The sequence below is a fragment of the Durio zibethinus genome, chromosome 23, assembly GCF_047325235.1.
Source record: "Durio zibethinus cultivar Kanyao isolate XHJ-2024 chromosome 23, ASM4732523v1, whole genome shotgun sequence".
In the NCBI taxonomy this organism is placed as follows: Eukaryota; Viridiplantae; Streptophyta; class Magnoliopsida; order Malvales; family Malvaceae; genus Durio; species Durio zibethinus.
The window spans coordinates 4,684,238-4,963,494 of record NC_143184.1 but is presented as its reverse complement, the minus strand read 5'-3'; the positions used below and the strand labels follow the sequence as shown (position 1 = coordinate 4,963,494).

The window sequence follows — 279,257 nt, the reverse complement described above, 5'->3', positions numbered from 1 at the left end:
GGTATCAATATTTAGATTTCTCCGGTTAGTCGAGATAATCTAATTTTTTTTATTATAAAAATAATTAATAAATAATAAAAAGTTTTTTTAAATAATCATAATAAAATTAATTAATAAATTCTTTTAATTATAAAAAAATGATTTTATTTAGGATCTTGTCAAAAAGTTGAGATAATCTTAAAACTTACTCAAAATTTTTAGGATTTCACTGAAGAGTCGGGATAATCGTAAAATTTGTTTAATAAATTTTGGAAACTCACCAAAGAGTCGGGATGTTCTTAATTTTTTTTAAATAAATAAATAAAATATCTTATGATGATATTTCGAGAATTTTGTAAATGATCAATTTTTTTGAAATATTTTCTAAATAGTGATTCTCTATAAAATTCGCCAAAGCGTTGAAGAATTTCTAGAATAAAAAAAACTAATTTTACAAAAAAAAAATTTTAATAAATTTCAAGAAATTAATTTTAAATAAAAAAAGATCGTATTATCAAAATTAAAGGATTATACATGTTTAATTGGTACCGTTCTTTTAACGGGTGACGTGAAGGTGCTAATACCTTCTTCACTCGAAATCGTATTTTTGAACCTAACCCTGATTTCGCAGACCTAAACTTCTTTTAGTGATTCTTAATTAATTTTAAGATTTTTACTAAAAGATGATATTTTGGGTGGCTAATCACACCCTAAAAAAGATTGGTGGCGACTCTAAAAAATTTTCATCAAGTCTAGCAATTGAGTCCCCCCGGATGAAAAATCGTTACGATAGCTTGGCGACTCCACTGGGGACTTAAGAGTCAAGCCAAAAATTAAACATGCGTTATCCAAATTTTGATTTCATGATCTTTTTTATATTTAATTTTAATTTCTTATCTCAACTTTAGATATTAATTTTTTTTAATTTCATTGTGATATGTTATTATTTTTTTATTATTGCTAATTATTTGTTAATTTTATTTGTTATATTCCTTCACACATGTGCACATTTGCATTCATACACGAGCTCTATACCCGGGCTCTCAAATATATCCCTTTTGAGGAGGAAGTAGAGTACTACGCTTTCGTGAGGTTATAACGCCTCCGCATGAGTTAGCAAAATACTTTCACTCAAGTTGAACCCTTTTCGTCGGTAGCCCATTATGGGTGAAGATCGGAGGCTTTACTAGTCCAGAGTGGACGATAGTGAGGATCAATTTGGGAACCTTTTTAACCTATGTTAATTACCAAACCATGCATATAGTAAACCTTAAGAAACCAACCTTAGATAAGGCCATACCATTTTTGATTTTACCGTAAATTAAGACACATGAGGGAATATTTATTTTAATGTGATTACTAACCCTATTTTGTTTTGCTCTCTTTTGTTTCATGATCACGCATTATTATAAACACTTGCATATGGGATGTGCTTATCAATATGCCAATATCAGTAAGAAAATTTTCAATCTTGCTTCAAAAACACCATCATGATGTTCTCAGCTTCGAAGCTCACTATGTGTGAAGAGACCAATATGGTGATAGCTTTATCATTAAAAGCCCAAAGTAGAATGAGAAATTGTTTGAAAGAATCTGAATAAGAAATTTTGCCTGAAGAAATCAAGTTGGGACTTCAGCAAAATGACATCTCTGAGTTGGTCGAGATTTTACGCTATGTAACAACTTCTAAGAAGATGGCTTTCGAGGAAAAATATGGTCATATTGCTTCACTGCTTGATTTGCCTACAAAAAATCAGTTGATAAAAGTTTTAGTTCAGTTTTAAGATCCTGCATACAGATGTTTCATGTTCAATGAAATATATATGACCCCGACGATCTAAGAATATACTATATTATTATGGTTGCATATTTTCAATCTAGACAAAATCTATTAATGAGGTCAAAATCTTGGATCTCGAAAGAAACTCACTTGTATGATGGAGGTCTCTACTCATAATGTGAACTCGTATATCCAAACAAAAGGTAAAAGTGATTGCATCTTGTGAGAAATCTTACGTGATTACATCATTAAACACTTAAAGGATGAACGATGTATGAGAATGATAGCTTTGGTAATTTATGGCTTGATCATCTTTTCGAAGGTCTTAGGGCACATTAAAGTATCAATAATTGACTTTATCGAGCAAGTAAATAATAAAATCAATCATGTTCATTCTATACTGGTAGAGACCTTTAAATCATTGAATCATTATCGAAGAAGAGGAAAATGCTTTATAGGGTGTGTATAGTTACTCTACATTTGGGTAAAAAGTTATCTTCAACATCTTAATGGTAAATTTCATCCTACTTATAATAATAAAAGTAGGCCAATTGAAGAATGCTGGATTGTTGAGTGGCTAAAATCAAATACCTATGAAGAATGGGTATTGATTTTGCAAGATCTCACTAGTGCTCAGGTTATATGGAGAGCTCCATGGATGCCACGAAAAGTCATGTTATACAGGTGTGGTGACAAGCCATGGGTTCCACTTTTAGGACTGTAGGGAGGTATAAGCTATGCTCTAGCACTGGCTCGTCGACAATTAGGGTCAGAGCAATTTGTCCCAATGACCTATGGGCTTAAAGAATTGGAATTCTCTTTTAAGGAATCAAGATTTTTGGAAATGATAAAAGAGATTATCAGAGAGTGGAAGTAGACTCCAAGAGTAGATCGTGGGGGATATATAGACAAAGTCACACCTTAATATCTAATATAGAGAAGTCAATGGGTCACAAGCAAAGTTAGTCGTAAAAAAACAGACCATGCCACAAAAAAGACACCCATTATGAAAAAATTCTTGAGGATATAAAGATTATGAAGCATAAATTTGAAGAAAAAAAGAAATATAAGAGCTTGAAAAGAAAAAGCTTCAGCATGAGATTAATGAGTGAAAAGACAAGACTGATAAGAATGAAGCAAAATCTCAAAGGCTTGAAAGAGAATAAAAAAAGATATCTGAAAGCTGGCATAGGTCCATCGCCACAATGACTACAAAGCTGGAAAAATTCATAAAAAATACATAACAGCTTCAGTCCAATTCATTATCTAAGAAAGAAGAGCTTAGTCAATTTGTGGAAGAAAAAAAGGTATTACAAGTTCTCGTATATGATTTAAAATAGCAAATGCATTATCGATGTAAAGCCATTCAAGTTTTGAGAGAGGAATGAGATCAATTTGAACATAACTATAGTATTGAAAGGAAGAATGTCAGTTGAAAGAACTTCAAGCCACTCGTCTAGTAGAATAGATAAGAGAAGTTAGCTTCAAAATAAGAGATATGGCCTAAGAAGCTAAACAAGTGAAAGAAGAAGTTTACCTAAGATAGCATAGCTAAAGCTTGACCAATTTTCTAGAAAATGCTTATGAGCAGTACAAGTATGTAAGGCGTTTCTTTTGAAAATTTTAATATTGTAATGAAAAAATATTTAGTAAGGATAATGTGAAGTTATGATATGGTGGTTTAAGTTCAGACTTAAAATTTTTTACAAATATTCGATATATAATAAGCACATCCTTTGTATTTATGCATCCATGCATCATATGTGTGTTTCATTTTTTTTAAAAAATATATCGTGACTAAAAGAAAGAGACCTCAAAATAACAAATCTTAAAGAGTTTTTTTTAACTCAATCAGATGCAAGGATAGTTAGGCCATTAAAAAAATATAGATCAGATCACTCGTCATCGTTACAACACTTGCTTACAAGTTAAAATCATGAAAAGTGAGCAAACATCTAGAATAGAAAGGATAGAAAAAGCTCAATTTGATATACAGGAGCAAATGATTAGGTCTTAATAAAAGTTGATAGAATAAATGACTAGGACTTAAAAAGAGACTTGAAAAGAGATGGCTGTAATGATGGACATGATGAGAAAAATGATCAAAGGAAAATGGGTTACTGAAGAAGTACCTACTGAGAAAGAGCCTCAAGCCTAAGAAAATATCAGTGATAGGAAAGATCCGTTGTATCCACCAGGGTTTACTCCACCCTATGCTCAAATCTCTCATCAAATGCATCCACAAATGACACAGCCTGAAAGGTAGTCACATGCTTAGTTTAATTTACCTCTCTTCACGATTCAACCACAGTTAAGGACATGTTAATTTAAATATTAGGGTAAGTCATGTTGAGCCCATTGTGATATCAGATTTAGATGACCCAAGAGAACAAGAGAACCTAAAAAAGGCACGTCAGAGCAATATGAGAATACAAAGGTATAGTAAAAGTTAGATCTCTTGAAAGAAAGGTTGTAAGCTATTGGAGGTGTATATATTTTTGGCATAATTGATGCTAGTGAATTCAGTTTGGTTCCAAATTTGGTAATCTCACCAAAGTTCAAAGTACTAGAATTTAAAAAATATGATGGAACCAAATGCTCTCAGGCACATATCACTATGTTTTGTAGGAAAATGACTGGGCATACAAACAATGACAAGTTACTTATCCATTATTTTTAGGATAGTCTTATCGGATTAGCTGTCAGATGGTATATTCAACTAGACATGAGTCATATTCAGTCATGAAAAGATCTGACCAAAGAATTCATTACTCAATATAAGCATGTCACAGACATGGCTCCAGATAAACTATCATTACAAAACATGAAAAAAAAAATTAATAAAAATTTTAAAAAATATGTCTAGAGATGACGAGATGTTACCGCTCAGGTTAACTTCCTCTCATCGAGAAAAAAATAACTATTCTGTTCATCAATACTCTTCGAGCATCATACTATGATAGGCTCATTAGTCATGTCACAAAAAACTTTACTGAAATGGTGATTACGGGAGAGATAATAGAAAATACCATTAAAAATAGAAAGATTGATGGAGATAATGTTTCTGGATCAAAAAAAGAAAAACCATCCAAGAAAAAAGAAGTAGAAGTGCAAGCTGTCACCACTGAAAAACCAAAACCAAGACCTTTTATCCCATACCATTTATATCTTGTATACCAACCTTCTTACCCAACCATTTTTAACATTTCTCAAAACCTATATCATTACCAACCAATGTAAACCCAGACACCTACTTTTCAAGCCAATGTTCATCCTCGAGTACCTTCACCACGATCTTTCTCTTAGTCAAATACCACAGACTTTAATCAAAAGGAACCTCAAAATAATTAAGAGCAACAATGATTTGATCCAATTCCTATGACATACACGAAATTGTTCCCTCAATTATTTCAGAAACCCTTGGTGGCTTGACAACCCATAGAGCCTTTGAAACCTCCGTATCCAAAGTGACATGATCTTGAAGCTTCCTGTGACCATCATTATGGAATTCAAGGCCATTCTCTGAAAAATTGTATAGCTTTCAAACGTAGGGTCCAAAGCCTGATTGATAACAGAATTTTAAATTTTACAACCAAGGTCAGACCAAGCGTGAAGACCAATCCGTTACCTAATCATGGCAGAGGATTAATAAATACTTTAAATAGTAAGATAACTCATAATATTAAAATAAAAGTAAGTGAGATCAGAACCCCTATGAATGAAATATTTGCTGCCTTTGTGAAAGCAAATATGATTCATCCAATACCTAAAAATTCAGATAGTGGAAATTTTACATATAATTCATATCACACTTATGAATTTCATATGAGGATAGTTGGTCATTCGCTTCAAGATTATAAAGCATTTTGACAGAAGTTACAGAGAATGATGGATTCTTTCTTGGTTGAATTTTATAAAAAACATGAAGAAAGTTTAGTGAATATTATGACAGAAGACTCGTAAAAAAATAAGCCTTACCAAATGAATTTTGAGCCTGTTACCATCTTCTATGAAGAGAAATCAAGTGTTAAGGTTAATAAGTCAATTCACATGAATTTTGAACCTGTCACAATCTTTTATGATGAAAAATTGAGTGCTAAACTAGTTTGTACAACTAAGCCAAAAGTGATAATTAAGGTACCTAACCTATTCCCGTACAAATCGAATAAGACAATCCCTTGAAAATATGATTTTAATATCATATCACAAGGTTTGGATAGTGGATCTCTTCAATATGGCTTATATAATGTAAGCACAGAAAACATAACTGACGTTGAAGGCATAACTCGAAGTGAACGATGCTATACTCCAAAAACATTTCAGAGAACACAAAAAAAAAAAGTAAAAAAAGGAGAGACGAGCTTAGAAAAAGAAGTTAAATTACCAAACAATCAAGAGACTCACCCAACCCCAATCTTAGATCAAGAATGTAAAAATTTGATTATAAAAAAAGAAGCTTATGAGTTTTTGAAGCTTATTAAGCACAGTGAATATAGTGTGGTAGAGTAATTAAATTGCTTATCAGTTCAGATTTTTATGCTCTCGTTATTATTAAATTATGAGCCTCATAAAAATACTTTGCTCAAAGTACTCAATGAGACTTATGTAGCTCATAATATATCTGTGAAAAAACTTGATCATATAGTGAAAAATATCACAGTGAGAAATTATATATAATTTAGTGATGATAAAATTCTACCTTGTGGTAGAAGTGATACTAAAGCCTTACATATCTCTACAAGATACAAGAATCATACATTGGCAAAAATGCTTATTGATAATGGATATTTTTTTAATATCATACTTATGACTATACTATCTAGATTGTCAGTTGACATGTCTTACATGAAGATGAGTCATATGATAGTGAGGGTTTTTGATGGGGCTCGTCATGAAATGATCGACGATATCGAGCTACCAATTCAAATTGGACCATGTACTTTTGATATAGTCTTTCAAGTCATAGATATCGTTCTATCCTATAGCTGTCTTTTAGAACGACCATGGATTCACATGGCAGAAGCTGTTCCTTCCACTTTGCATCAGAAAGTAAAATTCATAAATGATGAAAATGTGGTCATTATTGCTGGTGAAGAAGATTTGTTAGTGACTAAACCCTCTACCATATTATATGTTAAAGTAGCTGAAAAAGCTTTAGAATATTCTTTCAGATCTTTTGAATTCATTAATGCAACCTATGTGAGTGAAGGATCAAAAGTGCCTATTTCATGTCTATCCAAAGCTTTCAAAATGGTACTTAAAGAAGTGATAAGAAAAAAGACAAGAGATGTGGACTGACTTATAGGGAATATAATGACCATGGATGATGCCTAAGAAAGATGATTGATTTAGGCTCGGGTACAAGCCAACTCAAAAAGAAAGAATAAAGTTCATAAATAAAAAAAAAAGGTTGGCTCATTTTTTGGGGTAAAAAGTAGAGACTGAAGGCCTATATTTTCTTTTCTTTTATGAGGCTTTCATCTCAGCTGGCTATATCTATCTAGATGTAACATGCAACATAGAAAAAAAGTTCACACCATCGTTAGAAGATATTTTCACTGAATTTTTTATACAAATGGTGGGTGAAGAAAAGAAAAATGAAGATCTGAGCTATTCATGGGTTTATCTTACTCCTCCTAGTATAGAATTGAAAAATTGACATGTTGAGAAGCTACCTATTGTTTTTAAATTCTCTAAAGTAATGTGTTGAACCTAATTTAAATGCTTTTGTTAAAAGCATTAAATGTCTTATGTGTGTTTGTTTCTTGATTTTTAATTGAATAAATGACAAGTGTAGCATATTTGTCCATTTCTTTTGCCTCTTTCATTTCAATTCCTTGCATTACTATACATCATTCTACATTTCATCCATTTCACTTATTTTCAGGTATATAAATAATGAATATGAAGATCATTATGACAATATTCCAGGATTTAATTTTAAAAATTCTGTTTATATTGGTGAACTCGATGATGAAAAAAATGTGAAAAATCATGCCATATCCTCAGAATTATTGAAATTAATAGAATAAGAAGAGAAGCAAATCATGCATCATCAAGAAGCCATTAAAGTTGTTAATTTAAAGGATGAAAAAACTAAAAAAGAGGTTAAAATTGGTATTTCAATGTCATCACCAATAAAGCAAGAGTTAATAAAGTTACTACATGAATATGTAGATGTATTTGCTTGGTCGTATCAAGATATGACGGGTTGGATACTAAAATTATAGTGCATAAGCTATCGCTGAAGTCTGAGTGCAAACCAATTAAACAGAAGCTGAGAAAGAGGAAACCTGAAATGTTGTTGAAAATAAAAGAAGAAGTAAAAAAATACTTTGATGCAAGATTCTTAGAAGTGACCAAATATCCTTAATAGGTGGTAAATATAGTTTCAGTACCCAAGAAAGATGACAAAGTGAAAATGTATGTTGATTATCAGGATCTGAATAAAGTAAATCCAAAAGATAATTTTTCATTGCCTCACATTGACACTTTAGTGGATAATACCGCTAGGCATTCTCTGTTTTCATTCATGGATAGATTTTTAGGTTACAATTAAATTAAAATGGCACAAGAAGATATGAAAAAGACTACTTTTGTGACATTATGGGAAATATTTTACTATAAAGTCATGCCCTTTAGTTTGAAAAATATCAGAGTAACTTATCAAAAAGCCATAGCAACTCTATTCCATGATATGATGCACAAAGAAATAGAGGTGTATGTGGATGACATAATTGCCAAATCTCATGAAGAAAAAAATCATGTGACTAATCTCAGAAAGTTATTTAAGAGATTAAGAAAGTTTCAGCTTAAGCTCAATCTAGCTAAATGCACTTTTGGTGCAACTTCAAGAAAATTATTGAGATTTATTATCAGTAAAAGAGGAATAGAGGTGGATCCAGATAAAATATGTGTCATCCAAGAGCTACCACTTCCATGTACGTAAAAAGAAGTAAAGAGATTTTTAGGGAGATTGAATTATATTGCTCGTTATATTTTTCAACTTACAGCCAAATATGATTCCATATTTAAGATTATCCGAAAACATGGGTCAGGAGAATGGGATGAAGATTGTCAAATGGCATTTGAAAAAGTTAAAAAATATTTATCAAACCCATCAGTATTAATGTCGCCTGTCTTTGGAAGATCTCTTATCCTGTATTTGACAATGCATGAAAAGTCAATGAGATGTGTTTTGGGGTAACATGATAAAACAAGAAGGAAAAAACATGCTATTTATTACCTGAGTAAAAAATTTACTGATTACGAGTCAAAGTATTCACAATTAAAAAAGATGTGTTGTGCATTAGTTTAAACGGCTCGTCGACTCAAATAATACATGTTATATCATACCACTTGGCTCATTATAAAATTAGACCCAATCAAGTACATCTTTAAAAAGCTTTCATTATCGAGAAGAATACCAAGATGGCAAGTGTTACTTTTTGAATATGATATTGTATATGCATTTTAAAAGGTAATAAAAAAAGTGCTATTGTTAAATTTTTTACAAAACGTGCCTATGCAGATTATGTGCCTGTGACATTTGATTTTTCAGATGAAGACTTAATGTCTGTACTGCACATAGATAAAGAATAGCATATTGAAGATATATGAAAGATATATTTTGATGGTGTATCAAATGCTTTGGGGCACGATATTGGAGTAGTTTTGATATCTTCAGAAGGGAATTACTACCCAATCACTGTGAAATTAAATTTTGATTGCACCAATAATGTGATAGAATATGAAGCATATGTTCTGAGTTTTCAAGCTGCTCTTGAAAGAAAGGCCCATGCTTTAAAAGTTTATGGAGACTCTACCTTAGTCATATACCAATTACGAAAAGAATGAGAAACCAGAGACTCAAAATTAATTTTATACCAAAAGTACATATCAAAATTGATCAAAAAATTTAAGAATATTTAGTTTCATCACTTACCTCGAGAAGAGAATCAGATGGTTGATGCATTGGCTACATTAGCAGCAATGTTCAAATTAAATGAAAATACTAAAATCCAACCTATCAAATTGAGCTTGCTAGAGAAATCAGCTCACTGTTCAAATGTTAAAAAATGAGTTGATGAAAAATCATGATATTTTGACATATTACAATATGTTAAATATCAACAGTACCCAGATCATATATCAAAGAATGATAAGAGAATGTTGAGAATGTTGGCAACGGGTTTTTTTCTAGATAAAAAAATTTTATATAAGAGAAGTCGAGATCAAACACTATTGAGATATGTGAATGCTGCTGAAGCTAAAAAGTTACTAGAAGAAATTCATTGAGGTATTTATGGAACTCATACAAACGATTACGTGATGACTAAACAAATAATGAGAGCATGATACTATTGGTTGACAATAAAAAAAAATTACATTGACTATGCTAGAAAATGTCATAAATGTCAAATTTATGCAGACAAAATTCAAGTTCCTCCAACATCTTTGCATGTTATGTCAATACCTTGGTTTTTTTCTATGTGAGGAATGGATGTGATAGGGCCTATAACACCCAAAGCCTCAAATAGACATCGATTTATTTTAGTGGTAATTGATTACTTCACAAAATAGGTAGAGGCAACTTTATATGCCAATGTGACAATAATGATGGTTTGTAAGTTCATCAAGAAAGAGATCATATACCGATATGACCTTTCAAAAATGATTATTTTGGATAATGCTTTTAATTTGAATAATAAAATGATGACTGAGGTCTATGCTCAATTTAAAATCAAGCATCATAAATCAGCACCTTGTCGTCTAAAGATGAATGAGGCAGTTGAAGCGTCCAATAAAAACATAAAAAGAATTGTTGAAAATGTGACAGATGTGTATAAAGATTGGTATAAAAAGCTATCATTTGCATTACATGCTTATTGAACTTCGATTCTTACATTTATAAGAGCTACACCATTTTATATGGAATGGAGGTAGTGTTGCCCATTGAAGTTGAAATTCTCCCTTTGCTTGTTCTTATGAAAGTTGAGTTAGAAGAAGTTGAATGAGTTCGCGCTCGATATGAGTAATTGAATCTCATTGAAAAAAAGAGATTAGCTGCACTTTGCCATGACCAACTATATCAAAGAAGAATGTTGCAAGCTCATGACAAGAAAATTCACCCACGATAATTTTGAGAGGGAAAATTAGTATTGAAGAAGATTATTCCTAACCAATAGGATCCTCGAGAAAAATAAACTCCTAATTGAGAAAACCTATATGTAGTGAAAAATGCTTTTTCTAGTGGGGCACTGATTTTGGCAAGAATGGATGGAGATGATTTGTCAAATTCAGTCAATGCTGATGTAGTAAAAAAGTATTATGCTTAAAAAAAATAAAATGAGTTAAAAAGATATTTGAGTTGAAAACTTGAAAAGACAGCTTAGATAAAAATAAAAAAAAAGATAATGAATGGAGTGGGTCAATCCTCAATATGTGCCAGAAGATCTCATTAGTTTTGGGCTTGCTTGGTTTATTACATTTTTAAAAAAGTCAAAGACACCAATCATGAGTCTTCAGAAAAGAATCCATGATGAATTAGTTCATGATGATCTAAATATTTGTTATATGATTACTTGTTGTCCTTGTTTTATCCTTTTTTATAGTGCATGAAATACTTCTCCTATTTACCGAAATAAATTACCTTTTTGTTTATCATTCATTTTGTCCCTTTCATTAAAAAAAAAAAAAGAGAAATGTGAAATGTGTTATAATTGTTTGAAATTCAAAAGATGATGAAGGAATAACAATGACCATAAAAAAACACATACATTATTTTGAAAAATATTTAAAATGATAAGTAAAATAGTAAGGAACAAAGATCAATAAGAAGAGTGACCTATGAGTCATAAAGTGGTCGACATGAAATATGGGATATGAAGAGAAATCTTTTTTATCTGAGCTTAATCAACTGCTAGAATGCTTGGGATTCAAGGAAGAAGAAAATAAATAAACTTTGAAAAATTTTGAAGATTAAAAGAAAATGACAAAAAAAAGAAAAAAAATGGTCTCTTCATTTGTATAATGAGTGCATTCGTCTCATGATCATCATTTAATGCATGGCATTGTAAAAACATGAAAATGTTATTCACGCATGTATGTGACACAATAGATATATAGGCCTAAGACAATTTAAGACCAACAAAAGAAAAAGTCAAAAGCAGGAAAGATATGAACCTTCTGTTCAAGAAAATCTTTCAAATACCATTGCCTCTTAAATTTTTGAATTTAAAGTTTGTTGCCTCTGGTTAGAGGAGCTTTTTTAACATTTAAAGTTTGTTACCTCTGTTCAGAGGAGTTTTTTGAATTTAAAGTTCGTTGCGTCTGATTAGATGAGCATTTTAATTTCAAGAGCCTTTGGTCAGAGGACTCTATCAAAATTAGGCATGATTTATAAGATCAAATGGCATAATCTATAAGTCCTTTTAGATTTTTAATTTAAAGTTTGTTGCCTTTGGTTAAAGGAGCCATTTAAAGTTCGTTGCCTCTGGTTAAAAGAGCTTTTCAACATTTAAAGTTTATTGCCTTTGGTTAAATGAGCTTTTTAAATTTAAAGTTCGTTGCCTTTGGTCAGAGGAGCTTTTAATATTTAAAGTTTGTTGCCTTTGGTTAAAGGAGCTTTTAGAATTTAAAGTTTGTTGCCTTTGGTGAGAAGGGCCTTTTATCATTTAAAGTTGTTGCCTTTGGTTAAAGGACCACTTTTGAATTTAAAGTTTGTTACCTTTGGTGAGATAAGCCTTTTAAATTTAAATTTTGCATAACCTCTATTTAAAAGAGCCTTTCAAAATTTTTTTTCAAAAAAAAAAAAACTTTACGTTTAATGTTTCATTTTTTGTATGTGTTTACCTGAACAAAATTGATGTCTTTTTATTTTTGCTTTATTTTTTATTCTAAAAAATAAGCAAAGAGGGGCAGCTGTAGGCCCCAATTTTGTTGTTGTTCTTCTTTTATTATTATTATTATTTCGACCACCAGAATCTGAGTTATCATGGCGACCGGTGAAGGGTTCTGGGATTTTAGAGAGATGGGCTCTAGGGTAGAGAGAGAGGGGAAAGAAAAAAAATTGAAACAGGCATTTTTATAGGCCATCCAAAACGATATCGTTTTGGGCGTCCAGACTAAACCCCATTCACGCGGGATCTGCGCGCCGACACTGACGCCGACCAGACCCGTTTCACGGGTTTTTCCTTTTCATTTTCTTTTTATTTTTCGTTTTGATTTTGATTTTGATTTTGATTTTGATTTTTTTTATGTTGATTTTTATGTTTTTTTTAATGATATTGTTATTATTATTATTGTTATTTTATATTATTACTAATAATAATTTTTTTTAAAAACAAATAAATAAATAGAATAAAAATAAAAGTGAAATAAAATAAAGACCTAAAAAAATATAAATAAAATTTTTTTATAAGAACAACTACTTAAATGAAATAAAATTTTATTACAAGCAAAAATATTATTTAAATTTCTCCAAAGTGTTGGGATAATTTAAAAAATAATTTTTACTAAAAAAATAATAAATTATAAAAATGATAAATAAAATAAAAATAAATTGTTTAACTGAATCATTTAAATGTAATTTTTAAAGAAAGCTAAAAGAGTTTAGTTTCTTTAATTATTACGAGTAAAAATAATTTTTTCAGATTTCACCATAGAGTTGGGATAATCCAAAATTATTTTTACTAAAATAAAAATTGATTTAGACAATGTAAAAAAAATAAAAATGAAAATAAAAAATAATAATTAATATTTTGAATTTTTTTTTAAATAAAAAATTAAAAGAGTTCGATTTTCTTTAATACGAGCAAGATATAAATATTTATATTTCTCCAGTGAGTCGGGATAATATAAATTTTTTTATAATAAAAATTAATTAATAAATAATAAAAAGTTTTTTTAAACAATCATAACAAAATTAATTAATAAATTCCTTTAATTATAAAAAAATGATTTTATTTATGATCTTGTTAAAAAGTTGAAATAATCCTAAAACTTGCTCAAAATTTTTAGGATTTCATCGAATAGTCAAAATAATTGTAAAGTTTGTTTAATAAATTTTGAGAACTCACCAAAGAGTCGGAATGTTCTTAATTTTTTTAAAAACAAATAAATAAAATATCTTGTGACGAGATTTCGAGAATTTTGTGAATGGTCAATTTTCTCAAAATATTTTCTAAATAGTGATTCTCTATAAATTTCGTCAAAGCGTTGGAGAATTTATAGAATAAAAAAAAATAATACTAATTTTACAAAAAATATATTTTTAAATAAATTTCAATAAATTAATTTTAAATAAAAAAAGATCGTATTATGAAAATTAAAGGATTACACATTTTTAATTGATATCGTTCTTCAAACGAGTAACTTGATAATGCTAATACTTTCCTCACTCGTAATTATATTTTCAGACCTAATTTTGATTTTATAAACTTAAATTTCTTTTAATAATTTTTAATTAATTTTAAAATTTTTACTAAAAAATAATATTTTTGATAATCAATTACAACCTATAAAAATTTAATAACGACTCCAAAATTTTTTTATCAAATCTAACAATCCAATCCTTGGAACGAAAAATCGTTACGACATTTTCTATTCTAACTTATTTGGAGACTCTTGATGGTAACATAAAGCAGCAATTAAGAAGCACTAGTTGGGAACAATAATGCCCATTCCGCCATGTATCCTCCACATCTCTCATGCGCACGTGTGCGCCCTCTCTCTCTCTCTTTCTTATTGCTCCATAAGATGTGTGCATGCTTATGTACTTTTTATAGATTATAGAGTGATTATGATAAGATCTTGTCTCCTTGGGTTAACTTTCTCATTGCTACTCTCCCCTTGTCTTCTTCTTCGTACACAATAACGACGAAATAATTAATTAAAACTGTCTTTATAATACAATACTACATGCATTTTTCTTTTCCCCCCTTTTACTTCACGATTTCAGTAGGAATAATCACCAAACATATGTAACGTGCAACGTTTATGCTAGCTTTCTCTTGACCGTCGGATTCATACGTACCGTACCCAAGAAACGCATTAATTCATAATTGATCAATCAAGCAAAGCATATTTTTTGGATCTGTTCCTAACCCACTTTAGCTTATCAAGAATCGGTAGAATTTTTTTTTTTGAAGTTTAGTACTGATTAAAGTAAAGAAAAACAATATCTTAAAATTGGAGAAAGTGACTTGCCACCGAATGAAAACTGTAGGCATACACGGGCAACATTGCATTCAGAAGTTGGAAATCTATTTTGTTGTGGGAATCCATTGTTGGGGTTTTTGTTAGTTTCTGTGTCGACGGAAAGGGTGGAAAGTGGAAAACCCAAGTTATGTAAAAGCTAGCTAGGTAGATGGGGATTTTGCAGTATTAATTCGTTGGGAGTATCACGAGATTCCACAAAAACTTGAGATGAAAAACAATAAGTAAAACAAGAACCGCTGGAAACCACATTTTTTGCTTTTTCTATTGTACATATATAATTTCCGATTGAGGTTTCACCGTTCTACTCCCTTTTCGTGCTTCTTCCAATCAGTTTAATTTCCTATTGTAAGTTGCAAAAATACATGTGCTAACCATGCATGGAAAGAAGCAGGGGAAAATATATACTAGCCAATATGGCCATGTCATAGTGGATTGTTAAAAAAACCTATAATAAAAATGATTGCTGATTTCTATGTATGCAGAAATTTCTTTAATTTTTTTATTGTGTGCATCCAATTATTGTATTCCTGTTCAAAGAAAGTAAACAGGGATATGGCACGTATGGGTATAATGAGGAAAACAAAATGGTAAAAACTGGCATCGTTATAATTCTGTGGTTTCAACTTTCGAGATGTCAACTCATGAACAAAATAGGTCATAAATATAATGCCGTTTGGAAATCCGATTAAACAAGTTATTCCGTTCATAGAATCCTGAGATTGCTGAAATTAAGGAATTGGCAGTAGTACTGCGAGAACCTTACAGAAGAAACTGATCAGATATGCCCTCTGAATAACATGTATTGGATCCTTAGTTTATGTCCCCAAGTTCACCACACGGCAGCACTTGGCACCCATGTGGGGGCGGCGGATCGTGGTTCGAGCAATCCCATATGCACAGTCGATCGAAACTAGATTTTGTTTTGGTTTCATCAATTGCACGATTCGGACACCAACTCCCGAATTTACTTCATTTCCACACCATAATATTCAATGGATTAATTAACCCTTTTTTAAGAGTTACATTAGACGTAGAAAAAACATGTGAACAGGTTGTGGTTTGACTGGAAAGATCTTTTGGGTCTCAACCCAGCTGGCATTTAAGTCAAACTATAAGGAGTATCTAGATTCAAAATAATCTGGTGATAAAACAAATTAATGCAGCATAGACCACAACTAACCCGATATAATATATAAAAATCCCCCAAAATTAAGCTGATCTGATTGTATCTTAGCGAGCAGCGGCACAAACAATTCAAATAATAGTTGTTTTGCGAGTTTTTTTTTAGGCACTTGCTAGAACGAGAGTGTGGCTCCAGTACTGGTGACAGGTGACTCGGGACAGTACCAGTCACGTGCAAGTCAATGAGCTAACTAATATATAAAATTTATATATACATATAAAATAACTATAGTTTTTTTACAATTTAAAATAACACCCGTTAAAATGAGTATATATATTTAATAAAAATATTTTTAGTAATATAATTTTTATAATAATAAAAAAATATATAATTATGAATATTTTATATAATATAAATATATAAATTATCAAAATCCTTTTAAATTTTTTCAAGACAAGCATCTGCCGAATGGTTCGATATGATTGACTTTTTTGTCATTTTCATGCGGGAAGAAAGAGAATTGGGGACTGCAGTACTACTCGGGGGGGGGGGGGGGTGATGAGACTGAGAAGGAGATATATCTCATAAAAGGAGGAGAGAAAGGACAAGACAGTTTAGCAATTAAAAATGGCAGCAAATGCGCTGTTATGAGAATCTGAAAGCGGGCCATGTCCTTAGAAGAGACTCCACGGAAAGGTTCTTAAGCCAATTTTCTAGTATTAATTGTTTACCCCGCCGACAACTACTTTTTCAGGTTTTTTGTGCATCGTGAAGGGGGCTCTTTGTGGTACTCCTACCGTATGCCTATGTTGTTACTATTATAATAATGATTATTTTTGCCTTTGGCAATTGCAAGATTCTCATGCATGATTCATTTGTCTTATAAGAAATTACCATTAAAAAAGTATTATTGGGAAAGGTTGGGAATGAATTGAATACATATTGGGCCTGCCCTGTTTAGTTTCAGTTAAAGTTGGGTTTTCCTCCTGATTTAGTCTTAAGGCCCAATTCTTTGATGGCGATACCACCCCACACATTCTATTTCTCCATAGATTAAGAACAAGGAAAAGAATCTCCACGATCTTTGGAGAGCTTGTGCGGGGATGCTAAAGTTTCAAATGATACTTCTTTACATATTTTCACACAGTTGAAAGTTGAAATTGTCCACTGGATAGCATCTTTGATCTTTGACCTCATGACAGGGAGGCTTGTTTCAATTAAATGCCTAGTTAAGGCACAAAAGTGAGATCAACTGTACGGTAGCAAAAAGATGCTGCAGCTGGCTCTTAATCTGATTAATGAAAATCTTTCATTCTTTGATTTAGTGTTGAGACCCAAAGAAGACCTTTAATAGTTTACCTGATTTGACATGGTAGAAATTTTTATATTACGTTTGACCATAATTTGGCATTGAGATAAGATAAAACGATTATTGATTAACAGAGCAAAGCAGTGAATGTGAAAAGATCAGTCTTTATCTCTGCGCTTTTCTGTATTAGTCTCTCAAAATTTCACCAAAACTCCTCTTTCTTTTTAGAAGATTTGTACAGGTTAGTTCAATTACCCATTTAATTCCATTTCATTTTTTAAATTATGTACACAAATTAGTTTATTTTTAGTTGTATAAAATGCTTATCTTTTGGGTTTTATGCACATCAATTTCGTTCCTCATTTTGGTATCGACCGTGGGATAAGTTTTTAGCCATAAAAAAACCCTAATCCCCCGTGATTTCCCCCGGCCCAAATTATTCTCTCGAGAAACAAACATATATTGCTAGAAATACAAGAGATAAAGAGAGAGGAGAAAAAAAATACAGAAATAGTAGAAAATGTAACCGGATAATTTTTTCTCTTTTTTTTTTCCCCAAAATATCTTTATTTCTTGGCAAAAATTAATAAAAAGGGAAAAAAAAGTAAGGCACAGTGTAATTTACATTTAAAAAAAAAAAGATATTTTTACAGGTTCTTAATCCATTTCACTCGTTATCTTCTTTCCTCGGTTCTTCCTCTGCCTACCACCAACCAATTTAAACATTTCTCCTTATCGACTATTCCGCCGAGAACAAGCAAATTAAGGGCGGACGAAATTACAGTTTTGGAAGAAATCTTTTTTAACCATTGTGTTGGGCAAATCTTCACTTTGACAGTCAACAATTCGTCCGATAAGCTAAGAAAATAGTTAGTTTTCCAAACTTATCTAGACGGAACTCAAACTAAAGAGCAGCTCTCTAGACAAACGCAGATGACCGTACAGCTATCAGGACTGTGGTTACCCTGTCCGAAAATCCCCACTCACTGCATTCAACGCCGAACCTCTTCTGACCCAAACCCCAAACTTTCTCCTATAAAAACAGGTATCTCAGCCGCCGCTTCTCTCTCCTCGCCTCCACCCACCATCCAGGCAAGCTTATTTATTCCCAAAACTAATCCATGATTTCATGTTTTCCTTTTCTTTATAAGATTAAATTATTCCAAAACATTGCAGATTGTCGGTGGAAAAACTCCGAGGTGGCGTGAAAATGAGAGTGTCCATGACGCGGTTGAAGATAAAATTGACTGGGCTGAAATGGATGCTGATATTTACTACTGGACCAGGGCACTGCGTCCAGTCCAGGTACAAGTTGGTGCCTTGGTGGTTGTTTTATTTTGATTAAATTTCTGATGAGCCTTAAAATGATTTTTCCATTTTGGGCATTGGGTGTTTTGGCAAATGGTACAGTGGTATCCTGGTCATATTGCAAAAACAGAAAAAGAACTAAAAGAACAACTCAAGTTGATGGATGTTGTTATAGAAGTGCGAGATGCTAGAATTCCTTTGTCTACTACTCATCCACAGGTTAGCTTTTTTCTGTCATTTGGTTATTTTATTTCGTATTTGGCAGAATTACCGATTTACTTTTGGCTGCTTGTGTTAACTTGTTGTTTTTCTGAGTTTGCAATGAGCACAGATGGATTTATGGCTCGGTAATCGAAAGAGGGTTTTAGTTTTAAACAGAGAAGACATGATATCCACTGGAGATAGGAATGCTTGGGCAATGTATTTCTCAAGGCAGGGAATAAAGGTTGTCTTCTCGAATGGGCAACTTGGAATGGTATTCGAATAAGATATTCTATGTCGAGCTTTTTCTTTTGTAGTTTGAGCATTGGAAAGTAACTTATCTAAATTTGGCAAACACAGGGGACTATGAAGCTAGGTCGGTTGGCAAAGTCTTTAGCAGCAGGTGTAAATGTTAAACGCAGAGCCAAAGGACTCCTTCCTCGTCCGGTGAGTTTCACTGCATTGATAGCTTGCCTGTTTCTTCCTTCTTGAGTCGTGTCTTTGTTTCTTTGGTTCACTGCAGTTCGCAAGTGTTCTCTGTTGTTTATTTATATTTCTAAACTTTAATGTAAGTATGGATCAGGATTTTTTACAACTTTTATATGTCTAAGTACCAGTTTTGATGAGTTTTGAACAGGTAGTTAGCACTTATCGGAGTTGTATGAATTAGGTCTCTAGAAATGGTAGAATTGTTTAGATAATCTTTTTACGGGCCTATATCATTGGTCAGATTAGTTTTACTGTGGAAAGATATCAGCGCTGAACCCATATTAGAGCTTCATATTAAATGTTAATATACTTGATGCTTTTTATATTATCGTCCAGGTTCGAGCTGGAATAGTTGGGTATCCGAATGTTGGGAAATCATCTTTGATCAACCGTTTGCTGAAACGAAGATTGTGTCCAGCTGCTCCTAGACCTGGTGTTACAAGAGAACTGAAGTATGTTTTCTGGTGGTTTTTGTTTCTTTCCTGTTCTATAGATGTGAAACGGTTATGAAGGAGGGGAAGGGGTGAGGGTTTGAAAAAGCAGAGCATTATAAAAAAGTTTGAAAAGCTCTAATCTTGCACTGTGAAATCCTAAGAAATTCAGACTTTTGTCATTGTTGATAATATTGGTTTTCTTTTACAATTTTTCAATGGTTAGAGATTTTGTTTGAATTTTAATTCTATACTATAATGATTACTTTTCTTGGATAAATATCTATAAGAGTTTCAGAATTAAAGAGTTCTGGTACTTCATTCCATCTGAATAGAACAGCTTTTTCTTTTGTGGTGACAAAGCAAAATTTCCAAATTTCGTTTAAGCTTGGCATGATAAAGCAGCTTAGGAATTACTCATCTGTTTATCTCTTTTACTTCTTTGAAAGGTGGGTTCACTTTGGGAAAGATCTTGAGTTGCTGGACTCTCCTGGAATACTTCCAATGCGAATTAGTGATCAAGCAGCTGCAATAAAGCTTGCCATTTGTGATGACATTGGAGAGAGGTCCTATGATGTTGCTGATGTTGCAGCCATTCTTGTGCAGATATTAGCAAAGCTTCCAACAGTAGGTATGTAATTATGTATTATGCATAATGTTTTAGTCATTTAATGGCTTTTCTTTTCCCCATCTGTCAAGAAAGCACTCTAGTTTCAAAGCTAGGACTTCCTTGTCAAACTGAATTTTACTACACAATTTCAGTTTGCATCACATATTGCAAAGTAATAAACTGAAAGGCTGGTTAGCATTGGCATCTTTTATGTTAGTGAAAGAGAGTTGATAATAACTTGTGTGGTATAATTATATTGTTTAAAATTATGGATGGTGAGAACAAAGAACTACTAATTTTTGAGAAAAGTGGTTTACCTTTTTTTTTCTTGATGAAGATGGTGTAATGAACATTAAATACATGGGACTTTAAACGGCTGTGGGAAGCTGAACTGATGACGTTAGAGGATAAAAGAGGTCCAAAATCGGGACAGGGTATCTCAATAGGGTGCCATTTCACAGCATGACGACATACTTCTTTTTCCTTGTTCCTTTTTTCAGGAGGGATAAAGCGGATGCATTTTGCATATTTTTCCTCCCTCAAAGAATTTTGTGAATAAGCTGATGGTAGCCTTTCCTATGCCATATATAATGTGGATTTTAAGAAAAAGAAGGGAAAAAGATTGATTTTCAGTAAGTAAAAATCTTGTAGTTATTTTCTTCATAGACATCAACCCTGTACAAGGAGCTAGAGTAAGGGTTGGTAGTATTAAATTGTTTATTGAAACAGATAGATTGGGGGTGTATGTTTGTCCAAAACTGTTGCTTATTCTAGGCAGTGGAAACAGTGCACTATAAACAGTGTGGTATAAACAAGGGAATTTCTTGGTTGGTTAGTTGATAGCAATTCTTAATTGCAAAATTTTTAGTTCTTTACATTTTTCCTTGAGGCTCTTTCACAGTTTACAACAATTGATGACTGGATCTCAAGCTTCCAAATTTTAGCTGAAATCAGCTGCTGCTAACTAATTTTAGTTTTGTGCTTGCCAGGGATGGAAGCTCTTGAAAACCGCTACAAGGTCGATGTGGATGTTCAGTGTGGTAAAATGTACGACTTAATCTGGCTCATTGTAACTTGATAAAATGATCTGATGATCTGGAAAAGCTTCCTAAAGCCCAATCAGGAAGAATAAGCCAACCAAATGAATAAGCAACCCATGCCATAATAAGCAAACGAAAAGCTGTCATATGCACACTGAAAAAGGACATGATTTGGGTTTTATTAGGAAGCTTTCCATGGAGTTAAAAGCCACCCATACATTTCCTTTTTCATGAATTCCTGATTGATTTGGTTGTTCATTTTCTGAATTTCAGATTTATTGAGAAGGTAGCCCTTCGCTTGTTCAATGGGGATGTCCACCAAGCAGCATTCCGTGTCCTGTCTGATTTTCGGAAAGGGAAGTTTGGTTGGGTTGCACTGGAGAGACCTCCCAGATAATGATGTTCAATGTATGTCTTGACACCAGCTATTAGAAACAGACATCAGAAACTTACGGCATTTTGATGTGGGAAAAATGAGGTGCCATAGAGAGGATACAGCTTTATATTAGTGGAAATGATATTCTAACAGCATTGATTAAATAGAGGAGATGCTGCCGGTGACTTTGTGAATGGCCTAAAACTGCAAATTGAAAATATAGATTCATGTAGTGTAAGATTGGGTTTTCAATTTTGCAGCCTTTGCTATAATTTGTACTCTTTATCTCAATATGTATAGGAATTACAGTTTACATGTAAATTATTCCTCTCTAATCACAAGAACTCTCTATAGCACACTTTTTTTACAATTTACATGTAAAGATAAATTATTTATTTTCAAACAAAAATCCAAAAATAGGCCCAAACCTTAAGATAAGGCTGAAGCCCAAAAGAAAGCCCAGAACTGTTTAGGGCAAAATAAACCAGGGGCTAATTAATAATTTACATTGAAATCGAAAGCGTAAATGCTACGCACCTTTTGGCTCCCCAGTACCAAATAACAATTTTTGTTTTTAAGTAAAAAAAAAAAAACACTATAATTTCCCTCCAATTCCCGCATGCGCACTTCTGATTTTTCTGCTCACCAGTCTCATAATTTCTCTGCAGCACTCTTCACTATTAAAACAACCCCTCTCCCTATCTCACCCACTCTTTTTTCAATACCAAAACTTCCGAAACGAAAAAAAAAAAAAAGAAAAAAACAGAAGGTATTTAGTTCTCTCACTTAATCGAACTCATCTCTCTTTTTCCACTCTAGGGTTTCTTATTCTTCGTTTGTTTCTCGAGAAATTTGAAGTCTAGGGTTTTCATTTCTTCTATAGTTCTTTATTTTATATAAGGTTTTTTTCTCGTTCGTTTTATAGAATATCGAATTGCAAACAACTTAAAAACTGAGTGGATAAATATTGGATTTTTTTCTTTGGTTTCAGATTCTTGGTGAACCGGCTGCTGCAGGATCCAATTTCAAATTTTATTTGCTAAAAGCAGGTGTTATTACAGGTAAGGTAAGAAATTGAACGATTATTTAAATTTATGTATAAGCAATCTATTCTGAAACAAGTAATTTTGTGGATATTCATTTTAGGGTTTTCGAGCACTATTCTTTTTTTTTTTTTTTTGTGTTTCCCTTATAAACTATATCTTTTTTCCCATTATTTTCTCAGTTTTATTTGTTTAGTTGACGTTTAACTTCATTTCCATTTGATCTCATAACAAACTATGGCGTATTTCAGATATCTTTAGTTTATGCTTTTGATTGAAAATAATTGATAAGCAGTTTTTAGGTGTATTATTCCTACTGCTCAGAAGATGTTGGAGCTTGGGGAGAATTTTATTTATAATTATTATATTATATGGGGGCATTGTAAGACAAATACTGCATTTATTTGAAATAGACTTGCAATGACTTTTGGTATAAGTGATTTGCTCTATAATTAAAGAATTTGGGAAGAAGGATTGTATTATTATTACACCCCAGGCATGCCAAAGAACCTAAAGTCTCATTTTTTTGATTGGGTGATCGATCTGTTACCAGAAGCAAAGGTTTTAACATCTTTGCAAGATGTTTCAATTAAAAATTTTTATGGAACAAATATATAGTCAATCTAGAGTGATAACCAAGTTTGTATATTGGTTAGTTTCAAGCAAAAATGGTCAAGGGAACATAACATTATCAACTTTCCTCCAGAATTAGCATTGTCTTTAGTGTTGCCTTGTTTGGTCATTCCATCAAAATCCTGGCTTGTGGCATCTAGGATTTGCTACTCTGCTATCATTTGACAATGCTTATCCATTTGTCCAATCTTTTGATGGCCCCATTCTATCATCTACTAGTAACATTATTTTGGTAATTGCTTCTATTGAAGCAATCTTCGATGGAATTGATGCCTTGCTGCTTTAGTTACAATTAAATAAGATTGCTTCTGGTTATTTCTCGCAAAAGTTGCAAAAGTTGTTAGTAGTAATTGGCTAATAGATTATCATGTTAGATTTTCATAGCACAAACATGGTTGATGCTCATGAGAGATTGATTTGTAAATTAGAGTCTTTATAAGTGGAACAAAATTGTTGAGATCTTGATTTTTAAAATATATCCTTTCTATGCCCTTTTTAGGTATTGCAGTTAAACTTATGGTTTCATGATGTTGTACATTTACTTCTTGTAAGAATAGTTGCTTAATTAGCAGTCCTCCTTGATTGCTCATTTAATTTTTTGTTGCACCTATGGGTCCTTTATTTTTTCATTTCATCTTTATTAATTGTTTTGTTTCATTTAATATTACATGCACCTAAATTATATGTAGATGCTGTTCACATAAGAATTGTGTTTGCTAAGTGGGCTGTTAGCTTTAGGTTGTGGCATGAAAAATATTGAGCAATCAGCAGTTCAACTGGGATGATTATAATGCTACATTTCTGAAATTATGGTATATAATTTTGAGCAATGGTTACAAATCTCTTTGGCTATCAAATTCAAATGGTTAGCTAACTCGTACTTCATCCTGTTTATGCACTAACATTTATCATGGTTTTGTTATAATGTGTTTGCAATATGTAATGGTCCTAGGTTAATTAAACATGGAATCTGCAACACAAACTTTCCAACACCGTTCCCTGTCAGTGAAATTGTGGCCACCTAGTCATAGTACCAGGCTAATGCTTGTGGAGCGGATGACCAAGAATCTTACAACTCCATCCATTTTCTCTAGAAAGTATGGCCTACTAAGTAATGAAGAGGCTGAGGAGGATGCCAAGAAAATAGAAAAGATAGCTTTTGCTGCTGCAGATCAACACTACAAGAAGGAACCTGATGGTGATGGAAGTTCTGCAGTCCAAATATATGCCAAAGAATCCAGTAGGCTGATGCTGGAAGTTATTAAAAGAGGCCCTTCAGTAAAGGATGGAGGGATAGCAGATAAAACTACTGCTCTTCATGAAACTGTCTTTGATATATCTGGAGGTTGCCGGGCATTTATAGATGCAGGGGAGGCTGAGGACCTTTTAAAACCACTTAGGGAGCCAGGAAATTCCTACACTAGGATATGTTTTAGCAACAGAAGTTTTGGCTTGGATGCAGCAAATGTTGCTGCGCCCATCTTGTCATCCATTAAAGATCAATTAACAGAGGTAGACCTTTCAGATCTTATTGCTGGAAGGTCAGAGTCGGAAGCCCTTGAAGTCATGAATATTTTTTCTTCAGTCCTAGAAGGCTGTCACTTGAGGTACCTGAACTTGTCAAACAATGCCTTAGGTGAAAAGGGTGTCCGGGCATTTGGGGCACTTCTGAAATCACAAAATAATTTGGAGGAACTTTATTTGATGAATGATGGTATCTCAGAAGAAGCTGCACGAGCAGTTTCTGAGCTAATTCCTTCTACTGAGAAGCTGAAAGTTCTTCAGTTTCACAATAACATGACAGGGGACGAAGGTGCAATTGCTGTCTCTGAGATTGTGAGACGCTCCCATGCATTGGAGGATTTCCGGTGTTCTTCTACAAGAGTTGGCACTGATGGTGGTGTTGCTCTTGCTGAAGCACTAAAGACATGTATCCATTTAAAGAAGCTTGATCTGCGTGACAACATGTTTGGTGTGGAAGCTGGGGTTGCTTTGAGCAAGGCGCTCTCTCTGTTTTCTGATCTTACTGAGGTTTACCTCAGTTATTTGAACCTGGAGGATGAGGGGGCAGAGGCACTTGCCAATGCTATGAATGAGTCTGCACCTTCACTTGAAGTTTTGGAAATGGCTGGAAATGATATTACAGCCAAAGGTGCAGCTTCTTTAGCAGCCTGCATTGCATCAAAACAATTCCTCACAAAATTAAACCTGTCTGAGAATGAACTTAAGGATGAAGGTGCTATTTTGATTGGTAAGGCATTAGGAGAGGGTCATGGTCAGTTGAATGAAGTTGATATGAGCACAAATGCCATTAGGAGAGCTGGGGCACAGCTTTTGGCCCAGGTGGTTGTGAAAAAACCTGGATTTAAGTTGCTGAATATCAATGGAAATTTCATATCTGATGAAGGGATAGATGAGGTGAAGGAACTATTTAAAAGTTCTCCTGATATGCTTGGTCCTTTGGACGAGAATGATCCAGAAGGAGAAGATTTTGAGGAAGAGGAAGAGGAGAATTCAGAAAATGAGAATGAATTGGAATCCAAGCTCAAGGATCTCAAGATCGAGCAAGGAGAATAGTCATGCTATGTATGTATGCTGTTCTTGTGGCATTTGGCTGAAAATCATCTAAGGAGTCTTCTATTTTCATTTTGCTTATTACAAAATCTAGTCTAGCTGCAACAATAGTGTGGTAAGTCTACCCATTGTAGGTTAGGTTTGTGAAGACTAATTCCTCAAAGTCAGATATGGGAACATCCTGAGTTTAATAGTTGTAGCTCTTTTTATCTCGGAGCTGGATTTAGTTAAAACTTTTACTCAGAAGCGTACTTTTTGGACAGCATGTTATAATTCCTTTAGTTGTAGCTGTAATGTACTTGGAATACAGCAGTCATCTGCTTCAATGGTTTATTATGCAATTTTTTCTCAAATGCTTTCTGAGATTCTATATGAAATAGCAAGTAATGGTTAATTTAAGGCAGGTGTTACTTTCTCCCTAGCTTTATTTATTATGAAAAGAAATGAATATATAACGTAGAGCTGACATGCGAGGGGAAGAAACACAACCTACGCATCTCATTCAGCCTTGTACAATGGACTGGTACGAGTTTAAAATGCCACTTGCTTGTGGTTGATCAAACGGCCACTGGAACTTTAAGGGACTCCAGTATCTTATCATCTATCTCGAATTGCATAGGTTTCTTGTCTCGCCCGATCTTTACATACTCATCGAATCGCTCCTTCAAGTCTTCTGGAAGGTTTGTGGTGCCATTCCACCCTAATATGTCCTTTGCAGCTCTTGGTTCGGCATAAAAGTGCTGCACGGTAAAGGATGTGGTGATTATACTACAGTTTGCATCAGCCCTAGATCAGAAGTTAGACGACTGTATGGACTTCACATTAATCGGTGGACTCGAGATGAAGATAACCTAAGGTTTATATCAAACGGTTTCCCTTGTTGCAGTGAAATCAATTTTTTGCTTGAAAAACAGTATGCTCAGCTTAAGAAATTAATATCATTACCATATTACGAAAAGGAAAGGCTTTCTTTGAATCAATTCCAACAGCTTTTGGACCATAATGAACAATTTCAACTGGTAAGCCAGCAGCTTGAGCACATAATCTGGCAATTCCATCCAGAGTCACAGCACGGTCGCTCACACAATTGAATATATTACAAGATGCAGCTTCTGGTTTCTCAACAGCTAAAGTAAGCATATAGGACAAGTCCCTAACATGGGCGATGTTTGTAAGTTGCATTCCTGAACCAGGGATGGGCACTGGCCTCTTTCGAACAATTCCTGTTAAGAAACGTCATACACTTTTTAGGACATAAGAAACAAGGATAGCAAGTAAAACTGAGACAGAATGAAGCCTTAAAAGAATTTATGGCAATAGGAGTTCCGATCCATGTCAAAATATCTGATGGTGAAATTATTCTATGGATCATAAGAAGTTCAGAAGATTGCTTCACTTACGATCAAAGAACCACTCCTCACAGTCTTTGTTGTTTCCGGATCCAATCATGTATTGTGGCCGGAATATTGCCCAACTACTGAAAATTTCTGCAATGTATTTCTCAACTCCAACATGGCCAGCATCAGCTTTAACAACATCCTGCAATAATGAAGATTTTGCTTGAGTAGATCCCGTAATGTTAATCGTGCTTGTGGCATTAAAAACGCATTTGTATTATACCCCTTCAACATGAGGAGGCTCGTCAGTGGGCTTATAAATACCAGCACTGCTGATGTACAAGAATTGCTTCACTCCAGTGCTCTTTGCCCAATCTGCCACTGGCCTACGTGAGAAAATTGAAATTAGAATGAACTGCCTTTTTCTTTTTGCCATAAAACGAAATGATTTAAACTTTTTGCAGGTATACAATTTCTTACTTTCCTTCTCTTGAGTCTAATGATTGTTAATTTTTCTTTCCTATAAGATCTTGGTTCAATAGGTTTGCATGCCCGCCCGTGTGCACACACACTAATCTCTATATATGAAATTTGAGTCTCAATTTTGAAGGAAATCTAGTGCAAGAAACTGATTCAAAATTTGGATGCAAATTGTAAGAACAAATAAATATTTGGATCCAAGTATGACTCACAGAACGCTTAGAACTTGCCATATCTGCCAAGTCTATATAGCATATAATACATAATTGAAATGATCATAGGACTCCTAAATTAGGATGAGTTTCCGGAATTAACGCAACAAACCTCACGGTGTCCAAGTCCTTGCCATTGTTATCTAACACCACATCAAATGTTGCCCCTGCAACAACTTTCCCAACATTTGCCGGGTCTTCCCAGACCGTCTTCCCTCCAGCACTCACAATTTCCTATAAACATTCTCAAATCCCGTTCAAATTAATGAAAAGAAAAAGAAAAACTCCAAATTAGAAATCAATGATTACAAAAACCATAAAACAAGGGGTATTTTGATCTTACAGAGAATCTGTTGAACGGAGGCTTCTTCATTTTATCTGAGTCCTCTTCTCCAACGGTCAAGATGGTGACCTCATGGCCCGAACCCAGAAGCTCTTTTGCAAAGTAGAAACCAATAACCGCATGGCCGCCACTGTTTGTATTAACTATAAGGACCTTCTTCTTGCCAGCTCTGGCCCTGACAGTGAAGGAAGAGCATCTTCTAGAGCTTGTGGGATAGGCAAAGAAAGAAGGTGAAACGGAAAGAGAGGAAGAAGAAGAAGAGAGAAATGAGGAAGTGAAAAGAGACAAGCGTGGAAGAGGATGGAGAGAAGGTGAAGGAAGCTTGGAAGGTGGAGAAGAGAAGAGGAGAGAGGAGGATGAGGAAGCAAGAGCAGCCATTGACCGTTACTTTTTGTGCTTGTTTCAGAACCAGCAATCTTTTTCCTTTTTTTTTTTTTTTTTTGTTCTAGATAAAAGGTGACTGTGGGTCCCTACATTTGTTACAGTTATTTTCTCGGGTGATTTTAGAATTGTGGTTAAATGATATGCTAAACATGGAAATGGAAAATTAACTAATGTGATTTTTTAATGAGAATTAATTCAGGTACAGATTTATGTAACCAATGAGAATTAATTAAATCCCCACACCAACGTCAAATCGTCCTGCTGGACCTCCAAATCCATCAAGAAACCAGAGCCGTTCGATTCTCTACACGTTCATACTCGGCGCGTTGACAAACGAACTCTGATCTAATAAAAAAAGAGTAGACCAACTTTTTCAGGGAGATGACGGCAAAAAAATAAATTTGATATATCAGTCCCCGTCGGTGGCCTTTTTTAAATTCCCAGAATCAAGGACTCCCTCATAAAGGAGCCGTTACCCTTACCTACTCTGCTTCTTTCTCTCTTTTTGCTCTTCTCCGATATCTTCTTCAGTTGATACTTTATCTCCACCTCATCCCGCCAAGGTTCTTTCTCCTTTTCTACCCTTTTTCCCCCGTCTTCTCAGCTTTAATGGAGTGTTCTTTTTTTTTTTCACCCCTTCTTCTAATACATCTTTTTCTTTGGTTTGGATACATTAATAGGAGCCCAAAAGCTTGATGGCTTCTTCATCTCCTCTCTTCAGTCCAGCTTCAGACAAGCGTTTTTGGAGCACCCTGCCTACCCGGGTCGATGCACTCATCGATGATCGGAATGCCAAGATCTCCCTCTTACACAATGCTGATCCACCTTTGCCTCCACAGATTGTAAGTTTTCTTTATTCTTCAGCTTTTTGAAGCTAATTGCTATGCTATGAAAGTTGGCTTCCGGGATTGATGTTGAATTAACAAGGCTTTTGTTGTAATATTTTGGTCAGAGTTCAGGAGAATCGAACAGAGCTAAGCGATTGAAGGAGGATTCGTTGCTTATGCTAAGAGGGTTTGATTCCATCTCACGAAATCTTTCTTGGCTATCTAACAATCTAGATAACGCTCTTCAGTCATTTAAATCAATTCTACTTCAAATTTAAATCAAATCGCGCTTTAAATTATAATAATGAGATTAACTTTAGTTTTGTAGCTCTATAAGAAATTTGCAAACTTGCTGAAGTTACTGTTTTCTGTTTGCTCTGTTTTTAAGGAGCCCGAGAGTTAGCTAAACCTCCCACATTGAAAGATATATTTCATAGTAACCTGAAGAACTCAGAGGGTAAAGAGGAAGACCCAAAACAAAAATGAATAAAATTAGCTAAACCTCTCACATTGAAAGATATATTTCATGGTAACCAGAAGAACTCAGATGATAAAGAGGAAGAACCAAAACAAAAACGAATCGTAAAAAACATTAAGATAGGTCTGAAGAGGAAATTTGATTCCATTGAGTGCTCAGATGAGAATAAAGGAGATGATTCACAAAAGGAGAATGAGCAAAGCCACAAAAACAAGATCATGAAGAAAGTAAAAAATACCCTCTTTCTTTCTATTTTGCAGTTTGCAATTTCCATGGCAAACAAAGATGCTTCACTTGCCAGAGAGTTGAAGCCCATAAAATCTGATTTATGTTTTATGCAAGAGCGATGCGGTTTGCTTGGGGAAGAGAACAGAAGGATTCGAGATGGATTCACCGTGAGTATCTGACCTAAGGAAGATGATCTGATATTTTTTTTTTTTTTGAAGGAAATGATCTGGTAAGTTTTTTATTCAATTAAGTTGAAATTTTTTTTTCTTATTTAGCACATTGTCAAGTTCTGATCCAAATTTAAATTAATAACAGGTGAGGCTTCAATTGGAAGCACTTCTAGCAGAGAAATCCAGACTAACTAATGAAAATGCAAATCTGGCAGGGAAAACCAGTGCCTTCACCAACTAGTAGAGTACCATCAAGTGACCTCCCAAGATCTATCTGCATCGTATGAAGAACTGATAAAAAGGAATGTGCTTGGACTTTTCATCTCCGATTGTAGAAGAAGAAGAAGAAGAAGAAGAAGAAATCAATGGAGATTGTAATGATGCTGGCAGTAGAGGCACACAAACACCTGAAATGGATATCTTTAGCTTGCCCACGTCTCTTGATGAGTACTTTGATGAAAAAGCATTAGGTCACACGTAAACCATAAAAGTGAAGCAATAATTTTGTTAATTACTGTGTGCATTGTTCAGTTATGAGTTATAGGTTTCAATTGTAGTGTATATTTTGATTCCGCTTCTATCTGGAGTTTGAACTTCTCCTTAGGACGGGATATAGTTTGCTGTCACAAGAAAAATTTATGATGAATTTATTAAGATCTCAAATAATATAACTCCTGTCGTACATGCAGAGTTTTTACAGACTATTAGAAAAATTAACACGTACACGTAGAATATACACACAAAATAACACACAAAATAACAAGCTCAAATCAAGAATAAAAATACACAAATATATTTGTTTTGGTCCAACTCAAAATGGCATACTCCAAACTTAATTTATTATCAAATAAATCTTTATAATTGTGATACTTTTAGAATGATAAAAGTTTCCAAAAACTCCTTACTTAAAACTTAACTCAAAATCCAATTACACCATTTTAATAATCTACTTACCTAGCTACTCTCTTGTTGTTTAACTATTTGGGACTACCAAACCAAAACCAAAATATCTTATTTATAAGAGTGAAACCCCTTATACATTTACTAAACTCCTGATGTGGGATACAAGACAAACTCAAAAAACTTACTAACTTTCGATGTGGGAATATGAGATTCAATGCAAATCTTCCATTAACTTGAATCTCCAAATACTTCAATAGTATCTACGAAGCTAACACGCTTACTTTTTTTCTGTTCTTTCATCACAGGAATCCCAGCAACTGAGTCTTCATCAAGTATGTACAAATGATTTTTGACTTTATTCCCTTGTAGAATCACATTTCCATTCTTGTACATCTTCAACCAATCATTACTACTATAATATGTGTACCATCGAGAAGCTAACTCACCAAAAACAATCAAATTGTAATGATAACTTGGTACATACTGACAAAGCGTCCTAACAACACCATTGTGAGATCTAAGGCAAACACTCCCAATGTCTTGAATCTACACCTTTTCGTTATTGGCAACCATAATATCTCCATACTTTTCATTCTCATCCAACTCCATAAAACAACTCCTATAATTGCAAACATAAACTGTAGCAGCTGAATCTAAAATCCAACCTTTATCACCTTTTAAAGTTTGAGTCTCATCCACATAAGTCGTCAAAACAACATCATCATCATCATCAAACACGATGGCAGTAGTATCACTTTTTTCTTCATCTGATTTCTTCTCATCACTCGCCCTTTTGAAAACAACAATATCTCTTCTCAGCTTCCTGCAGCGCACTTGAATATATTCCTTTTCACCATAATAATAACATTTGATATCATTGTAATCCCTATCTATTGACTTAGATCTCTCTCTTGATCCATAAATTCTCTTTTGAGTCATCCTTCGATCAAAACCCTCTACAGCTAGTGTATTCTCCTCAGGTGATGAGTTTTGAGCTCCCATAAATCTTTTCGTTCTCATGTAACAAGACAGTCACATCATCTAACTTCAAAGTAGACATACCCACCAATAAAGTCTGAACTAAAGGCATATAAGATTTGGGTAAATATGACAACAAAATTAAAGCCTTATCTTCATCTTTTAACTTAACAATAAAAATTACCAACAATTAAAAAACTAATCTATTAAACTCATTCAGGTGATTATGAAGACTCGTATCTTCTTCTATCTTTAAAGAATACAGATCCATCTTTAAACATAATCTGTTAGTCAACGACTTCTATGCATAAATACCTCAAGCTTATCCCACAAAGTCTTCGGAGTACTCTCAATCAACACACTATACTTTACCTTTGGAGCTAGCGTCAATCTAATAGTACTAACAACTTTCTTCTGAATCCTATTTCAATACATTTTCATAGGCTTATTACTCTCTAATGTTTGATCAAACTCTTGTTGTACTAATAGATCTTGAATTGTACTTTATCATAACATAAAATTACTTTTTTCATTAAATAACAGAATCTCAAACTTAGACATATGTATACTAAACATACCTTCTTCAGACATCTTGAAACACTGCTTCACGATCTCTTGGGCCCACGAATTTTAAACCTTGAACCTCATTCTGATACCACTTGTTAGGGATTACCACAGCTCTGATACCACTTGTTAGGTCAAAAAACCTCAATCTAATCAAACCAACGAAATCATAATCAAGCAATTAATTAATCACATAAGAGATAATAATTTAATGTGATTCGATCCAACAGACTTATGTTCACGGATGAAAAAAAATATTCATTAGTTGTAGAGAATTACAAACATACAAATCAAATCATCAACTGCACTTAACAATCAATACTTATAAGATACTCTCAATCTTCTCCAATCCTATGAAATATTTTTAACCTAAACAAACACAAATCCTTATGCACTATTTCAACATAAACAAACACATACACATATATACCCATTCATCATACATATGTGGACACTCTCAATCTCTTCTAATCTACTCTCAAACATTGAAACATACACACCCATAAGACGTAAATCCATAGTACTCCTATAGGATGTCTATCCTACAAAATTCTGTAACTCTTTTACATCTTTTTCTCATGGCTAACACTATAAAGACTTCACTTATTTATAATCATACAAACTTACCTATTAAGAATTTATTTCCTCTTAGAATTCTTCTTTTGCAAGTCTTCTTGTCCATCAAGCAATATCTGATCAATCCCAAATAAATTTTTTATGAGATTTGAGTCATTATTCCTAACAATCTCCACATTGACTCAAATTCTATCAAATTAGCTGTCTTCATGCTAGACATGCTTGGCTCCACCTATAATGAAAGTCTCATAATATCTTATTTTATGTGTTTTTACGTTTCACGTAAACTGATCCTCAAAAATGAACTCGAACTTCTTCCTTTAATCGAGCTCTTCTAAGTTTACCTCTTCTCATGTCTCGAACCTCTATCTTTTTCCACGTCTTGAACCATGCTCTAATACCACTTGTTAGAAAAATCAACACGCACACACAGAACTCATACATAAAATAATAAGCTCAAATCAACAATAAAAATATACAAATATATTTATTCTGTTCAACTCAAAATAACCTACTCCAAACCTAATCCACTATCAAAATACTCTAATACCACTTGTTAGAAAAATCAACACGTACACGTAAAACTCACACACAAAATACCAAGCTCAAATCAATAATAAAAATACATAAATATATTTGTTTCGGTTCAACTCAAAATAGCTTACTTTAAATTTAATCTACTATCAAATAAATTTTTATAATTGTGTGAGACTTTTAGAATGAGAAAAATCTTCAAAAATTACTTACTTAAAATTTAACCAAAAACTTAATTACATCATTTTAATAGCCTACTCACCTAATTATTTTCTTTGTGTCTAATTATCTGGGATTATCAAATCAAAATTAAAATATCTTATTTATAAAGGTGAAACTCTTTATACTTTTATTAAACTCTTGACGTTAGATACAAGACAAACTCAAAAAATTTATTAATTTTCAACGTGAAATTATGAGATTCAAGATAAATTATAATAGATAACTCATTTTCTTTTTTCCTCCTAAAGCCACCATTGCATTAGAGGAGATAACATTGCTTTCCATCTGTTACTAATTATTTTAGCTACATTACAACTAAATCATGGTAGCTTCCCTGAACTATAACTGTTATTTCAAGAGTAGCAAATTGGAAGTGAGTTTTCGTTTACCGTGGCCCTAGGAGCCTTTCCTTGAAGCTTTTGAGCAAGGGGCCTAATACCCATTTTTCCTTTCACAAAGGGGTTGACGTCAGGGCTGGCAGTGAACTATTGGTGAGAACTAAATAGGGAAGTCACATCAACGCGGTTCTCTGGACGAGATAAAGGTAAGTAACTGCGGTTTAAGATTTATTTTAGACTCAGTCATAATCTGCCTTCACCGCTTCTTGGCATCTCGTCCGTTGATAGCTTATCTTTGACTCTTTGACATTCTGCGTGATATAGACCCCCCAGGACATGTTGACATTTGTAACGAGCTAATTCGTAAATGACATTGTAAGGGCCTAAAGGAGAGGCGGATTCACTTAGGGAGACGGGGTTCATCGGCATCTCCCATCACTCCTTTCCTTTTCCTCTCAAGGGACAGAGGATAAGAAGATAACGTATCTCTCGACAATCACCGATTCAATTCCTTCTCCTTTTCCTCCATAAGCAAAAACATACTAACGAGTCAGGAACCCACAAAAATTTCTTCTTTTTCTTTTGCAATTTCCATGATCCCTTTACTTTCCCTCCAGTCCCCTGCCTCTACCCCTACGCCTCTTTTCCTCTTCACCCAATCCCCTCCTTTGTCCTCTAGCTTCTCCAAATCCCCTCTCCGCCGCTTTCTTCCTCCAACAAAATCACCCCATTCCAACAACCCTTTCAACTCGACATCCCAACAACTTGGTCCCCAAGGCCCTCAAAACCAGCTGCCTCCCAGAACTCTATTCCCTGGCGGCTACAAGCGCCCCGAGATCAAGGTCCCAAATCTTGTTCTCCAGTTGGACCCCGAGGAAGTATTGGCTGACGACAATGCGCTTGATTTCATTGACAAGGCCGTGTCCAAATGGGTTGGTCTTGTAGTGCTCAATGGCGGCGAAGGAAGCGGCGGTTGGGTTTACGAAGCTGCCCGTTCTTTAAAGGCGGTCGTTAAAGACCTCGCTTATTTCTTGATCGCAGAGCGCGTTGATATTGCCGCCGCTGTCGATGCTAGTGGCGTGGTCCTCTCTGGTCAAGGTGGTTTTTGCCTTTTCTTTTTCTTCGAAAGTTTGCTTATTCAAGGTCATTTTCTTTTTATTGTTAGACTATTTAAGTAAGAATGGCCAAGGATAATGGAAATTTGATTCTTTTGAAAAACTTATCAAAGTAGTGAACTGTCATGCGCTGTTTTCAAAATTTAATCGACCCAACATTTAATGCTGTTAAAGTTGTCACTCATGTCAAATGCATTGATATCTATATCCAACATCGTTGTAATTGTTAACCGTAAATCCTTCCTTTGCAGGCCTTCCTGCCATCGTTGCAAGAAACACAATGATGGATTCGAAATCAGATTCAGTCTTTCTCCCTTTGGTTGCTAGGACTGTGCAAACTGCAAACGCTGCTTTAAATGCTTCGAGTTCTGAAGGTGTTGATTTTCTTATATATGATCTGGGTGAAGAAGAGCATATCGAAATGGCATTGAAGTCTGTTTATGAGAATGTGAAGATACCAGTCTTTATTGTAAATAATAGTTCACTAGCAGTTACATCTGAGGCATCGAAAATTCTCAAATCAGGTGCTAGTGGTTTAGTTTTGTCATTGGAAGATTTGAAGTTGTTTACTGATGATGTTCTGAGCCAGTTGGTTAACATTATATCTACAACAAATAACAAACCTCAGGATGAGAGCATTGATGAACTAAATATGGCGAATATCAAACATGATTCCCGCCAGAAAATGGGTATGGCTGGCTTTATTAAAGTGGAGGATAGAGAACAACAACTTATCGAGAAGGAGCGATCAGTGTTAATAGAAGCGACTGGTGATCTTTTTATTAAGTTTTGGTAGTTGAAGTTGTATTCCATATGGTTATGAGATTAGCAGTTGTTTTGTTATTTACTTTTTTTGGTCGAATCTTTATGGGTTTTAAATGACAGATGGAGGAGATTTCACTTCTTATTGATGCTGTTGCTCAAATTGATGAGCCCTTTCTACTGGCTATAGTGGTAATTGTGTGCTGAACTTCAACAAATTCTGGTAGCAGGGATATACATTGGTATTAGCTCTAAATTTCAAACGAATGCCTATCTCTTTATTTGAAAACATATAATGATACAATGACTATTTATCTTCTTTTCACATTTGATTTAAGGAATATTAAATTAGGGAATGCTTATGTTTTTGTCTTCAATCTCGGTCGATATGCTACCTCACATATCTCATCTGTTATCGCAGTGGCTTCAGGAAATGGATTCATATCTCATAGGCATTTAGATTCAATGGAATCTCACATGATCACTAGGATTCAACTCTGTTAACTTTGTTTTCCCTTTCTTCTAAGCTCCTGTCTTTTTATTTTTTTATTTTTTTTCAGAAAGCCATCACATCAGCCTCACTATCCAATGGTTTATAATTGTGGGTTTTTTAAGGTGTTACCGTTGTCTTTGTTGAGTATTTGAGTTTAATTCTTATTTAGTTTTATCTTCTTGCTGTTTTAGTGATAAAACAGTAATACTAGTTTTCTGTCACATTTCACGGAATATCCCTACTCAATTATCTTAGAATCTTCTATTAGCTTTGTTTCATTTCAGATGATATCGATTTGAATTAATTGATTAATTGTGTATTTTCATAGTATTTGTGCTTAGATTTTATCTTTCTTACTGTTTCGTTATGAATGTTCCCTAATCATAATTTTAAGATTGTGCAGTATATTTTCCATCTCTAAGACATTGACCTTATATTAAATCAATAAAATAAATATGTTCTGCCGAGAGGAATTAAACATTGTATGGAAATTGTTCATTCATTTATGCCATAGAGTTTTGCTTAATCCTGTTAAAGGTTTTGGCTTTGCCATGACTTATTCATCTTTGTTTTGGATTCTCAGGGTGAGTTTAATTCTGGTAAATCCACTGTCATTAATGCTCTTCTTGGGGAAAGATACCTCAAAGAGGGGGTTGTTCCTACGACTAATGAAATCACTTTCTTGCGCTATACTGAATTGGATGGCAAGGACCTGCAGCGTTGTGAAAGGCACCCAGATGGTCAATTAATACGTTATCTTCCTGCTCCGATTCTCAAGGAAGTGAGTCCTTTTGGCTTTTTCTGTTTTTGTACTCCTGAATTTAAGTTCAGAGATCCTCTGGCTATGTCAGTGGTTGGTTTCTCTGTACCTATTAATAATAATTCCTGTACATCTGCATTCATATGCATACAAGCATACTAAATGTTTGTTAGTTTAGAAGCATACATTTCATGCAGATAGTTGTTAGTTGATTCTTCAAAATTTTGATCCTTTCCTCCGTGTGTGTGTTCTTCATGTTCCTTTATGTTGCTGCTGAAATAAACTCTTCTCTATATGTTATAATTGTTAACCTTCTAAAGTTCCAGAATCTGTTTTTATGAGTTCTGCATGATTCTTGAATGTGACATGCAATTTTAATTGTGAATAACTTCATGAAGATTCTATATTTAGTTATTATATGGGGAATGAATCACTCGCATTTTTACTTACTTAATAAAAGAAAATCAGGCACAATTTTTCTAAGGCTAGGTTCTTAAAAGTGAGCTTGCAATCCAACTTACAAATGAAAACTTGAGATGTGTACTGAAAATAGGTTGAGCATGTTACATGAGCATCAATGAGAAAAAGGCATTATATTTAATGTTGCCTGATAGCTGATTAGCTTCTTTCTGTTGCCTGTTTTCTTTATTTTATTTGCTTTCCTGGAAATAGATCTGTATGCCGTTATATTTTATCACATGAACTAATTTTTAATAATTCCTTTTGAGAACAGATGAATATTGTTGATACACCAGGGACAAATGTTATTCTTCAAAGGCAACAATGCCTGACAGAGGAATTTGTGCCTCCTGCCAATTTGCTGTTTTTTGTTATTTCTGCTGATCGCCCATTAACTGAGAGTGAGGTATGATTAGTCGTGCATGTAATTTGTCATAGTATGTCTTTTTATTTATCTCCATTGCTTTTGTGAGACAATAAATCAAAACTATGTTGGCATTGAGTTCTGTACTCAATGCTGCTTGTCATGTAGGAACACGGTATTTAATACTATATGGAACTAGATAAGTTTTTCCATGATATGATAATGCCATACAAAAAGGTGTTCTATCATTTTGAAGTTCTATCAAGGGTATTTTCATTTGACCTCTAGGGAATATTTTTTGGACACTTTAACTCTCTCTTTCTTTGAAATTATTAGGAAATGAATCCAAAGGTTCATCAAGCAAAGGCATAACGCTAGTTGAGATATCAAAGAATAGCCTATGAATTACTAAGATTGTTTGGGAAATGTCATGTTGCCCATAGATGCTTTTGATTCGGCTTTACGAATATCAATCTTTTTTTTTTCTTGTTCACATTAATCTTTTTTAATTTCAGAAAGTTAATAAACATTAGCCAACTAAAATGGTTCAATTCATGATTTTGTGAGTTGATCCAATGTAGGTTGAATTCCTTTTGCACATGCTGTTCTTTGTCAGGTTGCTTTTCTTCGTTATGCTCAGCAGTGGAAGAAGAAAGTTGTGTTTGTGTTGAACAAAGCTGATCTTTATCAGAATGCCCAAGAGGTTTAATTTTCACCTCCCACTGATTATTGATGCCGCTATCAAGTCAGTTCATATATGTTGACCTACTAAGACACTTTTTGAGTATTTTATTAGTTATATTTGTTTATTGCAGCTAGAGGAGGCAATATTATTCATCAAAGAGAATACTCAAAAGTTGCTAAACACGGAAGATGTGACATTATATCCGGTGTCTGCACGATCTGTTCTTGAAGAAAAGCTTTCAGCTACTTCTGGTGTGGGAAAAGAATATAGAGAACTATCAGGATTTGGTTCAAATTGGAAAACCAGTAGCTTTTACAAGCTTGAAAACTTCTTGTATAGTTTTTTAGATGGATCAACTAGTACAGGAATGGAGAGAATGAAGCTCAAACTTGGAACACCAATTGCAATTGCAGAGCGAATACCTTCTTCCTGTGAAACTCTTAATAGAAAAGACTGCCAGTCTGCAGAGCAGGACTTGACTTCTGCAAATGAAATTGTTGATAGCGTGAAAGAGTATGTAACAAAGATGGGAAATGAAAGCATCTCTTGGAGAAGACGAACTTTGTCAATGGTATAATTTTAGAATTACTAACTTTTTGAGTCAGAGGCAAGTAGGTGACTTTGTTTCTTACATAATCTTGTCTTTATCTATATGGTTTATTCTTGGGTGTGGTATGGCAGATTGATGCTACAAAATTATGTATTCTGGAGCTCATAGAATCTACCCTACAGTTATCAAATCTTGATATTGTTGCCTCATATATTCTCAAGGGGGGATCGTCAGCCACAATGCCAGCCACTTCAAGGGTTCAAAATGACATACTTGGTCCTGCACTCATTGATGCACAAGTGAGTTAATGGCTCAGACCTCTTCATGATCTAGGTTGTATGGAAATCAGATGTCTATTTATAGTGTCAAGTTATAGGAGCCATAATTTAGCAGCTGCCAATTAACTTTCTTATGACTCCTGATTTATGGTATGTCATTGTATACAGAACTTGCTTGGAGATTATGTGACATGGTTACAATCAAATAATGCTTGTGAAGGAAGGCTTTATAAGGAATCTTTTGAGAAAAGATGGCCATCCCTTGCCTACTCAGACAAACAGTATCCTCTAGAGACCTATGAACTGTTGAGAAAGTTGGATCAACTCAGCTTGAGAGTGATAGAGAAATTCAGTGCCAGTGCTGCTTCCAAACTATATGAACGCAAAGTTCGCGAAGCGGTGAGAAGAATTCCTCAAAATAAATAAAACTTGTCCAAACTAATAAAGCAAGATATTGGTAGCAGGGCAGTAATCTCTATGATGTCTGCGATTTATTTGACAGAAAAACTCTAACAATATTAATATTGGAAGGGTGGCATGCAGGCATATTATAAAGAACTGTATTTCTCCTCTTTCTGCCTTTTGCTTGGTTTTGATGATAGTCATCATTGTCAGTGTATCATTATTTATCATACTAGGATGTTTAGGAAAGAAAAAAAAAAAAAGTTTGAAGCAACTTTTACTAAGAATGATTGTTTACTGTCCCTAGAAAAACTCCAGGCGGCCTAGTTTTCTTGTTTGGGCTACTGTGTGGTCCTGTTTTATCCTGAAAAGTTCATTTTTGCATTTTATGACAAAAATGAACTGGTCTTTATTTATGTAATTTTTGGGTTACCAGTAAGATTATAGTGACAGTTGTTCATAATTGAAAGTTGTTCGTAACTCTTTAAAGTGTCTGCTCTTTAATTGTTGCTATAGTTGTTTAATTTCCTTATTTTAAATTTTTATTTTTAAATATTCTTTTTGATATGATTCAATTGACCTGTATTGAAATGTTATTCTTTAACCTTAGTTCATGGGGACTTTTGGCGGACTTGGAGCGGCTGGTTTGTCTGCTTCACTTCTAATGTTTATATTACCTACCACTTTAGAAGATTTTCTTGCACTAGGCCTATGTTCTGCTGGGGGGTATGTATCTTCTTGAACTTGTACTTATTTCTTCTTGATTTAATAGTATTCTTCAGGCTGCATGTCTAAGTTTTCCTTAAAAAATTGGTAATCTGTGTGACTTGAGAGGTCTCTACTGTATTAGACCTGTTTGCCTTTATTTCCTACGTGACCTATTAACTGGGTCGCTAGATTTCGTTCTTGAAAGTATTGGCTGTTACTTTCTTTCCGGTTCTTTCCTATGTCAACTATAATAACTTGGTTGCAAGATTTCGTTCTGTATGTTGTTGGATTTTACATTCTTTTGACATTAATAAATAATTCGTTCAATCAGTTAATTGATTAAAAACTTTCATGATAGGTTTATAGCCATTTCAACTTTCCCAGGCCGTAGACAAGAAATGATAGAAAAGGTGAAAAAGACAGCTGATGCATTAGGACGAGAGCTTGAAGATGCAATGCAAAAGGATCTTCAAGAAACTACTGAGAATTTGGAAAAGTTTGTGACAATAATTGGGGAGCCTTATCGAGATGCGGCACGAAATAGATTGGACAAACTTCTAGAGATAAAAGATGAACTATCAAATGTGAGGGAAACGCTTCAAACGCTACAAGTCGAAATTCAGAACCTCCATGTGTTATGACATCCGATTTCATGGGTAGATTTGTTCCGGGCATTCTTCTTTCCTTTTGTAAAGGAGGCGAGGGGTCCCCTTAGTTCTTGGGGTCAAGTGTATTAATGAACAAGAAATTTTCAATAAATTTCCAACATCATGAACTGGCCAGCCAGCAGGTGTTAATTGTATGCGGCTGCAGACGTAGCTTGAAAGTAGAGAAGGCAATTTAACTTGAATCTGACAGATTTTTATTTGATCTTTTAGAGTCAAATTTTTTTTTTTAAATCGTATATCGGGTTGGATTGAATAATATAAAAAAAAATTTGAGATCGGATCGAGATTAAGTTTTAGACGTATTTAATTTTATTTGATCAAATATATTGTAAAAATTTATTTTTTAATTATTTATTTAATTTTATATTTATATTAAAAAAATTTGAGATCGGATCGGGATTAAGTTTTAAGCGTATTCGATTTTATTTGATCAGATATATATAAAAAATTATTTTTTAATTATATATTTAATTATATATTTATTTACATATATTTATATATTTAATTTTATATTTATATTAAAAAATAATATTTTATTAATTTTAGATAAAATCGGATCAGATATGATTTTATATAATATTAAATCAAATTTTGATATAAAAAAATAAAAAAAATTATCAAATCAAATTTAGATTATATATATATATATATAAAATCAGATCAAATTTAAGATAAATAAAAATTTATTTTGATTTGATCAGTTGCTATCACTACTTGTAAGCAGTGTTGCAGGTAAAGCATCTTATGCTGCTGTTGCTGCTACATTTTTTATTGGATGAGAGGTTTTAAGTAAAAGAATGGTGCATCTTCCAGGTAAATTTTCTATCTTTCAACCAGAATTTGATTAAAGATTATTCCTTTTGTCTCTTTTTTTTTCTTTTTTCTTTTTTGACCTGTGAAAGTCTTTCCTCTGACTTTGTGAGTTAATATTAAAATATTGACATCCATCCGTGAAATCTGAAATTAGTATTACCATAAGTGGCAACTGGCAACCGGCAACTCTCAACATCAACCTGTTGAGATACTAATTATTATTAGAGTAAAAATTATATATAAAATAAAAAACATGATTAAGACAAATAATGTAATATATTAGTATTAGTATAATTAATAATAGTGAGTGCCGGTTGGGATTCCAGCTCATTGGGTCAACTATGATTTCTACGTGCCATCCATAAAGTTGTCTTTAATTTTTGGTAAGTTGACGAGACAATGCTTTAGCCATTAATTAATCTAAGGGCATGTTTACCTGGTTTTAACTTTAATTTAATTGGCTGGCTTACTTTAAAAATTTATTTAAAAGATTAGTTCAGCTGTTAAGAAAACAGTTTTTTTTTATATCAATCAGTGTTTGATCTTTATAAAAAATAAATTTTAAAAGTAAAGTCTGAAGGTTTAATCTTTACAAAATATAATTAATCTGAGTGCTTGTTTACCTGGTTTTAACTTTAATTTAATCGGTTTACAAACTTTAAAAAATTATTTAAAAGATTAATTCAGTTAGTAAGAAAAAAAAATTTTTTTATGTCAACCAGTGTTTGCTCTTTATAAAAAATAATTTTAAAAGTAAAATCTTGAATGCACTAAACAAATGTAAAAGAGTATGCATTTAAGGATTAAAATCACCTTCGGAAAGAAAATTAAACAAATAAAATTTGAAAATATGTATGAATTTAAAAACGTCAAATATGGAAGAAAAAAGGGTGCTGAAATAGTTGCGTAAGCCATCAAATGAATTTGATTCCATTATCTTTCTTGGTATTCATGTTTGAAGTGTGAAGGGGACAAATAAACAAACGTACATGGACTTCAAAGAGGGAAAGAAACAGACGTAACTTTGTGGTATTTTCAATTGTGACCAATGGCCAATGGGGGCACGACCATGCAAAGAGGACCTTTTCCTTCAGTATTTAAGACTCTCTCTTTTTCGTTGGTTGGCTAACGTAAAAAGAAAAGAAACAGAAGTTAAAAAAAAATGGGAGATTTTGAAAGCAAATTCGATGGTTAGGGCAAAGAGTAAGTGTAATTGGCACATATTCTTGCCAGCCATCCCTAAAACCAAATTAAAACTATCCTAGAGCTGTAGCCTAGAACCACCAAGAATGCCTAAGCAACTCTACAGTCCTTCCCTTCCACTTCTCTTGATAAAAGAGAAAAAGAGGAATTCAGATTGAGACCTTGGACAAAATCTTTGGAGATCCAAATATGCTTCCGAATAATTATATATTCTAAAGACAATGATAATTAGTTCTTTTAATTACCGAATCAAATGTTCAGATTTTTTCCAAAATAAAGATATTATGTCTCTCATTTGGAAGTCATAACTGTCACAAAACGATAATTCTAATCACCATCATATCAATGCTTTCCTAAATGCATACATGAGGCTTTTAAAAGGATTGAGTTGGTTAATCGGGGAATCAATGTATTGCATACACTTTTTATAAAGTTTTTTATTGCTTGTCTTGGAACTTTGGTCAGGTATCAGCTGCCCTTCCATGTTTGCCTCCCTCGAACAAACTTTTACACAACATGAATGAACAAATGCCTGAGGAGAACGCGGAGAAAACGGGAAAATTTTGATGGTCACGATCTCATTCGTACATTTCCTGCTTGCCTGTCTGGTTAATTTAGTATCATCTTTTGATTGCTTCAAATTGGTACCCTGACATGCAGCTAATTTTGACTTCCTTTTGGTTCAATTTCATTCTTATAATGATTAATTTGGAGGAAAAAAAAAAAAAGAAGCAAAAGGATTACACTTAAATAAGTTGGTTTAAATTAAATTCACAATATTTTTACACATTAAGAATGATTAAATAAAATTTAAAATCGACATGAGTGATAAAATTAGAATTAAAAGTTTTTTTCTTTTCAAAAGTTAATACTTACATATATACAACAATAAATTGAAAAGGCAATAGGTTACAGGGAAGAAAAGGATAAATGGTACCACAATCCATGATGTAGCAGATACTATCAGCACAAATTGCTTGGCTAGATGAGGATGATATTTTGAATTAACTACCTTTTTTTTTCGGAATTGGGTGGTTAATTAGAACAAAAGAAACGAGATACAAATTGTAATTCATCATGTCTACTGATATTTGAGCATAGCAAATCTATTGTTTTCTTATCAGTGAACAGCTAGCATGAATGAACTATATTGCACAATCGATGATTATTGGTGCAACAAAGATCGAGGGTTTTACCAATTCATGGATAAATACGAGGGCCAAACACAACAAATTAGAGGAGAGTTGCAACCACCATTATTAGAAAAGCGTCTCTTCTCTTCTTCCAATTAGGTACTTGCATGTCTTTCAATGGTGGATGGACTATTTTTAAACTGCTACAATGGGCATACGCCTTAATTTCTCCATTAAATTCATATTCTACAGCATCGATCATAGAGCCAGGCATATGTTTTAGTTTAGGTGACCTGTAATAGTTTACAATACCCATATAAATATCCTTCCACAAATCTTGCATGCTTTCCATTGCTAATTACTAAGAAATTATCGACCCCCCTGCCTTTGGAGACAACAATAGCCTTAGAGTTGTTACTAGAACTTTGAGATTCCAATTGAACGTCTAATCGCATGCTTTTTGACTTTGAAGTACTTCTAAACATTTAATTGGTAACTGAGTCGATCTCAATTATAAAAGTTCGGATTAAATTTAATTTGATTTTTTAAATATTACATAATATTATAAATTTTTAAAATTTGATTTAAATTTAAATCGATCATTGATACGATTTGATTCAAATCAAATTAAATTTTACTAATTCGGTAATAATTTATCGATTTTTTAAATTTAAAATTTTTTATATATTAATTTAATATAAAATTTATATATATAAATAAATTTTGATTTAAAATTATTACTTTTATTTTATAAAAATTTAAAATATATAAATTAATAAAAATATATAATTCAATTTGTTTTTATTTTTTAATTCAAAATTTGATTCAAATTTAATATATATATTTAATATATAAACTTAATCCAAACAAAATTAAAAAAAAAATCAAATCAAACCAAAATTTACGATTTAAAATCAATTTTCAATTTTTCAAAATTTTTCTCATCCCCGCTCAATCATCGTTTTGATGTTAGTATTTTTGTAATTTTATAATAACATGTGGATGCCAATAATTAATATCCTATTTTGGTTTTGGGTGTGCTCCAATAATTGTGGTTAAAAACTTTCCATCTTAATGAGGAAAAAAAAAAAGCGATTATAATATTTGTTTCCGGATCTCCATCCTTCCATTTTTAATTAAGCATGAAAAGAGACTAAGAATCTTTTCTTGATGTCTAAATTAACAAGCATTCCTTGCCTGTTTCAAGTTCTTGGCAGATAACTCTATTGAGAAACAGCCAGTTTCAAGCTCCTTCTACCATTATTTTCCCCTTTATGCACTTATTTGTCAAACATTTCCCATGATTCTTAATAACAATGTGGGTTTAAGCTTATAAATGGAGCATATTTAAAGAAAATACTCCTCAACAGCCAAAGCAACATGGTGGTTAGTGAGAAAGGGTTCTTTCTTGTTTTTTTTTTTTTTTTTTTACTTATGTCAAGGATTTTGAAATAATTTGTAGGAAGAGAAAATTTTACTAATATCTTAAAGCAAACAAACCAGTCCTTACTGTTTTTGGCATTTACTTGACAAATAAAATATAATATTTGTTCATTATAAAGGTCAGATAAGAAAAAACAAGGTGATGTTACTTTAATATATTATTAATTTGAAGTGTGGTTTGAAAGGTGATGTTTCTCATTTGGACAGTTGTTTTACACATCATTTCTGTTAATCACACTTAAGAAGATCTTCATTGGTCTTTTTCTAGCATCCAATCCAATAAAAATAGAATTTTGCAAACATCACTCAACATTTTCTAATCCTTCAAATAAACAAAAATATCTGCAAATTTGTTGAGTGGGAACTGGGAAAAGGAGGGCATTCTCATTATTAATTTTGTTTTTTCTTGGTGTCCTTTTCACCGCATGAAATGCAAATAACTTCAATTAATCTAACTTAAACCTTCCAAATTAAAATCATTTTGTTTCCAATCTAAAAAGATTGATAGGCGAAAAAAGAGTTCAAAAAAAAAAAAAAAGAGTGAGAGTGTGAGTGTGAGTGCATATACCCACAATTATCATGAAGTGCATGCAAACTAACATATCACTTTCATTTGTGAATCAAGGGTTAGTCATAGAAGAGCAGAGAATTGAAGGTTTGCTGTCCTTTCACTTGAATGCAAAGGATGTTTGGTTTGTTTCACCAGAATTGAGAGTGCATGACATAAATGAAAAATGATGAATTTATATTTGATGCATTATCCGTATGTATATTTTATATATTATCAATTAATTAAATAATTTATTTAATAATAAATAAATATTATTTAAAATAAATATATAAAAAATAATTTTTAAAAAAAAATTATTTATTAATGTGTTAGTATCGTTCGATTTACTTACAGAATAAAATCTATAAACTGATATTTCATTAAATATAAACTCAAAAAATATATAGACAAAGCCTAATACAAACTCAGGCAATGGGGACAACTGTAAAAGAAGAACCAGTCCTTTTCTCCCTGTCTGCTACGTTTGGTTTCCTTTAAATAGAAAAAGAAAACCCACATCTCATAATAACTTTTTTCGGTTGAAATAAAATTTTAAAGATAAAATCATTAGCATATAAATCAGTAGGAATTTGGGTTTGGGTAGTTTTGCAACTATTTACTTTGTTGTGTTTTGAATCCTAAAGCAAGAGGTTAAGCTTTATGATCATTTCTAATAGCAAAGATGTCTTTGCCATGTTTCCATAAAAGTTTACTCCAATTTTATCTACTTTTTCTCTTATGTATTCGGTTTTTTGCTGTGGAATGTGTGGTAGAGTAAAAAGTCGGTAGAAGTTTTAGTGCGCGTAAAAGGCCATCACCTCTCCTCTGTGTCTGAGACTCTGAGTTCTCCTACTATAAATCATCCCCTAACCCTTTCATTTTCATTTCATCTTCACTGCTTTGTTTCTTACCTCTTTCTCTCCCTCCCCAAAGCCACCCATCTTCATTTACAACCAAAAACCAAATACAAGGTTTTTTTTTTTTTTTAGGTAGCTTTCTCTTTCATTTCAATCCCCACCTCCCGTTTGATCTCAGAAAACTCCAAAAAGAGGTGAGGAAAACTATTTTTTTCCTTTCATTTGAGCTACCCTGTTACTCCCCTGTTTCCTCTGTTTTTCCCAACATTTTATGGTGGATAAGAAAATGTCCTCAAGTGTATGTCATGGGTTCCAATCATGCCTCGAGCCAAGGCTCGTCGAACCACGTTTTTTGTGGCTGAAACTGGCTCCACCAAAAACGAATTTTCCTGGCTCCACTGTTTCTACGCCCTGTTTCAATAACCCTTCCCCTACCGAGCCCAAGCCTATGCCCCATAATCAAGAAAAAAATACCACCATCAGCAACAATAAGAACAACGGGAATGATTGCAAACTGATAGGCAATCAAAATATTGACATGGGTGGCTGGAGTTTCCTCCAGGCGCTCGCCAATTCCAAAGATTCTACCGAGCATGACAAAGTTTATTTGGACCCTCTTGTTAAGAGTTCAGCTTCTACGCTAAGTGAAAAAAGTCTTCAAATGTGCACCGAAAGCTTAGGTAGTGAAACTGGAAGTGAAGTTAGCGAGAGCAGCGATGACATTTCCTTGCTTTCATTAGAAGCTGTGGTTTGCAATCCATCAAAACCAAGGGAAAGTTTGGTGACAAGAAAAATGAGTCGTAGCAGCAGCTTTCCTCCTCCGTTGACATCCATTAGTGGTTCCAATGGCATTCAAGTCAAATCTCACCGAGAAGGCGGCCGCCTAGTTCTTCAAGCCGTTGCTATCCCTCCTTGTCATAGTTGCTTCCATGCAGAAAGAAGCGAGGGGAGGCTTAGGCTTTCCCTTTCGAAGGATACTACCCTAATATTCGACAACGAAGACGGTGAAGAGGAAGACGACCATGAAGAGGTAGCAGAGGAAGATGAACATGGTGAAGTAGTTTATTATGAAGAAAATGGAGTAGAAGGAGAAGTTGAAGAAGAGTGTTATCGAGCAGCTGAGAATATGGAAGGAAATAGTGGGAATGTCGGGGGTGAAATTGGGACAGGGAAGTTGCCTAGGCCAAGCAGCTGCAAAGAAAATAGGCGTGAGCACAAAGGCTTGCTTAATTGGGAGCCATTCTTGGTGTTTACTTAAAAGCTATAAGTTGGAAGATTTTTCTCAACCCCAGAGAGAATTACTATTACTATTTTGGATTCCCTAATTTCCCATTTTTCTCCCTTTAATTTTTATTTCTAATTTTAAGTAATTAAAAGTTTGAGATTACCGTACTATCAATATCTCTCCCTTCCTTTGTCTGTCTTGTTTTTCTTTCCAATTTCCAATCCAATACTTTAGTTATGGCATTGCATTCTCAATTAAGCAAAATTTACACAAACAAACGACATCTTTCTGAATTAAAACATAGGGACATCAATCGAGGATTGGCCTAATTCTCCAACCACCAAGCATAGTGAATTGGCTGGTCCCAAGCAGTATCTGTTGACGTGTTTCATCTAATTTATGTTCTCATCGCTTTCATAGGGCTCATTTTCGTGGGCCATCATTGAAGAAAAGGAAATACGAGATGGGAAAAAAAATTTTCTATCAACGTCCAAATATATGGTACAAATGTGTACTTGCTTTGCGAAATAGTTACCATAAAATTGTTTTCCCATTTGTTTTAAGGGATGTTTTAGCTTTTAAACTCTAAGATAGGTCAAATCTAGAAGACATTAACTTAAAATTAATAAAGAAGACGATGCTTTTTTTATGCGAATACGTATGGCCCGGTGACAAACATGGAGATGGCATTGAACATAGCTTTATTGCAACGAACGTGAATGGTTTCAGTAGCACGTAGGGCAAGATATAGCATCATCCTTTTTGGATAGTTAGAGATATATATTGGAATAAAAGTGCCCACAGGAAACTCAAAACTTACTTTGCTCTGTCACTGTAGAACACAGCTGCATTTGCCTTTTGATTTTAATAGAAATCAATGAAACTCACGTACACACGCACGGATAATAAGGTTTTATGTTTGTATTATAAATATGGTCTCATACATACTTCTTCTTCGATATAATATAACCAAACATTAATAATATTTCAAAGAGTTCATAGTCCTTCTACTCATATATATTATTCCATCAATTGTCAAATGGCTGGTTATAGATGGTTGGAACTTGGAAGAGTTAAAGCGGGGATGCCGAATGCTAGATTACTGTGTAATGCTGATCGCTGAAAAAAAAAAGACTATTATTCCGGTAATTGTAGTTGAATGGTGAATGAATAAGGCTGGCAAGGGGGGGTATGGTAGTTAATTTACAGTGTGGAAGAGGAGCAAGTTGGGAGGGGGGGGGTACGATTGGAGTACGAATGCCATGTAACTGTCAAGTTTCGGACCCACGAAGGCAACATGCAACTGACCTCATTTCACATGATCATCCATGTGCTCGGGTAGCTGCTGCTTCCCCAAATTTACTCAGATTCCAATCAGTTAAAACTTCTTTCCAAGCCATTCCTGAATGCCTGATGAAGATCATGATTTATGAGGTTTCTTCTTCATGTCATGCGACAGACAATTTCACTTAAAAAATGACCTCACAGTTCTTACCCTTTCTACTTTGAGAAAATTGTCACACTGTAAACTTCCTTGTGTCCATTTTTTTTTTTCTTCCCTCACATTTTATTCATTCTTTTCATTTTATTTTTTCATTTTTACCAAACTTAGTGTAAAAGAGAGGGACAATATCCCATAGTGGAGTTTGGGTATCCATACATTGAGGTCCTTTTTTTTTTTCTTTCTTTTATTCTTAAGACGGGGATGCAGAAATCTTCAAACATTGCATATGCATCATTGTGCCTTAACATCATGTGCTTTGAGAACCTTAGGGACCTTCCTTTACGCACATATTCTCTCACCATATCTCTCCACAAGTAAGCAAAATCTTTAGGCAATCAGCATGTCTCCCAATTTTCTTTTTACTGTCACATGAAAAAAAAATCATTTATGTTCGCTAAAAAAGATGCTTAATTGATATAAAGACGTCTCCTTTAGTTTGCTAGGCAGGGATTCGGAAATTTTTGTACTGCAAATCTTTGACGATCATAATTCACTTTTATGATTTTCAACACAGCACGACTGGTGCAGCTTCCGGAGATTACTCTACACCCAAAAAGGAACAAAAACAAACCCAATACCTATAATATATATTTCAATTGGTTTAATCATCAAAGGGTTTCGAGATGGCTGAGCAGAGTTGAATATCTGTTTCTATTTTCATTGTTAAATTCAATGCCATATCCTTTTGAGATTCCACAAACTAAGTAAAATAAATGTCAATAACTAATCCAATTGCGTGTGGCAAGGAGTTATTACCAAAGTAAAAGAGGAAAAGAAGAAGTCAAAACCCTTTAGCTGCTTGAATAGAAACTGTTCCTAAATTTATGGAGGATGTCAGCATAAAAAATTTGGTGGCCCTTCCTTCTTCTAGTGATCACTGTGGTTGGTTTATTCAACCCAACCCATCAGAAGTAGATATTTTAAAGAATCTGAATGTGCTATAATTACTCTTTCTTTCTAATTTTTCCTTCAAACTCCACCTACTCCCATTTGGAAATATAGAACATTTTAATTAACGTTTTCTAACCAAAAAAAAAAAAATCATAATCTGATATAAATCATAATCATACACATGTTCAGTTTTAAACCTCTATCTTTACTCTAAAATTTTATGTACCTAATGAAACAAAAAATAAAAATAAAAAAAATTTTGTGAATAAAAAATCTGAAAAATTAATTTAACAGATATATAATTTTCAACATCGTCTTGAATATATGGAGTGAACTTGTTCTTTGTTTTAATTTGTTCTATTATTTTTTATTCCACTCAAAAAGGAGAAACGATCCACTTAATGCTATTTTTGTCCTCTTACAAGGGATATGATATGTGACCTCAAACAGGAAAAAAGGAAATTGCCCCATCCATCCGATTAACGATCTTGGTCTTTCATACGTGGTTACTGTGAAATTAATCTGTTGATTTTGATTTGTCTCCACTTGATATTTGGGAGAAAGAGAGACGAGGGGGCCTTCACCCACTCTCATCTCATCCTCCCAAAACTTTTGGAAGATGATGAAGCTCCAACACTAGGCAAGAAGGCGACATTTATAGCTAATACGATCATGATGATAACGATGATAATGCAATTGCACGTATGAAAATAAACAAATTAGGAGAACAAAAAAAAAAAGGAAAATATTTGATTGTTTGATTAATTATAAATATAAAAAATATATATTCATAAAATTATTATTGGTTGTGTTTAAATAGCATTTGCTGGTGATGAAATGAAACAATCGAAAATCAAACAAAAATAATAGTATTACTCATATGGACAATAACTTAGGTTTTGTTGGGTGAATTGATATATATCATCTCTCATCATCATCGACGAGGAAAGGATTTAGCTTTAACCCTTTTTATAATAAAACACAACCAAGACGTCTAACCCAACCACTCCGTCGACCAAGGTCCACCCATGAACCAACCATCCATCGGCAAAAAAAAAAAGCCATAGCCCCAAAAAATTGATGAAGAATAAGAAACTCTCATCACCTTTTCTTATCCGGTTGAGCTCTCTCTTTGGTAACTTGTTCATTGTGCTTCTCTCTCTCTCTCTCTCTCTCTCTCTCTCTCTCTCTCTCTCTCTCTCTCAAATATTGCTAAGATTGAGTTATCTTTGTCGCTGTGCTAATGACAAGGCAAGTATACCGGAAAAACGCACCACATAAACACTCGACAATGTCACATATTAAGGCGGACCGCACTACACCAATTTAAAACCTTAAATTCTATAAAGAAAAAAAAAAGTCAATGAGGACATATTTCCATTGGTCGGCCTCATCGTGCCAACGCGAAGAATTGTATAATATATCCCCCACCAATTTTTTGTGGTCTACCACTCATGTCACCCACTTTTCCTACGTGTTCAACTTCATTGTTCTCCACATGTATTTGATTGCAACATTTATATATAGTCGTTGACATCCATGTCACCAACCTAATCCAGTTTCTTTCCCTTCAATCCGTTCAAATTAGGACTCCTCAAGTCTTTGAATTTCAGCCCTTGAGCAGCTGGTTTCCTTTAATTATTGTCTAATTGAAAGTTTTTGTTCTATAAGTACGAAGTTCTTGTTAAATACTCTTTAGGAGAAACAATTTCACATCTAATAATTAAAGACTGGGCTATGATTTTATGAACAAAGACTATCTTTCTTCTATTGAGATTTTTTTTTCAAAAGATAAAATCATAAAAAAAATAAGTCAATCCTCGCATAAAAAATAATATGCTACTTAATTTTAAGTTCTTGCATTTGTGGCCACAAGAGTACTAATTGTTCTCATGCGGGGTTAAAACAATGTTTCCATTTTAAAACGAGCAATTGAAAGAAAATGAGAACCATAAGCCCTCAAAGGGCCCATATGTACATATATAAACAGTGGCTTACAACCAAAGGCCACCCATAAGTTTTTTGGTGCTTATCTTTTCGTTGTGTGATTGCTATGGTGGTTTTGGTGATGGTGGTAGTTGTTTGTTTTGATTTATGTGAAGCTTAAAAGTTTCTTCGAATCTTTTATTGGTTAAAATAAGAAACAGAAAATACCACTACTTAATTGAGTGGATATACATTTTTTTTTTTACGTGAAAGAGAAAGAGTTGATAATGCAAAACAAAAGAATAATTAAATGAAACGAAAACCCTAGGCAAAACATGGCACGATGGTGAGATCAGCTCCATCTAAACAAATTTGCCAGCTCGTGTTTTGTAGATGTGTCACAATTAATTTACGCAATCGAGTGAGAAAAATAAATACCATATCGTAGCAGTGATAAGTAAGAGTAGAATTGCGGGCGATGGTGAAGGGTGGCATGGCTGGCTGACCTGGTGGCTCTTTTCTCACTGGTTTGACAAGTGTCGAAATGGGATTTTCGGAGGTTATACCTACAAGGGTATCCAAAAAGTACCGACGTACGCCATATAATTCTATCACCATTACATTCTGCATGTATATCTTCTTTTCTCTGTTGGATATACATTCTTTTGGACTGATCATGTTTCTTGTCTTCTTTCCTGATAGGCAAATATTCTTATGTTAACCCTTTGTTCTTTTTTTTTTTCACTTTAATCTTGTATAATTAAATTAAAAAAAAAAAAAAAACACAGCATACTGTTTACTGCTACAGCCTTCTAGTAATATGTCTTCACTTTGGTTATCAGACAGGGCCCACTCATAGATTGATCATAGATTGTTAACGTCAATCAGAAATAATTGCTGCACTGAATCATAAATGTTTCCCAACTACTAAACAAATTATATTTAATTTCAAAAATATGTGATTAACCCTTGAAAATGATTACTAGGAAATTTGATTAACGAGTTTTTGCTCACACTAGTTAAGATTAGTTAAAGAATGTTGTTAACGAATTTTTTTTAAAATATTTGTAGTAATATTTGTAATAATATTTTTATATTAGATGCGTAATGTTAAAAAATTCGATGCATTCCAAAAATAAATGATTTAATATAATAACTAAATCATTTTTATTAAATTCAAAAAAATAATACAAAATTATATATATTGATTAATGGGTGTTTTATAAACACATACTTTTAACATTATTGTAACTGTATTTTTTTACCTAGAAATTAAAGAAGGATGTAAAAAGAAACAAGAAAAGTTGCAAATTGCAATGGTGTTAAACACGTGAGCCTATAGACCATAGGAGATTTTGATTCATTGAATATTTGAGGCAAATTAGAAGCAAAGCAGAAGACAAAAAGATGATTTAGCCATGAGTGACGACTATGGCCATGATGCATGGAGAAAGAAAAAGAAACACTATCCACAAAGCACGCGGCGGAAAGTTTCTAACCTTTTTTCACCTTTGCATTCATAGATATAAAAATTATGGTAGAGGAAAAGCATGCCTCGGGTTTTGAACTTTAAAACTTGAGAATCCCCTCTGATAATTATTATTATTTGAATTAATGTTCCTAATAATTTTTAAATTATAATAAAAAAGTTAGTATAATATTTAATTTTTAAAAATATTTAATATAATATTTAAATTATAAATTTATTAACTAATGTGATATCAATATTTAAAAATTTATTTATCCATAATATTTTATCATTTAAAATTAATTACATTAAAAATAAATATTATATTAATTAACAAATTTATAATTTATATATTATCTTAAAAATTATTTAAATTTAATATCACATTGAATATTTTAAAAACTATTTGTAACATTAACCTTTATGGTTTTTTTTTTACCGATTGGAGAATCAAAGGTAAAAACGAAAACAAGAGTAAACAAAATGAAATTTGCCATAAATTTTGGGAAGGGATTTATATGTACTACACCCAAGAACCTAGTGAAATCAAAGTCCCATGGTTCTCTTATTTGCTTTTTCAACTTTTAAATTGGTTTGTTAGACTTCTTTTTAGGACTCCTTGTTTGGAGCTCAAAGAAAAAGAAAAATAAAATTTACACTTGTATGATAGAAATAAGCATTTATTTCAGACTTGACCATTTAGTAACAAAAACAAAACCCTATAACCAAACAACCCAAACTAAATTCATACATCATGATTGATGAATTAAAACTAGTTTTGATTCATACTTTTACTGTATATATTTGGATTTTCATTTTTTAAGAATATATAAAAATAAATCAACCAAACAAATTTTTTATTTCTATTTTTTCAGAATGCTAATCTCCAATACAAAGGCCTTAATTCCTACACCACATTTGGTATTCCAAAACTGACTTAGTAATCTTGGTCACTAAATTTATATTCAGTCCCATAGCTGAAGTGAAAAATGGACGGGCAGTAACTTTCTGACCCGCGGACTTTGCCAACACCCCATGTATTTAGCAGGATTGAGGAGAATAGACTGAAAAAAATAGTATCCTACCATTTATATTCGAATCCTACCTTTTTCACTTCATTCTTCCAAAGTGCTATTTTTGGTGTAACCATAACTAGGTACGCAGCAGATCATGCATGTAAGGAACAAGTATCTAAAGGCTAGAGGCAAACATTGTTGATTTGATTGCTCCTTCCAAACAAGAGGACCTACAAACCTGCCTGCTACTCATCCTCATTCAAGAATGCAAGCCAACTAAATAGTTTCAGCATTTTTTTTTTTTTTGGGGGGGGGGGGGGGGGGGTTTAGATTTGAACTAGTATTCTTACGTTTGGGAAGGTGCTGCTGCCACTAGGCTATGCCTCAACCACAAGCCAATATAAACAATAGCACTTTATTTCAACGTTCGCTGATTCTATACTTTTGCGACAGATAATCGGCATGATATGTCACCATGGAAAATGATACAAAACTGCATTTAGTTTACAAAAATTTTCGTAGACAAGGGAAAAATCAAAAGAAACTTAAACTAATAAAGGTAAATTAAGTGGTTCCAGATAAGCGAAAGTAGAAAAGATTACCTCCTGCCTTGCTGAAATAATGGCAAAAAATATATACAGGTTTCAGGTTGAAAATCCAATAAAGCGTGCATGTAGTAGCGATTTATTTGAGTTGTAAATGCAGCTAAAAACCAATGGCTGTTGCTGAACAAACAGACCATCTTTCAAGTATTCTTCCTTGCAGCATAGGCACGATAAGCCGCCAGTCCAACAACAGCAACAGCAGCCCCTACTGTAATTTGAGCAGGAACCCAGTCATTAACAAGCAAAATGTAAAAGCAACTATTATAAAATGTTCATTTCCATTGAAAGGAAAGAGGTGAATGGAGAAGTGAGATAATACTAACCTGAAACAAATATAAGTGAGCTATTAACGACCCGGCGATATTGCTTCCTTTTCTTCCCTTGCTCAGTTTCGGGAATGCTCAAATGAGGGTGTTCTGCTGCACTTACGATTCTAGAAAACACATTTTTAGAATCTCTTAATTTTACACCTACAGCAATTGGAGCTTCCATTCCCAACTGCTGAGTAACCTGAAAAATAAAATTGAAATTAACACCATATCTCATCCATTATCATAGTCGTGTATGATATGGATAAAACAAAGCAGGCAATGATAAGATATATACTCTTGCTGAGTTTTGCAGTGCCATTGGATATGGATCCAAGTCATCCTTTGCTGCAATGAGGAGGCAAGGTACTCCATAACCACTTTCCTCTCCTAGCCTAGCAACATCCAGAAGCAATTCTCTTGATCTTTTCCATGAATATTCATCTGAACTGGCAATAGGAATACAATATCATGTGAGATAAAAGGCCATCTAATGACAAATCAACATATTTCCACACCCCTTTGAGGTGCTGCTTATTCTTTAATTTCTGGATATTCACAGGTTTGTAGATAGAGCACAAAACAGAAGCAGGCAAAAGGGGGAAAGCATGATGAGTAATAAAGGACATTAAAAACCATTAAAATGCTATTTGAAAGAAGTTCACAAACACTAGTCTATAAGTAAGCCATAGCATATTCACATTGATATACTCGTCTTGCAACTTCAGACAAATAGAATATTCTTTAACTTTACCTGTCATACAAAAACACAGCTACATCACAGGCTGCCAAACATTCCTTATTGGAAAGGAATTTCTTAACTCCATCCTCTGGTATCTCTTGCAAAATAAGGGTCTTCTGAGTACCCTGAAAAGTCAATAGGGTCACAAAGATTGCCACATCAAATCTGAAACTTCTCATCAGAAATGAACAGCCATGTTTCCAATACACAGGAATCATAAAAACAAAAAGAAAAAGGCTAGATGGCCAAAAATGCCCTTGAATTATAATTCAATAATCATTTAAATCCATAATAATTTATTGCAATCAATCAAGCCCCTAATCTTCTACTTCGACTCAATTGAATCCTTAATGAACGAAAACTAGTTACATGACAAAATTTAATCAATTAATACCCAAACAACAGTCAATTGAATCCTTACAGGGATCTTAGAGAGAAAGGAACAAAGAATTATAGAGAAGAAAGAATAAAGAAGAAAAAAGGAAAAAAAATTGTTTAATTTTATTTAATTTTCACATATATTAATTGCATCATGTGACAATCCTTCATCTATTTTATTGATGTCACATGGGATTTTATCTTAGTTGACAAAAAAATTAACGGTGTTAACTTTTAATCCAAATAAGGGCTTAATTGGATGTAAATAAATATTGGAGAAGTTGATTGATTACAATAAAAAATAAGGGTTTGGATGATTTTTTTAATTATAGTTCACGGGCTTTTTATACCCTTTAGCAAAGAAAAATAAAACTTTTAGGTAGCGTTTAATATTATTTTCAAAATCACCATGGTGATTTAATTGCCATAGTGATAAGATTACCAAGGTGATTTGATCACCAATGATCTTAAATTATCATGTTTGATATAATATTATAAATCATTAATACTTTTAACTTATTGTATTTGGTAATTCTATGAAACAATAAATTATATAATACAAAATATCCAAAATAACCTTGAAAAAAATATTTAATACTTATTGAATCAACAATTTATAAAATAGTTAAAACACTATTTATAAAAAACTATAAAGTATTAATCAATTTATATAAAAATAATTTTTTAAAAAAATATTAAATAAATTTATTATCTTTTTTTAATCAATAAAAATTTATAACATAAGATCTTTTTTTTTATATAAGTGATTAAAAAAATCCACTTTTTATAATTTTTAATGACCAAATTCTTGAGATAATGTTAAATACATTTTTTGTTAGGGTAAATTAGTCAGAAAATACTATTGAAAATTATTTTCCCATAATGATAAAACTTTCCCATCCTTTAGGTTGGGAATCCAAGGCAGTGATCTTATCACCATAGTGATTTGAGATTACTACCACATATGATTTCTAAATTATTACCAAACAAGGTGATTTAATTACTAAATGCAGATCACCAAGATTTTTAAACGAATCACCTTATAGTAAACACTCTCTTAGTTTATTTTCACAAGGACACTACTGTCACCTTGTCATTTTGAACAAATATTTTATTCACTATATTCAAGGTCAATGATCTCACAAGGAAAAAAATGTGGTGGTAGAAAAGAATGAGGATACAAAGAAAATTCCATGAAAACACCAGGACATATGGCATATCTACAGCTATTACTCACCCCAATCTGTTCAACAACATTCGTCACATAACATACACCATTTGTTGGAGTATAGTTGCTTGAGAAAGGCCTGCAGTTCAAATAAATGAAGTCATAGTATCTAGACTCTGAAGACAAAAACAATAGTATAATTTTACTAGATGGATCAAAGAAGCTGTAGATGAAACTAGAAAGATCAACATCAACAGATTACATAGGTCCGCAAACAATACCTTCCTAAAAATGAATTCAACAAAGCAGACTTCCCAGATCTTTTAGGACCAAAAACAAAGCAGTGAAAAACATTTCTTTCTGTCCGTTGCTTCCTACGATCTGCAGATCTTCTCCTAGTAACACGAAGGGCTGAAGTTGGATCTCCACCATATCCAATGCAAATCAAATTAGCCAAACTATATGATGGATCCAGACTTGTCATTAAGGCCCACTGCAAACCATAGACACAATGAGTTACAGTTACGAACTAGATTAGCAAGATTAAAAATGTTCAAATACCAATTAATATCAACAGGACAAAGAAAACCTTGTCTCCTATATTTTCTAAGAAATACAAGAATAAATCTGGTCAGTGTTGGAACTCTGAATTAAGTCCCAAGCTAAAAGAAAAAAGAGAAGAGAGATAGAGATATACCAAAAATATTCACAGAGGAGACAACTGTATTGTTCCACATATAGATCAAAAAAGTAATATGGGCATCAAAGTTTAATGGACAATAGAAATAAGAATTTTCAGGGATAATTCAGTGAAAGAATACAAGAATCTAAACCTAATAATATTAGCCATTTAGTCAGATTATGTACTATAAATAAGTGATAGTTCTGCTCAACAGCATTCCACCGGTCAATTCTTACTGAAATATGGTTTACAAATGCAAATTAGCCAATGCACATAAAACTTGGGATATTCTTAAACAATACTCATGGTATGGTTAGGATCCTTAAGAACCTGTGCTGTCATGACAATAATGCAATTTTAGGATATAAATGAAACTCATGACACAGATAAATGGACAATATAGCCACTAAACATATTATCATGTGTTATAACACAAGTAAGAATCAAGGAAGTAGCAATAAGCACAACAAACCTCAGATAAAAACCCATTAAGAGTTAAATTTCCTCGAGATGTTCTCTCTGCAGCATCTACATAAGGACCCGCAGTCCATGGACTGAATTACAGAGAACATATATGTTAATAGAAATATATTCCTGGAAATCAAATTGAATCAGGGAGAAAATGGATAAACAACAGCAGAGGCTAAGTCTAAAAGTTAACTTGCCATATGACAAAAAAAGGATCCTTATTAACACCATTAGAAGCCAAAGGCTTTTGCAGGAAAAATATTAAAAGCAATTAATATGATTATTTATATATGCAATCATGTATGTATATGTATGTGTGTGTGTGTCACGGTCCATGCGCACCGTGACATATGCACACAAACACACATGCTTATACTAGAAATAAGACATTAACAAGTTTAAACCAAGTTTAATCAATTTGGTTTAGGTTGAATTCTTTTGCAACCTCAATATTAGCTGTTCCATCTCCACCATTTGCAAAAAGATACTTGGAATCAATTCAACACAAGTCTTCAAGTGTTGGGACTGTTTGATAATTGGAGCCATAGAAATGTGCTGAGAGAACACTGTTAACTCTATACAAGTCTATAAATAAAGAAGATAAATCCCGTAACTACATTCACCTTTCTGGGGCAGTTACGAAGATATCATCAAGCTCAGAAGTTTGTAAGGATCCATCCTGGTAAGCTCAAAATTGAAACAGAAATTCAGTTATTGTCCATAAGTTAGCATTAGCATTATAGAAACTCTAAGTATGATAAAGAACTTGTGATAAACAATTTTTGTCTTCTTATTTCTGTAAAAGTGATAAGGATTTAGGAGATTAACACATACATTATCACTGTCATACAATCGGAAGAGCCCACGCAAATAGTCTACAGCTTCATCTGTAAGCTCCACACTCTATAAGATATCTAGAAGTAAGTATATTGCAATCCCCATAAAGGAAGTTATCATGAAAGGTAAAATAATAGGAAGTACAGGACATAAAGAAAAGGGAAGGCAGGGTGGGGTAGGGTTCATTAGCATGATGGCATAAACCAGGTAAAACTTCAGAATTAGGGATATATGCAACATAAAGCTCTATGTTTCCTTCATATTGTGATCCATAGTGACCAAGATAGTTATGTCTTGAACGCCATTTTGGAATAACTAATAGTTATGTCTAAGGTCAAAATTATGAGCTACCTGATCAGGGGCATGCTTGTTTGGAACTGGAAGAATATCATCCCTAAGCTTTAAATCATCATCATATCCAAAATTTCTCAAGACAGCCCAAGTTGTCTCAAGACGCCCTTTTTCTATAAAAAGAGCATGAAGAAAGAGAAACCCTTCAAGCGTAAGACCAAGGTCACTGACTCCTCCGCTTATCCTCTCTTGCACCACCCTCTTTACACCCACTATCTCAGCAGGTTGTAATGGAGCATTAAAACATTTAACCTGTTTATCATTGCTCAACATGTCAAACTTTTCCAATTTTTTAGGAGTAGCCATGGTTAAGAAAAGGACAAACAAAGAGAAAAAGAAACCTGAAACTCATTCAACTCTGCATCACTAAGGACTCCGTCCATGTCATGATCACAAAGCATAAATATCCGTTTCAATGCCCTGATACATCGTGGTTTCAGACTTTGTTTCTCTTGATCAAACAATGGAGCTGTCGGGTGCAAAACTGCTTTTTGAGCATAATAGAACACGTCAGGGACCTGGAGAATGTAAAACAAAAAACCCTTACATTTCAGCCTCCAAATATCTGTAGCTACCAAAACACGCAAATGATAAATGGATTTAACAAACATAAGGACAACATAAATTAATAGAACATTTATCAATTGGTGAAAAAATAATTAAATAGAAAATAGTTTCCAACAGAAAAAACTGGAAGCTTGTCTCTCTATACCCACTAGAGTTTAGAGCCACCAGTTAAAAGGTTAACTGCTAATTGCTAAACACTAATGCCATAACTTCATAAAGATAGAATGGTTGGCAACTACAAAATGATAACACTCATAAGCATTTGATGTTAACCTAAAAAAATAATAATAACAAATAAAAACCTGAATTAGTGTAGCAGATGAACATTCTATGCAGGTCTCAATCTCCCTGAACTGTTGCATGATTGGTGCCATGACTTGTTCCAAGTTCATGGTCTGCCGCTCATCTCGTAAATCTAGTTTGCACCCAACAACAATCACTGGAGCCTTAACCTATTCAGATATAACATATAAACATAATAAAAGCAATGCCATTTTATCAGTAAACATGAAATATATATATATATATATCTTATGTCAAAGAATTATGCCGACTGCAAACCTCTAATTTACGAAGCTCAGGAAGCCAAAAAGTAGTGAGACGACTGAGTGTCATAGGTTGATCACAAGCATATGTCAAAACCACAGCATCAGCTCGCTTCAACTCATCAATAAGCTTTACTCTGCTCTCCACGCTAAAGGCCAATAGCAATGCGAAAGTATCAGCATACGTTCACAACTCATCAAACTTCTAAAACACTTATTAAGGTTGCTTTTGCTACTTGTTTTTTCACTATTTACTCGTTACTTAAATAAAATAACAATTCCGACATTATGATTTCATTTTTAAAAATAAAACAATGAATTTTGTTGTTCAGATATATATTTTTTAATTCTTTTTTTTTTAAATGAGGTTATTTCTCAAACAACAAGATAACACGTTTAAAAAAGGTGAATCAGAATCCCAAAACTGACCATCTATTTAATAAAAGCTACTACAATTTTTTTGTACGGCCGGATCAAAAAACCCATTAATAACATTCACGTGCGTAGAAAATTGAGAAAAGTTCAAAACTAATACCTAGAGGAGGTGTCAACAATGGTGACGGGGATGCCATCGGGATAGTAGTCAGAGGGGAGGCAAGTTGGGGTAAGAACCGCCGGAACATACTCAGGGAAAGAATCGTAAGCCGCAGCGGCGATGAGGCTCGATTTACCGGTGCCGCGGTCGCCAGCGACGACGACTCTCACGCTGGTTCGTATACCGGCGGTTGATCTGCTTGGCATTGGGTCGCTGATATTGCAACTGAGAAGAAAAGAGAGAAAAAAAAAAAAGGGGATTTCTGATCTCTTTTTTTTTTTTTTTTTTATGGAGGGGTGCGTTGAAGGCTTTAAAAATCGGACAAGTGAGAGAATAGTTCGACAGCAGTAGTTGTGGGCGATTATTAGCGAAGAACAGTTCAAATCATGGCGTGAGGAGGAATTTGAGGCTGCCTTTGCGTGTACTCGCCTTCGTTAACGGACTATTGGCTCTCGTTGTTTGGGTCTGTTCGAGTCGGCGTGGGCCTTTCAAAGCCCATAAAAGCCACTTAAGCCCCTGACCTAACTGGGTTTAAAACCTTACAGGATTGGGTGTGCCAAACGCGGTGCCGTTTTAATCTGTCTGCCCTAATTCTTCTCCCCCTAACTCTGATCGATAATTTACCGGTTCAATAAAACTCAGACAATGGTGATGCGCTACGTTCGCGCGTCCCTCTTCGCCGCGCGCTTGTTCTCCACTGAAGCAGTGGCAACTTCGGCGACGAAGAAAGCAGTAACCACTACCGAAGGCGCTGCGAAAAGCGGTGGAGGTGGCCGAGACACGCTGGGATATAGGCTTATAGGCCTCGTGTATCCGAAACGCAGCGCTGTGGTTGCAATACGGAAATGGAAAGAGGAAGGCCATACGGCCCGTAAATACGAGCTCAATAGAGTCGTCCGAGAGCTTCGCAAGCTCAAGCGCTATAAGCACGCCCTTGAGGTATCATTTTTATTACCCCTTTATTTATCTACTTTGTTCATTTATTGACTCTTATAAACCTGGAATTTTTCACTAGATTTTTAATTTCAGTTGAGAACTAGGCTTGATTCTGAAATGCATTCTTATTCTGGTTAATCAGAACAGGTTGTTTGTTAAAAGTATAGGTTATACCTCAGCCTTGCTCCCAGTGTGAAATGAGGACCCATTTATGGGATAATTATGCCTATTGAAACTGGGTAGGTAGAATTGCTTGGAATTTGTATTCGATAACTGGCGTTATGTAACCATGGCTATTGTATTGTAGATATGTGAATGGATGAGATTGCAGCAAGATATCAAGCTTTTACCTGGTGACTATGCCATTCACTTGGACTTGATTGCAAAAGTTCGTGGCTTAGCTAGTGCAGAAAAATTCTTCGAAGACCTTCCTGACAAGATGAGAAATCGAGCCACATGCACAGCTCTTCTCCACACATATGTCCAGAACAAGTTGTCTGCTAAAGCAGAGGCTTTGATGGAGAAAATGTCAGAATGTGGTTTTGTGAAGTACGCTCTTCCTTATAACCACATGCTCTCGCTATATATCTCAGAAGGTCAACTAGAAAAGGTTCCTGAAATAGTGAAGGAATTAAAGAAAAATGCTTCACCTGATATCGTTACTTATAATTTATTGTTATCTGTTTGTGCCTCCCAAAATAACATTGAAACTGCAGGAAAAATCTTTCTTGAGCTAAAGAAGGCGAAAATAGAGCCTGACTGGGTAACATATAGTTCGCTGACCAATCTGTACATAAAAGGAAAACAATTTGAGAATGCAAAATCTACTTTGAAGGAAATGGAGAAGAAGGCTTCTCAAAAAAATCGAGTTGCTTATTCCTCCCTTCTCAGTTTGCATACAAACATGGGGGATAAAGATGGGGTTCAGCGGATCTGGAAGAAGCTGAAATCATGCTTCTGCAAAATGAATGATGCCGAGTATACATGTATGATATCGTCACTTGTGAAACTTGGGGATTTTGAAGAAGCTGAGAAACTCTACAATGAATGGGAGTCTGTTTCTGGAAGTGGTGATGCGAGAGTTCCAAACATACTCCTTGCAGCTTACATCAATGCAGACCGGATGGAAATTGCTGAAAACTTTTATCAGAGAATCGTGCAGAAGGGTATTTCCCCTTGTTACACTACTTGGGAACTTCTTACTTGGGGCTATTTAAAGAAGCAGCAAATGGAAAAAGTATTAGATTATTTTAAGCAAGCTGTTGGTAGTGTGAAAAAATGGAATCCAAATGACAGGTTGGTTGGAGAAGTATTTAAGAAACTCGGGGATCTAGGTGATACTGAAGGGGTGGAGAGGTTTTTAGTTATTCTTCGGAAAGCTGGCCATGTCAGTACTAAGGTATATAATTCGCTTCTTCGAGCATATGCGAAAGCTGGTAAAATGCCACTTATAGTTGCTGAGCGGATGCAGAAGGACAATGTACCACAGGACGAGGAAACACATAAGCTCATAAAATTAACTAGCAAAATGCGTGTCAGTGAAGTTTCAAGCAATTTGTGAGGAGAATAGGGCAGAGTAAGAATTACTTTGAGATAAATGGTGATTTATTTTTCCGGCTACAATTTGAGTACTAGTAGTGATCCTCAGTATGCATAATTTGATTTTTTCTATAGTGAATAGATATTAGATGCAGCATTATCATGCTAGATATTGATTGCAGAAAGTGTTGAAAAATGATAGAACATTCCATCCGAAATTCATTTGGAAAAGAAAATCAGGCTAAATTTCCTTCTCCAAATCAGTCTATTAACTGTGATTGCTGAATAGGAAGTTCTCTATTAATTGCTAGCAGCTACCATGTGCATTTCAGGAAGTAAAGAAAACAGCAATTTTTTTTCTTGACTGAATGGAAGAACAGCCCTTGGCAATTCAACGATTTCTGTCTTAATGGTTTTAGAACCGTTTTAGGACCGTTAGACGTAAAGAATTTTAAAATAAAAAAAAATAAAAGAATCGTCATCAATCTTTTTTAGGGTGTGATTGTTTACTCAAATGTTTATCTTTTTAATAGAATTATAAAAGTATGTTTAAAGTTTATCAAAAAGATAAATTTTGGTCTACGAAAAATCAGGTTGAACTTGAGAATCGGTTACATGTGATGAAGAATTAGCACTTCCATAATGATTATAAATTGGTATTATTTAATCATGTATTATTTTCGGTGTTAAATGAAATTGTTTTGATTTGAAATTTAATAATAATTTTTTTTATTTTAAAAGAAAAAATTAATTTTATCAAATTTTTTATTTAAGAATATCGAGAAAATTTTTAACTTAAAAAATTATTTTAAAATTTTTCAATCTTTAGGTAGAATTTTGAAGATAATGTTTTTAACTGATATTTATCATGACATCTTTTAAAAAAGGAAAGCAACATTCTTTTAAAAAGATAATTGTTGATAACTCTTTAACATATAAGTAGAATATCAAGAATTATTTCTTTCGGGATGTTGTTTTTGTTTTATTTCATAATTTTTAAATTAAACATATTTTTATGCGAAAATATCAACGATGATATTATCAGATAACAGATAAAAATTAAAGACAGAAAAATGCAAAACGAATGTCAACATTAACATAATGATGTATGTATATCAATGGTTGTTATACGAGGTTATGAAATACAATTTAAAAATAGATTCTTAAATATAATAAGACTATCTTAACTCTTCAACATCTAGGTAAAACGTATGTCGATTATTTATATTTAAGGTCCCATTATATCTATTTCTTTGTTTGTTTAATCTATTTGTTAATACGAATTAAGGACTCATATGAAAATTTAATGAAATAAAGTTTCTTAAATACCACATAATCTAAGCGACATTTGAAAACTAATCATTTCAAGTGTGATTCTTACACGTATCCTTAGAATTTTGAAATAGTTTTGAATAGGAGTTTATGGGTCGAGATTTTAAAGATTGAATAATTTTTTTGTGATAATTCGAGATTGCATGTCAAATTTAGGCTTTAGGTTTTGAGGTTTGAGATTTTGCATTTTAAGATTTTTGAATTTTAAGGTTTTGGGGATCTATGGTTTTAAGGGTTTGGGATTTTGATGTTTAATGTTTGGAGGAGTTTATGGCTTAGAGTTTTAAAAAAACCCGAATATCCTTAAAAATTCTCAATATCCATGTGGATTTTCGAATCAAATTTGATTTTTATGATTTTCAAAAATTAATTAAAATATTTTTCATATATTTCCCTTGTTTATTATTATTATTATTATTATTATTATTATTATTATTATTATTATTATTGTTGTTGTTGTTGTTGTTGTTGTTATTGTTGTTGTTTTATTAATTGTTATCCTTTTTTATATATTTTTTAAATTTTTATTTTTTTACAATTCTCCAACATCTAGATGAAATTATTTTTAGAAGAATATTTTTATTCCTTTCAACATCTAGGCAGTGTCGTAACGGTTTTGGAACCGTCAAACGTAAAAATGAGTTTTAAAATCGAGAAAAATAAAAAAAAAGTCACCACCAATCTTTGTTAGGGTGTGATTGCCCACCCAAAAGCTTATCCTTTTAATAAAACTATAAAAACGGGTTTAAAGTTTATCAAAAAGATAAATTTCAGTCTACGAAAAATTAAGTTGGGTCCGGGAGTCGGTTATGCGTAAGAAAGGATTAACACCTCCACAACGCCCATAAATTGGTACCATTTAATTATACGCTATTTTCGGTGTTGGATAAAAATAGTTTTAATTTGAAATTTAACACTAATTCCCTTCATTTGAAAAAATAAAATTTTGCTAAAATATTTATTTAAAACTATTGAGAAAATCTTTAAGTTAAATAATTATCTTAAAATTCTTCATCGTCTAGGCAGAATTTAAAATAACTCTTTTCACCTAAGATTTAACACAATAATCCTTAAAATGAAATAACAATCTTTATAGAAAATAATTGTTAGTGACTCTCTAACATCTAAGTAGAGTACAAAGAATTATTTCTTTCGGAATGTTATTTTTAATTTATTTTATAATATCACAAAAAGATTTTTTTTTAGTATTATTCTTTTTTATTATAAAATATTTTATCATCGAACAGTAAATTAAAGAAAGAATAATGCAATCAATTATCGATAATAACATGCTAATGTATGTATGCTAATAAATGTCATTTTCAATGAAATGCAATTTAAGAGTTAGATTCTTAAGTATAATGAGATCACCTCGACTTTTCAACATCTAGGTAGAGTTTATGTGCGACTGTTTATATTTAAAATCTCAATTTTGTTATACTTTTTATTTATTAATCTTATTATTAATGTGAATTAAGAACTTGTGTGAAAAACTTGATGAAATAGAGTTTCCTAAATACCCTATCATTTAGGTAGCATTCGGGAATAAACCATTTCATGTGAGATTTTCACACGTATCCTTAAAGTTTTGAAATAGATTTAGGGTAAAATTTAGGGTTTAAGTAAAACGTGAACATCTCTAAAAGTCTCCATCATCTAGGTGGACTTTCGGAGCAAGTTCAATTTTAATAATTATTGAAAACTAATTAAAATTTTCTTATATGTTTTTTATGAAAATTTATTAATAATAATTCCCTAACATCTAGGCGGAATTATTTTTAGGAAAATGTTTTTATTCCCTCCAATATCTAGGCAAAAAAATAAATAAATAAATAAAAATTATTATTTTGAACATTTTAATATATATTTTTTAGTTATTATTTTATATTATTTTTATTTTATTATTATTAATAACAATTAGATATTTATCCTAATAAATTTTAACATTTATCATGTATAAATATAAAATAACAAAAATAATAATATATAAAAAAAATTAGAAAAAAAATTTTTTTTTACTTGAACCGGACCGGTCAACGGCCCAGTTAACGTTGGTCTGGGTGGTCTGACCAGTTCGACAGTTTGGACGACCGACGGTTCAGACCGATTCACTGGTGGTTCGTCTGAACCGGTTCAAGGCTGGCTAAAACAGGTCGTAGAATCAGGTTAAGCGGATCTTAAGTCGGGTTCGATCCACGCGCGGATCCTCTACGCTTGAAAAGGCGTCATTTTGGTCCTATGCTCAAAACGACGTCATTTTGGTCTTATGTATTCTATACAAGTCAGATTTTTTTCTTTCCTCAGTTTGTTTCGTTTCACATTAAAAAAAAGGCTTTGGGGGGTTTTTTGGTCTCACCGAAATCTGACGTCGTGCCTGCGCCGACTGCCGTGTGAGTCACTGCCGACGGTGGTCGCTAGTGATCGAAAAATGGTTAAAAAATCACCAAAATTTTCTCTGTACGCCTTTTTTCTAGATCCGACCTTTATTTGGCCTGAAAGTGGCTTGAGCATCGTGAATCTATCTTCAAAGTTTCGGATCTCTAATATTTTTTTTTTTGTGAACAAAAACTGATATATCTTTTTTCTTACAGGTAGCTTGGCCCTGGGTTCCTCCCTACGGGGAGGACTGTGTTTGTTTTTTTGTATTTTGTGTAGCGTTTTCGATTTTGGGTGTTTTGGGGGGGGGTTGCATGAAGTTTGGTTTCTTATGCGTGGGAATGAGGGTCTGTATGAGGCTGTTAAAGGCGTTTTGAAAGGAAAGAGTTCGTCTGAGCTCGAGAGTTTTCGTGGGTAGATTGAATGGGTTTCTTTTTTTTTTTCAGTTAAAGAGCCGAGAGAGAAGAAGAGATAAGGGGCTGTTGATTTTAAAAGGCTTCAATTAAGGGGATTTGGGTGGCTGTAGGTGGACTGAATAGGGAGCTGGTTAGGAGACTAGTTAGGAGGCTGACAGGGGGCTGGTCGGGAGGCTGACAGGGGCGATAGCGATGTCGTACCAGCCCCTGGTTCCTGTCTCATTTCCTTTTTTTTTTAATTTTAATTAATTTTTAATTTTTTAATTATTATATTTTTTAAATATTTATTATTATTATTATTATTATTATTATTATTATTAATATACTTAAAATGGAAACAGTAGACCCGGACAAAATCAGTGTCTACAGGCAGAAAAAAATTATTACTCTATTTTATAAGCATTATTATTATTATTATTATATTATTATTATTATTATTCTTATGTATGGTTTATACAAAAATTAACCATATATTTCATTATTTATTTTTATTATTATTTTTTGTATATTGTTTTCATTTTTATTATTATTAAAAATAATCAAATAATTATTCTAACAAATTAAAAAAATTATTATGCATAAATATTAAAAATAAAACTCAAAATAATAAAAATAATAATATAAAAAAATTAAAAAAAAAATGAATTGGACCGATCAACGGTCCAATTAACATCGGTCTGGGCCGCTTAGTGATTCAATGGTTCGGTTCGGTTGAACCGAATGAGAGATGGTTCGGTGAGGGTTTTGATTGAACAAATTTCAGGTTGGCTGAAGGAAGGGTTGTCGGATCAGGTTGAATGGATCTGGCGTCGGGTTCTGGTCCACATGCAGATATTTCTTAGCTTAAACAGCGTCGTTTTGAGGTTTTAGTTTTTTATATAAAGCCTTTTTTTTTACTTCATTTCAAACCTTTCAACCAAAAAAAATTTTCAGAGCTCCAATAACTCTACTGACATCCGAACTCTGTCGTCATGTCGATCACCTTGTCGGGCGTCGTCGATGGTTGCCATCGGTTGTCGAAAAATATTAAAAAACTCTTAAATATTCTCTTCAACATGATCTTTTCAGATCTGATTTTCTTTTCACCGAAAACAGCCCTGATCATCATAGATCGGGGCTTAAAGTTTTAGTCTCTCTTTTAGAAAAAAAAAAAAACTAAAACTGATGCATTTTTTATTTTTGTATGTAGCTCTTTAATGCTGGATTTCTTACCTAATCGGCATGGATTGTTTGTTTTTATTTGTGGATTTATTATTATTATTATTTTTTTTTTTTGTTGTGGCTTGGTGTTTTGGGTTCCTAGCTTTCTGATAGGTGAGGGGTTCTTGGCTTGGTTAGTGTCTCGGTTAGAGGGTAAAAGCTTATAGGGCTTAAATATGGCTAGGCAAAGTGATGGGTGAGGGTGGAGCCTCTTATTCGTGGGCGTGTGCTAGGGATTTTGGGCATGGGACACTTGAGGGTTTGGGATTTTTGGGTGTGTGAGAGTAGGGTGTCTGAGGGTCTAGCCTTCTGGGTTCTCTAATATGGTCGAGGGGTTTTCTAAACTTGGGAGCCTCAAATTTGGTAGAAGTTTGGTGCCTTAAAAGGCTAGCCTTCTAGGTGTGTGGGGCTATAGCTCTGGTAAACAGGGGGTGAACAGGATTTGCAAGGTATGGGTATTAACAAGGTATGGCTGGGATTACAAAGGAGCATAGTAGTTGCAGGGGTAGGTGGCTAGTGGTACCGTGCAAGGCATCATTACCACCTTTATATTTTTTTTTTAATTTTTTATTATTAATATATTTAATTAATAAATTAATATAAAAAATAAATAAAGGATAATTAGGCCTTGGGCTTAAAAAAGGAAATGAAATTTTAAACCTGATTGAATTGAATTGGGCCTGAAATTCAATTGAATCAAAATCAAATCTGAAGTACAATTGAATCGAAATCGAACTTAAATCTTAAAATTTAATATATTCGATGAATTTTAAATTGAAACTCAATTAAAATCAAGATAAATTTGATGTCTATAAACTCATCCTTGTTTTTATACGTGAGATATATGCCAATGATTATGATTTACTCAGACTTGTCTCACTACTAATTACTCCCTGCAGAAGTTTTGTCAATTACTCAGGTGATTTACTCTCTGCTAAAATCATTAGCATACTTGCAGTTGTTACCTATAACTGAGAGTACAAAGTCTCACACGACATTGCCACCCCAATAAAAGAACTTGACAACACTTTGACAAGTGATCAAGCTTTGGATAATTGGATGAACTTGAATAAACTATATCCTACTAGTGACAGGTTTAGTAAATTTTGGGATATCTTTGGTTGCTGAATGAAACTAAATAACTGGTTTACACGTCCACAAAAAAAAAAAAAAAAAAAAAACCAGCAAAATTAGCAGTCGGTAGTTCACCAACATCATCCCATTTACCCTTTGGGATGAATGCCATGAATAGTTTTATCAGCTGGACGGGACCTAGGTTCCCAAACCAAACATTTTCAAGATGTGAAGTGAAATGTCAGAGTTGGTGCGGTTGTTAAGAACAGGCATGAGCTGCTTGCGTATATTTGCATGGCTTCACAGAGTTGCCTGAAGTCATCAAATTGTACTCTTAATTGCAAAATCTATTCAAACTATTCGAACTTGCAAATTTGAAGCATAACTATTCAAACTTGCAAAAAAAAAAAAAAAAAACTATTCAAGGAAAGGACAATTAGTAAGATTTTGCGGTGAAAAAATTGTGAACAATTGGCAACTAACAAAAATATTTCAACATTTCACTGATTTTACCTCTCTTTTTTTTTTTTTGGACCAATTTATTAATTAAAATTATTTCAATTGAGAAGGTGTAGTCAGAGGAAGAAAGCTAAAAGGGTAAATTGAGAGCTAAGAAGACAACAAAAAATAGAAGCTTCTAAATACACCATCGTTTTTCTCTTCACACTTTTTTTTTAATTTTTACAAATAAAATTACTTAATTATCTTTTTTATAAATTTTCTAATTTTTTTTCAAAAATTATATAATTTTACAGGATATTTTTTCAAGAAAATTATTAAAATTTTCAAAAATTAATTTTAAAAAAGTAAATGTGTAAACTTTCTAAGAAATTTACGAAAAGTAAATTTTATTAAAAATTTTTATTAATTGATGTAATAAAAAAATTATTGTTAGAGATCATAAATTTTAAATTAATGAAAAATATGTTAATTTTATTATTTTGATCTTAAAAAAATAAAATCTTATGAGATCTTAATTAAATATTTTATTTTTTGATGTTACTAGAAATGATGAATGAACTATCAGATTTTATTAATAATGGAGGGGTGAAACTATTAAAAACTATATAAATAATACCATTAAATATTATATAATTTTATTAAAATCTAATTTATTAATTTGATAAACTCATCGTAATAAGTACATAAAAAAGTTTTTCCAAATGGCCGCTAACGTCGAAGATATTGAGGTTGCCTTCGAAGAAGCAATGTCGTTGCTGCCATCTAATCATGCTCTCGATGAGGCGATATTGGAAACCAAGAAAAAAAGGGTCTTCATCAATCTCATCCAACCTTTTTTTCCTTGCTCTATTCGTCAATGTCTTCACAGCTAAATCTTTTTTCCTTGTCTTTTTTTTTTTTTTTCTTCAGTGTCGTTTTATGCTAAAAGAGCTGCTGATTCAGTACAAAAGTTTATTATGTGTGTGTGTATATATATATATATATTATTGTTTTGCTGTTCATTACAGGATGAAGTGAAGTACCAGTATCATCGCCATCGCTCAAAGTTGCCTGCTGAGCCCTTTCCACCTGTACACAATTTTTTCTTTTCTTTTCTTTTATCTTTGCATTTCCTTTTTAAACGAAAAACATGAAGAAACTTGATAAACTTGATCGTCGTTGTTGGAAAACTGTAAAAAATTTTCTTATCTCTTCTTTTTTTCTTCTTTCGGCTGATATTCCTGAGAATAATAAGTTGGTATTCCCTGAGATTTAAATGTTGTTGTGATGCTGCAAATTCCGAATCAAGTGGAGGAAAATGTTGGGACTTCGGAGAAAAATCAAAGAAAATTTCAAGAAACAGGGAATTATGGGATGAAAAACAAGTATCAGTTGACTAGTTAGAAAGATATTTTACAGGAAATTATGTGACCAATGATCATTGAGTTCTGGACTTAATTTCCTAATGGTCAAATGGGATTGTGAAATTTTTAGCAATTTATATATTTTCTTTTTTACTTTCCTTTTTTTTTTTCTGAGTGAATATACTGTTGAATTCGGTCTAGAGAGCTTTCCTTGTTTAATTTCCAGTCCAACCAGCAATGGCTCCTAAGTAGGAAATGCTAGTACTATTTGTTGTATAATTAACTTGTATTTTTCCTTTTTATAACCATAATGGATGACCAAATTGCATCTATAAGCTGTAATTTCTTTTTTATAATTTTATTTTTATAATGATTTTAAATTTTAAATGTTTTATTTTTTGAATTTATTTAATCTTCATTTTTTGAATTTCATTTGATTTAATAATTTAATTTTTTAATAGATAAAGTTTATCACCTGGACTTAAGTGAACATACACTTTAATGACCGTATTGATAGTTAAATAGATAGACATATAAATTTGAAACAAATTTAAAAAGTTTCAAATGAAAAAAAAAATTGAATGACAGATTAATTGAGAAATTTACTCTACAAGCAGTTAAATGAATTAGAGAAATGTTTTGGGGTCATTAATGTTGTTGGCATTGTGTATTTTTTTTTTCCTGGTAATATGTTGTTTATTTCGAGGAAGCTGTTCTTTTGGATGGAGGAAATCGGCGTGTCAAGCTCTACTTTTTAGATAATCACAAAGCAATGCAGTAATGACAGCTTTATGATCTATAAACTATTCTATTGTTTGTCCCTTTTTTTTTTTTTTTTTGGTTTGAGAATCTCATCAGGCTGCAAATCTTCATCAGTATTTCTGATCACTTTCATTTTCATTGATTTGCTTAAAAACTAATGATCTCTTGATTCTGCGGGATTCTGATTCTTTTCCTTTTGACGTAAGCACTCAAAGACTAGCTCAAGACGGCATCATAAACCAATATACTCGGGTAACTGGGCATCAGGAGGACCTGGAATGCAGGCACTTTTACTAGATTCCGGCAAAAAATCATGCGGGACTGCCGTTTTCCTTCCTCAAATGGCTGGCACCAATTTCCAGTCAAGCAGAAGACCAGGCAATAACATTTAATCAGATGACATAATATTAATTCAATAAATGTGGTGATGACTGATGTTAAAATTTGACATTGTTGGTGCAGCTTGCTCTCCAGTTCCCCTCCCTTCCCGGGTTGTTCAAACTCTAAACCTTAAGGTTCATGAATTAGGCCTGCAAATTTCTTCCCGGTCAGGTTTACCAATAACTTGTGTTTTTTTTTTTTTTTTTTGAACAATCTTGACCTTTTATCGGTACAAATGGTATTTCTTCATTTCCATGCAGATTCCAAAAATAACACTACAAGAGGTGGCGAGTTGAATTCAATTAATGATAACAAGAAAAATGGGAAGGATGTTTCTTCGCCAGAGATATTTCTTCCTAAGGAATGGACTTACTAGCTTATTTATTTATATTTTTATGGTACATGTTTTCTTAAGCTTTTATATAATAAAATAATAATTAAAATGTAATATTCTTTTATCTTATAAATTAATTTCACTTTTATTGGTATTACGATTTTGAACTCGATTATTCCAAATTAGAGTTTTACAGAGATCTTTGCTTATAGCTTTGTGATCAAATGAATGGTTCTCTTATGCCATAAGCATAAATATGAGCGCAACTAAGTAATTTATTGATTTTTTATGGGATCATATTCAAAATTAAGCTTTACTTAGGATAAAAATTTAAAGGCTAAAATATTAGAAAAAGTTTTTGAATTATTTTATTTTTTAAATAAATTTTTATATATTTTATTATATTAAAATAACTCATTATTCTTTGATTTGTATCAAAATAAATTTTTATTTCAAACAAAATATTGTTTTATATTGAGAATATTTTTAAATATAAATTAAAAATTAAAAATTTATTTTAGTGTAAATTAAAGGTTAATGACTTATCTAAATATAATAAAAATATATAGATTTATATAAATAAATTGATAAAATTCATAATTTTTATTATTATTTTGGTCATGTTTAAATGTATCATTCATATTTAACCGATAAATGTTTAAATGTATTTGAAAAGCAGATTGATAGTATTACAACCATCTTGCAATTCATATAGGATGTTGTTCGCTGCAAGCTTCACGGAATTCAACTTCTAGTTGATAATTCTGTTAATCGGTCTTCATAGTAATTGAAATCTTGATGAGTTGATTTTTTAATACACGAGATTAGGGGAAGGGAAGGGGATAGCAGAAATCAAACCCATAACTTACATACTTAAGACCTCTTAACTATATATTTTCTTAAGGCCTCTTAAAGAGTTGATGTTTAATTGACTTATATTTATTTTTTGTTTGAAAATCAGGATTTGTATTGCTTTTAAAAGAATAAAATCACATTCATATATATATATATAAAAGAATTTTATATGGTTCCACGCCCGAAGCCTAACGGATATCTTAGTTTTTCTAACATTTTTGGATACTCGAAATATGGTTTCCTCTTTCGTTGGACAGTGGAAGCGACTCTGCTTGGCTCTCGTACCTTCCACACTGTTTTCTTCGCGACAAAACCTCTTAAAATTTCTTGTCTTCCGCTGTTTGTTTCCTTAGAAAAACCTAAAAGAAAAAAAAGGAGAGAGAGAGAGTTTCTGTTAGCGGTCTCTTTCATTTTATCTTTTCATGTGCGCATGATTTTGCTGATTTTATATCCAGTTTGTTGAATTTTGACCTTAGTTTACATACTTATATCATGGGTTTTTATTTATTTTGATTGAGAAATTCGGTTTTGGCAAATTGGTGCTACTGTTTGTGCCTGGTGTTCTAGATATGAAATTAATTTGTTAATATGGGTTTGAGTGTAAGTGCTTTTTAGTTGTAGGTTTAGAGAAAATCAAGGCTTCTAAAGAATGTGTTGTCTCTCTTTGTTTTAACTATGCTTCGTTTGGAACTTCATTTTGCTAGATAAAGGAAAATCGTAAAATCCAGTTCAAAATGGGGGAAAAGAGGTGATGCAGAAGTTGAATACAAACCACAGTGTAATTTGGGTGGAAGGGATAGAAATTTGTTAGGCATATATCTGACATTTTATCTAAGGTAATAGGAAGGATAATTTGTTAACTTTTATGCGGTAATGGAGCAATTCTATGCACTGGGTTTTTTTATTCTGATTTGGCATGCAGATGGACGTTTGGCTCCTGACCTACGATTTTATCATCCACTCTATGCCAAACCCCACCATACTCTCGAGATGAAATTGGTAAACCTCAGTAGGAGATGCAGCTAAATGGATTTCCGTCATGAATAATGATTCAAATCTCATAGAAGATTTATTTGAAATTTATCATATATTATTTTATGGACAAGAAGACTTGTAAAATAAAAATTTTAAAAGAAAGAAAATTCTTAATAGGTAAGTTTGATTTGTAGGAAAAGAATTCTAAGAGGAAAGGAATTCTTAATAGGTAAGTTTGATTTACATAAGAAAAATTCTAAGAAGAAAGATATTCTTATTAGGTAAGATTGTATGGTTATAAATAGTCAAAATCTTTACAAAATTAAGTATAAGAAAAATATGTAAGAGAATTACAGGATTTTATGGGATAGACACCCCATAGGAGTATTAGAGCTTTATGTCTTATAAGTGTGTATGTTTATTTGTGAGTAAACTAGAGAAAACTGAGAGGGTCCATATAGATGTGATGTAGGGGTGCATATGGGTATGTGTTTGATTGTGTTGAAAGGGTGCACATGGATATATGTTTGTTTGGGTTGAGAATACTCCATAAGACTAAAAGAAATTGAGATGATTTATGGGTATTAATTATTGACCATCTTCTGAAGTTTTAAATAATCTACTGATCAAAGGCTGTAGGGGCGGACTGCTCTACATTCAGCCACGCTACAGTGACCCCCGAAGCGATCTTCTTCTATTTACGAGACGAAATCCGACAGCCAATTGCTGGCTCTGAATAACCAGCCCAGCAATAAGTTCAATTCTTCCATAACATAACGGGGCGGGGTTGTTGGGTGAGATTATTTTGATGTATGTTTATAATTCTCTACAACTAGTGGATATTGTTTCTTATCCGTGGATGTAGGTCAGTTGGACCGAACCACGTTAAATTATTATCTTTTGTGTGTTTGATTCATTGATTATTTGATTATGCTTCTGTTAGTATGATTGGATTAGGGCATTTTGGCCTAACAAGTGATATCAGAGCTGTGATTATTTGATTATGCTTCCACTGGTATGATTGGATTAAGGCCTTTTAGCCTAATAAATGATATCAGAGCTGTGGTGATCCTTAACAAGTTGTATCAGAGTTATGTGAGAAGGGCCGAAGGTTCAAGAGATGGGAAAAGCATGGTTCAAGACATGAGAAGATGCAAGCTTAGAGGAGCGTGATTCAATAGAAGAGTTTGAGTTCATGTTTTGAGGATTGAGGATCGATTTGCTTAAAACGTGAAGACACATAAGAGAAGAGAAGATAATTGTGAGACTTCCATTGCAAGTGGAGCCAAGCATGTGTAGCATAAAAATAAATGATTGATGGAATTTGAGTCAAGGTCGATATTATTAGGAATAATGACTCAAATCCCATAGGAGATTTGTTTGGGATTTGTTAGACATTTGTTTGGGATTTGCCTAACATTGTTTGATGGACAAAAAAACTTACAAAAGAAGAATTTTAAGAGAAAGATGATTCTTAATAGGTAAGTTTAATTTGCAGGAAAAGAATTTTAAGAGAAAAATGATTCTTAATAGGTAAGTTTAATTTACAGAAAAAAAATTCTAAGAGAAAATGGATTCTTAATAGGCAAGTTTGTATGGTTATAAATAGGTGAAGTATTTATATAGTTAGGCATGAAAAAAAGATATAAGAGAGTTGTAAGGTTTTGTAGGATAGACAAGTATTGGAGTTTTACGTCTTATAGGTGTGTGTGTGTGTTTGTTTATGAGTGAATTAAAAGAAACTGAGAGGGTTCACATAGATGTGATGTATGGGTATATATGGGTATGTGTTTGGTTGTGTTAAAATGGTGCATATAGATATATGTTTGTTTGGGTTGAGAATACTCCATAGGACTAGAGGAGATTGAGATGGTCTATGAGTATTAATTGTTGATTGAGATTGTTTTGATGTATATTTGTAATTCTCTACAATTAATGGATCTTGTTTCTTATCCGTAAATGTAGGTCAGTTGGATTGAACCATGTTAAATTATTGTCTTTGATTATTTGATTATACTTGTGCTAATATGATTGGATTAGGATTTTTTTACTTAACAAGTGGTAATCAGAACTGTGGTGATTCCTAACAATTTCCGGTCAATAACAAATATAAAATGGTCGAGGAATTCTTCAGACCAGCTTTGAAGTGACTATATAAATGTCGAATCGTCATCCTCAGATTCTTCAAATCTTGAAGTTATTCCTTCAAATTCAGATGAGGGGGCAGATATTTCAAATTATAATGTTGTTAATAACATTGAGACTTCTCATGTTCGACCTAAATATTTTAGAAATAGGTTTCTAAACTTTGGACGCCTGAATTCTGTCATAAATAATGCTGCGGAATCATTCTTTAAGAGTGAGATTCGACGGAGGTTATTTGTGACAGCTGTACTGCTTGTAATTAGTCTTGTTGGATATTTCATTCCTCTACCTGGATTTCATAGAAGGTTGGTGATTAGTGTCTATGATCTCCATAGACAAGATTGGAATAACTACAACCTTGTGATAGGATAACTGTACAGGAATAGGAATCTCTTCATATTTTGCTGTGTTGTTTGCTCTTGTATAATATATTTATGAATGGGTAAAATTTTCTTGTTCAGTTAGTCTTTGGTGATTAGTGTCTATAATCTCTATAGACATATTTGTTAACTTAGCTTCAAAACGAAAAGTAAAAGTCGGCATGATTTTCCCTGGCAAGAGAAAGGTACCCCATAGAGTTTTGCTTTTGGCCTAAGTTTTGTTTTTAGGAATTCTTTTATGTTTGGTGCATCCATATTTCTTTTCTCTCTCTTTTCCATCTCATGGTGTTGATGATTTCTTCATATTGTGGATTCTCATGAACTGGTTGAAAACAGGTGCTCTGTCATGTTGTTCCATCCTTGGTGAAGTTGAGGAAGGAAGGATTGGATGACTAAGAGAAGATTAAGAGTTATATGTGTGTCTAGTTTTTCATCTCAAGCAGTGAGACGAGTCTGTGCTAATTTTTAATTGTATTATTCTTGATAAAACTTCTTGGAAGTTTATAAAGCATGTTTGGCAGATGGTGGATTTCACTTGGTTTTGCAATATTAGAAGCCATTATAGTTGGTTGTTATTCTCTTGCATATTCAATTTATGCAGCCAGTTACAGGTATTCTATCAATATGAACATGAAATTAACAATGTTCTGATTTTATATTCTTGCAAGAAGTTGGCAGGATTTGAGGCATATTTCCTGGAATAATTTACATGTGAAATAAATGTTAAAACCATTTTCGCACCGGAGCTCTGTGCATTTTTTTTCATCTATATGTGATATCGGAACCTTTATTTGTTAATTAAAGTCTATGGTTTTCACGGGGTCAAGCGTGTGATGGTGAATGCTTTTCTATTGGTTTGTGGTGCAATGACTATGACATGGATCTGTGATATGATATCAGAATCTGGATTTGGTATCATTCTAAAAATGTTTACTCCTTATTCCTTGTTCTTACCAATTTTAATGGACAAGTTTTTTCTTTTTATGATAATAAGAACAACTAGCCAAATAAATGTACAGCTAGTGATTCTTTTCTCCTGAATTTATATTAAAAGAGAGTTTTGAAAAGAGAGCTTGAATCTAAAAGAGCTATTGGATGTGAGAAGAGCTTACCTTTGATTGGAGGAAATAATTGTATTATATTCACCTTGAGAAAGAGGAAATATGCTTCCATCCAAGATTTTCATAATGGTTATGATGCATGCTGCAATTACATATTCTCACTTTGGTACTCCATCTTTTGCGAATATAAATAATTTCCACCAAATATGTTAGACATTTATAATTGGTGCCACAAGATAATTGGATTGCCTCTAAAAATTTTTGCACCTTAGTACTAGAAATATTTGTTTTATGTCATTATCTGCACCAAAGATATATTAGTTCATCTTGTAACATCTGTGTGTTGAAACTCCAAGGAAATGTCTTTGTTAAGATTATAACACTAATTTAGTCCAAGTATTTGTCAAATTTTTAAGAGGCTTTTATAGAATTTTTGATTCATTGGCAGAATATCTTACTTTCTGACTCCTGTTAACTGTTAAATCAACATCCTATCATCGCTAGAAAATGAGTTTTGTTTTTGCAAGTTGTAGATTATATCATAAATAGAAGAAATTTTTTATAAGATTCAGCTTCTGATGGTGCTGGTTTAGGCCTTTTGGCTTGTCCATAGTCAAGGAAAATTACAGAATGGGTGGAAGTGCTTATTATAGATGCCCGTTTTCTTAGATGTTGAAGGTGATGAAGTTACATATTAGTTCAATGTATGAGAACTGGTAGCCTTCTTAATTGATCTATTGCGCACGTTTCAGGTCAAGGTTCATCTCTAATTATAAGTGTTGGAATATTAACCAGATACACTGATACACTATACAAGATGTTGACTCAGCTCTCGGGTATGTCATATTTGCTGAGTGAGGTCTTACTGCAGTTTAAGTTGGCTGGAGTTTTTGTCAAAATTATAATTCTCTAGTTTGCCATGAAAGTAAAAAATGATTAATAGTATTTTCCCTGCAAAATTCTTAATAGCACTGAATGAAAATACCTTGAGCAATTATTAATTAACAAATTAAGCTTGGACTTGGTAGGTTCCCTTTTGCTTCTACACCAGCTTTCGATTTTAGAGTAAGAGTGGATCCTTTGTTGATCCATTCTTACATTCTGTAAATATTTTCAAGAAGGTAACCTATATGTGGGTTAGATCTGTAACAGCATTTGATTTCCGAGTAAGAGTGGGTCATTTTCTGATCAATTCTGACATTCTGTAAATATTTTGAAGAAAGTGATACGGTATGTGGGTTAGAGGAAGGTGAGGACGGTGGTGTGACATTGTACCTGTGGATCATTCTTTAATGATTATTGCTCTACTAGAATGTAGCAACTGCCAATTGTTGGTTTTCCATAGATGTGAGCTTCAACAGAGCATGTACACTGAAAATTTTTTGAAAATACTCTTCATTTTGTGTAATATTATTTTAATTTTCAGTGTATTAAAGCTGTTGATTTTGAGCTGCTGCAGGAAGTGTTGTGAGTTGGTTGCTATATATGCTTGCTGTACTGGGTGTTTTTGCTGTAGTCACAATGCGGGCAGTAGTTGTAACTGAGGGTTGCAGGAAAATAAAGCTGCGGTATTATGGATTCAAACTAGCGTCTGCTGCAACGTAAAACCAGTGTTACTGCCTGGACATTAGATGCATTCTGTGGAGAGAAAGGCTTTTGATTCAATTCTTCTCGGTTGAATAGTATATATACTAAGAACAAAGAGAATTTCTGTGGTTACCTATGAAGGCAGGCACTCTCTTAGGAGCTAGGTACGTGGTATATATTTATACACAATGCTAATCTGAACAATGACTAATTTTGTGTGAACTAAGGCTATAGTTGAATTTATTTCAGGAGATTGTAACTTTTTCTTTTCGATCATTAACTAATAATAAGTGTTCATCAATCTTTTTCATTTTCACTTTTTATTTTAATTTTGTGTTTTGGACAGGGAAGTTTCCCTAATTGCTGAAGTAGAACCCCATATCCCTTTCAATATTAATCCATCAGGAACGCCGCCCGTTCTCACAACCACATATCTCTTAGCATTTCCAAGTATTCTTGCTAGGTAATTGCGCCCAAAAGTGATTTAAAAGCTTACTTTGAATCCTTTGTACTATTTGCATCTTCAGGGTCATATTCCTTTGATGCATTAGTTTAGGTTGGGTTTGTTCATTTGCCAATGCACTCACCTTCAGGTTATCTACTGTCGAATGCCCTGCAATTATCTAACACGGGGCATTCTTGGTAGTATCCTTGGTTCGCCTTTTTGGGAGCATGTTAAGGAGATATTGAACCTTGAAACATCAGTTGGTGCATAGCCATGGGTATACTATTCAACATGTGCGTTTTTTGTTTTTATATTCAATATATTTGATATTTTGAGTACTTTGAGCCTGGTGATTCCAAGTTTCGGATTATAATGTGCCTATTGTCACTGCTGCTGAAATCTAAATTGCTTCTCGTGCCATGATATCTTCTTTTCTGGCTTTGCTTTCTTTTCCCCAATAAATGTCCCAAGAAAATAAGGCACTATTCTCTTTTACATTTTTATATTTCATGTTGCTTTGTTATTTCTTTAAATATACAGTATTAGCTGGACTGATGGACTTTCAGTGAGAAATATTTTGGAAAGATCTACAGTTAAAGTTGGAACATAAAACTTAACACCACCTTATAGCAATACAAAAATACAGAATAAAGTGATGCACGAAAATGCATTAGAAAGCTTGTCAAAATAATCTCCGTACTTTTCCTATCATTATGGACAGTGGATGTGTAGGAATAACCTGAAGCTTGAGTATTTACCTCATAGTACAGAAGTGGCTAATGCTAGCGTGGGTTTAACTTTAAGCTTTGGTCCACTGTCTTATTAAATTTTTTCTATTTGTATACAATTGCATTAAAGTTTGAAATAATTAATTAATTCATGAATGTGTTTAAATTGTCTGAAGAATTATATAACTTTGGCTCCTATTAACTTATTATATTACTCGTTGCTTCTTCCTAATTGTTGTTTGTTTGGAAACCCTCATGTAGGCCAATTTGCCAAAGGAAATTGCAGATTACCTGAATAAGATGGGTGCCAGGATACAAATGTAAAGCCTAGGAAGGCTACTACTGAATATCTCTCAAAGATTCAGGCATCAACACGTTTTTGGGGTATTCTTTTGTTTGAGAAATAATTACAGTATGTAGTTGAAAGCTTATGCCATTGTCAGGGCTATATGTTGAAAGCACTTCCCATTGCTTTTGGGCTTTTTGGCTGTTCTTTGGCATCACATCCGCACGAGGGCTACTGTTAAGTATTTTGGCAACTACAACAACCATACTTGATCATTACTTGCGACGTATAAACAAGGGATTGGCAATTGGGTTTACGTCGATTTTAACAATTGCATGTGCAATGCCAAGTTCTTGTTTGTAGATGCACTGATATTCAGTCTAATAACATCATTAGGAAGTCAAACCATTACAGTGGTTGCAGTAAATTTCTATGAAATACTGTCCCTTGAGTGATGAGAGTGTACTGTTCTGCGTTTTGTTTAATGCATACACCATTGTTTTGATTAGGTGGGTTCCATAATTGAGCTAAGAAGATCGTACCAAGCATATAATTTTCATGCCAAGTTTAAGCAAAGCTCTAAGGCGATAGCGTGTAACATTTCAAGAGGTTCTTCTCGGCCTTTGAGGCACTACTTTATTCCATCTTGGAGTGTAATTCCTGCTCACCCTGGCTAATGGTAAGGAAAATTTTATTCCCATGGTGCAGATATTCTCCTCAAGGTGTTGGTATTGCTTTGTCATGTCCTACTGGGTTCCACATAAGAACACAATTTTGTTCATACAGTTCAGTTGAATTGCTGCTGCTGCTTTTGGTTGTAAAAGATGTAAAGCCGGAGCCGGAGCTGATTCCTCCGAATTCTCATTTCTGGAGTTGGACATGGCTTCTCTAGTCAGTGAGAAGTCAATTTTACTTTGAAGTTATTGTAATAGGCTAAGTGGATTAGACTTATCAATCTAAAACATAACACGGATATAATATAAAAATAAAACATAAAAGTGATATTGTTTAAAGTTTTAATAATAATTATATATAAATTTAATAAAATTAAAAATTATATATTTTATATATTCATTTTCAAATAAATTATTATATATAATTTTTGTATAAAATATAATATAAATATATAAATTTTAAATTTTATAAGATACGAAATATTTGTATTGTCATATCTAAAATGGATATACAACAGGTAAAGCATGGTGCCAACGAAGAACTGGGAAAGGAATGGGGTATCCTGATGTCTGTAGAAATAAGGTGTAGACTGATGTAAGCAAAGGCAATTTGAGGTAAAATGGTTGGTGCCAACGAAGAATTGGGGAAGGAAGGGCTTACCAGTTGAATATTCATACATGGTTATGGATGAGACTTGAGAGCAGAAGGGGCTGTAATTTTGTTGGATTCATCGTGCACATGTCCGTAGAATATTCATACATGGTTTTATATTAATTGTAAGGTTTTATTAAATTGATTCGATTAATTTTGAATTAAATTAATAAAAATTAAATTAATAAAATTATTTTATTTTTTTAAATATAAATTTATAAAATTAATCGATTAAATTTAATTTAATCAAACAATTAATTTTTTTGATTAATCGAATAATGAATATATAAAAATTAAATTATATTTTAAATTTTTAATTTTTTATATTTTATATTTTAAATAAATTAAATAAAATTATCTAATAAAGTATTTAAATATCAAAATATTATGTTAAAAATTTTAACTTATGAAATTAAATAATCTATTTTTTATTTTATATTTGAATTATATTATATTTTGATTAATTTGATTCAAAAATTGAATTAATCAAAAACTAAATTTTTTTTAAATTTTATTTTTGTTAATCGATTGAAATTAATTCGATAATCGATTGATTAATTAAATTAAATTGATTTAATTGATTATTTTGATTAAAATTAAATTATAAACACTCTTAATAAAATTGTGACTTTAGATAATTTATAGATAAATTTGTGGTTTATATTATAATTTAGATGGCTATTCAAATCTTGCATCTCACGCCCACGACTTATGCTTTTACTTGTTTAAATTAATTTTTTAATTTCATAAATATAATTATTATTTTTATTATTATTATATAAAAGATTAAGAATGAATTTGATGACTTACTTAAATTCAATAAATATGTATGGTATAAGTATAACATAAGTGAAACGTAATAGTCATATGGTTATATTTTCTATTTTTTTAATTTATTAGGTTAAATTTGAATACTAAAAATTTTTTTAAAAATTTACTCTTACATACGGCGCGCTCTCAGTTTTCATTTGTTCTTGGTATTTTTCCGGTCCAAATTGTCCTCGGACCTACCTCATGTAATAGTAGCTCTCTGGATAAAAGCACGTGACATGAGGTGCATCACATGATTGTCACAATATCACCTGTTGTTACTCTTAAATTATTTGTATTCCGTACTGGTTTGTTCTTTTCCCGCCCAAACTTCCATTCAAATAATAAACCTCATCCAATCCGAATGCGGAAAGAAAATGGAATTGACGGAAGGAGAAGGAAGCTCAGAGATGGAGTTCACGAAGATCGAGACGACCACTGAGTTCTTGGATGGATCCGTCATCTTCCACGTCGTCAAGGACGCCATTGGTATAGTTCTCTACATGCACCAGCAAATTCCTTCGTTTGCTCTCTCTTAGTCCTTCCTCTGCACGAAAATCAAACCGCAAAAGAAAAAAAACTCATAAATTTCTCCTTTTTATTAGCCAAAAAAAATAAATTTCTCCATTTTTTCTGTATCGAAAATTTTCTTTTTATCGATTTGGTAACATTGAAGGTTTCTGTTCTTCTTTTTCTTAACAATATATTTATTTTAATAAATTATGTGATAACATCAATTACATTATATCCAGCATTTTCCAGGACATCAGTCTTGAATGGGATTCGATGCATACTGAATATAAAGAATTGGTATGTTAGCTTTGTTGAGTCAATAATTTTGCTTTTGTTTTAGTATTTGGTCTTGTCTTTTGCGTTTTAGGAGATGGATCTCACAAAAACTAAGGCAAAGTCATCTTTTTGACGAAAGCACTTTGGCAGAGTGAGAGAGGTTAAACAAGGGATTAGAAGCATGAAAAAGTTTATGAGTAGAGTTTCAAGTTTTCAAACTGTATTGCAATTGATAAGCGAGATCCCTAACATCCAGGAAGTTATTTTGGTCGTTGGGGTAAGTGAATCTTTGGAAGTAAAGTTGATGGTTTTCATATAGATAGGTTACTCGGTTCTTCAGATTAGAGCAAGATGAGTTATATTTGACAGTCTAAGACAGGTGACTATAAGTTATGTGCATTTGAGATGATCTCAATAAATGATCATGGCAGGACTTGAATCCAAGACCTATTCATTGAAGAGAACAACCTTAATCGATTGAATCGACCACTCGTTGGTGGTTCTATTAAGTTGTTTTTAATGGTTAAAGCTCCCACCTTCTTTTAATCTGCCTTTGCATTTTCTTCCAAAACTTGACTTCAGATACAGCAAAAAGGTACAGAGGAATTTACACAAATGCTCACCCATGATTGGACTTTTTAATTTACATACTGAGATCTTTTAAAAATCTTAATAAACTTCAATATTTTAACAACTTGTTTATACTGGTGGGTGCATACGTTTATTTTCATTTATATTTTGTAAGCAGTAGTTTCAATGCAATTTTCCTTTCCCATATTGTACCTTTCAGACTACTGTTCAGAAGCAGAACCCAAGGTTTGAAAATGGATTCTTCTGACAATAATCCGCAGTCTGGCAGATCAGCTGGTTTGACAGATTCTTCTTCAAATGATCTCATTTGGTATGGGGATTGATATCTTGTTTGTATCTAACTTATTTACTTAATATTATAGTTGCTGTCAAGTGCTGTAGTTCAGAGGAATGCTTTTATTAGATTCCATTCTAGGTAATAAACCTTGTTGTAAAACATTATAAACAGGGTAAAGGTTAATATATGTTAAGGTGGCAAACTCCAGACGGTCCAGCCATGAAATAAAGTTTTGACCTATTGTTCTGAACCAAGGAGACTATGTGGTAATTATAATCCTGTGGTCCAAGGCCATTAATGTTATCCTAAGAATAGTTTCTGGCTGACTTCCAAGTTTCCCACCTTCACATTGAGAACATAGTCTTTCTCCACTCTCCAGCTGTATGTTTATATCATACTTTTCTAATTCAAGCATGCAGAGGAGATTTCCACATATGATTATTGACAAACAAATGTGTCTCGCCACTTTGGAAGATGTTATGTGGTATCAATGTTCTTTTTGACAAATTATCCTAGAGCATTTCGCTTTTCATGCAATTGAGGTTGTCCCAAGCTTGCTTATACCTATTTCATTCTTTACAGGTTTCAATATTGGCATGCAATAAAGGGCTTAGCATTCAAGACAACCGGAGAAGAACAAGAAAGTTCATCTCCCATGATCAAAGGCTTGTCTTCTTGCCCCATTCTCAGGTTCTGTTTTTTTAAGAGGCTTGTTAAGTACAACTTTTCATATGCATAGATGTAAGAGTTCGTACATATTGATTATTGATAAACAATACTGCAAATTTGATGTCTGTGGTTATAAGTCGGTACTATTACAGCACTCAACTTCATCTGCTAACCTGCACTCTGAACTACAACTTCAACTTGTGTATTACTGTGTAATTGAATCGACTTTATATTGTAGCTCCCAAGAACCGGCAGAGCCTCCACGGTAGAGTTGGCACTAATTGAGTTGAAGTGCAAAGGTACAAAGGTCAAAGTTTAGAAAGACAAGCTTTGAAACGTATGAGACAGAGGATATTGCCATATAGGAGACAATGACAACTAAATCTAATCCACATTAACCCTCAAATTTAGAAGATTTCGATTTGTGTTAGGAAAATTATAAGAGTTTGAAGATATAGTGATTCAAATAATCTAAATAAAATTTTTTTATACGTATTGTTTAATTTTCCTTTCTCATTTTTTTTGGTGTTGAAATTCAGTATTATTTCATTCTTCTATTGGGTGAGAAAAAGAACAATTATTTGCTGATGTTTAAATAGGTAGTATTGAATGTTAAGATAAATGCTGAAGTCGTAATCCATGGCACCGACAAAGTTTTCTGTTTTCGCCCGGAAAACATATGCTGAGCTTATATGATCTGATCTCCCTTTTCCTTTTCCTTTTCCTTGACAATCATAGATAGAATTTGAACGTAGTATTATGTGCAAATTAAAATGACTTGGAATTTTTGTACAAGAGAAAGAGGTTTGATCATCCGTTATGTTAGATTACAATAGGAATGGCTGCTTAACCTCACCAATATCCTAAAAAACCTTAATTTATTAGAGTCAAGTAGTATTAGCTAGGCTGCAGCATGCGGATCTAATAATCTCCTTAATTTATTATCTCTTCCCAAAATATTACATTGATTAGAATTGAGGTATTACTTGATATATCGCCTTCTTCACCTCTGTTATGCTTACTTTCTTCCCCTTCACATTATCCTTCACCTGCCATCCATAAATAAAACTCCATGATCATTAACAATTAACATCAAAACATTTTTACTATTCATTAATTCATTAGTTTAACAAGTAATTCACGAGTTTTACCTTGGCTCTCAACTCAGCTACAAACACCCCATTATTCACAGACGACTGAACCGCTGTTATCTCAATCCGAAGCTGCTCCCTTAACATCTGCATTATATCAAGCAACAACCCTTCCCTGTACCCGCATTGCAACTCCAGCAACGCGTCACTTTCTATTATCGACACTTCAACTGACGTCTCTGCCGTTTGCTGCTGCGGTGACTCCACTGCCTTTGGCTTAGCTACGCCTCCACTCCCTTCGATGATTCTCATCTTCCTTTTATCCGGCCCTGGAGGTCCCGAACCCAATGATCGTGCCCGCTCTGACACCGTTACCCCACTTCTCTGTTCCTTCAAACTACTCGTTCTCTGCATTGAATCCGCTGATCTCGAACGTTCATTATCAGCTTCCATTTGCCTGTTAAGTGTTTCCAGTTCTTGAATCTTTTTACGTAACTGTTTCACGTACTCAATGGTGTCCCCCAGTATGGAAGCTTTATCCATTTTGGTAACGAATGGAACCAACGATCTTAATATGACGAACCGCTCGTTGAGCTTCTCGCGTCGTCGCCTCTCTGCAAGGACGTGGTTGGCGCTGAGTTCGTCCTGAGGGATTCCCCTGCGGAACCGAGCAGCGGCGTCGGTGTCACGTGACTTGGGGGAGTTCTCGTCGCGGTATTTGCTGTGGAGGAATGGTACACTCAATAGAATGTACTTGAGGAGCCACTGTGACGTGCCCTCGACGGAAACGTGGAGATGGTAGTCGGAACGGGTTGTCCACTTGGCAAATGCTGATTGGGTGGAGTAGCCGGTTGAGGATGACTCAGCCCAGCGGGTTGATTGACCTTGGAGGATGGTGGAGACAGTCTGAGAATAGTGGGTATCTTCTTGTGACAGTTCATCCAATGGCTGAGGCCCTACAAAATGCTCAAAAATCAAATCCAAATTGGAATGATTAGACTAAACTTAAAAGAAAAACACTGAATAATTCAACTATGAGATTATCAATAGAGTTGAAATTATATTAGAATAATTTTAAAAAAAATAATTTTTTAAAACATTCATTAAAAACAAGTCACTTCACATTTTGTTAAAATTCTAGTACTATTTAATGCCATACATCTATTACCACCAAAATAGCTCTAATCGCTTTATTACTCTAAAATTAAAAAATCACTAATTAAATATTAAGTTAAAGAGAAAAACAACAAATACAAATGGTATTTCTTTTACAAATACCCGTTATGATCACTTTTTTAAAAAATGTAAGTCAAAAGATTTTATTATCACAAAAAAGAAATTACAAAAATTAAAGTGTACGAAATTTTTTTAAAAAAAATTAAGAAATAAACCATGATAGAAAAAATTTATATTGCCACAATAATATGCACTTAAATATTATTATGGTGCAGGTTAAAAAACTCTAATTTTGAGAAAAAGCACAAAGAGAAGGAAAAAATTCCTGATGGAATTTCATCCACTAATTGAAATTGTTATTATCCACCCCATATAGATTTAAACCAAATTTTGTAAACACATGAGCTAAACCAATAATGGGAGGAATAACATGGCAAGAAGAATAGGACAAATAAACCACGGGATCAAGAAATATTAATGAGAGTTAATTTGTTGTTATTAAATTTATGATATTATTCAAGATTTTTAAAAAATTTATGAAGAGATATGTCCTTTATGAACCTACAAGAAATATTTTTTAGAATTATTCTAATATAACTTAAGGGTTTGATTAACGAGCGTCTAAAAATATTATTTTAAAAATTTTATATATAATGTATTTTTTATTAAATTAAAAAATAAAAAGGATCATTAAATATATCTATTAACATTTCATATAATATAATATAAACTCTTATCAATAATAAAATTAAGTGATATTTGATAACATCGATATAAATATGATGCACTTGGGAAGAACCCAAGAAGCAAGTTTTTTGGGGGTCAAATAAGGCGCTTTTGTCAACGATAACCATTTAATCTTCGCATAGGCATAGGTTAGTTGAAATTTCGCTTTGTCAGAAGAGATTTGGCAGGTTTCGACAAATAAGCCAATAAGGCAGACCCCATGCCATTGCCAGGCTTTTGTCATACACTAAGGTTTACTACTGGCAGACATATATTGTTTGAGGTCAAAGCCTCAAGCAAACAACTCGATCCTTAGGGTCAGAAAGTTCCAAGACTCATACAAAAGCTATCCTGAACGTGTCCGCAGTCGGACACCCCAAGTGCCCCACCGGGGACCACACTTGGAAATAATAATCCAGGAGGGTAAATAATTTTGTGGGAGGGAGTAAAAATTAATTTCAGTGACGGCCATGTGCATGGCACTGAGTGGACGACAGGGGCGCATAGTTTTCATGTCACCGTCAAAGGGGGGTGATCGATTTGGTCCCCAACGTGGAAACCAATTTGGGAAACCAATTTATTATCGGCCCTGATCCATTTATCCTACAACTAAGATTTTTTGTTAGATTTCTGCTGATTGGCTGACAATGGGTTAGAAAATTTATATAGAGTCCAACTACCATTATCTTTTTACCTGATGAAGGTGGTTGAAGGCTACTGCTAATCGGTTCCTGTAGCGTTTGCCACCTCCTACTCGACTCGGCTTTAAATGAGTCGGCTCGGCGTTGCTGTTCGGCTGGGTTCCCGCTTTGACTCACGGCTAGCATATGAAAATCTGAGTCCAAGTTATTTGATGCGTCGTCCGGTGAACCAAGCTTGATATCTTCTGACATTTCCATCTGCATTAGCTCGCTTGGCTCAGCTGCGGCTGCTACTGCTTGAGTGTTTTGTGTGGGGACTTCGCGGATATTTCGACCTGTTTCAGCAGAGTCTGATTCGGGTTCTTCTCCGTCATCTTCTTCTTCTTCTTCATCTTCATCATCATCGTCTTCTTGGTTAGCGTTTACTGGGGGGTCAGCAGCTGCGTACGTGGGAGGAATGGAAGGGGAGTGGAAGCGAGTGTGGTCCGATGAGGTGGCGGGGTTTGAGGTGGAGTGCTCGGAGAGAGCAGGTTTTGGTGGGGGAGGGATTGGGTTATGACTATCATTGAAGAAGGTTTTGACATGCTGGACTAACCCTAGATCCTCTTGGACCTGAAATGCAATTAAGTTGGTATCTTCTGTCAGCATATTGAATGAAGAAGTCGCTTCATATTCATATCATCTTTGTTTTGTTTTGTTGTGTTTTTCTTTTTTTAACTTTAATTACCTTTTCTGTAGTGCCAAGTTCAAGGACACCATCAAGAAGAGGAATGCAAAGCACAGTCTACAACAATAAAACAGAAACCATCTCAAATTAAATTTACAAGAGATAAGTGTTTAGTGAAGATTTGATTTAAATCTACATTGATGGGTTAAAAAGGAGATATAATACCTGTATACAAGCACTCTATTGCGACCGCACGGCATTATTCATGTAGACAAACAGGAAGATACGGGTACAGTTAGTGTACTGAATTAATGCAGTAAAACATGCAAATGAAGAACAAGAGACAGTAATCATTAACTAAGCTGCAGTTCTGAAAATTATAACTCCGTTGCTTTGGATTTCAAGCCCTGCAGTATATTGGCAAGAAACAAGGTTCCTTTTGGGGTGGTGACCAACCGTGGAGTTCAGTTTATTTTTATTGGCCACAGCCATGGAGTTTAACGTACGTATTTCACTATCTCAAAAAATGAATGGCATGCTTCTCATTATTGGTGATCAAAAAGTCAGACAAAAAATTGATTAAATCCATCCCAGGACCCTCCAAATTCAGATAATTAAATAATCAGTAGGAACAGCATGTCTTTATTCAATTATGATATAGTAATTGGGAAAAGGCAATGTCATGATGATACCTTGGCAAGAACAGCTCTTGAAAAGGTTTTGCTGTCAACCTCATTTGCACCTGTAAGCCATACATGTTGCCGCCTTGCATATGCCTTTCCCGGTAACCTACACAATATATGAATATATGTTTCACTGTTAAATTAAGAAGTATCCATATTAATTAATATGGCAGAGATTAATTAAAGAAAGGAAAGAAATGTTAATTATTTAATTTAATAAAAATCAGCCTAAAGATGAGTTCTGATGTCCATAGCTGAGTTCTTTTCACTCGAATTTCCAAAACACCAATTAAGTTCACAGTTTTGAAAGGTGATAGAGGAGCATCCTTGTCATTACTCAATATATCCTGCTATAGTGCTACCCAAAATGTCTTGTTCTAAGTAAAGAGAAGACCCTACTTGTCTGCCTGCCTTCCTCTCCATGGTTATTGATGGCCTTGAAGAATAAGGTAAGGATGGTTTGGACGTAAAATCGTGGCTGTAAAAAGAATTGCAGGTCTAAAAGCTAGTAGAGTTCATAGTAAATATTATAAAGATTCGGAGCAATGATTACTATGGTGGCTTAGGTGGGTTTCAAACTTTGAAGGCTTAATTATGAAATTTGGTTCTTTTTGCCTAAGTAGCATTCCCATAGTAGAAAAAATTCGGTGACAGTGAACCATCATTTAACGTCTACTTATTACTGCTACTTTACCCATTTCAAGTATTGTGACAGCAGTTTCCGGAATATATTCCTAAAGAGTCCTTTGAGTAGTTTTCACCCTTAAATTTGTCAAAAGACAAATTCAAGCAAGTTAACTTTCAGTACTGAATTGCAAAAAACACGAGAATCTCATAAGTCCCCCACAAAAATGAAGAAGACGACGATATAAAAGGCTCTCACCTAACCTCATGCAAAAGGAAACATCAACCTGAGTCAATGCCTTAAAACCGGGACTGGTGGATCAACTTAATTTCTTCAGATAACAAATTAAAACTGGGAATTGTCTTCGCTACTCACTAGTACTCTATATTAATCAATGTGGTTAACTATTTCTTCAATCTACTACTTCAAAATTGCTGCTGCCATAAAGAATGCTAACTGTCTCATTTACTCTTCTTAATTGTTTGTATGTAATTGCATTATCACTTACCATTCCAGTGACTACAGTCCCGCCGCAACGGACGTATTTTTTACACTGAGTAGTGAGTGAGGAAGAATGGCTACTCCATTTTTTTTTTTTTTGCTTTTCAAAAAGGAAAAAATAATTCATTTGTGTGCTCGATATGATAGATGTCCTACTATCTTGGAATGGAAACTTTGAATTGTTTATAAAAGAGTTTTAAGAAAAATAGAATAGAATAGGCAGCATAGAAATTTTTTTTGCCTACTGACAAAGAGCGTAAAACAAAAGAGATCATCCCAGTACCCATAAGTTTTTTCTACTTTTACTTGCATAATCGAGCAGTGAGGTTCACTAGAATAAGTAATTCACATTAAAGTTAAAGGAAACAAGTGAATGAATGGTAGAAAAGGAGAGAGCAAAAGTCAATTGGCTAACAGCTAAGTAGTTTTGTGAAGAAAAGCTACTATATGGGAGAACTTACCCTACTCCAGGAGGAAAAGAGAAGGAGACGCACATCAAATAGAACCACTCGGACTCAGTTAAGTCCTCTGGTGACAACGCTGCACATGGTCGACGGGCTGGCTGGTTCGTCTCTCCTGCAGACAATGACTCGTAGAGCTCTCTAAGCTGTTGGCTTCTTTGCAAAGACGCCTCCTCCGCACTAACCTCCATAGGTTGCACTGTCTTTCTTGTCTTAATTGCTCCATTGTAGTATCCGTCTGACCATATTAAGATCCTAATTAAAACACAATCAAATTGATCATTAAAACACATTTTTCACGAAAACAAACCAAGGCACTAAATTAATTATATCGGAATTAGTAAAGAAGAATCAGGTGTAGCTATTGGTTGTTGTGAAGGAAGAAAGTTTACCTTTGTTGTGGACAAATTTGCCAGAAAAGACTGTACGTCCATTGAACTGATTGCACCGCCGCCTGCAACATATTCTGAAGCCTACTACTAGGCGGCACAGCCATTCTTCCAACTTTACTCTCTCTCAAATATTATTCACTCGACTTTCAAATTCGAATCTGAATATTAATGTCAGAAAGAGTAAAAAAAAAGAAAATAAACAATTTCCCTTTGGAGATACTAAGATTAGCAAAGAAACGAAGCAGAAGAATCATCAGTCATCCTAATCATGATCTCCAGCTGAAAATCAAAAGCCTTCTAGTCCCCAACTGCAAAAACCCAAAAAAAGAAAAGGTGGGAAAGAAAAAAGAAGGGTAGACAGAGAAGTCCGAGGAAGGAAGAGAAGGTATATAGAAGAAGAAGAGACCAGCAGGTGGGGGAGAAAAAGAGACAGACGAATTTAAAAAAGGTAGATGACTTTGAGGAGAGATTTGTTTTAGTTGCCCAAGAATTTATGACCCACTTTGTAAGATGAAATCGAAAAGCGAAAGAAAAACTTGAAGGGTCGTTAGCTTAGAGATTGATGTGTGTATAAACTAAAAACAAGATTTGTACTAGCAAAAGTAGTAGTTAGGGTTCATAAGTGCGAGAGTTTTTATTGTTGTATGAAAAATGAGATTTGACTGGTCGGTCTACCAGACAGTTTGATGCGAAACCTGACAAGGTTCCGCTGCGTGCGTAGATTTTGTTAGTTGCGTGGTCTCGCCTACGGGCGTGTGTTGTCGCTGCTTACATCAGAGAAAGAGTGTGCTGTTTGATTAGGTGGCGAAGACTGGACGTTGGGAGGAACTGTCCAGTGTTCATACATCATAATAAAAAAGAAAAGAAAGAAAGAAAACAAAGTCGTGATTTTTTTTTTTTTTTTGCACAACCCATTTCTTCACGTGCTTTTGGATTTCGCTTCTGTTTTTATTATAGCTAATTTTCTCTTTTTAATTTTTTTTCATAAAAATTAAATTTATGATTTAGCTTGCATAAAAAATTATTATATTTGAATTGGTCTTAATTATAAATTTTTTTAGTCAAATATATTATTCTTATTGTTAATTACTTACTTTGTCATATAACTTTAAAAAAAAAAAACATAAAATAAATGGTTATGGTATGTATAAAGTGACCAAAAAAAAAATGTATTTAGCCTGATGATAGAAGTATAGGTTAAGGAAATTAATTTTAAAAGAAATGAAAAGATAAAAACACAGAAAATGATCAAATCTTTTGTTTTTCATTATTTAAAAAAAATGTATATATTTTTTATTTTATAATTAGGCTTAGCATTGTCCGTACAATTGAAAAGTGGCAAAAAGATTTTGATTGACAAATCATGATTAAAAAGTACTACAATTTGCAATATAAATGATTTACATAATATGCATTTGAGTTATGAAAAGAGAAACTAATTAAACTAAGAATAATTTCTCCCAAAACCCACTCCTTTTGTAGGTAGCATCAAAGTATCTCTTTCCCTTCTTTTACTTTTACTAGTTTGAAAACCAACTTTCATGATAAAATGCCATTTTTATACTTGTGTTGTGTAATATGTTGATCAAGTGTTGATTTTTAATTTCGATGATTAAGATTTAATTCTTGATAATTTTAAAAGTCAAAAAAAAAAAAAAACTCTTAGTTGATTTTTCTTCTTTATTTGATATTTTCCACATTTTTTTCTTATTTAAGATTCACTACAATATCCCAAGTATATTATATTTTTTTGAGTGCCCCAAGTATTAAATTTTATATTTGATAGTTGAGGACGCTTTTAACATGGATGGAGTAGTGGTACTTTTACATAAATTCCACATTTCAAAGGAAATTTAGAAGAGGAATCTATATATATATATATATATATATAGATCTCCATTTGAACATCTTTTTCAAGTTTTCATTTTGTTTAAGGAAATGATTATATGAAAATAATAAGAGTTATGGGATGGTTATGCTAGAGTTATCTCTAATCAACTAAAAGACCATAGGTTTCCACTAGCAAAAAAAAAAAAAAGGAAAGAGTGGTAATTAAGAAGATGAAATGAAGCTGTTTTTCTTCAACAAAGCAAAAAAAAAATTGATTAAAAATAAAATAATTTTGCAGGCAAATTCCCACCGAAATATTTTGAGGTGACCCATGGCTGACCTATTTTTAATTTGGAATTAAATTTTGTATGATCCAGGGGAGCTCACCTTAGAGACGTTTTTATGTTTTAAGGTACATATTTTTATTATAATAATAATATATAAGATGCAGTATCTTAGTTTCCTAAAGAACAATTATATTTGAAAAGTAAGTCACGTTTCTCATTGTAATCAAATATGCTTATTAATTAGTTTATGGTCATACTGAACCAAATAAAATATATATATATATACCCCTATTTATAATATATTTTCTTATTATCTAAAATGACATAATATATTTAATGTCAGTCCAAGCCTGCGTTCAATAAATATTCCACATTTCAATAAATAAATATATATTTCTATCTCCATTTCATTGGCATTTTGTTCACAATTTGAGTGGTTATTAACGAGCAAAATTTTGGATATGATATTGTCTTTTTCGATAAATATATATTGAATGATTGGAATATTATTCCAATTAAAAAAATGTTTTCAATTAACTTAAAATTTGACATGCTTTTCATCTGCATGAATAGAATATAAATTTTAATAATTAAATCGATAAATTAATTATTTATATATATAATTTTTTGCATGAAGTTATATTTTTCCATCTTGAGAAAGGATTGGGTGGCTGGTGACGCTCTTGAGACGTGTTTTAGTTTGACTAATTGTTGCCTTGATGAGTTTTTATTTTTTGAATTTCTTAATGTAGTCTTGATCTTTTAATTTTTATATTTATTTAATTGAAGATTAGGATGTTACGAACATAAAATTTTATGAATTTCTGATTCTTAAACGTCAATTTCAATAATATTCCAATTGGTTCCAACCTCTTACCTTTTATATCAACTTGGAACTTAAGAAAATAACCCCACAGCTTAATTTGGTCGCAGAATAAAAAATAGTCATTGATGAATCACCAAGCCAAGAAAAGAAAAGAAACAAAATATGACAAGGTTCTATAAACCAAATTGAAAGAAAAAAAAAATAATCATATTCTCGAAGTTCATCCCAAATTAGTCCATAGAACTGATAACATTGAAAACTCTCGAAGATAAAGTTCATGGTCCTCTGAAATGTTTAAGCTTTTTATATACTACCATGCATGGTCAGCCTTCAATTTGATCCTAGCTAGTAAAATCTCTGGATCCTGCACCGAAATTTATAATGCAACCTCATATAAGTATATACTATTTCTATTATTTGTCATCGGGTTAATCACTTTTTAATTATTAATAATTAAACACTCAAATATTTAATTCAACAATAAATATGGATTCAAATCTTTCTCTTTTTCGAATCTAAAACAATATACAGCCTTTACATATCTCTTTACTTAATTGGCTTCCCAATCTCCTTTCTACTAGGATGCCAATCTTGAGATATCCAGCGTTTTTGCTATTTCTTCTTATAGTATTTGTGCACAAGTGTTAAGTCATCTCTATATTCTGGTTTGATAATTGAATAGTGAACAAACCTGGTGAGATTTTTATTGTTGCATCAACTTTAATAGATAAGAGTAGTGGTAATTAATAAAGAACTCTTTCAAATCATTATGCATTATTGGAAGTGGTTTGTCGGTTGGCTGTGAGGCACAATCCCAATCAACGTTTTAGACAAGTAGTCGAGCTCTTAATTAAATGCAGTCTGGACATGACCCTTCTTTTTGCAACAAAATTTTGAGCACTCGATTTTCTTGTTTCTTTGTTTATATACAGGTGGAAAGATAGCTGCAGATGCTAAGGGCTATGGCCATATAGAAAGATATATAGTCACTAAGTGCAAATTGCTTATTTTTCTTCCGATAGTTTGGGAAATTAAGATCCCAAATATCTAAGAACTTTGAACCAAAGATTGCAGATGCACTAGAGTAGTTCTTATTTCTCATCTTCCTTTTCATTGTTACCTATCTAAAACTCATGACTCAGGAAGCCGTTGCTTGTTGATGTGGCCTCAGCCTTAAATGAAACTCAAAAGACCTGAAATCAGTGATAGCCTATTTGCACTTGATGTTAATTCAACTCTCTTTGCTGCCATAAACAGGTTTCTGGAAAGTCGATTGCGTGGCTTAGATGTGACCGTGCATGTCATATCACCAAAAAAGAGCTTTAGTCTGGCATATTAAACGAAGAATGTTAGATGGTAAAGCTGAGGCAGCGAGGCTCAGCTAGAATTGTGCTAGTGCAGCTACTGACCTTGCCTCTCTTCTCTTCGCCTAACCTTCTCACCTGCCGTTCTAATAAATTGGGGTGGTTGTCCAGCACCGCACCCAGGCCTAGATTTTTTTTTCCCCTTTTGATGGTTTAGGCCTTTCTGGATGGGCCAGTCGGTCTTAGGCCATGTATAGAAAGACAAGCCACAGGGAAAATTTTCATCGTTGTGACGTTGGGCAAGGGTTAGTGAGCCTGCATCCCAATCGTCCTCTGGCCCAAACAGTGGGCAGGCCCATTACATTTTAATCATGATAATCAAGTAGAGTTGCAAATAAACGCTCCATGAAAGGGCTCGTTGTAAGAAGAGCTTGTGTTGTGCCAGTGATAGGGAGAACTACCCTACTGGTACCAGGTCCAGGGGAGAGCAACGGGGCATTCTACAGATTGTTCCTTAAATCAGTTGGAGTGAATATAACAAACCACTAGTCAAGGACAACACAAGCTACTAACAAAGAAGATTTTCTTAAACACCACCAAGAGAATCTGATCAGAAAGATGGTAACCTTTTTATTACTTGAAGCAAAATTGAATCTTTACATCAAATGAAAAAAGGTTGAGAGTTTGTTAGAACATCTTTAGTAAGGTGTTAAATTAAAGCATCACCTACATTTACAAGACGTAATACCAAAAAGTGACAAAAGCAGCAATGCCGCTTAAGATACAAAGTCTGTCTAACCTGCTTTCATTCCTCATCTTCTCCTCTTTTAGCTCACTCTGCACTTTTGAGTACAAATTACAGGACTCAATAACTTCACTGTAGTTTTTGCTTCGGTTGCAGCTTAGAGCTTCCTTAAGGATAAGCAAACTGTTTCTTCCATTAACATGTGCACCTTCCATATCTTCCAATTGCATGCTTAGCTCTGTCAATTTGAGAGTTGTCTCTACACCCTCGCCCTCAGTGTGAATGACTCTAAACTTCATGATAAGAATGCATTCTACCACTTGACATGGAAGGATGTCTTTGGCAGGAAGAATAGACCCAAATCTTATCACAAAATCCTTGTCTGTGGGCCAATGCCTCTGTCCCCCAAGAGGGCTCCAGCTAGCAAGATTAGCAGCCTGCTTCATTTTTCTGTTTACGACAATCCAACTAAGCCAGAGGCCATCTCGGAGCTCCTTCCACAGCTTTCCATCTTTTCTCTCCCTTTCCATAGAGATTATTGGTGGCAGGCCATCAGAAACTGAAAGGATAACCTCACCTTCACTATCATCATCTCTAGCAGCATAAGTAAGAAGATCAATCCGAAATGGGCAGTTGTAAAACCAACTATTGGATCCATTTGCATTAGGAATACCCCAGAGAACTTTTGAACATATTGTTTTATCTTTATACCTGATATCCACAATGGAAACAAAATCTAAAGGTGAAATACTTTCTAGTCCATTGGTATCACCATAATATTCAGCTTCAGTCCATTCTTCAGGGTACTCAAGATAACCATTCCACTGATACTCTGTTACTTCCTTATTAACAATAAGCGGGAAACAATCTGCATAGAATTTTCTGAATCCACCAATTGAAGAAATTAAACTTTTGACATCTTCTCGGTTGGTTGAAGGCCACATAGAAGAACAAACATTTTCCCACAGTCTCTCCTCTCTAGAGATTGAACAAAATGTCACACATGCACATGCTGCAGTGGCCAAAGTTGGTCCATCAAGACGCCTCAATATGTCATAGAAGAGATCGGTACTCAATGTTGCCATGCTCTCAATAACAGCTATCGACATAGCTCCAGACCTCTAATCTACAGAGAACCACATTAAATGGAATTACAGATAATTACTCAACAAGAAAAATTTAAGAACTCCAGTCAATGGTGAGAATCATCTTTTCCAGCCAAGCGTAAAATTGAAATACTGTACTTGTATTATTTGCAAATTGTTTCAATGCAAGTACCTGCCACTGGTCCACAACACATCAAGATGCCACTTCTTAGGAAGGAAAAAGTGGGGGAGAGATTTGAGGCAAACGACAAATGCACTCATTTGACTATGGATATGACAAGGCTATGATTCCAAATGGCTTAACAAATCTCTACAATCAAAGATAATCAGATTCCACCTTCCACTATAAAAGCCATACACTCTAAAGTGCTCCTCGACCGGAATACATTTTGTAAACACTAGTGATAAGATAAATGAAGAAAGCAATCACTGTTAGTTCTTGGATCCTTTGATGGAAGCAACAAATGAGTATAAACGCTTTTACGTCCAAGATAGCAGAGTTATTCTATTCAGATAATCCTAATATACTCCGGAAGGGATACAAACCAAACTATGACATGGTCAGGGACTAAAATTTTTTAGTTGAGTAGCAGAACTGAGTGAAACTGAACTCATCCAAGGGCATCTATTCAGGTTAATGCAACAAAACCCTAACACCCACCAAAATTAGAGAAAATCTCAATAACAAGTCAAATAAGAAGGCTTCATAACAATAAAAATTACCCCAAAATCAACTCCACGTGATAACTACATGCAGTAACAATAATATTCAAAAATAATAAAAAGAATGACTTTTATTTTGTACAAGTGGAGTAATACCCAGATTCCACAACTCAATTTCCAATGATCATGATAGATCAATTGACAAATTACTTACATAAATACCAAAATCCAACCATAAACACAAAAATTTAAACTTTTGTGGGCAGCTGGGGCACCCCATTGTTCTTTATCTAAACCAAATATGCAACCAACAATTAAAAAAAAGAACACCACCAAGAAGAAGATTACCTTAAATTGGGCATGCAAATGTAGGAAATATGATGGCGAAGCAAAACTAGAAAGGGAAGGGACAGGAAAAACAGGAAGCCAAAGAGGTTATTGTTGCTTTTTGAAGAAGTAATGCGAGGTGGGAATTAAAGTCAAATGAAAGGGAAGAGAAGATATAAAACGAAATATGGCAGATTCGATATAGGTCTGATGTGGACTCGGATTACAATGCTAGAGATCAAACCAGTTTTGAGCTCACTTGCCGCTCTGCCATATCGGAATCTTTCTTTGGTAATGTGTTTTGTCTGTACCTTCGGAGTTCGTCATATTTAGGATTTTTTTTTTTTACTTTGCCCGTTCCTCTGTTTTCTCCGGTTCTCATGGTCCAGTTATATGAGTCTCCACGCATTTCTTACCACGTCATCATGTGGTGTTTTCTTGTCCAATAATACCCAAGAAAAAGAAACAAAAAATTCAATGTCGGCCATTTTATTTGATAATGCAAAGAAAAAATTTTTAATACTAACTACATATTTTTCTTGATGTAAATAAAAATATTATAAATTTTTGTTTGGATTTAATTTATTTTCTTGATGAGAATGTATTCTTTTATATAAATTTAATTTTTTTTAAATTTTGTTTGAATTTAATTTATTTTTATAATGACTTTAAGAACATATTATCTTTTTTTTAAAATGCATTATCTTATATAAATCTAATTTATTTAAATTTAATTTCAAAAATAATTTTTGCAAAACACTAATTTTGTGTTCTTATGTTATATTCCACTTGACTGCTTTATTAGGGATAACAACGGGTCAAATCAAAATAAATTTTTATTCGTTTCGAATTTGATTTGATTTTAAACATGTAAAATTTAAATTTAATTCGATTCGATAATTTTTTATTATTTTTATACTTGAATCCGACCTGATCTGACATTAGATAAAATCATATCCGACTCGATCAGACCAAAAATTAATAAAATATTATTTTTAATATAAATATAAAATTAAATATATATAAATATATAAAAATAATTATAAAATTAAATAAATAATTTAAAAAATTATTTATATATCGGATCGAGTAAAGTCGGATTTGTCTAAAATCGACCCCAATTTTTTCTCATGTCACTCGACTCGACCTGACCCGATACTCAATTTTTTTTAAAAAAAAAAAAATTTTAAAGATCGAATCAAATTGAAATCCGTTGATTTCAAATTTTTTTACCTTTTCTAACTTTTATTAAAAGAATTTAATCAAATGTTAGGTGATTAGAAGGGAAAAACATAAAAACTTTTCTCCCATTTTAGTTCCAGAGTTTTATTTTTAGACGTTTGATATTGGTTGTTCATATCTTCTTTTCTGATATGAACATCATATCTTTCTCACCTGACCACCTAATACAATTTCTGTGCCATAAATATCTAACCTGAACTCAAATCCATTAATTTATTGTCAATGTGACACAGACAAAAGGCCCAATTACCATTTTCGGAGGTTGTTATGAGGAGCTTTCTAGAAGATAAAATGGAAGTTGATTGTGAAACTAAAAGTACCACAGTATCAGTTATTCCATATTTTCGCGTGGCACCACCTTGAAGCAATCTGCATCGTCAATTACTCATGAAGAAATGATGGGTATCGAGTAAACCATCTGCTGAAAGTTTCTTGTAAGAGGGAGTACCGTTTTAAAATTATAAAGCTGGATCTAACTAACACTGTAAAAGAATCATCTGAGCAGTGAGCACAAAGATTTCAATTTATGCAAATGAAAATGACCTTTAGATTTCAGCTTTTAATTTTCATTAGTGGGATAGTACAAAAATCGAAGAATTATTGGAGTTTGAGAAATGAAGCACATACCGCCACGTGCTTGATTTTGCACCGATGGATGAAGTGATTCAATTTAAGGAGCTATTTCAAGAAAATGACTCCCGAACCATAAAAAAAAAAACAAGGTGAGCTCTTAAGGCAACGCATTTTTGCTTATTACAATAGAAAAAGGAAAGCAGTAGGCGACCTAAATAGGGATAAGGAGCAGTAAAATAATGTATTGATAATAGATATAAAAAATAAAAAATAAACATGGCTAATAATTTACTCGACGGTACCCTGGTGGCTTGCTACCTCTTGTGCCTGCTGCTGTGCCGTTGGCCGCGTGGCCAGCGCACCTGGTGGTGGAAAATCACATTTCAATTCCAGGGCAAAAAATCTCAAATGAGCGAAGCAGGTGTACCTGATCAGTTTAGGTGTGGTGTCCATTAATTTTGGCTACAAATTACAAACATCATAGCAATCATTTAGGATGATAATCAATGATGGAGAGAGTTTTCAATTCAACTGATTACACCAATTTTACCACTTTTTTCCCCATTACTTTAAAAAAAATAAATAAAAAATTTGTAATTCTAAAATTAATCTCGTTATTATTCAATTTAGATTGGATATTTACAAAGTGAAAATCATGGGATTGATTGTGTTGGATCAATGGTTGAATTATTCAAGTTCATACATACATATACACAAACAGACACTTGCATCGTATGAAAAACATGAATGATTCATTTAAACGTATAGGTTTTTCATGGAACCTGAAGTCGGTCTAATATTCTTTTTTCTACATCATCGCTGAAACTTTAAAATTCTATAAACAAGATTAAAATATCGATACATGTTTTTTTATTTATTATATTAATGTACTAATTATTTTAATAAGTACCAATAATAAAGATTAAAACTCCAGCAATGCTGTATGATTTAATTTCTGTTTCTTTTTTTTTTCTTTTTCAGTAAGTAGTCTTCAATTCAATGGACGGAAATAGGCCGCAACTTTTATGACCTGCCTAGCGAAGTCCGAAATCAAAACCTAGAAGGAAGGAGCAAACAGGACCATTAACCAAAAAGGCCACTTCACATTTGAGTGAGCTTACACATACAATTAGTTCCCAGGTTTGTCAAGAAAGGAAAAAAAAATTGCCCAAACTTAATTTTCAGGGATTGATAATTTGTAGTTTTCAAATCTTGATTTGGATTTTTAAAGGATTTGAAGTACCAAACCTAAATCTAATGGATTAAACTTAAGTTGAGAATTGTTGTTCAAATTTCAAATACCCAAAAACTAATGCTAAAGTTGATGGAATTTGAGATGAATTTATTTATAAATATCGAAATATCTTGAGCTAAACTAGTAGCAACAGCAGCCGCAGCAACCAATTCAAAATACTAACAGCGACAGCGATAATTTCAGTAATCCTAAAATTTAAAAGACATTAAAGAAAGAAGCACGCTACTGTCATTACTTAGACGGACCATACACCAAACCAAGGGGTCTTGTTCCTAAGTTAAACCTTACTAATTTACGCGACCGCTGAGTTCTTCGCCACGGCATCAGCATAAGAGATAGGCCTCCGACTAGGAGAATCATCGCCGCCTTCCACGGCGTCGTTGGTATTGCGATCAAAGTCGTCGTTGCGCACGGCGATATCGTCCGGATCGCGATCAGGGTCGGACTTATCCATGGCGGCGCGAGCCTTGTCCAGAAAGGGCTTCAAAGCCATCTCTATCGCCATCCACCCAAACGCTAGTGCCCCGAAAACCACCGCCGCTTGTTTTATAGTCGTTGATTTCCCCATTTCCCTTTCTCTTGATTTCCACTGCAAGTCTGATATTTGATTAAATTTGACTTTGCTATACTGCACCAGTTGCCCGATATATATAAATTTACTTCACTCACAAGAATGAGAGAGGGGATTAAGGAACCATATGGGACCCACAAAACAGCGTTGTTGCTTATGGACGGTCCAGATTCAAAATTAGAGGATAGTCGGAAAAGTTGGGCTCAAAACGTGCCTATCCGCCCTGACGACACCAACGTAAGCTGACGGTCTGCCCAGGTTTCACTTGGAAATGATAGAACAAAAACGTAACAAAAACAGTTCTAACCGTTTCTCAAAAACATATACAAACGTAACTAATGTGCTCATATCATCGTAATCGTATATTTGATACCTCCACCATCTTACAAGCAGGCTCAACGTCAACACTACTATAGTTGTTAGGATTATAATAATCCAAGACTGCTCCCTATTTTTCACTTTTTTATCTTTTTAAACAGTGACAATGAGAAAAAAGGAGTAGATTATCGGTTCAGCTATTAGCTTTATAGATCAAATCATCCAATGTCAGGAATCTCAGGATTCATCATTAAACTACCAAACCCAGGCCAATTATCACACAGAATAGTTCCAATACAATTCCTTTAATATTCGTAACATCACCCACAAATTCTCCCTACTACAAAGATGTCGACACATCCAGCTGTCACAAAAATTTGGAAGCAGGGCAACATATTTAACGGCCTCGACCGCGTCCACGTCCACGCCCACGACCCCGACCACGTCCCAAAGGCCTCCCTGTATTTGGAAGTCATCGGAAAGATCAATACTACAAGAAAACAAGCTTATACAAGTAGGACATTCAAACAGAGAAAAAAGGCCAGATAGAAATAGCAATACCAGCTGTTGGTTTCTTGGGTTTCACCCTGGGTGTTTCTTCAACCAGCAATGTCTCGAGATTTATGCTGTCAGGCAGGATATAATAGCGAATATTGTTACCCCTCACACTAAGGTGATCCATAGTCACTGGATTTTTCCCCTTTAATGTAAGTTTCACTGTTTTCAGATGGGTGTTCATACTAATATCCACACCTAAAACAAACACCACAAATCAATCAGCCAGAAAAGTAGCATGCCAAAATGTGTATGTTCGATCAGGAAATCACTAAAGTCTATTTAGCCATCTTTAAACTCTAATACTCATGGTCAAAACAGATGCTGTCCAAGTTAGAAACATAAAGAGAAAACTTTAGTTTATAGAAATACGAAATAAGAAGGAATGAGACATAGCAGCACATTAGTGACCAAGAAATCCAGCAATGTAGACGACTAAATCTATTACTGCTACCTGCGTAACAATAGGGGATCTTGACTTCTAGATAACAGAGGCACACATGTTTATGTGTGTTTGTATCAAAGTGTATGCTCTTAGAAATTATTGTCTGGAAAATGAGTTTAAAGTTCATAATATCATTAACATTAAGAACAGTAACTACAGCGTTCTTACAACAGAAAACCCAAAGTAGATTCTTTATATGACGTTATGAGCTGGTAAGAAGCTAATCACTTGTTCATGAAACCAGCAAATCAATAATTCAATGAGGTACAAATAGACGGGTTAGATTGCTAAGAAGAATTCCCCGTTGTCACACAACCCTTCCACTATTCAGCAAGCTAGAGAGTAGAAAATTACCATGCTCTTTTAAGTAATCCAATAACAGCAAAAAGGTGAAATGAAATGGTGCACACAGCTATTGGATAATAACATAAAAAAAAGTCCGCAATTCCAATTTCATCAACTATGGGTAACTAACATATAAGACATCATATGTGCAAATCCATCTCCAAACTGAATAACTTATCAAAACGTAAACTGCCTTTCAGAAATGTTTCACAGTCAACAGCATACTAAGTCCAATAACAGTTCATCTTAAAAGGTAATAACAAGTGATATCGAGTGTGAACACCTAAATCCATCCCAATTTTAAAGTTACTAATTTAACCGAAAGGCCAGCTACAAAATACACAATTAAGATGGGAATTATGATTACAGTAGGCATTACCCATTTTAGAAAAAAAAAACTGAGAAAACAATTAACCCTCAATTCCCATGGCACATTGACAAGAAATTTTAACAAATAATCTTAAGCTTTGACAAATTCGCTAAACGCAGAGTTAGGGTTTAGTTAAACCCTAATGTTGGGAAAAAGGAGACGAGAGGGGAAAGAGAAGGAACCCGTGATGGTGCCGTGAACAACGGTTCCGTTCTTGAGCTCAATCGACACCGTTTCATTGTTCAACTTCATCAAAAACCTGCACATGATTTTTGAAATCAGATATTAAGAATCTAAAAAGATATTTTCCGCATCACTTGGTAAGCACAAAGAAAAAAAAAGATATTTTCTCAGTAAAAGAAAAGATGAAAATCGATAAACTGACCTGACGAGCTTCATGTTGAGGAGAGAGAGGAGAAGTAAGGGTTGAAGCAAAAGGCGAGAGAACCAGTCAAGCTATCGAAGGAACCGCGAGAGAGGGAGGGACCAGTTTGCTGCCAGGTTTGCTCTGGAGGGTTGGGATTTAGGGCTCGGGCTGCCTTTTCGAGTTTACAAAAGGACGACGTCGTAATTATAATAGTGTTTGATCCTTGGGCCAAACCTTTATTATTGGGTAACAACAGCCCAACACTCTTCCACCGACCGATTTATAGTCCAAGATTTTGACTTCTAATCTATCACATAACATAATCTAACAGCTATACATGTAGATTAAAAGATTCTTTAATGGGATTAATGGCTGAACCCTATTTAATATTACAAAATAATATTTTTATCTTTTAATTAAAATTAAAAAAAAAATTGATTTAAGGACAACCCACAGATAAAAGGGATAAAAGTGAAGAAAAATTTTATTGTTAAAGAAGACAAGCCGAAGCGTTTGTCAAACAAGAAAGTCTTGTCAAAATTCAAATCCATGCGAAAGTGATCTCCCTCTTCGCTTAATCAAAATTCAAATTCATACCAAACTTTTTTAAAATCTTTGTCAGCCAACTTAACAAATAGAAATGGTCCATAATCTTTTCGAAAATAAAAATATTCTATACACTTTGTAGGCCCAGGAGACTCGAGAGGCCCATACAAGTGGGCCATTATTGGAACCTTTGGGCCATTATTTTCTGTTATACAATGTAATTTTAACCCACTAACCAACAATCTATTATAATACATTATTAAAGTATAGCATTTACATATTGTTAATAGATCACATAATAAAATTTTTATAAAATATTAATTTTGGATATATTTTAAAAAAATTTAATAAATAAATATATTGTTATAATTTGCCGACGATAACTAACATTTATACACTAACATTTTATAAAATATAAATTCACTAACCAATCCCTTTGATTTTGCTCGTTAAAAAAGTCAAGAATTTTTATTCACCAGCCCATCGTGATATGCGTGCAAGAATTAGCCAAACAGGAAGGCAAAAAAAATCTGGTTGCGATTACATTCTGAAAACCGATAACTTGTAACAATTCAATTATCCAAAATTTCGTTTTTTCTCCATTGAGAAGCACATAAAAAAGAAAAAAAACAAGCGATTGGATTTCTAGATAGCAATGTATAAAAAAACAAAACAAAACAAAAAATAAATGAAAAATATGGTGTTTTTTTTTTTGTTGGCCTTTCTATAAGAAAAATCAAAGGTGAGCTGTGGCATCGCCCCACAAACAGCATCAAACCACATCTTTAAAATCACAGTAATAAATAACTAATTTACATATAATAACTTCCCCACGTGTCATTGTCTCCTGTCTTCTTCACTTCTGTCTTGGTCCCCTGTGTTTCTCTTTTGTTCAAACTCAGTACTTCTCTCTAGTTCAGCTCAGCTAATCACTACTATTCACAAAACCCAGAAAAGCCATGCGCTTCCATTCCTTTTTCCTCTTCTTCTTCTTTTTGCTCTCTCTCTTCTCCATTCCTTCTCCAGCTCGTGCCATTTCGTTTGTAGCACCTATTGACAAAGACAATTCTACCCTCCTCTACTCCCTTACTATCTACCTTAAAACCCCACTCCAACCCACGCGCCTTCACCTTGACCTCGGCGCATCTTTCACTTGGGTGGACTGCGACACCGACTACAATTCCTCCACCTACCAACACATTCCCTGCGCTTCCCCTCTCTGCAGTTCCCTCGGTCATAACCTCTCTTGCTCCAACTGTTTCAAACCTCCCAGCCCCTCCTGCGCCAACGACTCCTGCTCCCTCTTCCCCGAAAACTCCGTTACCCGAAAAACCGCCATCTCAACCGCCTTAACTGATTCCCTCGCATTGCCCACCTCGGATGGGTCAACTCAAGGTCCACCAATTCTTCTTCCAACTTACATTTTCTCTTGTTCTCCGCCGTCACTCCTTGAGGGTCTAGCTAACAACGTGACTGGGTTGGCAGCGTTCGGTAGGTCGAATTATTCGCTTCCAGTGCAAGTTAGCAACAGCTTCTCTGTTTCTCGTTATTTTGCGCTGTGTCTCCCTGGGTCCACGTCGGATCCTGGCGTGGCTCTCATTGGATCCGTTGGGCCTTACTATTTTTCCTCTCAAAAGATCGACCTCTCCAAATCACTCGTTTACACTCCCCTCATTTTGAATCCCGTTGGGAGCACCGTTATAACTTACGCAGGCGAACCTTCCGCTGAGTATTACATCAATGTGACTTCAATCAGCGTCAATGGGAAACCCATTCAGATCAATTCCTCATCATTAACCGTCGATGAGAACGGATTCGGCGGGACAAAACTAAGCACGGCTACACCCTATACTGTTTTGGAGACTTCTATTTACAATGCTCTAACCGACGCGTTCGTGAACGAATCATCTGCGTTGAACCTCACGGTAACCAATGCGGTGAAACCATTCAGCGTGTGTTATTCCACGGCTGATATAATCGTAACGCGTGTGGGACCGGGCGTGCCGACAGTTGATATAGTAATGCAAAACGATGATGTGTTTTGGAGGGTGTTTGGGTCGAATTCAATGGTGAGGATTGCGGGAGAAGGTGGGGATGTTTGGTGCTTAGGATTCGTGGATGGTGGGGTCAACCCGAGAACAGCGGTGGTGATTGGCGGACATCAGATGGAGGATAATTTACTACAGTTTGATCTCGACTCCAACAGATTAGGCTTCACTTCCTCCGTTTTGTTAAAGGGTACCACGTGTTCCAATTTCAACTTTCCTTGAAAAGCATAATTCGCATGCGTTTTTTTTTTCTTTTTATCTTTTGCCAAGCATGTGATTTTTTTTTCTTGCGTAAAAAACTTATATTTACTAGTATTTCGCTTATTTTTTTTTAATGTTTGAAAATTTCAAATGTGAAGGCAGGTTTAAGAACCATAGATATGGAATTATTGTCTACTTTTTACTTTGAAAACCTTTTATTTATTAAAAGAAAAGAAAATTTCTTAAATATTTTATTCCTCTCATGTGAAAGTAAATATGTTAATTTTAAACCTGAAATGATAATATAATATAAAAATAATATGATTTAAAATTTTAATAAAATTATATATAAATTTAAAAAAAATGTTTGGTATGTAACATGGTGAGTCCAGAGAAGCACTCTCTGATCTGATCTGATTCCGTTTACAATATTCTACAACTTAATAAGCCTTCACGTTTGGAAAGTAAAAATGGGATGGATTACTTGTGGAAATTCGAGCATGGGTTAGAAATTAGAAATAAATGGTGGTTTAATGTATTAACGGACAAGGCAATCAGACATAATCCACAACTTTAAAGTTTGTCATAAAATCGGAAACAACATTAATCCAACAAAGCAGGGGTCAGATACGAACCAGTTATTACACACCAGCTGCGTAAGCATTGGAAAGCGAAGGGAATTATTCGACACAATCACCACCAACGTCTACTTCAGTTTAATGATACATATATAAAGAAATCAAGTTGGAAATCTAAACCAAAAGAGTGCCTTCCATCACAGTGACAGCTTTTCCCCGCATAAGCACTCTCTGATTCTTCTCATCTAAATGAAGGCCCAATATTCCACCTCTAGCTGATGCCTATACAATGGAATTACAACTTAATCAATGCGAAATAATGTGAAGATAAACAACGCATGGTTTCATACTTCCATTTCAATCATAGACAGAAAGGCAGGGTTACTGTAGTACCTGATAAGCGATGAAATCACATTTTCCCAGCTTTTGGCTCCAATAGGGTGCCAGGGTACAATGTGCACCCCCAGTAACAGGATCCTGATAGGTTTGAGAATGAGATTTGAACAAGTGAATATATATATATATATATATATTTATATATACATAAAAGTGAGCACACCGGTCTTATCTTATCTTTACAGATGCTGTAAATAATGATCTGCCAATGAAGGGTGAGATAAACAAATATCTTCAAAGATGCCTTGAATATAAATGCCTGTATCTCTTCTTTCTAAGGTCACGACTTTTTAGGTTGTTACTGATTCAAGTTGCTTCAGTTGTGAGAAAAGGGCATGAAACACAATATAAATTCATTACCGTTGTAGGTGCTTATAAGAAATAATAAACGGTTTGTAAGGACAATAATATTATATTACCTCATTTATGCCACATTTTGGGAAGAAGCATCGACTAGCAAAATCAAATCCAGACTCCGTAGAAGCAGCCCCTGAAGCAATTAATCCTTCTCCACCACATTTACGTATGTCATCTATCTGTGGCTGCAATTCTATGACGGATTTTGCAGATGGGAGCACAACCTACAATATTCAAGGAACTTTAATCTTTCATGCTTACAGTAAACAACAAATAAGTTGCCCAAGGCATAAGCTTATAATAGCCAAGAAGTCCTAAGTTATTTTTTTTATATATTAAGATTAAATTTATCATATAGTACAAATAAACCAAATATATATACAATATCCCTTTCTAGTGAGAGATCAAAATTATTAAAAGACAACAAGAAGATGATTTTACTTTAAAAAAAAACACAGAAGAAGATGATTTTACTTGATACTACTATCTTGGTGAGTTGTCATTGTCAATGATCAAATAATGCATATATGGAAGCCGAAAAAAAAAAAGAAAAACAAGAGAAAGAAAGCCAAGAGAAATTGAGAAATTACAAGGAGGAGACCATCTGGAGTCCTCTTAATGTCAATAACAGCAGCACCGTTCAATGCTTTGGAGATTGCTGAAACCTCAGTAGAATCGAATTCGGTGTAGGGAACTATAGGAAAATCCAACTCAACCGAAAAGCAATTTTGATGCTCTTCGCCACCCTGAATCTGAGAGACATCAGAAATTGGAGCCTTGAAATCTGGACCCTTTTTGGCAGTAAGAATTCCGGATAGTGTATCGAATTCAATCATGTCTGAATTTACCAACCCAGTTGTGAAGAGAATATATGCAGATGCTAATGTTGCATGGCCACAAAGCTCGACCTGCAGCCAAAATCTTGAGTGTGAATGGTAAAGAAATGAAGGGTAATAAACAAATACAAACTCCAACTAGAAAACGAAGAAAAACTGACCTCAGTCACAGGAGTGAACCATCTAAGACTAAACCTGGGAGTATGAGAGGAGAAGCCCTTGCTCCGAGTCAAGTAACAAGTCTCAGAAAGATTAAACTCAGCTGCTACAGCTTGCAACCACTGGTCATCTCTGTCTTCCTCCAACAAACAAACTGCTGCTGGGTTTCCCTTGAAAGCCGAATCAGTAAACGCGTCAACCTGTTCAAGATTCAAAACTTTCAAACTCACTCAAAGGCAGCGTACTTTCAATCATGCCTTGCAACACAAATACTACTTAACTACGAAGAGACAGAGACTGAGATAATTACCACATAGTATTTGACGGGTTTTTTGGCCATTTTATTGAGACAGAAAGATCTGATGTACTACTAAAGAAGAGTTCTGTTTTTTGAGAAGATGAATCAGGCTTGAAGAAAACAGCAATTAGATTGAAACATTAATTTAAAAGGAAGACAGAAGTTGGTGACTGGCTGACTTTAGAACTGGAAAGTATGGAAGAAAGAATTTTGGAAGGTTCTCTGTTGTTTCTTGTTATTATTATAGTTTTCTAAGTTGATTATCCTCTTGATTTTTCAAAATTTTTCCCATCCAGTAGTGTTTCTTCAACGGCAAGAAGCACGTGCTCGTACTCGTGGTTGGCCTGTCTCCATCGGTCGCCATTAGTCAGGAAAAAATGAGGGAAAAGGAGAACAAAACAGCGACAGAGAGGGGAAAGGAGGGAGGGAGAGAGAGAGAGAGAGAGAGAGAGAGAAAGGACCAACGAACGAAACATGGAGTGCAACTGTGTACCTTGTCACTTCCAATCAGTGTCTAAGATGCTAGCCACAAATCTGTTGAGAATGTGGGGTCCAGCCCCATTGTTTCCACACCAACCAAAGACCCAAACCCTTTTGACTTTTAACCCCAGAGCCCTATTTTTAACAGAAGTAGGGCTGTCTTTTATTGAGCGGGTGTGAGAAACGGGTAGCCGCCAGAGAAAGAAAACAAAAGCTGCCCTATTTCTAATAAAAGTGAGGAGTGTCTTTTGTCAAGTGGGTGTGAAGTCGCCAGACAAGGAAACAAAGCTGCCGAAACATGAGAGAAAATAAGGAGAGGAGGAGAGTTGTTAGTTCGATGAAAAAGTTGAACAGAGAGGTTGATTTATGATTTAATTAAATTAAAATTTTATTAATATGTTTATGATTTAATGTTTTATATTTTAATTAGTGAAGAACAAATTTAAAATTTTTTTAAAAATAAACTTACGGTATATTTGTTAAATAAGTTATTTGATGAGATTTATTTTGAGTTGTTGATTAACTTTAATTTTTATTAGATGAAAACTTTATATATTAATTATTTGATAGTAAATTTTTTTTATGATTTAATATTTTTACTTTACATTGAAGAATTTTTCATATAAATTTTAATGTGTTTTATTGTTTTATGTTGTTAATTATTAATTGTTATCTATTGTTATGAGTTTTGTTACGATATATATTTTTGTATTATTATGTTTGTTGTTTTAGGCTCAATAAATGATATCAAAATTATAATTATTTTTGAAATATTGAGATATGACAAAAGTAAATTCTATTTTAAATTATAAAAAATGATACAGGTTTTATAATAAAATTAATAATATCAAATTATTCAATTTAAAAGCTAGAAGAATAAATGTTCGAGTATGAGACGGAAACATTGAAAAATTTGTTTGCGAGACAAAAGATGAAATTGATGGGCACATCATTTCCCTAACAATAAAGGCTTTGCTAGAATGAGTGTGGAAGAATATCACAATCCGCACATTGATCCAGGTCCAGGGTTCGATTTAAGTTGAGTGACAATGCCAATTCTAGCAAGAAATACCAGGCCTTGAGACACATTGAAGATCTAAAATGCGAGAAAGTAGCCCAGAACAATAATGCGGGCGGTGATCAAGACTCCAATGGTTTAGGCAAGGTGTTTAGGTTTGACAGAATTAAGCTAGCCACAAGTGCAGACGTTGATGAACAAGGTGTGGGCTTAGGACTCAAAGTGGAAGTGCCTAAACATTTCATTGATGGTCTAAAAGTCGTGGGTAAAGATTGAGTTGGGAAACTGTAGTTATAAAAAAAGTATATATGTTGAACAAGGGCTTAATAGATTCAGCATTTAACATGTTAAATTAATTAATAATCCATTTAACAATAATTTTAATCTGAGTAAGAAATTTTATTCGGTGACTAAAAAAAGCAACAAACTATGTCTAATATTCTTTATTATTCTACAATCAAATTTTTTATGTATTTTATGATTTGGACATGACCTGACATTACTCATACAGTTGGTGTAGTGAGTAGATTTCTTTATAATACAAGAAAAGTTCATTAGAAAGCAATGAAATAAATTTTTAGATATTTGAAAAGAACCTTAAAAATGTGTTTAAGTTATGCAACAACGTAACCAATTTTAAAAGGGTTTATTGACGCTCATATGATAAGTGATCTTAATGGTAAAAAATTTATTTAGGGTATTTGTTCATTTTTACAGGAGAAGTTGTGTTTTGACAGTATAAGTTGTAAAAGTATGTTGCCTTGTCAACTACATAGCCTGAATACATAACAACAACTGAATCAAGTAAACAAATGTTTTCGAAAAAACATTTTTTTCTATAATTTGAGCTGAATAAAAAAGAGTATGTAGTGTTTTATGACAATCAAAGTACTTTAGATTTAAGTAAAAATATCATGCATCATACTATAACAAAACACATTAATTTAGATATCACTAGTTACGTTCAGTGATTGAGAACAACAAATGTAATTGAAAAAAATTCATATTAATGAAAATACGATAAATGTAGTTGAAAAAAGTTCACACTAATAAAAATACAATAGATATATTGACAAAGATATTTTTAAAAAAAATTTGAGTTTTGTAGTAACTTGATTGAAATTAATTTCTTAATTAAGATAAATTTCAAATAAAATTATTTTACTAATGAATCTCTTCCTAATGAGCCGGAGGCAGAGATTATTGAGAATTTATGGTCCAGTCCTATTGTTTCCATCAATTAAACGCCCGAAGTCTTTTGACTTTTAACACCAATAGCCCTATTTTTAATAGAAGTAAGGGCTGTATTTTATTAAGTGGGTGTGAGAAATGTAAAGTCGCCAGAGAAAAAAACATAGTTGCCCAAGCGTGACAGAAAATAAGGAGAAGGGGAGAGTTGTCAATTTAATCAAGAGGTTGAATAGAGGTTGATTTTTTATTTGATTTAGCTAAAATTTTATTAGTATTTTTATAATTTAGTATTTTATATTTTGAACGATAGAGATTAAATTTAAAGTTCTCTATAAATAAATTTATGATATATTTATTATCTATTTAATAAAATTTCTCTAATTATTAATAAATTTTAATTTTAACTAAAAAAATATTATATAGTTATTATTTAATAATAAAGATTTTTGTAGTGATCCCTAATTTTTTTTTCTCTACATTGAATTTTAATGTAAATCGTGATGGTTTTATTTTTTTACATTATTAATTATTAATCGTTGTCAATTATGTAAATTTATTATAATATATTACTTCTACGTTATTAAGATCGTCACTTCAGCACAACAAAATCTTCACGGTTTGTAAAACCTGAGCAAGGTTGACTGGGAAAAATAGAATTCACAGAGGTATACAGGAAATGGACCTCAGAGAGTCCTCTTGTACTGACTTTCATGCATGAATTGATAAGGGTTATCATAAAAATTTTCAAATTCAATGAATCTTATTACATTTGGTGCCAAAGTTAACAGAGATGAAAGAGAGACATCATGTTATCAGCTGATAGCACATTTCCCACAGCTAGGTAATCAAGCTTGAGCATGAGCAGAACTTAAAGTCTATAATTAAAAATTACAGGGAATTGCACCCAACAACTGTCATCAGAACCCGGAATTCACCATACATCTAGGGCAGAATAAACTCCAAATTTACACCAAAAGAGAGCCTTCCATCACAGTAACAGCTTTTCCTCGCAGAAACACTCTCTGATTCTGCTCATCTAAATGGATATTCAGTTTTCCACCTCTAGGAGAAGCCTGCGCAAAGTAAACACCACAATCAATATGATAATAAGTGATAACAACAATGGTTTCATTGAATGATTCAAACGAAAAGAAACGCATAGATACCGCATGTGCAATGAAATCACATTTTCCCAGCTTTTGGCTCCAATACGGTGCCAGGGCACAGTGTGCACTTCCACAAACTGGATCCTGATAGATATGAGAAAGAGACATGAACAAGTGGCTTAATATAAGCACGTCTGTACTTACCATGGCAGCACCTATACAACCCGTCTTGTAGACAAATAATGATCCAGCAATTAACGTCAAAGAGAAATATCTACCAGGCAAGCTATAGATGCCTTGAGCATATATGCACATATCTCATCAGAATAAAATTTGGTCAGCACTTGACCAGCTATCGAGTACTTTTCAGATTTACAAACTTAGAATGGTCTTGCTAAAATAAAAACTTGAGATGAATTGACTTATTTTGTTTATTTTTGCAAGTCCAGGCTTTGATCCTCATCAGCTACAGCAGACAAATTTGATAATTAAGGTCAAAAAGTTCTTTCAGGGGACATAATATATTAGAGTCACGCATCTCATGAGACGTTTCATCCTCACAAATTGGAATATGCTCCAGTTGCAAAAAAAGGGCAAGCAGCATAAGTAAATTAAAGAAACTAGAAGCTTAGAACAAAAAACAACTGTTTGAGACTAAGTGTGATATATCACCTCGTTAATACCATATTTAGGACAGAAGAAGCGACTAATAAAATCAAATTCAGAATCTGGAGGAGCAACCCCTGAAACGATTAAGCCTCGTCCAGGACATTTCAGTATGTCACCAAACTGTGGCTCCATCTCAATAACAGATTTTCCGGATGGAAGCACAACCTGCAAATAATAGTCCTTTCAGAGAAAGAGGTCTAAGTACAAATCCGCCATCACCTCTCTATAATAAGAAACATAATAGTATAAAATAAGCCACCAAACATATACTATGGCTCTTTCAGTCACTTATGTTATGCAAACACAGAACTTGGAGAACCAGTAACAGCATATCTGCATACAGTTTCCAAATCATAAATAGACAGCAATAAGAATGCTCTTTGCTTATGAAAATAAATAAATAAACAAAAACAAGATGATGGTTTATGCCGCTTCTTTTAATCATACTTCTATTTAAAAAATTGCTTTAATCCGTTCCAATGAAAATGGAAGAAAGTCGATCTAATTTAGAAAAGACAAGCATAAGAAGAGAAAATCAAGAAACCAAAGAATAAAGGAATTACAAAGATATCATCTGCGGTAGTTGTCCTCTTAATATCAATCAGAGGGGCACCATTTAAGGCTTTGGCAATGGCTGAAACCTCATCAGAATTAAATTCAGTAATGGGAACAGTAGGAAAATTCAGTTCAATTAGAAAGCACTCATGCGCTCCACCCTTTTGAATCTTGGAGATAGCGGTTGGATGAACATCTGGAACCTTTTTAGCAGTTAGAATTCCAGATAGTGTGTCAAACTCGATTATGTCTGAATTTACCAAACCAGTTGTAAAGAGAGTGTGCGCAGATGCTAAGGTTGCATGACCACATAGCTTAACCTGCCAAGAAAGGCAGAATATAAATATGCAACACGAAATTGTAAAAAGAAAGGAAAGAAAGAAAAATCAATATACATTCCAAGTAGGTTCCTAAATTAGCATTTAGAATTGAGTCAAAGTTTAAAGGTTCGATCAAGAATATAATTGAGCTATTGAGCTAGCTGTCGGCCCATGAAGCACTTAATAAATAGTTAATGGATCATACGAAAATCATTGTGAAAATATTGATGAAGGGTGTGGGGAAACAGGAAAACTGACCTCAGCAACCGGGGTGAACCATCTAAGACGAAACCTGGCGTTTGGAGAGGCGGAGTCAGTGATCCGAGTCAAGTAACAAGTCTCAGAGATATTAAACTCAGCAGCAACTGCTTGCAGCCATTTCTCATCTCTCTCTTCCTCCAACAAACAAACCGCTGCTGGGTTTCCCTTAAAGGCTGAGTCAGTGAAAGCGTCAACCTGCTCAAGAATCAAGACTTTAAAACCCACCTATGACTCAACCCCGACTCATTCTTTCAAGCTAACATTGAGCACATAACCAAACAAGCAAGGATAAAGATAAAGAGACAGATAGATTACCACATAGTACTTGATGGGTGTTTTTGCCATGTTTTTCAGACGAAGATTTGAGTTTGTGAAAAGAAAAAGTCTTCCTTTCGTCGGAGTTGAAAACAGGAGATCCAATCGGTTTTTAAATATAGGGTTAAATATAAAAATTACTCCTAAATTATATTTTTTGTTGTTAATTTGTTTTTCAAATTATAAAATTTTTAGTATGATATTTTAATTTTTATGTTTTTATTACGTTGATAATTTGAATTAACGTTGATAGTATAAAGTATAAAATATTGACTTAATATAAATATTTAATAAGATATTAATATATATTAAAAAAATTTAATTAGTATTATACTATCAATATTAGGAAAGTATAAAAAATTTTGAAAATTAAAAAAATTTTAAAAAATGTAAAATTTTTTTAAAATTTTAAAATTTTAAAATTCAAGTGTTATGAAGAAGTCAAAAGCCAGCCGCACATGTTCTAAATTACAAACGACTTTTTTTTAATGTGCATCTAAATTACTCGGCACTACTTTTTTATTACCTCCATTTTCTATCCACATAATGTATATCGATTAAATACCAAATAAAAAAGTATAAAATATATTATTGATAATTTAATTATAATTATATTTTTTAAATAAGTATTTAATTATTAAATATTTTAATTTATTAAATTTTGATCAAATAAATTTTTTATCATTTAAATATTTATCTGTATGCTGATATCAATAATAACATTACTACGTCAACAAAAAAAATTTTAAAAAAATTTAAATGCAACTTAACTCTAAAAGGTTGATCTGATTGGGTTTTTATTTCATCATCAACCAAACAAAAAAGACTAAATGGATAAAAGTTTCTACCTTTACGAATCCCAATCAAGGGAGATGATAGGAGAAGGTCGGCTTCACTTTGCAGAATCTCAGGAAATTCCTGTGATTGATTTCTTCAATGATTGAGTAACTTAGGTGATGATCAGATTTGTGGCTGATGGGTATTTTCCTGATTTTTTAGAGGAAAGATTGAAACCAAACGCGTCCTTATTCTTATTATCAAATGCCAAGTTCGTTGCTTTCGAATGATTCTCTTTGATTCTTTCTACAATGTTCTTTCACCTTTAATTTCTAGTAATTTTCTTGCCCGATAACTAGGATAAGTTCTTTTGGATGAGGGAAAATGCCCTAAAACGCAAAAAAAAAAAAAAAAACCTTTGGCTGCTATGCTTTCTTGCTATATATAGAAAAGTCCAAGTGATGTTGAGAAATTTTATTCTTACTTTGTTTTCAATTGTGATTTTTGTTATCTTTCGGAGATCTTTAAGTTCATTCCTTATTGGCCAAGCCTTTTTCGACTCCAAAAAACGAAACAACTCTGACTATAAGCTTTAGAGCAGTTTGATTAAGGATGTAAATGAATAAAATATGAAAATAATATAATTTTTTTTTATATTTATATTTAATAAATATTTTAAATTTAAATTTATTTTTATGGATATTTAATGAATATTGATAATTTTTATATTCGTAATTTTTTTTAAAAATAAAATACATATTTTTAACTTTTTATTTTTATCTTATATATTTAAATAACTTTTTATAAATATTTATAAATATTTTTTATAAAAATATATTAATTTTAATTAATTTAAAAGAATAATTTATATTATTTAATAAAAAATTTATTTATTAAATATATATAATCATATATGTAAGTTACAATTACGAGATGCTATATTATTCGTTTTTATTTTGTATCTAATAAAAAATTAAAATTAAAATTATTTTTATTCTTATATCTATAATATAATATTTATTTTTATTCTCATTCGAAAAAAAATTTTTTTTTCATTAAATATAAGTAAAATTAATATCCCTATCCTAACAAAATTATCATTTATTATTCGCTAAACCACAGCTCATTAATTTGTTTACAACCCAATGCATCCAAGTGTAATTATCCCAAATATATTATTTTAATAAAATATTTTATTATTTTAATAATAAATAAATTTATGAAGGATATGGGCCGAGCTCTCCAAAGTTTTGGGCCTAATATGGCCTGCCTGGCTTCCTCGGGGCTGTCAGGGCTCGGCCATGGTTCTTTCCCTCTTAAGCCCAATTAAACACAAGCAAAAAAACCATGTTTATTGAGACATGAGCTTAGAGCAGGAGTCGAATAGGAATTTCACCAAGACCTGCTCCGCTGCAATGATCTGTTAACAAAAATATACGTACATCAATCCCCCAAAAGGTGACAGAACCTGCGCTGCCCGCTCCCCATTTTCTCTCCTTTTTTTTTTTTTTCCTTAAACCCTAAATTTCTAAAACCCCAACTTTTATCACCAATGTAAGTTACTCTCCACCTTTGTTATGTAAAAATTACATGAATATACGTTTCACATGTTGCATTGGCCTATGGCTGACTTGTCGTCATTTTTCACGACCAAAGCATTCTTCAACTCAGAATCTTATTTATTTATTAATGTTATCTATTCTTCTGTGATTTTTTTAACATGGGTATTTTCTTTTTCAATCTTTAATAGCAGGAAAGTTGCTCCCCCCCCCCCCTCCTTTTTTTGAGTTTGTGTTCTTGCACTGTGAATTTCTTGTTTGGATATGGTTGCATATGAGCTGTTTGTCACGGTTTGTTGGGGTTTCTTTGCTTTGGCCAGTTGAATATTTAGAAATCTTTTTTGTGCTTGAATTTTGTTTTACTTTGGTGGGTTTTGAACAAAATTTGGAAAAGATGATAGCAAACTCATGGTTTTTAGTCATTTTCTACATCCATGTTTTGGTTTTTCCCCTCCGTATACTTGTTCTGTTGTCTGTTGTCTGTTGACTGTTGACAGTTCTTTAATGTTACTTCAAATTTTTACAACTATTTCTTGATATTAACTTGTCTCTCGTGAGATAAGTTATTATAGGATTCATGTTATGGCCCTGTTTTTCCTTCTCGAAGTTCGTTCATTTGATTTCAACTAAGTTAAACTGGAGAACATGTTCCTGCCTTCTTAGCATAATCAATAATTGACGGTGTTAAATCTTTGATTGAATAGTAGTACTACAGATTGACTGTGCCTGTTTCATTTCATTATAGACTCTTCTATCTATTTCATCCACTTTGTTTCCACCGCCCACATTCTCATTTTTTTTATTAGCATTTTTTTATTATCCTTATAGTTTCTTTATCCAAATGCTGATTAAGTTATAATCATGCATGGTCCAAGTGCCTGCTGAAGATTTGGCCATGCAATATGTGTTTACTTCTACTTCAGTTCCAAGAGATGGAACTATATCATTTTTGGTTATTGGTTGTTGCTATGATATGCATGTTATATTTTACTAAGCAAGCCTGGCTATAGGCTAAAATAATCTCTATGCTCCAGTTTTTCTCTTTTCAAAGGGATTAAGCGTCATTTTCATGCTTCTTTATGCAATATTTGATGGGCCAAGTATACTTTTTTTTTTTTTTTTTAATTTTAGTAGTAATTGATTTATTCTTTATTTTTTTATTAGTTAAGGATCAAGTGATTTTACTTCTGCGGATATGGATGGACAACCTGGTCATGAGAACTCTTTCACGTCACTGAACTCTGGTAGGAGTGCCAATGATTTCTACCATATGGATGATCCAAACCCACTTTTTCCTGTGACAGCTGGAAGGAGTGCGAATCAGTCTATTCCCCTGTCATTATCTCAGTGGATTGATTGTCCCAAAACACCTCACAGCTATGTTGAATTTCTAACAGAAAATCTTGAAAAGGTCCCGACTGCGGATGTCTTAGAGAGCATTGGTTCTCCAATTGGTGGCATACACGCTGTTGACGGGATCTCTGAAATTCAAAGAGAATTGCTGCATGGCAATGAAGCAAAGGCTTTCAGCTCTGAGCCTGATGACTATTCCCTTGAGTCAGAGCATGCGAAGTTAAAGCTATCTGCCTACACTACCAACATCAGCAATTATGAAGCTTCAGCAAGCGTATAAGAAAAATGCCTCATAAAAATGATTGTTCTCATTCTTCTTTCTTGTAGGGATCATTCTTGATAAACTTATTTGATATTAATTCCAGAAGACTGATTATGTTTGTGTCTCACAGGAAAGATTTTCGAGGCCACATGATAGACTTTGTGTGAGCAAATTTTCAAGCTCAGAATATGAGTCCCATGCAGAGGTCAATTTCTTCTTCTCTATCTTCTAGTTATGTTGTATCCATCTGAGACTGTTGCTTCAAGAACCTATTCAAACTTGGAATTAACAGAATGTAGTGATAATGCAACATCATGTCTTTCAGCAAAATCATGCTTTCTGGATGCAAGAACCAAACGAATACAATTGTAATGTTTTTCAACTTCAACCAAAAGAAACCATTTCTGTACCCAGTTTCCTGTCCCAACCACATTCCAGTGTACCCAAATCAAGAACTTCTGGAAGTGATCGTGTAAGCAAATCATCTTTTCTAGCCTTTAAACATACAAGTATTACTGTGAATCTGAACATGGAAATGGTTTGGATTTTCAAACATTTTACGTGTATATATTTTTATTTTATTTTTAATTTCTTTTCTATATACACAGCAACGAAGGCTACGAATTGCTGAAAGTATCAAAGCATTACAAGAACTGCTTCCAAATTCTGCAGAGGTAATTTATTTCTATAAGAACAAGCAAAGAACCTAGGTGCACATATACTTTTTTCATTAGGAAACAAAATCAGTATATAACCTATTTTCCCCTGTATACTAAAAAAACTTTCTCATTCATCTTCCATTGCATTCTACTCATATTTCTCTCATAAATTAGCTGCTTTTGTGTTTTAAGTTGCATAAAAATGCACAAACCTCTATAAAAGGAACCAAAGAAGAGGTAAAGTGGCAACATGGCATCACCTAATGTTCTTTCGTTATACCGTGGAACTTTGGCCCTTTCTTTTTTTTTTAGGAAATTGCCTGAATCCATTAATTTGTTTCATTTTTGTTTTCTAGCGTTGTCAAGCAACTGCACTGGATGATATTATTGACCATGTCAAGTTTCTGCAGTTGCAAATAAAGGTAGTTTTTTTGTCTGATTTTGTTAATATATCTAGCTGCATGTGTGTACATATGCATATCCTTTTCTTCTTTTTTTTTGAAAATTGCATACATGTATATCTGTTTATACTTTATCCATTATATTACAATTATACGCAATAAAGAAAGGTTGGATGCAGTTTGCTCCAACAGTCAAGCTTCACTCTTGGTCACAGTTTTTGCTTACTATAATTTTTGATACCATAGGCTTTTACCCATCATTGTTTGATGACATATTATAGAATATCTCTTTAGGTTTATTGAAAGCTTTAACTGATTAGCTTCGTGGATTAAGAAAACCTGGGGACATGCAGCTGAAACTAGGGGCTACCACTGTCAATCAATCCTCCTAGGTTGTGATTGGTAACATTTTTCCTTATTCATGTTCGCCAACATGCTAGTCCTAAGCATTGTTATCATTTTGACAAGATTAAGTTGTTCCTTCTGCATCTGATGATGGGCTAACATGCCAACCATGGTGCTAACTATCATAATAAACAAATAACATGCACGTTTCAAATGGGGATAGAGCAGTAGTCTATAAGCCTATAATAGTGTGATCCTTGAATTACATTTATTTTATCCCTGATCTGGCCTGTGGTTCAAAAGGGAAAATTGGACAGAATTCAATATCTAGCTTCATCAAAGTAACATACTCCTAAATTTTTTTATCAAAATTCCTCTATGGTTTTATTGCAATGATATCAAGCATGAAACAACTTGTTGGTCTTGGATTTATTCTTCTGTCCATTGTATAATATATACTAGAAGCACTGTAAATTCTAATTTGCAGGAATTAAGTCGAAGCAGATTGGGAGGTGAACCAACTTATAATCCTTTCGTTTTTCTAGAGGTATTGATCTCATGCCCCTACCATATGAGATAGTTATAAAATGAATCTTGGAAATGTTTCTTGAATAGAGTAAAATTGTGTGTGAAAATTTGCAGGGATATGGTCACTATGTTCTCCACGAACACATGATAAATGAACCTCTCGAAGAGATGATGGGGAAGTTACTAGAGATAAATCCGTCAGCAGCAACTCAGCTGCTAGAAAGCAAAGGCCTTTACATGATGCCCAGGGCACTGGTTGACGGTTTGCCCAGAGTAACATAGATAGTCCATAGTCCATATCTGCTGCCCTATCTGCTTAACTTGGTAGTTTGTCATTACTTTCATGGTTACCGGGTAAATGCTCCAACTAAATACCATATCCAAGAACCTAGGTGATGGTAGTTTCAAAAACAGTTTGCAGAACAATAGGCAGCTAGTGTTTTTTACGTTTGCATGTTTGCTTATGATAAAAGGCACATCTAATTGAAAAGCGGAAGTAAACAGTGCTCGGAGCACGAAAAGCATTTATGGCTAATTGGCTATGCCATTAAGTGGGGACGTAATGCATCTATTAATATTTGTGCACATCTCATAAAATTGAGATTGGCACATGATGGACTTTTCAATCTACATTGTTTCCGTAAAACTAGCCATTTTTGACAAAAGCAAATGTAATCGAACCGGGAAACAGTATAAAATAAAAGCACTAGATTTGTTGCAAGGCATGTATTCTATACAACAAAGGGGGAAAAAGAGGAGTTTCATCCTCCTGAAAGGCCTTTGTCTCTATTGATTTTGTCTTCTCTTTTTTAAAAAGTTTCGATTTATGAAGTAACAGAAGAGAGAAAAACATCTACATCAAACAAGATTCTGTCTCCCATTTCCCTTCCTCGACGGTTCTACCCTAATTATGAGAGGTTTCTGAATATCCAAGAAAGGATCTGCCACAATAGGGAGCATTGATGGGGGAAAGATTCTCTCCATTATAGCATTCTCAGCCAGTGCTTTGTCCAAAGAAGCCTTGACAACTTTAGTGATAAAAACTAACAGAATCACCGTAAAAGAAAAAAGGAAAAAGAAAGCAAAATTATTTAAAAAGCACTTATAATATCTACCCCACTGATGCTTCATGTTAAACTTCTTACCTAGGCTAAAATGCAGTCAGGTTGTTAGAAATTTTGATGGTAATAAATTTTATGAACTGCTTTTCAGCATTGTTGCTTTTGTGAGTTCATTATAAATCTTATCCTTGTTCAAATGTATACTTTTTTGCCCTGAGAAGCTTTAAATAAGAACTAGTTCCCAGAATCTCACTGAATATCATGCTATCTGGTCCCCTGCTGATGTCTTAACCTTAAGATCTAGCGACTAAGGACTAGTAGATTGGACCCAAGATCACGACTTGGTCTAGACGTACTCCATTTAAAGCACGGAGCGCTTTTGAAGTTAGCTTCAGATAAGCTTTTAGTGCTCAGGTCAGAGTGTCTCCAACCTGGCATTCTCTTAAAAGTATCAAGCAAGATGAATCCTTGCGTTGGCATCATAGCAAGTACTTGAATAAGTTAAGACCTGGTACCATGAAACTAATGTTAAATTCATTTAATCAATTCAACCTAACAGTAAGTCTTGGTTAACCTAACAAATCAGAGTTGATGGGAGCTTTACCAGATACAACTAAGCTAAGTGCCATAAAAGCCCGTGTCTGCAGGTAAAGGTCAACGCACAAGATAAGGAAACTAAGCAATATTCTAGGAAGAATCAGAAACCGACTTACGCTTTGATCCATTATATATCATTTATGGAAAAGGATGACTTCAAATCATTCAGCAACAATACAATTGATAGAAATATATAAAATTGTGAAAGGTAACTTGCAACTAAATGCAAGTTAAGGATCAATTATCCTCTAAAAGTTAACAAAAAAGAGGCATAACACTTACATGATAAAAAACTGTAGAAACCTCATTCCATCCATGTGTGACATCTGAAAGGTCCTTTAGAGTTGTTCCAACATATACCAGTCCAAATGTGGAAGGCTGTAATAAGAAACAAACAAGAAGCTTAACAACTTGGAAAAAGCTCAACCAAAAAAGAACAAAAAGAAGAAATCTCAAAGCAAGGATAAGAACAAATGTAACATGTTTGCCAAAGAAATAGCTTAATGCAAGGAATAATCATTAAAATTATCAAAGAACAGTATAATCCCTGACCATCTCCAATAAATAAAACAGAAGATAGTTACAGGAGTAAATACCATCATTCCCAACCAAGATGCCAGAACATACTCCCCCAAATGAACAGAAGTCACAGAAAGGAGGTAATTCAACATGTTGAATGGCAATAAAGGAACAAGTTGAAGCAGAAAAACTATCTGTTGGTTATGCGACCGAAAAAACGAAAAACAGTTAACGATTTTACAGCAGAGACTTTCATAATACATTAGAAAATGTAGACCACTCTACAAAGTTTCAAAAGAGTACTGCAGCAACTCAAGAATCCAATGTCTGACACATTTTGGAAGCTTCAAAATAGCATTAAAAAGCAAACTTAGTTTCTGGAATTAATTATATGGTGTGGATCATACAGCACATGCGAGTCCAAACTTCTACAAGAACTATTTAGTCTCAAAATTCATATTTTATTGAGTGGTCAAAGGTCCTCCCAACTCTTTTCTCAAAATTTCTAACAATAAAAGCTACAACTTTCAAGAAAAAGTTGTTTATTTTCTAATAAAAAAAAGGATGCCTTCCTATTTTTTTCTTTCCAGGATTCTCTACCAATTATGGTGAGCAATCATCAACTAAACTCTCCATTTCACGTGCAATGGCATTCATGCATGATACAGGCATAAGCAAACACATTCACATTTTACATTGGAGGATCCTTAAGCAAAGGCCACATTGCTCTTGTTTTCTGTCTCATGACATTTGGGGTTCACGTAGGGCTCCTAAATGCTTAGATCCAATGACATTGAATTCAAAATTCAATAGTAAACACTTTAGATTTTATAAAATAAATATGAAAACATCTTAGAAATATTGAGGAAAATCGAAAATTATGAAAAATGATGCACTTTTACTGACATATGCAATTAAGTGAAATCCAGAGCTCCATAACATTAATACCGTCTGCTGATCTGCATAGTATAATTCATTCCATTGGGAAAACCTTTAAGCATTAATTTAAGGCCATAGCCTATCGGTCATTGTTATTTAAGTAGTTCATATGATGGCATTATTGCCTATATGTTAAGAAAATACAAAAATAAATAAAACAGACAACAAGAAGCGGATGCAACATATTCACCAAAATAATATTAAATGCAGGCACAATAAGCTAAGAAAAACCCAAAATTCATGCCTTGAAACCAGAGCTCTCAATTGCAGTAGCAACAGCCTAAAACTTCGGGTAATTCCTTAGCTTGGAGATCACATATGATCTTCCAATCTGCCAGAAAAGCAAATAAAAGGCATTAAAACTATTCTTGCCTGAAAAACTAAGAAATAAAACTCAGAAATATTCAATTCGTGGCTAGCACTACTTGATCAAATCGGACGTTAGTCTTATCAAGAACATATTGCACATGCTTATATATATTCAGATACTCATACACATTATACCACAGCTGCAAGACTCAATGTTCTGCCAAGAATAAAAGCAACTGTAGCCCCTATTGTAGCACCAATTGAATCAGCAATAAATCCCACAGGCAACCCAAACAGATAACCTCCCCCAAGCTGCAAAATGATAAAAGTAGAATACATTTGTCTCCTTGGAAAACCATATGTGTGCTAATACGTAGTACTTCTGCTATTGAAACTACTGAATGTAGCGTCAAAATCAATGACATAATGCAGCAAATGAAGAGAACCCACGCTAAGAACTGAAGCTGGAACAGCAAGGATTGTGAGAGGAATGTATGCAAAGGCCCTGCAATACCAAGAAAGATTAAGTTTGATGCACAGATGAAGTTGACTAAACTTCAAAAATGACCAGGTGACTGCATTGCAGTAAGTAACCTAAGTAGTCTATTATGCAATTCTTGTAGAAATAGGATTATCTTTTTATTCAAGTTGAAATTTAAATGGAAATTTTCAACTTCTACTACAATCCAAATTGCATGCTAATTGCCACTTTGAGAAGCTTTTACTTTTTCTCCCCCCCCCCCCCTTTTTTTTTCTTTTGGCTGCATATAGAGGAAATGGCAAAACTCTGCAATGTCCTCCAACACAAAAGCTTTAAGTTAAATGCTCACTAAATTGTTCATGCTACAATATTGAACAGGGTCAGAATGAAGAATAGATGAGAAGAAAATCAATAATTTAAGCCTTAATTAAGTAAAATTGAATGCCATCATGAATAACATAGTAGTACCAACTTACAGCACAAGTGGACCCCATGGCCCAAGATCCTCCTTTCCCCAGAACAAAAAACCCTTCAACATCTATATCATCAATTCTTTCAGTTGACAGAGTTAAAGAGATGCAAATATGAAATAAATAAATAAATACTACTTACTTTTACAAGATAATCTTATCTTATTGACAATTTCTAGTGTAACTAAATTTTTATTTCATGTAAAAACATCATAGCTTAAAAGACAACCAATTAATTGTGGGTTTAGATTCCACCAAAACATAATAATTCAATACCACCAGCACCATTGATCGTCAAACTAAAGGCAAAACAAGCGTATCGGTTTAACATGTATAATATAACCCAAAAATTCGGATTATAGAAAAAAGGAAATGCCTTTTCGATGGGAAGGGAAACGAGGGCGGTGGCAATAGCGGCCAAGAGAAGGAGAGAAAGTCCGATTCTAAAAGCGGAGATCCAGGTAGTGGAAACAACCGCCATGTAGAAAAACGAGAACAGACTTTTCCTCCCAGGCCTCCAGGGGTTGTCGTTTCGGGGGTGGTGGTCGTCGTGGCCGCCCCAGCCAATGCCACCTTGCTTCAACCACGGCCGTGCCCTCAATCCCACGACCTTGGACGTATTTAACTAACCCAAATTTCTTTTTTTTTTTTTTTCTAAAAAGGAACCCGTATTTATCTTAAATTTAGAAAATTTGTTGTTGATTTAAGTAAAGGACTGGCATATATTATATATATTTAGTGTGTGTTTCTTCTGTTCTGGGTATTGCGTTCAAGCTTCGAAGTCTTCATATTCATTTTCGGTTGTTAGTTAATCCTTTTTGGGGACGCACGTCATATGAATTTAGAACTAAGCAGAAAACAGATTGCTTCGAAGTTCGAAGGAGTTTAACTGCAACAGCACTGAAATTAGAGAAAGGTTGGAGGGGAGGCTCCGAGACATCTGATTCTGACATGGGCTTTTAGGGATTTTATGGGTTCTGTCTTCTTTTCTTTTGATTTGGGTAAGGATCAGGTGTCAATGGAACATGAGCCTCTTTACCCAAAAACAAAATCTCAAAGATTGTGGCCTCCATTAAGATTGAGCTATATGGACCAGGCACTAGCAATTTTTGCCTTGCCTTGTTGGCTTGTTCATCTGACAAAAGCAAAATTGATTCTCCTAAACACGTACCTGAGTCTGTAAGACTTGTTTTTTTATCATGTTCCCAGGAGTAATAATCACCTATCAAGGTATTAAACTAGAATCCTTTGTCAATATCTATGTTTTACTAAATTGTGATTGTTCGAGATATTTACAAATGACTTAAATCCTAATTGTCGAGGTCTTTCGTTGGGACTGTATTAGTATCAGTTTCATTAAGCAAGTTTTAGTAATGAATTATGGATAGTTAATTAATGATTAGTAGATTTTCATATTCACATCTCCACTACCTTTTAAGTATTGGAGAGAAATTTTTTCCCTCAAATGCTTCAAATCAAAAGTAATTATAGAGTAAGTGATCTCAATTGCAAATTTAGAAAACTTTGGAATCATTGTTTTTCAAGAATTAAGGATTAATAACTGTGGAAAAAACCAAGGTCCTGGAAATTAGAGGATTGGTGGCACCTAAAGCCTCGATGTCAATTTACCACTACTGGTAGAAAATATGGTTCAAATGATTCCCACTTCCCACAGGTCAGATGAATGCTTGCATGCATGTGGTGATCCGAGCAAGCTTCACACTCGAAGATCATCATCATCTAGAACGCAAGATGAAGCCCATAATGCCTCAAATGGTCAGCCTTGATTGCGTCCTACCTCCTAAGCAACATGCCGTGTCTCTAATAATTGTATGTGTCCTAACATACCATAGTTCATACGATAGTTGCCATCCTTAATGCCGTTCACTGTTTCATGCATTAACTTTGTCATTTCCACAACATAGTTTTCATCAAGAAGATTTCATATGAAATATTGCCTATTTTGTTAGTGGTATCGGTATCTGTATCATTCTCCCAACTCAAGCGATTGTTTTAACTTATCCATATGACCCGTACAACCGAAGCATTACTCGATCATTAGTATTTCGACAAAAGTCGTAGCAGCCAGCCATCCACAATCCATAAGACTACAATTGCTTGCACCATTTTCGCTCCAGGATCTCGATTGACATATGTAAGATTGATATAAATATCAATAATCAAGCAGCCTAGCTAGCTAGCCTGCATTCATGAATTTGATGGGATGGGATTGTTTTGTTATGGAAAATTTCTCCCCCTTCAATGATTGAACCGCTACCTTTTTGCTGCTTCTAGAGTCTCAATTAATTATAATGCCGTCGGCATGATCTTATCGCATTGGATAGAACCAGAGCAGAAGACGTGGATAAAGTCGCCTAAAATTTCCACTCACGTTGATTGATGAAAGATACCGCAAAGCAACAGCAACAGCAACAGCAGCAGTTTGATAAGTTGACAAGATACATAGCACTTGCATGAATGCTGACTAAAACGAAAATTAAACCTCAAATATCCTTGTTAATATTATTTAGAGATAATTAGCTTCCTTTTTTAATTCATTATTTTTTCCTTCTCATATATAACCTTATTTGGTTGTCAAGAAATAACTCCCCTACATATCTTCGTTTAGCAAAAATGTAACCCCATTACATTAAATTCAAATGGAATTTTAAATAAAATTTTAAAAATATTAATTTTAGTTGAACTTTGAGTAAACTTTTAAAAGCATCTACTGAATCTAATCCAATCCATGAAACATCCTTATTTTTCATATGAGTTTGTAATGTCTATCATTTCTCACAATTACATGCTATATTATTATCTTTGATTTAGTCAACAAAAACCCTTACTAAAATGTATAGTTCTTATCCCAAGTTAAGAGGTATAGGATGAGATCATATAGTAACAGTAATTTTGAGCTTAAATCAGACAGGACATCTACCTGAAACAAAGACCATGAGACAACATGGATTAGTTAGTAGAACGGAGAATGGAGACATTCAACAGTGTGACTTGACACGTGTCAATGTCAGAGGGATTGAATTGGATTCTGCACGGCGCAAAACCCTTTTCGGTATACAGATTAAACTGATGAATCAAATCTTAAAATTAGGTTATAGCGATCCATCAGTTGATTTTGCCTAGCAAGTACGGAGGGAAGACTTTTTTGCACAAACTGAATTATTGATTTCCAAAAAGCAAAGAAAAAACCAAAAATGAAACTGGCAACCAAGATGATCTTCCGAATCAAGAAAAAGACTTTCATCGATCCTTTCACATCTATGGCCAATTCTAAAATGGGTTTTCTTTACTTTATTAGAACCAATTATGTTCCAAGTGATTACTGATGACGATACCATATATTACTTTGAACATTTTAGGAAGAAAAAAGCTTCTAACTGTTACATGTCAACATTTCAGCACTGCTTTTTCCTGCTAATTCCAATCTAGATAAAAGAAAAAAAAAATGAAGAGTTTAGTTAATAGTTAATCATCACTTTTATTTAGGTCAAACCCATGTTTCAAATCATCAAAGACAAACAGTTAAATGTCAGTTTTTAGTATATCGACAAATAACAGTTTAATGTTCTTACTTGTTTTATTAATTTTCGCGTTCAGCTGGGGCAAGAAATTGTAAAAAGTTTTACACCTCATGGACTTAAGGCAACATTAATGTTCTTGGCAAGTCCGATCCTAGAGATTCTTTATGATAACCTTACACTTTCCATTTTCGAATCCAAACCCTCCATTGTCCGTTTTGAGGGATGATATTGTTGATAGCTACATATTTTCAAGAAAATAATAATTATCAGATAGTACTTGTATAATTTGTTAAATTGGCGTTTCTCGCATTCATCCAGTGGCTAACTCGTTAAAAATTGTTTACGAACGTAATGGCTTCTTCTTAATGATATAACGGTTCGATTTTGACATTTGGAAAGAAATTGAGGTGACTTTTTGCACGGCTGATGCGAAATCCGGGGCCAACATTAAAGCGGCCTAACCACTTGGAGGAGGAATCATGTGTCAACCAAGGGAAAGCGCCATTTGCAGTAGAGTAGAGCTACAGCTAGCAGATTAACATTCCGTTGTCACTGTAGGAATCTATTAAAGTTTTTGCAGCAGATCGTAGTCAACTTCAAGGTTGAAGTACACATCGCCATTTGAATATGTATATTTGCAGTATTGGTAATGGTTTTGTTACTAATTGGTAGCTATTATGGGGCCTGGGCCGGTGAGAAAAAAATTCAAAAAGTCGTACATTTTCTTGGGTTTTCTTCCTGTTTGTACTTACTTTCCAGGAAAATCTCAAGATTATACATCGTGTTAACAAATTGTAAAATAAGAGCTAAATTTTTTTTGTTTACATGTTCATAAAGTGCAAAGAATGAAGAGGAACGTAATCTGCACATGCTTTAATTTTTGGTAATAGTTTTTAATTTATCCTATCTTCTGCAGTAGCAGGCGTGGAAAGAAACCTAATATTGGCAACATACATTGCAAATGCAGGACAAAAAAAAATCTAATTAAAATCATATTTTTTTGCAATATTTTTTTTGGTATTTAAAATTACTGAAAATCGAACTTTGATCACTAAAACTAATAGTCTAGTAGTTCGGATCATTCCATTGTTGGTATATTCTTTTACAATTTGCTAGTATAGAACCAGCTGTAGAAATAACAAATTATCAAATTAAAGAGACCATTTTGTCATTGTTTTCTAATAAACGGTACTGTGCCTCTTCATGTTATTGGAGGGTCCAACTATTAATATAAATACAAACAGACCTTACAAATTATATTGAGATAGACTAAACAAAGCAATTGAAATTTAGAATGAATATGATCAGTAAAACTACTTTTTCCTTGACTAGAGAAAAGGAGACTGCAAGTTGTCCCGTTTGGCATTGCCTATAAATTACTTGGCTCTAGCTTGTTGTGACTTGTGCAGTTGTTTGAACTTGGAAGAGAAATTATTATTGTCTTAGCTACTTTCTTCACACTGGTGCATAGAATTCTCTCATCCCAAGTAGTAATCTTCATTGGGTATTTTCTAAGGCCTCGTACGATCATTCCTTGGACTGTCTTACACTCGAACCTTAATTTCCTCAAGTTGCTGCATAGACTAAAAGGTAAGGGTTCCCAAATAACAATTATTTGCTCGTTCATTTATTGTTGTTCAAATTTTATACTGTAAAAATCAAGGTAAATTGAAATGAGAGGAAAGATTTAGTTTTTAACTTTTTACTTGAAATGTTGCTGTTTCCTGACAGGTTAACCATGATGAGAGTTTCCCTGTCTATGTGCAAACAAACAGTGTCTTTACTGAACATTCCTTCTGGGGTGCTGAAATCGGACTTCTTTAGTCCTAGGCGGCAAAAAGAAAAAGTTGTGATCCTAATGGGAGCAACGGGAACCGGCAAGTCAAGACTCTCCATTGACCTTGCGACCCGATTTCCAGCAGAAATAATAAATTCAGATAAAATACAAGTACATGCGGGACTGGACATAACCACCAACAAAATTACCGAGGAAGAGCGGTGTGGAATTCCACACCATTTGTTAGGTGTAATAAATCCCAATGCAGATTTTACTGCAACAAATTTCATTGACATGGCTTCACATGCCATGGCTTCAATTTTGTCCCGCAGCCAGCTTCCAATTATAGCTGGAGGCTCAAATTCGTATATTGAGGCCTTAGTTGATGACAAAGACTTTAGATTTCGATCAAAATATGAATGTTGTTTTCTTTGGGTGGATGTAGCAATGCCAGTACTCCATCAGTATGTATCAGAACGAGTAGATAAGATGGTTGAAAATGGAATGGTTGATGAGGTAAGGAGTTTTTTTTATTCCAATGCAAATTATGGACGGGGGATTAGGAAAGCCATTGGAGTTCCTGAATTTGATCGGTACTTCAAAGCTGAACCATTTTTGGACGAACAAGACCGTGCAAAACTGCTACAAGAAGCAATACAAGAAATCAAAAGAAATACGTGCAAATTAGCTTGTCGCCAATTGGAGAAGATTCACCGGTTGAGGAATAAAAAGAATTGGAAGATACACAGGCTCGATGCCAGTGAAGTTTTTCGCAGGCGTGGCAAAGAAGCTGATAAAGCATGGGAAGAGCTTGTAGCTGGTCCAGGCACAGAGATAGTGGCAGAATTTCTGTACAATATCAGCTCTGAGGCCCTGGTCACTAATCCTGCCATTAGAGTGCCCTGTGTGGCGTAGTGCTGTAAAATCATATCTCACCCAGGAATAACTAGTGAAGTGATACATTTCAATGTTAAAATAATGGAGATATGCTACTTAATGGAAGTCAGTTTTGGAAAAAGATACTTAGATTTCGTGGCCCTTGCCATTTAATGATAAGAAAGCATTTTTTTTTCCTTTTTGGTGTTTCATCACTCATCAGTCTTGAGATACCCTTTTTTCTGATATATCAGAAAGTAATGTAGGACACCTTTTTCTTGCCACTTGAACAGCAAAAACCAAATCAAGTGATATAACTGTTTAAACTGCTTACTGGAATTGTAAATTGTAATACAGATTTTTGGAGAAGGGACCCATGTAAATGTAAGTTCATTTGTTTTTATTTTCATTTGGCAAGAAATGTTAATGCAAGTTCATCGTTGACAGAGTTAGAACATTTTTATCAGAAAACAAATCACTCAAACAGCTTTTTAGAACACTCCTAACAGTACAACAGCAGCAAAAGAACTGAAATACGTGTACTTGATTAGTGGCTGTACAGTTGGAAAGCAACTCAGAAACCATTGCTTGCTCGCTGATTTGTAATTTTTAGTGGGGGCGTTGGGCTGTTGGAAGCACACGCCTGCTGCTTATGCCCAATGGCTAGCTGGTGGTACCTGGTAGCTGCTCAAGATTCTCAGAGCCACTTGTGAAAAGAAAAAGACTAAAAAATTGTTATTAAGAAAGATGCATGGGAACAGAGAAAAGGAAAGATTACCAATTATTATAGTAATTGTTTGATACAGATATTCGCCTCTAACTATGGATGCTAGATTGACTTTATACATAAATATACCTCAAAGAAAAAGCTCATATATATATATATATATATTACATATATGGTCAGGCCAGTCTTAAAGATTGTAAATAATTCTTAAAAAATTCATTAACTTTAACCTTTGATTATTTTAGTCAAAAGCATTTTTATTAAGGAATTCTACAAACGGTCCATGTCTTTTTTTTTTTTTTAATTTTCCATGAAACAAAAGAATAGTTTGAATGTGATTAATTTAAGGCTTGACCAGCTTTTCAATTCTTGCTATACAGTCGTTTTTATACTAATTTGTTATAAATGGTAAGGGAGAGAACGAAGTCTGTACAAACAAGTTGTTGGTCCATCACATATGCACTTGATTCAGCAATATAGTCTTGAAATTAAAAAAAAAAAAAAAGTGCTCTTGGACCCACAAGTGACAAGAGAGCAAAAATAAAGAAAGAAATGAACACTTCCTTTTAGCTTAAAAGTTTAAAGAGGTTCTGAAAAATAAAGCACACTTTTGTTGGGTATCAACTCGTTTTTTCTTTCTTCGATTTACTTACTTGTTGATGATTAAGGTTCGTCTTTTATAAGAATCAATCGTTCCTTCCTTTGTTTTTTTTGTGATGGAAAAAAAAAAAGAATTTGAAAATATAAAAAGATCATTTCTAAATTGGAAACCCAGATAAATTTCTCGAGGGATGTGATACAATCTTAACTTCTTAGGAATGTTGATAAACTCATTATTACAAAATTGTTTGAACTTCAAATCTCATGCCATAAAATCTTGCAATTGTTGACCCTGCGAGAAGAAACTTGACAAGTAGAGGTTATTGAGCTTTGACATTAAATTTTTTATATATATGTGTGTATGTGTGTATATGTATGCATTCATCTGCGCTGGTAGATTCTTTAGCACCAAGGAAAAGAGAAATGGAGATTTTCTCCAACATACAAAGTTGCCGTGTGGTCCAATATATGGTTTCGCCGTCGATTATTTTAAAGCAGACAAAAGCTTCAGCGATATGGAATGAATATGGAGCAGCATGAAACCGACTAGCTGGCATAACCAAACTGTAATCCACTTACTCTGTTTTCTGGAAATTGGAATCAAAGGCAAGCCAGGAATAAACTTTTATCCAATCGATCAGCACTCTCTATAAATTTCATTCGGGGGCCTGTTCTTGTCATTTCGACGAGATGTAGAACATATTCCTCTGGCGGATAAGATAGTAACTTTGGGTATCGAATCCCACGAACTATAACCTCTGATGAGAGCTTTTATAGCATGTTGCCCTTTGGAATGATTTTTGAATCAATTTTTATGATATAGAATTGAATTGCGACACCTGGTTGCCTCTGGCTCAAGTGGGGCTCTTGACTCTTTTTGAGTGTAAGCTTCTGATTCTCAAGTGTAGAGAAGTTTACTAAAGAATCATACAGTAGCATTATTTGCCTGGAGGTTTATAATTATACAAGTGTTTAAGATTTCTCCAGAAATTGTTTCATTGAGTTGGAGTTGGAACATCCAAAAACAAGAATATTTCTAGATATATTTATGTTCCATATCAATATGAAGAAGACAATTGAAAACCAAGTAAATGCTAATAAGGCTCGGGCAATAATCTGAAAGACTGAAAAAAGGAACAATTGTATGCCTTCTCATTTTACTTGTCACGAGGAGAAATTAAGAACCAGAGTAACTTTTAGCTTTAATTTACCTTGTCAGTGCAGTTGCAGGGTTCAAAACCACAATATCTCGATATCAGCAATATATGTTTGCATAAACTCGATACCAGAAGCAGATAGCCATAATTCAATTACATATAATAAGCACAATAAGATGAAAATGAGTAACTGCATCACGGTCTTAGTCGTCCTCCACATGAGTAGGTGAAGCTGCAGGTTTCATCAAGAACAACTGTGTACTGATGATTATTGATTAGGCCTCGAAAGGGAGGCAGGCAAGTGAACCAGAACGTCACAGACACACTCAGTGTCCACCAGCTTCAGCCATCGACAACAGTAGTAAAGTTGATCAGGAATCTCATGATGCGGCCCATGCCTAGGCCTGTGACTGTGCCTGTGTCCATGTCTGTGCCCATTTCTATGTCCTAACTCTGGAGGGAGGAGTTGCTGGTGGCAATGGGACTAATGGCACCGTTACACATACATAGTTCACCAGGGCTAATTGGGAAGCGCATAGTGGAAGGGGTGATGATATTTGCCCGGGCATTAGGGCCTGTTCTTGTCATTTCTACCAGTTGTAGAACATATTCATCCAAGAAATATATCTCAGCCTGCAATTTGGTCGGTGGCGTGGTGGTGGCCTTCCAAAACAGTGTGAAAATGCTTTTGTTTTTCATACCACAAAGCATGTCTAAGGGCGAATGGGAATTAGGCCTCTGTTTTACAAACTACTATACACTTCATTCTATAACTAAGCATAGCTATTTGGGGCCGGACAACATTTTTTAATCCAGAAAATCATAGTGAAAAAGTGAAACCAGAATCCAAATGCCTTAAGATTCAAGCCCTTTATTGCAATTGCATCAGGTGGTAGAGCTGTTTAACATTAACAATTACCAGCAAAAACTGATCAACTTACAAATGGATTGGACAGGACATGCTCCAGCCATTTTCAAAAGAATAAATTGGTGATCTAATCAGCTAACTAAAACATGAAGGTAATTTAGGCTAAATCCATAACTTTTTCTACATCAAGTTTCTACAGGCACAGCTAAGTTTAAGTAAATAGATGACTTCAGTTTGTATTCTAAAAGAATGAAAATGTTCCTCCTCCATTGTAACCATCTCCTACCCGAGTAGGCCAAAGAAATTATTCTAAAGTAATTGCGAAAGATCTAAGTTGACTGACGATTTAAGCTTGGCATTTGTTTCGCAGCAGCATTTGGGCCGAGCCATTACAGAACTCTACAACTAGTGTGACCAGAATCCATTTGACATGGGCCTTTTCAAGCTAAGGCCACGATCCAAACTAAGAAACATGCAAGGTAAGGCCCAAGAATATAATTAAGGTTTAAATTCTACCTAACTTTATAAAAAATAATTAAATTTTTATTCTGAGATTACATTTTATAGATAAAAATATATTAGCATACTCCCAAAAAAAAGTATTAGATGCAGTAAAATTTAAAATGTGGACAAATACAAATTCCGTAGTAAAAAATATTGACTGTAGTAATTACAAAAGAAGTTGACTAGACTAGGGTCCAGGGTCCGTCAGGGAAGGAAGGTTCCTAGTCATGTACAGTCCTCCAGTCGCAACGACACAAACGATGAGCTTATCTATTTCCACCATGCAAGGTCGGTCATTGTGTATTAACTATTAGACGAAAACACCCTCAACCAAAATCCTAATCACGGTGATATCCAGTTCCTTAGCCGCGAAGTTTTCACTTTGCGAGGGGTTCTCTGATCTCTCATTCCGGTTCCCCCGTAATCATATATATATATATATATATATATATATATATATATTATTACAACATATATAATTATCTAATAAAATTTATTGACATAAACGTTTACTTTAATAATTTTATTTTTTATACTTAAAAAAATTCTTAAATTTTTTTTTAAATAACACATAAGATATTAATTAATTTTAAATTATTTATCAAAAATATATATTTCAAAAATTATTGAATTATCTAAAATTTTAAATTATAAATAAAAAATCGATTTATATTTTAATGAAATTATTATCTCTATATCATCTTATCTCAATTTAAAACTAATTTTTAAGTAATTTAAAACCAAATCCAAATGAAAAGTAATTTAAGTAATTTTTCAATGAAAGCATCATTTTTCTTCATCTTTTAAACCCATAAGCCTTTTTAACTATTCTTTAATTCAAGCCTTCAATGACGTGTTGTGTTCCTTTAAGCTTCTCAATTCTTCTTTGTTTTTTTTAAAATTGATTTAAGGTAATTCATTCTCGAAACCACAAAATTTTTTATTTCCTTAAAATTATTTCTCTCGAAGAATTATTGTAAAAAATAAAAATCTTATTTTCTTTGTTAAATGTTTGCAACGCTTGTAACTGATCATCATGCCCTATAGCAAGAAGAGGTAGATTGGGAATAGAATATGTCCCATATGACATATAACTATAAGTTTGTTGATACATGTAAGAGTCGTTATCACTATAAAAATTTTGTCAATAGATATTAAACTTATCAAATACATACTCAATCTAACATACAATCAGTGTAAATTACAAAATAGACCAACACAAAAATTTCAAATCCAAAATCTTTCAAAATAAAAATGTTAACAAGATCATTCGGTTAACCCATAGTTACCAAACAAAACATCAACAACACCTTGACCTTCAATCCCTATAAGTCAAACAACTATAAATGCAGCAATTGATGAAAGATAAGATTGCATAACAACTAATTGATAAGAGATGATCACGTCAACACATTTTAATTTAAGTTTGCGTTGATCAAATGACTGATGATCTTACTGTTCTTTAATGAAAAGATTTTAATTCAAGTTTATCAAAATTTTTGTGAGAGCTTTATGTCTGCATTCTCATCTTTCATTGGTTCTACAATCACAACAAGAGATTTTACCTTCAAATAACGTGATTAAGTAAGCCAATGTCTTAGACCCTCTTTTGGTGTAGTGATATTAATGACTTTTATATTGTGGTTTTTTAGGAAATCTCAATAGGTCTGAGACTAGATGGCGAGTCCCGTTATCCCTCTCGTTACAAGCCTGCCAAAAGTGGCATAGTTACCGGAGTTAGGGAGTTCCAATGTTACGACCTCAACATGCTTAATCTTCTTAAGTAAGGTGCTGAAGCAAATGGAAATATATTATGGGGATTAGATGGTTCACATGATGCGTCAATTTTATGATTAGTCACTTAACTCAAATAATTTCTTCAAGGATCACGATGGATCATAAAAAATTTTTCGTGAAGATCGTCTTATTTCTTTTGAAAATTTATAAAAATTTAAACTTATTTTATACAAACAATATTATTTATAATATATTATATATAAATTATCATTTAATTATAACTTAACATTTTTAAATATATGATTATATATTAAATCAATAATTAAAAAAAATTTAAATTATGAAAAATTTAATTAAAAATTCCGCACATTGTACGGGTTAAAAAATTAGTATATAAATAAAATAATACCCTCTAAATCTCTGTCCGTCTTCTTTGGTCTCTCTCTCGCTTGGTAAAGGTTTAGTTCTTTTTCTGTTCTTATAATTTCATGTTCTCCTTTTCAATGGTTAAATTGTCGTTTTTTTCTTGATCAAACAGAGTTATTGTTTCCTAATTCGTTTTCCTTCGTTTAATGTTTGGATTCCTTTCCGATTTTCATTCTGCTTTTCTTGTTATTCTCTTTAAAAAAAAAAAAAAGAAAATGAAATAAGCAAATTCTTCTTCTTTTTTTTAATAAAAAATTGGCTTTTCTTGTTCTTTTAAGAGTTCTATTTTCCGATTAATTGTATTTTGATCCATAGGTTTCTTCGTCATAAAGTAAAAGAAAATTCGTCAATTTATGTTATTTTTGAATGTAAATAATTTTCTTTTGTCTTTTTTTTCTTCAACTCCGTTGCAAAAATTAAGCTTGTATGGTTTACGTGTATTTAACATGATCACGATAATGTTTCTAATTTAGAATATTTTCGTCATTTTTTATGACGTTGGTATAAATGTTGTGTAAATTCTTGTTACTCTGTTTGCAGGTTAATAGCTTTCCAGAATGGGTTTTGATAAGGTTTATCAATGCTTGCTTGATGTATTCCCGCTGGTATTTATTTTTACACATTTTTAATCCAATTCTTTTTTTTTTTTTTGGTTATATAAAACACAAAACGTAGTGTGATCCCTTTTAAGTAGTTTGTAAAATATCTGGTTAAAGTTCAATGGTTCACTTCAGCTTTTAATTTTCCTTACTATTTCCCAAATTGTAACTCTATACTCCGTAAATGCAACAAACATCAAGTAAAAAATATATTTTTCTTACACCTTCTGCACAGGTTGATTCACGTGTTCTAAAAGCTGTTGCTATCGAGAACTCTAAGGATGTCGATGCAGCTGCGGAGATTGTTCTGTCTGAGATTATGCCTTACTTGTCTAAACTTACTGTGGCTGCTAGTTCTTCCTCACAGAACCAGAGTCCTCGATTGCAACCAAATGAAGGTAGCTTTTTTCATGATTTAGTAGTAGACTTGGTTTATTCTGTATTGTGCTCAGACTATTTATTTTCATGGATTTGCGCCTAAATCATGCCAGTTTGTGGAAGATTTAGTTATTTACCTTTGTATACTCTATATTGTGGATTAGAGGGTAATTGCCATCTCATCTATGCATTTCTATTAGTTACATATTGGGTTTTATTCATTGATCTATTGACCTGTTAAATGTCGCAAATGACTTGTTTAACTTGCAGCTGTAGATGAGGAAGAAAGCAATCAGTTGAGGTGGCGAAAGGTATTGTTTGGGAAAAGAGCATACTCTTCTGCAGAACCATTGTTGGAAACAAATGAAGCTGTCACAGAAACTTGTCTTACAGGGGCTGCTAGCAACATGGATTCTCTTGAGACACCAAATGCAGCGGCTACTTCAAAATTCCTTGAGAACAACAATAATGAGGCTGCTGAAATTGAAACTGAGGAATTGATTTTGGTGGGGAACGCTGAAATTCAGAAAGACAAGTCTAGTTTCAGTTTGAATGCATTAGGGATCGATAATTCTCTGCTATATGCAAATCTTCAAATCAAGGAGTCAGGTTCATCAAGTAAAGACCGAGCCATAGACATCAAAGATGGGTTTGTGAGGTCTCCCTGGGTTTCACCAGTCACCAGGGCTAATGATTCTACCTCTCTTCTGGGGAATACTGGTAGTAGTGGCAGCTCAAATGATGAGTTAAATTTTGATGGGCCTGTGGATTTGAATGTAGATTTATGCAGAAACAGTTCATTAAATAGAACCATGCTAGGTGAAGAAAATGTTGTAGGTCTGCTGGTTCCATCATCTTCTCAAGAACAAATGCCAGAAGGCCTGAGAGCTGGTCTTCGTTCTGAAAGTGGTTCGGTGATTCACTCTACTGATTCTGAGAACCAAGAAAGAGGTTCTGTAGAACTTAAATCCCTGCTGGACTCCATTAGTGAAATGGGTGATATTGAAGATGATACCTTTAATCCTGCTGTTAGTAGATCTAGTAAAACATGCAGAATTGATCTACTTGAAGAGATCATTGAAAATGCTAAAAATAACAAGGTACTCTTTGTTTTAAACTTTTTACTTTCTTTTGTACATTTTGGAGGCTTTTTGAGTATGAGAATGAACCCTATGCAATGCTAACATTACTACTACTTAATCTGTTGTGTTATTCAATTGTGGCATGTTGAATAAACTTATCATGAGGTTCTGATGTTTTTGCTTATGTAAGAAGCATTTTAATATGAAAAGTTAGTTCATTACTTCTTTTCTTTCTATTTTGGGAGGACGGACCCTTAACTTATCGGATTCTGGTGCAGAAAACCTTGTTTCAGGCCATGCAGTCAATGATGAATTTGATGAGAGAAGTTGAACTTAAAGAGGAAGCTGCAGAACAAGCAAAAGAGGAAGCTGCCAGGGGAGGTTTGGATATTCTTCTCAGGGTGGAGGAACTTAAACGGACGCTGCCATATGCAAAGGAAGCAAATGACATGGTTTTGCACTTGTTGATAGTCACATTTTATAATTACTGATAATAGAATGTAGTTCCATGATTCTTTAAAGAGTATCAAAGCTCAACCATTAGCATTTCTTTTGCAGCATGCGGGAGAAGTATATGGGGAGAAGGCAATTCTAGCCACTGAAGTAAGGGAGCTTCAAAGTCGCTTGCTCAGCTTGTCGGAGGAAAGAGATAAATCTCTTGCCATTCTTGATGAGGTAATCCTGGAACAAATAAAATTTGTGATCTAGTAGATATTTACTGTAAAATCTTGCCTTCATATTATATGCTATGGTATGGTTCATTTGTCTATCTAGTTATCTATATGTCATAAATTGCCTTGATCTTGATTGATCAATATGTTTATTCATGTGGTAGGGCATATGGAGAAGTTGAAAATTTTTGCAAAAACACGTTTATATCATCTTTGTGGAATAAACCAATGTTTGGTTGAGTTTCTTAATCCTGATATAAATAAGCTATTGCTTGAAACAGATTCACGACTGAATAAGTCTTTTAGAGATTTGTACTAAATTATCCTTGGAATTTTATGGTGTATTTAACAAGAACATGATATTGATATGAAAGGCTTTGAGCTCATCATACCCTCAGCTTATACCTGTATATGTTTATCCACAGATGCGTCAAACCCTTGAAGCTCGACAATCTGCGGCAAAGGAGTTGATGAAAACAGCAGAGCAAGAAAAGCTGGAAAAAGAAGAATCTGCCCATAAAGCTCTTGATGAACAAGAAGCCATTATGGTGAAGGTGGTCGAAGAGTCCAAGATTCTAAGGCAGGAGGCAGAAGAAAATTCCAAGGTATTTTTCATTTGTGCACTCTGTACTAGTACTTGTGAGACTCGACAAAATTTTAAAATAGATTTCTTATTTTGGACTTAACTACATTCTATGTTTTTGCTTCACTGCAGTTACGTGAGTTTCTTATGGACCGGGGTCAGATTGTTGACTCATTACAGTAAGTTTTATTGCCTGTTTATTTTGATTGATTTGCATCCAACATTTTATCTTATTTTAAGTCTGATTTATGAGTTTGCTGGAAAATTGTTCACTGATAGAAGTGGTATTGGTTGTTCCAGTTAAGTTGATATGTTCTTGGTTGGTAGTAATAAGAATATAAACTAGTGGCAGGGGAAATACATGAATCACCATATATACGATGGTTATGCCTCTGGTATTCAGTATCAATCAGCACCAATGTGATAGAATGGATCAATATATGCATAATATTATTATTTGTGGATATATTTCAAACTATGTTCCGACAAACTTAAGTGCATTAAATTTGTTAGCTCTGATTTGTTGTTTGCAAGAGGAACTGAATAGCAATGGAGGAATGATAACATTTTCCTTTTCATCCTTTTTCAGGGGCGAAATATCTGTTATTTTTGAGGATGTTAGAGTGCTTAAAGAGAAGTTTGATGAGCGTATTCCATTAAGCAAATCTATATTCTCAAGCCACACCAGCTGCATCCTGGCCTCATCAGGCTCATCTCTGAAAGGCATGGCATCTGATCTTGCTCCCGAGCAGGGGGAGACTGCTAAAGCCCTAGAGAAAAGAAGCCCAACACCATCTATTGATTGGCAATCACCAAAAAGCAGATCATCGGAGGAAAGATACAAAGCTGATGGCAAAAAACTGTTGGATGATGGGTGGGAAATTTTTGACAGAGATGCTGAATTCTGAATTGTACAGTGAAGTTATATGAATCGTTAATGCACCATAAACTGGCCCCCTCCGATTATAATTGGCTTATACAAGTCTGCATTTTATTTTAATAGCATGTGCTAAGTACTACGATCCTCGATTCAAGCACTATTTGATTGACTGGTTTTTCTTTAGCATAAAGGCATTTTCTGTGAATATTTTATTTCTCTGTTAGTGGCAAATACTATTGAACAAGTTTTGTACAGCATTAAGTATTGAATAAGTGAGTGCATTTATTTAGGTTCTCTATTTTCTGTCTATATCTTTATTATCCTTTCCATTGAATGCTGAAGCCCTTGATTCTTTAATCTTGTCGTTAATTTGGCTGGCAGCAAACTTGGGTCGCTTCTGGCTTTATATTGTACTACATTAAACAAACAGCTGCATCATTTTACCGATGTAAAAAATGTGAAAGGAAAAAAAAAAAGGGTATTTGGATTCCTTGTTGATGTTTATTCAAAGCTTTTGCCACATCAAATGATCAAAAGATGGAATGGAAGCATTTAAATATATGGTGAACTGCAAAAGAGGTGAAGGAAATGAGGTTGAGTATTGACAGATCAAAGCAATTTTGCTAAAGCGGAGAAAGCTAAAAATTTTGTGATGAAAATTCGAGGGCTTTTTTTGGTGAAAGCAACAATCACATGTGGTAACATAAACATGTGGTGGAACTCTGGTTTTCTATGCTTTGGAGAGGCACAGAAGGAGAAGCTTCTAGGATGAAGAGAAAAAGTACACTATTTACAAAATTGAAATAACATGTTAATTTATCAGCTTTTTCTTCTATAATTCACGTTAAATTCATGCATCGTTCGTCAACCAGACAATCCTGTCTTCATCTAATTTCTCTACCTCCCAAAGAAATGAAAATTAGAAAAAAAAAAAAAATATATATATATATATATATATATATATATCCACTTCATAATTGAAACTATACACCGTTAACAACTCTCAAGCCTCTAAATGCAGTGCATTGAGAACTGGATTGAAGATTGAATTGGATTGGATCCAACCCCCAAACCCCAAGTCTAGTCATGCCAACACAAGAGTAACATAGTACATCTCCATATAATATAAAGCCTAGCCCGCTGCTCTCTGATTTGCTTTGAACACCTTTGCCATGATCGACCCTTCATACTCCTCATTGAAAACGAGCTTTCAGCCATATCAAAAGAAGCACAACTTAATGAAAAAGAGTGGAAGAAGCACCTGAATCTTTTTCTTCGGTAATATGTGCCAGTAGAAGTAGTTTGAGTTTTGTGTTGGAGTTTGAAAGACTATGGAAGTCCTTTTATAGGAAGAAAAGCAGTTAAAGATATGCTGAAGCAAATATGTGGTGGCAAATATTGGGTCATTGGCGTTAAGAGTTAGGACCCACTGGTTTAAAAAGACAAAACAGTGCTATTTAGCTTGTCTGCTTGCCGAAGTACGTTGAAAAGGACTCGTCATCAACTTCTCCATCCGGAGGCTTATCTCTGTCTCCCATTAATGCACTTGTTACCAATCATAACACTGTGCATCAAGTACAAAGATATAAATTTGACGATTCAGCAAACTAACTTTAATAGATTGGAAACTGATTATTTGAGTTTATAATAGAAAAATGATACTCATTATTTGTTATAGATTATGCATCACTTATAATCCTTTTGATCATATTCCTGTTATAGTCAGAGGTGAAGGAAAAGAAAAATATGTTACTTCCTACCCACTGGATTAAACAAAAATCATAGGTTAAATTTGAAGTTTAAAATTGTAGTGTAGTACCTAAAAATTGATTACTCCTGCCACTCTCTGCTATCACGTGTGCCGTATCGCTGCAATGCCAACCGATAAACAGTCCAAGTCAATCCGACATGCCGGCAGTGACAAACCAGTTTAAAGTCAGTTTCACATTTGCCTCATGTTTAATAAATTTGCTGTCTTCCTCATCCTTGACTCCTCAATAACTCTCAGTCCCAGCAGCAATATCACAACCCCTTTGATGTTAGTCATTTGGGTGAACATATGGGTCAGACTAGGACATAGTTTTCATGCTAGTGGGCTGAGACATGCCACGTTTGTTCTTAGAATCGTCGTCTTCGAAAGGGAGATGATTGATGATTCCAAATGCGGGTCAGTCCCACGTGAGAAACTGTCCCACTGTGATTTGCAAGGTTCTGCTTTAAGCTTATCTGCTTTTAAGGAAAAGCAAAACAGAAAAATCAGAAACAATTTTCCTTTTTGGTGATAATCAAGCTGTGTCCAAGGTGGTGATGATGATGAGGAAATGCACACGTGAAAATGAGAGAAAAAAACAAGTGGGGTATTAGTTTCTTGTCAAGATAAATGGTTGAGGTATGAAATGTTGCTGCAAACTTGAATAAAATTCTATGGAAAAAAAAATCCAAGTTGTCGGGGAGATTTTATTGCATTGTCGTTATGATGGAGATTCATAGGAACAGTAAATCAGTCAAATAATCATTGCAAATTGCAAATACCTTACTTCAGTACACGCGTGGAGAAGAGAGAGGATCCCCCAACATCATGTGCATCCAAAATGTTTTCATTGAGCTAACTACGAGCTGCTTGATGTATCCTTGGTAAACTCTGCAAATTGTTCTGGACTTCATTATAAGCATAAATATTAGCAGCTAAGGAATCAGGCAATAGCCAGAGTGTTGCTTCTGATACTTTAAATCTTACTTTGAAGTGGTTCAGTGTGTGGAGTTAGGCGTTGATGATGAAGAAAAAAGAGGTCCGTTCTATACTCCGCAAAATTATAGTCCCTTTCAAAGCAACATGACCCATCAGAATCGGCAAATGTTATCCTCTTGTGCAAAATGTCTGAAATAGCTCTAAATTGGAGCTATTAGATGACATTGAAATTCCAAAGAGGAAATTAATAGCTCAAATGCAGCAAAGAAATTGTTTGAATGGTAGACAAAACTAATTTTTAACTCAAGGCAGTGTATGTCCATTACATGAGATATTTTCAACATACATAAAAACCAGTTGTCAATCAACTACAACAATAGCATACATTATCGTGGACATGACTTAACACTTTCATCTATATATTTTTTCTAATTTTCTTTTCCCCTCGAACTCATTCTTTATCTTTCACATGCCCACTCCCAACGCTTTCTTGATGTCAGCCTGTGCCAAGAAGCAAAGCAACATAGCAAGAATGAGTAAACATAGGGATTAATGTCTTACGCATAATTAAATTGCACATGCACCGGGAAGGGAGGAAGGGGTACCTCTATGGCCAGTGGTGTAGTGGTTGGGCTATAGCGACTATGGACATGGCCATCCTTATCAACTAAAAACTTTGTGAAGTTCCACTTTATCCTAGATCCCAAGAATCCAGATTTGCTTGATTTTAAAAACTTGTAGACAGGTTCTGTATTTGGCCCATTGACACGAATCTAAGTATAAAAGAAAATTTAGCAGCAAAGAATAACCAGTTAGAACGCAAAGTCCGGAAGATTGTGTCTGTATTAAAGACGCAATAATTGGAATGCAGTAAGCATGCTGAATAGTCAAGCTACAACTAAAATTGCATAAATAAGAGCTTCAATACCACTTATAAATAATCATGCAACATGACAGGAATTGGAACCACTGAAGGTGCTAAAAGAAATATAGAACCACCAATTTATTGGCTAGTGCATCCCCAAAAAGTCAAAGAGTAAGAGATAAGGGCTCTAGGAAACCTTCATGCAGTCTTCAAAAATGGTATATGAGTTAGTCATATGTATTCAGGTACATAATGAGTATAAAATCTTCTCCACCATTCTTCAGAAGTGAGTTTTGTGATTATATATCTTTATGCTCAATATGAGCACAATGAGAAGCCTCTGACAGTCTCAAACTCACTCCCTCAAGGAGTGATGCTCTAATAAAAAACATAATGTAAACATTATTAGACCTTGCAAAGTTTATTTAGGAGGGCCATTAATCAGAATTCATTAGACAAGAAACCCTTTTTAGCACTTTGCTTGCAGAGGGATCAGATTGGATACCAGCCTTCAAATACCTCATTTTTGGCTTTACAAATAAAAAAAAAAAAGGTAAAATTCCAAAAATTAGCACATTAGCCATTCCCCAAGAATATTAACATTTGAAAATTTGAATGGTAGCCGTTCTATTCTATATATTATTAGTTTTCATATGTACCAATACCCACCCAAAGGGGAAACACAGGGTCAGCCACTGCCAGACTCATGGTTTATCTCAGCTGAGGGCATTGTGACTTTGAGTCTGTATGTCACTAACAAGCAATTTAAGAAACCACATCCAACCCCGGAAAAGAACATTTCCTATCAAATGCACAACCACAAATGAAACATAAATCAATGTTAATGATCAACTCCTATTTCTTACAGCCAGAAGATAATTGGGTTTTAGAACAGTTTTTCTTGAAAGAAAAACAAAAGTTTGCTTTAATAAGCAATTAAAGAAATTAAATCTGACAGCAACAAAGAACATAAACTATCAAACACATGAACACAAACCAAACATAAATTAATGTTAAAGCACAATTCAAGCAAATATAGAATCACTGTTTCTTAGAAGCAGGAAATAATTGGGCTTTAATAACAGTTTTTCTTGGAAGAAAAACAATAGTTTGCATTTAATAGTCCAGCACCTACCATATTTTGCAATCAAATGGAAAAGGCAACCAGATGTAGGTCTATAACAACAACAACAACAAATTAAGCCTTATATCCCATAACTCTGTAGTCAGTTATATGAAAGGCCAAAAAAGGGAATCTTGTTAGGTTGTAGTTTTGAATCTTCTTGCGCCATTCATTTTTATCAATAACAATCTTTTCATTTACTTCCTTAAACATCATATCATTTTTTATTACTTGCATCCACACCTTTCGTGGTCTATCTCTAGAAGTTTTGGTCTCTCCTAAATCTAGAAACTCATTTCTCCTAACTAGTGCACAGATAGGTCTACGTTTCACATGTGCAAACCGTCTCAAACAGCCCTGTTTCACTTTTTCCTCAATTCGAACTAACCCTTATTTTTCTTGAATCTTTGCATTTCTGATTTTGTCTCTTCTAGTCGTACCACACATTCATCAAAGCATCCTCATCTCAATTACGCTAATTTTCTTCTCATGTTGTTTTTTAACAACCCAATACTTAATTTCATGCAGCAATCTAGGCCTTACAGTTGTTTTATACAACTTCACCTTTAACTTTACAGGTAAGTTGCACTCACACAACACAACTGACGCACTTCACCACCTCACCTATCCTATTTGAATCCTATGATTTACATCCATTTCTATCTCAGCATTGCTTTGAATAATTGATCCCAAATATAAAAAATGATTACTTTTTAGTACTATCTCATCATCCAACTTAATCACACTAGCACTCACTTCCCTATGATTACTAAACTTACATTCCATATATTCAGTTTTAGATTTACTCAATTTAAAATCTCGAGACTCTAATGTATGCCCCCATAATTCTAATTTCACATTAAGATCATCACTAGTTTCAACAACCAAGATTATATCATTGGCAAATAGCATACACCATCGCACCTTATCCTGGATATATTCAATGAGCTCGTCCATAACTAATGCAAAAAGAAATGGACTTAGTGTTGAGCCTTGATGTAATTCTGAGGTAATGGGAAATCTATTAGGCATGCCCCCAACCATTCAAACATTCATATATATCTTTAATTATGTTAATATACTTTAAAGGAGCTCTTTTCTTCATTAAGGCCCACCAAAGGCACCTTTCGAGGAAGTTTAATGTATGCTTTCTCTAGGTCAATAAATTCCATATGTAGATCTTTCTTTTTCATCAGAAAAACCTCAAATAAAAGCCTCAATAGGTGAATTACCTCTGTCGTGGAATGTCCTGACATAAACCTAAATTGGTTTTTGGAAATAGTGATCTCATGCCGCAACCTACATTCAATTACTCTTTCCCAAAATTTCATAGTATGACTCATAAGCTTTATTCATTGATAGTTCAAACAATTGCGTATATCACCTTTATTCTTGTATAAAACACTAGATTACTTTTCCTCCATTCTTCTAGCATATTTTGAGTATGCCAAATTTTGTTGAAAAGATCCGTTGACCATCCTATCCCTATTTCACCCAAGCATTTCCAAACTACAATCGAGATTCCATTTGGTCCTACAATTTTCTTTATTTTCATCTTCTCAAAGCATCTTTAACCTCATACCTTTTAATATTCCATTTAAACACATGATTTGTATGCTTAAAAGGTATGTTAAGCCCACCTATATCATGTTCAAAATTGCCATTAGAAAGATTATCAAAATAATCTCTCCATCATCTCTCATCCTTCACTAAAACTCTTCCATCACTGCCTTTGATGCATCTTACGCCATTAAAATCTCTACTCTTCTTATCCCTCATCTTAGCAGTTTTGAACAATTCTTTTTCTCCATCTCCTGTCTCTAGTTTTTTACATAATTCGTCATAGATCTTGGTCTTTGAATCCTAAATAGCCTTTTTGGCTTCCTTTTTTCCTATCTTATTCTTCAGATAACTCGCCTCATTCTATTGTTCCTTAAATTTTTATAACACTCTTGCTTAGCACTAATTATCATTTTCACATTCTCATTCCACCACCAAGACCCCTAGATTCACCAAGTGTCTCTTTAGCAACCATTTGAATTCTGATAGTAATATTTTCCCACATTACTTCTACATCCTCATCAAGCTTCCAATCAATTTCTTTTATCCCACATTACTTCTACATCCTCATCAGGCTTCCAATCAACTTCTTTTAGTCGTCTATCCCTAAAAACTGTCATTTTGTCCCCCTTCAAGTTCCACCACTTAATATGTGGTTCATGACTCTGATGTTTCTTCTTTAACCCCTTGAAATGAAAGATATCAAGTACTAACAGTTTATGTTGTATTGTCACACTCTCACTCGGTATAACCTTAAAATCCTTACAGCTACTTCTATCATCTTTCCTCGTAAAACAAAATCAATTTGACTAGCATTTGACCCACTTGTAAAAGTCACCAAATGTGATTCTATTCTAGAGTAAACACTCAAATTTGGTAAGACTTGCTTCCTTAGCTAAAAAAGTGTACTGTAAGAAAGTGAATAAAGTCTAGAAAGAACCATAAAAAAAATGGAGCTAGTATTGTGAACATAGAAAACAAACAGTCAATAAATTTCTTTTAGAAATACAGTTATGAGTGAGCCTTGACAGGTCAATAAATTCCAGTCAACAACAATCACAAACATGTAAAGCACATTCATAAGGAACATCAAGATCTACTTAAAAATTTCAAATATGTGCACAGTTTTCAGGAAAAAAGTCATTAGATTGTCAAAACTGATAATATTTTGGCAATGTTTCAACTACCATTCAATTTTAAGTAAAGATGTTAGAAACTGTGAACATATATAAGACCTCTAGCCTTCCATCTACTAAAATTGTCAGGATTTAAAAAGAAAACAGAATTTGTTTAAAAGGTACATCTACACAGTGGAAAATGGCTGATGCAGGGTAAGAGAGAACCATCAGAGTTCTATCAACAGTTCACCTATTTCTATATTCTTAAGGTAGCATTCCCAACATAGGTTGTTAATTTAACTTGATAAAGGCAAAAACCGATCAAAAAATGCAACCACAATCAACCCAATCAATGATCATATTCAACTACTGAAAGCAACATCTCATATTGCCATCAGTAGAACAGATACTACTTCTAGCAAAATAGATCCATTATCCAATGCTAAATATATTTCATTACCTTTTGGAAAATAGGATATTCAGCCTTGTATCTTGTACAAGCAAATTCTTTTGCCTCTTGGCTGGTACCAGGTTCTTGCTTCAAAAACTGATTGCATGGGAATGCCAAGATCTCTAGTCCTTCAGTCAGAAAATAAAAGCATCTTCAAGTCTTAACATATCCAGGAGAGAAAATTGTAAATAAAACTACAAACCATCCACGTGTTTCATATGACCAAATTGTCTAAACTGATAATTACAAAACCAAAATCACATCATCATGGAAAAGGTTGCGAACGGTGCTATGAAAAAGAATAAAAAGAAAAAGAATGCGAGTTTAAAATACATAAACGAATTTAAGAGGGGTCTACCGCAGATACCAAATTAAGAACAGAGTTCTGCTGCATCATTCGTCTATTAATTTTTTTTTTTTTTAATAAAGAGAGAGTAAAGAAAAGAGAATTAACCTTGGTCCTTGTGTTTGTTGTAAAGATCAGTCAACTGGGTGTAATTTGAATCTGTAAACCCACTGTTCAAAATCACAAAGGTAGAGAATTCATAAATAAAATCAGGAAAAGGAGAAAAAAAAAAAAAGAAGACAAATTAAAGAAGAAAGATTAGAAAGAGAGAAAATAACCATTTAGAGGCAACATTGACCACAAGGAGAACTTTTCCTTTGTACATGCTAAGATCCACGTCCTGACCTTTGCTATCCTACAACACAAACAACAGAGTAAAACCCAAAAAGAAAAAAACTTAATCACCGAAATCATTCACTTAATGGTAGAAGAAGAAAAAGGAAGAACCTTGACAGTAAATTCATGGATTGATTTCTGAGGGACTGATTCAGAAGCCCCCATTTTGGTTTCCTTTTTCTTGGATTGGTTGTGGGTGGGTTCCTAAATTAAAAAATTTTCCAACTTTGGGTATTCTGTGAACTGCTGCTCTCTGTTTGTTATCTGTAGCTGTTGACTATCAAAACAAAGCAAGAGGAAGAGAGGTTGGGTTATCTAATCAGCTGGGCTGGGTATGTAATTGTAAAATAAAGAAGCTTGTGCAATAATAACGACAGCTATATTATTATTATTACTTTTTTTTTTATTGAGCTTTTAAAAAGGAAATTTTGAAGCACTAGAAATAGTTTATTTTTTACTTCTCTCAACCAAATCCAATCTAAAAACTAAAACGCTCTTTGAAATTTTGTGTTTTTCTTTCTCATCTTATCTAATCACGCGGATTTATTTTCTTTTTCAGTTCCAAAGTCTTCCTAAACTTATATTTCCTGAAAGCATGAAACCTTCAAACTTTTAAATTTGGGAAAAGGCGGCGAAAAAAAACAAAAATAAAGTTATTGTAAAATAGTTAAAGACGGTAAAATCGATTCGCGAGTGTTTCGTAAATAAGTATGGATTTAAAAGAATTTAAACGTATAATTTTGTCTTTAATGAATTAAATAGATAAAAATTAATAATTTTAATAAAAATTAAAAAACAAAAACAATCAATCAAATTAAAGGGAACAAATTGTTTAAAGATATTTTACCTATTTAAATTCAACCATACCTTTAAATCAATATGATTAAATTTATTATACTATTAATTAAATTTAAATATTAATTTCAATAAAATACATTAAATATAAATTTTTTAATCACAATTTTATTATTATTTCCATTCTCTTTATCATCAATTTTATCATCCGTTCAAATAAATCTTCAAATAAAACCTTTGATCGCCCACGCTCAATGCTGACTGTGTCAACTGTCCGTCAATCGTATTTAAGATTTTAATAAATAGTTATTGCCTATCAACCCACCAAGTTGGATTATTTATTCTCCATAAAATAAGACGGTCCACCGTAAAAATTTGTTGATTTGAATGTTGATACAACCATTTTGGATTTTAGGCTAAAAAAAAAAAATTGAAACCATTTAACTGGAAAGAAAAGCTAAATAAACAGACAGACCTTTGTGGGAGCCCAAAAGATATGAACCATTTTAAGGCAGATGCTTTACAAGCTTTTGCTCCTGATGAGAACATACATGCATACATGTATACTTCCATAATCAATAAAAACAAACTTTTCACGTTGTCTTTTCCACGGTGTTAATAATAGATTGCGATAGGTATACAATTATACCATATTTGGTTCGTTCTGATCCACTGCTATTCTGCCACCGTATTAACACCACACCCCCCCCCCCCCCCCCAAAAAAAAAAAAAAAGTTAGACTACTTACAGCCAAAATGGGGTTGTGATTTGTCAAGAGAAAAACTAGCAAAAGAGGGGGTGCTAAGCACAAATGTTTCTAAAGAATGGCCCAATAAAAAAATTTGCTAAAGTTCCTATAGGGATGTTGATGAAATAAATTATGCAAAAAGAAACAAAAAATAAAATAAAATTTTAATACATGACACCAGTTACGGTTGAGGTGATAGATTACATATTTACAAAACCAGCTTCAGCTTGTCATGCCCATATGCTGATCTTCGGCTCCCAACTCATCTGAACATCTGCTCCTTCCGTCGCAAACAAATATAGGGCCAGAGACAAATACGCAACTCTTTTCAACATGCCGCATATAACCCATGTCAAAAAAAAAAGGGTTTATACCTAACCATAAGTAACCAACAGGGAATTTAATGAGAAAGTAAGCGTTTGAAAGATAATGAGTTATCAATAATAATAATAACGACAATTACATACCAATTAACTCAGCTCAGTAATATTTGGTCATCTTGGCCACCAAATGCTCGGAGCTGATATACATTAAAATGTACTAAGAACCCATCCCGACTGAAACCTACCTAAATGCAGGGTATCTAGCAAGTGTGCATATGCAAATGATATCTAAAAGGAGCTTTGTTTTTAACTTTTAAAGTACAATTTCACAGGAGAATTGCAAACCTCTTGATCCAATGGGAACCACGCCTTCCGGAGGTGGTCTGACAGGAAAGAAGTTTCTGTTATTCATTGCAGGGGGATGGAAGCCCCATCCTTGGTTTGGAAACCTTGTTGGCTCACGTTAGGGCCCAGCATATGAACCATGGCCATATGATGCTTTGGCTTTATCAGCATACCACAGACCTAATGAGAGAAAATCAGGAGTCATCAGTTATAAAAATATTTGATAACAGCAAACTGGTCCCTAGTATCTTGGGTACAAAATATATTTAAAGAAGCTTACCGGAGAAATTCGGTGGAGGAAACCTACAGCTCTCTCTAATTTTATTTGGGGCCAGTTTCATTCTCTCATGGCTATTATAATGATTACCCCCATCCATGTTTGGTTAATAGCATCTGTTGGACTAGGAAGGAGGTAGGAAATCCCTCATCAAGTTCATATGCTGGCTTGAATTAACATACGAGAACTGATTTAATGGCGCAGGATGAGGAGGTCTCAGAGGGTAGGCATTTTGATGGAAGTTCAGACCATTGGTTTGTTGAATATTATTCCCTGGGTGTACAGGGTAAATGTTGAAAGAGGCATTACAATCCAAAACCTGCATAGGAATTGGAAGATCTCTAGATTCAGGCCCATGATGAGGGACTGTATTGGTGCACATTAATGAACTAATCCCAGGCACAACTGACGGTGGAACTTTAGATCACAAATCATCTTGCCTATTCTGCAAATATAATCAAAACAGAAAAGAATTTAAATACCAACATGTATACAATGAAATCAGAGAAGGCAATACAAACGAGTAGGACCTACATGTATACTAGTATGAATTGTTGAATCAACAACGTTGGCATAGGGATCAGAAATTGGGCGAGGAGGGATGGAAGGTGGCGGGGGTGGGGGTGGGGGTGGGTGTGGCGGCGGATGTGGTGGCAGTGATGAAGCCAGTGGTGGTGATGATTGCAAGGTAAAGGATGGGCAAATGGCAATGGAAAATGCTGATCAACCTGCTCTCGTGAAGTTTGTGCAGTATTGCTCCAGCAGCACCACTGGTTGAACTCATTTCAATCTCAGAGGGAGCAACATCCTCCATTTCAAGTTCACCATCAACATCTTCCAAAATAAGTCAGCGCTTTTCAGTTGCAGGATTTAACTCTTGTTCTTCAGGGGTTCCAGAATTGTGTTCTGGAGTGACAGCCTCAAAACTCCCCCCATCAGAATCACTTCCCTCATCCTCATCCTTCAGTATTCGGGGGCATACAAAATCCAGGAAGCTGAAAAATTGAATTGCTGAGGCAACAAAAATATATATTAGAAACGCAATTCTAGAATTTTTAAAAATAATCATAACTTAGAGAGATCCCAATATGAAGACCTGCCATACTCATCCATAAGCATACCTCCATGTCTCTGACAGGGTCATCCAAAGCACTCTCTGTTCTAGCCGAACAGCGAGAAAAGGCACCATCAGAAGATGAAACACTAAGTGAATCAAGTTCTTGTATATGGTGGCGAACAACAGATTCTGGAAGGATTCTTCTTTCCAGCCAAAGTCTCAAAACCTATATCAAAGAAAGACAGTGAGAAACCAAAAATCCAACAAAAAAAAAAAAGCAGCCAAAGTCACTCACCCTTAAGCACCGCCAACGATTTTCCTGTGCACTAGGTCCAGGCGGAGCAGCATCATAGGGTAGTCAAGGCCATGCTGCTTGAATGGCTGAAGGGTAGATGCCAACAATATCACCTGGATACCAAACTCAATAAAAACATAGTCACATTCATAATTCATAGACCAAACACCTATCAGACAGCTAATCATATCTTCACCAAGTTATTAGTGAATATGCACAAATAATACCTTTCAAACCCAGGGAGCACCGAGTAATGGAATCCACAAGAAAGAACAAGTCCACCCTTCTGTGTAAGCTTGGCTCATGTTCCAAATTTCAAGCAACAATTTCCACAACCTAGGTTAAATGAAGAAATCAATGCATTTCAACTAAAATAAGATCTTTTAGGATATATAGATATATACTCTCAGAACACAAACACTGTGATCTTTTAGGATATATAGATATATACTCTCAGAACACAAACACTCTTATTCAGTCTTCACTATAATACACTACAAGTCTTAATAGAATTAATACACTACCAGTCTTAATAGACTTCCTAAAAACGGGAATAACCAACTTTTCAACTTTTAATGCCACAGTTTACATATGTCTAAGTTGAATTTAAAGTTCTAATACAAAGCAGAAATGCCTTTGATAAGCACTTTAACAATCTATCTAAAAAGAGAACTTTAACAACTTTACCCCAAAAAATATTTAACTAAATGAACAGAAAATAAATATACAAACATCCAGAGAAGCTATTATAAAATTTATTTGCCCTTATTCATCCTTAAATAATCACATGGATTTGAAACAGATGATTAGGGATAAAAAGCTTTCAAATACCACAAGCAGTGACATGTTGTACCGATCAAGACCCAAACAGAGTATGATAAGATCATAAGAACACAAATTTAGATATAGCTATCCTTGTAATTTTATTTGGATTGCCTTTTACATAATTTTTTCTTTGTTTGGATGACCCTTTTTCCTAACCCAACAATTTTGAAAAGATCCTAATCCAATAACAATTTAGGAGCCTCCATCTTTTCAGACTTCAATAAGTTGCCAATGCTAGGAAATTGACTAATAAAAAGTTCATTTATAATTTATGAATAATGAACTTATTGGCTTTTTTCTATCATTTTTCATTCCTAACTACATATCCATCACTATAATGTCCTTGAATATCCCTCCGAAACCCAAATTCTTCTCTACTACAGTCCACATAAACCCTCTTCTGATATCTTACAAATCAAGCAACATTCTTAATGCCATTAGAAACCAAATACATGAAACCCTGAAGTTATAGAGGAAAAAATTTCGAGCAATAAAAAACCTTCAATGTAGCCATGGTGTTAACATATCAACCCATACAACCCTAACTGATTCCCAAATTCCTAGTTTTGCTCACTGCTGCAGTTGCAAGCATAGCACTCTGGTTTTCTTGAGCGTAAACTCACCTGAAGTAGACATTAACAAACCTTTGGAAGTTTGAAAGTTAAGAGGAAGATTGAAGATTGCATTTCATTCTTTGTTTAAGATTATGATAATAATAATAATAATAATAATAATAATATAGTGTCTAAGAATATTCCAGTCGATCTCAATGTCACAAAGAATAACCACACTTTTACACATTTTCAGCACTTGAGGAAAGTAGCTTTTCAAGTGACTTTTATGGACCTGCTTAACAACTATAATTCATGCAAATGAAAAATAAAAACAAAAAAGAAAGCAAAGAAATATCCTACCTTAGCAGAGACACCACGTTTTACACAATCAATTGCTATGCATGTTGCACGAGCAATGCTCTCCTTTGTCCCCGTTAAGATTTCAAGCGTTTTTTCAAAGGATGACAAAGCAGCATGTGCTTTGGTGTAAATACTGCACTTACTGACAGGTTTTGGTCTTTCAGAGGGCCCAGAGTCAACTTTACCTTCATCGTCAGCAATTGAAACACATACAGATTTGTTGGGACAAGAGTGAACATTTGGACTACAATACCCATTGCTTTGAATAATATTAGCACTCTCTGAAGTAGAAGCATGGGAAATTGAGGCATTGGAAGGAGAGACCCTAGCAGGACAATGAACTCCAGCAGAAGATGGACTTAACCAGACTTCTACAACATCCTTGTCTGAGTTGTCATCACAAATCAAACTAGAAGTTATCTTCTGCCTTTGTTCAGTTTGAAACTCTTCTGCAACCTCACAACTAAGTCAAAAGAAGAAAGGAAATTCTACAAATTAATAACAGATATCCACCAAAGACAAAAACTGCAAAAACATATTTAAGACAGGTTCCTTGGGGAACTCAATTCTTTTACGAGGTTTATGTTAATATTAGCATCAGGTCTATTTAATTTGCTTACAATCATTGTTCTCATATTCCAAAAGGGTAGATTAGAGAAACCATTTTCATGATTACAGATGCAAATTACACTGTTAACTGTTGAAATTTCATGGGATACCTTTAAGAACAAATAATTCTCAATATTATTTCATCAAATTCTCGATATCTATTCACCGAATAGAAAGGCAAATATGCTTACATGCTGTTGACCAAGCCCCTGTCATCAGTTTGAGACTTCAATGACTCACTTTTCTCATGACTGGTAAGCTCAGCAGTGCACTGAAATGCATTTGAACCATCCTGAGGCGAAATTTTACCAGTTTTCTCAGTTCCTGTGATATGATCCAGACTCATGTCAGCATGTTCGGAAGTATTAAACTGTTCATTAGGATTTTCAGTCCTAAAATTGCTCAAGCCTACAGGTTCAGCATCAGAATCATTCTTTGAAGGCAACAGCCGATCTGAAGAACCACAATCAGAAGCCTGGCCTTTGTCTTGTTGTAAACTTTGGCCTTTATGAATATCATGACTAACACAGTTCATGGGCTCCACAAAGACATCCTTATCGAATTCATGATTTTGACTGTTAGGACTCTTGGTAGGTTGACTGCAAGTATATGGTTCCAAAAAAGGTTTGGCAAATTTCCCTGAAGGTATAGAGTTTGATATCGAAAAGATGTCAGAATTAATATTCAAAATCAAATCAATACCATTTTGCTGCAACCCATTAGCTTCTTTGTCCTCAACAGTTATATAAGAGTAACTCCTTAATGGAGATCGATGACATTGATCATCTGATGTTTTGAAAGTTCACCACATGGCTGATCTTCTTTGGAAGCATTAGCTGACATAGCTTCCAAAGCACAATGGAGGCATTTAGATGGAGGCAAGGCAGGTTCACCACCTGCCAAACAGCCTAATTGATTTCTTACAACTTTCAAAGGTCCTGGCCTGCTTGCTTGAACTTGAGTGTCACTCTTTGAAGGTGATACATTAACCAAAGCTCCCTTGAACTCTAAAGAGTCTCTATCAGTAGGAGAATCATTGTGACAGCTTGATGATGAACTCATCTGCTCCAATGAATTGACTGCACCTTCATTAATATGCTTTTCTTCAGTTGGTGAAGAACTATTGAACTCATCAGCAACTAACAGGTTGCCCATGTGAACCCTTGCTCTTTTCATCAATGGTAGGTGCTCATCTTCATCATCTTTGGAATATCTCATTTAAATTTTCACATGTATTCTGCAAATTTTGCCTAGTATTATTGATTCCTAAATCCAAATCTGCTTCTGCATCCATTCTAGCAGGAGGCTCAGCGGAGTGATTATTCACCAGCTTTCTAATTGGTTTCCTTTTCTTCTTAATGACAACAGCCTTTCTTTGGAAATCAAGCACTTTGCTCAACTCAACATCTCCCTCCAAACACTCAATAACAGTCTCAGAGTGTTCAGCTTTACAACTAGAATCCATAGTACAGACTTCACTCAAACTAACATCAGAATCAACAGTGGCAATTTCAGACCCATTATCATCAATGCTACCATTTGACATTAACACAAATGAGTCCACATCATCACTCTCAGAAGCATCTTTAGACTTCCTGACTCGTTCATTCCTCCTTAGGGATTCATTCTGGATCACATTTGTTGGTACATCACAGGCAGTCCTAACATCATTAGATGACATCATAAGGTTCTGGAATCTAGACAATTCCACCCTTGATGAGCTTCTAGCCCTTCGAACTGGTGGTGCCTTCTGCTGTGCAACAGAATTTTGAGATCGTAAACCTCCAGATCTTTTTCTTGATGAGTACGTAGTCAATAAAGGTGTTTCTTTAACCAACATCATATCCGGAGGTTGCTCTGAGACAGATTCCTTTTCACACAGACCATCTATTTTTGCCTCAGCTTAAGCAACCTCATCTGCAAGGTTTGGATCATTTTGATTTGTAACAGCATTTGAAGTTTCTAATGGAAACTCTACTGTTGCCTCACAAGTGCTATTCAGATCCTTTGATGCAGATGAGTTCACTGAGTTCCCACAATTTGCCTGAGTAACTCTATCAGCAGAAGTATAATTATCAACCTGATCCTGCTTCTTTGACTTCTCATAACTGTCAATAATTTCCTGGACTGCAAGAACAAAATCTGCACCCTTCCCCTGACATTTGACCAAAAGAGATTGTTTCTTCTCTTCTGCAAATGCTTCAACATCAGCCGGATTACAGAAGGCACTGCATGACAAGGGATCCATAAGAACTAACAAAATTGAAAATAAAGGAAATTAAAGACAAGGAGCAAAAGGATAGAGATAAGTTAAAACAACAAGCAAATACAAATATCCAAATGACAAAAACCAACAGAAAAAAAAAAGTTTACAAAAAATTTATAGTAACTATAATAGTTCCTATAAAAAATACAGTTGCTTTTAGTGAATGGAAAGCCTATACACAAATTATTTAAAGAATGAAATTAGCAGAGAGAAGTTCATTAGATAACTAAATTCTTGTCAAACATACAGGTGCTACACATTAAAAGGATGTATTTCTTTTCATTCCCCGTGCCCTTTTCAAATTTTTAAAAGGATTCACATTTCTTTCACATAAAAAATTAAACAAATGCAATATCATTAGGTCAAATAAAGTACAGTTACAACACAGCTGATAAATATACCAATGAACATCTGAACCCAAGTTATCAAATGAGTCCAATAATTTTACTGGTCTTCTAAATTTAAAGACTACATCTTACTAAACATCAGTATCATCAAAAAACTACATGACTTTTCCTAAATCTGAAAAACATACCAGTTATGTTTCCAGGTACTTGATATTCTAGATTATTTTTCCAGCATGCAAAACTTCTTTTCTCACACAACTCTAAATGTTACAGCAAGAAATGTGAGACAACCACAAACAGAAAAGATAAATGAGAATGGTAGTATTCCAACTAAGGGTACATCATCTCTTCACTTGGAAGTCTCCAAAAAGTCCATTTCAGATTACAATAGCTCTACCCTTTGAAAAACCATGCATAGTTCTCTAAGGGAGCATTTGGTTCAGGGGAATCTGAGATTTTCCCCGGAATCTTGCTATTGGGAATGTAATTCCCACATTTGGTTCACAGGTAGCTGATTCAGGTAGCTGATTCCAGGGGGTAATCTTAGATTCCCAACAATACCCAAAAGTCCTGAAATAAAAAACCCATCTCTTCCTGTGGTGTTTTAAGATTCCAAGAGGAAAGTTACTCTTATCCCATATTTGACCTGAATAAAAAATATTTTCTTTTTATTTTAACCCCATGAAATCAACATATGAAAATCATGTAATTGTGGATCACTTTTGCTATGGAATTTTTTTTAATTGAATACTCTTTTTTTATATTTTTCCACTTGAATACTGCATTTGTAGGCTTTGAAATGCAGTAATTGTGATTATGTATTGCGTTTCTTTGAACAAAAGCGCAGTATTTGACGACTCATTTTTTTTTTCATCTGTTTGACTTTATAGCTTTTGATTTAATGGGCATTTATTATGATTATAGCAATTACTGTGTTTCTTTGGACAGAAGCGCAATATTTGACATTTAATTTTTTTTTATCCGTTTGACTTGATGACTTTTGATTTAACGAGTATTTATTATGAAATTACTGCATTACTTTGATTAGAAACGCAGTATTTGGCTTTTTTTTTTTTTTTTGTTTCATCTTTTTGACTTCATAACTTTTGATTTAATGAGCATGGCTTTTGATTTGGCAATAATTGTTCATTGTCATTTTTTTTAAAATGAGTAATCTAATACTCAGTTTCGAGGCTTTGAAACACAGTAATTGTCGTATTTACTACGTTTCTTTGAATAGAAATACAGTAATTGATTCTGAATTTTTTTTTTATATCCCACTCAGATACTGCATTTCTAGGCTTTGTAATGCAGTAATTGTGGATTATTTCCTGCATTTCTCCAATGCAGTAATTGATTACTTAATTTTTTTTATAATTAGCCATTTGAATACTGTGTTTCTAGGATTTGAAACGCATTAATTGTCGATTATTTTTTTGACAAATTGTTGTGTTTGTTATGTAGTGAAGGGTATTAAAATAAAAATATATGATTAAGTAATTTGACTTTCCCCCCAACCAATAACAGGAATCTAATAATCCCATGCCATGAAGAATCACCCCTTACCAAGAATCCATACTTTCTCGAGGATCACTTTCCCTCCCAGAATCTTAGATTCCGCTACCAAATGCCCCCTAAATGAAAACTTAAAATTTTAGTATCAGGCTAAATATTATAATATATAGAGGAAGAACCGAAGACAACCCAAATAGAGCATAAATCTGACCATTAGATAATAACAAGGAAAAGAAGATCCAATCTACCATAGGTAAAGATCGCTCATGTAACCAGTAGGGATATTGAGGTCTTAATAAGATTCAGTTTTAGCATCAACTAATGTCGGGCAAAAAAGCTTTAACAACACAATCTGTATATGACAATAATTTGCAGTAATGAACTAAGTTCATAAGGAGTTTCAAATTTTAAAAAATAATAAATTATGCAAACTTCACGTGCAGATGCAGCAATGCCCCAGTGAGGAGTATTAGCAAAAGACAAAGGCAAATGAAAGATTCACTAACCAAAGACCAGCATGACCCAATAAAATAGAAAACAGAAAATGGAAACTTATAACTATTCTCTTCTTGCATTCCTTCTGTACATAAAAGAAAGCCCCATGGAATGAGGGGATTGATTAATGCAAGAGAAAGCAAAGGAAGCAGTTGAAGCAGCAATGAAGTGAGAGGAAGATATATTCCCATTCTTGGCTAGACTTAGAGAGGTTTATAATCTGATAGCTGTTTGGGATCACTTCTTGACCACGGGGTTTTGGAAAGCAACATCACTAATTTAGATCAATGCAAACCACATGTTCTTTCCTACCTTATTTTTCATGTATAGAAACCACAAGGTTTAAGTTATATGGATTGAGGTTTTACTAGTTTTATTTGCAATTTCTTTCAGAAAGATGTCCTTTTTTCTTTACCTCATCAAATTCAATATTTTATAAATTCAAATTCCCAGTTTTGCGAAGTTTCTGTACAAAACTTGTCTCATAATTGCAAGTATACACAAAAAAAAAAACACCACTTACTGCCATATCCTACCTCACCTTCATATTGTGTTAAATTTATACTAAATCAGTATTAATGCTTCCAAGAGCTCAGGAGCTATCCAGGATGAATTCAAAATTTTGTTATACAGCAATTAGCTGCCACATCCTCACCATACCTTCATCCTACTTTTAAACTTGTAATGCAAGTGTACTGTCATAAATTATCAGTGTTAACGTTTAAAATTTTTCTGCAAGCAAAAAAGGTATTTTGAAAAACTCAGGTCCACTACAAGAACCTAAAAGTCATCACCTACTACACACTGTAATACTTGCATGGATCACCTAAACATCTAACATATTATTCTATATTGAAGTTAAATATGCAGAAACCTTGCAATATTCTAAATAAATCGACAATTACCTTGGAGTTGAACAGCGAGTAAAGAATACTTCAAATTCTTTTAACATTATACAAAGATAGGTTGAAAAAAAGTTAAATATGCGTTCACCCAGCCATAACCCCAGGTAAATTCATCTCTACCAAGTTTATAGACTTAATGATTTAACTAATCCGAATAAACAAATTTATAGTGGAAAAGAAGAGGACAATAATGTAGACACTCCATATGATAAAAAGAAAACAAAAGCACGAGAAAACAATAATTTAGATGCTTCCATAATTGCAAAACCTTTAAGAATACATCATCAACATTAAATCTAGACATCTTCCTATCCTATTAAAATAAATTAATGCACAAAAAGAGTCTCATTTAAAAATGTTTCCATTGAGCATTCAAGCAGCCATATCTGGCTGCGTAAATAAGCACACATTACTAGATCATAAACATTCAATTTAAAGACAGATGACTATGTATAATTTGAAATATACCTCATAGATTTACATATGGACAGTGAAGAAAGGAAATTAATTCATCCATCTCTAGATGATTATGCCTTTCCCTTGGTGACAACAACACATCGCCACCATTGATATGGGCTAGGTGGTTAGTTTGCTGTGGAAAAAATATTACTAAACAATGGATCCCTCATCATATATAAAGTAATGAAGATTATAATATGTTGTCAAAATGGTTGAAACAATCTTAACAAGAATAGCCAAATGCTTGGTGACATCAAGGACATGGTCACTGAAATTATTTTACCAATGATTATGATTATGACAATCAGTTGTCAATATAGTTCAATATATCTCAAACATTGAATGCCAAATGCTTTTACACATCAAGGACATGGTAAACCCAAATTACCCTATTGATGATGATGATAATAACATATAAATCAATAAATCATCTAAACAAGACTGCCAATAGATTAAATGCAACAAAGATAAAGGCCCCTTAAATCATTTTCGCTTGAGAATAAAGTTAACTCAATTAACGTAAGTCACCAAAAAATTTTTACAATATTACATTAATATCAACGAGAAACACCAAAACTAGCACCATAGTTGGCGAGACTAATTAATAACTTAACAGAAAGACAAAAGGGGGCAAAAAAGAGAAAAGAACAACAAACAAAAGGATGAATTGAACAGAACAATAATATTGAAATGTACACTTACATTTGCTGTGTTCCAAAAAAGTAAACCAAAACTTTCTTCCAATCAGATGAATAGCCCCAACTATCCGGCTCACTTACCTGCTGCAAGCAATCAGAAACGTAAACATAAGAGGTAATGATTATACTGCTTAAGGAAAAAAAAAAAAAGAAAAATGGGATAGAGAAGAAAATAGAAGAAGATAAAAAGCATAAAGGCAACAGAATAGGTTAGTTGGGAGTACCAAGAAATCAAAAGTAAAGAAGTTAAATATAATAACAACAACTTAAAGAAGAAATAAATCCGCAGAATAAAGAAACCAAGAATTCGATTTTGCCCAAAAAAAAGTTCTGCCAATAAACTAGCCAACAGGAGTTCTAATTTAATTTTCTAACTAATGCATTCAAGATTCTCCATTAATAAAATCCATGCACATCATCCTGTTTTGATTTGCGAAAAGCAATTTCAAAAAATATCTAAATATTAAATACGTAAAAAAAAAAACCCAAAGAGTTCCTCCTGTTTAATGCACTACCGAAACAGAAGCAAACCCTAAATAGAAGAACTAATTATGCCACCTAAACCAACAACAAAATTATAGTCAAAACCCCACATGCAACCACAAACCGTAACGGCAATAACATATTTTCTAACATAACAAAGATTTTCAATGCATAAACGATAGAAAGAAAGAGATATTGATATAAGTATTGGCATACCGTGGCAGGCCAAGCAGGGAAATCTTTGACTTTAGCGAGGACAAGATCGCCGACTTTCCATTGGCGGCAAGCAGCGATCGCAGCCGCCTTACTGGCGCCTTTCCTTCAGCTGGACGCCATCGGAGAATATATTAAACAATTATCCAAACCTCAAAGGCACGCCAAAATCGCCCAAAAGGCGTAACACTTTGGTACTCTCTCGGGTTCCGGCGCAACACTTTGGCACGAAATTTTTAAGGCATTTGAAACGCCGCCGATTCAAAGTGAGTAAGCAACTCGGTCTGTTAAAAAAAAACCCTAATTTTTTTTCAAAAAAAATTTTTTTGTGGGTTTTTTTGAAACAAAAATAGGGAATATGCAAAGATATCGAAATGGTGCAATGACGAGATTGCTAAAGTACACGGATGGGGTGTAGGTTAAGTAACAGTAGGAAGGGAAAAGGGCTAAAATGCGCCGGTAGGGTGAGAGGCAGTGTAGGTTAAGAGTGATTGACGGAATCTAGCGGGGAGGCTTAAGGCGTATGCAAATCCACGTGACTTACACAACTGGACTGACGACGGGATGCAACAAACGCATTAATCGTTCAAATCTTAAGGATCATACTTTGGAGTGGGCTATCTCAACTCAGCCGGTTGGTGTTCTCACTTGTGAGTCACTAAACCATGAAAATAAATAATATTCTTTATTTATTATAGAGGTATGGGTTGGTCACTGGGCGTATTGGTTATTGGTCCATGTAAATTTGGGGCCCATCTAAACTTTTTATTATTTTCAAAGGCCGGTTTGGGTCACGTTTGGTCTTCAATGATGGTGTGAAAAACTTTTCTTTTATCCCTGCTATAAAACGCAAATGAACAAACCATTTTTTATTTCTTTTTATTTTTTGTGGTTAGAACATAAAGGGAAGGTTTTTAATAGAATTTTGTTTGAAGTTAAGGTGTAACTATTATTAGTGGAGGAATTCCGAAATTCCTCAATGTAACGTTAAATAAAAAATTTTCAATTTTGTGATGAAATTGAAAAAAAAAATCTAATCTACTTTCAATATTGGGCATCCTATTGCTATACACTATTTAATTAAATTGTCAAAAGGCTGTTAAAACTAATGGGATTAATATGAAATTAAAAATCATTCTCTTCCCTTTTTTATGGTTATATTTTATTATTAGATTAAAATTAAATTTATGACTAATTTAAATCAAAATAATAATTTTAATTTTAATCATTTTAATCTAAAGATAAAAAATATAAAACTTACATTAACAAAAATGAATCATTCCCCTTATTCTATTACTAGTACAAAACGCACATATGAACTAAGAGAATTATGCGAGCCAATTTTCGGTTTCTTTTATTACTTTGTTATGGGACATTGATGGGATTGGGCTGTACCCGTGGCCTGGCTACACAGTTCAAAATTAGTTCGAACGGCGGCCAAAATCCTTGTCTAAAAAAGTCAGCAGTTATCTCGCCAGTCGCCACCACCATTGCAAACTAGTTGATTGCCTATTGAATCTATCAAATTCAACCTTCTCGTCTATAGCATTAATATCTCTAAAACTTTAGCAAAATCCTTCCAACTACCAGGCATTAAGCAGGAAAGTCTGCAATAGCCAAACAAAACTAACAATGGTGATCTTGCCGAATTCATGCTCTATCAAATTGCAGCCGAATAACAACCCATTTCCCGTGCCAGGTTTGGTGCCCATTGGCAGAGGGAAACATCTATATACTCCACTCAAGCGTGAAGCAACAACTGTTTTTTGTTCAATCCACCGGAACCTAACATGTCTAATATCTGAGTTAGTGGATATATACAATATTTTAGAAAACAGTCCTTTAATTCGTCCCCAAAACAAAACAGGTTTTCATGTTTTCATGATTTTATTAAGCACATAAGTACCACGAGTTGAAGTTTTGAGCTAATTTTATTTCTTTTGCTGACAAATCATTCCCTCAAGGAAGAAAAAACTTTGGTCTTTCAAGCTGCATTCTGCATTTTTATTTATCCATAAGACAACCATAATAAATCATTCCCTATTACATCATATGCTTGACCTTTCAAATTTTAAGATGAAAAAAATTGCCTCGTACGCCGTACTATCAAAAGAAATAAATCTTGAAATGATGTAAACAGATACAGCACTATTCAAAATTGTAAGGACAATACCAAAAACATGTTGCTCTCTCACTGAAAAAACTAGCTAACTAAAAAGAGCAGGACCATGTGGCCAAAAAAAAATAGAGCAGGAGCAGAGTGTGTACCAGGTGTATCCATAAGCTCATCTATTCAGAATGTGCAGTTCTTAGTTCACCAACAAAAAAATATGAAAGAGATCATTGCCTGAAAGGAAGATCCAGAAAAGGATGCTGCATCTTCAAAGGTGGCTTGAGATTGTTGCTAACTTTTTCTTTCCTCTCACAGTTCATGTCAGGGTCTTTTATCTTCCAATACTCACACACATCTTTTCCAGCCAGGTTTAGCAATAACTTTGAACTGGAATTACAATTCAGCTGCAATAGCTGTTTTTTGGTCACTTTGTTTCTTTTTCTTTTCACTTTGCTTCTGTGACTTATTCAAAGTTTGGTCAGCCTTGGAGACAATTTTAGAGATTGTGAATCCAGCCTCTTCAAAAACCTGTGCTCTATGAGGAATCAAAGCATTGCGAAGAATAACATCAACTCCATCATAAGTCCAAACCCCTAATACTGCCTCTCCTTTAAGTCCAATAGCAAACCAACCAATACCAGCAGCAGCAATGTCGACTGAACTCGAATCCCAACTACTACCAGAAACATGGAATTCCTTTCTCACCCAACTGCCAAGCTTTTCCACTCGTTCCTCCCCAATTGGTGGCTAAAGGAAGCAGCAGCACAGAAAGTGTCAAGGGTAACATTTAAACAACCAAAATGCTGTAGAAAAAAAGTTATATGAAAAATGCAGAGCTTCCAAAGGCTTCAATTCAAGATATTCAAATACAAATTTTCCAGGAAAAATATGAGTAATGCAAAGTGAAAATTTAAGATGAAGCGGAATGGAATAAAAGCATTTCAGAAGTGCAGCACTGTTATCAAGGGGAAGATATTACTCCATTGTAGCTCACCATACCTGTAACTGACGACCAAAATGATCCTCTAGTATTCTTTGAGCATTTTCAGTTCTCCCCATGTGTAATGGTAGATAAGGAGACGCCCAAACTGTAACATATAGAGATTCAACAGATGACTCTTCAATATCCAACCTTATTAGTCCAGCTATATGAACTGTGTTACCTGCCTGTCACATTCAAATATATAAATATTAGCTTTAGCCATAAAGCATAAATCTATTAAAGGAAACAAAAACTAAAAACCAGAATTTTTGAGAAGCATGCCCCTATTTTCCCATTACCAAAGAACATCTGAAACATCAAGCAGCACAAACAAATCAAGAATCCAACACGACCAAAATTAGAAACAAAATCATTGGGAGACCATAGCAAGAGCAAATTCTGGCTAAACAAATTAGGTAACTAGCACATTTGATAGGAGAAATTATATGACACATTGACTAATGCTACTTATTTTGAGACTAACCTTGATTCTATACGTCCTCGGTTTCAATTCCTTACTAACATAAACAAGCTTCTGCTCTTCCCCAGTCAACCTAGTTGTCATCTGATGCGGCTGCAAAAGACCCGGAGTATCAAATAATTTTGCCTGCTCCGGCAGCACCCCTTCCACTCTTACTATCCCCAAAGTTGTCCCAGGCACTGGCGCCTCCGTTAAGAAACCAATCTTCCCACCAAAACACTTCCCAATGGCATTGATCAATGTACTCTTCCCAGCATTCTGGGCACCCACTGCCCACACAGTCCCTCTAGACCCTGCCATCTCCACAACATCCTCCACCAAGCTCTTCACTCCCCAATCCCTCACAGGACTCACAAAATGTAATTTTGCAATCTTACTAGCTCCACCCTCCCTTGCTCTCTGCCTCACCCAATGTTCAAATCGCGTAGGTGACAAAGAGCTCGGTAAAAGATCAATCTTAGTGACCACAAGCACAATCCTAGGCACGTTTCCAGATTTCCCTTGTTTCCAAGCTGTATAATTCTCTTCAGTTACATCAGATACAAGTTTTGCTACTTTTCTAGGAAATGACCCATCAAAATCTGATGCATCAACCACCATTAACACCACTGATCGAGCTCCAGACACCGATCCCAATCTCCTCCCAACTGTATGATCGAAATCAAATTCTGGCAATAAATTCTCCACCGTTGGATCCTTCACCTTGCCATAGTGGCGCAATGAGTGGCACCTAGTGCAAACCACAGGTTTTTCAGGCATTTCTTTGTCTAGGTTTTCTTCTTCAAGGTCAGGGCTTTCACCTTTTTCCTCCAAAATCAGGCCTTTCTTGAGAAAGACTGTGAATTCATGTTCCATTGACACAGGTTCCAAGTGGCGAGAATGTGTTTTGAGCATCAGGTCCTTTGTCTTCGTTGGGGGCTTGATGAAGAAACCAGGGTGTTTAGGGTCGGAGTCCTGCATGTGAACCCCACATCCTGGACAAACAACATTGGGGAGAGTAGCAGCATCATAGTTTCCATCTCGGTTCAAGGTCAAGGATTTAGAAGATGAGGGTTCCTGCTTCTGCAGATGTTTTTGAAGCTTTTTTGGCAGTGATGGTGTGGCTGTAGATTGAAAAGAGAAATGGTTGGTGAAGAAGAGGAGGTGTGGAGACTTGTTGGAGATTTGGGACTTAGTTGTGGCTATTAGTGGAAGTAAAGTTTTTGCTGATGTAGTAGAAGTGAAGTGCTCTGAAAAGAAGAGGGAGAGAGAAGAGACAGGTTTGAGTTTTGATGGAGAAAGATTTCTAGCTCTAACGATCATTTCTCTTTGCTTGCAATTGCTATGAGTTTCTTCCTTTCTCGGTGCTACTAATTAAGGACCAATGTGCATTGCACGTGAGACCTTCAAACAAAGGTGAAAAAAATGTTTACGGCTTGAAGAACGCAGGATACAAAGAATAATAATTTAACTCAAAAAAAAGTTCAGTAATTCATATTCCTTTCAAACATACAGTTCCTCTGCATGACATATGGCAATCCTTAAAGAACAATACAGCATAACACAGACAACACTCAATTGCATGGAACACCCACAAAAACAAGAAAAACTATATCACAATTACTCTTAATATGTTTCCATCAACAATTAAACAATGCAAAGAACATAACTAAAAATATAGCGTATGATACCTAAATCAACTTAGTAATGGCGTTGGGGTACTTGGCACATAATTTGGTCACTCCCTGAAGCAAATGAGTGATGAGAAGCTCATTTTGCCCTCCAGCAGATCTTAGGCTTTGTCTTTGCATAAATTTGCTGTCAGAAATGAAAAATAAACAAAATCAAAAGAGAATAACATAACAAAAAAAATCAACCCGAGATAAACATGAATGAGATAAAAAAAATTTTGGCAAAACACTTACCTTCAAACGCTGGCAGAGTATGGATAGCCCAAGCCTGCAGCTGCTGGGATGGGATGGGGAGAGAGAATGACAGTCTGAGAAACAGAGAGAGGAAGGGGGCGCCGAAGGGTCTAGAAACTATGGATCGCCGAAAGGGGTGGGTCCAGAGACGAAGGGTGAAAGAGAGCAGGGAGGGAGGGCAGCGGAGTAGGGATGTAATTGAGAGTCTGAGAGACAGAGAGAGGGAGGAGGCGTAATTGGTCTGGCTCTGGCCGTTTGGAAGACTGGGTCCTGCCTTCTGGGAATGAGTTCGGGACTGGATTTCGGAGTCGGAGAGTGAGAGCGCGAATTCATAAGTGAGGCGGCTTAAATTTAGGGGTGTAATTTATGTTCTAGAGTCTTTTGGGTTTTTTAGCCTTTTAGTTTTGTTTCAGGGTAAAATTATAGTTGTTAATTGTTAATAATTCTTGGCGAAAAATTAAAAATAAATTAAAATATATCAAAATATAAAAACTAAAATAAATTAGCTAAGCCACTGAAATTAAATATTTAAATATTTAAATTTGATTAACTTGACAACTCAAATTTTAAACTCATATTAAGAATGATCAAATTAAATTAAAATATTTCTCGAGATAAATCTAAATTAAAAATAATGTTTGAGAGACGAATACAATGTCGAACGAGGCCTTATTTGGGTACGAATGATCTGCATTATGCAGTACGCTCCACGACCGGGACCAGTCTACAATGGACTTGGTATCCCTGATGCCCCTCCATTGAAATGCAGCGTCGACCAGCCCAGGTTCGATATTCAACATCCAAACAATGCTAAATGTAGACTTGACATTGGCTGACCCTACCTGACCGTGCTACCCTAAACCGCAAAGAAACCGACAATGGGCCATCTCTTCTGTTCATTTGTTTGTCTCTCTGACACGCATCAAGAGATAAGAAGTAGAGGGTTTGACGTTTGAATTTGAGCCCGACTGAGAGATGAGAGCCGTGGGCGGCACCGCACCATCAAATCATTTGATTGACAATCCGCTTCTTGTTTTGGTAAAGAAAAATTAAAAATAGATAAATTATTCAATATTTTGAATTAAAATAAAATATATCATATGTAATAATATAAAATAAATAATTATAAATTATGTATTTAAAATAATTTTAATAAATAATTATTGATAATATTTAAATTTAAAATTTTTTTATTAAAAAAAATAAATCTTAATCAATTAAATTTAAATATATTTTTAATCAAATATAAGTTTTAATTTTATGTACTTTTATATTTAATTTTAAATTTAATAAGAGCGCATTTTTTCACCGTCAAATAAAATAATAAATTTTTTATTATTTTTTAAGTAGTAGAAATGATGCTTTGTCATTATCTCTATCTTAAGAACGAGAGATTTCTTCTATTTCTGAGACTTTTCTCCCTTCTTCCACTAAATGCATTTAAATTAAGCTGACACAGATTTGTAATTATCTATGGAAAAACTAATAATATATAGATTTGAGTATCTAATTGTGTCAATTTTGATGTAAAAGCAAAAGATTTTAATGTTTTAATTATATCAGTTACATTATCATGTGACCCGTGGCCCTCAATTATTTCAACCTGTTAGCTAGCTGGCCAACAAGCAATTGCTTAAGAATGTTTGTCACCCCAATCCCAAACTTTATAGTCTTCTTTTTGCCCAATCCCAAACTATAAAGATAAGACACTTTGAAAAAGGACATTGTTAAATCACCGATGCATCACCAATCATATTTTTATGACAACATTTTTAATTGAATGTTTAGGTTTTTTAACATGTCTAATTAACTAAAATTATTTATGTAAATACTGATTTAGAATAATTAAAATGCTATGAAATAATACCAAAATAATCCTTAAGTTTTTACTAAAACTGAAAATAAATCGTTCATATTTTATTTATATAAATTTAAGAATATGAAGTTTTATTAAATTATAATTACAACTCATTAAATTTTGAAAATCAATAAAAAAATTTCAATTGTCAAACTTTTTTTAAATAACATTTACTCGTATTTTTTTATCAAATTCATGCAAATATATTTAAATAAACATTTTTTTATAAATTACAGCATCTAATTAAAAATTTTTAACAAAAACTAAATAATTTATATCAAAAAAAATTTAATTGCAATAAAAATAATCATAACATGTTTTTAATAAAGTTTGCAAGTTTATTTGATATTATCTCAAATGCTATTTGAAAAAGTTTTATATTCAATATATTTCATTAAATTTGAAAAAATCCTTTATTTTCAAAATTTTAGATATTATCCTAATCAATGTCTAACAAATTAATACTAGTATATATTTATATTTATATCCAAAATAAACAATTTTAATCTTTTGTCAAAAAATCTTTAAAAAAAATGCAGAAAGAAGAAAGAGAATCAATCTGCTAACGGACTATAAATGAAGAGGGCTCCAATATCCTGAAAAGAAGCAAACTGATAGACTGATCATTGACTCAAAGCTCATAATTTATTAATTTGTGCTGTTCCTCACAAAATACTTCCTCAATGGTCGGCATCTCCATAACCTGGACCCACGTGCTGCTCCCACGTCAAAGAACCTTTCCAAATCCTTCAACAAATGGAAGCAAAACACTTGTTCTCTTGGTATCTTTCCACGTGTCTTGCCATAACTACTACAGTGCTACCAGCTGAGTTCAATTTCTTATTCGTAAAAGTGCAATATGGCGCACCCGTGTCCCGTACTCAACTTCCATCCTACACGTCGAACTCTCCAGATATTTTTGAGCCGCGAAAAAAGATATTTCGGATTTTGGGGATCTTTTCCACACGTGGAGGGCGATGCCCACTCTCAATCTAGCAGCTGACGTTATTCATCGATTCTCCATCACGGCATCCGGCAATGCTTTATCGACACGCGTCACCCTTCCTTCAATTGAATCCAACCACGTGTTTTAGGATCCAGAGCAGTAAACCATCCATTTTCCTGCGACACGTGTCCTTCAGTTGAGTTTCGGACAAGACAACGGTATTTGGGCGCTTTTAATTACCATCGCTATCCCGATCCTCCATCATTCGTGTTCTCCCCCAAAATGAGTGCCACGGCCACCCAGAGACGTAGACTTAATCCACTGAGTCATGACGCCGAGCCGGATGACTCGGGGATACTCAACGAGCCCATACTACTCCTCGTCTTTGAGTCCATAAAATGGGATTTACGGGTCCTTTGCTTAACTGCCTCAGTCAACCGCAAGCTCCGAGCTATAGCGAAGCGCTTACTGTGGCGAAAGCTCTGCGTGTATCGCGCACCGCGCATGGTAGCAGCATTGGCTAACGGCGCCCTCAATGGAAGAATAGGTGGTGGATGGGATGCTCTCGCGAAGCTCATGTTCTTCTGCTGTGGTTGTGAGCCAACTCGCCATTTCAAGCTGAGTCGGCCTACTCCGGGTCATTTCGTGAGAGCTTCTCGGTTTTCGAAGACTTCGGGTCGGAGCTTCTTGACCAAAAAGTGTCGGGGTGATTTGTTGTTTATAAGTGACCCGTGCGAGCATCCAATGGGGGATAAGGAAGACGATTTGGGGATTTATCGAGGGGTATTTCGGGAATTTATGAGGTCCAATACGAGAGCCTGCCTGATCAGACGACAGGTGGCGTTCGACGAGAGATTGAGGTGTCCTTATTGTGGAACCCGAGTGTGGAGCATGACGACTGCTCGACTCGTGCCCAAGAGCGCTGCTAGGCGACTTGGGTCACGTGACGGAAAGTTGGAGTATTTTGTTTGTGTGAACGGGCACTTGCATGGGACTTGCTGGCTCGTGCCTCTGTCGTCCGATGAAGAGGAAGAGGACGATGATGATGAGAGTGAAGATCTTGACGGTGATGGTGAATTCAACGGGGATGCCTATAACCATCGGCGGTTACAAATGGAAGCACGAGCTCGTTAGGGGAAGATGTTTTAGGAGATGGGCCTATTAATTAATTGCTACTGGTAAGTGTCATTTGATTGGTGCCTTTTGTTATAAAAAAAAACTGGAAACCATAATAAATTAAAAAAAAAAAGGGCAAAAGCATCGATCTATTACTTTTTCTCTGTGAAATACGACGTGTTTTAAGACAGATCAGATTCGATTAGAGAGACTGAAAGATCAGGTTCGGTCTCTGTTTTTTATTGTGAAATATGACGTGTCGAAGAGGAATTGGGTTCCAGAGATATGGGCTGGCCTCCATCTCATTTTCTTGAGAATGAGAAATGATGACGTGGATTTTCATGTGGGGGGAGAATTTGTACGAGCTGCTGCATACTGTACAGAAGGGTTTTTTCTTAAATCAAAGTCTTTTAAAATCTTTATTCTTAAAATAAAAAAATTTAAATTTTTTCCCCAAATTAAGGTATTTAAGCCCTATCGACATGTCATATCATCTTTATTGTTATTAATTTATACAAAAATTAATAAAAATATTTTTTTATAACTTAAGGATTTTATTAATAAATAAAAAGAAAAATTAAAACGGGAGGCAATAACACAGAGAAATACAGAGCTTGGGTATAACCAAGCAAGATTAGAAACATACCAGCAAACAGGAACTGTTAACCATGAAGCCATGAACATCTCAACTCAATATATCGACTCTTGCTTTTGCTAAATCTTTTGAAATAAATTTTATGAAATTCTATTAAGCAATTTAGCAGATAAACCTTCAAAACTCCCCAAGTTCTTCTTAAAAAAAAAATTGAAGTTGAAAAGGTTGGGCACTTTTGGACCCTCACCATTTCAAATACTAACTTTGAGTTCTTCCATAGAAAAGAGAATCTCCATGCCACCATCTTCACGCACAGACAACAACGTGAATTTCAAGTTAGTTACTGCATGCTTATGCCACCAATCAGCTGTAAAATGTTCCTTGGAGAAATTGAAAACCAATGCTTTACCAGTTTTATGCTCTAAGATCCCCATACCATTATCAACAAGTCCTAAGATGGAACTTCTTCTTGCTTTTAACTCTGATATTACTATTAAAGAATTAGTGAAATTACAACCTGGAATTGAAATTAAAATTTATTTTAAATCAATTATGATTTTTTTTTAACAAAATACCGTAAACATACATATTTTTTAGGTTTCCTATATATTATTTAACAAATTATTACAATGTTTTTCTTAAACAAATATCATAATTAAATTTAGAAGCAACTTAAAATGTGTCTATTACGACATATTAACAAATAAACGCCTTAATTGAATAACTCAATTATGATGTTTCTTTCATAAAACATCATAATCAATGAGTAACAATCTCATAGGTAAACTATCATTTAAAATATTAATTTAAATGCCAACAAAATCAAATGACACTTTATAATAAGTTAATAGCACACGTAATCCTTAAATTTTATGTCATATTTTATATTAATCTTTAAATTTTAATAAGTTATAATCAAATCTTTAATTGCACAAATGTATGTCAACATGGTCTCTTTATCTACTAGACCGTTTAAATTAATGATAAATCTCACGCAACATGACAAACAATCTTCCGAACTTGTATTATATGGAATTTTTTTATTATTCGAACAAATTACGTAGAATTTTTTTATAGTTTTTAAATAAATCATAAAACAAAAAAGGTAAAGAGAAAAAAAAAAAAAAACTTTGACCACTCATCATCCATCTACCATTAAAGTTTTCATTAAGCTTAAAATATAGTCCAGTTCAATTCTCTCATAAGACCCATATCTCTCTATTATTTTTTAATACCTTGCTAACATCAAAACCCTCGAAAAGACTCGTGGTTATAGCCTCGAGAGTTTCTTGATTCGTCAAGTCTCGACTCACTTCATCTTTTGCATTACTAATTTGATTGAGTACGATATTGAAGCCTAGATTGATCGTGAAAGCATTTGAGAGCTTGATAAAGGGTTTGAAAAAGCCATGGAAGATCGAGGATGAGTAGGTTCGATTACTAGCTCAATTCAAAGGTCGAGTCTTGCAAGGGTTTAATCATGAGTTATAGAATTTAGTTTTAAAATCGATGGCCTTTTTGGTTTAACAGTCAAACATTTGCAACATGAATTGTACCAAACAGATCCGAGAAAACACATCGTTTTGTATAGTCATCCATTGTCTAAAAGTTTCGTGTGAGCCTATTAAGTTTACTAAATCTCCCTTTATAAATGAAATTATCAATAATTAGGAAATTTCCAAAATTTTAACTTTGTTGAAATCTAAAGATTTGGACATGAAAGGTTTGGCTTTTGATTGCATTCTTGAAGTTTGTTACTTTGAACACAAATAAACTATAGAAGCACTGCTTAGAGAATGAGGAGAGTAAGAAGAAGAAATTTGTGGCTTTTGACAATAATTTGGATATGAAAGTTTTGGCCTTTGATAAAGAAACTCGTAAAGTTGCAAAGGTCAAAGCTCGGTAGAGATTTGATTGAGATGAAAAAGTTTGGTGATGAAAGTGAGAAAATCAGGAAGAAGAAATGAGAGATGAGAGAAAACAAGTTTTGATCTTTCTCGATATAATCTATTAAAACTTTTAAAAATTATGTGTCATGTCACATAAGATTTATAAAAGAGTTAGATGGTTTAACAATCAAAATAACTATATTTACACATGTTTGAGTAATTGAGGATTCAGTTAAATTTTTTTAAAATTTAAGAACCAATATAAAATTTAACTTAAAGTTAAGAAATCACGCATGCTATTAACTCATTCGTAATTGGTGATTTCAGAATTATATATAAAGCCCCTCCCTCCATGCATAAACGTTTCCACAATAACGTCAATGGCGGATAGAAATGGGACAAGCATTGGTGAGAATTTTGAAGCTTTCTTCAATGGTTGGTTTACTTCAAAGAAGAAAAAAGAAAACAATGTTGCTTATAAACAAATAGCATTATAGTTTTTTGTTTTGTATAGGGATGTAAATGATATATTAGTATTCATAAATTATTTGGATTCGATTCGAATAAAATTTGAATTTGACTTAATTATTCTCTAGTCGAGTTCAAGTTCGAGTAACTCAACTCATCGATCGAATCGAGTTTGAGTATTATTATATTCGGTTCGAATAGTTTACAAGCTTAATTGAGCTTTTATATTTAAATATTTTTTTATCATTTTAATTAATAAAATATCTCGAATTCAAATTCGAGCTTGAACACAAATAATTTAATTTTTATCAAAAATAATAATCGAACTTATTTTTATATGTTAATCGAGCAAGTTTGAATAGTTCGACTTTTATCTCGAACTAAAAAACTAAAACTTAATTGAATTCGAATCGAGTTTCGAACTTCAAATTTTGAATTGAGTTCGAACTCGAACTTAATATTATTTCAATTCGAATTCAAAGGTGTATGTATAGGTGGCCTGTCAATCTCAAAGTGCGTGGAAGCAGAAACTCAGCAAATGTAGGATAGTGTGGGGATGGGAAATAGCCATCCATGTTATCAATGACCACTTCGCATAAAACAGGTATCAGAGATCTACCCCTGAAAAGATTCTGGGCTTGGCGGTCCCAACAGAGGCAGAGTGCTCCCAAAAACAGTTATCAATTATGGTATTTAAACGTTAGAAATGCCGTAATTGAGTTTAGTAAAAATTTAAAATAATTAATTATGAAGTTTTTTATAATTAAATATCATAATTTAATATTTTAAAATTATAAACATATCAATTATGATTTTTTAAATTAAAAACCGTAATTTAATATAACAATCTTTTAAAATTTTATATAAATGCTATAATTAATACTATTCCAATTTTATAAAATTATATAAAATTTTTCGTTCATTTGATGATAAAGGCATCACTATCATGTTTATTTATTTTTTAAACAAAATGAAAGGTTTTTCTTTTTAAGGTTATCAAGAATGTTATAATAAAAATATATAATTTAATAAATGTAAAATTTTCAGATCAAACATAAAAATTAAAAAACGAGACACATTTAAAATCAAACATTCTTTTAAATATCATATATTTTTTCGAAATTTAAGATTTCGTAAATCAAATATTCTCAAAAAAATTTTTAATTATTTTTTTTCATGAGATTAAAATTATTTTATTAAAAAATAAAGAAATTAAAATATCCTAATGTCAGGAAAAAACTCCTGTACAAAATACTTTCCTATTATTTCATAATTGTCCTCTTCTTTTACTATTCATGTGATATCCAATTATTTCTTTAGCAATTCTCTCATTTATATCCAATTAAAGTTATGGTTTTTGTTTAAAAAAAAAAAAAAAAAACAACAACGCAAGTACCGGCAGTCTACAACTTAAGCTAGCTCGAAAAATGAATTGAGAGATTTGGACGCTACAAATAAATAAAAATAATAGTAATGATGATAAGGATTTTATCGAATGGCTCAATCTCGCGAGATTATTCCATGCTTTTGTCTCGTTAAAGTTGCACTTGTTTGAGGCTCGAAGAAAAAGGTTTTGTCCAGATTTGATGCATAGAAGAAATGTAACTGTTGATTATAATTAAATGTAATTATTCAGGATTTTTCTATTAATGCCAAATATCCCCCAACTCCAATATTGTTGGCAAGTGCTAATTAAACCCAATAAACCTAGACATCCAAATATAATTAATAATATATTTTAATCGATTATATCACATGCTTCAACTAAATTGATCTATATCTTTTATACTATATATATATATATATCCATTAATGCACCCTTATCTTATTTTTCTATACTTGCTCTTACCCCACTAATTATATAGCAAGAAAATTAGTGTACAAAGAATAATTAAAAAATTTAAAGAAAATATTAACCGATACCTATTGACATTATTTTCTTTTATTTCTTTCATGTTAATATTATATTTTGGATTAAATTTCAAGATACTCAAGAGTTTAGCATGACAAACATTTGGGATTTTTTTTTTTTATATTTAATATTCGGGGTTATTATATCTAACCTAGCTAAGAGCTGTGAGGGGAAATACATGTGTTTTTTTTTCCATAAACCCAAATATCTAAAGGGAAAAAAAATCGTTTAAAAATGGCAGTAGTTTAAATTAAAAATCAGTTATGATTTTAAAACGAAATGATTAAACATGAAAATTTATCAAAATAACAAAAGAGGGCCTAAAGAAATCAAAGATGTCAAAGTGTAAAAGGGGCAATTCCGTCAACAATGGAAAATTTTCAAATATTTGGGCTCTGTCAGTTTAGTTGCAAGTTGTAACGACACCAAAACCGGTTCCTTGCTTTTGGCCGCCATATCACTTGCACTCTCCCATGTCTCTCTCTCCAAACTCTCTGATGTGAAGAAAAAGCGATCAAAGGAAAGAAAATAAAAGCGAATTAAACCCCGTAATTTTCACCTCCGTTTCCCAAGACAATCAAATCCTATTTTGTTCGTCGCTCTGTTTCCTCGATTCAGTTTTCGTCGAAAGTCCAGTTCAGAAAAAAGAGACGCCATTGCCAGTTTGGTTCGTTTCTCCCTTTGTTTTCTCACTATATCCAAATTTCAAGGTGGTATACCAAATATTCTTTTGACTTTTCTTTAGCTAAATCGTTGGGTACTCAGCGAGGAAGGAAATGGCGACTCTTCAAGACATATATGTCTCAGCAGCCATTACTCTTCTCTCTGCATTTGCATTCCTAGTCGCTTTTGCAATATTGAGACTTCAACCGATTAATGATAGGGTTTTTTTCCCGAAATGGTACCGAAAGGGGATGAGAAGCAGTCCTAGACGATCTGAGACATTTGTATCAAAATTTGTCAACTTAGATTGGAGGACATACATGAAAATTTTGAATTGGATGCCTGCAGCTTTGAGAATGCCTGAACCCGAGCTCATTGATCATGCTGGACTTGATTCTGTTGTGTATATTCGAATTTACCTTCTCGGGTCAGTTTTTAGATATCCAGTTTGGTCGATATTTTTACTATTTGCCTTTCGCTTTCTTTAAAAAAATACAGACAAAAAAAAAAAAAACTTTTTAGACATAGAAACAAATAATTAAAAGTGAAATATGGAATTCTATTTTTTGGAGTGCCAAATGCATGATTTTATTTTATGCTATGAAATAATTATGCTAGAATTAGTGTATGATTTACAGTTCCATATTGTTGTTTGCTATGGATAGAGCAGTCTAATATTATTATGATGGCATTTATGTGCAGCTTGAAAATAATTGTCCCCCTAGCTTTGCTGGGTTTCTTGGTTTTGGTCCCTGTCAATTGGACAGGGGAGACATTAGAGCGTAGAAAGGATTTAACATTCAGTGACATTGACAAGCTCTCAATATCAAATGTTCCAGACGGATCAAAAAGGTCAGGAATAATTTTTTAGCTATACTCTGGTTGTTATCTGGAATTCATCAGTTATAAAAATAGAAAAGATTGGAGTCTCAGTTTAATTTATGCTAATACTAGACCTTCACTATAACACTAGTGATGTATTTTTTGTTCAAAGCAGAATTTGAGACAGGTTTATGTTATTTCAATATATGTGCTATATGCAGCACTGAGGAAGTTAACTATACCAAATATTGAGTTACTGTACACAAATTTTCTAGAGTTGTGAAACCCGATTCTTACACTGTTTTGGTTTGTTGCCATAATTCTAATATTAATACAAGGCAAAAGTAAAGCTTGTGCTTAGCGCTTTCATTTCAAAGGGGGTGAGGGTCGTGTTAGAGATAATAATCCAGTTTGTCTCTTCCTTTTTTCAGCTTTTACGTGAACCTGAGCATTGTATGTGTTAAAAACTTCAATTTGCCCAAAATACCTGTTTCATTTCAGTATGGAGAAAGTCTCAACTTATCCTTTTCAGGTTCTGGGCACATATTGGTATGTCATATGTATTCACACTTTGGACGTTTTATGTGCTATATGCCGAATACAAAGTGGTAGCCGCTATGAGGTTGCAATATTTAGCGTCAGAAAATCGTCGTCCTGATCAATTCACAGTGAGTTTACAACTGTTGACTATCTTGGACAGGTTGATTTCTTGAATGCACTAGAATTGATGAGTAAAAAACGTCAAAACACATGCATATCCAAATACCGGCACCATAACTAACTTAAACATTTGAATTACTTGGAGTGGATGATTTGCCATAGCTTCAGAGGTCTATTGTTAAATCTTCCAATCATGATTAAACGGTATTTGGTTCTCATTAGAATTGCAGGTTAAGATGTTTTTCATTTTGATGAAGAATTTCAGAGATACTTGGTCTCTGACTAGACCGATCATGGATTCATATGTTATATCTAAATCAGATCTCATACGTAAAGTTATGCTCCCTAACATATTATACAATTATGAGGGAGAAAATTTACTTAATATTAATCACGTATTTTAGCACATAGAAAAAGACATGCATCTTATATAATGTGAAGTATCATATACCTTCCTATTGATCAGGTTGATTTGTTGAATGCACTAGAAATTCTGATTAAGAAACACCAAAACACATGCATATTCAGATACTGGCGCTCTATCTAACTTAAACATTTGAAGTATTTGGAATTGGTGACTTGCCATAGCTTCAAAAGGCTGTTCTTAAATTTTCAAATCACAATTAAATGGTATTTGGTTCTCATTAAATTGCAGGTCAAGATGCTTTTCATTTTGACGAAGAATTTCAGAGATAATCTCTCACCACATCGATCATGCATTAATGTGTAATATCTAGATATCAGATGTAAATTAATGCTCCCTAGGTTTACTTAATATTAATCAAATGTTTTAGCACAAGGACAAAGACATGCATCTTGTATAATGTGTCATAGATCTTCCTACTGATCAGTCTATGGTTTATGAAGTACCTTTGTGATGGTGTTGCATTACCATTGCTAATAAATTTGGCACTCATATTTGAGGTTGTTTCCCCTCTTTTCTCGCCCCTCAGTTTTGGTGTTGCAGGATCATTTTTCTATTTAACTACCGAGGTACTTTCCTTGTACCATTGCTCCCTTGTTCAATAGAAAATGTTTTTTGGGTACACTGAGCCTTGGGGGTACATGACGGGAGGTAGCCCTCTCCCATTCCATAAACCACATCCTCCTATCTTAAGATTCAACCTTAAGAGCCCCAAATTGTACACAAGTCCTAAATTAAGAATGGTGGCATCTCCCTGAAGACTTGTTCAGTCATTCTACTCAAAGTTGATTGAACCAAAGGGACGCATGCTGTTGGTATCAGATAGAAGGCAGTTGTGGCAATTATATGGAGCTGCCTGTCGTGTTTGAAACAATCAACATAGATGTGCATGTCTGCTAGACCATTTTTATCTCATCCCAGCTTAGCACTTATATTTAATTTTGCTTTCTTTTGTTTACCTTTAATCAGGTTCTTGTGAGAAATGTTCCTCCTGATCCTGATGAATCAGTTAGTGAGCATGTCGAACATTTTTTTTTTGTAAATCACCCTGATTATTACCTTACTTATCAGGTATGTTTCTTTGACCAGTTGCATCACCTATGATAATTTGACTTGTAAATAAGTTCTAAGTAGCACTTGTGCAGGAAAGAAGGAAAATAGGTCGTCTAACAGGGAAATTTATAATAATATATTGCAATTTTTGAAACTGATGGTGTCTAGAAGTATTATCTTTCTATTTGCCATTGATATAAATTTCTATGACATAAACTGCTTTACTCTGTAAATTTGATAGGTTGTATATAATGCAAATAAGCTAGCAACATTGGTTGCAAAGAAGAAGAGTTTACAAAATTGGTATACTTACTACCTTAATAAGTATGAGAGAACTTCAAAGAGGCCGGCCACAAGGGTAATATCTTTGCATGACAGACTTACTATTGACATTTATTTGGCTCCATTTCCTTTGTGGAACATTTTGTTTAATGTGTGGCAAATGTCATTTACTATTCCATGTCAATTTTCAGTTGTCTAGTTTATTATCCAAATTTTTTGTTTTTATAGACAGGTTTCTGTGGTCTTTTTGGCACTTCAGTTGATGCAATCGATTATTACTCTTCTGAGATTCGGAAGCTGAGTGAAGCAGTAAGTTTACACGCACTGTAGAGACTTTACTAGGGATTTTTTCTAATTTCATATCCTGTTTCTTGCAGTACTTTGTACCTGCCATTCTTTCTTCGACAATTATCATTACCTCTGTTTCTGCCATCATTATTCTTGGCATAATGGGAAACAATTTAAACACTTTGTTAGCACGTGTCTTTTGATGCTGAAACTGTCACGTACTGATGTAGTGTTTATATGGTTAAAGTTTCCAATGCAGATTCTATATCAATTGGCAGTTGTTGTATCGTCTCTCTTGGTTAATAAGCACTCTCTCCCCTACATCCTTCCAGGCACACATACATTGGCACATGAGAAAACCTTTTACTTTCATTCTTAGCCAATTAAGATAAGAATTGATAGGAACAAGGCAACATTAAGATGATATATAGTTTACCTTCCAGGAAACATCATATTCTCTCCCTCCTTTTTCTTCCTTTCTCTTCAACAAGGAATAGAAGAAAACATGAAGCTGCACGAGGCAATACTTGAATTTGCACTTTTTTTTTCGTTCTTTTAAAGTGTAAATTTTTTTTTTTGATAAATAATGCGTAATTTAGTTACTTATAAGAAAATTTTAATTTCTTCATTCTTATGTAGGAAGCAGCAGAAAGAGACAGAGTCATGAGCGATCCAAAGGCCATAGTTCCAGCAGCATTTGTTTCATTCAAATCCCGATGGGGGGCAGCTGTATGTGCTCAAACACAGCTATCCCGTAATCCAACAATTTGGTTGACAGAATGGGCCCCAGAGCCACGAGATGTTTATTGGAATAATCTTGCAATACCATATTTTGAGCTCTCTATTCGAAGGTTGCTCATGGCTGTTGCCTTATTTTTTCTTATTTTCTTCTTCATGATCCCTATAGCTTTCGTTCAATCTCTAGCCAACATTGAGGGGATTGAGAAGGTTTTTCCTTTCTCGAAGCCATTAATCGAAATGTAAGTTCCTTTTCAGTGTTGTCCTATTAACTTGGCATTTCCTTATGTGTCCTCAATATTTTCCTTGCTATAACAATAGTCATTCATGTGTTTGACCTACTAAAATTTATCCTGATTTTATACTTCCATCTTGTCTAACCATTTTGTCAAGCAGGACATTGTTAGGGATGGGGATATTGCACTACCAAAATTAAATCAATATGGAAAGAAGTTTTTTAACCATTTCCTTCTTGAACCATATGAAACACTATAGAACCAATTACTTGTGCTCCTTTTCAGGCAATTCGCTGCTGGTAATGTAGCCATATTTCTGACTTGCCATGATGAAAAGCTACACTTTTCTCTTTAGTGTAATTTTTATAATGAACCTGTGGAAAATTTTCACTTGCTTACTGCTCGAACTGGCTCCCAGTTGGAGAGGAGGAAAAAGTTCTTTAAAAAATGGGTATATTATAGCAATTGCAGTCAAGTCTATTGCCTGATCTTAATCACAGGCTGATATCTAGACATAACCATAGGTTTCCCCTATTCCTTGCAACTAGTAATGATGTTTTGAGACTTTTAGTAGCTAAGTTTTCATCTGTTGGAAAACACTTGTTCAGGGAGTCTTTCAAGTCCATCATCCAAGGCTTTCTCCCTGGGATTGTACTGAAGATATTTCTTATTCTACTTCCAACTATTCTTATGACAATGTCCAAAATAGAAGGATTTTCATCACTCTCAACTTTGGATAGAAGATCAGCTGGGAAATATCACCTATTCATTCTCGTCAATGTATTTCTTGGAAGTATTATCACAGGCACAGCATTTCAGCAGCTTAAAACCTTCCTTCACCAGCCTCCAGCAGAGTACGTACCTGCCTCTTCCCAGAAAAATGGATGGGTTAACACATTTAACACTATGATAAACACATGCAGTTTGAATACTGAAACAAATTGATAGTCAAAAACCAAGGTTGGTGCATCAAGAAAATAAGTTAGAGCAGAAATCATTTGATATATGTTCTGACAGAAATATGTAGCTACTTGAACTGAACTCAAATGTGCCAATTCACTAGGTCTTCTTATAAATCTGTTCTTCTAAGTTTTGGTGATCAGAGCTATGATATACAACTTTAATAGATCATAATTGATATTGGACAGCTGATTTTCTTCATTTTTTTACCCTTTAAGTTCCTTCTATTCTCTCTTCAGTTGCAGTGCATGCTTTTCTGTGTAATGATCCTCTATTCACGTGTTTATGATTTGATGTTCTGCTGATGAGTATACCATTATGTCTGAAGGCCAGAGACCTAGCTTTCTTTCTCATGGTATTTATATCATGCTGTTTTTTCTTAACATATCTGATAATTTGGATGTGTGATTGACTGGAGATATTTTGTTACTTATGTAGGATTCCAAAAACCGTTGGTGTATCTATCCCAATGAAAGCCACTTTTTTCATTACTTATATAATGGTTGATGGATGGGCGGGGATTGCTGCAGAAATCCTCAGATTAGTACCATTAGTCATATTCCACCTGAAAAATACGTTTTTAGTTAAAACAGAACAAGATAGGGAGCAAGCAATGGATCCTGGTAGCATTGACTTTGCAACATCCGAACCAAGGATACAATTATATATCTTGCTTGGACTTGTTTATTCGGCTATCACACCTGTACTTCTTCCTTTCATCATCATCTTCTTTGCTTTTGCCTATTTGGTATTTCGCCACCAGGTACACTAGCAAACCAAATATTGTATTGTCTTTGCATGTTTAAGCAACGTGAAGCTTAGTAGATTTCCTTTCCTTTCATTATATATTAAATAAATGCTGGAAACATACCTAGATCATTTTTTTCTTCCTTTGATTCATCCTTTCTATTTCGTATTAGTGTTTTAGAGTTGTACCACGCTGGACAGTTAGACCAAGTTTATGATGGAGATATAGTATCCTAGTGATTCAATTGTTAAGCACAGTATATCCAAGGGCTAATTTCCTCGTGCAAATCATTGGCTAACATCTATTAATATGGTGGGGTAAGATATAGTACTTCCCTTGAGGAAGGACTGTTTTTGGCCCCATAGCCGTAGAACCGTGCAATTTATTTTTCATTGTTTTGAAGATGGTACTATCACTCAATCATTTTGTAACAATTAAGGTCATATGACAGCCTCTCTTTTGGCTACATGAGGCATATTGTGCCAATATTCAATATTTCTTGCTCTCGTGGCTATTGCGGCGAAATGATCTCATCTTATGGTATGAAAAACTCACCTTTTCTTTATTCACAATCTTGTTTCTTGCTGCAAGGTTATCAACGTGTATGATCAAAGATACGAGAGTGGAGGCTCATTTTGGCCAGATGTGCATCGGCGTCTGAACATCGGATTAATAATATCTCAACTTCTTCTAATGGGATTGTTGAGCACAAAGAATATTGAGAAATCAACAAGCGCACTCCTTCCCCTTCCTATTTTGAGCATCTGGTTTCACAGATACTGCAAGGGCCGTTTTGAATCTGCATTCGCAAAATTCCCATTACAGGTGAGGAATACTTTGAATTATGATCTTCATGAAGTTTTAAAGAAATAGTTTGCAGAAGTTACATGATGAAACATTAATAAAAAATAATACATTTACAAGATAATGCATAAAAGTTAGATGCATTTTGGAATTACAAAAAGGATATGATGTTCTATGTTTGGTTGTGGCATGACATCATATACCCGGTCTCATGTTGAGAGGAGATAGCATTGGTTCTTTGGGTTATCTTTTTACCAACTGATTATCAACTGAAAGGAAAATATTACGTTTCTTCCTTGACCCTTGTTTCTGCGAGTATATGACATTTTTTTTTATTACAACACAGGACGCAATGATCAAAGATACCCTGGAAAGGGCAACGGAGCCAAACCTAAACTTGAAAGCCTACCTTAAGGATGCTTATATACATCCAGTTTTCAAGGGCAGCGAGCCTGAGAGGCCGCAGTCGATTTTTGAGGAAGAGAACAACCCGCTTGTTCCAACAAAGAGGACCAGTAAACAGGGCTCCGAAGCGGGTTCTTCTCACGGTAGTTAGAGATATCAGGAAGAAACCGTCATCGTTGTTCAGTATCAGCATTCGGTCATTGTAGATACAACAAGGATTTCATATTGCATGGTTGAAATGTAGCGAGAAAAATCATTGAAACCAGTTGCTTCTGAATGAATGTATGATGGTTGTATAAACTTTGTTGCTTTTCAGCTTAAATAGGTTTGCTTTGGTAAATTTGATACCATTCTAATCAGAGATTAGTGCTTTCTTAACATTTTCAATTATTTTATGGCAAATTTAAAATTTTCATTCTTTGGTATGTGAAATGACAACAATTTCTATTTCACCTCTATGTTTTTATTTTTTCAAAAATTAGGCTTAAATTGTATTCATCAATAGCAATTTTTTTTATTTAATATTCAAATAGACCTTTGAATTTCATTTTAAAAAAATATACTTTTGGATTTTAGTAAACAATTAAACAAACTCTCAATTTTTTTTGAAAAATTAAGGTTATAAATTTTTATTTTATTTTAATTGTATTCATTCAATCTTAAAAATGAATGAACAGGTTAAAATGACAAGATTATAAAAATAACGTTCTCTCATTATGATTATGCCCTTCCAAATAAATTTAAATTAACCTTTTTACAAATTGTATCATTTAATTAAAAAATTTTAAGCAAAAAATAAATATTTTATACCATCAAAATTCTAATTATAACAAAATAAAATTTATAATATTAATTTAATGCAATAAAAAATCATAAACTTATTTTTACTTTTAGCAAAATTTAGAAGTTATCGGGGAATTAGCAATACTATCAAAACAAAAAAGGCGATCTATCTTACTCAAAGAAAAAAAGCGTTCTATCATGTGAAACGCACCTTTTCAGTCACAACGGTGCTTTTTGAAAAAAAACAAAAATGGTTAGATCATAGATGAATGCGTTGTGCGGTCCTTGGGAAAGCTATAAATTCCAAGCACGACAAATCTGCACTTATTCTCTTCTACGACTTGTGGCAACTTTGGTTTTTATTATTATTTTTTATCATTCTGGGCTCACTCTCAGTCCTTAACTCGTCATCTTATTCGCTTTTCAGTAATCAATTTCCGCTGATAGAATCAGGTGCTGTAAGTTCTACTTTGATTCTCTGCATTAATCTGGGTTCATGACTGCCACAGCTTCTTTTATCAACTGCGTATTGGTTTGATTGTTATTATATTCTTATATTTCTAATTTCCCATCATTTCTTTACGCTGCAATTTATCTGGGCTTTTCTTGCCTTTGTTTTCGTGTGTATATATATATATATATATATATATATCTTTCATTTTTCTGCATTCTCTATGTTAATTAATTATTTATTTATTTATCTGATTGCTCTTTCATGTTGAGTGCTCGATGTTCTACAATTATATATGTTAACATGAATTTTTTATTGCTTTCTGGGTGTTAATGATTTTGTGGCCTTGGTGTCTAAAACCATTGAAAAGAGTTATTTTGTTTTAGTTTACTGATTCAGTTGGGCTAACTCTTTCCTAATTTCAAACAGAAAGCCATCTCTAATTCAGTAGGGAAATTATCCTCCTTGTCTGGGAGGGTTTAATTCTGCTCTCTGGTTGAATCTTTTTCTTCTGCAAGAATATATGGCAACTCTTTCTCCAACCCTTACAACAGTGCCCCATTGCCTGAACTTTGGAGCCACTGAATTGTCTAAATTATCAGTTTTCACCCGATATCTTTGGAAAAGCAAAGTGGGACAGAGTCTTAAGAGAATAGATATAGGAGGAAAGCTTTTCGCTGGAGAAGTTGTACAAAATGCCATACAATCTCCTCATTGGAGTCCCGATTTGAGATGCTTTGCAGCAGTTGAGCAAACTGAACAATCATTTACTACAAGTACCCAAGTTGATGAACTTGAAAAGCTATCGGCTTATCTGTTTAGGACAGAAATTGGTGGTCAGGTTAAACTTTTTGTTAGAAAGAAAAGTGCCAAATATGTAGTAGATATTGAAGTTTCATCCATGCAATTGTCCAGTGATGACAGTAAGCTGGTGCTAAGTGGGGGTGTATACCGATCTGATCATGATATCAAGAACAGGATCATTGAAACCCCATTTGTAGCAAGGTCTTCCAGTGAGTTGGCACTTGAGTTGGAATTTGAAGCTAAAGAAGCCCCATTCTACTTCTCATTCTTGTTGAAAGCCTCATCAGGTGCAAATTCAACTAGCTTGGAAATCAGGGGTCATAGGAAGACTAGCTTTTGTGTACCAATTGGTTTTGATCAAGGGCATCCAGCTCCTTTGGGTCTTTCCTTTTCAACTGATGGTTCCATGAACTTTGCAGTTTATTCAAGAAATGCAGAAAGTTTGGTCCTGTGCTTGTATGATGATACCGCATCAGAAAAACCTGCATTTGAGCTTGATCTTGATCCTTATGTTAATCGAACTGGTGACATTTGGCATGCTTCAATAGAAGGTGCATGGACTTTTGTGAGCTATGGTTATCGGTGCAAGGGTGACAACAAAGCATTTCAGGCAGATCGTGTTCTTTTGGATCCTTATGCTAAAATAATTGGGAGTTCCATTCCTAATCATCATGAGTCTGGTTTGCTTCCGAAACATCTTGGGCGACTATGCAAGGAGCCTGCTTTTGACTGGAGTGGTGATGTTCTTCCAAACTTACCTATGGAAAAATTAGTGGTATATCGGTTGAATGTTATGCGTTTTACAAAAGACAAGTCTAGTAAGCTACCTCCCAATGTGGCAGGGACTTTCTCTGGTGTAACTGAGAAGGTACAGCATTTAAAAGATCTTGGCGTCAATGCTGTCTTATTAGAGCCAATATTTACATTTGATGAGCAAAAGGGACCATATTTCCCATATCATTTCTTTTCGCCAACAAACCTGTATGGGCCTTCTAATGGTTCTATATCTGCTATTAACTCAATTAAGGAGATGGTCAAGAACTTGCATGCCGATGGGATAGAGGTCTTCCTGGAAGTGGTTTTTACCCATACTGCTGAGGGTGGAGCCCTGCAAGGACTTGATGATTTATCCTATTATTACAGGAATAGGGTTAGAGATTTAGAAGCTAGAAATGCTTTGAATTGTAACTATCCCGTTGTTCAACAGATGATTTTAGATAGTCTTCAGCATTGGGTGACAGAATTCCACATTGATGGTTTCTGTTTCATCGATGCTTCATGTATGTTGAGAGGTTTTTATGGTGAACACTTGTGTCGCCCTCCCTTGGTTGAAGCAATAGCTTTTGATCCACTGCTCTCCATGACTAAAATCATTGCAGATTGCTGGGATCCACATGACATGATGCCAAAGGAAATTCGTTTTCCTCATTGGAAAAAATGGGCAGAAATGAATACAAAGTTTTGTACTGATATAAGGTACTTTTTAAGGGGTGAGGGTGCTCTGAGTAGTCTTGCTACACGTCTTTGTGGGAGTGGGGACATATTCTCAGTTGGCCGAGGCCCAGCTTTTTCTTTCAATTTTATTGCTAAGAATTTCGGACTTCCTCTTGTGGACTTGGTCAGCTTTAGTAATGCTGAGTTAGCTTCAGAGATAAGTTGGAATTGTGGGGAGGAAGGACCTACAAGTAAAACTGCTGTTCTTGAAAGAAGACTCAAACAAATTCGTAATTTTCTCTTTATTTTGTTTGTGTCACAGGGTGTTCCCGTTCTTAACATGGGAGATGAATGTGGCCAATCGTCTGGTGGTTCTCTGTCATATGGTAGCAGAAAGCTTTTAGATTGGGATGCTATGAAAACAGGTTATGGTATTCAAACGACACAATTTATCTCATTTTTTAGTTCGCTTAGAATGAGGCGAAGCGACCTTCTTCAAAAAAGGCACTTTCTCAAAGAAGAAAATATCGAATGGCATGGAAGCAATCAGTGTCCACCAGGATGGGAAGACCCTTCCTGCAAATTCCTGGCTATGACATTGAAGGCTGACAAAGCAGAGAGCCAGTTGAGCTCTGAGGCTTCTCAACTAAAGGGTGACCTGTTTATTGCCATTAATGCGGCTGATAAAGCAGAGAGCCTTATTCTACCCCCACCTCCTGAAGGGATGGCATGGTATCGATTAGTAGACACGGCTTTACCATACCCAGGCTTTTTCTCTGTGGATGGTAAGGCTGATCGTGAGCAAAAGATGGGCTTCGTCGCTTATGAAATGAAGCCTCGCAGCTGCACTTTGTTTGAAGCATGCGCTGATGGTAGTTGATATATTTCCCTTTCCCCCCTCGATTTTCGTCTTGAAAACTTTGTAGACTGGTAAATCATAGAGGTACAACCTTTTTTTTTTTTTTTTTGTATCTGTAGAATAATTATCTGACAACAGATTGAAGTATGCCAACCAGGATGGTTTTCAAGATAAGTAATGCTGTATATCCACCAGTTTCTTTTCAATAAATAATTATACAAACTAATTGTTTGTTTATTAACGTTCTTATGGTGCATGCATACATACATACATATATTATATATAAACTTCAGCTGCATAAATGGGCCAACTGCATTCTGAGTTTCAGTTTGATAAATAGGGTGATTTTTGTTTACTTGAGATTGTTGTGTTTGCTTTTAGAAAGGTCCAAGCTCCAACACAAGCCCTTGATGAGAAAACAAGAGCAAATCATTTCATTTATTTTTAGAGTCACCTGCATTTCTTCATATTTGCGTTGACGCCCAACTGGAGTGGTACTTAAATTTTTGCTTTTTCAAACTTATTATGAAGTTTATGTTTTTAGTTTTTTTATTTGAGATTTTAGACATTGTTAAAATTGGGAAAGGCCTTATTAATTATGAAATAGTAATAATAAAAGTAATACCCATAAAAAAATTACTTAATTAATTACAAATAAAACATAAGGACTTAATTGATTAAAATTTAAACTCCACTTTCAATAATCAATTCGGCAGCTGCTGCAGTAGCTCCAACACCACCAAGTCCGAGCAAAGCCATAGCGAGTTCATCCTCATTCCACTGCCTCAATCCATCGCTCAGCCTTTTCAAAACATCGACATTGACGTCCAAAACCCACTTCTGTGTACAACGTACCATCAAGCTCACAAACCCTGTTACATATGCACGCCAAGTTGCAAAATCACATCCAAGAGATATTTTCCCATCTAATGAACTCGCAAGAAATTCCAAGTGTGCCCCAAGAACCTTTGGCCGTCGTTTTGATGCTGATGAGGCTGAGTCCACACCCCATGCAAACGTACCACAAAGCACTGCGAAGTATGCAAGTGCATAACCCCCCAGCATGGCAACTACACCTCCAGGTTCCCCCCCATCCTGCTCAGGTGCATGGGAAGATATAAACCAAGAAGGTAATGTTTCTTTGATCAACGATTGGACCAAGCTTAATCCACCAGATAGCCAAACCAATGAAGCCCCAAGGGATGCAGCAAGTTTAACACGTGTCATTGCTGCATCAAGAGAAACTTGCCCATATCTCAGACCAAACTTTGTCTTTTTCAATTTCTCCCTGGACAACCTACCGCTGGCAATCTCTCTTACAGAGGACATTAAAAGAGAGACAATTTCTTCTGTCATAAACATGATATCTCTGAACGATCGATGTACTCGTAAGTACATAATCCCTGGGGCAACTGGAGATATTCCACCAGAGAAATGAGAGCCAAAGCCATAGCCAAGAAGTGCACCCACTCCACCGTTGCTATAAATGGTAGAGGGGTTTAATCCAAGAGTAGATGCGAAGCAACTCCTGAGAAGCTGAACTACAGCTTCGCTGCTGTGGTGGAAGACGGTGCGAGAAGCAGAGAACACAATGAAATCATTCCAACGCTTAACCTTCTGAGCCCATAGTGAGGCTATGATGGGCATGCATGGCCAGGGACAACCTTCAGCTAGGGAATTCAATGCTGGGCCAATTAATACGAGGAAACGTTCAGAGGCTTTATCAAGTTTATAGGTTATTGTGAGACTAACAAAAGCAGCCAAGGGCAGAGGAAGCATAGCCGGAGTGTTCCCCCCTGCAAGCAAAAATAAAAGATTGAGCAAAAAAATTAGCTGACAGATTTGTCAAGTCATAAAATTCCCCACATTAGCTTGGAGTAAAATTCATTTTTCCAACATTTTAAAAATTGCAAAATCTTGCTAAATCACTGGCGGCAGATCTGTATCTAAAGTACATGTAAATTGCTCCCAGTTTTAGATTCACCTTCCATTCATGTTTCCATTCAGCAAGGAAAAATACAAACACACACGGACCATCCAATCTTTTCTTTCCTTTGTTCTTCTTAATTACATTAAAAGATACAGAAAAGGTGTTTAGGCCAGTATAACTGGTGCAACTTTTGTTTAAAAGTCACTTTTGGAGATGCAGGTCAATAGAAAATTATCAATTGTCCACAAAGTTATTCGGAAAGGGGGAACAAACATAATGGAACAAAATAATACCTATGGCAAGGCTTGGGACATCAACACCAGTGGCAGCTATAATTTTTTTGATTTGCTGCTCAATCATGAATAAATTTGCTGAGGGACTTGGCCAATCTGTTCCATTCATAAAAACAGGCTTCCATATACCTCGCGTTACTTCAGCAGAAAAGTAGCTGATAATGGTTACCAGGGTTGCAGGAAGGAAATCAGCAAGATCTTTGAGCCCTGAGATATTGCAGGCAAAGAAATTACGTTGCAAAGGAACAAAGATATCTGGAAGAAAAGGATATTGCCATTTCCTTTGTAAATTAATTAGTGCGGAAATGCAGCAGACACACCGTGTTTATGAAAGATATAGAACACCTCAGCTTAAAAAGACTGTTTACATAAATCTTATGTACGATTGTTTAGATTATGCCACATACACTGCAACTACTCCTATGCACTAGATTATATTCCCACTATTTAGTTTTCAGATATTAATGTAGATTGTCAAACTCTATGCAATATCATGTTTTTGAATAGGAAACAAACTCACAACAGCATACATTGCAATCAAACTTCTGCATAATACCAGCAATTAACCAAAGGGGTCAATTTACAAAATTACACCAATCCCAACAGATCAGGAAGAACATAAAATTCAAATTTAAAAACTATGCCTGAAATGTTACCCCCAGCTTAAAATTATGAGATAGAACCCACTTTAACTTGACAATAAGATCTATTAGTCTCCTCAATAAGCTCTTGATATACTACCAATATATTTTCCGTGTATATGCCTACTTTTAAGCAAGAAATTGGAAAAGGACAAACCTGTCGCCAGTTCACGGGGTGAGACTCGTCCATGGGCACAGGCTGTCAGAGCTGCATCAAGCGCATAGGGAGTTCCTTCTAGGATATCCCATGCGGGCACTTTTAGTTTCATAGACACATCCTCAGCCCCAGATGCAGAAGAACTACTACTTCCGGAAGGTGTAGAAGTTAAAGACTGACCACCCCTGCTTATCTTCCTGAACATCAAATTGAGGAGTGCATCAACAATCTGATGAACAGAGGTCCCTTGTACAAGTTCTGACAGGGTGGAAGCAATACATTCTTGATGCTGCCGGTACCAGCGCTTTAACTTGGGAAAGGAATCCAAATATATTAGTTCCAAAGAGAAATTTAAATTTTTTGACAGTCTTTTAATCATCAAACGATCCTTTGAAGATTTTCCAAAAGCTGATAATTTAGAGTTTCGAACCAACAACAGATATTCAGGAGTTAGTTGGGATCCCACTGGCGTTGCATCTCCTGTCACATGTTCAAGAGGTGGATGATGAAACCTCCATAATCTCAGTAGAAGAGTAAATGCATTGGTGAATACTGCATGACTAGTCAGCTCTTCCCCTGTTGGAAGAGCCCACGAAACATTGGGAGCAGTTGACCCAAAAACCTCACAAAGGGGCATCAATGAAGCAGCAAGGAGTGGAACCTGACAAGAATATCAAATAACATCAGCGGGTGGAGCACAATGGATTTCTCCTTCCAACATGCAACCCTTCCTATCCTTTCTTTTCTCATGTGGATGTTAGGATGTGTGCCACAAGGCATTCCTCATTATTCATGCAACATATTGTCTCCATAAATGCGGAAAGGAACAGCTGACTAATTTTTTAATGGTCCAAAATTACAAAGATGTTATGAAGGAGTTCCCCTCAGTTCTACAGAGATTGGGGAAAATCCATATATCATTTATTTGCAATATATGAGAGGAGGATCTTTTCAGTAAACTTGTTCAAAAACCGACCCCATTCACCTTTCTTCGATTCATACAACACACAAAGAATATTCACATATAAGCCAGCAAAAAAATGGGTCATGAAATAAAAAAAAAAAAGAACCTACCAAGCCATGTAAAGAGAAGATTTGCACACAGTCTACAGGTGATATTCCAAGAAGAAGAACATTTAAAAATGGAGCACAACTGATCAAATGGCTCTCACTCCCAGAATAATTGGCAGGAACTGGTGGTGACAACAAACTTGTAATGAACAGAATGGCGTGTTCCTACAAAGTCAGATCCAAATAAATCCAAAATTAGTACATATAGAAGAAAATTTATAGAAAAAAAAAAAAGATAAACAAACTTCAGAAGCACTTAATAAAGATAATGACAGACTATGTGACTGTAATGCACCTTGTTGGAAGTGACTTTCTGTCAAAGTACCTGTATATTCCAACCACGAACTAGAGATGCCCCACAAAGAATGCTAGCAGCAGATATCTTCTCGTCATCTGAACCTTTGGTTGCAATCTCATGTATTTTCTCGATCTCTGCTAAGCTTCCATCAAATCCATGAGCTTAAATTCAGTTGCCTTAGCACTGGGTAAATTTACAAAAAAGAGCATCTCATATACCTGGCTTCAGGAAAAAGAGGGCTGTAACTGAAGACCAGGTCATAGCCAGGAGATTACTTGGATACTACAGTTAATTAGTCAAGACGCTTTCAATCCCCACCCCAACAGACAGACAGACCCAGACAACAATGAGATAAACATCAAGTATCTGTGGTATGGACACACATTTCTAATTTCTGTATGCATGTATTTATTTATATATATTGTATATAGGAACTTAAAGTATGATAAAGAAAATATCATAGGGAAATAGAAAAAGAAAAAAAGATGATACTATGAAGTAGAAACACACTATTCCAAAGCCACCTTACAACTAATTAACTTCATCGTAGCATCATTAATCAAACACCCAAGAGCAAAATGACAAATTACTAATGTGGGCAATAACTGAAAAAAATATTAAATCTCCCGATATTAAATCCAAATTCCATACAACCAACTTCTGAGCTGAATATAATAACCATAAGATATGATCATATAGTTGACATCTTTCTTCCATCCCATTCATAAGCTCCCAAATCTAGATCTTTAACTATAGTAATAACATAAAATAGCAGGATCACAGTTCATTCAAACTCTTACAAGCAAGCAAAAAGAATAACCATTTGTGGAAACCAAAAAGACAAGCAAATAAACAATAACAAATCCAGTGAAGCAAAAAGAAATAGCGGTTAAACCAAAGTAATGGCACAAGTAACTTATACAACTTAATCGACAAGGAATAGAAAATACAAAAACTCTAATAAAAAACTGTGCATTCTCCTGTCAGATATCAGAACATAATAAAATTCCAATACATGGATCTATTCCATGAATTTTACGGTCACTGCAACTGAGAAAGAAGTGGATGACAACTCTTACACGGATAGTATTACGGTTCAGAGTTTGATGTTTGGGTCAACAGCCCCATCTTAGTGCTTTGGGACAACGAAAGAAAAAGTTACCAACACTCCCCTTTAGTAAAGCAACGGCAAAAATAAAAATATCTAAAGGAAATATCTGTTGCACCATACCTAGAAGCTGGAGTTGCAATCAAAGCATTTATCAGTGTTGGAGTTAGAGGGGATCCTTTCATCAGTGATGACCAACCAGGCACTTGACTAGTAACACTACGGGGTATATTTGCGCGTGCATTTACATAGCCAGGCCAGACATATGCGGATGTGTCCAATAGATTTCTGGCAATACAAGCCTCAACAATCAGATGCCGCATGTTTCCAGCTGCAGGGAATACATAATATATGAAAATTTTGAAGAAAGTATTAGCTAAAAAAACAAAATTTAAGGAAAGAAACAGCTAAAAACAGACAGAAAAGAATTAGAAAATGGGACAAATAAAATCCGTCTGAAATGAATGAAGAGAAAAGATCAACAAATTTTTCAGAAAAGAAATCTGATATCTAGAGAGAGAAAGAGAGATTCATAATAATCATGCATGATCGGTAGCTAAGTCAACAAAATCAACTAGATAAAATAATCAAATACCACTATTTTAATTGCATGACTGAATATTATATGAAGGCATACTTGAGGAGAAATTTCACAAAATTTTTGAAATAATAAAAAATCAGCTAGCACTGTTCCTCTTGAACTGCTCATTAGGAGGAGTCTGCGTTAAAATCAACTTATGCAAGTAACACATTTCAAAACAGCCTTAATAAATCAGGTAACCTTCACACATAAAAAATGAAGGACAGTAGTCCTTACCGCAATTCATGGGCATGTCATTAATGCTCATGCACTCATAGTTTCCATTACCAACTGTGAGACCAGAAACAAACATAATTGCCTTGGCAGCAGCCTGATTGGCTACTGAACAAACCAATTGAGGTGGGGTCAACAAGGCCGCATAATCGCTCAGCATCTGTAAGCTGGATATTAAATCTCTACGACATCTTCCTGAGGCTTGTTTCTCTTTTGTTTGATTGCTTGAGCTGAAATCACTATCATCAATCAATTCACTTTCCTCTTCCTCAACAATATTGGCCACCACAAGTGGGGTAATTGACAATAACATGCACAAGCAGGTGTCCAGGCGAGGTACAGGACCCTCACTAATGTTCCTTTCCTATGAAACAGATAAAATAGAAAGGAAAGGCAGATCATTTTAAATGCATGAAATAATGGAAAAAGAATATTGGAGTAAATGTGTTCTAGATCATTATGTATGTGCTCCTTTGAAACGGAACTCAGCCTTTGACAAACCAACTGCACCAAAGATGATTTCTCAATATCATTTTCTCCTAGTAGACAGCATCATTTTAATATTCCTGAGAATACATATTGCCTACTTGGCAGTCACAAGCAATCACGTTATATTCCCTCACAAATTGACACAAGAACAAAACATAGAACCAAATTTAAAGTGGCTTTAAAAGCAGAAAAATCGGAAGCAACAAACACAGAAGCTTGTCTGCCCGCAGAATACACACACAACCATCCACCTAGATACATGAATACATAAATGCTATATCATACATATACATGCACACATACATATAAGTATGTGCTTATGTATGTATATTCAACAAATTTCTTCTCAGTGAAAAAGAGAAGCAAAAGAGAAGAAAAATGGTTGTAGGTAAACAAGAGCTCCATCAAGTTTGCACAAATTCTTACCCTTTGAACAAGCCTCAAAGCTGCAATCCATAGACCTAGAAATGTATCATGCCATGTTGTCCCATTGACTGCCTGTAAAGCCTTAACTAAACCTGCAAGATTGACTCCGTCTAAGTAACATGATCAAAGAACTAGAGTCTTTTCTGCTTCAAATAAAGCAATGAATTGAGCATCTGAAGACAAATATTAAAAGTACCAGTAAGCCTTTCAACAGCACCAGTTGCAGCCACTTGTGATCCATCCATAGCATTCTCTAGAAACAGATCAATAGGAAGCCAATTTGCAGAAGGATTAGTCCCGTGACAATGACCAGATGAAGATGTTAGAGACCCAGAGCCTATGACAGCAAGAAACTCTTGTTGTGATATTGTTTTACATTCCCTAGACAGAACTTTACGTGTATCAGATGTCAGCTGCAGAAGGGCCTCTGGAGTTACATGTTTTGAATTCCTCAAGGCTACTGAATTTGCTGCAATAACTCTTAATTGCTGAACAAAAGCTCCCCAATGTGACGGCCTAAGAAGAGTAACAGAATATGAGTGTTAGTCACATTTTACTCAATTAACTCAAAGTATTACAAGGATCCCACCCAAAGTTCAATAAATAAAATTCTTGCACCAAATGATGGCATTACATAAAGTGAAAAGCCACCACATGAACTACTTCTTTTCTTTCATTTCTCTCTTATTCATAGAATAAGCTAGCATCATAATGCCTCAACAGAAAGAAAAATTAATAACAGATATAAGTCCTTACATGTTTCTCCGTGCCAAGAAAAGAATCCTTGAAGTTACTTTATTTTGCAGAAACTCCCCAATAATCTCAATAGCCATTGTAGTATTACCTTTATACAGCACATCATGGTGCTCATTCCTCTTCTCATTAAAGTTCTCAGCATTATCTATTTCCATGTCTTGAGTTACAGTAGACCATATTGATCTCTTTTCTGGTGTAAGTTCCAGTAACCCTTCATCATCTAATGATGCATCAAGCAGTTGCCATACAATAGAAAAAACAAATTCAACTAGAAGCAGACCAGGTTCAGACACTTGAATGCCAAATATCTGGGAAAGATGAAGAACATCATCTATTGATTTCATAATCCTGTAATTTAACCAGAAAACTAGCATTAATACTTATTGCAGTAGCTTAGCCAAGTGTCCCTAAAATGATATGAAGCAATACTTTGGCAAAGGTAGAGAAGTTTACAGAATCAGATCAAACCATTTTCATAAAACAGCAGCTGACATAAATGTAGGTTTCATTATTTTGTTACATGCTATATAGTTTTCCTTAATATAATTTAACTAATAATATGTCTTCAAAGAGAAAATAAAACATAAAATAGATGTAATGAATCTTGGATTCTATTAATACCGATACAAGAGGTCAACTTGAATGGCAATCCATAAACAAACCATTCTACCACGAGGAAAAAAAAAATAGAGGGAGAGCAATTGAAGTTTACTTTCGATAATTTGGTCCGTTGATTTGACATTCAAGTGAGAAGGCATGTCTCCTAAGGAGTTCCATGTAAAGCCGATATGCTGCGGGATGAAACTTACGACTTGGAATGACCCTGTCATAGACACCAAATGTAGTCAGTTTCACCTAAAAGAAATATCATGCAAGTAGGCACCTTCCAAAAAATCATGACTTCACAGGCCACCCATTGTTTGACAACATGTGCTGGTGGAGGGCGTAAAGATAAACGTTTGCCCAAAAACCCCCCAAAATATAGCTATTTAATGATTGCAATCTAACATAAAATTGCCAATCAAGCAGAAATTTCTTTCCAAACCAGCAGTGACATAAAAAACAACAACAAGCCACAGAAATAAACCACCAAAAAAAAAAAAAAAAGATTGTCAGACATCCTCAAATTTTTGGTCACCAGCAAATGGGCATTAAAAAAAAAATTGTTGGAAAACTAATAGGTATTAAAAGAAAGAAAAACAGAAACAAATACTATATTCCAGGATTAAACCTTTGATGATGAAGCATGATAAGGAGTTTATTTTCTTAAGAATATTGGTCTTTATCATATTTTATTCATTGATTAAATAAGGCCATGTAACAAAGAAAGACAGTATGAATACGAATTAAAAACAGTTTTTACAAATAGGTCCTTTAAATGATGACACATATCCATCATAAGAACTGAACTTGGCCACACCTCAGCAACCCCCTCACTTCCCCCGACGCAGGAACACCTAATATGCATACATGATACATAAACAAGTGCGTATGTACATACAAACGTAGATACAAATGTGAGTTTGTGTATATATATCGCGTTAATTATCCTGTACACTTGCAGTGAAGTTTAAAACAAAATGATAATAGGCAACCAGGGGTGGGTGTGAGAACCCAAATGTATGGCTAATTCTTAGTTTCTTACACCATAAAAGGTCAACAAAATCTACACATCCTGTATTCGCACGAACTGCAGAATATTATTGAGTTTAAAAAACTTAAACTAAGGCCTATCAAATGGGTTATACTATCAACTTCAAACCCCAATCAGCTCAAAAACCCAAAACCATGCAATACAGGTACCAAAAATAAACATCAAATAACAAAAATACACATAAAAAATTCAAACAATATAGTCACAAATATCATCAATTCTATTATGTAAAAATATAAAAAATAAAAAAAAGGGGAAATGAACCTGGTTGAGAGAAGGGCGAGAACGAGCATAGCAGGGACGAACTTGACAGTCAGGGCCTTCTCTAGAAACTTCCACGCGATGGGCACGTGATTATCCCAGCAGATGTGGGAGACAAGGAGGTGAGCCAGGTCGATTGAAGGCAAAGAAACCCCAGCCGAGTTAAGGCTAGAACTGAGCTGAACCGCCCAGAGAAGTGGGTCACTGTTCTTGTCCTGAGCAGACTTAGTCTGCTCCAGCACCGTCTCCCATACCGGACTCGCTGCCTGTACGGGAACAGCCATGCCAGCTGTCTCTGTAACTGCCAACGCAAGGTGGTGCTCCAATGGAGCTTGATTATGCAGTTATGCTAGTATTTACAGTGGACTCAGTCGAGTAGAGAGTTGAGTTGAGGACGCTTTGTCAATGTTTTCTCTACCCTCGGGTTGGGACCAAGATTATGTGGACACCCTGCAGAGAAAGAAAATACAAATGGGTGAAAATTAAGGAGAATGAATTTTATAAAAAAAAAAAAATTAACGTAAGTTAAATGGGAATAATGAATAAAAAATTATCCTAACCACAAGATTAAACGAGATACAAAACGCAATATAATATAATAACTAATTGATAATATTTTTGTATTTTTTAATTATTTGAAATCAAAATTTATTTAATAAAATTCTAACTATATTTTCTTATTACTAAAAAAACTATTATGTTATGCTTTTTATTATTATTTCATATTAATATTTCATTTATCTAAAAACTAAAAGATTTTTTAATTTTGATGATGTAATTTTGTAAAAAAAAAATTATTCTATATCTTTATAATTATTTAAAATAATTTTATTTTATGAGAAAAATATTGGATCTCGGAGTAAAGTCGAAGATTATTTATTTTTCAATTTAGTAAAATAAAAAAAATGTAAATTATAAAGTTTTTAAAATTGTGGAATTTTATAAAAATTTTATTATTCAATTTATCAATTTATTTACTTGTTATTCTTATTTTTTAAAATAATTTGATAAATTTAATGCATAAAATAAAAATTAAATAAACAAAAAAATGGGCCAAGGTGTCAATATATATTTAAAAGATGTTATTCAATTCGGAGCACACTAGGCGGGCCCAAGGTTTCAAAATTGGCCGAGCTGGAAGGGGCCTACTTTCCTTTTGCGATTTTTTTAATTATAAAACGGCGCCGTTTCATCTACCTATAAAGCAGTTGAAGAAGCCCATCGTAACATGTTGGACTGGTTTCGCCGAGCACGAAAATTGAAGCAAAGATTCAACCCAAAAATAATTAAATGAATAGAAATGTTAAGACAAAAGGTGGGCAAAAGACTTTAAAAAAAAAATGCACTGGGAAATCATCATTTACCCCTGTAAACTATCCATTGGACTTGCGCTAATGACAAAATAAAAACTGATTAATGCAGTAGACATGATTGGGGATCTCAACATATATTGTTCATAATGCATCTCAAACATTGTAGAGGCTCTGTTTGATCCTGTTGTTCAAGGACATGTCTCTTGTAATTGCAGCCATTTACATTATGAATTCAAAATTTATTACTGGTTTTCCATTGGGAAAAGTCAAATGCCTCCAATAGCATCTCTCTCTCTCTCTCTCTCTCTCTCTCTATATATATATATATATATATATATATTGGCTGCTGATTTACATTTTTAATCATATTCTAAAATCAAATGCATATCATCGGAGATGAAGACGAAAATTAATAAAAAAAGAGTTAAATAATAATTTCAAAAGAGAAGAGAGAACAAAAGTAATAATTGGATGGAACCGATCATTGTATAATAAGAAAGGTAAAAAATTTTAAAAGGCCATAGCCAGCTCTAGCTTCGTCTCTTTATATTATCAAATGCATTGACATTTATGTAATTAATAATTATGTATACTCAGATGAATATGTACCTTCATACACATGCACACACACACACACATATATATATATATATATATATGTTAACTATAGGTATGAAGAAAAGGTGAAACCTTAAAAAAATTGGAGGTATAGAAATCATCTTTAAAATATTTAATATTCAATTGTTCAAATTTAGTTGAATGTTGACAGTTTCACCTAAATGCCTGAAAAAAAAAAAGAAAAAAAACTACTTTATACATGAAATGTTCTTTGTGGAGGATAACCTAGGTAGAAAAACATTCCCATAATTATCAATGAAGTAATTCAAGTTTACAGCATCTTACATTATGCTGCAAGCATTAACGTTATCATTACGAAATGAGTGAAAAACAGAGTTGCCTATCGGAGGTTCCTTCTTCTCATAGAAGTTATATGGATATGGCCACGGCGGCTTTGTTATCCGTTAAGCTGGTGAGTAGGGATAAACTAGTGGATACTGTCCATACCTATATGATGGAGGTGGAAAAGGTGGTGGTGGAGGTGGCAGCCTTGCACATCCTGGCCGTGGTCCTCCAAAATTGCCAAAAAATTCTTGGTTCAACAGTACTCTTCTTGCCAAACCACCCAGCAAAGCCGTGTTTCTTCTTTTTCATGCCAGATTGTGGGTGGTGCCAAGAAAGTTTGCCTTAGGCCCCTTCTAGTATAGGACCCTTAACTTCATTATGGACAGCTTGGTCATGATTGTCCTTACCCTTGTCATGATCATTAGATTCATCAGTAAAAGAACAACTATTGCCTTGATCTAGCATTTCGTTTTGAATCTCGGGGTTCTTCTCATAGGCGTAAAGCTCTGCTTTTTTGCCAACTTTTTCTGATATCGTCTGGATGAATATAGAGGTTTCGACAATGCCCCGAACGCTCACCAGCCCATTTTTGGTAACTATGTCGATAGCATACACGCCTAGGTGACAAAATCAAACGAGAAAAAAAAAATCAGAAAGTATTTTAAAAAGTAGTGGTATTTTTAGGACTCAAAATATACTATTAACATTCTTTCATGGAGGGAACATACCATTGATTTTCTGCAACTTTTTCTTCACTGTCATGGGACATGCTGTACAACAATGGAAATTCACTTTCAGAATACAAGTCTGCAAAGAAATTAAAAATAGGTCATGAAAAGGAAATTGTAGGTATTAAACATGTAAAAAAGAAGGCAAATGCATACTGGGACATTCAAACCATCTCCCATTGGAACGCAGAGAACCTTAGCAAAACGGTAGAAAAATGACTGATGGGATTAGAGGAAATGAACGTTCTAAGAAGGGAGTTACAAGAGGAGTAATGTAGTTATGTGTGCTTTTGAAGTGTGTTGCTGGCTTTTTAAAAGAAATTTTTCAATTTTTTTCTTTCTTTTTGGCAAGAAAATCTTGATGATTCACTCTGCTTGAAGTGGAAATAATTAAGCCTAAACGTTATTTTACAATACAAAAGATTTTGATTTCCGTAAATAATGAAAGAGATTAAGAGATTTTACGTTTTCAAAACAATGGAGGAGCTGTTTTAGAAAATAAGGCAACTAACATCCCATTTCGAGAAACAAAAAATGAACATTTAAATCAGGTTTGATTGCCTTTGAATATGATCATTTCTAGTGTACAAATGCAAAAGAGTTTCCAAATCGAAATTGGTGATCATAGAAAATTAAGAATGGTAATAACTACTAGTAATAAACAAGGATATCTTCTGAAAAAAAAATTGTAGGACCTTTCTCACTCTGCAACATTTACAAATTCCACATAAAACTTGCTGTGCCTTTATTTATTTATTTTTTGGTTAAAACAGCACAAAATAACTTTTAAGAACTTCATATCATTGTAGGTCACCAACATCCTTGCTGTACAAACATTGCACAGCCTATATTTCATATTTCATCCTCAGGATTCGTACTCAACAATCCACATTTCACAGCATCATAACTGGCTACCAGAATTATACACAAGTATTTGACAAGGAAATTTGCCTTTAGAAAATAAAATTTGTTGATACACAAACCAACATCAATTTGTCTTACATTAATGCAAAGAGGGGTCGGTCTTCATTAACTTGTCACTATCTTTGCTGAATTCAGAAACTATTTGAAGCAAAAGTATCTAAATCAGATGTTCATAAAAGTACATTGAATTTGTCAATAAATGCTTTTCAGCCTCCCCGAGCTTCTCTTCTTGTGGCATCATGAAGCAGTTCAATGTCAACTCCATCAGGAGGTAGCTGGACGTATCTCACAACCGAGCCTCTAATAAAACAGTTCCTCACTGAAAGCTGTAAACAAACAGAAACTCGTCAATATAGCCAGTCAATTTTGAAAAGAGAAAAACAAAAATACAGACATAACACAAGCAGCCATATCAAGCCAAAGGTTGTGAAGAGATTGAAAAGTAGTTGAGATTGAGATGGTCAATGTTCAACAAAGCCAAACCAAGAAACATGCTATAGGCATGGGATAACAGGACATTACAACCTTTATGATACTTTCAGGATAACTTCAATAACCAGCAGGGAAAAGCATGTCATGGTACTTAAGATGAATTTAAATAAAAGAAAAACAAGAACAGAAAAACTGACAGCATATTAGGAGCGGATGAAGGGACCAACTTTATGCAAAGTTAAGAAATCCCAGTCAGCAGTAATCAAGTGTTTCAATGACCTACCAGTTTTTGACTGAAAAATTACTTATCATTCAAGCATAAAAACATTTTGACTTCCCAAAGCTCATAAAAGATGACCAAATATAAATTACAAACTAAAACTAGGACTTCCACAACGAATTTGCATATATGAGTATCACTCAAACAGTTCATTCATATGTCCAGCAGCCAAACTCAATTAAAAGCAAGCAATCATTAACAGTCAACATGAAATGAATTCTCGCAGATGTAAGCCAAAAGAAAACAAAATTTCAAAACAAATTTATAAAGAAAAAGGGGCAGGCAAAAAACTAGCAAAACCCAAATCACAAATGACCAGCAGATTCACATGATGTTTGAGACACTCCAAGATCACTGCACCAATGGCATACTCTTAATGAGGTAAATGGTAACAGGTTTAAAAGTAAATTGCCTTTGCTTGAATAGGTGTTCCTGCCTGCCTCTTCTTAGAAACATAACTTACTATACAGCTTTTAAAGTTGAGCTGAATCCAATGCCAATGATTAGGATGAAATTCCTTCAGGTAATGCATAATACTGGGAATGTACATCCTGTTTCAATAATCCTATGTGCCAAATGCAAGACCATGTAACATCATGCCAACATTGATAAGGAATATTCTTTAGTACAAAACACAATGTTCCTGAATCCACTTTTCTGACTGTTACTCTATAACCCTGGGTATAAAATAGGAAAACCATACTCCCATTAAACTAAACTTCAAAATTTTCATCTACAGATAAAACCAAGAGGATAAATTTGATATTCACATAGCACAAGGCAGAGAAATTGTCACTCGTGCAAAGTAAAATAGTAAAGAAAGGTAGACTATAACAGAAGTAAATTTAATCAAAGGTAAAGGAGAGTGCACATTTAAGATGCAAAGAAGAAATGAAGAAGAACGATTACTAAACTAAGATGAGAAGTTTTTTGGACTTTGGGCTGTGGAAAAAAGAAAACTTTATTGAACTCATCACTTCTATTGGAGAAGTAAAACCATGGGGAATACTAGTTAACAGATATTTTACGGAGTAGCTACATTGGAAAAACATACAGTGGTAGATATTCAGTATAAAATCAGTTAGAAAAGAGAAAATCTAAATAAACAATCTGCAAGGGAAGTCAGCGCGTATTTAAAAAAAAAAAAAATTATAAGCCCTAAATTCAGCTTCCTTCATCTCATGTTTACCCAGAAAAAGAAAAAGGGCCTATTGGAGTGAAAGAAAAAGAAAGGGCTCAGAAGACCCAATTCATTTCTTCTTAAACTTAAAAAAAAAAAAACCTCTAACTTTAAAGTAATTCCTTGACAAACCCCTATGGTAATAAGAAAATGAAGGGGGAGATCAATTTGCAGAGGGAAGGAAAAAGAAACAAACAGAAAAAAAGGGGGGGGGGGGGGGATACCATGTGAGGATACTTGTCTTGATCGACAACCCTAGTATTCTCGAGCTTGATATTGAGGTATTGATCAACGGAGTGAAGGGTTCCTCTGATTGCCAAGTCATTCTTCAGCTCCACCGTCACCTCCCTTCCCACCAAGTCCTTGAAATACGAAAAGAACAACTGCAATCCCCATCGAAAAAAAATAATTAAAAAAAAAAATCAAAGGAAACCCCATTGGAGAATGCATAGGGGAAAATAGTGACGAACTCAATCGAAATAAAAAGAAAAAAAGGATTTTGGCGGCCGGAAAACAAAAGAAAACTTATTTATAAGAAAAGGTGGAACAGAACATTATAAGATTACCATGATTTAGATTCCTCTACCCAGAGAGGAGGGAGATTTTCTGGGTTTCGGTGCGATGGAACTCAAAATTTGATGTCGCGCAGTCTGTCTGAATCTGAGGTTGTTGAGCGCAGAGTTGCAAAACTTAAACCAATGATGATATGACCTCCCTTCTTTCAGGACTAATTAATATTAGGTTTGTCCCTTGTTTGAGCTTACCACTAACTTTTCATTGGCTTGCGACGGTGAAGGCCGCTGCCCACTTTGATTTGGGCCATGAAGCACCGTCAGCACTCCCTATGGGCTATGGTCTTATAATATAACCGTTCTGTTCCAACCTCAGCTCAATAACTCAACCGATATGCCAATACCATTCCCTTCTGTCACCAGCAAATCAAAGATACAATACGGAATCACTTCACTCGCGATTTTTGAAGCTTTTATAATTGCAAATTGCAGAAAATGAAATGGACACGTAAGAGTAAATGGAATTTGGTAAATACTTGATGTGTGTTACATTAATTGCTGACTCAAAATGTTTCTGGGACGCCAATCCTCAACGCACACTAATCAGTAATCAGAGTAATACCTGCTACCACTACGTCAAAAGGTAATATATGAAAAACTACAATTTAGGGAAACATTTCTCATCACAAAGCAAACAAATGGACACCAAATGAACAACTACATTTACATCTCTTACAAATACCAAAGATTATAACACTGGAAATTTTTTTTTTTCCAAATCCTATATATTTTCTTCCTTTTTTTTCCTTCGTCTTTTTTTCTTTTTAAACTAAAAAGGAAACTGTGGCCAGCTGCTACTATAGCCGTTGCTTCACCCGCCTACCGTTTGCATCACTTCCATCGATGATGGCTTCATTCCCATGTCTGCATACAATCACTGAGTGCTCGTTCACTCTAGCTACATACTCCAACAGCTCAGTTAAGACAGATGGGCAACTTTCCTTCAAGTACTCAAAACCATCAGTTTGCATTACAGCTGAAAAAAAAAAAAGGTTCAGTGAAGAAACTTTGATAAGAAAAACCACACACAATTGACATTTATCTAACATAAGAGGAACTTTGAATGAAACCAGAATGCTGAAAATTGGATAAATCTTGTAAAACTTAAAAACTTAAAAATTGGAAAAGCCACAATGGCATAAACCAGAATGCAATATGCAGTCGTATTACCGACTGAAATCCCAAATGAGAAATTCAGGATAGTTGTACGAAGGGTGAAAAATCAAGACAACCCATAATAAAAGCTTAAAACTTACCCAAAGCTTTCGTTGTGTTTGATTGAAAGAAGAGTGATTGCATAATATCATGAGGGCTAAGAAACAATCGACTAAATGGAACTTCTATGCAGGTCCAGCTGTGACTGCATTTGGCAGTGACATTTAGGACCCAAAATAATACAATAAGACATATCTTAATAAATGTCAAACCTATTTACTTTCCAACCAACTCCTCTGTGGCCGAAAAACAAGAGCCCAGAATTAAAGAGTTACAAGATGACTTGCTATGCTTCTACCTAAAAGCAATTCTTTTCTTAACACCAACTTGGTTGCCTGCAGTCAGCAGTCCAATTTTCAATGATTTCCAGTTTAAGAAACAGAGAACCTTGGTCCAACTGATAATTAGCATAATCAATTACATTTTTCCTACTAAAATAATATTTATACCATAGGAAGCCCTGATGCAACATTGATGTAAATATCAAAATAAAAAGAGACTCACCTCTTAGATTTTCTGGCATTGCAACAAACTTGAGACACACAGCTTTAAGCTGGAAACAATGGTGCTGCTCAGCCAAGGCTAATGTAGTTGCCACGGTGTTAATGGCAACATCCTCACAAAGACTGGCTTCACAGAGTAATCGCAGTCTATCCAGTCCATACCTATCTGCAGCTGCAAGCAGATGCTGAAACATCAATGTAGAAGCCCATTTTGAGTTGAAACCAGTGAGCTCTTGCAGGTCAGGTAGAGAATCCCAGTATATAAAGTGAAGCAGGGCCTGCAAAGTGCAAAAGAGGGCATAGAGACTATACTGTATCAGTAATCAGTACTACAGATAGCATATTTATTAATAATTAATTTGCTTTAGCTTGACAAGAAAATGATGAAAGACTTCAAATAAGGCATGAATATCATGATTTTTAGAAATGTAAGAAAATGCATATTCCTGAGTTAAGTATTATCAGGTACAACCATTGACCAACCACATGTGTGTTACATGAAGCAATTAACTACAAGATTAAGACAGTGCATGCCACGATTCTGACTTCAAAAACATGGCATTAGCCACCCCAGCATATAGTTTGTATTGAGAAGTTTCCAATAACTAATTATTGACACCAGGCATGCTATCAATGACAAGTTGACATCATGCATCCGAGGCAAGTGCAAGCTATCCATGGCAAGTTGACTCCACGCATCCATCACCGATGCATTATCATGGTCAAGTAGTAGCATGAGTTTTTGTCCAACATATGAAGAGGAGGTATTTTACTGAACCTTGAAAACCAGAGCTTCCATATCTTCAACTTTTATTTGCTTTGTATTCTGATCCTTCATTGGACCAAAAAGTTGTGCCCTAAACACAGGTGAACGTGCAGCAAGTACCAACTTGTGGGCGGGAAAGACTTCCCCATCAACTTCAAAGCTTACATCAGTTCCCTTTCCACTTTTTAGTAGTTGTCCAAAATGAAGACCAATGTTTGAAGGTGGAACAGCTATTGAATAGATTTTAGGACCCTCTGTATGTGACTTAACAACACCAACACTACAGTGAACAGAGAGGCAATTGTCTTTGAGGTAGTCTGATTGCTCCAATAGAGTTCTTTTGAAAAATCGTTTATATCCCCTGCAGCAAATCATTTATACTTTATATACACCACATGAAATGAGGGAGACAAATAAAATAAGCTTCTTATTTTTGTTCATTTTTCAGAGGAAGACTAGAGAAGGAGTCAAACCCTGGAACTTGACAAATCCCCCAACAAAAGCATTGGGTGCTAAGAAACTACAGGCCAAGTGGCTAAGCCCAAATTCTGATATATCGCAACTCACATATGTCTTAATAACATTTATCGTCTAGTTAGATAAGGTTAGACATCATGAACAATCAGAGGAGTAAAGTAATCAAGAGCTACATGCCATGGAATTATTCAATTAGGCTAGCAATATGTTGTTGCACATGTCTTTAGTCAATCATGCCTGACTTAATTGTAACCAAATGCTTTATGATGACACAAAAAAATTAAACAGGATGCAGTAAATTGAAACTGTATGGATTGACATAGAGCACAACAGAAACTGGATACAAGCATAGCTTCAAAAAAAACATCTACATGAACAATCAAGCAGAGGCAATATGCAAAATATATATATATATATAAAAAAAAAAAAAAAAACCTTAAACAATTCAACATTTAGTAACAAATTTTAATAAAAAATAACTTTTATAGACATGCAAAGCTCAAAAAAAAAAAAAGCATAAATATGATCCAATAATTGAAATTTTCTTTCTTCATACTAATCCAAACAACCTCTCCTCAGAATCATACACATAATTTTTAAATATTACGTTTCTTTCAAAATAATTCAAAATTCACAAGTCATAGAATCTTAATGAGACGAGGAGAAGGAAAGAAAAAACAAAATAATAATACTAATAAAGAAATAAAAAATTCTAATAATAGAAATGAAGGTTAGAAAATAACTGAGCTGGTAAACAAGTACTGAGAAAAAATAATGCATTTGTATGTAGCTATGTACCACAGAACAGTGGCTAATAACTTCTAGTGCAATAACCAATTTTAGCATAATTCTATTGCCATTATGTTCTAACAACTACCCCAAATTCTTTTAATGCCAAAATGTATGTCACCAGAAAGAAGGTTATTCCACCAAATTTCCCCAATTATATTGCTATTTTATGCACTATTTAGGTAACAAACTTGTTATGCAAACATCCCAGCCCCCTAAGAACCAACATAAAGCTCAATAATTCAACCAGAAAAAGAAACAGGATCCAGCCCTTAAACAACAAAGTCAAACTGCAAATTACAAATTACAACACAAGAAACAGAACCAGCCCATTATTTAGTTCTTGCTATCTAGCAAGATACTTAAAACCCCAATAAAAATCACGATGAACGCATCAAACCCCGAAACCCACCAAAACTTCAATCAAAGAAAATTCGCTATTGTAAAACCCAAAAAAAAAAAAAACCGTAATTCCAATCAAAATAGCCAAATCAGAGACCAGTCCAATAAAAAAACAAAAAAAAGTTACCACATGCTGCCGCGATACTTAAGCGTATAAGGCCCACTCTCAAGCGTCCTCCCAAAATGGCTATGCACCTTATGCCTTTCTTTCCCGCTCTGATCCAAAAGTGTAAGCTCAAAAAGCGCCCTAACGTCGGTTCCCTCGCTCGCCAAAGCAATGAACAACGAAACGTAGGCGGCATTATCTTCTGCGCTCTTCCCATCGGGATAAAAATAGATCGCCCACAAATATCCTCCCACCAAGAACGTGTCGGAAGCTATGTATTTGCCGATCCCCAAACCTTTCGACAGCGAATACCCCGTGATCTTGAACTGGTGAGAGCCGTTCACCGTCTCCGTCACCGACGTCGACGACGTGGTGCTGCAGACGGAGGAGGCCGGCGACGAGGATGGCTTCGATGTTTCCCGTAGAACCCTCCCCATGTGCCCTACAAGAAAACTCTATTGTAATTTCCTTAACCTGAAATTGGGGCTTCAAAACTTTCTTCCGTGTTAAATTGAAAAGGATTGTCTAGGGAGAAGGGAGGGTTTCTTTGAAAAAACTTACAGGTTCTTTCTTTCTTTCTTTTTTCCCCGTCTCGGATGGGTGAATTTTCTAGGGTTTCAGAGCGAGAAAGGGAGAAGGGGAGAATGATCGAAGATGATGACTTTATTGGCATAATATACGTAATAATAATGAATTTCATTTTATCAAGTAAATTAAACAAACTTTTTTCTCTTTTATGAGTGAGAGAATTATTGGAGGTAAAGCGATAAAGCGTTGTCCTGATGATGGATTATGGGTTCCGACGCCACTCGCTTTTTGGACGATGATAGCAGAAAGAGATAGCTGTCCCTTAATGGGCATTTTAGTAATTTCATAATCGTATTTTTTGTTGAACAAGGACCGAAGAATCTTCCCTTTGTTAAAGACTCCCGTTATTTTTAATGATAATTACACATGATTATTGTTAGCTCCCTAAATTATTTTTAAAGATAACTGATAAGTACCTTTGATTATTACGTGTATCTTTTGACGCTCTTATCCGTTTAATCTAGCATTATATAGCTATAAATATATTGTAATATAGGCTTATCATTTTCAAAGTTAATTGAAATTGTATTATACAATTAAGTTTGTCATTATCATTCAATTAGGCCATTAGCCATTTTTTTTTTGTATTTTGTTGGGTTTTTCTTTAAAAAAACAAATAAAAAAAATAAAAGGACATAGAAGAGGAGGGAGAAACAAAGGGAACGGATAGTTTTTGACGAATTTAGGTCTATCTGCATCAAATTAGACAGATTGATATCAATTTTAATTCATACTAAATCAATTAATTAATATGGGAGACCTCTTTTTCTTTTTACTTCCTTTTTTTTTTTTTTTTCTTTCTCCCTTTTAATTGTACCCTTTCTTTTTTTTAATTTTTAATTTAAAAGAAAATAGCTTTTTTATTTTTGAAAAAAATGTTTTCAATATTTTTGTAATTTTATAATATTTTCATATTTTTTTAAAATTATTGAATTTTGTTTTATAAAAAATATTTTTAAAATATTTTTTTTACTTTTAATAAATATTTCGTATTAAATTTTGAATTTTAAAAAATCCATATTTAAAATTTTTATTTTAATTTATTGTATGTTTTAATTTTAACTTTTTATTTTTTCAACTTTTTATTTGATTTTTATATTTTTTTAATTTTTGAAACTTTAAAATTCTCTTCATTTTTATTTACGAATATTTTTTAAAAACTTTTTCTTTCATATTAATATAGAAATATGTCCACTAATGATGTGATTTTTTTATTACATATAATAATTTTATTATATATTAATATCTCAAATACAAGTTGATTAATGATGTTAATTTACAATATCAATGTATTTGATCAAATAAAAATTTAAATATCTAATTATAAATTTTAATTATTCCAATATCAAACTGAAAAAAATGATATATTAAAGATATCAAACTAGTATTTAACCCTTTAAATTATTTATACTAATTTTAATTTTTAAATAAGTGCATAAACCAATAAACAACTAAAACGTTTGTGATTTTATTATTCAGTTATGAAAATAATAAATTAATAATAAATAATTCACAAATAAAATTTCAATTAGTGCTATATATACATATATTTTAAATACACGTGGTAACTCATTAATTTATATAAATATTTTTATTTTAAGTTACCAATATTATTATTGTTATGTATGAAAACAATTGACAAAACTAAAACATTATGAGAACACTTTGTAATTTGAGAAATTATTAAATATATTGATAATAAAATTTTTTATTATAAATGAGATTAAAATTATGACATATATTTTTTTAATGTATATTTTAAAACATAAAAAAATTAATTTAAAATACATAAAATATATATTATTATTTAAACACCACTTATAAAATTAAAAATTTTAATAATTTATATTTAAAAAAAAAAGGGCTATCATATGTCTGGCTTTAAAAAGATAACAAAAGTCCTAATTAAACAAAGTAACAAAGTCACAGCTGGCAATAACAAGTTTTTTTTTTTTAAAGGTCAGAAATCAACGGTTGATGTGATATAATCACAACAAGTCAGTCAGATGATCTCACTTTTATTCAAACAATGGATTTTTGTCACGGGTAGCTTCCAGTGTATTCCATCACACGCTTTTAACCTTTGCAATAGAAAATTCATTGCTGGAGTATGTCTGTCATTACACTCGTACATTTCAATCAGACGGTCATAAATAAAAACAAAAGGAATCCGACACTGGGAAGAATCCAAGATTAAAAAACAGCGGCACTTTTTGTTGTGTTTTTTGTTAGTGGATTCTCAAGGCAGCGACTGCCACAGATGCCAAACCTAGAGAAATCCCTCAATCCTAACAATTGGATAACATAAATCTAGATTTCCTATCCTAAAATTTTTTATTCTTCTTATTACTACTGAAAAAAGGACTTAAATTGGGAGGAAAATCCAGGATTTTGAGGTCCAGATATGGACAAGTCTTTGGTTCTGCGACAAAAGGGTCACAAATAAAGGGAGGATAGAATTTTGGGAATTTGAGAACTGGGTTTCTCTCCATAAAAAAAAAATGACGAAGCTTTGCTTGATGGCTTCTCATGGGTACCCTCCGGGCCCGGGGCTTGTTTTTAACCAAGAACAGGGCGTTAGCAGGATGATCAAGGTAATTGTTTTTGGGCTGTTTTCCATGGTTTTGATGATTTGGGTTTTTGAGATATGTTGTTATTTCCATTGGGCTCCTCCTTTTCTTTTTGTTAATTCTTCTTTGTTTAGTTATTTGGGTAATTCTCAGTCATTTTAACATTGGCATTTTCGAGTTATTGGATTTTTCTGTGTCTCACCGAAGTCTGATAGAGCTTTATTTAAAAATTTTGCCTGCGTATGTATGTTTATATGATGAGCTAGAAATTATTAAGATTTGCTCTATCAGTTATTTGCAACGATTTTTTTCTTATATTGCTACTTATAGTTTTGTTTTTGGATCTTTATCTCTCTCTAGTTCTAAATGTTTTTGTAAAAATCGAAGGGTTGGTTTTTTAATTAATGGATGCCTGTTGTTTTGACCAAAGCAGGATTGTCAATCCTACTTGCCAAGTCAGCTAGTGAAACAAGACAAAGTACAAACAGGTTCCTTTGATCTGAAGTGCAACCGATTCCAGGAGCAGCCAAAACCAGTTAATGCGCTGTGTGAGCCTAAACTGATTGTTGATGTCGATCCAACACCACAAAGGCCTATGGTTATTGATAAACCAGGTCTGCAACTTGTTGCCTTCTTTGTTGTATAGACTAGTTATTTGTTTTGCTATGTTCTTAAGGAAAAGAGATCTAAACCAATTCTTGTTCTTAGAGTCTATAAAAATTTTGTATAATTCTTAAAACATCATAAAAAAATGTGTTTATGGTATGAAGTTGAATTAACATGCTAATTAAAATTTTTGTTTCTCCTCGTGAGAGCTTTTATATTTTAATTGAGATGTAAACTCAAATTTTGGCATGATGCCCTTTTGCCATCCCCCTCCGCCACCATCAGTTGAATGAAAAAAGCTCTAGCATAATTATGAAAGGTGATTTTTGAAGTGAAAGGAAGCGTTAGGAGCTATTAGGTGCAACATTAAGTAGCCCATGAGAAAGCAGAAAACAATTTTGTTGGTGACTCTAGGTCAGATACATTTATTGCGATGTCCTTTCCTTTTTTATTTCTGCTTAACACCTCTCTGGTAGTCATTGCAGAATGCTTACGGTCAACCTGTTTTATTCACAGATGCTTACCAAGATACAGCACTCTTTAGCTTTGGGATAGCTGAAAAGTGCATGAGACATGAAAAAATCTTGAAGTTTCTTATGTCTGGATCAAATAAAGTGGAGAAAGGGGAACTTGATTTATCTTTGTTATCTGATTTGATTCAACCATTGATGTTTGGTGTGCATCAGCAGCCTTATGCTTCTTCTCTAATTTATCCAAGTGGCAAAATTGATACCCCCAAGCCTCTTCCAGACTTTTTAGGAGAGATGTTGTGCCATTCAAAAATTACAGTTAATCCAGATGGTCGAGTTGTACTTACAAGTAGCGGAACTGAGATGAAAGACATCCTTTCAATCGTTGCTGAATTTTACTTATCAAGTAACTCAACTAAGTGGAGAAAGCAGTTGCCACTGGTTCCACACTTCAACAGGTATGGATACTAACACCTGTTTGATCTAAGTTAATTGAAAACTATGAGTACAAACAAGCAAGTCTTGTTATGAATGCACCATATTGTGGTATTTTGACTATTATTGAAAGGTAAACCTAGAATGAAAATTTACTGTTGTCATCATTTGTATTTATAGTGTAACTACCTGATGATTTGAAATGGTTAAGTTCATCTATACTATTATAAATCCCTTGACTGAGTTGGTGTCACTAGTCAAGTGATACCAACTCAGTTGAGGAATTGACATAAAAGACCAATTAAATATATGTATTAATAAAGTTAAAATAATAGGGAAAGAATCCAAATTTTAAAACCCACTACTTCCTGTTTTTTCTCTATTTTAACATGTACATACAGTTATTCTTTTTTTTTCATTCTTATACATTTAAAGATAATTTTAATTTTTTTTTCTTTCTATTCTTTTAATATTCATCTAAATGATCATTTTTTTTTTTTTATTTCACCCACGTGGTGGATGTGCATAGGGCTAGTTTGAATTGTGCTTTTGGATTGCAGTTAACTAAATTTGTTGCTATTGTTCAATCTTATCGGAATTTAAAATAAAAAGTAGATTTCAATGTTGTTCGGAGGGCATCTGACCCTAAAGTCTTCTGATTAAACAGGACTCAGAGCTACGAAGCAAATGCGAGTACTAACCTCTCTTCTCCACAGTTTGGTGTTGCAAGTATTGCACCTTCAAAGAGGTATACGACTGATCATATGTTTCAAGAATGTTTCATTGTGTCCTTATTTTTCAATCCCGTTGCCCCTGCCAAAATTTTGCTATATGATGTAGTGGAAACTGTCAACTTGAAATGATTGGGTTTATCTTGTTTTGGGATCTAGAAATCTAGGCCTAGAATTGCTAGGACAGTGGGATAATGACTTGTGAGTTGTGACTCTTCATTTATGTTAATTGCATTTAAGCCCATAGCAATGGCATGAACGTACGAAAATATGTATCAACAGAAACTGAAATTATGATAGAGTGAGAAACAAAAAAGATCATGGAAACTAAAATGATCTACCAGATATGCTCAAAATGGCAGGTCTGACCTACATGTTTAATTAGGTATCTTCCAACGTGGCTATTGTCCACTGGATATGGGACTGAAATATTTTGTTCAATGTGTTTTTATTTCTCCTATTTTTATGCAACTCATTTTTGACAGTCCTGAGAAAATCAAGCTCAAACCATCACCAAAGAAGAAGACCTCTAAGAAGTTAGCCAGGGACAGAGATCTCCACAAAAGGAATTATTTCCATGCATGTGAGAGCCTTCTTTCCTTGATGGTTGATAAGAGACGGCATGGCAAAACAGCAATTCTTTCCCTGAAGAAATCTGGCCCTGAACTCCCTGAGCTCTTGACCCACTTCTCTGCTGGCATTGCTGGGACTGGTCTTGCTGTTCTTTTCTCTGTTATTTGTAAGGTGGCTTGTGGGAGAGTTCCATTTTGCACATCGAAACTCTTTAGCACTGGCCTTGGTTTTGGGCTAGTTTGGCTCTCATGGGCAGTTAATAGACTGAGGGAAACAGTAGTACATATCAGCAAGAACGCTAGCAAGTTGAGTATGAAGGAAGAGGAAATGATTAAGAGGGCGGAGAAAAGTGTTAATGAGATCTACTTCAGAGCTGCAATGTTGATGGCTGTAGCAGTTCTAAGGTTTGCATGAAATTCTTTAGAAAACTCATGTTCATAACAGTGTTAGCTGGTTGGATGTTCTAATCACCGGCTGAAAGTTAAGAATCAAGTATATCGAACTTGGACGTGGATATCTGAAGAGAGGGTGAGTTGAAGCATGATATTCGAAGAAGAGAACTTTGAATTTTATGCTATCCCTATGGTCTTGTTATGGCCTTTAGCACATATGAGCAGGACCTGGTCCTTTGGCAGCTTGTATACGTATAATAATCATTAAGTTGCAAATAAGAGGAGGGTTGTCACTCCCTGACGGGTAAAAATAAAGATACCTTTCATTTATAAAGCTACAATTTTGTCATAGAAGCTATTCTTAACTAGCATAATTGGTATTTGATTTACGCAGCGCAGTGAATAAATTACAAATGATAATGGGTCACCTAGGTTTTGGTAAGCTCATTGCTAAATAAGGCTTTGATAGATGTTTCCCTGAAAATACTCCTTTTTACAGAAAACTTTGTTTAAGAAAAGGAAAATTAACACAAAATAACAAAAATACACCTCCAAAGGAAATTATTGGTTATGCCGTCTAGGTACCAAGCTGCAAGCTTACGTGATACTGCAGCACTGTTCAACAGGACTGTTATTTTCAGATAACCTAAAAAATGCTGTTCAATTATGATTTTTGGATTGGAAAAGGGGGGAAAAATGCTGACTCCTCGTACACCGCCAGAAACTCAAAGAAAAATTCATCACTCTCTTTAGTAATTCTAGAACAAAAGATGTTACCAACTGATTGATCCATCTATTCTCCATTCTACAACCAACAAGATGTAGAAAATCATAAATAATCTAGAATAGCAACCTGTTAGCTCAATACTTTTGATACTACACCAGCACCAACCGTTCTACCTCCTTCCCTCAAGGCAAATCTTTGTCCTGTTACATTGATGGCAAGCAACAAATTAACACTTTCCTAGTTTCTAAGCTTTGAGACTTTAATAACTACAAAGAGAAAACTCTTCTTGTCATTGATAATATGCTATAATGGAACTTCCAATTAGCAATTTCTTAGATTTTTTTTGGGGGGAAAAAGGGGAATACTGCAGCATACCTGCTTCAAGAGGCACAGGTGAGATCAGCTCGAAAGTTGCAGTTACATTGTCTCCTGGCAGAACCATCTTCACACTTTCAGGTAGTTCCACTCTTCCAGTTACATCTGCAGTCCTCAGATAAAATTGGGGCCTGTAATTTGATTCAAAGGCTGTATGACGTCCACCTTCATCCTTTGTGAGGACATATATCTCTGCCTCAAACTTCTTGTATGTCTTCAAGCTTCCAGGTTTGGTAATTACCTAAGCAATTGAAAGAGATCAGATGTTTCACTACATCCTTTTTTGAACATCATGCTCAACAAAACTTATTTCCATTTTTTTTTTTTTTCAAAAGCTAATAGAAAATATTACTGCAAAACTCTTTTCTCTCTTGTTCAACATAAAATATTCCGCACGAAAGATTTACAATGTTCTAGGCAACAATGGAAAATGTGACTTCAAAATTCAGATAAATCAATAGATTAGAGTTACTACAAAAAGTTCTATTTGTTGCTAGAGAACTTTGTGGATGTAAAGAAGCTTGTTTGGTGCCATTTACCATTCCTCGCTGCACATCCTCTCTTTTTAAGCCACGCAGAAGGAGTCCCACATTGTCACCAGCCTATTAGAGCATCCACACACATAAATATAGTTCAATACTAAATAAAGAAGAGCCTTAGCAGGGCAAAGTCTCTATAATAGCTCACTTACCTGTCCTTGATCCAAGATTTTCTTGAACATCTCAACCCCAGTAACTGTAGTCTTTAAGGGGGCACCCTGCACAAGAAAGCTCAATTTTAGAATTAACAGTTAAATGCATTTTATTAAAATAAATCAACATCACCCTTCATCAAACAATCCTTATCAGGCTGACTTAATCAGAATATGAATTCCAGAAATCATCAATCCAACAGATTTATCACAAGAAAATGCATGTAGAATTCATAGAAAATGACCTAAAAAATCAATTTACAAATATACCTGTATTAACCCCAAAATTTCAACTTCTTCACCAACTTTAATGGTCCCTTGTTCAACACGACCAGTTGCAACCGTTCCACGTCCCTTCAAGACACCAACCAATAACATCAGAGCTAAATTGAAATTTAACTCCAAAAATTCTGCTTCTGGCATGCAATAGAAACAAATTTTTAAGACATTTAACTCAGAAAAATTCGCCCATGCATGCAGTAGGAAGGAAAGTTTACTGAAATACAGAAGCAGACCAGACTATGATTACAATTCCAACTAAAGAAAATCCAAAACTATGTCCAAGTAATATGATTGCATTTAAAACGAAAAAGCTCACATTTTCAAGCATTCAGCTCCTCCACGCACTAACATGATTCATGAAATGGAAAAAAAGGTAAAGGACAATAATATCATAACCACAACTTAGTTACTTGACATTTAAAACAATCCATTAAAGGAATTTGGATGGCCAAAAGGAAGAAAAATCAAGACTGATGATAATCAAAGCGATAAAAAAAAGCTACTAAATGATATAGTAAAGCTCAATGTGAGGAAGTCAAACAAATAAATAAACAAGTACATTAAAAAGACAAATGCAAGGCTCTCTACCTGAATTGAGAAAACATCTTCAATTGGCATCAGGAAAGGCTTGTCAAGTTGGCGCACGGGATCAGGAATGTACTGATCTACAGCTTCCATTAATTTCAAAATTGCATTTTTGCCTATTTCCTTGTTTGTACCCTGCAAAGCCGACAATGCTGATCCCTGAATGATAGGTATTTCATCCCCAGGAAACTTGTAGAAATTAAGAAGTTCTGTTGCAAAGATAAACTTATTTGAATTAGTTCAAATAAGCCACAACAATTAACAAACAAGAAATGACAGGTTGACAAAATAACTCAAAAGGGCTACCTACCACGAAGCTCCATTTCCACAAGCTCCAACAGCTCTGGATCGTCAACAGCATCAACTTTATTCAGGAAACAAACAAGTGAGGGCACACCAACCTGCAGAACAATACTTTTGTATAAATAATAAACCTTCCTCTAAAACCACAGACAAAACATCCCTTATCCATAACTTTCAATCAGCTATTAATAGTGGTATGATGGTATCCACCTGCCGGGCAAGCAGAATATGTTCCTTAGTCTGTGGCATGGGCCCATCAGGAGCAGATACAACCAGAATACCACCATCCATTTGGGCTGCGCCAGTGATCATATTCTGCAAAATATGATATAGTTAGGCCACTGTTCACAAGCTGTTTGATTGGTAAAGTCATGCCGTGTGTTAATAATAAAAAATGAGTCAATCATTCAAGATGGTTAATATCATTTAAATTAAATGTACTTAAGTTTGTGAAATTAGAGAAGACTAGCGCTATAAGTAATACTTAAGTTCTAATAAGAGAACAAATAGAATAAAGTCCAAAAAATAGTATGCTCCACACCCCCTACCCTCCAAAAGAAAACCCCAAAAAGAAAGCATTTATAGTTTCGTTTACAAAGTAAAATCGCATGTTTCTTTCTGTGAAAGCGTCATTATTCCTGTACACTATCTTATCATAAATCTTCCTCAAACTTCTACCTTAATCCTCTCTCAGTAACATCTCCAGCAAAAGACTCTGAAAACATAATTTCATTTACCATATTAAATTACCGACTTACTTTAACATAATCAGCATGTCCAGGGCAGTCCACATGTGCATAGTGACGTTTAACTGTCTCGTACTCAACATGAGCCTGCAAAATCAAATCAAGCGTGATAGCTTTGTGGGGAAAAAATCAAGAGAACAACTGCACTAAACCTCTCCATGCCCTAACAAACAACCACGCATAACATGGAGAACACAAAATTTACCAACCGTTGCAATTGTAATTCCTCTTTTTTTCTCCTCAGGGGCCTTGTCAATTTCATCAAAGGCAACAGCCTTAGCTTTCCCTTCTTCTGCCAGTACCTATTCACAAATACCCAACTTATCATCAGATCACTATAGTAAATTGTAATATTGAATTCAGAACTATTCGAAAGTGATATGTTTTGTGGAGAGAAACCATTAAGTATAATAACAAGCCAACCTTTGTGATTGCAGCAGTCAGTGTGGTCTTTCCATGATCAACATGCCCAATTGTTCCCACATTGACATGAGGTTTTCTGCAAAAGAAAATCACCATAGAAATAAAGAAAGAATTCCAACCATTAAAATGAAAACCCATTTCACCTATCGCCTCCGTTTATCGTTTTCTTCTCCTGTTTCAACCGATACCCCCCCCTAAACCTCACAAAAACTCAATCACTTTAGTCAAATAGGTAATCCCAAAAAGGGAAAGGAAAGACCTTTTTCATTCTTAAAGTCACAAATTTTTTTTACCAACTAAACCCCCAAAAGAAACTAATATAAATAATCCCCATAGACAAAAAAAGGTTGAGAGTTGAAAGTATGAAAGAGCAAGAGATCTAATTTATTTAGCAGATGAAAGGAAGAGAACTGACGTGCGAGTGAAAGTAGCCATGGATCTCCACCAAGGGTTAGCATTAGCAGGAACCGCCGCCTCATTTCCATAGAGAGAATCGGGGACAGAGAAATGGGAAGAAGAGATGGAGCCACGAAAGGACCAGTAAATTGGGGAAGAGAATGACAAAAGGCGCCTCGAATTAGGGTTTCGGAGCACAACGGCAGCCATTTTCATTCGTCCTTTTGCTTTGACCCGTTGTTAGAAAAACAAAGGGGATTTTACGCACATAGTGCCACTGGCGCCGGCTGACGGGATTTTGGGGAAGGGTTTTAGCTTTCAACCTTGTTCCCGAGTCGAGGGTTTTGCAGTCAAAGCTTGTTTTTGTGTGAACTGATCCATTTAATCTGGTCTCCAAGCTGTTATTTCACGGCCCAATACTCGCCCCACCACAAACCCAGATATTGTTGTTGCCCGGCCCGACACTAATCGCTCATTTCTTAAACCTAATCACTCTTACTAACATTTTTAAAGTTCAAAATCCAGCTATTAATATTATTAGATCTAGATAAAGTTTAGTTATACTTAACGGAACCGAGAAACATTATAACAAAAGCAAAGGCTGTCTGGAATCCAACAGGAAAAATTCTGTTTAAGAATTTCTCAAAATAATAATAATAATAATAAAGTCAAGATCTAACCTTTAGTTCGGATAGGAAGGAGATTTCCACTTCCCACAGTTCCAAATCTAGGTAACTTCCCTCGTGCTTATGTTAGGTATAGAACTGGTGTTTTTGTTCCGCCATTTGTTCACCTGCTTTTATACCAATGGAAAAGAATCAAACTAGTTGGCCCAAGGCTGTGTGAGCGAAAATCTTTAAGGCAATCACTTTCGGTCCTGCTTTCAGTACAATTCGCCGTATCTCGATCCGGCAACAAATACCCTCACCTGCCAAACATGATGAAAATCCATCGTTATCAAACTCTGATCCTCGTATAATCAAAATCAAACTGACATCTCCACAGCGATCCAAACCTACTAGTAAAGAAGGATCAGAAGTTCCCATCAGGTTTGACTATACCACCCGTTTGCCTACGTACTCCACCAACTGAGAAACCAAGGCCAATAGCAGCCCTGAATGGTTCCACCCAGACGAATGGCCAAGTACCACTTGCCTGGATGGCTCAACAGGCAAAAGCACCAGAGCCCTCGACTTATATGGTTCAATCAGGAAAGCCAATTGTCCCAGGTAATGGGCAAAACCAAGTCCAAATTGAACGACATCAAGCCAACAAGGAGGAAGGTGAAAAACAAACACAACATTACGACGATGCATTTTCTGCATATATCTATGAAACAAAGAGAGGATCATGTCACATGATCAGGACCAAAGAGAGAATTGCCCAAAAGTGGTTGGACATGGTCATGGTGGTATTGGTAAAGATCATCACTTTTCGGATTACATCGACCAGAACTACCTCAAGCATCAAGGATAGGAGTGATCGAGTCCTTCTTCAAGTGATTATAATTGACTTAAAAACAATTAATAAACTGGAGATTCTCTACACTCTGCCTAAACGGTTTATTGATTTTGTTGTTTTGTGTGGTTTAATTTAATTAGTTGTTCATATACGATGATTTTGGTCTTTGTCTTGCTATGCTGTAAAAGTTTCCAACCTGAGCAATATGGACATATGACTGTTGGGATCAATTTGAACCAGATATATTGAATTATTCCACCACATCTGTTTACCCCTAAACATCGTACTCTGCTTTTGTACTCTGTTTATTATTGATTTAAAAATTTTACTCATGTTTAATTTTTTGATCTTTAATTTCGAGTATGATATTGTAGTGGAATGGAAAACATTTCAGAATAATTTATCATTAAGTTATCATTAGTGGTATGCTCGCTGAATATAGATGTTTAAGATTTTAAATAAGCAAAAATAAGCAACAATAATTTCTATTAACTAACATGTTCACTCATGAGCTGAAAAAGTAGCATTCTTCCCTAGGCAATATGCATTCCCCCACATCGCATTCGTCGGAACTAATTGAACTAATCATTGTAGATATATCATAATACTATTTATATAAAAAATCAACTCACTTGAAAGTTTAAGATATTGTTAAGCAAATGCTAAATTTTTTTTCCTTTTAATGAGTTTAAGAATACATTTTATTCATGCCAGTTGAAGAATGACACTCCTAATATAATTGAGAAATTACAATTGAAGGGGGAGGGGGGTAAACAATGAGTCAGTTGAATGGCATATTTGATATTCCTATTGTATGATGCATGAATTGACAGAATGGGTCATGAAATTCGACACCCCGAACGGCACAACATTCTTGGATTTGTCCGTAATCCTCAAGCCTTCGTCAGATCTTTTGAGTCTCTAACTCTATCTTGATCAAAACTGCATGAGTTAGGGCTCAGCCAATTACGGTATTACCTTTCTTATTCAAACCCGCAGGCCTGAGCCTAGTCCTCCGGGCTTTGACCATTTCACAAGCCCCTTAATCATATCATTAGAAATAGAGTTCTTTTTTGTCCTTATATCTATCCCTCCTTCCTCAGTAATTCATTTTCTTTCCAAACTTACATGCGAAACAAAAATTCTTATAACGTATGGTTCAGCTATGCTATAACACTTTTGCAATTCTAAATCTCCCCCTTTTCCCCCTCCTTTGTAAACTAAGCAAACCTAATGTGATGTGATAGAATGGAACTTCCACTCCAAAGCCACCCAAATTGCACTGATATTTTTATGAAAGGGAACCATTTCGTTAAATAACGTCGGCAATAATATTGCATGGTATTGGTAGTCTGTAAGCAACAAACATTATTAAAGCTTTTATTGATTTCTACTAAAGGTGTGAGCCTGTTACAGGTCGTTGTTCAACTGGCGTTGCTTTTCCTACTAATAGAAATCCGAATCAAACTATTGTCTGGGAAAGATTTTGAATTAATATATAGCTAGCTACCATATCTTTTAGAGGATATATAACTTTTGGACTTTAATCAAACCCTCGATGCATGTTCTTATTTCTTCATGCATTATTGATATTTACCCCCCAAATCATAAAGAGAATATATTAAGGAATTACAAATTCGACATAAAATTATGTCAATTTCAGCCTTCAACAGTTTGTCACGTGAATACACCTCTCTATAAAAAGTTGGTTCATAAATGGAAGATAGACAACGATGTGCCTTGTGAGTTTTAATTAAAGACAAGATGGGGATGTTTTCATGTACATGTTTATAGGCTTTTTCCAAAACCAGATATGTTCTTCTTTCCCAGGAATCCAGTGTATATGACGATGGGTTGGTCTAAGCGAGCAGAGTTCATGCCAAGCTCTAATTAAAATAAGTTTTGACCTAAAACTATGACGCAGCTGCTGATCTGACTGCACGATTTTTTGCTCTCTTTCCATGGCTGAAACCTGAAAAAGTATCTAAATCACATAATTTTCTTTCTTTAAACGGCTTCAGTCCATAAATCCAACAAGATTTTTATGATTGTTTGGGGAGTGAGAACATGTTAATAAATTAGGGAAATTGTAAACATCCCTTCCCTGGAAAGGAGCAAAAGAACCTAAAAAAACATGTAGGAGTGTTTTACTTTGATTATATATGCCAATTGAAAAAAAAAAATTGTTACTTATTATTGGTATAATATTTCCTTATATATATATATATATATATATATATATTGAAACTTGAAAGCCTGAAAAAAAAAAAAAGTCACATGATTGTACGAAGTTTTATGTGCATTTTTTTTTATAATTAGAGGTAAAGTATTCTTAAATTTTTTATATTAGGATTTGGATATTTTGAATTTGACTTTTTGAACAGAAAAGAAACCATTGAGTCGAATGCTAATAAACAAGTATTCTTAATTTTTAAGTACAACTTGTAATTATAGTGTTGGCATTGGTGCAGCCTAAATTATTTTTGAAGAAAACCATAATTTTCCTGATATTATCACTAGAAGACTTAAGGGCGGATTTTGCCTTGCCACACCACATTTGCAGGTGTTTTTTCTGTTTTGTTTATTTAATTAAATAATTTAATGCAAATCACTTAGTTAATGTTACTCCATTTATGCCACAATATTTTACTGGGCCGACCCAGATTCTGCAATTTTGTTTTTGAATGTTTTTTAGGCAAAAAAAAATATTTGCATAAATCTTAAAGTCCAATATATTTTTTAATATTTTATTTTGCATAAAATGCAGGGTTCTAGAGTTAAACCCAAGCCTGAAAATGTCAAATACCAATTGAAGTGAGCAAAAAGTGATCACATTTTTTTTGGTTGAGCAAATGCCCACGACTGAAATTGTATTATGGAAAGGAATATGTTCCTTCTTTTTTCTAATTTTAGAGGATTGTGGATAACCCATGTGGCACCTCATATATACTTTGCTTTTGCAGGAGATCTCATTGGCTTTATTTTTGGATGGTCGATATCAGATTTCTGAGCTTTCTATAGATGATTCTCTACCCTCCACGGTTCCAAAAAGCAAAACCCAAAGTTATCTCTAGAAGTTAAACGGTAAATACAGGTTCTAAACAAGATAATAATGTTTGGTCTTCATCATCAATGACATATATAATGGTTATATATATAATTATGTTTTAGAATAATAATAATGATGAAGAAAGTATATTTGTTTAGAATTGATTTAGATTGATGTTAATGTACATGTAGAGTTCTAATTGGAAACAAATTGGCAAAAGAATGGGGGAATTGACTTTTCAACTGTGAGACTCAGAGAAAAAGGCAAGGGATGATGGTGTCCATCCAATTTTACTTAGTACACCTTTTGACAGGACTTGGAACATGGACCTCTCATGTTCACCCTGCCCTTGACCGATAGGCTAAAAATGGGCAATTGAGAACTCAGTCCCTTTGTAGGGTGGGAACCAACTTCATGGGTATAGCTTGGCTTTGCTTCTTGCTTGCAAATTTAGCCACATACTTTTTTTATTTTGTTTCTTCGAGTAAAAAAAATTGTTTTTTTATTGAGAATCTTATAAAGCTGAAGTCTTTAAAAGTTCAGTTTAGCTAATGAAGAAGGAAGTTTCCATAGCATAAAAAACAGAGATGGCTTTGTCATCTTTTTTAACTATTCTTGCAAAAAGAGTAAAGTGTCATAATGGAACTCTTTTAAGACTAGAGAGATTCTTTGTTCCTCTTTTTCTCCCCTAATTCTTTTTAATGAAATAAATGAAAGTGATATTCTCTTAAAAAGAGAGAATTGTACAGTTTAGGAAGATAATTTTTTTTATTTTATTCATTATCAATGAAAATTTTAAATAATATAAATAAAATTAATAAAATAAGACATATTTTTAAAATACATTAAAATATCGGTGAAAAAGAAAAGCAAAGGAAAAAAGACAAAAAAAAAAAACTCCATTGTCGTGGAGGTAATGATATGATGCTTACATGGCTTAAAGTATTAAATAAATTTAAAAGTATTTTTATTTAAAAATTAAGAAATTAATTAATCATTGTTAGGAAAAAAAATTTTAAAAGAAATTGACATCTAATAAATATATTTTAATTTTAAATTTTCAATATTAATAATTTATTTTATATAAAAAATGGAAATACGAGCTCTTTTAATTAACATTGAAGGATATAACCTTTGATTCTTCAAATGCGAATTTTTTTTTGTTTGTTTTCACATTGAAATAAGAAAGTCGTTATTCTTGACTATGATACACATGATTTCCATATTCTTTGTGAGAAAAATGGAAGAATAATTAAGGGAAGGGGGAGGGGGGGACCTCATGCCCTAGTCATGATGGGTTGTCTCGATATACTTGACATTTAGTATAGCAAATTAGCACAATACATGCTTTTATTTAATTAGCTACTGCTTCCAGAAATGAATTTACCCACACTCAATTCTACAAATTTTTTAATTTCATCATTTCAAAATCAACGGTCCAAATCTGTACGATAAAATGAAAGTAGTCCCCAATGGGACTGTTTATCCACTATTCATAAACAGTCCAACATTTTTGTCAAGTGTTGAACATTAAATGGTACCTCAATTTTTTAAAAAATTTTTTTTAGTTAATCCCTTTTATCTTAAACACTCTCTTTCTGTTTATTTTCACTCAATGCAAGAAAAAAAAAATTACAACAAAATTTGAAATTTGAGAAAAAAAAAACTTGATCAGATAACAATCAGTTCTTAGTTTTCTATCTTTAATTTTTTTTCTTTATAAAAAAAAAAAATTGCTTTATTTTTCGTCAAAAAAAATTTTCTTTTTATCAACTTATTGCAATCTTCTCAACCCTGCCTTTACCAAAATTTTCTTACCGTTTCTTGTTTTATTTAGAAGAGTAATTGACTTTTAATAAAACTATAAACCAAAATGTAATGAAATTAACCAAAAAGGAAAAAAAAACTTTAAGGAAAGGGAAAATAATTATTAGCAATGACATTTCATCAATTTAGATGCTTAATTGAATGAAACATACTATTAATTATAAAACTTGATCGAATTGAATTAAATGAGTTATAATATATAGACCGAAAGATTTGCAATTAATTGGGTTTATGAATACTATTCGTTTATATTTTTTAATTTTTATTGTAAATTATGTGAATCTAATTATTTATGAATTTAACTATTAATTAATTTAGTTATTCATGAATTTATAGTATTCATGAACTTATTTAATCGATGATGAATATATTTTGTATTTAATGTCATTTACATTTAATATTTTGAGTTTAAATTTATATATACTATTAAGTAGTATAAATAATTATGAATTAGATTCAAATTACATGAATTTAATCATTCATGAATATATGGTATCCATGAACTTAATTAACTGTGGATGAATGTATATACTTAATGATTAGTGTCATTTAAATTTAACATATCTATTAAATATTATAAATATATATGAACCCAAATACAAATTATTATATTTTAGTTTATTTTTTATGTTTAATATGTTGTAAAAGTATAAAGTATTTGTTTTATATGGTTAGAAATTAAGTTTTATTTTTTTAGTTTATATATTAATATGGTTCAATTTAAGTGAATTTATTGATTTGTTCACTCGAGATATTATTTTATAAATATTTATTATTTGTTTATATTTAATAAAATTGTACCCCGATCGAAGTTGAGTAATTTTTAAGTTTATATAAATCCCTCCTCTCTAAAGCTTAAAGCTTCAAATTTAAAGAAATGCTATTGCTAACCAATCTTAATTACACTTTTTATTCATTAAGTCTTAAACCACATGCCACTCATTATATTCTTATCTCATTTCATTAATTTATTTATTTATTTAAAATTAAATAAATTTTTTTAAAATTTATCATTTTATTTAAGTAAGTCTATATATTTTTATTACACCTAAATAAAGTTATTAACCTTTCATTTACATTTAAATAAGTTTTAAAATTTTAATTTATATTTAAATTAATTTTTAAATAAATTAATATTTTATTTGAATATAATAAAAATTAAAAAAAATTATTTTAAAAAATAAAATAATTAAAAAACCTTTTTAATATTTTAACATTTAGTTAAATTAAATTTAATTAATTAGAAGTGTTACAACTCAACTCCCCATGCAATCCATATACCCCGTTGGCATTTACCATACGAGGAATTACTTTGTTTACCCTGTGGAGTCATGACGAGCCAAACTATTTGAAATGTCCCACGTGCAAGGCTACTTCCTTTGCTTTGTTTGAAGGTTGGTGGACATGGGCTACCTTCCATATTGACGAAAGTAAAACCTACCAAACCACATTTCACATCGACCATGGTCTGGTTTCGAATCTACTTTTTGCGTTTAGTATTGCCACGCCACCTTTCCTGAGATCGCCATGTTACCCCCTTCCCCAGGTCCCCACTCCCCAGCCGCAAGGACATGCCACTCCCAAATATATAGACTCGCTCTCTTCTCCCTTCTCCTGAGCACCCCCTCGGCCGTAAGACCAGAAAAACAAAACAAAAGCCACCCCACCATCTGCTTTAAGCCTTTTGTCCTCTCTCAACAAAACAGCTGAAATATCGGCTGACAGCTAATTCTCCAAACCAGATAGCTCGGAGCATCCTCAAAATAAAAAAAAAAGCTCCTGGTTCATTATATTTGGTCAGATTAGTTAACGGTTAAAAGGAAAAGGGTGGAGTTAGTAGAAAGTGAGAGATGCCAATGGTGGCGGGGCCCGCATCTCCGAGGGAACGGGCTCAAGCTGTGTGGCCTGCCATGGTACCGATGATGCAGGCTGTGCCGGCGGTTGCTGACGTTTTGGCTAAGGACACGATCATTTCTTGGTTCCGAGGGGAATTCGCGGCGGCCAATGCCATCATTGATGCTCTTTGCGGTCACCTGGCGGAACTTCAAGTAGGAGGAGGTGGAGGATTGGAGTACGAAGCGGTGTTCGCGGCTATCCATAGGAGGAGGCTGAACTGGATCCCGGTGTTGCAGATGCAGAAGTACCACTCCATTGCTGATGTGGCGGTGGAGCTGAAAAGAGTGGCTGCCAATAGGACAGGAGGAGGAGATGGAGTTGAGAAGGAGGAAATGAAAGGTCGCAGCGGAGGAGAAGGCGGTTGTTTGGATGATGAGAAAGAGAAAGTTGCCGAGAAAGTAGTGGAAAATGAAGTAAATGGGGAACCTGGTGGCGAGGAAGAAGAAGATTCCCCTGACAGTGATATTACTGATTCAGGTAACTTAATAGTTAAAAGAAAAGTGATTTCGACCATAAAGTTTGATTCTTTTTGACATATATATATTGATTACGTATTCTTCTCTCTGTTTAATTTTTTTTTTTTCACTCAAATGCCAAGTTTAATAGTTAGGTAACAGGTTTTTTTTTTTTTCTTTTCTTTGGGTAATTTTTGGTAGTTTCTTGTTGGAGTTTGTGACACGAAATGGGGCCGAGTAACCTGGATTCTTATCACAGTCAAAGTGCTAGAAAAAGCTCTGAACTTGGTTCAGTTTTCTTCCATAAATGCCATGCAATCAGTAGTTGTTTTCAATCTCTGTTTCGTTACTTGTTCAAACTTCCTTTGTTTCTTGATCAATCAATAAAAAGATGAAAGGAAAAATATGGGCTTTTTTTTGTCTGTTCTCTGCCTGCGACAAAGGCAGAGAGGTTAAGGCGTTGAATCTCAAATTTCACAAAGTTTGGTAAAGCGAGAAAGTGAAGTAATACTCAATTGTAATTAAAAGCTTACCTTAGAATAAAGCAAACACATTATAATTATGCTTTTCTTTCTCTCTTTCTTTTTTTTATAAAAAAGTTTACAAAGTAATCATTTTCTTCCATTTTCTAAGGAACCAAACAAAATCATGTGTTTCTCCACAGGAGAAGATATTCAACGTTTCCAATGCCTTTTCAAAATTTGCTCTGACGTTGAATTCAACGTGGGGATTAGATTATGTTTTATTTATTTTTTGGGGATGGTTGGGGTTAGATGATGATAATGGATGTCGTTTTTCCGTTTTTCCCTTTTTCATTGGGGTAAAATTTTTCCCCTTTCTGTAAGGTTTTTCAAACTCACGCTTTCTTGAAAAAAAATGTCATACTTTTCACGTGATGATTTTTGTTTTTCTAAAACAAGTGTTCATTAACCTTTTTTTCCTTAAAAAAAGCTTCTTTCTTGACTTCTTTTTTTATTTTGTTTTTGGGTTGATTTGGCTTTTAGAAGTATTGAATTGTGGTTGGTAGGATTTCGAGGTGAAGACTGCGAAGTAAATAAAGAGTTTGGCTGCAGTCAGTGTAACAGTTAGTTTGGGCAGTGGCGCAATCTCATTACGCTGATCTTTGGGTACGCCGCCTCAAGATGCGTGCAATGATTTTAATGCTTGGCGGCTTCTGATCATAACCGTCTCATCTTAATATTGACATCATGGCTGCCGTTGGTTGATATCACGTGGGCCTTGCTATTGCTTGGGGGATTGTTGGGGTTTTTGCCTTTTTTTTTTTTGACATTTTCAATGCAAAGAAGCTATAGAGTTCAGATAGCTAATGCCACTTCCCAACAGAAATGCTTGAGTTCGGTGAGCGAGCGATCCAATGATGATTGAATTGAATTCTACGACAGAAAAAAACTGGTAGTGTTTGGATGGCCGGTTGTGCTATCCGACATTGGGACAAGGTCTTTACATGGTAGCTTGTAAAACTACAGGAACAAAAGTGACAAGCAGAGCTGTGTTCTAAAAGTTGTCATTTTTTCCAGCCATCGACGCCTGAAATAACAGATGAGGAGCCTGCCACGTATAATTAATCTTATAGTTTCTTTTAGTGCCTAGTATTGGTTGTCTGTTAATCAACATTACTTGCCTTACAAATATAATGCTGCTTAACAATTAAGGTAATACGACTTAGAGCTAATTTTTGTATAATAAGTAAGACAATGAATTTTTATGGAATGGTTGTTTATCGAATTAGTCAATTACACATCCAAAAACGTGGTTTGGAAAATTTGAGAAAAAAAGGAAGGTGGGGAGGATGTGGATGTGATATCATTCCTTTTACTCTATAGTTACATTTACATCTTGGACAATGATTTCACTTCTTCTGGCAATACAGGATCTCAGGAAGTTCAGCATGTTGAGGAAAACATCAACATTTGTTCTAACCATGAAGAATGCAATGCACGCCCTTCGCAGATAAAGTTGACAAAAGGTTTTTCTGCCAAGGAGCATGTAAAAGGCCGCATGGTGAGTTCTTTCTTTCTCAATTTAGTAGAAATCATTGTTGTGAGAAATGGAATCATAGAGAAAAGATACGATCCTATATTGTACTCTATTTCAGAAAAGAAACAAAAGAAAAAAATGAAAGAGCAAAGATGGATTCAGGTAGATTTTACTTATTTACTGATAACTGTGATGCAGGTGAATGTTGTGAAAGGACTGAAGTTGTACGAGCATGTGTTCATTGAGTCAGAGCTGGCTAAGCTGAGTGACTTCGTGAGTGAACTTCGATCTGCTGGCCAGAATGGGGAATTGTCAGGTGCCATCCCACTTTCAAGCCTTATCAAATTGAGCCTGTTTTAGAATAATAAGATGAAGATTTGAAATAGTTGTAGCTTTGTTTAAACAGGTATAGTCATTCATGTTTCCTGCATGATCAATTTAATAATTACCAGAAGTTATAAAGGGTATTTGATGTTAATCACTCCCAAGACAACTTCAAGTCAAGCACCTATCGAGGCAATTTAGTGGGCTGTAGGTTGATAAGTTAGGGGTTTAGACTTTCGAAGGAGGAGGTCCGTGTGGATCACATAACTCAACCCTTGGGGTCAGCCTTATGTGTTTATATGTAGATTTCACAAAGTTGTCAACTGGTAGAGACAATTTTTGAAGCCTTTTCTTTTTCTTGTTTAATGTTTTATACGAACTCTTTTATCTCTCTTCTGATTAATAGTTTTCCATTTTATTGTAAAGGATTTGTAGGACTGTTTATTTCATTAATTTGCACTTGCTAGTTGTGCCTGGTGTCTCCTTCAGCGTTACCTGCACCTTTTTCTTACCTTATGTAGCATCTTCTTTCGAGTGATATTCAAGAGTTTGTTTACTAAAAAAAAGATGATTACTGCAATTTGTTGGCCAAGTCTTTGTTTCTGAACTTCTTACTGATTCTTTTTGTTTTTCTGGATGATTACAGGGGAGACTTTTATTTTGTTCAACAAACAAATCAAAGGAAACAAGCGAGAATTGATTCAGCTTGGTGTTCCAATTTTTGGACGCATTAGAGAGGAGCCCACAAGTTACAACCAAACAAGTAAGACCTACCACTATGAATTAGTGGTACGGTTCCTCAAGTTTCTTAATTTGTTCTTGATCCTAAGGAGTGATCGATTATGAATACAGAGCATTTTTTTGTTTAAATGTTTACAGTCAATATAGAACCAATTCCGGCTCTCCTCCAAGGTGTCATAGAACATCTGGTCCAGTGGCAACTTATACCTGAATATAAGAAACCAAATGGTTGCATCATTAACTTCTTTGATGAGGTCCACTTTTTTGCTGCACTGTCATTCCCATCTTTCCCTGTTATTTGCTGGAGTACGACTGAGGATAGGAGTGATATAACCATGTTTGTTTAATGCAGGGTGAATATTCACAACCTTTTCTTAAACCACCGCATTTGGACCAACCTATCTCCACTCTTCTCCTCTCTGAATCAACAATGGCTTTTGGGCGCACTCTTGTGAGTGATAGCAAAGGGAACTATAGAGGGTCACTCCAACTTTCATTGAAAGAAGGGTATGTTTAGAGTTATTTGTATTTTATTTGTACTCTTGGAAGTTAGCTGAAAAGATAATTTTTTGATATAAAGTCATGATGTTGGACCGAAATGGAACCACCGATATATGGTAAACTATGACAAAGAAGATACTGATGAAGCAGCTTTGGATCAGAATTGCAGATATTGCAAGTTCTGCTTAAGAGTTCATTGCTTCTATTGAATAGCACGGGAGGCAAGCTTTGGGTGATGGAGACGTTGTATGTTTAGTTTGTTTATAGTTTTAGAGTTTGCGTAAGAGCAACATTCCCTTCCTGATTATATTGGTGGCTAGCTCATACTTTGAAAAACCAACATTAAACAGGTGCAACTTCTCTTTTATAAATGTTACTCTCCTGCAATGCCATGATGTTTTGATTGCAACAAAATCTAGAATAATCGTATTTATCTTCACAGTGCATTAGAGTAGGAAAGTGAAATAGCGCATCTGCAATTGCAGTAGTTTCTCCACTTTTCTCCTTTCTATTTTTATTTTCTCTTCCTCCTTTAAGTCGTGTCAGAATTTGTGATATTAATGCAGTAAACTGAGCAGAAACCTTTTTTTTGAAGACAAAGGAATTGCATCTCTAAATGTTTTCCTTCATTTTAGGCTGTTTGCTTTCTTAATATATACCGTGTGTTTCTATGGTATTAACTCTTACTTGACAAGCAAGTTTGTAACCCATTACTGCTATTCTGCAGGTCTCTTTTAGTTATGAGGGGAAATAGTTCTGACATGGCTAGACATGTCATGTGCTCATCTCTGAGCAAGAGGGTCAGCATTACGTTCTTCCGAGCCCAGCCTGATACCAACCAAGGTCAGTCACCACCAACTACACCCCAGACTGGTGCCATGACTCTAGGGCAACCAGGTGTCCCAGGTCCATATGCAATGTCAAAAGGAGCTCTTAATGGTTATGAGGCACTGGATATGATGCCGAAATGGGGAGTCCTTCATGGTCCTGTTGCCATGCTAGCTCCTGTGCGCTCAATGGCAGTGAGCCCCAGAAAACTTCCTCTTGGTGGTACAGGGGTCTTCGTGCCCTGGACTATGGGATCAAGAAAACCTACAAAGCACCTTCCACCGCGTGCCCAAAAAAGAAGAATGCTTGCATTACCTTCTCCTGTTGAAACACATGTAGCAGAGCCTACTTCTGAACCAGGCATCAATAGTAAAGGGAAATCGGTATAATTTAAGCTTCGGGCTGCAACCCTAGGGCCAAAGCGATATGAATTGTCAAAGGCGTTGTTCATGCTCAGTTCTTGCACAGAAAGAGCATTTACTTATATACAAATGCGGCTCAAGTGCTGCAAAAGTGAGCTTGTTTTTTCTCTTCATTTTTTACTCTTTTCTTTTTTCTTTCTTGAGCAAGGTTAGGTTCTAGCAATTGTCACAATGCTTGTTGAATGTCATGGTAGGTCTTTAGAGGTAGTTGAGTTTTAAGTTTGGAGTGTTAATTAACTCTACTGATGGGCGGAATTTTGTATTAAGTTACCAAGTTATTTATATTAATCTTCCTTTACAGACAGTATTAGTTTGTAGTTATCTATTTCGTATCTTAATCACAGCATTCTTTCATGACCAGGATAGATAAATGTTTTAAATATGATATTCAAATTTCAATATCTGCAATCTTTTACTTTATTTTCAAGTTATGTCCTTTTTTGTACAAAAAAAAAAAAAGAATATTATTGCTATTCCTTAGAGGTTCAGACCATGTGAATCATAATCTAACTTAATACTTCACAACGTGCAGAAAGAAGTTATTTATATAAAGAACTGATATTTCTGTTCTTTCTTACCTTAGTCAGATTTGAACATTCTATTTTCGTACATTCGAATAGCCTTCATTATCTAAAGTAGCATCCTTAACTCTGGAAGTGTTCTTTTCCTAAATCGTGTTTGTGCAGTGTTAATACGACATGCCGCAGGAAAACGAAGAAACTAAGAAAATTGGTAAGAAGGTGATTGGTGAATTTTGCAAAAGTTCACAAAAATTAGGCCATCTCATAATGAAAGATCCCCAACTAAAAGTTCTACTTGAGGAAAACATCATATCGTCCTGTTAGAAGTACATCGTGTTTCGATATTCATCCTGAAATTAGAAGGAATAAACAGGTCATTCTCCCCTTTCTTTTTTCTTCTTCAACAATGATACGTGACAATTATGGTTGATAAACCTGTAAAACATCAAGCACAATAAATGTAGCTACATGTTAATGCATTTTCAACAAACTTCTTCTTACACAGAAAAGCTAATTTGTTCGACCCTCAGAGGGTAAATCAGCTGCAAAGCAAACCTACTGTAGAGCCTTGTATCATCTTGTATATGTCTGTTTGGCAGCTCTTGAAATTTTATAGATGCACATTTCATTTCTGCTAAATGTAACCTATAGAAAAGGACGATCAGTATGGTTTAGAAAACTGCACTAGTTGAAATGCTAGTATAATTTACTACAAACAACTTAATGGCACCGGTTTAGTGATTTTCACATACAATAGCTATGAGATATCTTGGTCTTACAGTATCCATCGACTACTACAGGCATAGGTCGGCATAGATCATTCACTCATTTCCTGTCCAAAAATGCATAAAATGCAGAAAGTCCTTGGGGAAGCAACTCCCAAGAGAGTTTTAAGTTTTAACTGAATTTTCCTGCCATCTGTTTTAGAGTTTACGTACATTATTTTACATCTCATTTGTTTTAGGCAATTTTCCTAACCTCTCCACTGGCAGGTTAAGTTGTCCTAAAAGAAACCCTTGAGGCTTGAACTTGAAGGTAACGGCAAAATATGGCACCTGTGCTTCCATTAGCAGTGGAACCATCAAAGAGAAGACAGAGTGAACACTAGGTGATTTCAGAATGCTTTTGTAGATGCAGTTAATAAATTTGAAAGCCGTCCAAAATAATCAGCTAAACCTCAGTCAATCAATATCCTTCCAGGTTAATAAGTGCATAAAAACTATCATGCAACCATGTTTCATTTCAACATCTGGAAATAAATGAAAAGCAATTTTAGTATGAACATAGAAGAGATTTGCATTTCAAACAAAAAGGAAAATGAATCTTCCCCATTTTATAACACTTGCAGGAGACAAATATAAGGAATACAACTAAAAAAAAAAAAGAAATAGTAGAATGCAATAAATTCTATTGAGTAATAAATTTCAACAATTTCAGATGAAACTTGACATTCTTCATCAAGCTTTAACCGGTTCGTCATCATCTTCAATATCCCAACTCAAATCCTCTTCTTCTTCTGCAGTACTTAGTCGCTTTTTCAGGTAAGCTCTATTGGAGATCGGGCTACCACCATGAGTCCCTTTCTTATCATCAATGCTGCTGAGATCCTCAATTTCATCCCACCCAAGATCCTCCTCCTCAGGCAATGATGGATGGCTTGACACCACAGAAAAGTCACTGTCTTTACCATTGCCATTACTAGACTCCTCATTGTCACCTTTCCCTTTAGAAGCTACTTTCTCAGCAGATTTAGACACTGAATCTTCCTTGCATACCCTCTCATTCTTCTCCAAATTAACTTTCTCACTTACCACAATGCCACGACTTGATTCGTCAGCATTTCCCTTCCCTTCTTTATCTGAATCATAACTCTCCACTTGCAGTTCCTCAAAAGGATTCTTTCCCTTTTCCTTCTCGACTTGCTCCTTATTCACTGGAAAATCACCTTTAGATTCCAAATTCACTACCTTCTCTTCCACAATTTCATCCTTTTCTTTCCTCCCCATATCTTCTTTCTTTAAACTTGCGTTCGACCCAACATTTCTCTCATCCACCTCTTTCTCCTCCTCCTCCTCCTCCTCATCATCATCATCATCATCATCAACATCCCAACTCAACTCGTCCTCTTCGTCCCTTGAAATCGCTCTCTTTACAAGCTTAACCCTCGTATCCTCAGCTTGCTTAAGCTTAAAAACCCTATAAAAGTACCTACACCAAAATGTCTCATGATCAACCCCATTTGAAACACCAACAACCATTTTATAAATACTCCCCATTTCCCCATTCTCTTCCATCAGTCTCTCAATATCTTCTTTCTTCTCTTTCAAAGCGAACCCTGATTTCCACTTCTTATAATCCTCCAAATCCTCTGGCTCTTCACTATAAGTACTAATATCTCCTTGAATTGTTCTTACTTGAGCATCGAATCGACTGTACCTTTTCGAGTCCAAGCTCCGTTGAGTACTAAAACTTTTGCTATTGCTTTCCGAGGAAGACGAATCGGATTCGTTATCGACGGCTAGGATTGCATCCTTGCCTTGATTGATGATCTGAGCTGTTCCTTTTAAAACAGTGTTCCCGAACTCATCAATAGCATGCCCAACGTTCTCTAACGAACCCTGGGCTACCTCGATTTCTTTTTTGAGACCCGACCCGAATTCCTTAAGATCGCGACGGTAGGTTTCGATTACGGATTCGGATCTGGTTGCTATTGTTTTGATCAGACCGCCGACGCCCCATCCGATGGGGTTCGGATTAGGGTTGGGATCGCGCTGTTTAGGAGGGGAATCGAGGGTAGAGTCTTCGGCTTTGGGGGAACCGGATTTGGGTTGAGGTTTAGGAGGATCTGGATCGTCCGCGAAAACTGATTTGAAGAAATCCATGAAGAAAAATTAGGGTTATTTGGGCTGGGCTAGAGAATTGATTGAGATTTGGAGGAATTTTCAAAAGGATGTGAGATGAAAGGGAAAGGGAAACCAAAATTATGGATAAATTTAGGAAAAAAAAGGCGAAAGCTTTTGTTAAGTCTGTTTTCTGTTTCTGCTATGAATGATACGCTCGGTGTAAACTGTGATGTGCGCGTCAGAAAAAGGGTGGACCGTCAATTTCTGGTTGGTTTCGATGGTGAACCAGACCGGTTCGCTTCTAGACCCTCATTTGGCTCTCTTGACTTGAGCCTCCTTGTTTGCGTCCTTTCCCCGCCCCCCCCCCCCCCCCGGTCCCCCGAAAGCCCCCTTGCTTGCTTATAAATAAAATTTAGAAAAGAATTTAAATTCCAAGATATGGAACTGTAATTTTAATTTTTAAATCTAAATAAACTGTAAAAAAGTCAATTCAAATTTTCATTAAAAAAATAAAGAGTTAAATACCGTAGCCGACGTTACATCTCTACTGCCATGTCATGACAGTCTACCACGTAGGAAAAAGCAAAAAATTAAAAAATAAGGGGGAAAAAATCTACTATTCCTAACCTTTTATCGCAGTTCAAAACCCAGGGGTTTACTTGGGCTACAACAACATCCTTCAACCATTCTCGGCCACCGGTAAACGGCAACGTTCGTCTCCGTCAAAATTCTGTGTAGGTTACTCTTCCTATTCGGTTTTGATTTACTGTTTCTTTGGTTATTGGAGTACGTTCTTCACTGAAATTGATAAGCTACCTGGATAGATATGTCTAAAGGAAGATTAAGGAACTGTGAAATTTGGAACATTATCTAATTTTCAGTATCTTTAATTCGAGAAAGGTGTATTCTTTTAACTTTTATTTCTTCTTCTTGGTCTACTTTGTCTTTATTTTTGTTATAGGAGTCTGGGTAAAAATGATACTCCATATGCTTAACAAAATGCGCCTAATTGTCATTTTAGTATTTTAGCATCTTGGGTTTCAGTCCTATCCTGGCTATGAAAAGTATAGATTTGTTTCATTTTGCTAAAAAAAAAAAAAAAAACCTTTTTTAGAGTTCTCATTGTATGAAGTCATTTTCTTCTTAGCATCTGAAAGACCTTTTTACCAGAAATGGTTTTGGTTGTTTCTCGGAAATTTTAATTTTCTTCGTCTGCTTTTCTTTGTAGAATATTTCATACCGGCGTGAACCGTGAAATTATGAAGATCAGAAGTTGTGCTGGCATTACAAAACCAAGTTTTTTGCTTGTACATTACGAGTTACCTGCTCTAACCTTCCACAAGCCCGAATTAACTTGGACATCAACTCTTAGAATGCCTTGTAACCATGAGAGGACTTTTGGATCAGTTACAAGGTTTCATTATTCTGTTGCTGATAGAATCTTGGCTTCTACATCTGTGCGTTCATCTGCATCAAGGCCAAATACTGTTCGTTTGGGTCGGAAACAACGTGATTCCTCATCCTTGTATATTCGTCCTAGTTTGTTGGACATGAAAAAAGAGAGGATAGCAAATCACGCCAAGGTTTATGAGTTTTTGAGGGGAGTTGGTATTATTCCTGATGAGTTAGATGGGTTAGAACTTCCTGTCACGGTTGAGGTTATGCAGGAACGTATAGATTTTCTTCATAAATTGGGCCTTACTATTGAAGACATCAACAACTATCCACTTGTTCTTGGTTGTAGTGTGAAAAAGAACATGATTCCTGTGCTTGACTATTTGGGGAAATTGGGTGTTAGAAAATCCACTTTTACAGAGTTTTTGAGAAGATATCCACAAGTACTCCATGCAAGTGTTGTGGTTGACCTTGCCCCTGTGGTAAAGTATCTTCAAGGGTTGGATATCAAGCCTAATGATATTCCTCGGGTCCTTGAGAGATATCCAGAAGTCCTGGGATTCAAGCTTGAAGGGACCATGAGCACATCAGTGGCTTATTTGGTTGGCATTGGAGTGTCAAGAAGGGAAGTTGGAGGGGTCTTAACCAGATACCCTGAGATTCTGGGGATGCGAGTAGGCCGTGTGATCAAGCCATTTGTGGAGTATCTTCAAGGCTTGGGTATTCCAAGGTTAGCTGTAGCTAGATTGATAGAGAAGCGGCCTCACATCCTTGGGTTTGGATTGGAGGAGAGGGTCAAACCAAATGTTGAATCTCTTCTAGAGTTCAATGTTAGAAAAGCATCACTTCCATCCATAATAGCACAATATCCTGAAATTGTAGGAATTGATCTTAAGCCAAAGCTGCTTGGTCAAAGGAGTATGCTGCAGTCAATTATTGATTTGGAACCTGAGGATTTTGGGACTGTTATGGAGAAAATGCCTCAAGTTGTGAACCTCAGTAATACTTCTATGGTGAAGCATGCAGATTTCCTTAAGGATTGTGGATTTTCCTTGCAACAAGTGAGGAACATGGTTGTGGGATGTCCCCAGGTTCTTGCCTTGAATCTTGACATCATGAAACTTAGTTTCAGTTACTTCCAAATGGAGATGCAGAGGCCTCTTGATGATTTGGTTGCTTTCCCGGCATTCTTTACTTATGGTCTTGAGTCTACCATAAAGCCTAGACACAAGATTGTAGCAAAGAAGGGTTTTAAATGTTCTCTCTCATGGCTTCTTAACTGCTCTGATGAGAAGTTTAAGGAACGGTTGAACTATGACACAATTGAGATCGAGGAGATGGAAACAATGCCTTCATTTGACATGAATTCACTGATGGAACCAAGGAGCGATGAGTCTGATTCTGAGTATGAGGAGGATAGTGATGAAGAGTATGTATAAAACCATTGGCCAGGTTCAGGTATTGCTCTGCCCTTCTACACTCTGCAGTATAAATTTTTGGCTTTTTTGTAAATCAGATCAATATGTGGGGAGCACAATGTAATATTTAGAAATATAAAATTTACATTAAATTGAAATACATGGATGAACTATCTTTGCAATTATTAAATGAACATCACAGATAATCAAGTTACCTCATATCTTGCATAGCCATACCAAAAAAATGTTATGGTTTTGGTTAAGTCCTAGCGTCCGAATTAGGAGAATGTGACAATTTTTGGCTTCATTTAGGAAATAAATAAAACATAGATGTAGAACTCTGCTGGTCTAAAGACATTGTTGCCGACTTGCCCCAATTGCCCCGTTGTGGCTGGATCTCATTATTCCTTTGCAGCAAATAATTTCACTAGCTGTAGTTGGCTGCATTATGATGTGCGTCACTGCCATAGTTGCATTTTCTCCTTCATCTTCTTTCTTCTTCTATATGTGTTCAATGTCTTTTGAGTGTTATTTTAATCATAAGCGTTATATGTATCATTTACGACTGACAAGAACCCACCTTCGTTTTTGCAGCTATACCCAGCTGGAGACTGATGTTCCTTCCGCTATAGTGGTCAACTGGGCATTGGGTGTTTGGCGAATGATTTGTTGATGGATCTAGACACCTAAAAATAGACACCGTCATATCAATGGTTGATGTTTCAATTCTCCAATTTGTTTTCAGTTATTCTTTTATTTTTCAAGATGTTATTTTTACCTCATTATAAAACAAGGTGCTTATTTAGAAGTCATTCAAATACGAAACATGTTGTAAGTTGTAGCTACTGACATAAATTCTGATGAAAAAATCTGTGTAGCATAAATAAAGCTCATTTCAACTTTTCTTGGATGATTTTCATGAATCCTTGAGAATGAATGCTTGGTAAAGCAAATATCTTTTTCCTAGCTTCAACCAGGTTTAGCATGTAATGTTTTCAATTGAGTCCATGGAAACTCATAGCAAGTCTTTAAGTTTTCTCTCACAGTGAAAGGTCTCCAACCGGGTCTCTGTTGCAACCACTGTAAAAACCATCATCCAACTCACCAAAGCTATGCTATCAAATTAAAACCACCCCCTTAGCCTCCTCCTATGGGATTCCGCTCCATGCTGGAATAGAAAAATGGATACCTGAAAACGACATCTAATATACAATAACTAAAAACACATTATGATAATGTCAATGGTTCATCAGTTTGCATGTCAAAGAAAATGTCAAAAGAAATTCAGAAATTTCAGTTGTTAGATTCTCTTAAAAGACTTTTGAGTGTACGCATATATCTCCTCAAAAGGAGAAACAGCCACAAATCCAAGAATATAGATTAATCAGTATCAGTTTGTAATTGCATTTCTAAGAGATATCCGTTCGTGTTTCACTCAGATGAAACAGCCACTCTCTTTTTTGTTAATCGTGAATAATCTTCATTCTGGTTGTGAGTTGCCGCAATAATCAGCTTAAAAAAATTTTATATCTCGCATGCATGCATCATGAGTTTGAAGCTTGGAATCATTTAAGAATGATAGCACCATTGTTCCAATTGAATGCCAGTGCACTTAATTCCTATTCTGTTTTCTGTAGCCATCCAAGCAGTAGGAAACACACACAAACAGACAAACATATATATATATATATATATGTGAAATGCTCACAGTAGAAGTAGTAACACTCTGAACAACCAAATGGACCACATGCCTATCAATCTCCTAATTAAGGTTCGCTAGATGGAAATTTGAGATTGAAAGACAAAGCTCTACCCAACAGCAATGAGACATAGCCTTGAACCTCAAAAACATTATACAAGGCAGCTCCAGGCACAGCAGGGTTTTAGTAGCCGTGGAAGCCATTGGTGCAAAGGCTGCAGCAGTCTTCTGAATTACCTTTTGTCAATATAACATACGGACATCCTCAAAATCAACCATTTCTCCATGTAAAAAGAAACCAACTTGAAAAAATGAGGTCTTTGTCAAGGGATTGAGTGGAAGGAGAGAAAGTACTGAAGCGATTGTCACCTACCAAACGACGCCGTTTACTCTCGGACTACTCAAAGTTCGGACTAACCCAGCTCACTTACCCGTAAAAGCCTTGTCAATCTTTTATGACCATAATAGCCTCACACTGTAACTGCAATTCCTCGACTTTTCCAAAGTACAACAGAAACTATCTTGTCCCAAACAGGAAAAAGAGACAAAGAAAAGTTCCCGTTGGCCTATCAACAAACTTCGGTTTACGACATGGGAATTTCTTTACATTAACCAAAGTTTTGAAAAATCTTGTACACTTCGGTTCCAACTACGTACGGTAATATTTCCTCGCATCACTGCCAGACTTTCTGTTTGGACCAGTAGTTGGCTGTTAGTAGTTTCGCATGACTTTTATGCAACTTTAGGACATAACAAAATAATTTTTTATATATAGATCCACCTATTTATTTATTTATTTATTCTCTTCACATTTTTTTAGGACATATGATTTGGTCCGCAATGTTAGAAAACTTCATTAACTAATTTCCGTTTGTTTCCTCTTGTTATTTCTTTTACTTTCTCACCACACCAGAAAAAAAAAATATGATTTTAATTAGCGCAAATTGTAATTTAATAAAACAAATTAAAACAACTTATGTTTTTAGCAAAAAATAATTGATACAAATAGGAATATAACAAGATTAAATAATCATGTTAGAACTCTTAATATTTGTTTGACTTACTTGTCAAATACGGGTTTAATATGATGCAAGTCACGCCAATAGTCGTTCAAACGTATTAGCCCAAAATAAAATTTCAAACATGTTTAGATTTAACTTGGGGTAATTTAACAAACCAAGTCGATATGTCCGAGTGGTTAAGGAGACAGACTTGAAATCTGTTGGGCACTGCCCGCGCAGGTTCGAACCCTGCTGTCGACGATCTCAGCTTTTTGTTTTCCGGTCCTGTCAGTGGGAGCATGTTACCCATCAACTTTTCTTTGACTTTATAGGCGTTGCGGCGCTGGACTTTTACATCCAATTGACTGTATTGTAGCGTTTGACACACAAATTCATCACCGCACGTCACTGGTTCTGTATTTGCTTTCAAATAAAGCCTAAACCACACGGCTGTTGGTTATTGGGATTCTTTTCCTTTTCTGTTTTTGGTTACTTTCCATGACTCATAAAGTCATAAATTTTTTCTGTTCTTTCCTGATGCTGTTGTCTTCCCATCTCCACAATGTGATAGAACAATTAGTTTTGCCTTATTTTTCTGCAAATTGGGTATGCTATCTCGACAGTACTTTATATTACTTCGACTACAGCGTTAGCTTATCCTCTTTTTAAAAAAGGCGAGCAATAGCCAATTGTTTTTTTCATCATGATTTATAATGGTACGTAAGAGAATTTCTTACAAGTTGCTCTAAGAAGAAAAATGAGAGTTAGGTAAAGCAGAAACAAACCCACAAAGGAACTGCAATTCCCTTATTCATCATCAAGTTAACAACTGAATCTAATATAAGCAATATGTATTACACGTCTTCTTAACTCGTGAATATTAAAGAAAATATATTTTCTGATTGCAAGGAAAGGATGGTGGGTAAAACTTAAGACAAAAAGAAAAAAAGCAGGTTTAGGCTTCTAGAGAATCTAGACCCCTTCAAATGTTGATGTGGGGTTCTGGGATCGATATAAATATATATTAATAAACCAATGGACTCTTTTCCAGGAAAATAAAGGGGAAGATTGCGAAATTTCATGTATGATTTTGGTTCCAGTACTGGAGTCAAGTGATTCTGGCAAGTTGTAGTTAATTAACAACAGTTTGTAAGGTTCTGCTTTTTGTTTTCTGTTAATTTCTTGATCCTGATAGCCCACACACTGACTGAACATCAGATGTCAGGAGCAGAAGAACATGTGAGTCACAGTTTTGATAATTAAGATTAGTTATTGACATGCTCATGAATGTTGCAGTCCTAACCCTAATCATATGGAGTACTTCCAACTGCCACTTGCTGGACAGGATATGGTGACCAACTGATACTAATAAATATATGTATATACTTTATAACAAGAAGCAATTATTGATGATAATGCAATATTCTGTAGCCGCAATAATAAAATCTTACCCTTTTTTCTGTATATCAAGTTCTATTTGAATTTTTGCTTTTAATACCATTGTATGATAAATAAATGTTGTGGATGAATTGGAAGGAATAATTTTGGAGAGACAAGAGGAACTAAGAATTGCAGTCAAGTCACTTTTGGCTTAGAAAAATATCATAAAGATGAGAACAAATAAATCTATATTAATTGCTATATTTTTTTCTCTTAAAGCTATATATGATCACTCAATTTGACAAAGGATAAGAGCCGTTCATGTTTACAAATGTAATCAGCTCCCAGGGTAATCTGATCGAGCTTTCTTTCGATCCCTTCAAATCAACAAATCTAAAAGAAAAACGTAATTTTTTTTCTTTTAAACTATTACTTGTTCACGTAAGAAGGAAAAAGATGATGAGCGATGACTTATGAAAACTGTCATGATTCTTGATAAGCTCAACTTCCAAATTTTCACGTACAAAAAAAAAAAACCAATATCTGCATTTTTTGGGCGAAAATTAGACCTTGGATTATCCCCAAGGATCCGATTTCTAACTAACAACTAAATTTGATAATTTATATTATATCAAATACGTGTAAAATATAAAAATTATTATATTATAATTTATATCCACACATAGAATATAAAACATAAAAGGAGAGTGACTTAGGCTAAAAGATGGAATGGCTAATGTGGAATATGATATGGAAGTTTCAGTTTCGGGACTCTAAAAGGACTTGTATAAACTAACTAACCAGCTGTCCATCTCCACCCAGCAAGTTGACTTTGCTAAGAAACAGATCCTTGTTTCATCTCTGTAATAATTAATTTTCTAGTTGATTAAACTATAACAATGTTTTTAAAACTCTCATGGGTCATGGCTAGCGAGACCATAAAATTTACCTGCAAGCTCTAAGTGAGATTATGTCAAGGGAATCTTCCAACAGCCCTAAGCAAAAAGCCTTGTGGGGACAGCAGGCAGAGGAAGAAGCTGTCAATGTTTCTAAGAATTGAGGTGCCTTTCCTAAGAACAAAGCCACAAACTCATGCATTTGGCCTCTTTCTTGATACAGCAAATCCCAGCTAGACCCACACATACTTACTCTTCTTTAAATTAAATCATTCTCCACCTAACTCCAAAACTCTATTTATTTATTTATTTTTACAACCATACTTTTAGTGGATGCCATTTATCATCTCTAGACGTCTGGGTCACAATTTTTTTTAATGTTTTTATATCTGTGTGATGCAGACCACATAGGACGCCATGATGGGGACCTGGGTTGAAGCTAATATTGCAAGCTAAATGTCTGTTTTTTCAGGTTTCATTCTGCAAACAAATATTTAAAGGGTAGTGTAATTTCAATTTATGCTCTTAAATAGCACTCCTTGAAGAGCAGGAGAAGAGAAGATTATGAATTTATGATGATGGATAAGAGATTGAGAGCAGAAAAAATTGATGGTTTGGGGGCATTTAATTATAATAATTAAAGTTTCTTTAATGAATTTAGTGAACAAATTTGTTATTTTCAAACATAGATATGATATTCATAGACAATTTTGTTCTCTAAATTTATGAAAACATTGAAATTTCAAGCTAAAAGACTTAAGATTTTGGAATCTTTTTGTACAAAAAGATAAGACTTTCCATTGCATAGTTTATATAATGTCAAAAGAGAAACCAAAGTTTATTCTTTAAGCCATTTTTCCTGACAAGCTGTTATTTGGGCAAAAAAAATAACTTCAGATTCAAATAGATGCAAACCGCAAAAAAAAAAAAAAAAATGAGAATAGGATGAAAAGGAAAAACTTAGATGAAATTTTTTAATATAAATAATTTAATTAAAATTTTAATAAAACATTTAAATTGATAGATTAATAGAATTTAATGAAAAAATTAATAATATATAAAAAATTTATTAAAAATTATGTTTATAATTTAAATTTAATCAATACTCAATCAATGGCAAAAATCTTATTAAATTTTTATTAAAAATAATTACTTAAAAATATATCAAAATTTATTAAATTTTTTAAAATTTTACACAATTTATATAATATAATCTTTTAATTTATTAATTTTAATTTTTTATTTAATTATTTTTAATAAAAAAATTTTATTAATTTTACCTAAAAAGTTTCATAATAAAAGACTCAATCATGATAAATTCTTTGTCAGTCCTGATCTAATCAGTCCAATGGATATTAAGCAAATCCTTTGGCAATCCTGATTTAATAAGTCTAATTGTAATAGACTGCAATTGAAAATTGCATGGGAGTTTTGTACGGCGAAATTTGAGTGACGTGGCTTTCCAAAAAGAATCCTAATTAAACGGAATGGAGTTGTTGGCTGTTTCATTAGCTTAATATCCGCCGATTTTAAAAAAAGATTTTATTTTAATAATCTTTCAACTTCTTAAAAAATAGATTTTTTTAATAAGAAAAAACCTGCCATTTTTCTACTGTCCATTACAAACTCAGACAAATTGCATCTGTCTGCAACTTGGCTTGTATACTTCCTTTAGCTCCTTCTCTCTTAATGCCTTGAAGTCACATTCAACCTTTGCTTTGCTGCCAAGTGTCAGCAAACCCTTTCCACGAAGACTCCTTCTCATCTCTTTCACCTCTAATGCAAACCAAAAATCTAGTATTTCCAATCCTTGCCCTCATTTTAGAAACAGAGTTCTAATTCTAGAAAACAACTCTGCAATTCTTTCTCTCCTCTGCCATTTTTTTTCTCATGCAATCATCAACAGCTTTAGAACCCATTTTGTTGGACACCCACTTCTCCACTATGCTCAGAGTCCTTAACAAGAGAATCAAGCGCCTTTGTGCCCGCCTCCGGTGGCCGGTTCGCCTCCGGTCCAAGTCCAAACTTGTTATAAAAAGGTTTGGTAAATCAAACCCCAAGGCTCATAGTGACACTAATGATCATACTATAGTGAATGGGACTTCAAAAGTTCACCAAGATGGTGAATTGGATAGTCTAAACTCGGTGAGGCCCATCCGTATAGCGACCTTCAATGCTGCCCTGTTTTCTATGGCCCCTGCAATGCCTAAACCAGACAAGTCTTCAAGTTTCGATTATGACAATGAAGGTTTTACAGATGTTAGGCGCTCCATCGGTCTTAGTTTACGTGCAAAGTCTACAAATGATCGGCCAAAGAGTATACTAAAGCAATCTCCCTTGCACCCAAATTCCATGAATGACAACGAGAATCTCCCCAAGCAGCAAAAATTTGTGAAATCTAAGTTGAGGGTGTCAATCAATTTACCAGATAATGAGATTTCTTTGTTGCGTAATCGACAATTGAGCCTTGCAGAACATGGAAAGGAGGGTTCTTCAAGTGGTGCTGCGACCGCGAGTAGAATTTTGAGAGGAAAAGCTCCGTTGAGATCAACAGTGAGTTTCCCAACAAATATGGGAAATGGAGTAGATGGTTGTGAGAGTTATAGAAGCAGAAAGACAGTGCTTGAAGTCTTGAGTGAGTTAGATGCTGATATATTAGCTCTGCAAGATGTGAAAGCAGAGGAAGAGAAAGCCATGAAGCCTTTGTCTGATTTAGCTGCTGCTTTGGCGATGAACTATGTATTTGCCGAGAGTTGGGCACCGGAATACGGCAACGCTGTGCTTTCAAAGTGGCCGATTAAGCGGTGGAAAGTGCAGAAAATCTTTGATGACACAGATTTCAGGTGAGTCGTAGTTTTTTTCATGTTCAAATTGTTAGAATTTTGGATTTTGATCAGTCTTTTTTTTTTTTTCTCCATAATGAATGATATTAAGGAATCATCATTCAAGCTTAACTAAACAAATGAAAGATTTTAGTCCTTGAACTCTATCCGATTCAAATATCAAATAATTTTGAAGTCAAATTCCACTATTTTTTTCGTCTTCGATTGCATAATATGCTTACAAGAGTTCTCATACAACAATGATCTGTCAGAACAGCTGTATGCAATACACAGAATAAGAACTTGCAGCCATTTCTTGAATTTAATACATCAATCTAAAATTTCTGGTTTTCAGCTCACAAAAAAGATGTTTATACTTTTTATTTTGGAAGGGAGATTGATTTTCTGAATCCATTCTACATAATATATTCGTTTGTAATTTTCCTTATGCAGCCAAAAAAGGTTCCAAATTATAAGAAAACTACCACATTGTTTTTTAGTTGCAGCCCCTTTTTTCTTTTCCAAAATTGTTTAGTTTTTCTTCTTCTCATATGGAATAGCTTAGTTTTATCATTCCAAGTAATACTAAATATTGCTTTAGTATGAGCAATCTGGTGCGATGGTTAGAGCAGTAGTCTTTGTGGGTGTAGTTAGAGAAGAATAATGCATTTGACCAAACACAGTTTTTGGCTATTTCAGTGGAAAAAGAAATCATGATTTCAAGTTTATCAGTTGAATTTGGTGAGATGCATGCTGAGATGAATTAATGAAGACCATTATTTATCTATGTTTCTTGAAAAAGCAGCATTGCAAGAAGATAAAACACAATGGAAAATGATTTGTTGCAACTTGTCATCAAATTTCTCTTCTGTTAGCTATGAACACAGCATTTGTAGTTAGTACAAACCTTGAAATTCCCTTTCTTAACAAGTCTGAACAGAATGATAGGCATCGGAACTAAAAAGTTATGCTGAGTGCCTTGGGATTTTTGACGACAGGAATGTCCTTAAGGCAACTATTGATGTGCCTGGGACAGGAGAAGTGGACTTCCACTGCACGCACCTTGATCATCTTGATGAGAAATGGCGCATGAAGCAGATAAATGCAATAATTCAATCTAATGATGGTCCACACATCTTAGCTGGAGGCCTCAATTCCTTGGAGGAAACAGATTATTCCACAGAGAGGTGGACAGATATTGTTAAGGTACATCTGGGGTGTCATTTTCCCTGAATATAATCTGTCATACTCGATGTTAAAGTAACATTTTTTAAATGAACTTGTCTCCTGTAGTACTACGAGGAGATGGGGAAACCAACACCAAAGGTTGAAGTGATGAAATTTCTGAAGAATAAACAGTACACAGATGCTAAGGACTTTGCAGGGGAGTGTGAGCCAGTAGTCGTGATTGCCAAAGGACAAAGTAAATAAACAGACAAATTCCCTTTGAACTTGTCCTCTAACCGTGTTACAATTATTTGATTAAATCCACTCATAGACATGACACGAAAAATGGTTTTGATTTCGATGCAGGTGTGCAGGGCACATGCAAGTATGGGACTCGGGTAGATTACATACTGGCATCCCCAAATTCACCATACAAATTCGTTCCAGGGTCGTATTCAGTCCTGTCTTCGAAAGGAACTTCTGATCATCACATAGTAAAAGTTGATATAATAAAAGTAAACGAAAATGCTCAAGAAAATGTCAGTAGAAAGCGACGGCAACCAAAACAGAAACAACAGAGAGTTGTAAAGATCACAAACGGCTCTCCATCAAAAGGTATATGGAATACACATACATGAGAGATTGACCCTTTTTTTTTTCACCTTTTGTTATTATCCAATCTTAACTCTTGGAGCAGATGATTTTGGATCTGCATCCTACTATGCTTTGTAAACCATTAAAGGCTTAAATAGAAACCAAGGGGGTGTAATCTGATTCTTAGGGATCTAATAATTCCAAACGTTTATAGTCAACCCATGCGAACTATATTATTAGTACTTTTTAAAAGTATAGTAGGACACTTGGTATAGTTTAAGATAATTTTACATACTTAAAATCTATTCTATTGACCTTAAAAAGGGAGAAGAATAATAGATTGGAGGGTGCTTCTTGAGATATCTCCCTCCCAATTGGTCCAAAGTTCAAACAATTAAAGTTAGAGAAAATTGGTTAGTCCAATTTTCAGGGCCTCCATTTTATCATTGCTTAAGCTTTATTTATCAAAAAATGCCGGTCAGAACAACATCAGTTCTACAGCATTTCTACACATACTTTCTATTAAACATTATGTGATTTGCTTTTGTAAAAATGCCAACTTTCTACCATTCAAAAGAACAAATATTTAAAGAATAGATCGACCGAAATGCTTCTCCTTCCAATAAAAGAAGCCATCAAAAACGATGTTATCTGCATCGAATTCCATATATACATAGTATTTAATTAAGCAGAAAGCAACAGAACTTGCAAAAAGTTACAAATGAAGTAACAAGGTTTAGAAATCAAATTCTTGCAATTACCGTTGTTACATAAGACCAAAACTCCACGCCTCCTTAGTTGGCAAAAACATATTATATATGAAGAATTTCCAAGAAAAACACAAAAACTATTTGTTCAACAAACCAATTGTTGTTCCTGAGAAAGTTGCTATACTGGACAATTGAGTCAAATGAATTCCAATGAATCTAACTTGATTGCAACCTCAGAGCCATCAGACAAAGTAACCCTTGTACACATTCCCATAGCCTCCTCTTCCAGTAATGTTATCTCTAGAGAAATTCCTAGTAGCTTTCTTAATCTCATCGAAATGTCAACTTAACCAAATTAGTACTTTCACTAATTGAATCCAATTACCCGACCCAGAACCATCCACACTGCCCATCTCAAGATTCCTAATTCTATCCCTCCTTTTCTTCATTTTCGAATCCTGATATTTTCTATAAACAAACCAAGACCCTCCAATCAAAACAGCTACACCAACACCAACCCCGATTAGTACACCAAATTCACACCTTTTTTCACACCCTTACCATCACTACTATCACTAAACCCAGTTGAAAATAAACAAGAGGCCGTACCTTCATCCGTGGGTCCCAAGTAATTAGCAACAGCAGCTGCATAAATAGACGGGTAGCGTACAGTCAGACACGTTTGCACTTGAATTGTTCGTCAAGTACAAAGCTTGCAAATTGGCCAAGCTTCTAGTACAGGAAGCACAAGCGGAACCCTGCAACGACTGGTTACAGTTTGAAGTCACGTCGGTTAAGGAAGTGTTTGGGATCAGAGCTTCGAAGTCAGCCTTTGTGGTTAAGTTCATGCAACCTTGGGAGATCCAAGCGGATTGAAAACCGCAAGAGGAACGGGTGTTGGAGTTTTGGACGATAGATTGGTAAGATTGCCAACAGGACTAGGAGGAGTCTAAGGGAGGAAAGAATGATCCAGTGCGTCTAACGTAGTCCGAGAGGACGAGGCGGAGGCCCTGGCGAATGTAGGGGCACTGCATGGAGGTGTTGAGTTGGGGCCCGTTGTGGTTGGAAAGACCGGACGTAGTATGATGAAGTTTAAGGGACATGGTACGCTGCCGTTTTGAGCAAGGCATGATGGGCAGAAAGTTAAGATCAAGAAGAAGAGAAGATGGTGAAAGGACATTTGGGAGGAAATTGTTACAATAGATGGCAATTCATAGGGGGTGATTATAATGAAAAGAACGAGAAGTGGGAGTTGTTGGGAGGGGGTTTTGTCTATGGTTTTAACTTTTTAAGTTGTCGTTGAGAGTTTTGACTTGAAAAATGGAAAGGAAGGAAAAATGTGAGAGATGAGATGAGATGGGAATGGAGGGACACGCAGCACAGCCTACTAGAGAACCGACAGAGAGGTGAAAACGTGAAAAATACAACAGTGAAGTGAAGACTGATGAGATTTGGAGGGAGAGGGCGGTGTGGCAGAGAAACAAGCTGGCAAATTCCTGTAACGTTGCGTCATGTTTATTTCTTGATCGTGTGTTTGGTTTTGTTCGTTAGTGGTTCAATTTGGATTCTCGCTCCTATTTTTTTAGTTTCCAAAATCAAAATATTGATTAGCATAAAATCAAGGAAAACAGTGTTGGTTAATAATGGCATTGAAACATGGTTTCAATTCTAAGCCAATACTATCCATGAAATTCAAGCATAGACGAAGAAAGTCAAGAATCTCTATCCTGAGTTGTGAGTTGTGACCTTCCAAACTTGGCCAAGAACCTCAATGAAAGATTTGACTAAGCTAGCTTGCTACCTTGAAATGGTTCAATGAGAGGGGACAACAAAAAGGGTCCCCCCATCCATATTTCCTTTTCTCAGAATTGGTTCCAAAAGGAAAATGATGAATCTGAAGGCCTTTGCCAACAATCTGCACTTTCACGCCCTTTAAACAAAAACCAACCCTCTGAGGCTCTAAAGCTGCTTCTTGTTCCCCTCTCGTAACTCGTCGTTGTTTCCCTGTATTTGTTTGAATTTGGCTACTGTATTTGAATTAAAAGAAACAATAATATTTTTAGGGGCGAAATCAGATATAAAGAAAAGAAAAAGATCAGATAATAAATATAATGGGAAAAAGACAGTTAAATAGTAAATTTAATTTAAAAAGGTTCTGTAATTATAAAAGATTGTTAAGATTTTTTTAAGGGCCGACCCATTCCTGTCCCCTAGCTATGGGTGCTTTCTATATTATTTGAATGAGTCACCTAACAAAAAGCTAATCCCATACATGTTGTCTTGGAGGCAATTAATTTTGATTTTATCATAAAATTAACAGATTTAAATTAAATTTATTTTACGACAGAAAATATTTTAAGTTATTGTTATTACTATTCTTTTTTTTTTTTGTTTTAATACCAATATACTAGGAATAATATAAGTGTAAAACTAATGCATTAAAATCTCAATATATGTAAATTTACGGCCCAGAGCCGGTTTATGGGTCAACATAAGTTAACGTGTCAAGGACAAAACCACAAAAACAAAAGAAATAAATAAATAAATAAAAAGGGTGTAATAATAAGTTGTTTGATGGGTTCGCCAAATGACCAAAAGTAGTAGCCGACACAGCAAAATCTGATCTTCATTCTTAACAAGTCAGCCGTTTAACGTAAGACACAAACGAGGGAACCACCGACCAAAGGGGAAGAACCCCCAATTATTTTTGATTTTCAGCTTGTATCTCAATCAACCGTCTTTTAAAAGCGAAATCAAATTCTTAGTATCAAATATTTCGCTCTCATTGCTGTAATCAAAACTCTTGTGAAGCAAGCAACATTAGATATTTTTATTACTAACCAAAAGACAAAAATAAATAGAATAAATATGTGCTTATAAAAGAAATTTGAAAGGAAACAACAAGAAAAGTACTTGGTATAAGTACTTGTATCAATCTCTTGATTTGTAGGTAAGGATTTAAAAAATAAATTTATTCAAAATATAAGTATTAATTAATAAATTTAACAATATTAAATGGTTAAACATTGTGTTATCAACTCTTGAGCAAGATTTTTGATAAATTTTTTAAAATAAAATTTGTGAAATTTTATCCAATAAATTAATTAATAAAAATTTTAATTGATAAATTGGTTGAATTGAATAAAAATATTAATAATATGTATAAAGTTATTAAAAATAATATTTATAATTTAAATTTGATTAGTACTTATTTAATTATTAATTTTTAATAAAAATATTCATTCAAAATATATAAAAATTTATTAAGATTTTTAAAATTTTATGCACTTAATTTATTTAATAAAATCTTTCAATTTATGGATTGAAATTTTTTATTTTAATTTTTTATCAATTTTATAAAAAAAATTTCACTATTTTCACCTAAAAATTTGTATTTAAGTCTTTCCTTCACTTATTTGAAAAAAAAAATGTAGTATTATCACTGACGTCTCACTCAAAATGAACAAATTGAATTTTTTTTCTCAATTTAATTTAATGCTAAATTTGAGTGATTTAGGATTTAAAACATTATGATGGGAGAAAACGAAAGCTTAGCAGCAGCGTAACAACAAGTTCACAACATCGTCCACTAAATCTAAACCAGACAAATTCTTGGTAAGGTTAGGTGCGATTTTCTTGTCTAGATTTTATTACAAAGATTCGGAAATACATACTGACCATATATTACAACCTTATCCTTTTTTTGCTTAAAATTTCAATAATCTTTTACCTTAAATAAAGCCAAATAACTCGTTAAACATTGAACATTAAGAATATTTAAACTCTTTAAAATATTTCCTTTTGATTTATTCTTAATTTAAAATTTAAAAAAAATCATGTTGCCCTGTTCATCAAACCAGTTGCGGTGTTCTTATTTGTAACGGTGGGACACATGAAAAATCCAAGGGACAAAACACCACGTGTTAAGTCACGTGCCTCAACTCAAACAATAACAAAAAAGAGGGCCTTCTCTGACCAATCAAAGCTTTTTCAAGTACGGACAACAATCTTAAACCCATTCCCAAAGAACTCATCATTCATTAATTTCCCTTTTCTTTTCTTTTCTTTCTCTCAATAAATAAAATTAAATAGTAAATAAATTGTTTAAGTTGTAGTATTAGTATTGACTTCTAAAATAAGTACTTCAATATTTTTCCAAAAACTATTATTAAAATCAATATTGCTCCAGAAGCAAGTGATCATGATAGCTTAGAGTAAGTTCAAATTGATGTGCACCTCTTCTCTGCCCGTCCCACCCCTTTGTTTCCCTCTCTTCTGTTGTTTTTTCTGTTGTTTGCTCCTTGTGAAACAATATCTGACTCTTTCTGAAGAGCTTCAGCTTCTTCCCAATGGTATGTCCATTGTCTTTGCTTCTTCTTCTTCTTCTTCTTCTTCTTCTTCTCTTGTTTTCTGGGGTTTCTTATATTTTTGTCGTTTTTCTTCTCTGTTGCTTAGTTTGATGAACTTTGCATGATATGTTATCATAAACCTTGTTTCATGTCTTTGTTTTCTATCTAAGATTCCGCTCTATATCAGTTTCTCTTTGTTGGGTTGCTTCCTTTTCAACATAAATTCTAACCTTTTGTAAGAATCCATCCCTTATTTTTGCACTCAAGTTGGTGCTTATTTGTTGTTCATCTTATTTTCCCCCAAATTTGCCGCATGTTTTAATCTTTGTGTTCTTTTATTCCATGTTTTAGGTGACTCTGAACCTTCGATTCTATTTGCAGAAAAATCAAAACGATTTTGCAAGTTAACGGGTAGAGGACGCGAAAACAGAGTACTCTGTTCTTTCCACAGTCTCTTTTCGTTGATGCTGAAAAATGGATTTTGGTTTTAGTATTTGTTTTTCTCCATGACCTTTAGATATGGAGAAGAAGATGGATACATGTTCTCTTAATGGAGTTCTTGAGGATTTCTTTAGGAGTGAAGAATTTGAAACGAGCTATTCCTCTAAAGCACCAACTACAGACACAAAGCAAAACTCAAAGCAAGGTTTTCGATGGCGTGGATTTGCTCAGTTATTTAGAAGTAGATCGAAAAAATCATTAGCCAATTTGCAGTCTCTTGGGTCATTTAGACTATCATTAAGGAGGAGTAGTAGTATGAGAGAAAATGTTGCTGTTGCACCAGATTTTGTTGCCAAAAGCAATTCATGGAAAGTTTTCTCTCTTTCTGAGCTTCAAATTTTCACCAAAAACTTCAGCAGTGGTTAGTTTTTTCTCGAGCACTTAAGATTTGATTTTACTCTTTCAAATTGATCTCATGGTATGACTTTGTAAGATGTTGACTTGCTTTTGTGCAGAAAATCTTATCGGAAAGGGTGGTTATGCTGAAGTTTATAAGGGGACTTTGCCAAATGGGCAGCTTGTTGCAATTAAGCGGCTAACAAAAGGCACACCCGATGGGATTATCGGTGATTTCTTGTCTGAGCTTGGGATTATGGCCCATGTTAACCATCCTAACACTGCTAAGTTAATTGGCTATGGAATTGAAGGTGGAATGCATCTTGTCCTTGAGTTGTCTCCATATGGAAGCTTAGCTTCTTTTCTTTATGGTTAGTACATGATTTCTAGAAATGCTTGATAATGAACACTGAACAATCTTTTTTTATAATTACCAGAATCCCAATCTAAATAACGTACGTATTTGATTCTTACAGGTTCAAAAGACAAACTGAAATGGGGTATCAGGTTTAAGATTGCTCTAGGTACTGCTGAAGGTTTAAGATATCTTCATGAGGGTTGTAAGAGGAGAATCATCCACAGAGATATCAAGGCTGCAAATATTTTGCTTACAAAGGACTTTGAGCCTCAGGTACCCTTCAAACCAATATTCTGAAATGCGAACATTCTGCTTAACACCATTAAACCCATAATTTCAGTATGTTTCATTTTTCTGTTTCTCCTTGTAATATTTTCGTTAGTAACAAAAGGTAACAAATTTTGGTGACAGATTAGAGGAAAGTTAACACAAAATTTGGCTGGTTCTCTTCTTCTATTAGTAATTTACATTTTGTTCAGATTTGTGACTTTGGGCTTGCAAAATGGCTACCAGAACACTGGACTCATCACACCGTTTCCAAGTTTGAAGGCACATTCGGGTTTTATACCTAACACTACCCTTCTTTGCAGTTATCCATTAGAGATTCTATAAATAAATAAATTATTTCCTTTATTGCTTACTTTTGCAGCTACCTCGCTCCTGAGTACTTGATGCATGGCATAGTAGATGAAAAAACTGATGTTTTTGCCTTTGGTGTATTGTTGCTGGAACTGGTCACCGGACGCAGAGCTCTAGATTACTCTCAGCAGAGCCTTCTCTTGTGGGTACGCTTCTTCTTTCTTTTATGCTCACTAAAACACTACATCGTATCGAGGACTCCCATTGCATGCGCACATTTAAGGCAAATGGCAGCAAATTAGGCAGATCATAATCAAGGATTTGGAATTTTATGCTTTTCTAGGCAAAACCTTTGTTAAAGAAGAACGACATTAGAGAGCTAATCGATCCTTCCCTCGGGGAAGATTACAATACTCGACAAATGAACCTTGTCCTCTGGGTTGCTTCTTTGTGCATACTGACGTCTTCAATTCGGCGCCCACAAATGAGTGAGGTATGTTAAGAAGCTCAAAATCAGTTTGATATTGCAGCTTTAATAACTTCGATTCAATTTTAACAGCTATATTTGAATATGTCATGAAGGTTGTACAGGTCCTTAATGGCAACCCCAATAGCTTAAAGAGCATGAGAAAATGTCGGATCCCATTCTTCAGAAAAGCTTTTCATGAAGAGATATTCAACGCAGAAGATCTAAGCTCAGCCAAGAGTTAAAAAGGATCTGAATGGAACAAGCAAAGCAGGTTCCTTTGGATTATATCCTAGGGTAAACTACTCTCAGCTACCATTTCTGCCAATACCCTTCTGAAAATCAAGGTTTGTGATCAACGGGACCTTCAATTTTGTTGCTGGAATTTTGAGAAACAGGCTATGGAATTGCTCAGTTCATTCCACCTGCAAATGATCTGGAAACAAGTTGCATGAGAAAAGAGCAAGTTCATAGGGACAAAAAGATGGATGTTGTGTCACGTACATAAAAGGAATTTTAGAAGAAGAGAAGAGGCACGAGAAGAACTCCAAGGGACAAAAATAAAGAATGCCAGTGTGTCTTTGAAGACATGTTCATAAGAGAATCCTGGGGAACAAAACTAGAGAATATCCATGGTTTAGTCAATTTTGTAGGAGAGAGAGATAAGAAAGAGCCGTTGTCCTTTTTTTTTTTTTTTGAAGTTATGAGAAAGTCCTTTAAATCCTGAAAATGATAGATTCCTTGCACCAGCTTCAGTTACCGATCATTGGACGGGATTTACGAATCATTTTATTCATCACGTGAGATTGGTGTATAAATAATGTTTTATTGAAGATAATCTTCCAAACTTAGATTGGTGAGAAAAAAAACTAAAGTTTTCTTTAAATTAGATCATTTTATTTTAATTCTTTTACATGAAAGAACAAACATTATTTGTTAAAATTATGACAAGTTTAACGGGTAAGAGTTTTTTTATATAACTAATATTTACGCAATTTTAACTTTATCTTAAAGTACAAGATGAAGTTTAAATCCCGATCCTCACTTACAAAACAGGTCTTACACACCCCACGAACAGGGAATTTTTATTTATTTATTTTACAAGGGACGACATAAATCATGTCTTAACTTACCAATTTATAAGCCTTTTCAAGTGTTTGAAGGATGTGATAGAGAAACCAATTCAATTATCATGGGTTTGTTTATTTATGACCCAAACCCTAGAGGCAAGCAAACCTACTGTCTTCCCTCCGTAATCCGCCTACCCATCCATCCCTCCATCTTTTTGCTGATCTTATCATCATATCATTCATCGGTTAATAAATTATTAGTTTCATAAAGTATAATCAAACAGCCAGAACGGGATGTTATATATATACATATATATGTGGGCAGGTTTATAGGAGTTTTACTACCAACCTAGAAGAAGAAACCAGCTATGAATGAAATGGTGGGTAAACAAATATAATATATATATATATATATATATATATATATATTCTTCTATCTTTCGTTTTCAGTTTTGGTGGAAAGCTAGGCCTAACAAAAGTAGGTTATTCTATAATTGCATAGTGAAGAAAATGATACTCAGCACACATCAAGCCCAACTCACAAATAGTAATACCCAGCCTAAGCTAGGCCCCTGATTCAACAAGCCCAATACCAATGGCACCACAGAATAAAAGCCCCACTTTAACTGAATAATAATAATAGTTTTTTTTTTTTTTTGCTTCTCCGGCTTTCGCGTGTTGTCATCCACAAAACCAAAATTTAACTTCCAATTACCTCCTTAATCGCTGGCATTTTTAACTTTTGAAAGTTAAAACAATAAACAAGAGAAAAAAAAATTTGCTGCACTCTTTTGCTTACATCTCAATCTACAGGTGGAATTGTTCAACTCTTAGCACCAAAACAAAAACAGAGGCAGTGAGAAAGAAAGCGAGAGAAAATGAAACTTCGGAGAAACAAAAAATAATTTAAATAAAGCTATGTAGGATACTAAACAAAAAAAAAGGGAAGGATCAGATAACAATAGAGAGTATAGAGCGGAGAGAAAAGAGGCAAGCCAAACCTCAAGCAAGCCATTGAAAGTGGAAATTTTTATTTTTGGTTTGTTGTTAAGGTTTTTGAGTTGCGATGGAAGAATCGGATGTTTTATCGATCGGAGATGCCACTTGGCGGTGGTGAAGGTGGAGAGTAGTAGAACGAGTAGGAGTGTTATAGTTGGAGGATGAGGAAAGGGAAAGGAAGGAACAATGGCTTATTGCCAAATTCGTTCAGGATATTATCTTCTTGTCTAAAGACTGTTTCCACGAATCCTAGTAACGTCGCTTCCACGGTTCGCTCCTCTGGTGCTTTCATTTCCACTTCTTCTGAAGATCATAAAGATTCAGGTTTACGTTCCATTTCTTACTCAATCCTTTACATCTGTTTTTTCTTTTTTGAATTCTAATTTGCTTGGTACTGAGGTTATTTTAGTACAGTGGTCTAGGTGTAATAATAGAGAGGTAATGGTGGTTTATAACTATGAGAGAGAGAATTAAATTGTCTCAGACTTTTATAACTGCGAAAAGTTATGAAGTACTTAGGGATGAAATTTTTTTTTCTAAAAAAAAGTTGGTTTTCATTTTACTTTGTGGAAGATATAAATTACTAGCATGTGATTTTCTTTTACTTTTTTATTATTAGCTCTTTTTTTTTATCAAAACATGAAAACTTTCATTACACAAGAAAAACATCAACATTTATGATGGAATCTGGGAGATACTCTCATACAGATATTTGACCCTTTGTACAAGATAGCCGGGCCACGTTATGAGACAATGCGTTTGCAAACCCGTTGACATGTAAAACTAGACAAGCTCTATATTGTGACGTTGCTCTCAAAATATCTACTATTATTCCTGTTCCCTCCCAGTAAGAGTCCCTCGCCTTTGCAAGCCCCTGCACCACCACCATTGCATCAGTTTCCACCTCCACTTCCTTATGGCCCCATTCCCTAGCAATACCAATCCCAAAGAGAACGGACTTCATTTCTGCATGAAGAGAACAGCTTACATTCGAAGTGCTCGTTGCTGCACATAGCACCACTTTACTTCTTCTATCCCGAACGACTATTCCCAACCTTGCTGTCTTGTTTGTGCAATTAAAAGATACATTCACATTGATTTTGAAGTCAACATCCACAGGAGATATCCATCTCATCAGTGTCTTCCTGCAATTCCCTGCCTTCCTGCAAAAGTCAATCCACCTTGTAGACACTCAATTTAATCTAAGTTCGGATCAATTGGACCTGATCCAAATGAACAAGATTAGTTCATTTTTTTATTATTATTATTTTATTTATATTATCATTATTTTTTTATTACTGTTTTTTTTCATTTATTATTTTTTATTATTATTTGCTATTATATTATTATTTTTATTGATTTTATCTTTTCTTGATTAATTAGGAGATAATGATTAGATTAATTAAAAATAATAAAAAAAAAGTGGTGAAAGTAGATTTGAACGTGAATTTGGGGGCTGACAGAGTTGGGATTGAATTCAAAGTTTGAATCCTAATCCCAGATGGAATTGAGATTGATCAAAAACTCTTATGATCAATCCTTATAAATACATGTTGAAACAGAACCCAAAGACACTGAGAAAAACACAACAGAGAGGTGAAATAGAAGCAAAAGGTGTTTAGAGGCAGTGTAGAATTTTTTTTAAAAAAAATTTGAATTTTTTAGAGTTTTTTCTAGAAAATTTTTGAAAATTTTTTAGAATCTGATGAAATTTTTCAATGAGATTTAAGTTTTTCGGTGACTTTTTCGACGAAATACCCAGTTTTCGACAAAAAAACCTAGAAGCTGGTGAGAATCCCATCGATGTTCTTCACGGGTAGAGAGAAAAGGAGAGAAAACTAAGAGGAAGAAAGAGGAAAGGGAGAAGCATCTGGCAAAAAAACGAGAATTTTTACCTTTTATACTTGCTCAAGACGAAGTCGTTTTGGCATTAAATCGGCCTAAAAGATCCGCACGTTTTTGTTTGGTTCAACCTAACCCGAGCGTTGACCCATGTCTGACCTGATTACTAGTTAACCCCTGCAGCCGAGCTAAGCCAAGCCGTTTCCCGTCGAGCCGCACCTTTGAGCCATGTTTTGTCTTTCAAGCTGAGCCAATCTTTCCAATTGAGTCGCCTTAAGGTTTTATTTATTTATTTATTTATTTATTTATTTATTTATTTATTTATTTATTATTATTATTTTCTAAATTATAATTATTTGGTATTTCTTATTTTATTTTTATTTTTATATATATTTTTTATTTTCCTTAAAATTAAAGTTTCAAAAAATATATATTTTTAAGGAGAAGTTGAAAGTATCAATTTTTCTGAAAATAAAAGAGGTTTTAAAAAATATTTTTAGGAAAAGTTGAAAGTATCAATATCCCTTGAAAATAAAAAAGTTTAAAAAATATATTTTTAGGAAAAAGTTGAAAGTATCAATTTTTTTTAAATTAAAATTTTAAAAAAATATTTTGAGAAAAAGTTGAAAGTACCAATTTTTATTAAAAATAAAAATTATCAAGAAAAATATTTTAAGAAAAATTTGAAAGTATCAATTTTTCTTGTACAAAAGTAATGAATTTTTTTTTTTATGAAAAGAAAAGGATTTATATCAAAAAGTTGAATCATTATTTCTTTTTATTTTATTCTTTTTCTTCTTTTCTTTCTTGAAATTTTTTTTAATGTTAAATAATCCAACAACGGAGTTTCTACAAGTGAAACAGTAATTTTTTTACATACTCTTGAGGTGAAGGGATTTTCTTAATTTTTTGCCAAAAGTATTAGAGTTAATTAAGAATAATTAATTACTTGATAAAATTTTTAAGGCTTATCGGATAACATAAAATCAAGTTGGTACCATCTTTCGATGGGCGTTGTAACAGTGCTATAACCTTCTTCACATGTAATTGAACTCTCGAACCCTGTTCTAGTTAATAGACCTGAACCTATTCTTTTAGGGACCCTTAGTCAAGCTTAGGTTTTCTTTGAAAGGATAATTTTTTTAGGTGATCAATCGTACCTAAATAAAAAATATTGGTGGCGGCTTCTCAAGTCAATATCTAGCGATAGATCCCTGGATCTAGACGTTATGACAGTTTGACGACTCCGTTGGAGAATCTACTGAGAGTCAGGCTAGCAAATAAATTTGTGTTATCCAAAAGCCTAATAAAATTTTTGTATAGATTTTTTTATTCATTCATATTTATTTACTTTGTTAATTTTGTCATTCATATGCATAAGCATAACATGAGCTCTATACCCAAGCTCCGTCCCTCTAAGAGGGAGTAAAATACCTATTGCTTTCATGAGGTTTTAATACTTTCGTGAGGTTTTAATGCCTTCGTAGTGGCTAGTGAAATACTCCCACTCAAATTGAACATTTTTCGCTCATAGCTTGTAATGGATGAAGATTGGGGTATCTTACTAGTCTGTGATGGACAATAATGTAAGGAGCAATTTGGAAACCTTTAGACTTTAGCCTTAAACCACATATTGTGTACACTTAAAAGGCCAACCCTAAGATAGAGTCATTCCTACCCAATAATAGATATACCATGAAACTATGATACAATAAGGGTGTTTATCTAATCATTTTGATTGTCTAACTTTGTGCATCATTTTATTATCGTATGTAACATTATGCATCTACATCACTTTTATTTTATCCATGAAACTAACCATGTTGTTTGTCTGATTTTGTGCATATGCATTATTTCAGTCTATGCATCATTTTCATGATCTTGTTTTAACATTATCATTTACATCATTTTCATTTCATCCATGAAGATCCACATTCTATTCGTGCATCAACATATCCTACATAAAGCATAACATAGCATTTTTAATCATAATTGTGGTGTTAAAGGTTCATGATAGCTCCACCAAGTAACCTCACTCACCAATACAATACAAGAGCTAGAGTAAGACAAATGGAACAAGAAAACTTTCACCGATTTGAAAAATTAGAAAAGGCATAAGAAAAGCTAAAAAATAAATTGAGTAAAATTCTCGATGCTTTCAACAAGTTAAATAAGAGAGAGAAAATAGAAGAGAACATAAGTCAACAAGACCATCCATCACAAAAAGTGGATGACTTATTATATCCTTCTGGTTTTTGGCCACATCAAGCTCAACCCGCACAAGGTCCACTGCCCAATAGTTCAAATAACTTATAAGGTACACATACTCTGAAATGCCATCAATTTTAAATCTATCATAGTACTAGAGCTACATATATCTTGTCTTTACTCAAAAGGTAATAGAACCAATATCAATCCCTAATTTGGATGATATAGAGGATAAAAAAATTGAAGCCCAAGAATAAAGAGACTTTAAAAGCCTCAAAAGCTAAACAAAAAATAAACTTGTTAAAGAAAAAGCTTCAAGTAGCTGAAAGAGTAAGTTTTTATGATTTTGTCGATGCTACTGGACTCTGTTTAATCCCGGATGTGGTTATCCCTCTGAAGTTTAAAGTACCAGAGTTTGAAAAGTATGATGGTACAAAGTATTCAAAAACTCACATTACTATGTACTGTCAAAAAATGATTGTCATGCCAATAATAAAAAGCTCTTGATGCACATCTTTCAAGATAATCTCACTAGTCTGCTGCTAGGTAGTATGTCTAGCTAGATAGAAATCATATTCGTTCTTGGAGTGATATGACCTATAACTTCATCAGTCAATACCTGCATATCATAGACTTGGCTCTTGATCACTTTTTCTTATAAAATATAGAAAAGAAGGTAACTGAATTATTCAAAAAATATGCCTAAAGGTGGAGGGACATGGCTAATTAGGTGTAACCTTCTTTGACTGAAAAAGAGACCATTGTATTATTTATCAACACTTTAAAATCTTTCTATTATGAAAAGATGATAGAAAATGTCACAAAAAACTTCACCGACATGGTGATCTCAGGTAAAATCATTGAGAATGCCATTAAAAATGATAAGTTGAAAGGAGAAAAAATTAAGAAGACACCCGAAAAGAAATAGACTGAAGCTCAAGCTATAGGCTTTGACAGATAGTTCAGGGGATACCAACCATATCCACAAGGTTATTTTCCATACTATCCTGCTGTGAATAATACATCATCTTACCCATACCAGCCAACTTCACAACCATCTTACTCATTGACATGCCATTCCATTTTTAACCATCAAACTCTCATATACAACTTTAATATTCAACCTTCCACAAAGTTTCAGGCTCATCCTACTAACTCAACAAGTGGTTTACGAAAACAACGAATTACTCAAAAAAAATTAGTATTCGATCCAATCCCTATGACTTATACGGAGTTATATCGAGAGCTCTCTAATAACCATTTGATTGCCCTCAATCATGTAGAGTCACTCAAGCTTCTTTACCGTAAGTGGTATGATCTCACAGTCCATTACGACTACCACTATAAAATTGTTGGCCATTTCACTGAAAATTATATTGCTTTGAAACATAAAGTGTAATGGTTAATTAAGGATAGACTGATAAGTTTTGATCAATAAAGAGTAACAACACCTAATGTTAGTGGCAATCCATTGCCTAATCATGATGTCAATACTTTGAGTAAAAATCAAGAACACGTTGATCACAAAAGGTCTGAAGAGTTGCAATGAATCGATGGACAGGATGTCAATAAAGATCATTCACCTGATTGCACAAGGGCACAATTTTGGAGAATGAAAATAAGGTTAGTTGGAAGTTTCTTGTCATTTTAGGATTTCTTTTAAAGTAATGCTATGATTCCTTTTATGCAATAGGACTTTGTTGTTATCATTTTAATAAGAGGCAAGTTAATGCATTTCATTACATTTTTTTTTCATTCAACTACTGTTCCATGCTTTGTCACCTTTCATAACTTTTAGTTTGCATTCTTGAATTTCAAATTATGAATGTTTAGACAATGATAATGATAATTCTGATATTTAATTTTAAAAATTTATTCACATTGATCTGATGAGACTATTTGAGCAAAAGAAATCAACTACTAATGGATGTAAAATTAATATATTTTGAATATATGTAGTTTGTTATAAAGATCAATGAGCTTGTTTTTGTTCAATATATGATGTTCAAGGAAAGCATTTATATTTGAGATAAAAAATGATCACTTTTTTTTTACCATTTGAAAAATCATTCATTGCTACTTCTTTTGAGCCTATTGTGATTTTTTTTAAAAAAAACCCTGACCAATGATCACCTTCCACACTGGGAGATAATTTTTGAAAAAAAAAAAGAGGTAAAAAAATTCTTTAAAAATATGAAAAACAATAAATGACGTACATAATTTGGGGTAAAGTAATGAGAGTCTTTTTGTGAGGAATGAGATGAAAAAAGGGAAAATGAAGTGAAATGAAATGGAAAGGGGTAAAATGCCAAGTTGTTTCAAATGATAACAAGTGATCCTTTGGTTTTAAACCCTTTAAACATAGGTTTTGAGCTTATTTTATCTGTTTCTTTTATGACCCTTTACTATGGTCTACATTACAACCTTTAAAGTTTAGTTGGATCAAATGTGAATGCTCGAATTGAATAATCATATGTTGGGCTAAGGCATCCTTATAATGGAACGACAGAATCATGCTTTGTTGCTTTAAAAAAATGAAAAAAAATAAAAAAAATAAATGACATACATGATTTGGGGTAAAGTAATGAGAGTTTTTTTTATAAGGAATGAGATGAAAAAAGGGAAAATAAAGTGAAATAAAGTGGAAAGGGGTAAAATGCTAAGTTGTTTCAAATGATAACAAGTGATCTTTTGGTTTTAAACCCTTTAAACATAGGTTTTGAGCTTATTTTATCTATTTCTTTTATGACCCCTTACTATGGTCTACATTACAACTTTTAAAGTCCATTTGGATCAAATGTGAATGCTCAAATTGAATAATCATATGTTGGGCTAAGGCATCCTTATAATGGAATGACAGAATCATGCTTTATTGCTTTAAAATTTGATGTGGAAGAGATATCAACAATAGGTCAAAGATGAGAGAAAAAATGGAAAAAATTAAAAATTAAAAAAATAGGAAAAAATAGGAAAAAAAATGAATGAGAAGGAGAGAAAAAAAGACTTAAATTGAAAACCTGAAAGGGCGATTTGGTAAAAAAAAATATGAGCTAAAAGTTTAATGGAGAGTTCTATCATATGAAGGATCGAGGTATCTAAAGATTTTTAGAAACTGGGACAAAGTTTGATAAGCTCAAAATGATATCAACAGTCAATGGAATGAGTTTTTGAAAAAGAATCTTAGATTAATGTTCAAAATTGTCTGAATATTCATTGTTTGAATATACCATTCATCCCAATGACATGCATCTAATTTGTTTCTTTCGTAATTTATTTTGTACCAAACTCGTTCTTCATTGATTACCTTTCTCGTAATTCACCTTGTGTTCTCTTATTGTTATATACCCAGAATAAATCAAGAAAATGAATTATTACATTGTATTTGTTATGATTTGAAATGATGATGAATTAATGACAATGTGCATAAAAAATCTTGCATTCCTTTGAAGAGAAATCCAGGATGATAAGAGAAAAAATGGGAAAAAATTGTATAAACCTAAAAAAAAAAAAGATGATTTAAAATGACATATGATGTCACTAAATGAGGAATATGATGATAAATTAGTCAATAAAATGGAGTGAGGGAAAATTTTGAAAAAAAAATGATATGACCAAGTGATGAATATAAAGATGACTGGGTAAACATAGTATAGGGAAATGGAGGAAACTGGTGCTGAAAAGCCCATGAACGATGACCAAGTGATGGAGGATAAAATTTGTTCTGAAATGATTAGTGTTGAGAAACCTATGATTTGAGACCAAGTGATAGAAGATAAAATTTATTTTGAGATGGCTAGTGTTAAGAAACTTAAAATGATGGAGTCTTCAGAGCCATATTACCATAATTATTTAGGATTTCATGACATTATTGATGTCCACATTACATGCATCATGTTGGCACCATTGCTTGAATAGTACATGCACATAATTTGATGAATTAAAACTTTGTTAGGACATGCTTGGGCATTTTAAAAATCTAGGTTGTTGCATTTGTATCATTAAGAAGGCATTTGCATATTTGGTCATGACATTCATTCATGCAAATTTTTTGAGTCACTTGAAAAATAAATTGTGAATATTTTGATGAGAATTTTTGAGTTCTTAAATGAGAATCTTTGAGTTTTAAAATAAGAATCTTTAAGGTGTGAAATCTAAAATTTGTCAATCTTTGAACTCAAATGAAAATCTTTGGGTTTCAAAATGAGAATTTTTAAGGTATGAAACCCTAAAATTCATCGAATATGAATCTTCGAACTAGAATGAAAAGTTTTGAACTTTTGGATGCAATTCTCTAAATTTTTTTGAGTAAGAAACTTTGAACTTAGATGTGAAACCCTAAGTTTTATTGCATGTAAGCCTTTGAACTTAAATGAGAAGCTTTAAACTTTTGGATGTGAGTATCCAAAATTCAAACGAAAAGCTTTAGATTTTTTGGATGTGAATCCCAAGTTTGCCAAAGGTGAACTTTTGAATTCGAGTGAAAAACCTTGAACTTTTGGATGTGAATCTTCAAGCTAAATGATGATCTTTAAATGTTGGATGTGAGTCTTGCAAGTGGCAAATGCGAATCTTGAGATTTTACAAATTTAAATTTTTATGAAACTAAAATTTTAAGAATCAAATTTCAGTAAAATTCTTGCAAAGCTGAAAGGTTCTTGCGAATCTAAACCTTTGAATGTTGAACTCAAATTGTGAATCTTTAAGTTTTCATTACAAAATTCCTTCAGATACAATCTATAACTCTTTTGGTCATGATTGTCAATGAGTCATTTATTTTTCAAAGTCGTGGTTACCTTCATTTAGAGGAGCAATTTATTTTTCCAAAAGTCGTAGTTACCTCTATTTAAAAGAGCAATTTATTTTTCTAAAGTCATGGTTGTCCCTGTTTAGATGAGTAATTTATTTTTCAAAGTCGTAGTTGCCTATGTTTAGAGAAGCAATTTATTTTTCAAAGTCGTGGTTGCCTCTGTTTAGAGGAACATTTATTTTCTTAAAAGTTGTAGAGCCTCTGTTTAAAATAGCATTTATTTCTTCAAAAGTCGTTGAGTCTCTGCTAGAGGAGCTTTGTTTATTTTTTTAAAAGTTGTGGAGCTTCTGTTTATAGGAGCTTTATTTATTTTTCTCAAAAGTCGTTGAGCCTCTTATTAGAGGAACTTTGTTTATTTTTTCAAAGTTATTAAGCCTCTGCTTATGTGAGTTTTGATCAAAATCTTAACAAAAAAATAAAAATAAAAACAAAAACAACAAAATAAAAAAAGGTAAAAAAAAAAGTCGAGTTAAGTCTTAAATGGGTGTCTATGTATTTACAGAATTTTTGTTTCACAGAAAATTAACAGAAAATGTGCAAAGAGAGACAGCTGTAGACACCTAATTTGGTACAGGCCTGGATCAATTGGGTATGGTCCAAATAGGCAAGATGGGCCCATTTTATTATTATTATTATTATTATTATTATTATTATTATTATTATTATTATTATTATTATTATTATTATGTTTTTATTTTATTTTTATTATCATTATTTTATTATTATTGTTTTTTTCGTTTATTATTATTATTATTATTATTATTATTATTATTATTATTATTATTATTATTATTTTGATTGATTTTATCTTTTCTTGATTAATTAGGAGATAATGATTAGATTAATTAAAAATAAAAAAAAAAGTGGTGGAAGTGAATTTGGACGTGATTTGAGGGCTGGCAGAGTTGGGATTGGATTCAAAGTTTGAATCCTAATCCTAGATGGAATTGAGATTGATCAGAAACTCTTTTGATCAATCTTTATAAATAGATGCTAAAACAGAACTCAAAGACACAAAGAAAAACACAACAGATAGGTGAAACAGAAGCAAAAAGTGTTTATAGGCATTTTAGAATTTTTAGAAAAGTTTTTTCTAATTTTTTGGAGTTTTTTCTGAAAAATTTTTGAAAATTTTTCAGAATCCAATGAAATTTTCCTACGACATTTAAGTTTTTTGGTGACTTTTTTGACAAAATACCCAGTTTTTGAAGAAAAAACCCAGAAATCGGTGAGAATCCCGCTGGTGTTCTTCACGGGTAGAAAGAAAGGGATAGAAAACTAAGGGAAAGAGAAAGGAAGGGGAGAAGCATCTGGGAAAAAAATGAGATTTTTTTACCTTTTATACTTGCTCAAGACGACGTCGTTTTGGCATTAAATTAGCCCAGAGGATCTGCGTGTTTTTATTTGGTTCAACCCGACTTAAACGCTGACCCATGTCTGACCCGATTGCCAGCCAACCTCTGCAGCCGAGCTGAGCAGAGTCGTTTCCTGTCGAGTCACACCTTTGAGCCATGTTTTGTCTTTCAAGCCAAGCCTTGTCTTTCAAGCCAAGCCAATCTTTCTAGCCAAGCTGAGCCGCCTTAAGTTTTTTTTCTTTTTCTATTTATTTATTTATTATTATTATTATTATTATCTAAATTAGAATTATTTTGTATTCTTTATTTTATTTTTTTTATTTTCCTTAAAATTAAAGTTTCAAATATATATATATTTTTAAGGGAAAGTTAAAAATATCAATTTTTTTTAAAATAAAAAAAGTTTTAAAAAATATTTTTACGAAAAGTTGAAAGTATCAATTTCTCTTGAAAATAAAAAGGTTTAAAAAATATATTTTTAGGGAAAAGTTGAAAGTATCAATTTTTCTTAAAATTAAAATTTCAAAAAAAAAAATTGAGAAAAAGTTGAAAGTATCAATTTTTTTTAAAAGTAAAATTTCTAAAACAATTTTTTTTTTCAAAAAGTATTTTAGAGAAAAGTTGAAAGTATCAATTTTTCTTGAAAGTAAAATTTTTAAAATAATTTTTGTCAAAAAGTATTTTGAGAAAAAGTTGAAAGTATCAATTTTTCTTGAAATTAAAATTTCACCAAAAAAATCATTTTAAGAAAAAGTTGGAAGTACCAATTTTTCTTAAAAATAAAAATTATCAAAAAAAATATTTTAAGGAAAAGTTGAAAGTATCAATTTTTTTGTACAAAAGCAATGAGTTTTTGTATGAAAAAAAAATATTTATATCAAAAAGTTGAATCATTATTCCTTTTTATTTTATTCTTTTTCTTTCTTTCTTAAATTTTTTTTAATGTTTAATAATCTGACGACAGAGTCTCTGTAAGTGAAATAGTAGTTTTCTTGTATACTCTTGAGGTGAAGGAATTTCTTTAATTTTTTACCAAAAGTATTGAAGTTAATTAAGAATCATTTTTAATAATTAATTACTTAGTAAAATTTTTAAGGCTTATCGGATAACACAAAATCAAGCTGATATTATTTTTCGATGAACGTTGTGATGGTGCCATAACCTTCTTCACACGTAATCGATTTTTCAAATCATGTTCTAGTTAATAGACCTGAACTTATTTTTTTAGGGACCCTTAGTCAAGCTTAAGTGTTTTTTGAAGGGATAGATTCTTTAAATAGTCAATCGCACTTAAACAAAAAAATTTGATAATGACTCTTTAAATCAATATCAAATAATAGATTCTCAAATTTAGATGTTATGACACACCTTAAACACCACCTCACGTACAGTTTCACATGTAGATTCATGGAGACATCTGTTTCTGTTCAACCATAGCATCCATAGTGCAAACATGCACGTTTCCAACTTTATTCTTACTTTGCCTTAATCAAGAAAACAGTCCAAAATTCTGGGGCCATGGTCCATGTTTCCAGCCATCCATGCTCCCAGTTGCGATTCTTTCCCGTACCCAACCGCTGAACCTGCATTAAAAAATTATTTGATAGCAAGATTCCTCCACAGTCCCACACACACAGCAAGAGTCCTGTTATTTATATGAATTTTTTATATTAGAATCAGGTTTGAGGTTGTTTGAATTCGAATCTGAATTTTGAAATATATTATAATTTAATTTAATCACTAAATTGTTATGTAATTTTTTTTTTAATATGCTACAATTGAGAACAAATGTAACAAAGGATTTTTTAAATCAATGATTAGAGTTTTAGAAAATATAAACTTTTTAAATAAGTCTATTTTTTTTTTGTTTGATAATTTTAGTGACCATAAAAAAGGTTTGGTAGGGATATTAAATTATGTTATCTAATAGTATCTTAACAGGGACCGGGCCCTCAACTGAGAATGCTTTCATAAGTTATAACAGCTTGGAGAAACTAAATTCCGTGGCCCATAAATGTGGTGTCATGTTTCGTAACGTATATAAACTCTTACATCCAACTGCATGGTTTGGGCCTTTATGTAAGATAACAAGGCTGAATAAAAAAACAAAAAAAAGGAACAACATTTTACTTCAGAAAAAAAACTCCTTTTTGTTTGGGAATTGGGATAGTGGGTTAAAGACAAGACTGATGATTGAACGCCCAAATTTTTTAAAAAAAAAAATCTTTATAATCTTATGTAAAAAGAATCTCACAGGGGTTTTGAAAATGCCAGTAGTCTTTTCTTCTTATAGTTTATTTTTTGGTTATTTTATTTTTTACTCTGAGGATAAAGTAGTTTTATTGACACCTGTTGTTTTTATTGTTTTTATTTTTGACTCGTGTTTGTGTTGTCTATTTTTAAAATTTTTTTTGTTGTGCGTGTCTGTGCTTGTGGCAAACCTCCTCTGACAGTTTTTTTTTTGTGAGCTTTTGCTTCTTTTTTTTCAGTTTTTTCTTAAGCTGTTTTTTGGTATATTTTTTTTTATCTTTTCATTGAATGTAGATTTCTGTTTTCTTTTCAGTTTCAGTGTCATTATTTTCGTTTTATGCATTGTAATTTTTCTATTGAAGTTTCAATGTTGAATGGATCTTTTGTAAGGTTAATTGTCCAACTTGCCTGTATAACGGATTTTAATTTGACTCAATTTTTTAAGATCGATTTTTTTTTAAATTGAATTTTGAGTCAAATCGAATAATAATAAAAAAATCAAGTCAAGTTTTAAATAAATTTGATCCAATTTGATATATATATATATAAATATTAACTATTTATTTAATTTTATATTTATATTAAAAATAATATTTTATTATTTTTAAGTCTAATCATTGTATAATTTATATAATATCAAATCAGGTTAAGTTTGAATATGAAAAAATTAAAAATTTTTGTCGGGTCGATTTCGAGTATTATGTGTATAAAGTCATATCAAGTTTGAGACGAGCAAATACTTGCCTTGACCCGAGCCGTTATTATCCTTAGTTTTTGGGTTTTATAATTAGAAGTTTTGCATGTTATTATGGTTGTGTTTTTTATAATATTTTATTTTTACATGTCATCTTTGATGAAAATAAGTTTTTATTGTTTTTATTAGTTCTGTTTTTTAGTTTGGACATTTTTTGTATGAATTTAAATAATTGAGAAACTGATTATTAGAATTTGATGTTATTAAGAATTATACAAAGTTATCGTAGGAAGTATACAAGTTTGATATATTTTTATTATGTGATGTTATTAAGTATTGTAGGTGTACTTAAAATGTTTGATTTATTATCCTTTTTGTAATGTGATTTATGTGAATGATTAATCGATAATAGTTATTTATAATAAAAAAATAAAGTTCAATAAGTTAAAAATGGCTTAGGAAAGTTGTTGTATTCATATAATTAGTAAACAAATATATATTAAAATAATTATGAGTTACAAATTAGCATTTCATGAATTTACAAGATTTATACCTGTCAATTATAGAACTACAAGAATCTAAAATTATAAAAGAGAATTGAAGGCTTCTATCTAAGTTCCAGTTTCTCTTATGTGGATTACAATATATTCCTTTGCTTGAGGACAATATTTCAAATAAATGTTAAGATGTTGACCTTTTTTTTTTTTTTTGATTCCTTTCAATGAAATATGTCATGTTGCATTAAATTACTTATGAATGTATGCATGTAATCTAGGTATATTTTGGTCTAAACACGGTTGTTTTTTTAGAAAATTACAATTATAAAGTTAATACTTAAGGTTATAATAGATGCATTTATACAAGAGGTAGCTGATTTTTTGGAGAAATTATGAACTTTGTATGATATATATCCTATAACATTCTATGATGAAAGAATAAAGTTTGTTCTAAAATTTTGTTGGAGGATTTGAACAATGCTTTCATTGCTGTTATAAATATTAGCATTATGCATTTGTTGTTTTACGATATTTGTAAAATGAAAAGTATTTTTTTTATT

At 34.0% G+C, this 279,257-nt stretch overlaps 32 protein-coding genes, 1 long non-coding RNA gene, 1 other non-coding gene and 9 pseudogenes across 59 annotated transcripts; 23 read left to right on the top strand and 20 right to left on the bottom strand.

Moving 5' to 3' along the window:
• Positions 1–18,071: 18,071 nt before the first annotated feature.
• Positions 18,072–22,237, top strand: EMB3129 (GTP-binding family protein). Of its 3 annotated transcripts, XR_016332327.1 has the most exons (10): positions 18,200–18,504; positions 18,589–18,717; positions 18,823–18,939; positions 19,052–19,195; positions 19,282–19,368; positions 19,747–19,862; positions 20,291–20,472; positions 20,952–21,083; positions 21,441–21,498; positions 21,765–21,845. XR_016332327.1 is itself a non-coding variant. In XM_022915369.2 (9 exons), the coding sequence occupies exons 1-9, from the start codon at positions 18,346–18,348 to the stop codon at positions 21,886–21,888; spliced, it is 1,116 nt and encodes a 371-aa protein (XP_022771104.1). In that variant the 5' UTR covers positions 18,072–18,345; the 3' UTR covers positions 21,889–22,237. The 3 variants fall into 3 exon arrangements, 2 of the variants coding, with proteins under 2 accessions (XP_022771104.1, XP_022771105.1); XM_022915369.2 differs by lacking the exon at positions 20,952–21,083 and having other exon boundaries at positions 18,072–18,504; positions 21,765–22,237; XM_022915370.2 differs by lacking the exon at positions 20,952–21,083 and having other exon boundaries at positions 19,052–19,165; positions 21,765–22,126.
• Positions 22,238–22,463: 226 nt separating this feature from the next.
• On the top strand, positions 22,464–26,516 carry LOC111314224 (RAN GTPase-activating protein 1-like). Of its 4 annotated transcripts, none has more exons than XM_022915365.2 (3): positions 22,464–22,636; positions 22,859–22,933; positions 24,496–26,516. In XM_022915365.2, the coding sequence occupies exon 3, from the start codon at positions 24,507–24,509 to the stop codon at positions 26,118–26,120; it is 1,614 nt and encodes a 537-aa protein (XP_022771100.2). In that variant the 5' UTR covers positions 22,464–22,636; positions 22,859–22,933; positions 24,496–24,506; the 3' UTR covers positions 26,121–26,516. The 4 variants fall into 4 exon arrangements, with proteins under 4 accessions (XP_022771100.2, XP_089608274.1, XP_022771101.2 ...); XM_089752148.1 differs by having other exon boundaries at positions 22,478–22,636; positions 22,859–22,928; XM_022915366.2 differs by lacking the exon at positions 22,464–22,636 and adding an exon at positions 22,639–22,768 and having other exon boundaries at positions 22,859–22,928.
• On the bottom strand, positions 26,508–28,955 carry LOC111314225 (chloroplast stem-loop binding protein of 41 kDa a, chloroplastic-like). Its single transcript, XM_022915368.2, has 6 exons — positions 28,490–28,955; positions 28,259–28,380; positions 27,738–27,840; positions 27,518–27,656; positions 27,063–27,340; positions 26,508–26,857 (listed from the first exon to the last, which is right to left on the bottom strand). The coding sequence occupies exons 1-6, from the start codon at positions 28,865–28,867 to the stop codon at positions 26,675–26,677; spliced, it is 1,203 nt and encodes a 400-aa protein (XP_022771103.2). The 5' UTR covers positions 28,868–28,955; the 3' UTR covers positions 26,508–26,674.
• Positions 28,956–29,300: 345 nt separating this feature from the next.
• LOC149512138 (uncharacterized) lies at positions 29,301–31,154 on the top strand (annotated as a pseudogene). Its single transcript, XR_016332328.1, has 5 exons — positions 29,301–29,436; positions 29,554–29,715; positions 29,826–29,946; positions 30,086–30,602; positions 30,721–31,154. The product of XR_016332328.1 is annotated as an uncharacterized LOC149512138 (transcript).
• Positions 31,155–35,097: 3,943 nt separating this feature from the next.
• Positions 35,098–42,137, top strand: LOC111314223 (putative transmembrane GTPase FZO-like, chloroplastic). The gene is made up of 12 exons (XM_022915363.2): positions 35,098–35,789; positions 36,058–36,576; positions 36,609–36,634; positions 36,692–36,760; positions 37,645–37,842; positions 38,555–38,686; positions 39,261–39,347; positions 39,460–39,900; positions 40,011–40,178; positions 40,326–40,556; positions 41,170–41,285; positions 41,626–42,137. The coding sequence occupies exons 1-12, from the start codon at positions 35,285–35,287 to the stop codon at positions 41,906–41,908; spliced, it is 2,775 nt and encodes a 924-aa protein (XP_022771098.2). The 5' UTR covers positions 35,098–35,284; the 3' UTR covers positions 41,909–42,137.
• Positions 42,138–47,899: 5,762 nt separating this feature from the next.
• On the top strand, positions 47,900–49,361 carry LOC111313421 (protein FANTASTIC FOUR 2-like). Its single transcript, XM_022914098.2, has one exon. The coding sequence runs from the start codon at positions 48,206–48,208 to the stop codon at positions 49,190–49,192; it is 987 nt and encodes a 328-aa protein (XP_022769833.1). The 5' UTR covers positions 47,900–48,205; the 3' UTR covers positions 49,193–49,361.
• A 7,004-nt stretch (positions 49,362–56,365) lies between these two features.
• Positions 56,366–63,526, bottom strand: LOC111313067 (mitochondrial Rho GTPase 2-like). Its single transcript, XM_089752158.1, has 14 exons — positions 63,151–63,526; positions 62,632–62,764; positions 62,373–62,522; positions 61,845–62,021; positions 61,504–61,755; positions 61,150–61,218; positions 60,939–60,994; positions 60,320–60,401; positions 59,447–59,658; positions 59,235–59,304; positions 57,632–57,744; positions 57,176–57,326; positions 56,893–57,079; positions 56,366–56,777 (listed from the first exon to the last, which is right to left on the bottom strand). Exons 1-14 carry the CDS (start codon positions 63,354–63,356, stop codon positions 56,710–56,712), a joined length of 1,926 nt encoding a protein of 641 aa, XP_089608284.1. The 5' UTR covers positions 63,357–63,526; the 3' UTR covers positions 56,366–56,709.
• A 151-nt stretch (positions 63,527–63,677) lies between these two features.
• Positions 63,678–65,885, top strand: LOC111314221 (pentatricopeptide repeat-containing protein At4g02820, mitochondrial-like). The gene is made up of 2 exons (XM_022915361.2): positions 63,678–64,089; positions 64,394–65,885. The coding sequence occupies exons 1-2, from the start codon at positions 63,796–63,798 to the stop codon at positions 65,645–65,647; spliced, it is 1,548 nt and encodes a 515-aa protein (XP_022771096.2). The 5' UTR covers positions 63,678–63,795; the 3' UTR covers positions 65,648–65,885.
• Positions 65,886–73,186: 7,301 nt separating this feature from the next.
• Positions 73,187–76,089, top strand: LOC149512137 (uncharacterized). The gene is made up of 6 exons (XM_089752195.1): positions 73,187–73,294; positions 73,493–73,555; positions 74,797–74,968; positions 75,053–75,142; positions 75,232–75,302; positions 76,021–76,089. Exons 1-6 carry the CDS (start codon positions 73,187–73,189, stop codon positions 76,087–76,089), a joined length of 573 nt encoding a protein of 190 aa, XP_089608321.1.
• A 240-nt stretch (positions 76,090–76,329) lies between these two features.
• On the top strand, positions 76,330–84,412 carry LOC111313066 (preprotein translocase subunit SCY2, chloroplastic-like; annotated as a pseudogene).
• Positions 84,413–86,213: 1,801 nt separating this feature from the next.
• On the top strand, positions 86,214–88,689 carry LOC149512136 (uncharacterized). The gene is made up of 4 exons (XR_016332430.1): positions 86,214–86,392; positions 87,483–87,593; positions 88,143–88,250; positions 88,468–88,689. It is a non-coding gene; the product is annotated as an uncharacterized LOC149512136 (long non-coding RNA).
• Positions 88,690–88,817: 128 nt separating this feature from the next.
• LOC111314220 (transcription factor BHLH42-like) lies at positions 88,818–95,794 on the bottom strand. Of its 2 annotated transcripts, XM_022915360.2 has the most exons (8): positions 95,193–95,794; positions 94,801–95,055; positions 93,223–93,319; positions 92,756–92,770; positions 92,591–92,647; positions 91,917–92,475; positions 89,381–90,276; positions 88,818–89,278 (listed from the first exon to the last, which is right to left on the bottom strand). In XM_022915360.2, the coding sequence occupies exons 1-8, from the start codon at positions 95,294–95,296 to the stop codon at positions 89,198–89,200; spliced, it is 2,064 nt and encodes a 687-aa protein (XP_022771095.2). In that variant the 5' UTR covers positions 95,297–95,794; the 3' UTR covers positions 88,818–89,197. The 2 variants fall into 2 exon arrangements, with proteins under 2 accessions (XP_022771095.2, XP_089608393.1); XM_089752267.1 differs by lacking the exon at positions 92,591–92,647.
• Positions 95,795–100,046: 4,252 nt separating this feature from the next.
• On the bottom strand, positions 100,047–102,793 carry LOC111314219 (F-box protein At2g27310-like). Of its 4 annotated transcripts, XM_089752926.1 has the most exons (3): positions 102,302–102,793; positions 101,463–101,688; positions 100,047–101,310 (listed from the first exon to the last, which is right to left on the bottom strand). In XM_089752926.1, the coding sequence occupies exon 3, from the start codon at positions 101,291–101,293 to the stop codon at positions 100,172–100,174; it is 1,122 nt and encodes a 373-aa protein (XP_089609052.1). In that variant the 5' UTR covers positions 101,294–101,310; positions 101,463–101,688; positions 102,302–102,793; the 3' UTR covers positions 100,047–100,171. The 4 variants fall into 4 exon arrangements, with proteins under 4 accessions (XP_089609052.1, XP_022771090.1, XP_022771091.1 ...); XM_022915355.2 differs by having other exon boundaries at positions 100,047–101,940; XM_022915356.2 differs by having other exon boundaries at positions 100,047–101,688.
• A 2,623-nt stretch (positions 102,794–105,416) lies between these two features.
• Positions 105,417–105,998, bottom strand: LOC111314218 (outer envelope membrane protein 7-like). Its single transcript, XM_022915354.2, has one exon. The coding sequence runs from the start codon at positions 105,916–105,918 to the stop codon at positions 105,643–105,645; it is 276 nt and encodes a 91-aa protein (XP_022771089.1). The 5' UTR covers positions 105,919–105,998; the 3' UTR covers positions 105,417–105,642.
• Positions 105,999–106,406: 408 nt separating this feature from the next.
• Positions 106,407–108,499, bottom strand: LOC111314217 (small nuclear ribonucleoprotein SmD1a-like). The gene is made up of 4 exons (XM_022915352.2): positions 108,340–108,499; positions 108,137–108,213; positions 106,801–106,992; positions 106,407–106,698 (listed from the first exon to the last, which is right to left on the bottom strand). The coding sequence occupies exons 1-4, from the start codon at positions 108,351–108,353 to the stop codon at positions 106,637–106,639; spliced, it is 345 nt and encodes a 114-aa protein (XP_022771087.1). The 5' UTR covers positions 108,354–108,499; the 3' UTR covers positions 106,407–106,636.
• Positions 108,500–109,590: 1,091 nt separating this feature from the next.
• On the top strand, positions 109,591–111,311 carry LOC111313420 (putative aspartic proteinase GIP1). The gene has a single exon (XM_022914097.2). The coding sequence runs from the start codon at positions 109,827–109,829 to the stop codon at positions 111,135–111,137; it is 1,311 nt and encodes a 436-aa protein (XP_022769832.2). The 5' UTR covers positions 109,591–109,826; the 3' UTR covers positions 111,138–111,311.
• Positions 111,312–111,677: 366 nt separating this feature from the next.
• On the bottom strand, positions 111,678–114,218 carry LOC111313418 (uncharacterized). 2 transcript variants are annotated; one of them, XR_016332510.1, is made up of 7 exons: positions 113,753–114,067; positions 113,445–113,642; positions 113,038–113,355; positions 112,510–112,671; positions 112,254–112,404; positions 112,088–112,171; positions 111,948–111,976 (listed from the first exon to the last, which is right to left on the bottom strand). XR_016332510.1 is itself a non-coding variant. In XM_022914095.2 (6 exons), exons 1-6 carry the CDS (start codon positions 113,780–113,782, stop codon positions 111,869–111,871), a joined length of 900 nt encoding a protein of 299 aa, XP_022769830.2. In that variant the 5' UTR covers positions 113,783–114,218; the 3' UTR covers positions 111,678–111,868. The 2 variants fall into 2 exon arrangements, 1 of the variants encoding a protein (XP_022769830.2); XM_022914095.2 differs by lacking the exon at positions 112,254–112,404 and having other exon boundaries at positions 111,678–111,976; positions 113,753–114,218.
• A 2,922-nt stretch (positions 114,219–117,140) lies between these two features.
• Positions 117,141–119,790, bottom strand: LOC111314216 (uncharacterized). 2 transcript variants are annotated; one of them, XM_022915349.2, is made up of 6 exons: positions 119,656–119,789; positions 119,338–119,535; positions 118,768–119,079; positions 118,208–118,369; positions 117,596–117,679; positions 117,141–117,502 (listed from the first exon to the last, which is right to left on the bottom strand). In XM_022915349.2, exons 1-6 carry the CDS (start codon positions 119,683–119,685, stop codon positions 117,395–117,397), a joined length of 894 nt encoding a protein of 297 aa, XP_022771084.1. In that variant the 5' UTR covers positions 119,686–119,789; the 3' UTR covers positions 117,141–117,394. The 2 variants fall into 2 exon arrangements, with proteins under 2 accessions (XP_022771084.1, XP_022771086.1); XM_022915351.2 differs by having other exon boundaries at positions 117,171–117,679; positions 119,656–119,790.
• Positions 119,791–121,729: 1,939 nt separating this feature from the next.
• LOC111314215 (transcription factor) lies at positions 121,730–126,029 on the top strand. The gene is made up of 8 exons (XM_022915346.2): positions 121,730–121,986; positions 123,156–123,618; positions 123,737–123,811; positions 123,932–124,078; positions 124,215–124,280; positions 124,622–124,687; positions 125,499–125,558; positions 125,654–126,029. The coding sequence occupies exons 2-8, from the start codon at positions 123,187–123,189 to the stop codon at positions 125,819–125,821; spliced, it is 1,014 nt and encodes a 337-aa protein (XP_022771081.2). The 5' UTR covers positions 121,730–121,986; positions 123,156–123,186; the 3' UTR covers positions 125,822–126,029.
• Positions 123,535–131,283, bottom strand: LOC111313065 (uncharacterized; annotated as a pseudogene). Its single transcript, XR_016332651.1, has 8 exons — positions 130,292–131,283; positions 129,922–129,983; positions 129,415–129,469; positions 129,160–129,276; positions 128,900–128,986; positions 127,794–127,910; positions 127,480–127,575; positions 123,535–123,875 (listed from the first exon to the last, which is right to left on the bottom strand). The product of XR_016332651.1 is annotated as an uncharacterized LOC111313065 (transcript).
• Positions 131,284–134,720: 3,437 nt separating this feature from the next.
• On the top strand, positions 134,721–136,307 carry LOC111313417 (adenylate isopentenyltransferase 3, chloroplastic pseudogene; annotated as a pseudogene). Its single transcript, XR_016332511.1, has 2 exons — positions 134,721–135,047; positions 135,189–136,307. The product of XR_016332511.1 is annotated as an adenylate isopentenyltransferase 3, chloroplastic pseudogene (transcript).
• Positions 136,308–137,737: 1,430 nt separating this feature from the next.
• On the bottom strand, positions 137,738–139,443 carry LOC149512135 (uncharacterized; annotated as a pseudogene).
• A 2,682-nt stretch (positions 139,444–142,125) lies between these two features.
• On the top strand, positions 142,126–146,620 carry LOC111314213 (uncharacterized). 2 transcript variants are annotated; one of them, XM_022915345.2, is made up of 9 exons: positions 142,126–142,155; positions 142,670–142,734; positions 142,964–143,126; positions 143,377–144,206; positions 144,467–144,640; positions 144,747–144,863; positions 145,285–145,464; positions 145,575–145,621; positions 146,032–146,620. In XM_022915345.2, the coding sequence occupies exons 2-9, from the start codon at positions 142,687–142,689 to the stop codon at positions 146,348–146,350; spliced, it is 1,878 nt and encodes a 625-aa protein (XP_022771080.2). In that variant the 5' UTR covers positions 142,126–142,155; positions 142,670–142,686; the 3' UTR covers positions 146,351–146,620. The 2 variants fall into 2 exon arrangements, with proteins under 2 accessions (XP_022771080.2, XP_022771078.2); XM_022915343.2 differs by having other exon boundaries at positions 142,126–142,161.
• Positions 146,621–147,127: 507 nt separating this feature from the next.
• Positions 147,128–149,126, bottom strand: LOC149512134 (small polypeptide DEVIL 14 pseudogene; annotated as a pseudogene). Its single transcript, XR_016332568.1, has 3 exons — positions 148,855–149,126; positions 148,142–148,548; positions 147,128–147,886 (listed from the first exon to the last, which is right to left on the bottom strand). The product of XR_016332568.1 is annotated as a small polypeptide DEVIL 14 pseudogene (transcript).
• A 155-nt stretch (positions 149,127–149,281) lies between these two features.
• LOC149512133 (putative glutathione peroxidase 4) lies at positions 149,282–155,335 on the bottom strand. 2 transcript variants are annotated; one of them, XM_089752562.1, is made up of 6 exons: positions 154,922–155,284; positions 154,753–154,829; positions 154,583–154,644; positions 154,138–154,256; positions 149,617–149,784; positions 149,282–149,512 (listed from the first exon to the last, which is right to left on the bottom strand). In XM_089752562.1, exons 1-6 carry the CDS (start codon positions 154,973–154,975, stop codon positions 149,477–149,479), a joined length of 516 nt encoding a protein of 171 aa, XP_089608688.1. In that variant the 5' UTR covers positions 154,976–155,284; the 3' UTR covers positions 149,282–149,476. The 2 variants fall into 2 exon arrangements, with proteins under 2 accessions (XP_089608688.1, XP_089608689.1); XM_089752563.1 differs by lacking the exon at positions 149,282–149,512 and adding an exon at positions 150,546–150,678 and having other exon boundaries at positions 149,645–149,784; positions 154,922–155,335.
• Positions 155,336–156,142: 807 nt separating this feature from the next.
• On the bottom strand, positions 156,143–169,126 carry LOC111314214 (protein HUA2-LIKE 2-like; annotated as a pseudogene). The gene is made up of 11 exons (XR_016332567.1): positions 168,383–169,126; positions 167,688–167,764; positions 161,190–163,226; positions 160,390–160,852; positions 158,878–158,986; positions 158,651–158,763; positions 158,395–158,581; positions 157,833–158,309; positions 157,302–157,743; positions 157,022–157,201; positions 156,143–156,873 (listed from the first exon to the last, which is right to left on the bottom strand). The product of XR_016332567.1 is annotated as a protein HUA2-LIKE 2-like (transcript).
• Positions 169,127–170,480: 1,354 nt separating this feature from the next.
• LOC111314212 (P-loop containing nucleoside triphosphate hydrolases superfamily protein) lies at positions 170,481–174,232 on the bottom strand. The gene is made up of 5 exons (XM_022915342.2): positions 173,860–174,232; positions 173,626–173,752; positions 171,959–173,338; positions 171,492–171,659; positions 170,481–171,239 (listed from the first exon to the last, which is right to left on the bottom strand). The coding sequence occupies exons 3-5, from the start codon at positions 173,255–173,257 to the stop codon at positions 170,886–170,888; spliced, it is 1,821 nt and encodes a 606-aa protein (XP_022771077.2). The 5' UTR covers positions 173,258–173,338; positions 173,626–173,752; positions 173,860–174,232; the 3' UTR covers positions 170,481–170,885.
• Positions 174,233–176,910: 2,678 nt separating this feature from the next.
• LOC111313416 (EID1-like F-box protein 3 pseudogene) lies at positions 176,911–177,950 on the top strand (annotated as a pseudogene).
• A 1,359-nt stretch (positions 177,951–179,309) lies between these two features.
• Positions 179,310–180,365, top strand: LOC149512132 (uncharacterized; annotated as a pseudogene).
• Positions 180,366–183,059: 2,694 nt separating this feature from the next.
• Positions 183,060–191,144, top strand: LOC111314211 (hyperosmolality-gated Ca2+ permeable channel 1.7-like). The gene is made up of 12 exons (XM_089752609.1): positions 183,060–183,310; positions 183,389–183,733; positions 184,009–184,158; positions 184,661–184,796; positions 186,182–186,283; positions 186,507–186,623; positions 186,776–186,856; positions 187,475–187,815; positions 188,418–188,663; positions 189,208–189,532; positions 190,109–190,342; positions 190,668–191,144. Exons 2-12 carry the CDS (start codon positions 183,420–183,422, stop codon positions 190,875–190,877), a joined length of 2,256 nt encoding a protein of 751 aa, XP_089608735.1. The 5' UTR covers positions 183,060–183,310; positions 183,389–183,419; the 3' UTR covers positions 190,878–191,144.
• Positions 191,145–191,770: 626 nt separating this feature from the next.
• LOC111314210 (isoamylase 2, chloroplastic-like) lies at positions 191,771–195,298 on the top strand. Of its 2 annotated transcripts, none has more exons than XM_022915339.2 (2): positions 191,771–191,962; positions 192,390–195,298. In XM_022915339.2, the coding sequence occupies exon 2, from the start codon at positions 192,484–192,486 to the stop codon at positions 195,076–195,078; it is 2,595 nt and encodes an 864-aa protein (XP_022771074.2). In that variant the 5' UTR covers positions 191,771–191,962; positions 192,390–192,483; the 3' UTR covers positions 195,079–195,298. The 2 variants fall into 2 exon arrangements, with proteins under 2 accessions (XP_022771074.2, XP_022771075.2); XM_022915340.2 differs by having other exon boundaries at positions 191,836–191,967.
• A 327-nt stretch (positions 195,299–195,625) lies between these two features.
• On the bottom strand, positions 195,626–205,427 carry LOC111314209 (mediator of RNA polymerase II transcription subunit 33B-like). 2 transcript variants are annotated; one of them, XM_022915337.2, is made up of 12 exons: positions 204,959–205,427; positions 203,753–203,863; positions 203,041–203,388; positions 202,481–202,800; positions 202,285–202,376; positions 201,373–201,733; positions 200,679–200,886; positions 199,475–199,589; positions 199,153–199,314; positions 198,079–198,739; positions 197,281–197,487; positions 195,626–196,853 (listed from the first exon to the last, which is right to left on the bottom strand). In XM_022915337.2, exons 1-12 carry the CDS (start codon positions 205,237–205,239, stop codon positions 195,742–195,744), a joined length of 3,978 nt encoding a protein of 1,325 aa, XP_022771072.2. In that variant the 5' UTR covers positions 205,240–205,427; the 3' UTR covers positions 195,626–195,741. The 2 variants fall into 2 exon arrangements, with proteins under 2 accessions (XP_022771072.2, XP_022771073.2); XM_022915338.2 differs by lacking the exon at positions 203,041–203,388 and having other exon boundaries at positions 204,959–205,383.
• A 1,963-nt stretch (positions 205,428–207,390) lies between these two features.
• On the bottom strand, positions 207,391–208,028 carry LOC111313064 (heavy metal-associated isoprenylated plant protein 42-like). The gene is made up of 2 exons (XM_089752328.1): positions 207,900–208,028; positions 207,391–207,788 (listed from the first exon to the last, which is right to left on the bottom strand). The coding sequence occupies exons 1-2, from the start codon at positions 207,931–207,933 to the stop codon at positions 207,514–207,516; spliced, it is 309 nt and encodes a 102-aa protein (XP_089608454.1). The 5' UTR covers positions 207,934–208,028; the 3' UTR covers positions 207,391–207,513.
• An 804-nt stretch (positions 208,029–208,832) lies between these two features.
• Positions 208,833–211,894, bottom strand: LOC111314208 (sm-like protein LSM2). Its single transcript, XM_022915336.2, has 4 exons — positions 211,764–211,894; positions 211,282–211,640; positions 210,940–211,098; positions 208,833–209,149 (listed from the first exon to the last, which is right to left on the bottom strand). The coding sequence occupies exons 2-4, from the start codon at positions 211,282–211,284 to the stop codon at positions 209,030–209,032; spliced, it is 282 nt and encodes a 93-aa protein (XP_022771071.1). The 5' UTR covers positions 211,285–211,640; positions 211,764–211,894; the 3' UTR covers positions 208,833–209,029.
• LOC111314207 (BTB/POZ and MATH domain-containing protein 2-like) lies at positions 211,737–216,351 on the bottom strand. Its single transcript, XM_022915335.2, has 5 exons — positions 216,107–216,351; positions 215,567–215,987; positions 213,784–214,132; positions 213,007–213,283; positions 211,737–212,263 (listed from the first exon to the last, which is right to left on the bottom strand). The coding sequence occupies exons 1-5, from the start codon at positions 216,243–216,245 to the stop codon at positions 212,085–212,087; spliced, it is 1,365 nt and encodes a 454-aa protein (XP_022771070.2). The 5' UTR covers positions 216,246–216,351; the 3' UTR covers positions 211,737–212,084.
• A 2,009-nt stretch (positions 216,352–218,360) lies between these two features.
• Positions 218,361–222,264, top strand: LOC111314206 (uncharacterized). Its single transcript, XM_022915333.2, has 5 exons — positions 218,361–218,727; positions 219,137–219,317; positions 219,826–220,237; positions 220,882–220,962; positions 221,431–222,264. Exons 1-5 carry the CDS (start codon positions 218,635–218,637, stop codon positions 221,930–221,932), a joined length of 1,269 nt encoding a protein of 422 aa, XP_022771068.2. The 5' UTR covers positions 218,361–218,634; the 3' UTR covers positions 221,933–222,264.
• A 181-nt stretch (positions 222,265–222,445) lies between these two features.
• Positions 222,446–226,790, bottom strand: LOC111314205 (elongation factor Tu, mitochondrial-like). The gene is made up of 12 exons (XM_089752326.1): positions 226,458–226,790; positions 226,043–226,118; positions 225,829–225,921; positions 225,632–225,706; positions 225,084–225,188; positions 224,881–224,971; positions 224,574–224,779; positions 223,974–224,057; positions 223,704–223,769; positions 223,552–223,614; positions 223,013–223,253; positions 222,446–222,837 (listed from the first exon to the last, which is right to left on the bottom strand). Exons 1-12 carry the CDS (start codon positions 226,652–226,654, stop codon positions 222,767–222,769), a joined length of 1,368 nt encoding a protein of 455 aa, XP_089608452.1. The 5' UTR covers positions 226,655–226,790; the 3' UTR covers positions 222,446–222,766.
• A 7,436-nt stretch (positions 226,791–234,226) lies between these two features.
• On the top strand, positions 234,227–240,242 carry LOC111314203 (RNA demethylase ALKBH10B-like). Its single transcript, XM_089752796.1, has 7 exons — positions 234,227–235,148; positions 237,018–237,148; positions 237,323–237,440; positions 238,095–238,211; positions 238,328–238,443; positions 238,542–238,696; positions 239,418–240,242. Exons 1-7 carry the CDS (start codon positions 234,626–234,628, stop codon positions 239,905–239,907), a joined length of 1,650 nt encoding a protein of 549 aa, XP_089608922.1. The 5' UTR covers positions 234,227–234,625; the 3' UTR covers positions 239,908–240,242.
• A 1,518-nt stretch (positions 240,243–241,760) lies between these two features.
• LOC111314204 (uncharacterized) lies at positions 241,761–243,585 on the bottom strand. The gene has a single exon (XM_022915332.2). It carries the CDS (start codon positions 243,341–243,343, stop codon positions 241,919–241,921), a length of 1,425 nt encoding a protein of 474 aa, XP_022771067.1. The 5' UTR covers positions 243,344–243,585; the 3' UTR covers positions 241,761–241,918.
• A 152-nt stretch (positions 243,586–243,737) lies between these two features.
• Positions 243,738–247,030, top strand: BSM (Mitochondrial transcription termination factor family protein). Its single transcript, XM_022915330.2, has 3 exons — positions 243,738–244,038; positions 244,533–246,157; positions 246,712–247,030. Exon 2 carries the CDS (start codon positions 244,564–244,566, stop codon positions 246,136–246,138), a length of 1,575 nt encoding a protein of 524 aa, XP_022771065.1. The 5' UTR covers positions 243,738–244,038; positions 244,533–244,563; the 3' UTR covers positions 246,139–246,157; positions 246,712–247,030.
• A 1,966-nt stretch (positions 247,031–248,996) lies between these two features.
• On the top strand, positions 248,997–249,078 carry TRNAS-UGA (transfer RNA serine (anticodon UGA)). The gene has a single exon. It is a non-coding gene; the product is annotated as a tRNA-Ser (tRNA).
• A 3,629-nt stretch (positions 249,079–252,707) lies between these two features.
• LOC111313415 (uncharacterized) lies at positions 252,708–255,937 on the top strand. The gene is made up of 4 exons (XM_022914092.2): positions 252,708–253,936; positions 254,914–255,121; positions 255,209–255,338; positions 255,449–255,937. Exons 1-4 carry the CDS (start codon positions 252,984–252,986, stop codon positions 255,718–255,720), a joined length of 1,563 nt encoding a protein of 520 aa, XP_022769827.1. The 5' UTR covers positions 252,708–252,983; the 3' UTR covers positions 255,721–255,937.
• A 4,563-nt stretch (positions 255,938–260,500) lies between these two features.
• Positions 260,501–263,859, top strand: LOC111314201 (receptor-like cytosolic serine/threonine-protein kinase RBK2). Of its 6 annotated transcripts, XR_016332498.1 has the most exons (9): positions 260,513–260,738; positions 261,087–261,146; positions 261,253–261,597; positions 261,692–261,943; positions 262,049–262,203; positions 262,342–262,489; positions 262,580–262,715; positions 262,853–263,002; positions 263,092–263,859. XR_016332498.1 is itself a non-coding variant. In XM_022915327.2 (8 exons), the coding sequence occupies exons 2-8, from the start codon at positions 261,255–261,257 to the stop codon at positions 263,218–263,220; spliced, it is 1,245 nt and encodes a 414-aa protein (XP_022771062.2). In that variant the 5' UTR covers positions 260,631–260,738; positions 261,117–261,254; the 3' UTR covers positions 263,221–263,859. The 6 variants fall into 6 exon arrangements, 5 of the variants coding, with proteins under 5 accessions (XP_089608497.1, XP_089608498.1, XP_022771062.2 ...); XM_022915327.2 differs by having other exon boundaries at positions 260,631–260,738; positions 261,117–261,597; positions 262,410–262,489; XM_022915326.2 differs by having other exon boundaries at positions 260,667–260,738; positions 261,087–261,597; positions 262,410–262,489.
• Positions 263,860–279,257: the final 15,398 nt, after the last annotated feature.

Coding starts and splice junctions, on each gene's coding strand:
- EMB3129 (XM_022915369.2), top strand. CDS start 18,346: ATGACCGTACAGCTATCAGGACTGTGGTTACCCTGTCCGAAAATCCCC. Junction 19,369..19,746: donor AAGGACTCCTTCCTCGTCCG/GTGAGTTTCACT, acceptor ATTATCGTCCAG/GTTCGAGCTGGAATAGTTGG. Junction 19,863..20,290: donor GGTGTTACAAGAGAACTGAA/GTATGTTTTCTG, acceptor CTTCTTTGAAAG/GTGGGTTCACTTTGGGAAAG.
- LOC111314224 (XM_022915365.2), top strand. CDS start 24,507: ATGGAATCTGCAACACAAACTTTCCAACACCGTTCCCTGTCAGTGAAA.
- LOC111314225 (XM_022915368.2), bottom strand. CDS start 28,867: ATGGCTGCTCTTGCTTCCTCATCCTCCTCTCTCCTCTTCTCTTCTCCA. Junction 27,841..28,258: donor AAGGACTTGGACACCGTGAG/GTTTGTTGCGTT, acceptor TTTCTCACGTAG/GCCAGTGGCAGATTGGGCAA. Junction 26,858..27,062: donor CCTTTCCTTTTCGTAATATG/GTAATGATATTA, acceptor TTTACCGTGCAG/CACTTTTATGCCGAACCAAG.
- LOC111314223 (XM_022915363.2), top strand. CDS start 35,285: ATGATCCCTTTACTTTCCCTCCAGTCCCCTGCCTCTACCCCTACGCCT. Junction 39,348..39,459: donor TTTATCAGAATGCCCAAGAG/GTTTAATTTTCA, acceptor TGTTTATTGCAG/CTAGAGGAGGCAATATTATT. Junction 40,179..40,325: donor CTGCACTCATTGATGCACAA/GTGAGTTAATGG, acceptor CATTGTATACAG/AACTTGCTTGGAGATTATGT.
- LOC111313421 (XM_022914098.2), top strand. CDS start 48,206: ATGGTGGATAAGAAAATGTCCTCAAGTGTATGTCATGGGTTCCAATCA.
- LOC111313067 (XM_089752158.1), bottom strand. CDS start 63,356: ATGCCAAGCAGATCAACCGCCGGTATACGAACCAGCGTGAGAGTCGTC. Junction 59,659..60,319: donor TTAATGGGTTTTTATCTGAG/GTTTGTTGTGCT, acceptor TATGGTTTGCAG/TGGGCCTTAATGACAAGTCT. Junction 57,745..59,234: donor ATGTTGTTGAACAGATTGGG/GTGAGTAATAGC, acceptor TTGACTTTTCAG/GGTACTCAGAAGACCCTTAT.
- LOC111314221 (XM_022915361.2), top strand. CDS start 63,796: ATGGTGATGCGCTACGTTCGCGCGTCCCTCTTCGCCGCGCGCTTGTTC. Junction 64,090..64,393: donor GCTATAAGCACGCCCTTGAG/GTATCATTTTTA, acceptor ATTGTATTGTAG/ATATGTGAATGGATGAGATT.
- LOC149512137 (XM_089752195.1), top strand. CDS start 73,187: ATGGCCGCTAACGTCGAAGATATTGAGGTTGCCTTCGAAGAAGCAATG. Junction 73,556..74,796: donor CTGCTGAGCCCTTTCCACCT/GTACACAATTTT, acceptor TTTTGACGTAAG/CACTCAAAGACTAGCTCAAG. Junction 74,969..75,052: donor CCAGTCAAGCAGAAGACCAG/GCAATAACATTT, acceptor TTGTTGGTGCAG/CTTGCTCTCCAGTTCCCCTC.
- LOC111314220 (XM_022915360.2), bottom strand. CDS start 95,296: ATGGCTGTGCCGCCTAGTAGTAGGCTTCAGAATATGTTGCAGGCGGCG. Junction 92,476..92,590: donor AACTTGGCACTACAGAAAAG/GTAATTAAAGTT, acceptor ATTGCATTTCAG/GTCCAAGAGGATCTAGGGTT. Junction 90,277..91,916: donor CCTTCAACCACCTTCATCAG/GTAAAAAGATAA, acceptor AGCATTTTGTAG/GGCCTCAGCCATTGGATGAA.
- LOC111314219 (XM_022915355.2), bottom strand. CDS start 101,293: ATGTCGATAGCTGTTATTGAGAGCATGGCAACATTGAGTACCGATCTC.
- LOC111314218 (XM_022915354.2), bottom strand. CDS start 105,918: ATGGGGAAATCAACGACTATAAAACAAGCGGCGGTGGTTTTCGGGGCA.
- LOC111314217 (XM_022915352.2), bottom strand. Junction 106,993..108,136: donor TGTTCACGGCACCATCACGG/GTTCCTTCTCTT, acceptor TGTTTGTTTTAG/GTGTGGATATTAGTATGAAC. Junction 106,699..106,800: donor ACCCAAGAAACCAACAGCTG/GTATTGCTATTT, acceptor TTCCAAATACAG/GGAGGCCTTTGGGACGTGGT.
- LOC111313420 (XM_022914097.2), top strand. CDS start 109,827: ATGCGCTTCCATTCCTTTTTCCTCTTCTTCTTCTTTTTGCTCTCTCTC.
- LOC111313418 (XM_022914095.2), bottom strand. CDS start 113,782: ATGGCCAAAAAACCCGTCAAATACTATGTG. Junction 112,172..112,509: donor CAAAATGTGGCATAAATGAG/GTAATATAATAT, acceptor CAAACCTATCAG/GATCCTGTTACTGGGGGTGC. Junction 111,977..112,087: donor GTGATTTCATCGCTTATCAG/GTACTACAGTAA, acceptor TCCATTGTATAG/GCATCAGCTAGAGGTGGAAT.
- LOC111314216 (XM_022915351.2), bottom strand. CDS start 119,685: ATGGCAAAAACACCCATCAAGTACTATGTG. Junction 119,080..119,337: donor GGTTCACCCCGGTTGCTGAG/GTCAGTTTTCCT, acceptor CTTTCTTGGCAG/GTTAAGCTATGTGGTCATGC. Junction 117,680..118,207: donor CTAAATATGGTATTAACGAG/GTGATATATCAC, acceptor CATATCTATCAG/GATCCAGTTTGTGGAAGTGC.
- LOC111314215 (XM_022915346.2), top strand. CDS start 123,187: ATGGATGGACAACCTGGTCATGAGAACTCTTTCACGTCACTGAACTCT. Junction 124,688..125,498: donor TTCTGCAGTTGCAAATAAAG/GTAGTTTTTTTG, acceptor TCTAATTTGCAG/GAATTAAGTCGAAGCAGATT. Junction 125,559..125,653: donor ATCCTTTCGTTTTTCTAGAG/GTATTGATCTCA, acceptor GAAAATTTGCAG/GGATATGGTCACTATGTTCT.
- LOC111314213 (XM_022915345.2), top strand. CDS start 142,687: ATGGGTTTTGATAAGGTTTATCAATGCTTGCTTGATGTATTCCCGCTG. Junction 142,735..142,963: donor TGCTTGATGTATTCCCGCTG/GTATTTATTTTT, acceptor CCTTCTGCACAG/GTTGATTCACGTGTTCTAAA. Junction 144,864..145,284: donor CTCTTGCCATTCTTGATGAG/GTAATCCTGGAA, acceptor GTTTATCCACAG/ATGCGTCAAACCCTTGAAGC.
- LOC149512133 (XM_089752562.1), bottom strand. CDS start 154,975: ATGGGGGCTTCTGAATCAGTCCCTCAGAAATCAATCCATGAATTTACT. Junction 154,830..154,921: donor TCCATGAATTTACTGTCAAG/GTTCTTCCTTTT, acceptor TTTGTGTTGTAG/GATAGCAAAGGTCAGGACGT. Junction 154,645..154,752: donor GTCAATGTTGCCTCTAAATG/GTTATTTTCTCT, acceptor GATTTTGAACAG/TGGGTTTACAGATTCAAATT.
- LOC111314212 (XM_022915342.2), bottom strand. CDS start 173,257: ATGATCGTTAGAGCTAGAAATCTTTCTCCATCAAAACTCAAACCTGTC. Junction 171,660..171,958: donor CGAGGACGTATAGAATCAAG/GTTAGTCTCAAA, acceptor TGAATGTGACAG/GCAGGTAACACAGTTCATAT. Junction 171,240..171,491: donor ATTTTGGTCGTCAGTTACAG/GTATGGTGAGCT, acceptor TGCTTCCTTTAG/CCACCAATTGGGGAGGAACG.
- LOC111314211 (XM_089752609.1), top strand. CDS start 183,420: ATGGCGACTCTTCAAGACATATATGTCTCAGCAGCCATTACTCTTCTC. Junction 184,797..186,181: donor GTCGTCCTGATCAATTCACA/GTGAGTTTACAA, acceptor ACCTTTAATCAG/GTTCTTGTGAGAAATGTTCC. Junction 190,343..190,667: donor TCGCAAAATTCCCATTACAG/GTGAGGAATACT, acceptor ATTACAACACAG/GACGCAATGATCAAAGATAC.
- LOC111314210 (XM_022915339.2), top strand. CDS start 192,484: ATGGCAACTCTTTCTCCAACCCTTACAACAGTGCCCCATTGCCTGAAC.
- LOC111314209 (XM_022915337.2), bottom strand. CDS start 205,239: ATGGCTGTTCCCGTACAGGCAGCGAGTCCGGTATGGGAGACGGTGCTG. Junction 201,734..202,284: donor CTTTGAGGCTTGTTCAAAGG/GTAAGAATTTGT, acceptor TCTGTTTCATAG/GAAAGGAACATTAGTGAGGG. Junction 198,740..199,152: donor TCTTCTCTTTACATGGCTTG/GTAGGTTCTTTT, acceptor TATTCTTGTCAG/GTTCCACTCCTTGCTGCTTC.
- LOC111313064 (XM_089752328.1), bottom strand. CDS start 207,933: ATGACAGTGAAGAAAAAGTTGCAGAAAATCAATG. Junction 207,789..207,899: donor AAAGTTGCAGAAAATCAATG/GTATGTTCCCTC, acceptor TTTGTCACCTAG/GCGTGTATGCTATCGACATA.
- LOC111314208 (XM_022915336.2), bottom strand. Junction 209,150..210,939: donor AAGACAAGTATCCTCACATG/GTATCCCCCCCC, acceptor GTTTGTTTACAG/CTTTCAGTGAGGAACTGTTT.
- LOC111314207 (XM_022915335.2), bottom strand. CDS start 216,245: ATGAAATTCATTATTATTACGTATATTATGCCAATAAAGTCATCATCT. Junction 215,988..216,106: donor AAGAAAGAAAGAAAGAACCT/GTAAGTTTTTTC, acceptor GTTTTCTTGTAG/GGCACATGGGGAGGGTTCTA. Junction 212,264..213,006: donor AATGCCAGAAAATCTAAGAG/GTGAGTCTCTTT, acceptor TTTTTTTTTCAG/CTGTAATGCAAACTGATGGT.
- LOC111314206 (XM_022915333.2), top strand. CDS start 218,635: ATGACGAAGCTTTGCTTGATGGCTTCTCATGGGTACCCTCCGGGCCCG. Junction 220,238..220,881: donor CTGGTTCCACACTTCAACAG/GTATGGATACTA, acceptor CTGATTAAACAG/GACTCAGAGCTACGAAGCAA. Junction 220,963..221,430: donor AGTATTGCACCTTCAAAGAG/GTATACGACTGA, acceptor CATTTTTGACAG/TCCTGAGAAAATCAAGCTCA.
- LOC111314205 (XM_089752326.1), bottom strand. CDS start 226,654: ATGAAAATGGCTGCCGTTGTGCTCCGAAACCCTAATTCGAGGCGCCTT. Junction 226,119..226,457: donor ATGGCTACTTTCACTCGCAC/GTCAGTTCTCTT, acceptor TTTCTTTTGCAG/AAAACCTCATGTCAATGTGG. Junction 224,058..224,573: donor AAGATGTTTTCTCAATTCAG/GTAGAGAGCCTT, acceptor GGTGTCTTGAAG/GGACGTGGAACGGTTGCAAC.
- LOC111314203 (XM_089752796.1), top strand. CDS start 234,626: ATGCCAATGGTGGCGGGGCCCGCATCTCCGAGGGAACGGGCTCAAGCT. Junction 237,441..238,094: donor CCAGAATGGGGAATTGTCAG/GTGCCATCCCAC, acceptor GGATGATTACAG/GGGAGACTTTTATTTTGTTC. Junction 238,212..238,327: donor CACAAGTTACAACCAAACAA/GTAAGACCTACC, acceptor AAATGTTTACAG/TCAATATAGAACCAATTCCG.
- LOC111314204 (XM_022915332.2), bottom strand. CDS start 243,343: ATGGATTTCTTCAAATCAGTTTTCGCGGACGATCCAGATCCTCCTAAA.
- BSM (XM_022915330.2), top strand. CDS start 244,564: ATGAAGATCAGAAGTTGTGCTGGCATTACAAAACCAAGTTTTTTGCTT.
- LOC111313415 (XM_022914092.2), top strand. CDS start 252,984: ATGCAATCATCAACAGCTTTAGAACCCATTTTGTTGGACACCCACTTC. Junction 255,122..255,208: donor GGTGGACAGATATTGTTAAG/GTACATCTGGGG, acceptor TGTCTCCTGTAG/TACTACGAGGAGATGGGGAA. Junction 255,339..255,448: donor CGTGATTGCCAAAGGACAAA/GTAAATAAACAG, acceptor ATTTCGATGCAG/GTGTGCAGGGCACATGCAAG.
- LOC111314201 (XM_022915327.2), top strand. CDS start 261,255: ATGGAGAAGAAGATGGATACATGTTCTCTTAATGGAGTTCTTGAGGAT. Junction 262,490..262,579: donor AAGTTTGAAGGCACATTCGG/GTTTTATACCTA, acceptor TTACTTTTGCAG/CTACCTCGCTCCTGAGTACT. Junction 262,716..262,852: donor AGCAGAGCCTTCTCTTGTGG/GTACGCTTCTTC, acceptor ATGCTTTTCTAG/GCAAAACCTTTGTTAAAGAA.